General features: G+C 38.1%; 7 protein-coding genes, 7 long non-coding RNA genes and 74 other non-coding genes across 91 annotated transcripts; 63 read left to right on the plus strand and 25 right to left on the minus strand.

The window, feature by feature from the left end:
- The first annotated feature begins 1,409 nt into the window (after positions 1-1,409).
- On the plus strand, positions 1,410-17,177 carry LOC124327552. The gene is made up of 3 exons (XR_006916179.1): positions 1,410-1,419; positions 1,678-1,680; positions 17,057-17,177. It is a non-coding gene; the product is annotated as an uncharacterized LOC124327552 (long non-coding RNA).
- A 743-nt stretch (positions 17,178-17,920) lies between these two features.
- LOC124327544 lies at positions 17,921-18,390 on the plus strand. Its single transcript, XR_006916170.1, has 3 exons — positions 17,921-18,083; positions 18,187-18,266; positions 18,359-18,390. It is a non-coding gene; the product is annotated as an uncharacterized LOC124327544 (long non-coding RNA).
- A 13,979-nt stretch (positions 18,391-32,369) lies between these two features.
- On the plus strand, positions 32,370-38,337 carry LOC124326934. Its single transcript, XM_046785650.1, has 4 exons — positions 32,370-32,416; positions 32,522-34,319; positions 34,473-38,087; positions 38,155-38,337. Exons 1-4 carry the CDS (start codon positions 32,370-32,372, stop codon positions 38,335-38,337), a joined length of 5,643 nt encoding a protein of 1,880 aa, XP_046641606.1.
- Positions 38,338-56,974: 18,637 nt separating this feature from the next.
- On the minus strand, positions 56,975-57,052 carry Trnar-gcg. Its single transcript has one exon. It is a non-coding gene; the product is annotated as a tRNA-Arg (tRNA).
- A 4,224-nt stretch (positions 57,053-61,276) lies between these two features.
- On the plus strand, positions 61,277-61,348 carry Trnac-gca. Its single transcript has one exon. It is a non-coding gene; the product is annotated as a tRNA-Cys (tRNA).
- Positions 61,349-63,054: 1,706 nt separating this feature from the next.
- On the minus strand, positions 63,055-63,127 carry Trnav-uac. Its single transcript has one exon. It is a non-coding gene; the product is annotated as a tRNA-Val (tRNA).
- Positions 63,128-64,683: 1,556 nt separating this feature from the next.
- Positions 64,684-64,820, plus strand: Trnal-uaa. The gene is made up of 2 exons: positions 64,684-64,720; positions 64,776-64,820. It is a non-coding gene; the product is annotated as a tRNA-Leu (tRNA).
- A 615-nt stretch (positions 64,821-65,435) lies between these two features.
- Trnaa-cgc lies at positions 65,436-65,507 on the plus strand. The gene has a single exon. It is a non-coding gene; the product is annotated as a tRNA-Ala (tRNA).
- A 67-nt stretch (positions 65,508-65,574) lies between these two features.
- Positions 65,575-65,646, plus strand: Trnaa-ugc. Its single transcript has one exon. It is a non-coding gene; the product is annotated as a tRNA-Ala (tRNA).
- Positions 65,647-66,428: 782 nt separating this feature from the next.
- Positions 66,429-66,500, plus strand: Trnaa-ugc. Its single transcript has one exon. It is a non-coding gene; the product is annotated as a tRNA-Ala (tRNA).
- Positions 66,501-83,295: 16,795 nt separating this feature from the next.
- Positions 83,296-83,432, plus strand: Trnal-uaa. Its single transcript has 2 exons — positions 83,296-83,332; positions 83,388-83,432. It is a non-coding gene; the product is annotated as a tRNA-Leu (tRNA).
- Positions 83,433-83,543: 111 nt separating this feature from the next.
- Positions 83,544-83,615, plus strand: Trnaa-cgc. The gene has a single exon. It is a non-coding gene; the product is annotated as a tRNA-Ala (tRNA).
- A 67-nt stretch (positions 83,616-83,682) lies between these two features.
- Positions 83,683-83,754, plus strand: Trnaa-ugc. Its single transcript has one exon. It is a non-coding gene; the product is annotated as a tRNA-Ala (tRNA).
- A 643-nt stretch (positions 83,755-84,397) lies between these two features.
- Trnaa-cgc lies at positions 84,398-84,469 on the plus strand. Its single transcript has one exon. It is a non-coding gene; the product is annotated as a tRNA-Ala (tRNA).
- A 2,153-nt stretch (positions 84,470-86,622) lies between these two features.
- Trnac-gca lies at positions 86,623-86,694 on the plus strand. The gene has a single exon. It is a non-coding gene; the product is annotated as a tRNA-Cys (tRNA).
- Positions 86,695-87,090: 396 nt separating this feature from the next.
- On the plus strand, positions 87,091-87,162 carry Trnac-gca. The gene has a single exon. It is a non-coding gene; the product is annotated as a tRNA-Cys (tRNA).
- A 3,671-nt stretch (positions 87,163-90,833) lies between these two features.
- Trnac-gca lies at positions 90,834-90,905 on the plus strand. Its single transcript has one exon. It is a non-coding gene; the product is annotated as a tRNA-Cys (tRNA).
- A 340-nt stretch (positions 90,906-91,245) lies between these two features.
- On the plus strand, positions 91,246-91,317 carry Trnac-gca. The gene has a single exon. It is a non-coding gene; the product is annotated as a tRNA-Cys (tRNA).
- Positions 91,318-92,932: 1,615 nt separating this feature from the next.
- Trnac-gca lies at positions 92,933-93,004 on the plus strand. The gene has a single exon. It is a non-coding gene; the product is annotated as a tRNA-Cys (tRNA).
- A 697-nt stretch (positions 93,005-93,701) lies between these two features.
- Trnav-uac lies at positions 93,702-93,774 on the minus strand. The gene has a single exon. It is a non-coding gene; the product is annotated as a tRNA-Val (tRNA).
- A 2,847-nt stretch (positions 93,775-96,621) lies between these two features.
- Trnal-uaa lies at positions 96,622-96,758 on the plus strand. The gene is made up of 2 exons: positions 96,622-96,658; positions 96,714-96,758. It is a non-coding gene; the product is annotated as a tRNA-Leu (tRNA).
- A 258-nt stretch (positions 96,759-97,016) lies between these two features.
- On the plus strand, positions 97,017-97,088 carry Trnaa-ugc. The gene has a single exon. It is a non-coding gene; the product is annotated as a tRNA-Ala (tRNA).
- Positions 97,089-110,043: 12,955 nt separating this feature from the next.
- Trnar-gcg lies at positions 110,044-110,121 on the minus strand. Its single transcript has one exon. It is a non-coding gene; the product is annotated as a tRNA-Arg (tRNA).
- Positions 110,122-114,345: 4,224 nt separating this feature from the next.
- On the plus strand, positions 114,346-114,417 carry Trnac-gca. The gene has a single exon. It is a non-coding gene; the product is annotated as a tRNA-Cys (tRNA).
- An 810-nt stretch (positions 114,418-115,227) lies between these two features.
- Trnav-uac lies at positions 115,228-115,300 on the minus strand. Its single transcript has one exon. It is a non-coding gene; the product is annotated as a tRNA-Val (tRNA).
- A 267-nt stretch (positions 115,301-115,567) lies between these two features.
- Positions 115,568-115,639, plus strand: Trnac-gca. The gene has a single exon. It is a non-coding gene; the product is annotated as a tRNA-Cys (tRNA).
- A 396-nt stretch (positions 115,640-116,035) lies between these two features.
- On the plus strand, positions 116,036-116,107 carry Trnay-gua. The gene has a single exon. It is a non-coding gene; the product is annotated as a tRNA-Tyr (tRNA).
- Positions 116,108-116,917: 810 nt separating this feature from the next.
- On the minus strand, positions 116,918-116,990 carry Trnav-uac. Its single transcript has one exon. It is a non-coding gene; the product is annotated as a tRNA-Val (tRNA).
- Positions 116,991-117,725: 735 nt separating this feature from the next.
- On the plus strand, positions 117,726-117,797 carry Trnac-gca. Its single transcript has one exon. It is a non-coding gene; the product is annotated as a tRNA-Cys (tRNA).
- An 810-nt stretch (positions 117,798-118,607) lies between these two features.
- Trnav-uac lies at positions 118,608-118,680 on the minus strand. Its single transcript has one exon. It is a non-coding gene; the product is annotated as a tRNA-Val (tRNA).
- A 267-nt stretch (positions 118,681-118,947) lies between these two features.
- Trnac-gca lies at positions 118,948-119,019 on the plus strand. Its single transcript has one exon. It is a non-coding gene; the product is annotated as a tRNA-Cys (tRNA).
- Positions 119,020-119,415: 396 nt separating this feature from the next.
- Trnac-gca lies at positions 119,416-119,487 on the plus strand. Its single transcript has one exon. It is a non-coding gene; the product is annotated as a tRNA-Cys (tRNA).
- Positions 119,488-122,089: 2,602 nt separating this feature from the next.
- Positions 122,090-122,162, minus strand: Trnav-uac. The gene has a single exon. It is a non-coding gene; the product is annotated as a tRNA-Val (tRNA).
- A 1,558-nt stretch (positions 122,163-123,720) lies between these two features.
- Positions 123,721-123,857, plus strand: Trnal-uaa. Its single transcript has 2 exons — positions 123,721-123,757; positions 123,813-123,857. It is a non-coding gene; the product is annotated as a tRNA-Leu (tRNA).
- Positions 123,858-124,472: 615 nt separating this feature from the next.
- Positions 124,473-124,544, plus strand: Trnaa-cgc. Its single transcript has one exon. It is a non-coding gene; the product is annotated as a tRNA-Ala (tRNA).
- A 67-nt stretch (positions 124,545-124,611) lies between these two features.
- Positions 124,612-124,683, plus strand: Trnaa-ugc. Its single transcript has one exon. It is a non-coding gene; the product is annotated as a tRNA-Ala (tRNA).
- A 781-nt stretch (positions 124,684-125,464) lies between these two features.
- On the plus strand, positions 125,465-125,536 carry Trnaa-ugc. The gene has a single exon. It is a non-coding gene; the product is annotated as a tRNA-Ala (tRNA).
- A 9,589-nt stretch (positions 125,537-135,125) lies between these two features.
- Positions 135,126-135,197, plus strand: Trnac-gca. The gene has a single exon. It is a non-coding gene; the product is annotated as a tRNA-Cys (tRNA).
- A 340-nt stretch (positions 135,198-135,537) lies between these two features.
- On the plus strand, positions 135,538-135,609 carry Trnac-gca. The gene has a single exon. It is a non-coding gene; the product is annotated as a tRNA-Cys (tRNA).
- Positions 135,610-136,419: 810 nt separating this feature from the next.
- Trnav-uac lies at positions 136,420-136,492 on the minus strand. Its single transcript has one exon. It is a non-coding gene; the product is annotated as a tRNA-Val (tRNA).
- An 823-nt stretch (positions 136,493-137,315) lies between these two features.
- Trnav-uac lies at positions 137,316-137,388 on the minus strand. Its single transcript has one exon. It is a non-coding gene; the product is annotated as a tRNA-Val (tRNA).
- Positions 137,389-138,211: 823 nt separating this feature from the next.
- Positions 138,212-138,284, minus strand: Trnav-uac. The gene has a single exon. It is a non-coding gene; the product is annotated as a tRNA-Val (tRNA).
- An 823-nt stretch (positions 138,285-139,107) lies between these two features.
- On the minus strand, positions 139,108-139,180 carry Trnav-uac. Its single transcript has one exon. It is a non-coding gene; the product is annotated as a tRNA-Val (tRNA).
- A 1,557-nt stretch (positions 139,181-140,737) lies between these two features.
- On the plus strand, positions 140,738-140,874 carry Trnal-uaa. The gene is made up of 2 exons: positions 140,738-140,774; positions 140,830-140,874. It is a non-coding gene; the product is annotated as a tRNA-Leu (tRNA).
- A 115-nt stretch (positions 140,875-140,989) lies between these two features.
- Trnaa-cgc lies at positions 140,990-141,061 on the plus strand. Its single transcript has one exon. It is a non-coding gene; the product is annotated as a tRNA-Ala (tRNA).
- A 67-nt stretch (positions 141,062-141,128) lies between these two features.
- On the plus strand, positions 141,129-141,200 carry Trnaa-ugc. The gene has a single exon. It is a non-coding gene; the product is annotated as a tRNA-Ala (tRNA).
- A 10,273-nt stretch (positions 141,201-151,473) lies between these two features.
- Trnac-gca lies at positions 151,474-151,545 on the plus strand. The gene has a single exon. It is a non-coding gene; the product is annotated as a tRNA-Cys (tRNA).
- A 396-nt stretch (positions 151,546-151,941) lies between these two features.
- Positions 151,942-152,013, plus strand: Trnac-gca. The gene has a single exon. It is a non-coding gene; the product is annotated as a tRNA-Cys (tRNA).
- An 810-nt stretch (positions 152,014-152,823) lies between these two features.
- On the minus strand, positions 152,824-152,896 carry Trnav-uac. The gene has a single exon. It is a non-coding gene; the product is annotated as a tRNA-Val (tRNA).
- A 267-nt stretch (positions 152,897-153,163) lies between these two features.
- On the plus strand, positions 153,164-153,235 carry Trnac-gca. The gene has a single exon. It is a non-coding gene; the product is annotated as a tRNA-Cys (tRNA).
- Positions 153,236-153,631: 396 nt separating this feature from the next.
- On the plus strand, positions 153,632-153,703 carry Trnac-gca. Its single transcript has one exon. It is a non-coding gene; the product is annotated as a tRNA-Cys (tRNA).
- Positions 153,704-154,513: 810 nt separating this feature from the next.
- Positions 154,514-154,586, minus strand: Trnav-uac. The gene has a single exon. It is a non-coding gene; the product is annotated as a tRNA-Val (tRNA).
- Positions 154,587-154,853: 267 nt separating this feature from the next.
- Positions 154,854-154,925, plus strand: Trnac-gca. Its single transcript has one exon. It is a non-coding gene; the product is annotated as a tRNA-Cys (tRNA).
- Positions 154,926-155,321: 396 nt separating this feature from the next.
- Positions 155,322-155,393, plus strand: Trnac-gca. Its single transcript has one exon. It is a non-coding gene; the product is annotated as a tRNA-Cys (tRNA).
- Positions 155,394-156,203: 810 nt separating this feature from the next.
- Trnav-uac lies at positions 156,204-156,276 on the minus strand. The gene has a single exon. It is a non-coding gene; the product is annotated as a tRNA-Val (tRNA).
- Positions 156,277-156,543: 267 nt separating this feature from the next.
- Positions 156,544-156,615, plus strand: Trnac-gca. Its single transcript has one exon. It is a non-coding gene; the product is annotated as a tRNA-Cys (tRNA).
- Positions 156,616-157,011: 396 nt separating this feature from the next.
- Positions 157,012-157,083, plus strand: Trnac-gca. The gene has a single exon. It is a non-coding gene; the product is annotated as a tRNA-Cys (tRNA).
- An 810-nt stretch (positions 157,084-157,893) lies between these two features.
- Trnav-uac lies at positions 157,894-157,966 on the minus strand. Its single transcript has one exon. It is a non-coding gene; the product is annotated as a tRNA-Val (tRNA).
- Positions 157,967-158,233: 267 nt separating this feature from the next.
- Positions 158,234-158,305, plus strand: Trnac-gca. The gene has a single exon. It is a non-coding gene; the product is annotated as a tRNA-Cys (tRNA).
- Positions 158,306-158,701: 396 nt separating this feature from the next.
- Trnac-gca lies at positions 158,702-158,773 on the plus strand. The gene has a single exon. It is a non-coding gene; the product is annotated as a tRNA-Cys (tRNA).
- Positions 158,774-159,583: 810 nt separating this feature from the next.
- Trnav-uac lies at positions 159,584-159,656 on the minus strand. The gene has a single exon. It is a non-coding gene; the product is annotated as a tRNA-Val (tRNA).
- Positions 159,657-159,923: 267 nt separating this feature from the next.
- Trnac-gca lies at positions 159,924-159,995 on the plus strand. The gene has a single exon. It is a non-coding gene; the product is annotated as a tRNA-Cys (tRNA).
- A 396-nt stretch (positions 159,996-160,391) lies between these two features.
- Positions 160,392-160,463, plus strand: Trnac-gca. The gene has a single exon. It is a non-coding gene; the product is annotated as a tRNA-Cys (tRNA).
- A 1,150-nt stretch (positions 160,464-161,613) lies between these two features.
- On the plus strand, positions 161,614-161,685 carry Trnac-gca. Its single transcript has one exon. It is a non-coding gene; the product is annotated as a tRNA-Cys (tRNA).
- A 396-nt stretch (positions 161,686-162,081) lies between these two features.
- Trnac-gca lies at positions 162,082-162,153 on the plus strand. The gene has a single exon. It is a non-coding gene; the product is annotated as a tRNA-Cys (tRNA).
- An 810-nt stretch (positions 162,154-162,963) lies between these two features.
- Trnav-uac lies at positions 162,964-163,036 on the minus strand. The gene has a single exon. It is a non-coding gene; the product is annotated as a tRNA-Val (tRNA).
- A 2,540-nt stretch (positions 163,037-165,576) lies between these two features.
- Positions 165,577-165,649, minus strand: Trnav-uac. Its single transcript has one exon. It is a non-coding gene; the product is annotated as a tRNA-Val (tRNA).
- Positions 165,650-167,207: 1,558 nt separating this feature from the next.
- Positions 167,208-167,344, plus strand: Trnal-uaa. Its single transcript has 2 exons — positions 167,208-167,244; positions 167,300-167,344. It is a non-coding gene; the product is annotated as a tRNA-Leu (tRNA).
- A 111-nt stretch (positions 167,345-167,455) lies between these two features.
- On the plus strand, positions 167,456-167,527 carry Trnaa-cgc. The gene has a single exon. It is a non-coding gene; the product is annotated as a tRNA-Ala (tRNA).
- Positions 167,528-167,594: 67 nt separating this feature from the next.
- Trnaa-ugc lies at positions 167,595-167,666 on the plus strand. Its single transcript has one exon. It is a non-coding gene; the product is annotated as a tRNA-Ala (tRNA).
- Positions 167,667-168,447: 781 nt separating this feature from the next.
- Positions 168,448-168,519, plus strand: Trnaa-ugc. The gene has a single exon. It is a non-coding gene; the product is annotated as a tRNA-Ala (tRNA).
- Positions 168,520-169,302: 783 nt separating this feature from the next.
- On the plus strand, positions 169,303-169,374 carry Trnaa-ugc. The gene has a single exon. It is a non-coding gene; the product is annotated as a tRNA-Ala (tRNA).
- A 1,207-nt stretch (positions 169,375-170,581) lies between these two features.
- Positions 170,582-170,653, plus strand: Trnac-gca. The gene has a single exon. It is a non-coding gene; the product is annotated as a tRNA-Cys (tRNA).
- A 398-nt stretch (positions 170,654-171,051) lies between these two features.
- On the plus strand, positions 171,052-171,123 carry Trnac-gca. The gene has a single exon. It is a non-coding gene; the product is annotated as a tRNA-Cys (tRNA).
- An 810-nt stretch (positions 171,124-171,933) lies between these two features.
- On the minus strand, positions 171,934-172,006 carry Trnav-uac. The gene has a single exon. It is a non-coding gene; the product is annotated as a tRNA-Val (tRNA).
- Positions 172,007-174,453: 2,447 nt separating this feature from the next.
- Positions 174,454-174,526, minus strand: Trnav-uac. Its single transcript has one exon. It is a non-coding gene; the product is annotated as a tRNA-Val (tRNA).
- An 8,548-nt stretch (positions 174,527-183,074) lies between these two features.
- On the plus strand, positions 183,075-183,146 carry Trnac-gca. Its single transcript has one exon. It is a non-coding gene; the product is annotated as a tRNA-Cys (tRNA).
- A 4,348-nt stretch (positions 183,147-187,494) lies between these two features.
- LOC124326002 lies at positions 187,495-189,985 on the minus strand. 2 transcript variants are annotated; one of them, XR_006915494.1, is made up of 4 exons: positions 188,992-189,985; positions 188,341-188,931; positions 188,043-188,181; positions 187,495-187,978 (listed from the first exon to the last, which is right to left on the minus strand). It is a non-coding gene; the product is annotated as an uncharacterized LOC124326002 (long non-coding RNA). The 2 variants fall into 2 exon arrangements; XR_006915493.1 differs by having other exon boundaries at positions 188,043-188,931.
- A 15,026-nt stretch (positions 189,986-205,011) lies between these two features.
- Positions 205,012-207,816, plus strand: LOC124326937. The gene is made up of 3 exons (XM_046785652.1): positions 205,012-205,204; positions 205,403-205,726; positions 205,910-207,816. The coding sequence occupies exons 1-3, from the start codon at positions 205,012-205,014 to the stop codon at positions 207,814-207,816; spliced, it is 2,424 nt and encodes an 807-aa protein (XP_046641608.1).
- A 1,143-nt stretch (positions 207,817-208,959) lies between these two features.
- LOC124326938 lies at positions 208,960-211,764 on the plus strand. Its single transcript, XM_046785653.1, has 3 exons — positions 208,960-209,152; positions 209,351-209,674; positions 209,858-211,764. Exons 1-3 carry the CDS (start codon positions 208,960-208,962, stop codon positions 211,762-211,764), a joined length of 2,424 nt encoding a protein of 807 aa, XP_046641609.1.
- Positions 211,765-212,907: 1,143 nt separating this feature from the next.
- LOC124326939 lies at positions 212,908-216,213 on the plus strand. The gene is made up of 3 exons (XM_046785654.1): positions 212,908-213,100; positions 213,299-213,622; positions 213,806-216,213. Exons 1-3 carry the CDS (start codon positions 212,908-212,910, stop codon positions 216,211-216,213), a joined length of 2,925 nt encoding a protein of 974 aa, XP_046641610.1.
- A 1,103-nt stretch (positions 216,214-217,316) lies between these two features.
- LOC124325987 lies at positions 217,317-235,491 on the minus strand. The gene is made up of 3 exons (XR_006915483.1): positions 235,395-235,491; positions 234,118-234,119; positions 217,317-217,326 (listed from the first exon to the last, which is right to left on the minus strand). It is a non-coding gene; the product is annotated as an uncharacterized LOC124325987 (long non-coding RNA).
- Positions 217,437-218,806, plus strand: LOC124325985 (protein lethal(2)k10201-like). Its single transcript, XM_046784566.1, has 4 exons — positions 217,437-217,674; positions 217,831-218,056; positions 218,121-218,322; positions 218,402-218,806. The coding sequence occupies exons 1-4, from the start codon at positions 217,617-217,619 to the stop codon at positions 218,738-218,740; spliced, it is 825 nt and encodes a 274-aa protein (XP_046640522.1). The 5' UTR covers positions 217,437-217,616; the 3' UTR covers positions 218,741-218,806.
- Positions 218,448-219,303, minus strand: LOC124325988. The gene is made up of 2 exons (XR_006915484.1): positions 218,880-219,303; positions 218,448-218,720 (listed from the first exon to the last, which is right to left on the minus strand). It is a non-coding gene; the product is annotated as an uncharacterized LOC124325988 (long non-coding RNA).
- On the plus strand, positions 219,457-227,347 carry LOC124325982 (HEAT repeat-containing protein 5B-like). 2 transcript variants are annotated; one of them, XM_046784563.1, is made up of 21 exons: positions 219,458-219,747; positions 219,813-220,024; positions 220,086-220,233; positions 220,301-220,411; positions 220,472-220,843; positions 220,906-221,155; positions 221,218-221,357; positions 221,415-221,545; positions 221,613-221,739; positions 221,811-222,041; positions 222,119-222,255; positions 222,317-222,426; positions 222,487-223,497; positions 223,561-223,730; positions 223,796-224,602; positions 224,674-225,002; positions 225,069-225,184; positions 225,270-225,464; positions 225,533-226,654; positions 226,717-226,862; positions 226,934-227,347. In XM_046784563.1, the coding sequence occupies exons 1-21, from the start codon at positions 219,622-219,624 to the stop codon at positions 227,105-227,107; spliced, it is 6,165 nt and encodes a 2,054-aa protein (XP_046640519.1). In that variant the 5' UTR covers positions 219,458-219,621; the 3' UTR covers positions 227,108-227,347. The 2 variants fall into 2 exon arrangements, with proteins under 2 accessions (XP_046640518.1, XP_046640519.1); XM_046784562.1 differs by having other exon boundaries at positions 219,457-219,747; positions 224,674-225,184.
- Positions 227,271-228,157, minus strand: LOC124325986. Its single transcript, XR_006915482.1, has 5 exons — positions 228,016-228,157; positions 227,900-227,933; positions 227,772-227,816; positions 227,624-227,701; positions 227,271-227,542 (listed from the first exon to the last, which is right to left on the minus strand). It is a non-coding gene; the product is annotated as an uncharacterized LOC124325986 (long non-coding RNA).
- Positions 228,284-229,551, plus strand: LOC124325990. Its single transcript, XR_006915486.1, has 3 exons — positions 228,284-228,614; positions 228,671-229,058; positions 229,134-229,551. It is a non-coding gene; the product is annotated as an uncharacterized LOC124325990 (long non-coding RNA).
- LOC124325983 (exportin-1-like) lies at positions 229,896-234,392 on the plus strand. 2 transcript variants are annotated; one of them, XM_046784565.1, is made up of 8 exons: positions 229,896-230,108; positions 230,397-230,529; positions 230,915-231,427; positions 231,491-232,594; positions 232,660-232,995; positions 233,060-233,854; positions 233,925-234,146; positions 234,217-234,392. In XM_046784565.1, the coding sequence occupies exons 2-8, from the start codon at positions 230,419-230,421 to the stop codon at positions 234,361-234,363; spliced, it is 3,228 nt and encodes a 1,075-aa protein (XP_046640521.1). In that variant the 5' UTR covers positions 229,896-230,108; positions 230,397-230,418; the 3' UTR covers positions 234,364-234,392. The 2 variants fall into 2 exon arrangements, with proteins under 2 accessions (XP_046640521.1, XP_046640520.1); XM_046784564.1 differs by lacking the exon at positions 229,896-230,108 and adding an exon at positions 230,121-230,280.
- Positions 235,492-245,204: the final 9,713 nt, after the last annotated feature.

Genomic DNA, 245,204 nt, shown 5'->3' on the forward strand with positions numbered 1-245,204 from the left:
GATCTTCTGAATCTTCTGAGAAAAGATTTCTGATATGTGATATGTATGATTAGTTTTTCCACGGAGAAAGAGATGAAGGAGAGAGATAATGCTTCATTAATAAAATGACCACCCCCTTCTAAAAAGTTGCCCGATTGAGGAAACTGTGCTACAGTCCCCTCGATAAGTATGGGATCACCCCGCGCAGTTCCTTTGTCAATGATCTATTGACATCAACACGGAATTGAAAACAAAGATCCCCTACGCAGGTGGTGTTCGTAGCGGAATTTTTTGGGACTATAAAACAAAGTGGGGACGTTTTTCTTCTCAGCCGTTTGGGTACCTGTACTGTTAAACCATGCCTTTGAAAAAAATTGCGTTTGAATTGTTGTGTAAATTTTACCTCATTTTTTTACTCATAAATTTTGTTTTTCAACTCCTCTTTTCTTTTTTTGCGCATTTTTTATGTAAATTGCGTATGTTTGCATAATTTGTACATTTTTGCGTAATTTTCGCACTTTTTCGCGTTTTTATATTTCCGTTCTTTTGGGGGAATTTTTTTGATTTCGTTTCATTATAGTAGAAGCTTGTTTAAACTTAACATTAGCTTTTAATCTGGTTTTATTTAATTTTTTTACTTATTGTACATTTTTCTTAAAATTTGCCAAATATTTGTGTATTTTTACTTGCAATTTGCTTGTAACTAATTTTTTGCTAAATTTGCGTGATTTTTGCTTTTACCCTAATCAGGAAATCAGAATGATTGTCTAACATTCATGACTACTAACTTTGCCTTAAAGTTTAGAAACACCCCTGAAATGGCTGATCCATTGAATTTCAATTAAATATTTTTACCGCATATGTCACTGTGGCCTCTCCAAACTTCCCTCGTTTCTTTACGTTTTCTTTACTGATTCATACGAACCAGTAGCGAATGACTACTGGTACACAGTTCACACTCCAGCCGGCAGGTAGGGCTCCTAATCCGTCACAACAAAAAATGAATACAAACTAATAAAAATACGTAACAAATAGAAAACATGTTTCGCTTTAGAACTTCAGAAAGTATTTACTCTCCCAAAAATCCTTAACTATAGCTTTGTAAAAGAGAATATACTAGATAAACGTACGAAGTTGCCAGTTCTATTAAAGCCACCACAAAAATTTGTGCACTTATCGGTAGTTTGTTTGCATGGCGGATTATGGAGTTTTCGCCGGTGTCGTCGTCGTCGTCGGTATTTCATTTTTATCCCATCATATACTTAGACCTGTTTTTTTACCAGAGACTAGATGGTTTTGGGAAAACAAAATCGCCGTCCTAATTTTGTGAAAGATACTGTACAAAACGGTGGGTGGAACGTTGCAGTCCGTCTGTATTCCTAATCAATCGGATCCTGATTGCTGTCTTTTTCAGCCTTGAATGTCTTAAGTCGACCGTTCGTCTTCAATGAGAAACTCCATAAGCAATAACCGGCAAATTTTGTGGATCAATGCACTCCACGCGGGATTGATAGTCAACACCATGAGAAGATGGTTCCAGTCGGAACTTAAAGCATATGGAAAGTTTTTGTTCAAAATGCATTTTTCAAGAAGAGCAGAAACTTTGTAATCCTTTCTTTTATTAATTTAGTATTACTGAAGCATTATAAGTTATGATAGTTGCTTCTTGATTTTATTTTTAAAAGAATTTATAAAAAGAGGGTTTTATGACAGATAAAAACTAGGATACAGAGAGGTAGCACTAAATATGTAAAATTGAAAAAAATTAAACAATGAAATCAAACCGTAACGGCTATTTTTATTTTCAAAATCATCTTGTCGAACATATTTTCCCATCATAAAGTAGACCTGAACACATTTTTATCAAAATCGGTAAGATGAGTGCAACCGGCTTTGTATGAATTGACATGGAATGGCCATGTAGACAGAGAACAAAAGGAGTTAAAAGTGATACAGGGATGATCTGAGAGAGAAGGTATATCTATAAGTATGATTTGGAAGTATTTACTATTTGTCGCCAGATATGTTAATGAAGGAGGTGCCAATAAGTGTGATGGGGTATTTGGCAGGGTTTCTGTTAAGAATTTTTACCTTCTCTCCATTGAACCTCCTTTAGCGTCCGTTTGAGAAGTGGCCCATATATTCGTTCTGAGCGTTTGAGTCGATACAGAAAATAGAAGTATGATGGTCGTTTTAGAAAGTTGCAAAGGGTATGTAAAGCTTTAGAGGGGTTGAATTTATGGTCTTAAGTATGCAGATACGTCAAATAGACACATGGAGTTACCTTGAATTTCATAGCAGAAACCTCGTTTGTTAATTTCTTAGGGAAAAGTGGAACATGCAAATATTATTAAGAAAACGGGACAGGATACGGCAGTAAACATCAATTCTCGGTCTATTTTCCTGACTTGGTTTACACAAGAGATTCTGGTTCGGCCCGTATTAGAAAATACGGCCTCCGACGCCCGTGACCACGGCAAAACATTACCCGGCCGATACCACCACCGTTCGTACACGATTTCGCTGGCCATGTTTTGTGACATTCCAGCTAAATACAAAATACTCAAATTTACACTGGCCATGCTTTGTGGTATTCCAGTTCCGGTAAAACAACAACACAACCACATTCAATAGTGAAGACGGGAAACAGGGTATGCTTAGTTAAGTAGACGTAGACTACGTACTGCTGCAATCCACAAGGAGAGTGGCCAAAAAACAGATCCATTCGGGTAGACAGAAGTAGAGAGAATGATCAAAAAGAACGAGAAAGGGAACACAGAGAACAGCCGAAGACGTTGTCTTGTCGATCGGTGTTAAGTATACGACTTCGAACTGTTCCGGGAAAGAGAGAAGAAAGAAGTTTACTTGACTAAGAGAAAAGAGTTCGGAGAAAAGAGAAAAGGTATTTTGGGAGACGAACGACCGACACACGTTACAATATTAACACACCATAAGCTTGTTCACTATTCAGATTGTCTAAAGATTGATAACCAGGTGAGATATTTGATCTTCTTGGACTAGATAAGGTTGTTGGTTTCCAGGTGACATAGATGCATAAGGTTCTTGTAAACATATAACATCATAATTATTCTAGAGAGTACGTTAAGTAAGAGAGGTAGAAGCAGCCAAACAATGCCAGTGTTGATTTGTAAACAAGAAAGGATTGCATGATTGTTTGGGTTTGCTTGCTTTACATTCATCACGCTTCATTTCGGGTGAGTGTGAGCGGAAATTGACATTACAACTTTATAAATTAGACTTAATAAAAACCCACAGAAATAATCTTAGAGGTAGGGGAAATACTCCTGGTAACGTGATTCGTAAAAAACGTAATTATGATGTGAGGGCAGTTTTTTGGTTTTCAAAAGTAATAAACCCAAAAGTAAAGGATAGCGATAACTGATAACAAACCAACATCAACACCAGTTAAGCCCGGTTTGCCCAGAAAACATTTTTTAGCTGTAACTCGTAAGTTTTTTTTTGTTCAACTGTTTCAAAAGAAATTGAAACGTTTCTATTCTTCTTCCGTGTTCATTATCCAAGTTTGGAAGACGTATAACAACCAAGTGATCAAACCAAAGAATTTCCGACTTGCACTAAGCTCAAAATTGTCCACCGAGACAAGGGCCATTCTGGCAATCAACACAACGGATTTGGAAACTGGCGTGAACACCATAGGTGAAGAAGAAGATGCTAAAAATTAGTTGTTCCCCAATTCACGATCCCGCCATCTAGACAAATAGAATTTCCCGTAATGGTTTTAATTTATTAACCTAGCTCCCAGCACAATCCAAAACTCAGTTATTTAATCATTTTTTTATCGCATTGATGAGGTTATCTCTTTATTATTGTTTTGTAACTCTCTTTCAAAGTTGCAACCCAATTTATGTAAGCCATTTCAATCTGCCATCAGACCCAAGAAGTGTTACCAGTTAATAAAATAAAAGGTAGCATAAATCAACATTTATTGTATTTCATTTACTGGGCGACGAGGGTAATAAATACAGACGAACTAAAACTTGGAAAACCCTAGCTGATCATAAAAATATAAAACTCACTAGTTTATGCCCGTTACCTACCAATTATATCATACCTACCTATTGCTCAACTACTTATATTAGTGAGTAACTAGTAAGCGCATAGCAGTGATCTGCAAGTATATTTCAGAGAAAACCCATTCCAGGGGAAACCATCTATGCAACAGTATGCATGACAGAAGACAGCTAGCTAGTTCCTCACAAGGGACTAGCTTCCATTTTCGTACGGGCTCAAGATTGACACATTTGAGATGTTTCATTATTGGTCCATGAGCAGATTTATTCTGTGACACTTCTTTTGTAATATTTCTTATTGAATATATGCAACACTAACAGTACCTCCCTTAAAATTATAATTTAATAAAATATAAAACTGTTTTTGATTGACTGATGAAAATATTTATCGTTTTTTTTGCAGAGTAGCGTTTGCAACGATGAAAGGTGTTGCTAAACGGCAACAATTCAAACAGATTCCCACTGACGGTGAAATTTCCGTCTTACAAAAACGTTTAACGAAACGGTAATTCCTGAAGTAAAAATGAAGTAATTGTAAATATTATAGGCATCAGTAATAAATAAATTTCTTCATTTCTCCTTCAAACATCAAACCCAACGTAAAAGATATTTCAGATTTTACATTTGTGGGTAAACAAAAATCTTCAATTTGTTGGGCCGTTGCAAGAAGGTGGGGGGGGGGGTTGGATCAGCTGCGCACAAATCAAAACAAAACATGCCAGATAGCAATAATTTGATAAAAACAAAACCTCTGGACTCCAGTCTCCAGAGAAAACTGAATAAATTTCGCAGGATTAATTTTCGTTGTTAAAAAAAGAATTTTATTCAAGTATAAGTTTTAACAAGATCAAAATTCTACAGTTATCTAATAGGCTATAGGCCTACTAGTGGCAGAGCCCAATGCGGCTAGAATTGTAAACCTCGAAAAATTTAAAAATTAAAGAAAATTAAAACAAAAATTGTTTTTTTGAATTTTTCATATGTAAAATAAGATTGAGAAATAAGTGCAAAAATACCTGTGTGTCCCATAAAGGAAGGTTAAATCTGATTAATTATCAGGCTAGAGAAAAAAACAAAAAATTTGAATTAGGAAATTTGACGTTGCGAGTCCCTTTCCTTGTGTCCTTTTCTGACGCAGAAGCTCATTAATCATTACCCACATTTCACGATCTGTAATCTGCAAGATCGCATATGGCCTGTTTTTAAAAAGCTATAAATATTAGGTACTTAAAATCAGTCGGCATATATTGTTTCAAGTTTAAATGTCTTTTTACGAATGGGAATAAATAACTTGCCTGTATTTTATTGCGAAGCAAATCATTTGCACGTTCATTCAAAGTATCAGATTCATATAGGCCTAACTTATTGTCAATAACTCATAAAGTCAAAATAATTAATTAATAACAGACGTACAAGTCAGCATTTGTGGTATGTACTTTATTTTAACGGCCGAGCAAGCAGTTCGGCTTAGATGAATCCCTTACTAATAAAACGAAAAGGGAAGAAGGGGGGAGGAGTTTGTGTGTTTATCAGTGTCCTTGCGCGCACGCTGCCATTGGTCGACCGTTTTCTACCTGCGAAAAGGGTAAAAAACAGCCGAGGCTACGTCTGACCTCGCTGGAAAAAACACCAAAAAGACTAATAGGTCGACTATCTGCTTTTGCTATTTTCGCTGTATTAAAAAGTATCGGTATCGTTCATCGATTGATACCCATTTCTAAAAGTATTGCGCGATACCGGAAAAAAAATTTTTAAAGTTTTTTCGATGACGTTTTCATCGTTCATCGAATCGATTGTCTCAAAGCTGGTCATAACCTCATTCTAGGCCATTGTCCTTTCGGATCTTACCCGAAGGGTTGTGAGGAAGCTAACCCTATTAGATGTTAAGAAATCAATAGGATCAATGCTATGAGCTCAATAGGAGGATGTATAACAAGGACAAATAATACCCAATATTTTGTAGTTTAAAACTTGGAATGACCATGATCCATGAATAGACATAATTGAACAACAGAAGGGTGCCAGTCCGTGACCCTTACAAATTGTAATTCCTGGATCCGGTAGAGCAGATTACAAATTTTTAAAATTCGGCGCTTCAGCCCTATATTTCCATGCCAACCTTGAAGCGCGGCAGCGTGCCTTTATCGTAGTATCCCTAAAAAAAGTCGGATCTCTTTCCATTGAAATAGTGCGACCCATACGAATTTTGTTGTGTATTGTATTTTTATTTGTCTTTATTCGTATTTGTTTTTTATTATACTTCAAATCAGGCAACCTTCCTTGCTTCATGGTTGTTACCCTAGCAGTGTGTGAGAAGGCTCAAATCTGGCTAAAAAGTGTGGAGATGCTGTTATTACCATAGGCAATATATTGTTTCCTTTTCTTTGTCACTAGATACGGAAGAATTTGTCCCGAGTGGGTGATACGTTTTGTGAAGGCCAGACCAGTTTAAGAGTATAATCTTTCACGAAAGACGTCGATCAAATCTCTCTGTGTCATTTGGAACAAAACGATAAGAGTTGGGATAAAAAAAAACATGCGAAAATTGTTCCAACTATCTGCATCGCGAAATCGCCTGTCAGTTAATTAGTCGACGCGAACGTGTTTGGCACGTGGTTTTCTTGAACCTCGAGATAAATGTTGTGACGAAAACTTAAGGTAAGCGCTATAAAAAGTCTGACGAAAAAGGGGCGTTACGTGGGTGAGGAAAAGACCTTTGAAGAAGCTAGAAAATCCACCGTCTACACCATAGAGTCAAAAGTAGTTACTTACGTCAAATAATGTCGTGGTTAAGTCTATTTTAAAGTAAGTCCCCTGTGGAATTGCATCCAATATTTTTTTTTTAGTCATATTTCATATCATGTTATTACACTAGATTGGGTTTATTGCCTCAACTTTGGCCAATAAAAAAGTAGGTGTAGAAAAAAATTGTGATGGAAAATAATTTCATCATTTTACAGGGTTTAAGCATGGTAAATCCCATCTTCATCTTTCGCATTTCAAAATAGCATTTATCAGAATTTTTTATTTCCAGATGTTTCCCAAACAACTGTTGTTGTGGTTAAAAACACAATGGAGACAATTCCCATTGTTCAGATACAAACTTGTTGTATCTTTTCACAAGTGGCATATGGTGTAGAATCTACATTGACTGATATTTATCGTTAGCATTAGGGTTTATCATAGTTTTTTAGTCATTTATCATAGTTTTTTAGTGAAATTTTATAATCAGCTGGATAAAGATGAATAATGAATGTGGTTAATGTGGCGATGTGGTTGAAGAGACAATAATGAAGACTATATAGACAGTATATCAAAACAAACTGATCGTATCAATTGGTTTTGGTGTCAATAAGTTGTATCACTGTCAGACTTCTCAGAAAACATAAATCTGAACATGAACAACAGAAAAACAACAGAATCTGGAGATGATCTCTTTTAGATGAAGTAGCTTACTCCGAACGAGAAAGCTATGAAATGTTTAGCCCAGAATATACTTAGGTATTCTACCGGAAAGCATTTCTTCTTAACTCTATCATCAAATAAATTTTCTTGTGATCACGACGCGTTTACAGATCATGGTTCTGGATGTTTGATATTAAGAAAAAGAAGGTTAAACGAGTCTTTCTCGATTCCAGGCTACAAATTTGGAAAAACATCAAATAGGCAAGAAGGATTTTCAACAAATACGTTACTTTTATTGCAGATCATGTGCAGAAAATATCTTTTGGCCTTATCGCGAATCCTTATAACGAGCTTTGCCCGTATCATTTAGAAAAAACTATAGCAAAATCCAATAACAAATAATTGTCTGTTTTGAAATTGAGATTCAGAAGCCTAGTGATCTAGTAAAACAAGCGCTAACTTGGTCCCAGAACATGGGGTGCAATACATTTGGTCTCCGTAACACCAAATGGGCTCATTAGTTCTGTTTCAACAGTGTATGTAAGGAGAACAACTGATTAAGGGGTTGTGACTTCTTCAACCAAGTCTTGATTTATTACCACCTGGATGCGTCACGTCATGGCGAATTTTGAATTATTAATTTTTTTTTAGTTCGTACTTCATCTGTAAAAAATGCACTAAGTAGACTTAAAAAAGAGTGATTGACAGTCGAAAATTTGCTGGCTTACGATTCCATGTTGAAAGGACCATTTGGCGTATTTGTATTTGGGTGTGGATACTGTTACTGCTAATAAGATGAGGTACACAATTTTTGTTGACATAGGGAGGTCAACAAGACCCACAAATAAAAAAATAAATTTAAATGATGTGAGGCTTGAATAAGAATACGGTGAAATAATAATCTTACTACCTTGGTATGCCTTGGTATGCCTTGTACCTTGTACGTACCTTGGTATGCCTACATTTTTATACTCGTAATAATACTGCGGAATCCAGAATACTTCAACAAAGAAGAAAAAAGTTAAAATCAAACTGGAAATTCTTGCAGACTTCTGGAGCCAGCACAGTTTAACTAAACATTAAAACACTATCGTGTTATGTGACTGCCTTAAAGATTGGTCATGCTAAAATGGATTGCCTACCTACCGAATATGAACTCCAATATATGAAAATATAATTATTCTAAGAAATTTTGTCTTGCGCATAAACATAAGAATTGAAGAATCACTGGGGATACCACTACGGATACAAATTCCGAATCTAATCATGGAAAAAGACGAGGTTCAGAGCCGACTGTTCATCCAATTGAGTCTCAGCGTTCAAGAATACCCCATTCTCATATCTCCGCAGAAAAGGACCTCTTCTTTATTTAATCTCCCTAATAGAAAAGGTGTAGAGGTGCCCAAAGTCCAAGCATCTGGGAAGCTACCAAGAAAGGAGTCAACCACTCTTTTTAGGGAGCCAACGGAAGGACTAGAATCTCATTCCACTGATTCTCTTAGCCAAAAAGGTTTGTTTTTTCATTTATAAAGTGCTTCCCTAAATTTCACTGACAATGTTTCTTTAACAGTTGAACGTCCTACTATATGTGCAGAAACCAATATTTATAAGCGCTTAAAAGAGATGAGAAAAAGCACTTGCCAAGAAAAATAATACCATCAAAGAATTGGACTCGATCAGTAAAACTCTAAAAGGCCACTTCGAGAAAAAGGAAAAGGCAAAGAAAAAGAAAAGGCCACTTCGAGAAAAAGACCTTTTCAAATATGGTGTTTATTTCGTAATCCCTTAGGTTTGGATTTAAAAAATAATGATTCAAAAGATAAAAAAAAACCTAATTCTGATTTGGTACATATTTTATTGAATCTGTTGTATTCGGTTTGTAACAGACTTCATATAAAAATCTGTGTTTAATACTTTTTATTTCCATGCCATTAGGTCCAATTATTGAAGCAGATTAACAAAAAAAAACGACTGAAGTTTTTTTTAAGAGTGGTGGGCAGTTCCCCGTCAATTGAAAAATTAAAATAAGAAAATTAATACAAACCATACACTACAGTTATGTATTGATTTGATGCTGTGCATTTATACAGGAGAAAAATTTTTATTGAACAGCAGAACAGCCCCTGATGTGAACCCCGCAGTTGCCACAGTCAAACAAGTCTTACAGAATATGTTGGCTTTTTTTCTGCGTTCAGAGAACAGTCGGTGTATTTTCAACCGCACACACGGGTACACTAGACCCAACTGGGTATATCCGATATCAAATCTATGTAAACTTGTTTTTGCCATTTCTCTCTGGTCTACTGAACTGGCGCATACATTTGCAAATCTTTGCATAAAAAATCACATTCAGTACGTGATGCCATTTGACTCTGTGAGGTATCACGGGAGAATACTGGAAAATATTTAAAAATGTATATTTTTTAATTATATTTCAGGCGCTGAACATGATAACCGGTTGTTTGAAGACCCTTCTCTGAATTCACCGAACTGTCTGTCTGTCTGTCTGCGGAAGTTGTTTTCAGTAACCGTTTGGAGTCAGTCAAATACCCTTTTGGCCTTGTTATGGTCTACAAGATAATGAAAGAGGCTTTTTGACTAAGAGTAATTGTGTTATTACCTCTTGGGATACTAAATGCATCAAGGATCGATACTGGTATGGAAATCTATCGGGTATGGTAAATAATTAGGCCCGTACGTCGTTATTAACGTCATACGGGCCCAAGTTTTTGTATTCACTACATACAAGCAATTCATCACAACAATAAAAAAAATAACGTACAACACTTGCAATCTTTGAGATCTACACTTGAGTGCTTAGCTAAAAATCTCGTCAGAACCTTACATTTTTACAAAAATTTTACTTAATCTTTTCCCCCATCATTAAAAGAATCCTCCCAACCTTGGGTTGCTATTTGACCGCATGGTATTGAAGAGGCAGATGTTTTTTTTTGCGGACACAATCCTTGTTCATTGTTTAAAAAATAGGGGAGACTGGAGTATGCCGGGACACCAGCAATTTTGTGACCACTGGTTGGATGGTGGAAATGCAGGATAACTAGTCGCCGCAAAGGTTGAAGCGTATATTTTAGACACACAATATATTATTATTATAAAAATATATTATTGTAAATTATAGGTAGAACTAGGAATCGGAATATTCGGACGATATCTGGACTGGAGGGAGTGGGGTAAACAATGAGGGGAAAGGGCTGTTTATTAATTACTTTAAAGCATTTGGCAGACAATACTAACGAGTTAGACTTTAGTTGAAGACAGGCATCTGCAGCAGACCAGTGGTAGATACTGTTGGACTATATAGATACTGGCTGGACAACCCCAGTTGTGCACAAGTTGGACACAAGTCCAAGTGACGCTGCTGGGGCAACTAATGTAGCTGAAGTTCCGGGATTGATGAAAATGAGCAACGTATTCACAATGCATTGCTCCATTATATGATCTTTTAGCTCCGGTCGTAATTCGGCAATAGTACCGAGAGACAGGACAGGACAAGAATTTGATCAGCAAATATGTCTCGTGTCGAGAAGTATAACTCTCAAAGGCCACTTCGATAAAAAGGGCACGGCATTGAAATACATTTTAGCAGAAATTGAAAATTTGAAAAGTTAAATAAGGTAACTTATTAGTCTCATTGTGTGGTATGTGATTGTGTGTTGATTCTAATCTCTTCTTCAATTTCATCACTCAGGAGAAAATCTTATCACAACAATCATCACATCAATTCAAAATTATATCTGTTTTTCTTTTAATCTAAATGCAAAAAAAAATTAAACGATACGATGTGGATACGAAACACAATTTGAAGTAAATTTGGTTAAACCAATTCCCTTCAATTCGGGACTGAAATTTCGGATAAACTAAAATTAAAATTATATCAAACTATATCATATTCATGAGTAGTTACCTAGAGATAACAGAGCTGTATAGAAATGTCTAAATATTTTTTTATATATATTTCAGTCTCTAAGGATTCAATACGGTCATTTTCTAACCCTCATGAGTGAACATCAACTGAAACTAGGGGATGAAATCTTTAATCATTAAAGCACGTCGTTGATTTTTAATTGCTTTGTTTTTTATTAATTGTTTTTTATTGGGAAAAAGGTTGTTTTCAATGTCAAAGAAAGAGTGTTACTGAGAATGTTCCTTCTACCGAAATACCACTCTTTTGTAGGTTTTATCATCCACAATTTGAACGACGAGATCATTCTCTAGCGATTTCTAAGATTTCAATGATATTTGAAGCAGACGAAAATACAACACTGCCATGTAAAAATATCTTATTGTAAAGGAAAATAGATTTTAATCTGGCAATATTGCCTATGCATCACAGGCTCCGCTGCCGCTGATCAAAAAAGTAAGCGGCGGAAATATGTATATCCACTGTTTTAATTCTTAATTGTTTTATTTTTACTTAATTTTCCTTCGCATAGCTTTAAATCGTCTGCTGCTATAAATTGTCAACAAAAAGGCTAAAAATTGGGTTTTTTTTAATTTTCATCAGAGATTTCGGATACTTTAGAATCGCTTTTCTGAGAAGCGAATAACTAGAGGGAAAAACCAATTTTATAAAAATATTCATTGGTGTCTCATCCATCAAAATCCGAAAAGAAATGTTCTTTCCTGATTGAATTGATCAAAATAATACGAATTTGTAGAAGGCTCGTTTAGCCTTTTCCCTCACAGCCTATGTTAACTGTGAGTGTTAAACAATATTTTAAATAGCAATACTATAGGTTTTTCATTCCTCCTGAAGTCTACAACACTATACAATATTTTATAAGCTTAAAGTATTGACAGTATCTACAAGAAAATAAAATCAATTATTTTTTTACCCTGGGGGGGGGGGGGTAAATCTAGACAGAGCTGCAGGGTTATTTTTGACTGGTAAAGGGTTAGGCCTTGGGCCAATTCTGCCTCGAAAACCTATCTTTTCTTTCCTTTTAAACATTTATTATTATTTTCTTAGCTATTTCCAAACTTTATAATTAATATGATTACATTTTTCACAACATCTTAATATTTTTTTCTTAATCTAAAGGTTGAGGTATAAGAGATAAAAAACGAAATCTTTTTTATATTTACGAAATCATTTTCGTCATACTCTTCTAGATTGCGGTTAAGATATTTTAAAAAATAATCCCACTAAAATAATAAAATTGTTCCTCTCCTCTTCCGGAAGACGCGCTATATCTTAGCTTAAAATCGTAAAAACCTTTGGGAACCAGATACAAGTAATTTTTTTCACTAGTAAATAGAGTAATAAGCACAGACACAATTTTTTGATTGAATTTAAGGACACAAGTATTTTTGGTCTTAAGTATTCATGCACAGTTGTATTTAAATGTTTAATAATTCGGGCTTTAAGTAATGCATGTTTACATGTTCATATTCAAATGTTCACTAGTATTTATGTCAACAGTTATTAAAATTATGTTTACAAATAGTAGGTTCTATCAGTACAATTATTCGTAAGTCACTAGCAATTACTTAAGTAATTATAGTCTTAAGTAATTGTTCTCTGCCTTTATCTAGAAATATCGGGTTTGCTGTATCAAGCAGGCATAATAAAAAACACAGAAGGAGTTTACTTTGACTATTTTCATCTTGATTAGCAACATCATATGGCAGTGGATGGTATGGAAGAGGAAGGAGGAGCCGAGGTGCTGTTGGTGGTGTTGAAGAGGAAGAAGTGGCTTTAAATAGTGTGGAAGATGAAGAAGGTGCTGCTGGGCTATGCTGTGGACGTTTATTTAGGAACACAAAATGATTCTGCATTGATAAAAATAAGAAAAAATACATTATGAAATTGAAAAGAAATTAAAAATAAACTTACGTAATCCAAATCGCAAACAAGTGAGAGTGGCGCTGAACACTTCCTCCTGTTTGTTTGTGGTTGGCCTGGATCCTTGCTCTGTAAAATTCAATCACGGAAATCTAATGTAATTGCGCCAATGCTGTATAGGTGACCGAGAAACATTGTAGTACATCGTCGCTGGCTTGTTTCGGAAATAATATTTAGTACACGTTATGAAATATTGAAACAGTCAAATTTAACAGATACACAAATTGTGGTATAATGATTTCCATTTCGTTTGGTAGTCCTCAATGTATGCAATGTTTGCACATGTCTACTCAAAAACGCAAACAATAATGACGTGAATTGGGGTTGAATTCAAAAGCCATTTAGTCCACGTACCTAAAAAAATTAAAAGTTAATAAATAGATGAAGAGTAGTGCGCAGAACAGTTTTGTCTTGAATCTGCCAACTGATAAAAACAAACTGGTAACAACACACCGGCATAGCGATATTTTTATTGCACCATTTGCATTTCTGTGTTTCAGCATCTTCAAGAGGGTTGACGTCACACTCGCAGATGCCACAAAACGGGCCGGCAACGTGGCTAGCGGTGTGTTCCTCACCACTTTCAGTGACGCCAATATCTCCAAAATGCTTTACACCGAGCCCAATTTTCAGATTGGAAGAAAATCAACGCTAGTTAGCGACAGGCAGTGGTTGGCTTGTTTAACTCCAACGTAAGTTAAATTTTAACAGTAAGCGTTCGTGAATCAGTGCTACGGCTTACCCGGTGAAAGTATCGAGCAATTTCTTTTTCTTTTTATGATAGAAATGTGCAGTCAGCGAGACATGGACTTGACTCCGAAGCATGCCGTTGTTGGGACACTTGTGGTAATTATAATAACTTTTCGTACATCTAAAGACGAAATTTCCAGAGCAAGTTACGTGACGTTTCGGCGCAACATACGTGCGGTTACCAAAAATTGTGACAAATTGTGACAAAAAAAATAAACCAACAAACAGTTAATTGCCCGAATCAACTGAAGACATGGACAACATTTTCATTTTGTAGTACGAAAAAATATTGATCAAGACATGGAGAGACACAATAATTCATGATTTTTAGGACCTGTTATGTTGAACTGCAAAATCCTCCATTTTCTCAAGTATTTGGTGTAGAAGAGAGAGAATCTTTTATCTCAACCGCAATTTGTTTGACCGTGAGTTTGTAAACTGCTAGATTGTTTGCCTGCATACAGCGACTCCACAGGGCACGTATCAACTCTTTCTTAGCAAAATTCCGGAAATACGTGTCTAATTTCAACCTTTTAGTCACGGTCTGTTCTTCGACGTTTGTCGGGATGTTTCTTTTCAAGTTCTCTGTCGATATGGTGGATAGTGAATCGACTGACTTTTTTACTACACGGTTTCTAGTTTTCCAAATTGTGTGAGATGGAGAACTCGTTTTGGACCAAGTTTGGGTAGATGGCCAGCCTACAGGGTGAGCAGCCGCCGCAATGGACAACATGGGTACCTCCAACATGCCCTCATTCCACGGACAACTTTGAAAGCTAAGTTCCTCAAATTGTGCTTGTCTTTTGACAGCATTGAAACTGATTTTGTCTACCGTGCCTTCATTTGGAACACCACGACGCCCAATACGGCGTCACAGTTTTAGGTATCTCGTAAAACAAAAAAAGAAAAAAAAAACACAAATTGTATCGTTTAGATATGCTGAGAGTATTTTAACATCACTTACATGCGTCAGCATACGGCGTCAGCTCGTGAGGCACAGGGCTCTGTTTGGCTACTGGCACGAGATTAAAATTTTGTAGACTACCAGAAAGCATTGATGCTGTAGTGGAATCAATCACTCCAAACGAATTTCTCTTGTTCAATATATCGTAGAGGAATTTGTGGCCAATAATTTCAGCATGGCTAACCGTATAAATGTGAAAAAAGAAAAAAAACTTGTCGCTAGGTGCTTTGCTCACCAACTCAAAGTGGGTCCACACCCTTTCATTTGAAATAAATCACCTAACTTTCATTGATTTAGGCATTTTGAAGTCAGCAGGAAGAGAAGTAGCATTGATCTAAAAAATGACCATAAAAAAAATAAAAAATAAAAAATAGAATAATGACACGAAATTTTAGTTGTTACGTTACGATAAGCCATCAGAAAACTGACGTGTAGTCCACAGATGTCAGCTCTAAAACTAGTGTGTTCATACGTTATTGACACTCTCCAAAAAATTTGATTCATTCTCGACGGGTTCAATACTTTTTTTGTTGTTACAACGTCATCCTCTGGACGATCCCCTGTACGAACATTCCACTGTTCTGCCCCAGGATGGTTCCGGTCATCCTTCTGATGGTTTGCTGTAGGTTTCTCATGTATTCTGAGCCTGAGCCTGAGCCTGAGCCTGAGCCTGATGTTGCTAAAATATTTGTTTCACTAATACCATTTTTTTATTACAGGATGTGTTAATCGGTTTCTTCATCTTCATTAGGGCGTCGTGTTGCGGTGAAGTGATACCCATCAACGGAGATTGTTTCGGGGGTCGGCCGGGCCTGGAACTAACAAAGTAGCAGAAAATCACTGGACATTTAACAAAATCCCTCGCCACCCCATCCCTTACACTTTCTTAAAGAGAAAACGAATCTAGATAGTAACTGTAAAGGAGAAAGAAATTCTTGTTTTGATTTCACAATTTTCACAAAAATGGTTGGTTGGCCATTTCGGCGTTTCATGGCATATAGAACTTATGGCAAATGTCGTTTCACTGACCTTTTGGGGGGGGGGGGGGGGTTTGCACATAAATAGGAATATGAAATACGACTCTACATAAGTTAAGACCACAGAAAGATTTTCGCGGTAAATTTCAGAGCTATAATAGTTCACCGTGCTCCGTCAATACTAGCATGCCATTGTCATGTAATATTCAGCTTTGTTCAACACTTATTACAGATATTAAAAAGCGAAATTGGAAAAACATAATCTTCTCATAAATGACATAACATATTTTCATTTATGAAAATGACTTTTAAAAAACCAGTTGGATTACCGTTGGCTTCTGAAAAATAAACTAATCCAATAAAAAAAGTACAGATCAATAAGGAATCGCTACCCAGTAGCCAGCAAACTGGTGTGAGTGGTCTACTGGAAAAATGCCCCAACGGCCGTACTGTCTGGCCCTGAAGCGTCAAAGAGCAACTGGCGGAGGATATCCACCGGCCTCAGCTGGGTGACGACGTGGCAGCACTGGGTGGTCAGGAAAATGAATTTTTGTGGTCCTAGCGAGTGCTGGGTGACGATGAGGGGTGGTTCCAGGGCCGGCGGAGCAAACGCCGACGCCTCAATGGCCTTTTAGGAGCTGGGGTGACTTCGGCCAGCGCCCAGGTCTTTCCGTCTAAGCCCAGAGTGTTGTGCGTCTCCGACAGTTGCTGGGCAGCTGGAAACAGAGAATTGAACAATGTGGAAAATCTTAATTTGCCAAGTTGTAACTATCTGCACGGTGGCGAAGACAAGTTCTGGATAGTGTAAGTTTGAACCAAGAGAAGAAATGGATCGGTTGAAGCTCTTCGTGCAGATACCCACATAAAAAGGCTGTCTTGACGTCGAGCTAATGAAGTTCTCAGTCGAGCGAAGCGTCAACAAAATCTTTAAGTTTGGTTTCTACAAGTAAATTCTCTTTGTTAAAACAATACAATTCTCGTACAAAATCCTCAAATACTGAAGACTAAAAATGGAAAACTTACTCAAATAGTTCAGAAGTAATGTACAATCCAACAGCACAAGTATTGAACAGCTCCGTGAATACCGGACTCCTTGAAGAGATAATGGCTCGATGTACTTTGAAATTTTTTTTCCCAACTTGAAGCTCGGCGTCGGTCAGGATGGCAAAAAGGAACATGTTCCAGTAGTCAACAGAGTGGAGAATGTCAATCTTTTTATTTTTAGTTAAAAGATGTTCCTTTGACGTTCTCTGCTGTCGCCGTGTATGTTTAGTGCGTCCGGATGTCATCCGAGTCGACGTCTCATTGGCATGTAGGTTATATAATCTATACATTGGGTCCCTCATCTATGTGTCCCCCATCATCCGGCAGCATCCGTTATGCATCAACATGTGAGTTTAGGCCTATTACACGTTGTAAGTGCCCGTCAGGAAGCAACATGAATTTTCACAACTTTTGTAACAGGGTTCTCGACTTATAAAGTCATTTTTAAACCAACATTTGTATTCGTAGTTTTATAGAAGTACCTATTATAATCGGCATTATACTAAGCTTTTCTATCAGGAAACACCACGAGTCCACACCCACATCAACCACATCTCGTCGTTTGATCGTTATGCTAATTTCCATGCCGCCGTTGCCAAATGTACTTCTGCAGTTCTGCTCCCTCCCAGTCTTCCCGCCAAGTTTAAAAACAAAAATTTTGCGTCCGTTGACAACGAGAAATACAATCTACAGACGGTTTAACCACTTATATGGAAAGGCCTTTCATTGCCTTTTCCCCCTGGAAGTGTTCTGGCCAGACCTTAGTTGCAGAGCCACAGCGGGTGTGTTGGGAAACACATTGTTTTATCCAGTACCAAAATGAACAAAGTTTCAGTAGATGGCCGCTGTTGGCGCTACACACTGTGTTGTCTGTTACACGCGAGTAATAAGGTACATAAAAACGTTTTTTTTTTCCAAAGAATAAGAAGATGGCAGTCGCCGAATTGGAAGAGCTGAAGAATCATTTTAAAACGCACACTCGAACGAGGGAAGTCTCTGCACATTCGGCCAAGGTTCACGCCACTTTGCGAATTTTTCTCTCGATGGTATAAAAAACGATCGTTGCGTTAATTTATATTTAAAACAATTTAAATTCCAAAGGTGAATTCCTCTATATATATATATTGATATTTGATATATCCCTTTCAGATGTGAAGTACGAGCCTATTTACAGGATTTGGATCAGTTTCTATCCGGCCGTTTTCATGGCTCACTCTAAGCTATTCGAAGTAATCAAGGAAATCAGTTAAATTCTCAGTTCTTAGGACATATATCCGTTACTGACAGTCATTTGTTTTTCTTTTCACCTGCGAATAAACAGTCCATTTTATCGAACCCTAAACTAATCAATAGTATTGATGACGTAACGTCAGACGTTTGACGTTTGAAAAAAAGTGAGTTACGTTGACGTCATTTTTTGACTTATTACGTATTGGTTTCAAATTACGTATGACTTTGACGTAATTTAATACGTCACTAAAATTCCGGTGACGTTCGCATCACTGAACATTCTTTTTTGGACACCATCATCACCGACGGAATTAAGATGCTAAAAGAAAATGATATATCCCCCTCCCCTTCCCGTTCTTGTTTCTTTATTTTTTTATGATTAAATCTGATGATGATGTGTGTGTGTGTGCGCGCGTGGATGTCATAATAGTCGTCGGACGTATACACCTCCGTATGTCTTTTGACAGGAGCCCAAATAAATAAAAAGAATAAAAAGTGAGGGCACTATAATCTTGCATATACCGACCGCGTGTTTGCTCAATCTCAAGGCCTTGGACAACATTTAGATTGTTGCATATGACACATGTACATAGGTATACAGGAATAATCAAATCTGTGTTTTGTTTGGGAGGATATATAAGAGGGAGAGAAAAGTGCTTGAAATATTTACGCCTTCCTCTCTATTAGGCCAGGGGGCTGGTATAGAGTCTACACCCATCGTACTTGTAACCACGAAGAGAGAGAGAGAGAGAGAGAGAGAAAGAGAGAAACGAGTCTAGTCTAATATATTTGTGATATAACAAGGAAGAAAAAATAACAATCTTGGGTCTAGTTAACAATTTGATGAACACAAATTGCAAAAAAGAATTGAAATAATTTTTTCTAGTGCGCCATGGGAACCAGTAAACTGAATTCCATTTGTGTTCTAACTGTCCGGAAGAGCTTCCTTTAAGTGAAAACAGTTGGCTGGCATGGCATTCTCGAGACGCTGAAGTATAAGGACGAATTGTTGCTCAAAACGCCTTCACTTGGGCAGGTCTAAGCTCTGATGGCCCAAATTTACCCACTTATACAGTTTGTGTGTAAAACTATAAAATTTGTTGTTTGATTTGATTTAAAATAAAACACAATTTAGAGCATGGCAAATTTTTTTTGGTTTTCCTAGTTCACTTGATCCTTGTGTAACCATACGCATGACACTATAACCACAAAATAGTAAAAAAAAAAGAATGAAGTAGCATTTCTTCCTATCAAATATCTGTCGATCTAGAGGCAATTTAAAGTCTATTTGTTGATAGGGATAGAAATAGTAAGACATGATGAACACAGAAAAGCTACAGATTTATTAGAATAAGTGTTTTATGTGGTTCTCTGTTAAACTTATATTGAACTGGAAACAAAAATTTCTATTGCTGTTTTCTGTAGCTTTTGCGGCAAAAACGTTCATTTTAGAGTAAAAGTCCTTCAATTTCATCCAATCTGTTCTCAAATTAGTTAGCTCGTCTTCAACTCCTGCTTGCAGGGCTTGTATAACTTCCAGGTTTCTTCTTTTTGCGGCGTTGATTGCATCCTGGTTTTTTTTACGACGTTTCCAGTTTTGCTTCAACTATACAGCTCTATTATGCCAGTTTCTAAAATATTATTTTCTGTCTCTTTTCTTGTAGAGTGCTGCTTTTTCGGATAAACATAAATCATATTGAAGATTTGGCTCTGAAACTTATTGAATGGGGTGACACTGAACCATGTTCACTCCGCTTCAACAGCGACTTTTTGATCCCGCGCAGCAACAACAATTCCCTCTTCATCAGTTTGAAACTATACAGGACGGATGATGCGGTTATTCGTAAGTCTAGTCTTGTCGGCAGTGATGGCCGTTCTACTACGATCAAGTGTCCAGCACCAGATCATTCTACCGAGCAGTGATACACACACACATCAGCCTACCCTGATTTCTATACAAGTCGCCGACATGGGCGGCATACATGGCCAATATTTATCCGACTTAATACCAAATTTTAACAAAAATTAGCTAGGAAAAAAATAAGTTTTTTAAACCCAAAAGATTTTGGCAGGCTTTGTGCATTTTCTAACCGGTTGTTTGTTTAATGTATCTACAGTAGTGGTCCAGTTATAGAACCGACCTGTGCGCGGTTCTATAACCGGGTGGTTCTATAACCGAGCACTTGATCCCAGCGCCATCTGCCGTTGATTCTGTCTATACGTAAAACCCTATTGAACACCTGAATGAGTGGTTCCATTTCTTCTATGTTCACGTCAGCCGCCTCTCCAAATAAAATAAACGAAGGCTTGGGCCAATAAGGCAGCGTTTTCGCCAATTGCGAAACCAACCGACCGACGCTTTAAAATTTGGAATCCCTGTCAATTTGGCTTCGTGAGCAGCACGGGCTTGAATGTGGGCACGAGAAAGTGACAATGGTTTGCATTCGAACTTGGGTTTCTCATCTCTTTAAACCACCTGAGAACTGCGTCGTCTAACTCTGGATTGCGAGACTGATTTACCAGCCTTTTCAATAGCCCTGTACTTCTCTTTAAGAGATAAACAATTCCGAGGTTTTCTAGCTTGATTCGGCAGAGTTTTCCCCATTGTGATGACAGGAGAGACAACACAAACTGATTAATTGTGTCGTTCTTTTAGGCGGTTGTCGGACTTTTCTTACCTAACCCCCCATTAATTTAATCCTGCCATTCCATTGATTCTATTTATGAAATTCCCGCCGCTAAAAGTATCATCAAGTTATTCAATGCGCCGTGGGTGGCGCTGAAACACGGCAGAGCCATTTCGGTTCTATAACCGGAATGGTTCTATAACCGGGCGGTTCTCTAAGTGGACCAGCACTGTAACGTCATTCTATCCTATTTCACGACCGTGTTTGTCTATCCCCCCCTTTGCCATAATAACACTAGACACACAAAAAACCAGAGAAAAAGGAAACACAAACAGACACACAGACAAAAAATGGTAGCACCAGTTTTGTTCTTCTGCTCGCCAATCCCACGGAAGAGCCAAGCAATGGCCGTCGGCATCAGGCCGGGACCGATGTCTTCCAAACACGAACCCACCATCATCGTCGTTTTACCTGCGAAAAAAGAAAGAAAAAGATGAAATAAGTGACAGACACGAATTAGAGTCGGGGGCGATAAATAACCATCAAGTCAAGTCACATCAAAGTCAACCCGAGAAAAGAAGGTGTGACTGATGCAATCAGACTGACGCCCAACGTCGGTTACACATACACACTCTACTGTGTACTGTGTAAGGCAAAGGCCACAAAAAGAGACTCAGGATCACTTTAAAGAAGTGACACACAAATTGCCGATTAGTTTGCAATCGTCAATGTAATTATGGCTACGAATAATAAATACTTTTGGCCATAATGCGAAAGGTTAGTCACTTGCGATGATTCGGCACTTCTCTGGTAAAAATTGAACGCAGCCCAAACGAACATGAAAACGTTGGCAACAATTATTACAATCATCGGAGCATAGAGATATACAATTAATGGTCCTCTATGTTTATCTGGTAATTAAAAAGTATAATTCAATGATTGGTTTATTGTATGCACGCCGGAGGAACGCGCTATCGTGGTCAACACAGGCTGCGTAGCTTTGCGGGGCCCTTAAGGACAAGAAGGACCAACTCTCTGAAGGCGAGGCCTTCAAACAAGGCAAAGAGAATGGTATTGCAGCCCAGAACGTCAAATGGCAACAGGAGAAGAAACAAATCGTGAATAAGTTTTCTATTGATTCGAACGAAACAAGACAACTTGTGGTATAACGTCACTCGTTTGGGCTACACGCCGTGACACATCGTGACACGTACTTGAACTAATCCATTTTCAAAAGTTTTCCCTTTCCTACCCTGTTCAAGTGCAGAGTTTGTGCGTTACAAACCAAAGAATGTGATATACGCCGCTATATACTTCCCTAAGGACGTGGATGCACTAAGAATAATTAATTTGACGTTAATTTGTTGGCCAAGACATTCTAACGCAAAACACGACCAGAACTTATACCTGTGTCCATACATCAAAGTCGTAAGACCTTCCATAGCAAATAAGTCATGGCTGAGGGAAAAAGAGAGAGCATATTGAGTCGAGACAAAAAAAAAATTCTCGACCTCAGGGGGTGCGACACGTGAAATCCATCAAGGTTTCAAAGAATAATGTCGAGCTACATATATCCAGCTGCCAGCTGGATGCTTAATTATTTTGTCGTCACCGACGGAAACCATGTGTCCATCCTGCCAAATAAAATATTCGTGTTAGTAAAGAAAAAAAGCGTTAAACCATTTCAAAAGAAAAGAATCGACGACAAAATACAAATGCAATTACCTGAAAATCAATAGAGGGACCAGCATTAGGAAATATGCCACGGGAAGTCGAGACCATAGGGAAATATTTAATTAGAGAAATGGCCATTTGATTACCGAGGAGATCTTGTCGTTTAGGGTTGAATTGGATTAGTTTCGCGTAGTAGTAGAGGGTAATATAGTTTTTAAAAATTATAATCTTCAAAAAGCTGTTCGTCTATTCCCAAACAAGGTTTGTGCACTGTTAACAAGTTGCTATTCGTTCAAAACTAAAAACCGATTGTCAGAAGATTTTTCATTTTTGCACTGCTGTTTGACTCATCTGTATAGACGTGTCAACATAATCGTTGCTTCAGCCAAGACAGTCTTTAATAGGACAGTACAACTGCATGTAATTCATTGATAACTGAATCCACCGACTGCAAAACTATAAGTATATAGACGCAAGGCCATTTAATCAGTAAACCAGTTATACAATATACCTATACACTCTCCCGTCTCTCCCCAACAGCAGATATTTTCTTGATTTTGGAACGCAGTCGTTTATTACCAAAAAAGAAACGGTATGCAAATTCAGTTGCCAAGGTGTAATGTAAATAAAAATGAAATCTAATGGCCATTGCCATCGACCGGTCGATGACTGTCGACACATGGATCACAACTCAGTTGGACACCTTTACTACTGAGCTCCAATTGAGGAATAATGAAGTCTTCAACGGTAAGTACCCAAAATTTAATTACCTTTTATTGTTACTGCAATCATCTCATGTTGGAACCAAAATTTATTTTGAAATGTCATTCATTTTTCATTTATAGTTGGTGTGTCTGTTGGCGTTGGTGGCTGTGGCCATCACTGCTCCTCAGTTTCCGATCCTTTCTCCTATCGGTTCACCTTTCTTACCTGTGCAGCCGAGCTCGCAATCGGGCCGTCTTATTCCTGGCGGATTTGTTTATTCCTCCCAAGGGAACAGGCAAAACGGTTCTTGGCCAATGCTGATGAACCCCATGCCCTACTACCCCATCGATCCTCGAGGCATAGAAGAGTCTGATCTCGTTAAAGCAGGAATTCAACCCAATGGCAGTAAGAAAGATTTTATCATTCAAATTTTGCATGACACAGGGGCACAAATCGACGCCATTCCGGCCAATATATACCACGACGAAATTCGAGACACCAATCTTTTGCCAAGGGGCACCCCCCCCCCACCAAAGATAAACATGTCCCGAGTCGTTGCTTTTGCCGATGCCCAAAGAATGTTGCTGCCGGCGCCGCCCTCTCCATTACGGCTCAGAGTGCACAGCTCTTAACAAAGAAATTTTCTCTCTCTTTAAGAAGAAGTTTCTTTCCCTTAAGCCACACAACCCAGCAGCAAAACGACTTGTCTCTTGCTCACTTTTGCCACTGCTTGTAGGGATTCCTGAATTGACAAGTGACCCCAATGCCATATTAAGTTCAACGTGCTTGATGTGTGAATTATATGTTTCTTCGACAGTGGGGAATAACTAGCCATTCGATGAGGCGTTTGATGATTCTTTTTTTTATTCGGCCTAGCGTATACGCTTCTATCTCAAAAGTAAGCAGTATCGGTGTCCGTTTAACCAATGGCTTGATGCGTTTCCGCTTCGGACTCCAATTCGGTAGTCATTCGTGTCGCTTGCTGTTGGAAACTCTGGATGCGGGTGGAATAAGCGCCAGCAATTCAAGCCGATGCATATGCAATTGCGGCAGTAGCCTCCTCCTTGACTTCTGCTGCCCATGCTGATTGAGCTGACGTGGAAGAAAAGTTTTCTTAGTACCAACTAATTTTTCGTGGTCGAGTTTGAGCTCCTCGTATTAGGTCTTGTACTTTTGTTTGTTGTTAACTTTTTTGTAAACGTCCCTACCGTGTTTCCAACAAAAATTTCCATTTCCTGCCCCAAGGGAAGAATGGAAAGAAGAGACAAAAAATAAACCAAGAGGGGACAAAGGGACGCGCGGGGTTCTCTCTTTCCTCTCTCCATACCCATCGATACCCATGCTCTGGACAATCCATGATCGTGGTCATCAATGATCACCCCCAAAAAAAGTTATCGGTCTTCATTTTAGACCGAATTAAATGCTATAGGACCTATCATGTAGTCTAGCGGCAAGTATTATGAAGCCCAATCAAAAAGTTCAGTCGGTCAAACACACAGGAACAAAAACAAAATAATTTTTTTTGTCTGAATCAATAAAAATTGGAAGCAACATTCCCGCTAACCACCGCTACCTTGCACTAATCAACAAGTCACAATATTTTTTTCTCTTTCGATACTTTTTGTTTGTTCAACATCTTGTTTAAGTTGAAGTTTTAACTTTTGTTTTGGTTCAAACCACTTTCTGGTAGTTGGCATTACATTTCTGCAAATTTTTTAAGATTAGAAGGTAGGTTGTTTTTTACATACACACACACACACACCCACTTTACATACACAGCTGATGGATATTGTACATTATAGCAATGGCATCTATCAAATAATAAACAATTAAACGTATTATAGTGACATCTAATGCATGTATACACAAATTTGATTGAACTAACTTGAAATCATTGATGATTCGTTTTGTGTCAATTGAATTCTTTCACTCTAACCCAACCTTTGCACCCATAGTCGTTTTACGGTGAATTGTTAAAAAAATAAATCTTCGTGTACAGCTTATCCAGCATTTTCAAAACGCAATCCTCTTTATTATCATCTTCATCTTCGGATGTAGTGTCTTCAACTTCTTATTCGGTGTTTCTTTAATTGTGTATGAAGACAATGTAATGTATATAGTATCCATAGGTATAAAGTTTCATAAAGTTTCAGGAAAATATATTGGAAAATAAAATTATCCTTTAGTCAGTATGGACTTTGGAATTTAGCCAAATGAAGTTTGCCAGATACTAATATCTAAAACAAATGTTTGCTTGGTATCTTGCCTCCTTTATATTACATAGTAAGTGGGGGAATGAAAATGGATTTTCTTTGTTTGTGAAACACGCCGCTAATTTATACTCAAAAAATGAAGAAGATAGCCCTGTTTTTATACAAATAACCACGCATTTTGAATCAATTGGGCCAAAGGCAAATCTTGCAAGTATCGTAATTATTTTAATAATTCCAAGGCAAGCTTGTTAAAAGAATGAGTTGAGATGAGATGAGACCTATACAGACTTCATGCGGAAAAATCTATTTTTTAGTTTTTCTTCAACACCAATGAAAACTATGAGACAGATATTAATAGTAATCTTGTATTATTATTTTCGAATAAGTTTATTTATTACTATTTATTATTAGATTTACAACGATTTTGACCTTTAATCACATAGAAAAGATCCCCAGCACTATTTCTATTTTTGGCTACTAGTTTCGGGGGTATTTTTGGTTTTACTTTCAACCCCAATGAAGAGATATAAATAGTTATCTTGTATTATTATTGTTGAAAAATTTTTAAAAAAAAATTTTACAACGAATTCGACTTTTATGGGGTCCCCTTGTTTCGGCACTTTTTCGGCTCAGTGATTTCATAGATTTCGGCACTCTATGTTAATACATATGTTTCCAATATTGAATAAAAAGTTTGTTTTGGCACCAGTTGTAAACCCTAATTTTTCTGTACCCTTATCATCAATTAAGTAACGAACTGACTTTAATGGATTTCAATAGTAATTAAAGATCAGAATTTAACTTTCTTTGTGTAATTTCAGAAACCTTATAGGGGGTAAGAGAGCGGGGTAGAGACCTTTTATATACATTCAGAAGGATTTCAATATTTGTTGGCTACAATTACTATACCTACTCTTAGCTAAAAACAGCGAAGAAAACCATGAAATAATAGATCTTGTATTATTATTCACGAACTGATTTTAACAGACAGCAGAGGTCCGAGAAAAAGTCGTCCCTAGCACGTCATGTTGATACGATTTCGACGTCTCATGTACAGCGCGTTTATCATCGATCTAATCTCTCTTTCCCTTTTCCATCGATGTTTACCCTTTTTTTCAAATCCATCTTGATAATTAAATATTTGAGACTTGGCTATATTTGAGGTAATGAAGAACCTTCCCCTGAAATTTTTAAAATAGAACATTCATTTTCGTATTGAGAATCTGCATGGGTAATCTTATCATCTATATACTTTGTAGGTGAGAGGATAGCCAGAAAAATCACTTACAGCGACAAGTTCAAGCTTGTTGTTGCTTGTTTCGTGAAGATCAAACCGAAGAGAACATTTTTCGTTAATAATAATCGACTTTTTTTCTTTCAGTTCCTAAATGAAATGTCTTGCAGAACACACAGGGAAAAATCGGCTTCTTTGAACCTGCTGTTTTTTTCTTGGAGGTAGGCTGAAGTTTTCCCTGGAAATGTTAAGATGTTTCGAATAAGACATTGGCTTGCTACTATATAGATAAAGATGTTGTTGGTGTTAGTATTGTTAGATCCATTTAATTTCCAACAATTAGACGAAATAGTTGGACGAGGAGTATAATTTGGATTGGAACTTTCACGTTCTTTAATCAGTTTGAAGTGCAACTATTTAAAAGCGAAATTATTATCAGAGATATCCATTTGGAAAAGTACTTTTTAATGCCAATGGGTTGGTAGAAATCGAGTTACGACATCGATAGGTTTTTGTTCTGCATTTTAGATAATTGTATGTAGCGCCTTTGATCAGTCTATGGAAAAGGCGGTATACAATATCAAATTCAATACATTATTATTATTATGTATGGAAAACGGGTCGCTCAATATATTCCACTACATATTCTATCAATGTACCTAGGCAGAAAAGACCGACATGATAGATCGTCGGTGGGGCCCGTATGGTGGGGCCCGTATGTCGCACACCCGATAGATCTAATTTACCCTGGAACGAGATTATATTTTCTGGAGGAAATATTGCTAAACATGACACTACTACTTAATATGTAAATGACAAAAATATTATTTTAGATTACCTTTGAATTTTGTAAGGCACTTTTTTAGGGCACAAAAGGCGAACTTACTTCAAAAAAAGAAAAAAGTTTTAGGTAGAACTAGAATTATTGCACTCAACACAGAATACGATTGACAAAAAATGTTCAACTTAGTGTTGCAGACGAGAAGTAGATGACTGAGAGTTATGACTATTCTGACTCTAAAAATATGCGACGAAAGTTTATATATTCCCACGCGGCTAATGCATTGGTTAAGAGTGTCAACCGTAGACGAGGGCAATTAAAGATTGGATCGACAAGTGAAGTCTTAAAAGGGGTCTCAAGTTGTATCCAGCCATAAAGAGCAGAAAAGTGAGAAAACAGGGGGAAAGAATGTTTGTGGGCGGGGTTACTGAATACAAAGTAGTGATTGTTACAAGACGTAATATGGCGCACAAGACTGCGCCTTACAATTTACGATATTGGTGCTGTTGCATCATAAATTAAAGCTCCAGTTCGTCGAGATACAATTAAAATAAAAAATAGAGCTTCACTTACAGAAGTTTGGATAGGAGGAAAACTTGGCTGGAACAAACAGATACAGCTTGGAGAAGGGATAGAGATCAGAAATGTTTTTCACATTTATGTAGATGAATGGCACATACCAGGTATTTCTAACACTAAAGGCAACTGCTTGTATGAATCCATGGATAACCATGCAACCACTGGACCATTAGAATGTCCTACATGATAGGCTGAAAAGTATGATGGCAATCCATCCACATATTTGGTATTTAATGATTTAGTTGTACATAAAGTAGCCAATTATAACCTTGAAGAGATTTCAGATATATAATTCGATGGAGTTAACTATCCATTGTGCATGCTATCAGTATGGAAGTTAAAAAGTGCTTTTAAGTAGAGTTCACCTGGCAGGTGGACTTAAAAATCTACTTTCCAGCTACTCACTTAGTTCCATAAAAATAGAGTCTGGCTATTTCTTCGACAGCACATCGGCCCATTGTGCATAATTCAACTAATTTTTCCACTATTCAATGTGACGTGGTAATAAAAGAGACACATGGACTACACACTTACCTAAAAGACGTAGAAAACATAAAAATAGTCCAATTGCACTAGTAGAAGTTAAAAATGATACTGGTGATCAATAGTTTGTCAATTTCGTGGTTGATGGACTCAAACAAATTTGCTAACAGCAGACTTTAATGTGTTTGTGGAGAAGGCCCCAGTATCTACAATAGCAGATACCCAGCTAAAAGAGAATTGTAGTTAAACTGTAGTATGAGGAAAGGTTGAATAACTGAAGTTATTTGGCTGGAAAACTATAGTAAATATAATTGAAATGAATATAGTTTTACTTCAGTTCCAATTTGCTGTTTTGTTACTTCATTAATTTTATAATAGTAAATTTGCTACGTTTTAAATAACTGTATCAAATATTTTAACTACATTCAATTCACTCAACCACGTAAAGTAATTAAACTGAACGCATGTAGCTATTTCAATCTGTGTTTATTTAATTCAACATAGAACAAAAATGGAAACATAATGAGAAAATAACATTCATATCTCTGTGTACACGGAAAACAAAACTTTAACGGTGATTACATCATGACTAATTTGATTTTTTGGATTACTTGGTATCTATATTGTTTAAGTGGCGTTGTTGAGTTTTTTTACGAATTACAGCGCGTATTGCATCACTTTCCTTTTTCCTCCGGGAAGAAACTTAAAACGCAAGCTTTATAATTGAGGAAAGAAAATTAAATAGATAATAGTTAAGCTAGCTTTCTAGCTTTGTTTGAAATTAAAAGTTAAATTTAAAAAGCTAGAAAATAATAATAGCTATTCTTTAAATTCCAGTTGTTTATGGTATCGACCACTTTACCCACTCGACCACCACATTCGATCACTTTATGACATCCGGCCCTGGAGTTCTCCTTCGCATACCGGATTAAAGTTCGCGACCATTCTCCAAATCGACAATCTAAAACCAATTTAGATTTGAAGATCAAATCCAAAGTCGTGAAGCTCAACGACATTTCCAAACTGATTCTTATTATTCTGGAACTTCTGGTGTCACTTATGAAATTGGAGAATGAGAGCTGCAAATTGAGGAGTAAGCTAAGAGACTATCTCGTCAACTGTTGATGGATCAATCAAAGGCCCAACCTCTTGCTAGAAGCATGCACGTCTTACGAAGGAAAAACTAGCGAGTTCAAGTTGATCAAGTTGTTGCTGGAGCGAATCCCAACGCTGTCGATACACACCATCGCAACCCTCTTCATATTCTGGCTAACAAAGAACTTTCGAGGCTTGCTTTTTGGAGTCAACCTTATTATTCTACTCAGGCAGAATAGTTCATTGCGACGCGACTACTCCTTCTCCTTGCATTTCAACCTGTTGTTCTTTCTTACTTCTTCAAGCGTCATTTTTCTTGAGTACCCGGAAAGATAGGAATAGGATTCAGTCAGCAGGAATAGAAGTAAGCTTCTTGCTCATCCAAGGCCATTACTGCTCTCAAGGAAGCTTCACCCTCACTCAAAACGATTGCCGCATCTTCAACTGTGAATGACGAAGCTTCAAGTGAGACACGACACGAGATTAAAAGAGAAGTAAAGACAGAAGTTATGAGGATGTATGTGATCTTCTTGTTGCATGTACAAGTAAAAAAGCGTGAAACCAATAATTTTAAGGATGAAAATGTCTAAGAAGGGATTATTACTGTGGACGTTCCTTTCAACCAAGTAACAATATTTTGTAGGTTCTATCGTCCACAATTTGAAGTAAATTTTGTTAAACCAATTCCCTTCAATTGGGGACTGAAATTTCGGATAAACGAAAATTAAAATTGCACCAAACTATATCACATTCATGAGTAATTACCTAGAAAAAACAGAGCTGTATAGAAATGTCTAAATATTTTTTTTTTATATTTCAGTCTCTAACGTTTCAATACGGTCATTTGCCAACCCTCATGAATGAACATCAAGTGAAACTAGTGGAGGAAATCTTAAATCATTAAAGCACGTCGTTGATTTTTAATTGCTTTGTTTTTTTATTAATTGTTATTTATTGGGTAACAGGTTGTTGTCAATGTCAAAGAAAGAGTGTTACTAAAGAATGTTCCTTCTACCAAAATACTACTACTTTGTAGGTTTTATCATCCACAATTTGAACGACGAGCTCATTCTCTAGCGATTTCTAAGATTTCAATGATATTTGAAGCAGACGAAAATACAATATTGCCATGTAAAAATATCTTATCGTTAAGGAAAATAGATTTTAATCTGGCAATATTGCCTATGCATCGCATGCTCCACTGCCGCTCCATCAACAAAGTAAGCGGCGGAAATATGAATATCCACTGTTTGAATTCTTAATTGTTTTATTTTTACTTAATTTTCCTTCGCATAACTTTAAATCGTCTGCTGCTATAAGTTGTCAACAAAAAGGCTAAAAATTGGGTTTTTTTAATTTTCATCAGAGATTTGGGATACTTTAGAATCACTTTTCTGAGAAGCAAATAACTTAAGGGAAAAACCAATTTTATAAATATATTCATTGGTGTCTCAACCATCAAAATCAGAAAAAAAGAATCGTTTAGCCTTTTCCCTCACAGCCTATGTTAACTGTTAGTGTTTTCATTCCTCCTGAAGTCTACAACACTATACAATATTTTATAAGCTTAAAGTATTGACACTATCTACAAGAAAAAAAATCAATTATTTTTTTACCGAAGGGGGGGGGTAAATCTAGACAGAGCTGTGGGGTTATTTTTGACGGGTATAAAGGGTTAGGCCTTGGGCCAATTATGCCTCGAAAACATATATTTTCTTTCCTTTGAAAAATTTATTATTATTTTCTTAGCTATTTCCAAACTTTATAATTAATATGATTACATTTTTCACTACATCTTGATAATTTTTTCTTAATCGAAAGGTTCAGGTATAAGAGATAAAAAACGAAAATCTTTTTTTTATTTATGAAATCATTTTCGTCATACTCTTCTAAATTGCGGTTAAAATATTTAAAAAAATAATCTCACTACAATAATAAAATTGTTCCTTTCCTCTTCCGGAAGACGCGTTATATGGTAGGCTAAAATCTTAGGTAGAAATTTATGGGAACCAGATACAAGTAATTATTTTCACTAGTAACTAGAGTAATAAGCACAGACAAAATTTTTTGATTGAATTTAAGGACACAAGTATTTTTGGTCTTTAGTATTCATGCACAGTTGTATTTAAATGTTTCATAATTCGGGCTTTAAGTAATGCATGTTTACATGTTTTTATTCAAATGCTCACTAGAATTTATGTCAACAGTTATTTTAATTATAATGCAGCAATTATGTCACTAGCAATTACTTAAGTAATGGTAGTCTTAAGTAATTGTTCTCTGCCTTTATCTAGAAATATCGGGTTTGCTGTATTGGATCGGCGAAAGCGCACCCCGTCTGAAATTTGGCAACGTTTTCCCTCCCTCCTTTTTCCCCCTCTCTCAATTGTCAATTAATGTCGTCTGTAAACCACGTTGAATTCTGGGCTTTCACTCTCTCTCTCTCGTGTCTAACTGATTTGTTCGTGATTGCCCAAAGTCAATTTACTGGGTTTAAGGACCCGCGTGTGTGTGTGTGTCGTTCTTCTTATTCTAAGGTATTTCCATCATGAATTTATGTTGTATTTCCCTACTAATTCTGTGTCGTATGTTTCTTCAGAGACGTCACTCGAGTTGAATCTAGTGTGTGACGATCTATCCGACATTTGTGTGTCACAGGACACTAATTGGTATGTGTTATTTATGAATTCATGTCAATCACCTTAATTATAATGTATGTTCCCTCCCAGGCCTATTCACCTCTGGGTGTTGACCCTGTGTACGAGTGATTCTCACCCTGTGTGTAGCCTGTCTTCACAGGTAGCTAAATTTTTACTCGCTCTCTTTCTGATTATGTCCCTAACCTTATTTTATTCCTTCTCAGGAACCACCACTTCCTTATCACAAAGTACACCTTGTTCATTTATGTGAACACCAGTCAAGTCGAACACAATACAAGAGATTTTGCTCTTACGAGCCAACTCAGGTTTTCATTAAGTGGAAACATTTGGTCCTTCGAGCCGGAGCTCTCTCCACATCAAGCAAGATCCTTCTTGCATCCTACTTATTGCATCGAGATTCTTCTCACCTTCCAGGCGGTTTATTGTTGGTTGCTCTTCCCGAGCCCTAAACCTGCTGTCAAGTCATTGAAACTCTTCGTCCTGATTCCTGGCCGGTCAACACAGATTCGAGATTCTTCTTCAACGTTGGGTCCATCGACACCGCCTACTATGGACGCTGCAGCTATCACCACGTTGAAGAAAAAGAGGACGACGTTACGACAACAGATCACCAGAGCTGTCACCAGCCTCACAGCCTTGGTCAACGCTTCAGGTTCACAGAGAGGCGTGAAGGCGCTGGTGGTACACCTCGATGATCTTATTCTCAGAACCTCCGTCTTGCAGTCAGAAATCACAGCCGTAGAAGAAGACGATGATGAAGCGGAACGACAAGACGCCACGCATCTAACTTACGCTTCCAAGGGGGATGAAGTCATTGCAGCGGCCCAAGTTTATCTGTCCAGTCGCGAAGGAGAAGCCGCATCAGTATTAAATCCACTTGATGACCAGCCCGATCAGAATTCGCCGCTGTTTCCTATATCACCGTCAGAAGCAGACCAGCGCGACCAAGCACAGAAGGATGCAGCCATGCAACGTGAGCAAGCCCATAAGGAAAAGGTCGCAGAGGCTCAAAAGAAGTGTGATGAAGTCAGAGCTCGGGCAAACGCTCTTTGGGAAGAAGCCAAAGCAGCACAAGAGGCTCTCCGTCAGCTGAATCTCCGTCAACCAGATCCGGATCATTTCTCGTCCGTTAGTCAACAGCTAGAGAAACGGTCTCCAGCAGCCGAGGAATGGCGGACCAAGCAACGAAACCTGAACGTCAAACAGGAAGCTCCGGATGATTGGATTGATCTCTACAATGCTGGCCTTCTACTTCCGGTCCATAGCCAATTCTCCTCTCGTTCTGCCGTCTCCGCGGAATTGGACGTTTATAACGGAAAAGCCGTTGAATGGTTTGGTTGGATCGACCTGTTTCGTGCATTAGTGCACGATACTCCGAAGACCCCAGGAGAAAGGCTGGCACTACTAAAACATTACCTCAAGGGCGAATGTCTGGATGTAGTCTACGGGCTCGGTGGCGGAGAGACGGCCTACAAGCAGGCACTGGTGCGTCTGAAAGAGACATTCGGACGAAGAGATGTGATGCGAGCCGCCCACATCCAGGCTATCGAGCGACTTGAATTCAAGAATGAACCAAGAGTGTTCAAACGTTTTGCCGAAAGAGTTCGGACCCATCTCTTCGACCTCAGCAGGATTGGAGCCGCATCATCAGCCGACATCATCGAGAAGGTCTGCTTAAGACTCAACCAGCAAGATCGACTCGACTGGAACGCGGGACGACGTGGCCGTTTGGAATTCCGCAGCCTCAACGATTTCGGTACATGGATCTGTGAGCGAGCGTCCGATTACCTCAACGCCTACAGCATAGCCGCGGATCAAGCCAACGAGACAGGAGGGCCATCATCAACGCCAAGAGGAGCCTTTCCACGTCGAGCTAAGACTCATCATTCGTCCGCAAGAGCTACAGATGGAGGCGGAGCTGGCTCAACGAAGAAACCTTTTTGCTTCAAATGCGAAAAGGGGCATTGGCTTCAAGATTGCGGAGACTTTAAGGCCCTTTCAGTGGGTGAACGGGTCAATTTCTGCATGCGTCGCCGGCTGTGTTTCGGCTGTTTCAGTTGCAGACATTCAGCAAGAGATTGCCAAAGCAAGCGCCAGTGCAAGTAACCGGACTGCAGATTCTTTCATCATATCCTGCTTCATGAAACTGAGAAGCCGTCGACGACGGACGCCCGTCCTTCAACCGCTCGTGTTATTGGCCGACAGAGAGTGGCCCTGGGAATGATGAGGCTGCACGTGCAATCCGCAGATGGTAACTGGATACTCGCCAATATTTTCGCCGACGAAGGCAGTGATACCACCCTGATGAGGACGTCATTTGCGTCAAATTTAAAGCTGCAAGGGCCGTCGCAGGTGTTGACGGTGGATGGTGCCGGCGGAGTCATCAACCGATACCAGTCCAAACGAGTCCAGTTCCAGTTGCGCGCTGAATCAGGCGAAATCTTTACGATGGAAGGTTCAACAATGAAGATGGTCGCCAGCCCCACTCCTATCACGGATTGGAATAAAGAAAAGCAGAATTGGACGCACCTCCGCGACCTCCCGGTCCGAGTAGTGGGAGGAAAGGTGGATCTTCTTGTAGGTACAGACTACCTGCATCTTTTGGTGCCTCGCGAGACCAGAGAAGGGCGAGATTATGAACCAATCGCCTGCAAAACAAGACTTGGTTGGATCGTGCGAGGAGTTACCAACCGAGGCCATCAAGTTACATCCATTCGTAGCTGCACGATCGCTGGCCAGACCCCCCTGGATAATTTGACAGCGGAAGTTCGTCGTTTCTGCGACACCGAGGCCTTTGGGACCGAATTCACCGCCGGATGTGTATCAGCCGACGATCGCCGAGCTCTAGCGATGGCAGAGGAGAAGACCCGGAGGTTACCCGTCGGATATGAGGTGCCAATTATCTGGAAGGAGGGGGAGCCGGACCTCGTGAATAATCGACCCATGGCCGCCAATCGCTTCCAAAGCCTTCTCAGGAGGTTCCAGCGCGAGCCGAATTTGGAACGAGACTACGAAATGACGATGCAGAAAACTCTGGATCAAGGATATGCATCGCGGGTTCAAGATCCAGCGGATGAAAAGTACTTCCTGGCCCACCACGGTGTCTACAAGGGCGTGAAATTACGAATAGTTTTCGACGCCGCCGCCTCTTTTAAGGGGAAATCATTGAACGACGCAATGCTAAGTGGCCCTGCTCTACAACCTGCGCTGGCCGCCGTCGTCACTTGCTTCCGTCGGCATGAAATCGCTTGGGCGTCTGACATCGAGTCCATGTTTAGCCGTTTCCGGCTTTCAGCAGAAGATTCGAAGTACTTTTGTTTCCTGTGGCGAGATGCGGCAACGTCGGAGCCAGCGGTTTACAAGATGGAGCGACTACCTTTTGGTGCCAGCTGCTCCCCTTTCGTCGCCATCCGCACAGTACGTCAAATCATGGAGGATGCCGGATACGAAAAGATGGCTGCCGTCGTACGTGAACGGATGTATGTAGACGATTATTTAAGTTCAGCAACAACCGTGACAGCCGCCGTGCAAGAGGCCTCCGCTATGAAGACGAGATTGGCCGAAGCGGACCTGAATCTGCAGAGCTGGGTCTCCAATTCCGAAGAATTTATGCGAGCCATGGCATGCGGGGAGAAAGCTGAACAGAAGACACATCCGTTAGGCGACAGCGGCGAAGAGAAGGTGCTGGGAGTATTTTGGGATACACGCACTGACACGTTAGGCTTCAAGGTTGCCGAGAAGTCTTACACGGAGTTAACCCGGATGGAGCTGGTTAGCCGAGTTGCTGGAGTGTTCGATCCGTTGGGCACCGCCTCTCCAATCATCGTTAAGGCTAAGATTCGCCTCCGAGAATTAGGCCAAAAGGGCCTAAAGTGGACGGACGTCGTCGAAGGAGAGGACCGAAGATGGTGGGACCAGTGGTTCGAGACTGTCCTCCAGCTGAACGACGTCAAGATGCCGCGCTGTCTCTTCCCAGATTCCGCCAACATCGTCTCATCTGAATTACACACTTTCTGTGACGCTTCCGAAGAGGCTTATGCCGCAGTGGTCTACGTCCGAAGCGTCTATGGTGACGGAAGCGTTGTCGTCCGGCAAGTAAAGGCGACAAACAAGTTGGCACCAAAGAAGACCATCTCCGTTCCAAGGCTGGAATTGAACGCCGCTCTGCTGGGAGCACGAGTAGCCCGAGCAGTTCAAGAAGCTCTTCCAGCTCATGTGAAACGAAGACGGTTCTGGACCGACAGTAGCACGGTCCGAAATTGGATACGAGCCACCGCAGCCGATTATCAAACATTCGTCAGCAACCGCGTCGGAGAAATCCAAACCATCACAGAAGAAGAAGAATGGAGGTTCGTGCCAGGGCTGTTGAATCCGGCGGATGCGGCCACTCGTTCCACCCTAGACGGCGTCAATTTTCCTGCCGTGTGGCTGACAGGGCCGGAATTTCTGATGCTGACCGAAAAGGACTGGCCGACTGATGTGGCTTGGATTCCGTGGCTTGTGGTGAAAGATGAGTCGAGGACTAGCCGCACCTTGCTTGCTTCCGTGCCGGAATCGCCGGTCGTTTGGACCGACGTGAAGATAGCCCCGGACGACATCGCTGCGCTCAGTAAAATGGACGGCCGATATTTGGAGTTGGTGAAGAGCTGCCAAACCGAAACATTCGAAGAGGAGATCCGTCGCATCCGGAGGGGCAAGAATTTGCCGTCTTCATCGAACATTCTGGCCCTAGCACCAATTTTAGATTCCGGCGAAATTCTTCGACTCGGTGGTCGAGCCGGGCGGGCGCAATTGCCCTACGACCAGTTGGATCCGCCGTTGTTATCCGGAAAGCATCCTTTTGCCGCGACGGTGGTCCGTGCGTTCCATGAACATTTGAAGCACGTTGGAACAGATTTCTTGTTGGCGTACGTCCGTCAACATTATTGGATCACCAACGGCCGTGAGCTGGTGAAAAGAATACGCCGTGACTGTGTCATCTGCCGACGGAATAGGGCCAAACCAGGAGAGCAGCTGATGGGAAACCTGCCGAAAGCTCGACTGGATGCTGGAGCGTTGCCGTTCACTCGGACAGCAATCGATCTGTTCGGGCCTATAGAAGTCGGTCTCTACCGTAACCGCACGGCCAAACGATGGGGAGTACTCTTCACATGTTTAGTGACGCGAGCTGTTTTTCTTGAGTTGGTGCCTTCTCTATCCAGCACGGATTTTCTGCTATCGTTGAGGAAGTTCATCGCTTTGTACCGCCAGCCGGCGGTTATTCATTCGGATAACGGGACGAATTTCGTTGGTGCGGAACGTGAGCTACGTGAAGCTGTCGAGGCCCTACACGCCTCCGGAGAGGTTCCCGTTTTCATGGAGAAGGCAGGGATTGATTGGAATTTCCAGCCTCCACGTACACCCCACTTTGGCGGCGCTCATGAGTCGTTGGTCAAATCGACTAAACGCGCCCTTTACAACGCACTGGAGATAGAAGGAAAGAGTCTGCGTCACCCAACGGAAGACGTCTTGAGGACTCTTTTATATGAAGTCGCTGGTTTATTGAACACCAGGCCGCTCACATATGTGAGCTCCGATCCCGAGGACTTCCGGCCGCTCACACCGAACGACTTCCTTAACAGATCGCCGACCGCCTTCCCGCCAGCTGGATGTTTCGATGATGCAAGCCCTCGTGAACATTATCGCTATCTACAACGGCTGCTCAACTTATTCTGGGATATCTGGAGGTCAGGGTATCTGCAATCTCTGGCCACCCGCAAGAAATGGAAGGTGCAGCGGCCAAACTTCGCGGTGGGAGATCGTTCTCGAAATAAATAAGACACTCGGCCGCGGACAGTGGAACATCGGACACATAGTTCAAGTTTATCCTGGGTCAGACGGCTGTGTCCGAGCAGTCGACGTCCAACTACCAACTGGAATCTTCCGGCGAGGAATTACCGAATTATGTCTTCTGGAATCCAGCTCGGCCGGCGAGCCGGCCTCGGGGGAGGATGGATCGGCGAAAACGCACCCCGTCTGAAATTTGGCAACGTTTTCCCTCCCTCCTTTTTCCCCCTCTCTCAATTGTCAATTAATGTCGTCTGTAAACCACGTTGAATTCTGGGCTTTCACTCTCTCTCTCTCGTGTCTAACTGATTTGTTCGTGATTGCCCAAAGTCAATTTACTGGGTTTAAGGACCCGCGTGTGTGTGTGTGTCGTTCTTCTTATTCTAAGGTATTTCCATCATGAATTTATGTTGTATTTCCCTACTAATTCTGTGTCGTATGTTTCTTCAGAGACGTCACTCGAGTTGAATCTAGTGTGTGACGATCTATCCGACATTTGTGTGTCACAGGACACTAATTGGTATGTGTTATTTATGAATTCATGTCAATCACCTTAATTATAATGTATGTTCCCTCCCAGGCCTATTCACCTCTGGGTGTTGACCCTGTGTACGAGTGATTCTCACCCTGTGTGTAGCCTGTCTTCACAGGTAGCTAAATTTTTACTCGCTCTCTTTCTGATTATGTCCCTAACCTTATTTTATTCCTTCTCAGGAACCACCACTTCCTTATCACAAAGTACACCGTGTTCATTTATGTGAACACCAGTCAAGTCGAACACAATACAAGAGATTTTGCTCTTACGAGCCAACTCAGGTTTTCATTAAGTGGAAACATGTATCAAGCAGACATAATAAAAAACACAGAAGGAGTTTACTTTGACCATTCTCATCTTGATTAGCAACATCATATAGCAGTGGATGTTATGGAAAAGGAAGCTGTTGGTGGTGTTGAAGAGGAAGAAGTGGCTTTTAATAGTGTGAAGATGAAGAAGATGCTACTGGGTTATGCTGTGGACGTTTATTTAAGAACACAAAACGATTCTGCATTGACAAAAATAAGAAAAAATCCATTATAAAATTAAAAGAAAATTAAAAATAAACTTAGGTAATCCAAATCGCAAACAAGTGAGAGTGGCGCTAAACACTTCCCCCTGTTTGTTTCTGGTTTGCCAGGATCCTTGCTCTGTAACCTTCAATCATGGAAATCTAATGTAATTGCGCCAATGCTGTATAGGTGACCGAAAAACATTGTAGTACATCGTCGCTGGCTTGTTTCGGAAATAATATTTAGTACACGTTATGAAATATTGAAACAGTCAAATTTAACAGATACACAAACTGTGGTATAATGATTTCCATTTCGTTTGATAGTCCTCAATGTATGCGATGTTTGCACATGTCGACTCAAAAACGCAAACAATAATGGGGTTGAATTGAACAGAATAGGTTGAATTCAAAATCCATTTTTTCCACGTACCTTATGCTTTACACCGAGCCCAATTTTCAGATTGGAAGAAAATCAACGCTAGTTAGCGACAGGCAGTGGTTGGCGTGTTTAACTGCAACGTAAGTTACAATTTAACAGTACGCGTTGGTGAATCACTGCTACGGCTTACCCGGCGAAAGTCTCGATCAATTTCTGCAGCGTCCTTTCTTTTTCTTTTTATGATAGGAATGTGCAGTCAGCGAGACATGGACTTGAATCCGAAGCATGCCGTTGTTGGGACACTTGTGGTAATTATGATAACTTTTCGTACATCTAAAGACGAAATTTCCAGAGCACGTTACGTGACGTTTCGGCGCAACATACGTGCGGTTACCACAAATTGTGACAAAAAAACATAAACCAACAAACAGTTAATTGCCTGAATCAACCGAAGACAAGGACAACATTTTCATTTTGTAGTACGAAAAAATATTGACCAAGACATGGAGAGACACAATAATTCATTGTATTTAGGACCTGTGATGTTGAACTGCAAAATCCTCCATTTTCTCAAGTATTTGGTGTAGAAGAGAGAGAATCTTTTATCTCAACCGCAATTTGTTTGACCGCGAGTTTGTCAACTGCTAGATTGTTTGCCTGCATACAGCGACTCCAGAGGGCAAATATCAACCCTTTCTTGACAAAATTCCGGAAATGTGTGTCTAATTACAACCTTTTAGTCACGATCTGTTCTTCGACGTTTGTCGGGATGTTTCTTTTCCGGTTCTCTGTCGATATGGTGGATAGTGAATGGACTGACTTTTTTGCTACACGGTTTCTAGTTTTCCAAATTGTGTGAGATGGAGAACTCGTTTTGGACCAAGTTTGGGTAGATGGCCAGCCTACAGGGTGAGCAGATTCGAGTGCAGATGCCCTCATTCCACGGACAACTTTTACAGCTAAGTTCCTCAAATTGTGCTTGTCTTTTTACAGCATTGAAACTGATTTGGTCTACCGTGCCCTGCATTTGGAACACCACGACGCCCAATACGGCGTCACAGTTTTAGGTATCTCGTAAAACTAAAAAAGAAAAAAAAAAACACAAATTGTATCGTTTAGATATGCTGAGAGTATTTTAACATCACTTACATGCGTCAGTATACGGCGTCAGCTCGTGAGGCACAGGGCTCTGTTTGGCTACTGGCACGAGATTAAAATTTTGTAGACTACCAGAAAGCATTGATGCTGTAGTGGAATTAATCACTCCAAACGAATTTCTCTTGTTCAATATATCGTAGAGGAATTTGTGGCCAATAATTTCGGCATGGCTAACCGTATAAATGTGAAAAAAGAAAAAAAACTTGTCGCTAGGTGCTTTGCTCACCAACTCAAAGTGGGTCCACACCCTTTCATTTGAAATAAATCACCTAACTTTCATTGATTTAGGCATTTTGAAGTCAGCAGGAAGAGAAGTAGCATTGATCTAAAAAATGACCATAAAAAAAATAAAAAATAAAAAATAGAATAATGACACGAAATTTTAGTTGTTACGTTACGATAAGCCATCAGAAAACTGACGTGTAGTCCACAGATGTCAGCTCTAAAACTAGTGTGTTCATACGTTATTGACACTCTCCAAAAAATTTGATTCATTCTCGACGGGTTCAATACTTTTTTTGTTGTTACAACGTCATCCTCTGGACGATCCCCTGTACGAACATTCCACTGTTCTGCCCCAGGATGGTTCCGGTCATCCTTCTGATGGATAGCTATAGGTTTCTCATGTAGCTTTGTCTCTTGCTCACTTTTGCCACTGCTTGTAGGGATTCCTGAATTGACAAGTGACCCCAATGCCATATTAAGTTCAACGTGCTTGATGTGTGAATTATATGTTTCTTCGACAGTGGGGAATAACTAGCCATTCGATGAGGCGTTTGATGATTCTTTTTTTTATTCGGCCTAGCGTATACGCTTCTATCTCAAAAGTAAGCAGTATCGGTGTCCGTTTAACCAATGGCTTGATGCGTTTCCGCTTCGGACTCCAATTCGGTAGTCATTCGTGTCGCTTGCTGTTGGAAACTCTGGATGCGGGTGGAATAAGCGCCAGCAATTCAAGCCGATGCATATGCAATTGCGGCAGTAGCCTCCTCCTTGACTTCTGCTGCCCATGCTGATTGAGCTGACGTGGAAGAAAAGTTTTCTTAGTACCAACTAATTTTTCGTGGTCGAGTTTGAGCTCCTCGTATTAGGTCTTGTACTTTTAATTGTTGTTAACTTTTTTGTAAACGTCCCTACCGTGTTTCCAACAAAAATTTCCATTTCCTGCCCCAAGGGAAGAATGGAAAGAAGAGACAAAAAATAAACCAAGAGGGGACAAAGGGACGCGCGGGGTTCTCTCTTTCCTCTCTCCATACCCATCGATACCCATGCTCTGGACAATCCATGATCGTGGTCATCAATGATCACCCCCCCAAAAAAGTTATCGGTCTTCATTTTAGACCGAATTAAATGCTATAGGACCTATCATGTAGTCTAGCGGCAAGTATTATGAAGCCCAATCAAAAAGTTCAGTCGGTCAAACACACAGGAACAAAAACAAAATATTTTTTTTTGTCTGAATCATTAAAAATTGGAAGCAACATTCCCGCTAACCACCGCTACCTTGCACTAATCAACAAGTCACAATATTTTTTTCTCTTTCGATACTTTTTGTTTGTTCAACATCTTGTTTAAGTTGAAGTTTTAACTTTTGTTTTGGTTCAAACCACTTTCTGGTAGTTGGCATTACATTTCTGCAAATTTTTTAAGATTAGAAGGTAGGTTGTTTTTTACATACACACACACACACACCCACTTTACATACACAGCTGATGGATATTGTACATTATAGCAATGGCATCTATCAAATAATCAACAATTAAACGTATTATAGTAACATCTAATGCATGTATACACAAATTTGACTGAACTAACTTGAAATCATTGATGATTCGTTTTGTGTCAATTGAAATCTTCCACTCTAACCCAACCTTTGCACCCATAGTCGTTTTACGGTGAATTGTTAAAAAAATAAATCTTCGTGTACAGCTTATCCAGCATTTCCAAAACGCAATCCTCTTTATCATCCTCTTCATCTTCGGATGTAGTGTCTTCAACTTCTTATTCGGTGTTTCTTTAATTGTGTATAAAGACAATGTAATGTATATAGTATCCATAGGTATAAAGTTTCATAAAGTTTCAGGAAAATATATTGGAAAATAAAATTATCCTTTAGTCAGTATGGACTTTGGAATTTAGCCAAATGAAGTTTGCCAGATACTAATATCTAAAACAAATGTTTGCTTGGTATCTTGCCTCCTTTATATTACATAGTAAGTGGGGGAATGAAAATGGATTTTCTTTGTTTGTGAAACACGCCGCTAATTTATACTCAAAAAATGAAGAAGATAGCCCTGTTTTTATACAAACAAACCACGCATTTTGAATCAATTGGGCCAAAGGCAAATCTTGCAAGTATCGTAATTATTTTAATAATTCTAAGGCAAGCTTGTTAAAAGAATGAGTTGAGATGAGATGAGACCTATACAGACTTCATGCGGAAAAAATCTATTTTTTAGTTTTTCTTCAACACCAATGAAAACTATGAGACAGATATTAATAGTAATCTTGTATTATTATTTTCGAATAAGTTTATTTATTACTATTTATTATTAGATTTACAACGATTTTGACCTTTAATCACATAGAAAAGATCCCCAGCACTATTTCTATTTTTGGCTACTAGTTTCGGGGGTATTTTTGGTTTTACTTTCAACCCCAATGAAGAGATATAAATAGTTATCTTGTATTATTATTGTTGAAAAATTTTTAAAAACAATTTTTACAACGAATTCGACTTGTATGGGGTCCCCTTGTTTCGGCACTTTTTCGGCTCAGTGATTTCATAGATTTCGGCACTCTATGTTAATACATATGTTTCCAATATTGAATAAAAAGTTTGTTTTGGCACCAGTTGTAAACCCTAATTTTTCTGTACCCTTATCATCAATTAAGTAACGAACTGACTTTAATGGATTTCAATAGTAATTAAAGATCAGAATTTAACTTTCTTTGTGTAATTTCAGAAACCTTATAGGGGGTAAGAAAGCGGGGTAGAGACCTTTTATATACATTCAGAAGGATTTCAATATTTGTTGGCTACAATTACTATACCTACTCTTAGCTAAAAACAGCAAAGAAAACCATGAAATATAAATATAGATCTTGTATTATTATTCACGAACTGATTTTAACAGACAGCAGAGGTCCGAGAAAAAGTCGTCCCTAGCACGTCATGTTGATACGATTTCGACGTCCCATGTACAGCGCGTTTATCATCGATCTAATCTCTCTTTCCCTTTTCCATCGATGTTTACCCTTTTTTTAAATCCATCTTGATAATTAAATATTTGAGACTTGGCTATATTTGAGTTAATGAAGAACCTTCCCCTGAAATTTTTACAATAGAAAATTCATTTTCGTATTGAGAATCTGCATGGGTAATCTTATCATCTATATACTTTGTAGGTGAAAGGATAGCCAGAAAAATCACTTACAGCGACAAGTTCAAGCTTGTTGTTGCTTGTTTCGTGAAGACCAAACCGAAGAGAACATTTTTCGTTAATAATAATCGACTTTTTTTCTTTCAGTTCCTAAATGAAATGTCTTGCAGAACACACAGGGAAAAATCGGCTTCTTTGAACCTGCTGTTTTTTTCTTGGAGGTGGGCTGAAGTTTTCCCTGGAAATGTTAAGATGTTTTGAATAAGACATTGGCTTGCTACTATATAGATAAAGATGTTGTTGGTGTTAGTATTGTTAGATCCATTTAATTTCCAACAAGTAGACGAAATATTTGGACGAGGAGTATAATTTGGATTGGAACTATCACGTTCTTTAATCAGTTTGAAGTGCAACAATTTAAAAGCGAAATTATTATCAGAGATATCCATTTGGAAAAGTACTTTTTAATGCCAATGGGTTGGTAGAAATCGAGTTACGACATCGATAGGTTTTTGTTCTGCATTTTAGATAATTGTATGTAGCGCCTTTGATCAGTCTTATCAAATTCAATACATTATTATTATTATGTATGGAAAACGCAACATGTCCTCTCCGACTTAAGACAAGCCTTTGTCCGAATCTTTTCATGTAACAGACAAGGACATGTCTTAAGTTTTCCTTATTTTTATTACATTGCCTCCTTATATTTGTGATACATTAATTTTATCCCTTTTCAATTCACAGCATAAACGTCCAAACGTTTATATTTCCTTTCATAATTTTCTTAAAAAAAATTATGTTTTAATGGTATGGGTGACATAAAAAATTTCAGACAAAGACATGTCTTAAGTTTTCCTTATTTTTATTACATTGCCTCCTTATATTTGTTATACATTTATTTTATCCCTTTTCAATTCACAGTATAAACGTCCAAACGTTTATATTCCCTTTCATAATTTTCTAAAAAAATTTCGGTTTTAATGGTATGGGTGACATTAAAAAATTTCAGACAAAGACATGTCTTAAGTGTTTCTTATTTTTATTACATTGCCTCCTTATATTTGTTATACATTTATTTTATCCCTTTTCAATTCACAGCATAAACGTCCAAACGTTTATATTTCCTTTCATAATTTTCTAAAAAAATTTCTGTTTTAATGGTATGGGTTACATAAAAAATTTCAGACACAGCCTTATCTTAAGTCGCAGAGCATATGTTGAGGGTTGCACATTTTGAGAATTTTTTTTCTTTTTATCTCAGCATTTCTTTAAAAAACTTAAACCTTAGCGTAAAGCAATTATCAAGTTTACTTCAAGATTTGAAAAAAACATTTTTTGAAAATTCTTCCCATTTTCATTGTTGGAGCTTGGATACGCTGCTTAAAAAGTCGGTAAATTTTTAATGTGTAGATATTCACACATGGCCTCCGGCGGTAAATTTGCAGGGTAGAGGTTGTGTTATATTGACTCCGGCGGTAAATTTGCAGGATAGAGGATATTAACGTTTTGCCTCCGGCGGTAAATTAGTAGTGTAGAATTTTTCACGCATTGCTTCCGGCTGTTTTTTTTTCAATATGTATATTCTGTAATTTTACTGTTTAGTTTTGTGTAAAAATTTTTTTTTTCGCCAAATTTTGACTTGTCTGAGTCATGGCTAACAAAAGCATCCGTAAAAAAAAATTTATCCTTATAAAAAAAAAGGCTATCACATCAATCGAACCATGAATCTCTTCATTACCACGCCAGTGCTGTAACCATTATACTATTTCAGATTAAATTTAACTATTTAAAAAATATATATATTGTTTTGCGTCAACGCCGTGTTTTTTGCGTGAAAAATTTTCTATCACGATATATCGTCGGGACCGCACCTTGGCTGCACGTATCCATCCCCTGACACGCCGTTATTCACGATAAACGATGTTGGGCTTGAACCACCATACTTGACATCTTAAAGCCAGAGCCATAGCCATTACACCGTCAGCTGCTAAAATTGTGTAACCTTTGCTAGATTCAATTGGCCTCCGGCGGTAAATTTGTAGGGTAGAGATGTTCACGCATTGCCTGACATAGGATATTCACGCTTGGCCTCCGGCGGTAAATTTGTAGGGTAGAGAAATCCCGCACGACCTCCGGCGGTAAATTCGCAGTGTAGAGCGACATAGCCTCCGGCGGTATCCTTGTAAGATAGATGTGATGACGTATTGCCTCCGGTGGTAAGCTCGACCAATCACAGCGTGCGTTCACACCTACGGACAAACAAACAGACAGAAACACAAACAAACTCCTCCCCATTTTAGCCCTTTGCGCTTTATAGACAAGGGACTATTATATATAGCGCTACTAAGCGAAAGGTAAACGCGAAGATTACATATGTGCGATATATTTTATATCCAGCCAGATTTATTTTAGATATATTTTATTTATGAGAAAATTTATGAATGCTGAAAGTTGTTTTAGATATATATATTCGTTTTAGGTTTAGCGCTATATATTAAGCGCGCATGGCGCTAAAAAATAAATTGAAATTATCTTTCGCGCGATGATCTAAATGACGCGCAATTAATTCCATCATATTATAAAAGAGCGATATAAGCGCTAAAATAAATATTTAGCGCTACATATCATACAAACATAACGCGCATCGCAATCAAGTCAATTGCTCTAATAATTTATTTGTACTTAACTTGCGAACAAAGCGCTAAATTCGTAAATTTACGAAACGCACAAGCGCTGAAATAAATAGTTTGCGCTAATAAACGCGCATTGTATCAAATATTATTATGGGCGCGACAAGAAAAACGATTGCGGTGACTTGTCGGACGAGTACCGAACGCTTGTCCGTTATTTTAGTGCTTATCACGGATCCGGCCATCCATTATTTTAGCGCTAAGTGCCGCCCGTCTGCTCAGTGAACAAAAAAAAAACAAAGTCAAATATTTCGCGCTAGATCTATATTGCTATCTAAGCGAGCATGGCGCTAATAACGATTAATTTTTCCTTAACTTTTGAGGGATGCGATAAATTAATCGCAATCAAGTTTAATATAGTATAATTTATGAAACGAAGATAAACCGCTATAATAAATCTTTAGCTCTAAAAATTACGAAGTCAAATAGGCTAATTCATGCTAGATCTAGTGCTATGTAAGCGCGAATTGTGCTAATGTTTTTTTGATTAACTTGCGCACGTTGCGCTAAATTTATTCTAATTTATTTCATCCTATTATTTATGAAACGCGCAAGCACTGAAATAAATATTTAACGCTGCTTACCGCGCATCATAATCAAGTAAGCTAAATTTAACTGTCGCACTTCTGGCAAATTTCCGGCTGAAATAAATTGCGCCAAATTTTGAGCATCACACGTTACTTTATCGCTAAGCGTCGCCTGTCCACTCTTTCAGAAGCTCACTCCATGAAAATAATTACGTTAAATATTTCGCGCTAGATTTCTCGCTAATAAGCGTGCATGACGCTTATGATTTAATTAAGATTAACTTACGCACAATTTGCTATTTATTTTTATTTATTATTCTTCGCCATGAATTTTATCATAATATTAAAGAAAAAATTCAATTCTATTAAAAAAATTAATTCATATAGCTACTTAACGCGCATCGAATTAAAGTAAATACAACGGAAGCACATCCCGCAAAGTTTGGGCTGAAATTTATTGCGGTAATATTTCGCCGTTTTATTCCGGGATTGCAGTACTGCCCCTTTGCGACTACATGAACCACATGTGTGTCGTTGCAAGCAAGCGGTAGTCTCACTAGTCTGGCCAGCACGGAATTTAAGGGTAAAATATTATTTTTAGCACTTGCTCGTTTCTTAAATTTTATGATGATATTTATCGTGCGCTATTTAGCTTATCACAAGCAAGTTATCCAGATCATTAGTGCAATGCGCGCTTATGAGCTAGATCTAGCACGATATTTTTGAATTAATTATTTGCGCGGAGTGAGCCGCCTAAAACAGTATAGACAGGTGATTCTTCGCTCAGAAACGGACATTAGCGCTAAAAAAGTCAAATAATTCGTGCTAGATCTAGCGCTATGTCGCTGTCCGCTATTTCAGGCTGCTGGCAAAGCGGAAATAACAGCATACACTTTTAAACGCGTAGTAGGCTTCTAATAATTTACTTGTGCTTCACTATAGCACGCGATGCCGGATGCGCTATACTTTATCGAAAATCCATTTCGTCAGATTTATTACGAAACGCGAAAGCGATTAAATAAATATGTTATTGCGCTACCTAACGCGCATCGCACTAAAATTTATTAAACAGGCGAGACAAGGAAAACGATTGTGGCGACAGCGGTCAGACGAGTAGCACACGCACCCGTCCGTTATTTAAGCGTAATCGTCGCCCATCCCGTTCTTGGCGGCTCACTGCACGAAAAATAACGAAGTCAATTATTTCGAGCAAGAATTAGGGCTATCTTTCTTAGCGCTCATGGCGCTAATGATTTATTTGTGCTTAACTTTTGCGGGATGCGCTAGACGTAGCGCTATCAAGTTCATTATATAATTTACGAAACCCGGATATCCAGGTAAAAAAATATTTAGCGCGAAATATAGATTAGTCAAATATTTCGCGCTAGATCTAGACTGGATCTTGCGCGATGTAAGCTCGCATTGCGCTTGTCATTTACTTGTGATAAACTTGTGCACGATAAGCAAAATTTAGCGCGGTTATTTTCATTATTTTATTAGCGAAACGCGCAAGCGCTAAATTAAATATTCTGCGCTACTTAAGGCTAACGCACATCGCATTTAAGTAAATTCAACAAGCGCGCTTCTCGCAAATTTTGGTTTTAAATTATAATTTGTTTTATTTATTGAGTAGCGAGGTCTCTCGGCCGTAAAGAAAAGCCGTCAACGACGGGTAGCCGATCAACCGGGACAGATCGACCGTCGTGAAACCCATAATCGGACTAATCTGTGTACGTGTCGTCGCCAGCAAGTGAATTTTATGGTTAAAATATTAGCGGGATAAATTTCATATGAAAATTGATGAGAGAGCTCGTTTAGTGTGATGCGCGTTAAGTAGCGCACAAATTTTTTTTAATCGCGCGTAAGTTATTAAGAAGAAAAAAATTAGCGCAAGCGCTAAAATGGCGAACCGGCCCGCAATAATCGCTAAAAATAGACATGCGCGTGACTGTACATTTCTATACAGGCCAATAGATCAAATTACAGGCGCTCTTTTAGCCTATGTGTATGAGTCTGCAAGATGCGCAAAATTTAGCGCCATTAATTTCAAGCCAAAATTTACGAGAAGTGCGCCCGTTCATTTTACTTAAATGCGATGTGCGTTAAGTGGCGCTAAGCGTTTCGTAAATTATATGTGAAATGTATTGCACAGAATTTAGCGCATCGCGCGTGCGTTAATCTCAATTAAATCATTTTCGACAAGCGCGCTTACATAGCGCTAGATCTAGCACGAAATATTTGACTTATCGATTTTTCGCTGAAAATATTTATTTTAGCTGGTTCTCCTCGTTTCGTAAATGCTATCAATGAACTTAATTGCGCTACGTTTAGCGCAATTCACAAAAGTTAAACAAAATGCAATCATTATCGCCACGCACGCTTAGATTTGTGCTAGATCTAGCACAAAATATTCAACGAAACTGTTTATTGCTGTGCGAGCCGCTTAAAACAGATGACGGATTTCGCTTAGCGCTAAAATAACGGACGGACCCGCAATAAGCACTAAAATAATGAACGATCGTGCGCTACTCGTCTGCCCCGCGACCGCAATCGTATTCGTTGTCGCGTCCGTTTAATTCAATCGTGCGTGAATATCTTATGTCAGGCAATGCTTGAACATCTCTACCCTACAAATTTACCGCCGGAGGCCAATTGAATCTAGCAAAGGTTACACATTCACATCAGCTGACGGTGTAGTGGCTATGGCTCTGGTTTTAAGATGTCAAGTATGGTGGTTCAAGCCCACTCCCGCCTACATCAATTATCATGAATAACGGCGTTTCAGGGGATGGGTAAGCGCAGCCAAGATGTGGTACCGACGATATATCGTAATAGAAAATTTTTCACGTAAAAAACACGGCGTTGACGCAAAACAATATATATTTTTTAAATGATAATATATGTAATCTGTAATAGCATAATGGTTATAGCACCGGCTTAGTATTAAAGAGTTTGATGGTTCAATTTCAGTTATGGTCTTACTTTTTATAAGGATAAATTTTTTTTTACGGATGCTTTTGTTAGCCATGACTCAGACAAGTCAAAATTTCGCGAAAAAAAAAATTTTTACACAAAACTAAACAGTAAAATTAAAGAATATACATATTGAAAAAAAAAAACAGCCGGAAGCAATGCGTGAAAAATTCTACACTACTAATTTACCGCCGGAGGCAAAGCGTTAATATCCTCTATCCTGCAAATTTACCGCCGGAGTCAATATAACAAAACCTCTACCCTGCAAATTTTACCGCCGGAGGCCATTTGTGAATATCTACACATTAAAAATTTACCGACTTTTTAAGCAGCGTATCCAAGCTCCAACAATGAAAATGGGAAGAATTTTCAAAAAATGTTTTTTTCAAAACTTGATAATTGCTTTACGCTAAGGTTTAAGTTTTTTAAAGAAATGCTAAGATAAAAAGAAAAAAAATTCTCAAAATGTGCAACCCTCAACATGCTCTGCGACTTAAGATAAGGCTGTGTCTGAAATTTTTTATGTAACCCATACCATTGAAACAGAAATTTTTTTATAAAATTATGAAAGGGAATATAAACATTTGGACGTTTATGCTGGGAATTGAAAAGAGAAAAAATAAATGTATAACAAATATAAGGAGGCAGTGTAATAAAAATAAGAAAAACTTAAGACATGGCTTTGTCTGAAATTTTTTATGTCACCCATACTATTAAAACAGAAAATTTTTTAGAAAATTATGTAAGGGAATATAAACGTTTGGACGTTTATGCTGTGAATTGAAAAGGGATAAAATAAATGTATAACAAACCAAGGAGGCAATGTAATAAAAATAAGGAAAACTTAAGACATGTCTTTGTCTGAAATTTTTTATGTCACCCATACCATTAAAACAGAATTTTTTTTATAAAATTATGAAAGGGAATATAAACGTTTGGACGTTTATACTGTGAATTGAAAAGGGATAAAATAAATGTATAACAAATATAAGGAGGCAATGTAATAAAAATAAGGAAAACTTAAGACATGTCTTTGTCTGTTACATGAAAAGTTTCAGACAAAGCCTTGTCTTAAGTCGGAGAGGACATGTTGGGAAAACGGGTCGCTCAATATATTACACTACATATTCTATCAATGTACCTAGGCAGAAAACACCGACATGATAGATCTAATTTACCCTGGAACGAGATTATATTTTTTGGAGGAAATATTGCTATACATGACACTACTACTTAATATGTAAATGACAAACATATTATTTTAGATTACCTTTGAATTTTGTAAGGCACTTTTTTAAGGCACAAAAGGCGAACTTACTTCAAAAAAAGAAAAAATGATTCAAATAAAAGTTTTAGGTAGAACTAGAATTATTGCACTCAACACAGAATACGATTGACAAAAAATGTTCAACTTAGTGTTGCAGACGAGAAGTAGATGACTGAGAGTTATGACTATTCTGACTCTAAAAATATGCGACGAAAGTTTATATATTCCCACGCGGCTAATGCATTGGTTAAGAGTGTCAACCGTAGACGAGGGCAATTAAAGATTGGATCGACAAGTGAAGTCTTAAAAGGGGTCTCAAGTTGTATACAGCCATAAAGAGCAGAAAAGTGAGAAAACAGGGGGAAAGAATGTTTGTGGGCGGGGTTACTGAATACAAAGTAGTGATTGTTACAAGACGTAATATGGCGCACAAGACTGCGCCTTACAATTTACGATATTGGTGCTGTTGCATCATAAATTAAAGCTCCAGTTCGTCGTGATACAATTAAAATAAAAAATAGAGCTTCACTTACAGAAGTACTAAAGATAGGAGGAAAACTTGGCTGGAACAAACAGATACAGCTTGGAGAAGGGATAGAGATCAGAAATGTTTTTCACATTTATGTAGATGAATGGCACATCCCAGGTATTTCTAACACTAAAGGCAACTGCTTGTATGAATCCATGGATAACCATGCAACCACTGGACCATTAGAATGTCCTACATGATAGGCTGAAAAGTATGATGGCAATCCATCCACATATTTGGTATTTAATGATTTAGTTGTACATAAAGTAGCCAATTATAACCTTGAAGAGATTTCAGATATATAATTCGATGGAGTTAACTATCCATTGTGCATGCTATCAGTATGGAAGTTAAAAAGTGCTTTTAAGTAGAGTTCACCTGGCAGGTGGACTTAAAAATCTACTTTCCAGCTACTCACTTAGTTCCATAAAAATAGAGTCTGGCTATTTCTTCGACAGCACATCGGCCCATTGTGCAATGTTTCACGTTCCACAACTTCCACTAAATGATAATTCAACTAATTTTTCCACTATTCAATGTGACGTGGTAATAAAAGAGACACATGGACTACACACTTACCTAAAAGACGTAGAAAACATAAAAATAGTCCAATTGCACTAGTAGAAGTTAAAAATGATACTGGTGATCAATAGTTTGTCAATTTCGTGGTTGATGGACTCAAACAAATTTGCTAACAGCAGACTTTAATGTGTTTGTGGAGAAGGCCCCAGTATCTACAATAGCAGATACCCAGCTAAAAGAGAATTGCAGTTAAACTGTAGTATGAGGAAAGGTTGAATAACTGAAGTTATTTGGCTGGAAAACTATAGTAAATATAATTGAAATGAATATAGTTTTACTTCAGTTCCATATTTCTGTTTTGTTACTTCATTAATTTTATAATAGTAAATTTGCTACGTTTTAAATAACTGTATCAAATATTTTAACTACATTCAATTCACTCAACCACGAAAAGTAATTAAACTGTACGCATGTAGCTATTTCAATCTGTGTTTATTTAATTCAACATAGAACAAAAATGGAAACATAATGAGAAAATAACATTCATATCTCTGTGTACACGGAAAACAAAACTTTAACGGTGATTACATCATGACTAATTTGATTTTTTGGATTACTTGGTATCTATATTGTTTAAGTGGCGTTGTTGAGTTTTTTTACGAATTACAGCGCGTATTGCATCACTTTCCTTTTTCCTCCGGGAAGAAACTTAAAACGCAAGCTTTATAATTGAGGAAAGAAAATTAAATAGATAATAGTTAAGCTAGCTTTCTAGCTTTGTTTGAAATTAAAAGTTAAATTTAAAAAGCTAGAAAATAATAATAGCTATTCTTTAAATTCCAGTTGTTTATGGTATCGACCACTTTACCCACTCGACCACCACATTCGATCACTTTATGACATCCCTGGAGTTTTCCTTCGCATACAGGGTTAAAGTTCGCGACCATGCTCCAAATTGACAATCTAAAACCAATTTAGATTTGAAGATCAAATCCAAAGTCGTGAAGCTCAACGACATTTCCAAACTGATTCTTATTATTCTGGAACTTCTGGTGTCACTTATGAAATTGGAGAATGAGAGCTGCAAATTGAGGAGTAAGCTAAGAGACTATCTCGTCAACTATGGGTGGATCAATCAAAGGCCCAACCTCTTGCTAGAAGTATGCACGTCTTACGAAGGAAAAACTAGCCAGTTCAAGTTGATCAAGTTGTTGCTGGAGCGAATCCCAACGCTGTCGATACACACCATCGCAACCCTCTTCATATTCTGGCTAACAAAGAACTTTCAAGGCTTGCTTTTTGGAGTCAACCTTATTATTCTACTCAGGCAGAATAGTTCATTGCACTCGTTTGAATTATCTTGGATGGAGGATTCCATGAAGATCAAGTCAATCTCCGTGGTCAATCAGCATCGGAGTGTCTTTATTCTTCTGAACTCCTTCTGATGTATCCAAATGCCCAATTATGCCAGTTGGTCGGCAACTTCTTGACAGGTGTTCGTCCATTATCTTGTTTAGCTGCTCAAGCTATTCGAAGGCATAAGCTCCCCTTTGAATCTTTACCGGTATCTGGTCGATTCGGAAAAAAAAATGGATTTGCCGAATTGGATTTGCCGAATCGACATAATGCCGAAATTGTATTGTCGATTCGGCAAAACTTGCCAAATCATTTTTAGCTAAGTATTCAAATTGCGTCGATCCAGCCAAAATAACCCAATAGTTGGCGCGAGTATTTTTTTAGAATTGAACGAAATTTTGCCAGTGGGTTTGTGCTGTCAAGAAATACTAATTTTCAAAATTTGGCAATAGTTTTCAAAATACGGCAAAATGAAAATGGATTTTCTTCCTTTTTCCGTAGTCCACTTTTGCAATTCGATTTTTGTTTTTATTAATTTATATTCCATATTGATTGATAATCTCATATTTCATAATACATGGTTGTATAAAGTTTTTCATGTGCAATCTTTTTGTTAAATTTTATTTATTAAATATTTTAATATTACTAAGATAAGGATAAAGTTTTGATACCCTTCTCTCTTAAAAATCAATATCTGCCTATGCTGCTAACATTTATACAACCGGTATTCACACAATTGTACTGTATAGAGAATATATTGATTTATACCATATATCAAAACGAGAAATACGCTATTTCTCCTTTATTTGATTTTAAATGCTTCTTGTTTATTGTATGGTACAAAATACTACAAATACACACTAATAAAAAATGACAATATGATTCCTTGCATCCTGAATCCTGGAATAGAAATAAAACAAATTAAATAATTAGAAGACTTGTTTACAGCAGGTGTTTTGACTTGTAAGAGTAAGTCGAAAGGTTTCATTATTTAAACACCGAACACATACACGTACACAAGTGTTCACTAAGAGTGAGGATAGAGAGAAAGAATGGAGAGGGATAATAGAGAGGGAGAATGGAGAGGGAGAATGGAGAGGGAGAATAGAAAGGGAGAGTAGCTGCTATCGAGCAGCGAGTGGAGGAGACCACGGAGTGGTCGACGACCGGCGGCTGGCTGCTGACTGACTGTTGACTGGACTCTGCTTCCGGTGGCTGCTGGTGACTGCTCTGCTGCTGTTGCTGCTGCTGCCGATGCTGCTACTCCTGGTGGGGGATGCGACATTACTCAAGTCTACTGTGCACAGAGAAAATTTTAGAAAATACATTGCATCATCAAAAAAACATTTGTCTAGCAGAGCGTAGTTTCGATCTACGGACCTCTGGGTTATGGGCCCAGCACGCTTCCGCTGCGCCACTCTGCTTGCATCTACAATTTCAAAAATAGAAACTCATTCAAAAAAATGTGTACTTCTGTTGATCATTGGCGATTCCAATTTTCATAAATATCATCTAAGATTTTAACCCACACGATTGAAATGGTTTTGTAATAATTTAACTTTTGATTAGATTCCTACAAAACTACTCATTTAGCAGAAATATTTCTGAGTTCTTATCAAACAAGTGCTGCATCGACCGGGACTCGAACCCGGGCCGCCCACGTGGCAAGCGAGCATTCTACCACTGAACCATCAATGCGACATTGCCAAAGTCTACTGAGCATAGATAAATTTTTAAAAAATACATTGCTTCATCAAAAAAATATTTGTCTAGCAGAGCGTAGTTTCGATCTACGGACCTCTGGGATATTGGCCCAGCACGCTTCCGCTGCTCCACTCTGCTTGGATTTACAATTTCAAAAATAGAGACTCATTCAAAAAAATGTGTACTTCTGTTGATCATTGGCGATTCCAACTTTTATTATTCTCGCCTAAGATGTTAACCAACACGATTGACATGGTTTTGTATTAAAGTTACTTTTGATTAAATTCCTTAGTGACTCACGATCTATTTGTTTATTTATTTTAAATAATATCTACAAATTCGAAATCTGAACAATTTACGCATTTGCAGAAATATTTCTGAGTTTTTACCCATATAGTACTGCATAGACCGGGAATCGACCCCGGGCCGCTCACGTGGCAAGCGAGCATTCTACCACTGAACCATCGAAGCGACATTAAACATATTTACTGTGCACAGAGAAATTTTTAGAAAATACATTGCATCATCAAAAAAAAATTTGTCTAGTAGAGCGTAGTTTCGGTCTACAGACCTCTGGGATATGGGCCCAGCACGCTTCCGCTGCGCCACTCTGCTTGGATCTATTCTTTCAAAAATAGAAACTTATTCCAAAAAATGTGTACTTCTGTTGATCATTGGCGATTCCAATTTTCAAAATTATCATCTAAGATTTTAACCCAACCAATTGACGTGGTTTTGTATTAAAGTTACTTTTGATTAGATTCCTTAGTGACTCACGATCTATTTGATTTTTTATTTTTAATAATATCTACAAATTCGAAATCTGATCAATTTACTCATTTGCAGAAATATTTCTGAATTTTTACTAATAAAATACTGCATAGACCGGGAATCGAAACCGGCCGCCCACGTGGCAAGCGAGCAGTCTACCACTGAACCATCGATGCGACATTACTCAAGTTTACTGTGCACAGAGAAAATTTTAGAAAATACATTGCATCATCAAAAAAACATTTGTCTAGTAGAGCGTAGTTTCGATCTAAGGACCTCTCGGTTATGGGCCCAGCACGCTTCCGCTGCGCCACTCTACTTGAATCAACTTGTTCAAAAATAGAAGCTCATTCCAAAAAATGTGTACTTCTGTTGATCATTGGCGATTTCAATTTTCATAATTATCATCTAAGATTTTAACCCACACGATTGACATGTTTTTTTAATAATGTAACTTTTGATTAGATTCCTACAAAACTCCTCACTTGCAGAAATATTTCTGAGTTCTTACCCAACTAGTACTGCATCGACCGGGAATCGAACCCGGGCCGCCGGCCGCCCACGTCGCAAGCGAGCATTTTACCACTGAACCATCAATGCGACATTGCCCAAGTTTACTGTGCATAGAGAATTTTTTAAAAAATACATTGCATCATCAAAAAAACATTGGTCTAGCAGAGCGTAGTTTCGATCTACGGACATCTGGGTTAAGGGCCCAGCACGCTTCCGCTGCGCCACTCTGCTTGGATCTACAATTTCAAAAATAGAAACTCATTCAAAAAAAATGTGTACTTCTGTTGATCATTGGCGATTCCAATTTTCATAATTCTCGCCTAAGATGTTAACCAACACGATTGACATGGTTTTGTATTAAAGTTACTTTTGATTAGATTCCTTAGTGACTCACGATCTATTTGTTGTTTTATTTTTAATAATATCTAGAAATTCGAAATCTGATCAATTTACTCATTTGAAGAATTATTTCTGAGTTTTTACCCATATAGTACTGCATCGACCGGGAATCGAACCCGGGCCGCCAACTTGGCAAGCGAGCATTCTACCACTGAACCATCGCAGCGACATTGCTCAAGTCTACTGTAAACAGAGAAAATTTTAGAAAATACATTGCATCATCAAAAAACATTTGTCTAGCAGATCGTAGTTTCGATCTACGGACCTCTGGGTTATGGGCCCAGCACGTTTCCGCTGCGCCACTCTGCTTGGATCTACAATTTCAAAAATAGAAACTCATTCCAAAAAATGTATACTTCTGTTGATCATTGGCGATTCAATTTTCATAATTATTATCATCTAAGATTTTAACCCACACGATTGACATGGTTTTGTAATAATGTAACTTTTGATTAGATTCCTACAAAATTACTCATTTGCAGAAATATTTCTGAGTTTTTTCCAAACTAGTTCTGCATAGACCGGTAATCAAACCCGGTCCGCCCACGAGGCAAGCGAGTATCCTACCACTGAACCATCGATGCGACATTGCTCTAGTGAACTGTGCACAGAGCAAATGTTAGAAAATACATTGTATCATCAAAAAAACATTTGTCTAGCAGAGCTTAGTTTCGATCTACGGACCTCTGGGTTATGGGCCCAGCACGCTTCCGCTGCGCCACTCTGCTTGGATGTACTCTTTCAAAAATACAAACTCATTCCAAAAAATGTGTACTTCTGTTGATCATTGGCGATTCCAATTTTCATAATTATCGCCTAAGATGTTATCCAACACGATTGACATGGTTTTGTATTAAAGTAACTACTTTTCTATGGAGTGAATGGTTGTAAACCATTTGGCAACGGTGTTGCCTAGCAGACAACCATTCACAAGGAAGTAACAGAAAAGAAAAGTCATGTGAAAATTCTGTCAGTGTAAGTTTCACATAATTTCGTTTAATTATTTCATAATTCATATTTAACAAAATTTTTATTTTTTCTGTCGAGAATTGTTCGGCGAACGATTGACTCCAAAAAATTGTACTACGACAATAATTTTTTGAAAAGAGTGGGAGTCTCAAACGCCGAAAAACCAATCAGCAAGGCAAGACTTGCTGGTTTTTGTGTTACGTGATGTAGAATAATAGAATAGAAGAAAGTTATCATTTACTCAGTGCTTTCATTTACTACAGTAGTTTATCGTTGCAGGTAACCAGTCATGGACTGCAAGTAGTTATAGCTGCATGTAGCCAGACATGAGCTACGAAGACAGTTGAATGTAACCAGACATTAGCTATCAGTTTAGTAGTAGGTAACCAGCCATGGACTACCAGTACAGCTTCATTTATCAGATATGAGCTTCAGGTATCTTTACATTTTTACATTGTAATCAGACATGAGCTGAAGGTACAGCTGCACGTAATCCAATGTAACCAGACATTCTGACTACGAGTTCAGTTGTGTGTAACCATTCATGAACTACGAGTATAGCTGCATGTAACCAGTCATGAGCTTCAGGCAAAGCTGCATGTAACCAGTCATGAGCTTCAGGTAAAGCTGCATGTAACCAGTCATGAGCTTCAGGTTTAGCTTCATGTAACCAGTCATGAGCTACAAGTTAATCAGGTTTAGCTGCATGTAACCAGTCATGAGCTACGAGTTAAGTTGCATGTAACCAGTCACGAACTTCAGGCAAAGCTGCATGTAACCAGTCATGAGCTTTAGGTATAGCTGCATGTAACCAGTCATGAGCTACGAGTTAAGTTGCATGTATCAAGTCATGAACTACGAGTATAGCTGCATGTAACCAGTCATGAGCTTCAGGTTAGCTGCATGTAACCAGGCATGAGCTAAGAAGACAGTTGCATGTAACCAGACATGAGCTTACTTATCATTACATATTAACAGACATGAACTAGGAGAAAAAATGGGTTTCATTGCTGCCACGTTTCATTCAGAATGGTTAGGGTGCTAAATCACCCGCTTCAGAGCTGTAGACTCCCAGCGGAGTCTATAGCTCTGCTTGCTTGCTTGGAACCTATTTATCTGAAAGAAAATAGTTCCGTAATTACACAATGTCATGTGTAATAACGTGTATTACATTAATGAATGTAATTCATAAATGTATTACATTAATGAATGTAATAGAAAAGTAAACTTTTCATAAGTGTAATCACTATTGAAAAGTTACTTTTTATTAGATTCCTTAGTGACTCACGATCTATTTGTTGATTTATTTTTAATAATATCTACAAATTCGAAATCTGATCAATTTACTCATTTGCAGAAATATTTCTGAGGTTTTACCCATATAGCACTGCATAGACCGGGAATCGAACCCGGGCCGCCCACATGGCAAGCGAGCATTCTACCACTGAACCATCGATGCGACATTTAATGAATCTACTGTGCACAGAATTTTTTTTAGAAAATACGTTGCATCATCAAAAAAACATTTGTCTAGCAGAGCGTAGTTTCGATCTACGGACCTCTGGATTATGGGCCCAGCACGCTTCCGCTGTGCCACTCTACTTGGATTTACTCTTTCGAAAATAGAAACTCATTCCAAAATTTGTGTACTTCTGTTGATCATTGGCGATTCCAATTTTCATAATTATCATCTAAGATTTTAACCCACACGATTGACATGATTTTGTAATAGATTCCTACAAAACTACTCATTTGCAGAAATATTTGTGAGTTCTTACCAAACTAGTACTGCATCGACCGGGAATCGAACCCAGGCCGCCCAAGTGGCAAGCGAGCATTCTACCACTGAACCATCAATGCGACATTGCCCATGTCTACTGTGCATAGAGAAATTTTTAGAAAATACATTGCATCATCAAAAAAACATTTGTCTAGCAGAGCGTAGTTTCGATCAATGGACCTCTCGGTTATGGGCCCAGCACGCTTCCGCTGCGCCACTCTGCTTAGATCTACTTTTTCAAAAATAGAAACTCATTCCAAAAAATGTGTACTTCTGTTGATCAATAGCGGTTCCAATTTTCATAATTCTCGCCTAATATGTTAACCCATACGATTGACATTGTTTTGTAATAATGTAAGTTTTGATTAGATTTCTACAAAACTACTCATTTGAAGAAATATTTCTGAGTTCTTACCAAACTAATACTACATCGACCGGGAATCGAACCCGGGCCGCCCACGTGGCAAGCGAGCATTCTAACACTGAACCATTGATCCGACATTAAAAATATTTACTGTGCACAGAGAAATTTTTAGAAAATACATTGCATCATCAAAAAAACATTTGTCTAGCAGAGCGTAGTTTCGATCTACGGACCTCTGGATTATGGGCCCAGCACGCTTCCGCTGCGCCACTCTGCTTGGATCTACTATCACAAAAATATAAACTCATTCAAAAAAATGTGCACTTCTGTTGATAATTGGCGATTCCAATTTTCATAATTCTCGTCTAAGATGTTAACCAACACGATTGACATGGTTTTTTATTAAAGTTACTTTTAATTAGATTCCTTAGTTACTCACGCTTGCTTTGGTTATAATGTGATTTACAAATTCGAAATCTGATCAATTTACTCATTAGCAGATATATTTCTGAGTTTGAAAGAAAGAAGATTGAAAGTTTGAAAGAAATTCTCATCAGCTAATGGAAACTGATCTGCGTTAAAGCTGTTCAAGAAGTATTATTTAATAACACACAGTTTCTTCACTCAAATAACTGAAATATCTGACGTGGCTTCCTGTTCAATAGAAACTCAATTATTAACCAAATGATTCTTTGTTTGCGCATCCTGTGTGAAACAAAAATTAAAAGATAAGGTTTTTTTCGCAAAATTAATACCTTATAATCCAGAATGTCGAAGGTAAACTCATACAAACATTTATGGGGGTACAGCTCAGTGGTAGAGCATTCGACTGCAGATCGAAATGTCCCCAGTTCAAACCTGGGTGCCCCCTTATAGAACGGATGTTCATCATTGAGATGTTTTAAAATGAAATAACTTGCGGTTTTCTGCATGCTTACCTGTTTATATGGAAACTTTTGTATCATTTATTTAAAGATTTACATCAAACATATAGTGACAAAACAATAATCACACCATAGAATTATCACTGTATCAGTAGCAGATTTGCGCACAATATAGAAAGAACCTGCCAGGTACGATTATCTCAGCGAAAAATGTAAAACCCCGGTCGTGTGTACAATTGCAATTAATACTTAAGAGTCTCATGCTGTTCCGACTGAGCTAGCCAGGCTCATACAAATCAACGTTGTAATCCAATACTATCTAATATGTCATGGTAAAATGCACTTGGATTATCGCTCGCACTATGGTGAAAACTACATCGGTGGTTATTAGGATTTACTGCTAACATACACATAAGTGATATTCCTATATTTTATCTTTTTACTTTGTATGTAATGAGTGCTAGGATGATAGACTGCATAGTTTTAAAATTATCTCTAGTGATGTAACATTACCATTTTGCAGTAATCAAGTCAAAACTTCAGCGGTTATTGTTGCGTTAAAAAAGCGCCAGTTTTGACTGCTTTTCGTTGGGATGACACCAGACGGATAGCCAAACAAATACAACTTGGTTGTGGCATCCTTTTAAGTGTACAGACTAGCTAGTTAGCGTGTAAAATTCCTACCGCTCTTCTTCCATTACACATTTTACATAGCAGTACACAAGTCCAGATATTGGCTATTATCGAGAAAGTACAAAAGGAAATGAAATTCCATATTCGGATTAAAGTTGTAAAATTGTTTCCAACCAAGATCGAACTGAGGACCTTCAGCGTGTAAAGCCGACGTGACAACCACTACACTATTGAAACGTCAGTTTCACAAAGATGGCAAAAAATTTATTTCGCCAAAATCACCATAACATGTTTATGTCCCCCAAATATATAATAAGGATATAGCTGACTTGACCTGAAAGCCACACGATGAAAAAATAGGCATCAATTATCGACATTTCGTTTCGTGAAATATCAGAGAAAAGAAATCTACCTGCAAATATACGCTTACCTGGTTATATGGAAACTTTTGTATCATTTATTTATATATTTATTTCAAATATATAGTGACAAAACAATAATCACACCATAGAATTATTACTGTATCTTTAGCAGATTTGCGCACAATATAGAAAGAACCTGCCAGGTTGAATTATCTCAGCGAAAAATGTAAAACCCCGGTCGTGTGTACAATTGCAATTAATACTTAAGAGTCTCATGCTGTTCCGACTGAGCTAGCCAGGCTCATAAAAATCAACGTTGTAATCCAATACTATCTAATATGTCATGGTAAAATGCACTTGGATTATCGCTCGCACTATGGTGATAACTACATCGGTGGTTATGAGGATTTACTGCTAAGATACACATAAGTGATATTCGTATAGCGGTTATTGTTGCGTTAAAAAAGCGCCAGTTTTGACTGCTTTTCGTTGGGATGACACCAGACGAATAGCCAAACAAATACAACTTGGTAGTGGCACCCTTTTAAGTGTACAGACTAGCTAGTTAGCGTGTAAGATTCCTACCGCTCTTCTTCCATTACACATTTTACATAGCAGTACACAAGTCCAGATATTGGCTATTATCGAGAAAGTACAAAAGGAAATGAAATTCCATACTTGGATTAAAGTTGTCAAATTGTTTCCACCCAGGATCGAACTGAGGACCTTCAGCGTGTAAAGCCGACGTGATAACCACTACACTATGGAAACATCAATTTCTGAAATATAGCAAAAAATTTATTTCGCCAAAATCACCATAAGATGTTTATGTCCCCCAAATATATAATAAGGATATAGCTGACTTGACCTGAAAGCCACACGATGAAAAAATAGGCATCAATTATCGACATTTCGTTTCGTGAAATATCAGAGAAAAGAAATCTAATTTTTAAAAAATACAAGATTCCTTCGGTAATATCCTTCGGTAATTTTTTTAAACGTTAAAGAGACAGAAAATAAAGGTTATGGTAGATTAATACATACTATAACGTTTGGAAAATTCTCTTTCCCTTTATTCTCTTTCATAATTGATTCTTTATAACTAATTGACTAATAATCTGTTAATATTATGAGTGGTGCGACTTAGGAGTGGCGGAGGCTTCGCCCCGCCACCCCACGTCGTTTAGATTAAGTTTTAGCAACATTTATTACTATAGTAACATGGAATTGGAAAAATTATTAGTTACATATTAACTATAAAGAATTGGATGTGCTCTTATAGCAGTTAGATTAAACCACCGCTGAAAAATATTAATTCAGGCATATTACCTAAGTGTTTTACGACCAGTTCCAAAATCGATACCGATGGTAGCGTCGCTAGCGATATTACCATAGCTTTACTTCGTCTTTCGTTACATTGTTTGGTGTACACACCAACCTGACCACGCTTTCCCTTAAATCTTGTGTTAATGTTGGTCAAATGGTTAGCAACCCGGGCTGCCACTCGAATGGTTTGGGGTTCGAATCTCGATCAAGCCATTTGTAACTTTTGAAAAATTACACTTAAAAAACTTTTGGAGGTAAATGGAAGTGGAAGATCAGTGGTAACTCTTCACGACCGCCAAAAGATCTTGATGACTGTGGAGAGGACAAGGGAAGAAGAGAGAGATGACCCAGAGCTTCAAAATTTGTATGATCAAACATTTTTAAAATGTTCCTCAACTTCTTAGTTGATGACTAACTGTTAAAAAAAGGGGAATAGAAATTTTACTTGATCAAAAAATTTATTAAAATCAAGATCATCATTTATTAAAAACAGTTAACAAAAAGAGGCAATAATAAGAACAATAAAGACGAAATCGAACAAGAACAATAAAAATCAAATCAAATATCATCAAAATATCAATATCATATCATCAAAACTTGAATTGCTAGGGAAGATTCAAACTTTTTTTCTTTTTGTTAACACTGCTGAGCACTCACTGCACTGACAGTTGGAAGGTTAAGCAAACAAAAGCGAATTCACTGCCTAGGATTCGGCAACCAGCTAGGTAACAAGTACGCAAATTAAATTTTTAAAACAGTAATGAAAACAAATGAAACCCCGTTACGACATGTATCAAATTTTGACAGAATTATGTGCAAAATTTGGTGACGATTGGTCATTCAGGGAAGAAACGTATAAAGGATAACTAAATGGACATTAAACCCTCTGAATTTCACTACTAGCTACTACTACCCTTCCCCCCTATACCCCACACCCTATATTGTTAAGGACCTTCGTATATAAATATACCTAACCGATAAGTAGTCATTGCGTTAACAATGTCAAGATGGCCGAGTGGTTAAGGCGCCAGACTTAAGATACTAATTCAAATAATAGATTAATAGGTAATCTTGTGAAATCCGTTACTTGGCATTCTGGTCTTCGCAGAAGGCGTGGGTTCGTACCCCACTCTTGACAAAACCTTCCTTTCAAGTTTTATTCTCTTTCACTTTAAATCTTCTTCTCCATTGAAAACACAAACGTGTCACAATCGTTAACAGTCACCAGGGTTGTTAATATCGCCGCGATGAACGATGAAATCGTCATCGGGGATAAAATTTTTTGTTCAAGCGATTATCGCGCGATAGGTTTCAAAATCAGTATCGATCGATAATCGCGTTTTCATCGCCGATGACGCGATAGCGATAGTTTTTTTTTAATTGCAGACTGCTTAAAAGTAGCATTAAGTTACAGCTGAAAATGGATGAGCAATACAGTGGTGTATTCGCCCATCCAAGTTTTTTTTAAATATAACGGCCGAGATGGAAAACAAGGGATATTGTTAATATAGTTTTTCTGCTTTTGAAAAAAATATGCAGAAAAATATTTAAGAAATTTTTTTTTAAATTTTGCAACGTTGTAAAAAGTATCGGCGACTATCGGCGATTATCGCACCGATACTTTTCTGAAACTTCATCGTTCGATAGTCGGCAATAAAAAAAAACGCAAGTATCGCTATCGCAATCGGAAATACTTATTTTTAGCGATATTAACAACCCTGACAGTCACTCAAAGCAAACGAGCATAAGTTAAGGGGTTGTAACTCAGAGGTAGAGTGCTCGCTTCGCATGTGAGAAGACCGGAGTTCAATCCTCCGCAACTCCAAGGTAGTGCAAATAATCGAGTGGTAAAAAGCAAGTATCAGAAAAATACTGGTAGTCTCGATTGCCAAGGGGTTGTAACTCAGTGGTAGAGTGTTCGCTTTGCATGCGAAAAGCCCGGAGTTCGATCCTCCGCAACTCCATACTATAATCACTTTAATTTTGAAAAAAAAAGACCATTGTTAGGTCTGCCAACAGAATGAAACTACATTCCACATTCTAACGAATATCTCGTGAAAAGTGTAAATACCCAGTGAACAAACAAGTACTTGCAAAACGATAGGGCATAATCTTTCTTATCGTTATTTTTCTTCTACTGGTAGAAACCGGCTTTTTTCGTCCCAGCGGTATTTTCTGACGGCCATTCGGTTGTGGCACTGTCGATTAAACCTGCCATGATCCTCGAAAATTGAACAGAAAAGCATACAATTGCCATTAATTATTGATATTTTTCCCTGTCATTGTTACAATTGTGTGCTCTTCTCAATACACCTATTTTACGCCACATTGCAATAAAAGTAGCCATTGCGATAACAATGTCAAGATGGCCGAGTGGTTAAAGAGCCAGAATTAAGATTCTAATTCAAATAATAGATTAATAGGTAATCTTGTGATATCCGTTACTTGGCATTCTGGTCTTCGAAGAAGGCGTGGGTTCGAACCCCACTCTTGACAAAACCTTCCTTTAAAGTTTTATTCTTTTTCACTTTAAATCTTCTTCTCCATTGAAAACACGTACGTGTCGCAATCGTTAACAGTCACTTAAAGCAAACGAGCATAAGTTAAGGGGTTGTAATTCAGAAGTAGAGTGCTCGCTTCGCATATGAGAATACCGGAGTTCAATCCTCCGCAACTCCAAGGTAGTGCAAATAATCGAGTGGTAAAAAGCAAGTATCAGGAACATACTGGTAGTCTCAATTGTCAAGGGGTTGTAACTCAGTGGTAGAGTGTTCGCTTTGCATGCGGAAAGCCCGGAGTTCAATCTTCCGCAACTCCATACTATAATCACTTTCGGTTAAAAACATAAAGACCTTTGTTAGGTCTGCCAACAGAATGAAACCACATTCAATATTCTTACGAATATCTCGTGAAAAGTGTAAATACCCAGTGATCAAACAAGTACTTTCAAAACGATAGGGAATAATCTTTCTTATCGTTCTTTTTCTTCTACTGGTAGAAACCGGCTTTTGTCGTCCCAGCGGTATTTTCTGACGGCCATTCGGTTGTGGCACTTTCGATTAAACCTGCAATGATCTTCGAAAATTGAACAGAAAAGCATACAATTGCCATTAATTATTGATATTTTGCCCTGTCATTGTTACAATTGTGTGCTCTTCTCAATACACCTAGTTTACACCACATTGCAATATAAGTAGTTATTGCGTTGACAATGTCAAGATTGCCGAGTGGTTAAGGCGCCAGACTTAAGATTCTCATTCAAATAATAGATTAATAGGTAATCTTGTAGAATCCGTTACTTGGCATTCTGGTCTTCGAAGAAGGCGTGGGTTCGTACCCCACTCTTTACAAAACCTTCCTTTCAAGTTTTATTCTTTTTCACTTTAAATCTTCTTCTCCATTGAAAACACATACGTGTCGCAATCGTTAAAAGTCACTCAAAGCAAACGAACAAATGTTAAGGGGCTGTAACTCAGAGGTAGAGTGCTCGCTTCGCACAACATGTCCTCTCCGACTTAAGACAAGCCTTTGTCCGAATCTTTTCATGTAACAGACAAAGACATGTCTTAAGTTTTCCTTATTTTTATTACATTGCCTCCTTATATTTGTGATACATTAATTTTATCCCTTTTCAATTCACAGCATAAACGTCCAAACGTTTATATTTCCTTTCATAATTTTCTTAAAAAAAATTCTGTTTTAATGGTATGGGTGACATAAAAAATTTCAGACAAAGACATGTCTTAAGTTTTCCTTATTTTTATTACATTGCCTCCTTATATTTGTTATACATTTATTTTATCCCTTTTCAATTCACAGCATAAACGTCCAAACGTTTATATTTCCTTTCATAATTTTCTAAAAAAATTTCTGTTTTAATGGTATGGGTGACATAAAAAATTTCAGACACAGCCTTATCTTAAGTCGCAGAGCATATGTTGAGGGTTGCACATTTTGAGAATTTTTTTTCTTTTTATCTCAGCATTTCTTTAAAAAACTTAAACCTTAGCGTAAAGCAATTATCAAGTTTACTTCAAGATTTGAAAAAAACATTTTTTGAAAATTCTTCCCATTTTCATTGTTGGAGCTTGGATATGCTGCTTAAAAAGTCGGTAAATTTTTAATGTGTAGATATTCACACATGGCCTTCGGCGGTAAATTTGCAGGGTAGAGGTTGTGTTATATTGACTCCGGCGGTAAATTTGCAGGATAGAGGATATTAACGTTTTGCCTCCGGCGGTAAATTAGTAGTGTAGAATTTTTCACGCATTGCTTCCGGCTGTTTTTTTTTCAATATGTATATTCTGTAATTTTACTGTTTAGTTTTGTGTAAAAATTTTTTTTTTCGCCAAATTTTGACTTGTCTGAGTCATGGCTAACAAAAGCATCCGTAAAAAAAAAATTATCCTTATAAAAAAAAAGGCTATCACATCAATCGAACCATGAATCTCTTCATTATCACGCCAGTGCTGTAACCATTATGCTATTTCAGATTAAATTTAACTATTTAAAAAATATATATATTTTTTTGCGTCAACGCCGTGTTTTTTGCGTGAAAAATTTTCTATCACGATATATCGTCGGGACCGCACCTTGGCTGCACGTATCCATCCCCTGACACGCCGTTATTCACGATAAACGATGTAAACGGGAGTGGGCTTGAACCACCATAATTGACATCTTAAAGCCAGAGCCATAGCCATTACACCGTCAGCTGCTAAAATTGTGTAACCTTTGCTAGATTCAATTGGCCTCCGGCGGTAAATTTGTAGGGTAGAGATGTTCACGCATTGCCTGACATAGGATATTCACGCTTGGCCTCCGGCGGTAAATTTGTAGGGTAGAGAAATCCCGCACGACCTCCGGCGGTAAATTCGCAGTGTAGAGCGACATAGCCTCCGGCGGTATCCTTGTAAGATAGATGTGATGACGTATTGCCTCCGGTGGTAAGCTCGACCAATCACAGCGTGCGTTCACACCTACGGACAAACAAACAGACAGAAACACAAACAAACTCCTCCCCATTTTAGCCCTTTGCGCTTTATAGACAAGGGACTATTATATATAGCGCTACTAAGCGAAAGGTAAACGCGAAGATTACATATGTGCGATATATTTTATATCCAGCCAGATTTATTTTAGATATATTTTATTTATGAGAAAATTTATGAATGCTGAAAGTTGTTTTAGATATATATATTCGTTTTAGATTTAGCGCTATATATTAAGCGCGCATGGCGCTAAAAAATAAATTGAAATTATCTTTCGCGCGATGATCTAAATGACGCGCAATTAATTCCATCATATTATAAAAGAGCGATATAAGCGCTAAAATAAATATTTAGCGCTACATATCATACAAACATAACGCGCATCGCAATCAAGTCAATTGCTCTCATAATTTATTTGTACTTAACTTGCGAACGAAGCGCTAAATTCGTAAATTTACGAAACGCACAAGCGCTGAAATAAATAGTTTGCGCTAATAAACGCGCATTGTATCAAATATTATTATGGGCGCGACAAGAAAAACGATTGCGGTGACTTGTCGGACGAGTACCGAACGCTTGTCCGTTATTTTAGTGCTTATCACGGATCCGGCCATCCATTATTTTAGCGCTAAGTGCCGCCCGTCTGCTCAGTGAACAAAAAAAAACAAAGTCAAATATTTCGCGCTAGATCTATATTGCTATCTAAGCGAGCATGGCGCTAATAACGATTAATTTTTCCTTAACTTTTGAGGGATGCGATAAATTAATCGCAATCAAGTTTAATATAGTATAATTTATGAAACGAAGATAAACCGCTATAATAAATCTTTAGCTCTAAAAATTACGAAGTCAAATAGGCTAATTCATGCTAGATCTAGTGCTATGTAAGCGCGAATTGTGCTAATGTTTTTTTGATTAACTTGCGCACGTTGCGCTAAATTTATTCTAATTTATTTCATCCTATTATTTATGAAACGCGCAAGCACTGAAATAAATATTTAACGCTGCTTACCGCGCATCATAATCAAGTAAGCTAAATTTAACTGTCGCACTTCTGGCAAATTTCCGGCTGAAATAAATTGCGCCAAATTTTGAGCATCACACGTTACTTTATCGCTAAGCGTCGCCTGTCCACTCTTTCAGAAGCTCACTCTGTGATGATTCACAATAGTCTAAGTAACAAACAACGAGGAAGAGACAGTGTTCTTTCAGTAACGTTTATTAACGGATGTGTCGGGATACAATGTCGGGTACGACTCTGCTGGATGAACAGAGTGTCGGGCTTTTATAGACAGTTATCAAGGTGGTGGGGATTGCACCATCACTGCAGAGTGTGGCGCAATCCCGGATGTAGTTGCATAGGCAACAGGTGAGATGGTGCAATAGGGAAAGCCATCAAGGTACTGCGTAGTACAGCGACCTTGAGGTACGGCGTAGTAGATTGACCTTGGGATACTGCGTAGTAGATTGCTCTATACTACAAGCAGTAGGCCAGGTCTTCACACAAGTCATTACACTCCTCCCCCTTCCGCAGAAGTTTGGTCGGGGAAGGAAACCATTTTTGTTTCGAGTAGTTTGGTAGTAAGTTTCAATACATGCAAGAGAAAATTGTTTGTATGCTGCTAATACTACTATTAAGTGTATATATGTATGATTAAATTGAATACAGTGGGAAACATAATACCATCACCTTTGGATAAATGTGTAAATAATGCAATAACAAAACATTGCATAATTTTTCGAACAGAAAATAAGCATTTTGCATAACAATGTGAATAGCTAAGATATAAGTATAAAAATAGAAGCATAGTACAGGAATAACATAAGAACTACAATGCGGTATTTAATGGAATGTTGATAAGTAATGTAATGGAACGCTTCACGAACCGTAAGTATTAAAAAAAATTAATTGAATAGTTTCCTAGTACTTACGGTTGGCGAGTACATCCCGAGCCCTTTTCAGTTTGAGAGCCTGGAATTCATACTTGTAATATAAATCCAAGCTGTCTCTCAGGTACTGCTGGATCAGTACCTCCCGCTGGGCGTAGTATTCCCCTTCACTTCGCAACATTATTGGTGGGGCGTACATATTTTGGAAGTGTTGGGGTGGATGATAACACGGAGGGGATGGTGATGGGACCCTCTCCTTCTGGGCCGAATCTGGTTGTTCCATTGTCGGCGGCTCCGTGGTGTCGCTTCGTATGCTGTCTTTGTCGTCCTCGTCGTCCTCGTCGTCCTCGCTGTCGCTGAGTGTGAGGTCGATGATGAGGGTCTGGTGGTTGGTCTGCTCGTTATGTTGATCTGTCGCGACGTTTTCTTTGGCTTCCTCTTCTTCCTGATCTTCTTCGGCTTCTGCAACATCATTCGGTTCCTGGACAGGCCCGTCGTCAACCGTCGCCTCTCCCCGTTCTTCTTCACTGTCAGCGGCCTCTTCTTTTATTTGTTCAATCACAAACCCTACCGATTGCTCGATGCCCGGTAGATAGCGGGGGTCTGTGGTGATTTCCACTTTTTCTTCGGTATCGGAGATGATTTTTGCCGGAATTCTCCTGATTTTTGCTTGCACGTCTAGGATCACAATTGTTCCTTTCCGGCGTTGAGCCGTAAGGGCAAAAGTCTTCCTTAGCACAGTTGCGTCTTCACACATTGTAAACTAAATTGCGAGTGTGGTACAGTGCGGTTGTTGCTGTTTTTAAATACCACGGCTATCTTTGTCTTGCAAAATAGGTCAACAAATGATGCGCAATACACAGACATACATAGACAATACAATATATAGACAAAGGTGAAGAATTAAAAGATGTCATATGAAAAAAAATGGTTGAATGCTATTATATGTACTTTGAACTTCGACTCGAAACACATAGCGTATCGAGCTTTCTTTTCTACGGACGATATACTGGTACGGGACATGCTAAAGGATGTATATGTAGGATAGCGGTAATATATTACACGGGTCAAAAGAGAAAGTTTCATGTTGTGTGGTTTAGTGTTTACAGGTAACATGTGATAGTTGAAGACTGTGTGTATAACAGAGAAAGTATTTGTTTTCAAACGGTAAATCAGAATTGAAAGTTTAATTAATGCGATTGAATTGAAGTTGGAATTTTTTAAAGAAAGGGAAAACTACTTAGAGCAAAGAAAATGGAAATTATTTGTTTTTTTTTTTCTTGTTTTTTTTTTTATTTGTTTTCCTTTGTTTTGTTTTGTTTTGTTTTGTTTTGTTTGTTTGTTTTTTTTTTCTTGTTTTTTTTTTTTTAAAGAGTTTTAAAGAGCTTGTGGTCGGGGTTTTTTGTCGATGGCCATAGAACTTGACAACTGAATTCGTGATGAATAAAGAATGATCAAACCTTAGGCCTTTAGGCTTAGGATGTACAATTTGCAGAATGACAGAATTGAGACATTGACAGAATTGACAAATAGCCAATAAACACAAAAGTTTTTGTTTCCAATTTTTTTTTCTTGGTGTTGTCTAGTTTTAACAGAAGGTTCTGGTTGAGGATTGCTTTTGGTGGGGTTTGTGGAGTTTTAGGTGGGCGGCCTCTACTTTTATGGATTACACTTGGGTTAGGTATATATTTTTTTTTCATTTGATGTGTACCCCAAAGTTTAGCTATTATAGGGGTGGTATCTGAAACAACTACTTCGTTTGGATTTTCTGTTACCAACTTAATCCTATTTTCATGTACAACCAATTTGGCCTTGGATAATGGACTGGCTAATATCCAAAAATTATCTGTCCCCAACCAATTTTATAATTTCATAATTAAGGTAAGATAATTTTTTAGACACTATGTAAGGTCCCACCCATCCATTACCAAATTTTCCTGTTGTTACATATGCTTTTAAAAGAACGCGATCATTGATTTTTAATTTCACTAATTTACTCCCTTGATCATAAGATTGCTTTACTTGCACTGTTTCTAATTTTTCTTTTGAATATTCTTGCGCTTTTCTCCAAAGTCTTTCGTAGTCATCGTCGTCTTCAAAGACTTGAACGTCTTGCGTTATCGCAATGTCATTGGGTATAACTGGATTACGTTTAAAGAATAGATTAAATGGACAACTATCGATGCTTGAGTGTTGCGAAGTGTTATAAGCGAATGTCACAAAGTCGAGATACATATCCCAAGACTCTGGTTCTTCGTTAACATAGCAAGCAATCATATCGCATAGTGTGCGATTAAATCTTTCTACAAGACCATATGTTTGTGGGTGGTAACTAGTGGTCTTGATCTGCTTGATTTTAAATAATACACAGATATGAGAGATAAGTTTTGAAAGAAAATTGGTACCTTGATCGGTTAGTACTCTTTCTGGTGGACCATATTTAGTATAAACTTCCTTTACTAAGTGTTCAGCTATCTTATAAGCTTTTTGATTCTCCATTGGAATTGTCATAACAAATCGACTTTCATAATCAGACAGAACTAATATATATTTGTTTCCATTACTACTTTCCGTGACCGGTCCAACTATATCCATTGCGATCTGTTCCCATACTTTGGTTACAGGTGGCAAAGGTTTAAGTGGTGCTTTAATTGAGCCGTAGGCTTTGCGTTTAGCACATGTGATGCAATTGCTCACACATGCTTTAACGTCGTTGCCTAGTCCGGGCCAAAGGTATTGGCGTTTAATTCTCGCTAAGCTCTTTGCAACTCCTAAATGCTCTGCTAACATGTGGTCGTGATTCATCTTTAGTATCTCTTCTATCTTTTGTTTTGGTACTACAATTTTTCCGTCATAGGTTACGAGTAAACCTGCATTATCAAATTGAAATTCTTGCCTGTCTTTTTCGCATTCATTAATTATTCGAATTATTTCTTTGCAATATTCGTCGTTACGTTGTGCTGTTATCCAGTCGTTTTGTATTATTTCTGGTTTTAATATAGCGCCTATTACTGGGAGTGGTTGTCTACTTAAACCATCTGCATTTTGATTCTCCTGGCCAGGACGGTGTATAAGAGTCATATTATATGCCTGCATCTCGTATGCCCAACGTGCTAATCTTCCGTGTGGGTCCTTTTTCTTCATCAATGTTTCTAACGGTTTATGATCTGTAAATACTCTATAAGTTCTACCATAAAGATATGGTCTGAAATGCTCTAATGCATGTACAATAGCTAAACATTCTTTTTCTGAAATATTCCAAATTCGTTCTCGTTCGTCTAAATGTCGCGAAGTGTATGCTATTACTACTTCGTGTTCTCCGTGTAAGGCTTCTGGATCCGTTTCTGAGGGCGGTATATACTGTATCTGCGCTAATACTGCACCAATCCCGTATTCTGAGGCGTCCGCGTAGACTAGAAATTCCCATGGTAAAATCTGGATACCTCAGAAGTGGATTGCTGGTTAGGCAATGTTTGATACGTTGAAAGGCGTCCCTTTCTTTCTCGCCCCATACCCATGTACTATCTTTTTTCGTTAGTTCTGTCAAGAAATGAGCTATTTTTGCGTACTCGCGTACGAATTTGCGATAATAATTAGCCAAACCTAAAAAAGACGATAATTGCTTAACGTTCAACGGTTCAGGGTAGTTTAGTATGGAACGTGTTTTCCCGTCGTCGGGATGAAATCCACTAGCTGTAATAATATGTCCTAGGTATTTTTATCTTCGTCTTAAAGAAGTCACATTTACTTAACTTTAGTTTAAGGTTCTCTTTTGTTAGCAGGTCGAATACTATCCGCCAGTGTCGAATATGTTCATCCATCGTTTTACTAAAAACGATGATGTCGTCCAAATAAACAAGTACAAATTCATATAAGACATCGTTAAATAAGGTGTCCATTTCCCTCTGGAAAGTACTCGGAGCATTGCACAAACCAAAAGGCATGCAGTTGAACTCGTAAAGTCCATACTCGCATATGAAAGCAGTTTTGTATTTATGCTTTTCCTCTATTTCGATCTGCCAATATCCACTGAGCAAATCCAAAGTTGAAAAATATTTCGCGCCGTGAAGGCTATCGATAATCAACTGAATATTGGGAATTGGATATCTGTCTTTAACTGTTACATTGTTTAGCGGGCGATAGTCGACACGAAACCTCATTTGACCTTCCTCCTTCTTCGCTACGAGCAAGATAGGACAGGCAAATGGGCTGGTACTTGGTCTAATCATATTATTTCTTAACATATCCTCAATCTGTTTTTTCACTACTTATCTCAATCTCTCTGGAGTGCACCTCATGGGCATAACATCTGGTAATTGCGTGGTATGAATTGAATGTTTAATCGATTTCGCATTACCCAACTCATTAATATTTTCGGTGAAAAGGGAAAAATAGCTAAGCAACAGGTTTTTCAAATTTTCTTTCTGCTCCACTGGGACTCCTGCTAAATCGAGCTGTGGAGGTGTGGCTATACTGATTAAACATATTGATAAAGGGGGTATGATCAAGTTTCTTAATTCATTCTCATGTGTATAACTAATAATACGTTCACTGGGGTTAATAACAATCTTATTAGCTGCGAGGAAATCATAGCCTAAAATTCACTCTTCATCTAGATCTGTTATATCATAAAATTGTTGAATAAATGGGTGTCTACGAGCTAATCTAATGCTTAATTCATATCTACCTATAGGTTTTTACTACTACTACTGAAACTGTTCTAAATAACTGTACGTTTGGGTCAGAAACTTGTAATTCTTAACTTGTAATTCTTTAATATCATTATACGGAATACATATTAACAAACGGTGTGCTAAGAAGCTTGCAGCTGCACTGGTATCTATTAATGCTTGTGTCTTAAGGTTACTAAATGTTACTGGTATTCTCATTAGTTGAGCTACATTAGCTATAATTAGTAATTTATGTACATTGGTGTTGTTAAAAGTTCTAGGGTCGCTGTTCGATATTTAGACCTGCTAGTTGTTTTTCAAGTTTGGAAAGCTTATTTTTCTGTCTCTGAAGCTCTACGTCTTGCTCGTCTTCGTGAGCCGAAATACCTGCAATTGTTGCTTTTAGACTTTTTTCTTCATTCTGCTCCATTCTATTTACTATAGTTTCTGCTGCATAAACTATCTCGCAAACATCTTCATAAGGGCTATTTACGTCAATTCTGGTCCACACGGCCTGTAATATTTTTGGTAACAAGCCTTTTAGCAATATCTTTTGTTTTGCTTCTCCTCTAATTTTCCTAAGGGATCTAGCCAGAACTACGGCTTCAGGGGGTGCAATTGTTTCATCAAGAACGATTTCTTTTCCATGAATAATGTCATACAAATGATTAAGTCTTGAAACATATGTTTGGGTACTCTGATCAGGCATCTGTTTTAGTTCATTTAATTGTTTCTTAAGGTTCTCGATCTCTGTTTCCGTTAAAAATCTGCTAATGAGAGTTTTCTCCCACGCATCGTGATCTTCTTTATCCGCAGCGTGATCTATGTAGTCACTGTGCCAATCCGCGGCATCACCTCTTAATCGGTCTGAAAAATATTTAATTTTATCTGTGGCGCTCCATCCTGCGCTTTGCGCTACTCTTTCGGCGTCTTTTAACCAATTATTTATAAGTTGATCTCCTCTTTTCCCTTTGTATACGGGAATTGATTTTCGTTCATCCCGTGAGTATAGTTCGATGAGATGACTTTTAGTCAATGGAACATTGTTTGGATCGGGGGAAGGCGCTCTAGGGCCTTGCTGTTGGTTTAAAGGAATTTGTATAGGAGCGGTCGGCGGTGTTGGAGGAGTTGAAGTCATGTTTGGAGGTTGAGTGATTTGTGCTGTTTGCTGTGCTAACTGTTGTTGTAACGTAGCTATATCTCAAGTCTATATAATCAAGTTTAACCCTTTGTTCGTTTGCCTGAAAGAATCTATTGATAATTCTTTAGTGGCGACGTCTTGTTGTAATTTTAATTAACTCGTTCCACTGCGATAAAAATCTTTCTCTAATGGGTAAAATATTTTGTGGAAGGGATCTGATGTGACTGTCTTCTTCTAAGTCTATCTTCCCTATCAGGGACTCGTTTAAAGTAGCATAAGATGTATCTTTAGAAGGTAACGTAGGAGTCGTTATTCACTTACCGCTTTGGTGTTTCTCTCCTTCCTCGATGATTGTTGAAAAAGTCGGATGTTCGAAGCCATACTGGCACGTTCACCAATTTGTGATGATTCACAATAGTCTAAGTAACAAACAACGAGGAAGAGACAGTGTTCTTGCAGTAACGTTTATTAACGGATGTGTCGGGATACAATGCCGGGTACGACTCTGCTGGATGAACAGAGTGTCGGGCTTTTATAGACAGTTATCAAGGTGGTGGGGATTGCACCATCACTGCAGAGTGTGGCGCAATCCCGGATGTAGTTGCATAGGCAACAGGTGAGATGGTGCAATAGGGAAAGCCATCAAGGTACTGCGTAGTACAGCGACCTTGAGGTACGGCGTAGTAGATTGACCTTGGGATACTGCGTAGTAGATTGTTCTATACTACAAGCAGTAGGCCAGGTCTTCACACAAGTCATTACAACTCCATGAAAATAATTACGTTAAATATTTCGCGCTAGATTTCTCGCTAATAAGCGTGCATGACGCTTATGATTTAATTAAGATTAACTTACGCACAATTTGCTATTTATTGTTATTTATTATTCTTCGCCATGAATTTTATCATAATATTAAAGAAAAAATTCAATTCTATTAAAAAAATTAATTCATATAGCTACTTAACGCGCATCGAATTAAAGTAAATACAACGGAAGCACATCCCGCAAAGTTTGGGCTGAAATTTATTGCGGTAATATTTCGCCGTTTTATTCCGGGATTGCAGTACTGCCCCTTTGCGACTACATGAACCACATGTGTGTCGTTGCAAGCAAGCGGTAGTCTCACTAGTCTGGCCAGCACGGAATTTAAGGGTAAAATATTATTTTTAGCACTTGCTCGTTTCTTAAATTTTATGATGGTATTTATCGTGCGCTATTTAGCTTATCACAAGCAAGTTATCCAGATCATTAGTGCAATGCGCGCTTATGAGCTAGATCTAGCACGATATTTTTGAATTAATTATTTGCGCGGAGTGAGCCGCCTAAAACAGTATAGACAGGTGATTCTTCGCTCAGAAACGGACATTAGCGCTAAAAAAGTCAAATAATTCGTGCTAGATCTAGCGCTATGTCGCCTGTCCGCTATTTCAGGCTGCTGGCAAAGCGGAAATAACAGCATACACTTTTAAACGCGTAGTAGGCTTCTAATAATTTACTTGTGCTTCACTATAGCACGCGATGCCGGATGCGCTATACTTTATCGAAAATCCATTTCGTCAGATTTATTACGAAACGCGAAAGCGATTAAATAAATACGTTATTGCGCTACCTAACGCGTATCGCACTAAAATTTATTAAACAGGCGAGACAAGGAAAACGATTGTGGCGACAGCGGTCAGACGAGTAGCACACGCACCCGTCCGTTATTTAAGCGTAATCGTCGCCCATCCCGTTCTTGGCGGCTCACTGCACGAAAAATAACGAAGTCAATTATTTCGAGCAAGAATTAGGGCTATCTTTCTTAGCGCTCATGGCGCTAATGATTTATTTGTGCTTAACTTTTGCGGGATGCGCTAGACGTAGCGCTATCAAGTTCATTATATAATTTACGAAACCCGGATATCCAGGTAAAAAAATATTTAGCGCGAAATAAAGATTAGTCAAATATTTCGCGCTAGATCTAGACTGGATCTTGCGCGATGTAAGCTCGCATTGCGCTTGTCATTTACTTGTGATAAACTTGTGCACGATAAGCAAAATTTAGCGCGGTTATTTTCATTATTTTATTAGCGAAACGCGCAAGCGCTAAATTAAATATTCTGCGCTACTTAAGGCTAACGCACATCGCATTTAAGTAAATTCAACAAGCGCGCTTCTCGCAAATTTTGGTTTTAAATTATAATTTGTTTTATTTATTGAGTAGCGAGGTCTCTCGGCCGTAAAGAAAAGCCGTCAACGACGGGTAGCCGATCAACCGGGACAGATCGACCGTCGTGAAACCCATAATCGGACTAATCTGTGTACGTGTCGTCGCCAGCAAGTGAATTTTATGGTTAAAATATTAGCGGGATAAATTTCATATGAAAATTGATGAGAGAGCTCGTTTAGTGTGATGCGCGTTAAGTAGCGCACAAAATTTTTTTAATCGCGCGTAAGTTATTAAGAAGAAAAAAATTAGCGCAAGCGCTAAAATGGCGAACTGGCCCGCAATAATCGCTAAAAATAGACATGCGCGTGACTGTACATTTCTATACAGGCCAATAGATCAAATTACAGGCGCTCTTTTAGCCTATGTGTATGAGTCTGCAAGATGCGCAAAATTTAGCGCCATTAATTTCAAGCCAAAATTTACGAGAAGTGCGCCCGTTCATTTTACTTAAATGCGATGTGCGTTAAGTGGCGCTAAGCGTTTCGTAAATTATATGTGAAATGTATTGCACAGAATTTAGCGCATCGCGCGTGCGTTAATCTCAATTAAATCATTTTCGACAAGCGCGCTTACATAGCGCTAGATCTAGCACGAAATATTTGACTTATCGATTTTTCGCTGAAAATATTTATTTTAGCTGGTTCTCCTCGTTTCGTAAATGCTATCAATGAACTTAATTGCGCTACGTTTAGCGCAATTCACAAAAGTTAAACAAAATGCAATCATTATCGCCACGCACGCTTAGATTTGTGCTAGATCTAGCACAAAATATTCAACGAAACTGTTTATTGCTGTGCGAGCCGCTTAAAACAGATGACGGATTTCGCTTAGCGCTAAAATAACGGACGGACCCGCAATAAGCACTAAAATAATGAACGATCGTGCGCTACTCGTCTGCCCCGCGACCGCAATCGTATTCGTTGTCGCGTCCGTTTAATTCAATCGTGCGTGAATATCTTATGTCAGGCAATGCTTGAACATCTCTACCCTACAAATTTACCGCCGGAGGCCAATTGAATCTAGCAAAGGTTACACATTCACATCAGCTGACGGTGTAGTGGCTATGGCTCTGGTTTTAAGATGTCAAGTATGGTGGTTCAAGCCCACTCCCGCCTACATCAATTATCGTGAATAACGGCGTTTCAGGGGATGGGTAAGCGCAGCCAAGATGTGGTACCGACGATATATCGTAATAGAAAATTTTTCACGTAAAAAACACGGCGTTGACGCAAAACAATATATATTTTTTAAATGATAATATATGTAAGCTGTAATAGCATAATGGTTATAGCACCGGCTTAGTATTAAAGAGTTTGATGGTTCAATTTCAGTTATGGTCTTACTTTTTATAAGGATAAATTTTTTTTTACGGATGCTTTTGTTAGCCATGACTCAGACAAGTCAAAATTTCGCGAAAAAAAAAATTTTTACACAAAACTAAACAGTAAAATTAAAGAATATACATATTGAAAAAAAAAACAGCCGGAAGCAATGCGTGAAAAATTCTACACTACTAATTTACCGCCGGAGGCAAAGCGTTAATATCCTCTATCCTGCAAATTTACCGCCGGAGTCAATATAACAAAACCTCTACCCTGCAAATTTTACCGCCGGAGGCCATTTGTGAATATCTACACATTAAAAATTTACCGACTTTTTAAGCAGCGTATCCAAGCTCCAACAATGAAAATGGGAAGAATTTTCAAAAAATGTTTTTTTCAAAACTTGATAATTGCTTTACGCTAAGGTTTAAGTTTTTTAAAGAAATGCTAAGATAAAAAGAAAAAAAATTCTCAAAATGTGCAACCCTCAACATGCTCTGCGACTTAAGATAAGGCTGTGTCTGAAATTTTTTATGTCACCCATACCATTGAAACAGAAATTTTTTTATAAAATTATGAAAGGGAATATAAACATTTGGACGTTTATGCTGTGAATTGAAAAGAGAAAAAATAAATGTATAACAAATATAAGGAGGCAGTGTAATAAAAATAAGAAAAACTTAAGACATGGCTTTGTCTGAATTTTTTTATGTCACCCATACCATTAAAACAGAATTTTTTTTATAAAATTATGAAAGGGAATATAAACGTTTAGACGTTTATGCTGTGAATTGAAAAGGGATAAAATAAATGTATAACAAATATAAGGAGGCAATGTAATAAAAATAAGGAAAACTTAAGACATGGCTTTGTCTGAAATTTTTTATGTCACCCATACTATTAAAACAGAAAATTTTTTAGAAAATTATGAAAGGGAATATAAACGTTTGGACGTTTATGCTGTGAATTGAAAAGGGATAAAATAAATGTATAACAAATATAAGGAGGCAATGTAATAAAAATAAGGAAAACTTAAGACATGTCTTTGTCTGAAATTTTTTATGTCACCCATACCATTAAAACAGAATTTTTTTTATAAAATTATTAAAGGGAATATAAACGTTTGGACGTTTATACTGTGAATTGAAAAGGGATAAAATAAATGTATAACAAATATAAGGAGGCAATGTAATAAAAATAAGGAAAACTTAAGACATGTCTTTGTCTGAAATTTTTTATGTCACCCATACCATTAAAACAGAATTTTTTTAATAAAATTATGAAAGGGAATATAAACGTTTGGACGTTTATACTGTGAATTGAAAAGGGATAAAATAAATGTATAACAAATATAAGGAGGCAATGTAATAAAAATAAGGAAAACTTAAGACATGTCTTTGTCTGTTACATGAAAAGTTTCAGACAAAGCCTTGTCTTAAGTCGGAGAGGACATGTTGGCTTCGCATGTGAGAAGACTGGAGATCAATCCTCCGCAACTCCAAGCTTTTGCAAATAATCGAGTGTTAAAAAGCAAGTATCAGGAACATACTGGTAGTCTCGATTGTCAAGGGGTTGTAACTCAGTGGTAGAGTGATCGCTTTGCATGCGAAAAGCTTGGAGTTCAATCATCCGCAACTCCATACTATAATCACTTTCATTTTGATAAAAGGACCATTGTCAGGTCTGCCAACAGAATGAAACTACATTCCAAATTCCTACGAATATCTCGTGAAAAGTGTAAATACCCAGTGATCAAACAAGTACTTGCAAAACGATAGGGCATAATCTTTCTTATCGTTCTTTTTCTTCTACTGGTAGAAATCGGCTTTTGTCGTGCCAGCGGTATTTTCTGACGGCCATTCGGTTGTGGCACTGTCGATTAAACCTGCAATGATCCTCTAAAATTGAACAGAAAAGCATATAATTGCCATTAATTATTGATATTTTTCCCTGTCATTGTTACAATTGTGTGCTCTTCTCAATACACCTAGTTTACGCCACATTGCAATACAAGATTCCTTCGGTAATATCCTTCGGTAATTTATTTAAACGTTAAAGAGACAGAAAATAAAGGTTATGGTAGATTAATACATACTTTAACGTTTGGAAAATTCTGTTTCCCTTTATTCTCTTTCATAATTGATTCTTTATAACTAATTGACTAATAATCTGTTAATATTATGAGTGGTGCGACTTAGGTGTGGCGGAGGCTTTTGCCCGCCACCCCACGTCGCACTTCATGTTTAGATTAAGTTTTAGCAACATTTATTACTATAGTAACATGGAATTGGAAAAATTATTAGTTACATATTAACTATAAAGAAATGGATGTGCTCTTATAGCAGTTGGATTAAACCACCGCTGAAAAAAATCTTAATTCAGGCATATAACCTAAGTGTTTTACGACCGGTTCCAAAATCGATACCGATGGTAGCGTCGCTAGCGATATTACCATAGCTTTACTTCGTCTTTCGTTACATTGTTTGGTGTACACACCAACCTGACCACGCTTTCCCTTAAATCTTATGTCAATGTTGGTCTCATGGTTAGCAACCCGGGCTGCCACTCGAATGGTTCGGGGTTCGAATCTCGATCAAGCCTTTTGTAACTTTTGAAAAATTACACTTAAAAAACTTTTGGAGGTAAATGGAAGTGGAAGATCGGTGGTAACTCTTCACGACCGCCAAAAGATCTTGATGACTGTGGAGAGGACAAGGGAAGAAGAGAGAGATGACCCAGAGCTTCAAAATTTGTATGATCAAACATTTTTAAAATGTTCCTCAACTTCTTGGTTGATGACTAACTGTTAAAAAAAAGGGGAATAGAAATTTTACTTGATCAACAAATTTATTAAAATCAAGATCATCATTTATTAAAAACAGTTAACAAAAAGAGGCAATAATAAGAACAATAAAGACGAAATCGAACAAGAACAATAAAAATCAAATCAAATATCATCAAAATATCAATATCATATCATCAAAACTTGAATTGCTAGGGAAGATTCAAACTTTTTTTCTTTTTGTTAACACTGCTGAGCACTCACTGCACTGACAGTTGGAAGGTTAAGCAAACAAAAGCGAATTCACTGCCTAGGATTCGGCAACCAGCTAGGTAACAAGTACGCAAATTAAATTTTTAAAACAGTAATGAAAACAAATGAAACCCCGTTACGACATGTATCAAATTTTGACAGAATTATGTACAAAATTTGGTGACGATTGGTCATTCAGGGAAGAAACGTATAAAGGATAACTAAATGGACATTAAACCCTCTGAATTTCACTACTAGCTACTACTACCCTTCCCCCCTATACCCCACACCCTATATTGTTAAGGACCTTCGTATATAAATATACCTAAGCGATAAGTAGTCATTGCGTTAACAATGTCAAGATGGCCGAGTGGTTAAGGCGCCAGACTTAAGATTCTAATTCAAATAATAGATTAATAGGTAATCTTGTGAAATCCGTTACTTGGCATTCTGGTCTTCGAAGAAGGCGTGGGTTCGTACCCCACTCTTGACAAAACCTTCCTTTCAAGTTTTATTCTTTTTCACTTTAAATCTTCTTCTCCATTGAAAACACAAACGTGTCACAATCGTTAACAGTCATTCAAAGCAAACGAGCATAAGTTAAGGGGTTGTAACTCAGAGGTAGAGTGCTCGCTTCGCATGTGAGAAGACCGGAGTTCAATCCTCCGCAACTCCAAGGTAGTGCAAATAATCGAGTGGTAAAAAGCAAGTATCAGAAAAATACTGGTAGTCTCGATTGCCAAGGGGTTGTAACTCAGTGGTAGAGTGTTCGCTTTGCATGCGAAAAGCCCGGAGTTCGATCCTCCGCAACTCCATACTATAATCACTTTAATTTTGAAAAAAAAAGACCATTGTTAGGTCTGCGAACAGACTGAAACTACATTCCACATTCTAACGAATATCTCGTGAAAAGTGTAAATACCCAGTGAACAAACAAGTACTTGCAAAACGATAGGGCATAATCTTTCTTATCGTTATTTTTCTTCTACTGGTAGAAACCGGCTTTTTTCGTCCCAGCGGTATTTTCTGACGGCCATTCGGTTGTGGCACTGTCGATTAAACCTGCCATGATCCTCGAAAATTGAACAGAAAAGCATACAATTGCCATTAATTATTGATATTTTTCCCTGTCATTGTTACAATTGTGTGCTCTTCTCAATACACCTAGTTTACGCCACATTGCAATATAAGTAGTCATTGCGTTAACAATGTCAAGATTGCCGAATGGTTAAGGCGCCAGACTTAAGATTCTAATTCAAATAATAGATTAATAGGTAATCTTGTAAAATCCGTTATTTGGCATTCTGGTCTTCGAAGAAGGCGTGGGTTCGACACCCCACTCTTGACAAAACCTTCCTTTCAAGTTTTATTCTTTTTACTTAAAATCTTCTTCTCCATTGAAAACACATACGTGTCGCAATCGTGAAAAGTCACTCAAAGCAAACGAACAATTGTTATGGGGTTGTAACTCAGAGGTAGAGTGCTCGCTTCGCATGTGAGAAGACCGGAGTTCAATCCTCCGCAGCTCCAAGGTTTTGCAAATAATCGAGGGTTAAAAAGCAAGTATCAAGAACATACTGGTAGTCTCGATTTTCAACGGTTTGTAACTCAGTGGTAGAGTGTTTTCTTTGCATGCGAAAAGCCCGGAGTTCAATCCTCCGCAACTCCATACTATAATCACTTTCACTTTGAAAAAAAAAGACCATTGTCAGGTCTGCCAACAGAATGAAACTACATTCCACATTCTTACGAATATCTCGTGAAAAGTGTAAATACCCAGTGATCAAACAAGTACTTGCAAAAGGATAGGGCATAATCTTTCTTATCCTTCCTTTCTTCTACTGGTAGAAACCGGCTTTTGTCGTCCCAGCGGTATTTTCTGACGGCCATTCGGTTGTGGCACTGTCGATTAAACCTGCAATGATCCTCTAAAATTGAACAGAAAAGCATATAATTGCCATTAATTATTGATATTTTTCCCTGTCATTGTTACAATTGTGTGCTCTTCTCAATACACCTAGTTTACGCCACATTGCAATACAAGATTCCTTCGGTAATATCCTTCGGTAATTTTTTTAAACGTTAAAGAGACAGAAAATAAAGGTTATGGTAGATTAATACATACTTTAACGTTTGGAAAATTCTGTTTCCCTTTATTCTCTTACATAATTGATTCTTTATAACTAATTGACTAATAATCTGTTAATATTATGATTGGTGCGACTTAGGAGTGGCGGAGGCTTCGCCCCGCCACCCCACGTCGTTTAGATTAAGTTTTAGCAACATTTATTACTATAGTAACATGGAATTGGAAAAATTATTAGTTACATATTAACTATAAAGAAATGGATGTGCTCTTATAGCAGTTAGATTAAACCACCGCTGAAAAAATCTTAATTCAGGCATATAACCTAAGTGTTTTACGACCGGTTCCAAAATCGATACCGATGGTAGCGTCGCTAGCGATATTACCATAGCTTTACTTCGTCTTTCGTTACATTGTTTGGTGTACACACCAACCTGACCACGTTTTCCCTTTAATCTTATGTCAATGTTGGTCTCAGGGTTAGCAACCCGGGCTGCCACTCGTATGCTTCGGGGTTCGAATCTCGATCAAGCCATTTAGGAAATTTAAATGTGTAACTTTTGAAAAATTACACTCAACAAGCAATCCAACACTCAACCGCACCAAATCCATGGACCCCACTTTTTTTCCCATTCCGCTATGGACGCTAGGAACGCGAGGGAGAGTAATAAAAAATGGCGACTAGGCTGGGTGGGAAACTGGTCAAAATTACACTTTACTAGATTGGGAATAACTCGGTCAATCTAATTCGGAATGTAAATTTCTTTTGGATTGGTATTAAGGGATGGCCAAGCAAACTTTTGGTTAAATTGGTTTCTTTTTTAAAGGTTAGCATTTACCCAAAAAGCGATGCCAAAAACCCCCTAAAATTGTTAAAATTTGAAAAAACTCAAACTTTAACATTAAATATCTCCCGAACGGCAGGGAATATTTAAATTCTGCAAAAACAGGCGAATCCGAACTAAAAAACTGGATATGCCTGAATTATTTCAGATTTCTTGGTCCCATAGCGGAATGGGGAAAAAAAGTGGGGTCCATGGATTTGGTGCGGTTGAGTGGTGGATTGCTTATTAAAAAACTTTCGGAGGTAAATGGAAGTGGAAGATCGGTGGTAACTCTTCACGACCGCTAAAAGATCTTGATGACTGTGGAGAGGACAAGGGAAGAAGAGAGAGATGACCCAGAGCTTTAAAATGAGTATGATCAAACATTTTTAAAATGTTCCTCAACTTCTTGGTTGATGACTAACTGTTAAAAAAAAGGGGAATAGAAATTTTACTTGATCAAAAAATTTATTAAAACCAAGATCATCATGTACAAATGTGTGACATGTATCAAATTTTGACAGAATCACGTACAAAATTTGGTGACGATTGGTCATTCAGGGAAGAAACGTATAAAGGATAACTAAATGGACATTAAACCCTCTGAAATTCACTACTAGCTACTACTACCCTACCCCCTATACCCCACACCCTATATTGTTAAGGACCTTCGTATATTAATATACCTCAGGGATAAATCGATATTTCAGAGTCAGTTACTCTTAATTAAAATAGGGGAATAATACAAATACGCGGTAAAATGTAAAAATATCGGGGGTATAGCTCAGTGGAAGAGCATTCGACTGCAGATCGAAATGTCCCCGGTTCAACCACGGATGCCCCCTATTAAGTTGAATCTAATACAGGGAATGAACTATTACTGGGTTTATTCAGTTAAATTGTTTCATTGTTGTGTTTATTGAATTTGAAAATCAGCTCACTAAAAATATTTCTACATATCAGCCTGACTTTTGAAAGTTTGAAAGAAATTCTCATCAGCTTATGGAAACTGATCTGCGTTAAAGCTGTTCAAGAAGTATTATTTAATAACACACAGTTTCTTCACTCAAATAACTGAAATATCTGACGTGGCTTCCTGTTCAATAGAAACTCAATTATTAACCAAATGATTCTTTGTTTGCGCATCCTGTGTGAAACAAAAATTAAAAGATAAGGTTTTTTTCGCAAAATTAATACCTTATAATCCAGAATGTCGAAGGTAAACTCATACAAACATTTATGGGGGTATAGCTCAGTGGTAGAGCATTCGACTGCAGATCGAAATGTCCCCAGTTCAAACCTGGGTGCCCCCTTATACAACGGATGTTCTTTATTAAGATGTTTTAAAATGAAATAACTTGCGGTTTTCTGCATGCTTACCTGTTTATATGGAAACTTTTGTATCATTTATTTAAAGATTTACATCAAATATATAGTGACAAAACAATAATCACACCATAGAATTATCACTGTATCAGTAGCAGATTTGCGCACAATATAGAAAGAACCTGCCAGGTACGATAATCTTAGCGAAAAATGTAAAACCCCGGTCGTGTGTACAATTGCAATTAATACTTAAGAGTCTCATGCTGTTCCGACTGAGCTAGCCAGGCTCATACAAATCAACGTTGTAATCCAATACTATCTAATATGTCATGGTAAAATGCACTTGGATTATCGCTCGCACTATGGTGATAACTACATCGGTGGTTATGAGGATTTACTGCTAAGATACACATAAGTGATATTCCTATATTTTATCTTTTTACTTTGTATGTAATGAGTGCTAGGATGATAGACTGCATAGTTGTAAAATTATCTCTAGTGATGTAACATTACCATTTTTCAGTAATCAAGTCAAAACTTCAGCGGTTATTGTTGCGTTAAAAAAGCGCCAGTTTTGACTGCTTTTCGTTGGGATGACACCAGACGGATAGCCAAACAAATACAACTTGTTAGTGGCACCCTTTTAAGTGTACAGACTAGCTAGTTAGCGTGTAAGATTCCTACCGCTCTTCTTCCATTACACATTTTACATAGCAGTACACAAGTCCAGATATTGGCTATTATCGATAAAGTACAACAGGAAATGCAATTCCATACTCGGATTAAAGTAGTAAAATTGTTTCCACCCAGGATCGAAGTGAGGACTTTCAGCGTGTAAAGCCGACGTCATAACCACTACACTATGGAAACGTAAATTTCATAATGATGGCAAAAAGTTTATTTCGCCAAAATCAACATAACATGTATATGTCCCCCAAATATATAATAAGGATATAGCTGACTTGACCTGAAAGCCACACGATGAAAAAATAGGCATCAATTATCGACATTTCAATTTCGTGAAATATCAGAGAAAAGAAATCCAATTTTTAAAAAATATCAATCGATATTTCAGAGTCAGTTACTCTTAATTAAAATGGAGAAATAATACAAATACGCGGTAAAATGTAAATATATAAAGTAAAGGTATGTAATTATATACGGTAAAGCTCAGTGGAAGAGCATTCGACTGCAGACCGAAATGTCACCGGTTCAACCCCGAATTCCCGTATTAAATTGAATCTAATACAGGGAATGAACTATTATTGGGTTTATTCAGTTAAATTGTTTCATTGATGTGTTTATTGAATTTGAAAATCAGCTCCCTAAAAATATTTCTACCTATCAGCCTGACTTTTGAAAATTTGAAAGAAATTCTCATCAGCTTATGGAAACTGATCTGTGTTAAAGCTGTTCAAGAAGTATTATTTAATAACACACAGTTTCTTCACTTAAATAACTGAAATATCTGACGTGGCCTCCTGTTCAATAGAAACTCAATTATTAACCAAATGATTCTTTGTTTGCGCATCCTGTGTGAAACAAAAATTAAAAGCTATGGGTTTTTTTCGCAAAATTAATACGTTACCCTGCTAGCAATTTTACTTTGCCAGGACGGACTGTGTGTGTCCGGAAAGGACAATGGGATATCCCATCGGTCCGTCCTGAGTCCGTACGTGGGACATCCAAATGTCGCTCCCAAGGATGTCCCACCGTGGACAGTCAATGGACGTCACCAAAGGACATAGTAGGGAAAGAAAATTTTGGGGATTGAAGAAAAGAAATTCGCGCGTGTGAGTCGGGTCACCCATCCAACTACTTCATTCACCAATGCTACTGCACTTTTATTTCTTTGTCACATCTTCTTCTGATGTGGCACATTTCCTTGTGATAATTTTACAATGAATAGAATAATAACCTAGTTCTTATATTTGCACTTAGTAATAAAGTTTTAGATTGAATTATTGCAACAATATTTTGAGGAGAGAATATTAAATATGGAATAAAGCGAAGATTTTATTTCAATATAATATTTACAAAAATTTATGTATTTTTTATAATTACAAAGAAATCATATCGTAGATTTACAGATAATTAAGTTAAAATAATGTTTTATTACACCGCTCATCTCCAATATGATATTCATAGACTTTATCATGTATGGATTATATACGGTGGGAACTGGGAAGGAAAATGGATGTCAACAGTACATTCAATATTTATTGTCCTAAATGCGTCCAACTTTTCCGTCCTTAGGACGTAAAAATTGGACGTCTATTTGACGACCAAAAAAAATTATCCTATGGATATCCCTAGTTGTTCCATAAAGGGCGAGACGTCCCTTGGATGAAGGGACTAACATAGGATATCCTATGGATATCTTGTGCTAGCAGGGTATAATCCAGAATGTCGAAGGTAAACTCATACAACCATTATGGGGGTATAGCTCAGTGGTAGAGCATACGACTGCAGATCAAAATGTCCCAAGCTCAAACCTGGGTGCCCCCTCGTACGACGGATGTTCATCGGTGAAATGTTTTAAAATGAAATAACTTGCAGTTTGCTGCATTCTTACCTGGTTATATGGAAACTTTTGTATCATTTATTTAAATATTTATATCAAATATATAGTGACAAAACAATAATCACACCATAGAATTATTACTGTATCTGTAGCAGATTTGCGCACAATATAGAAAGAACCTGCCAGGTACGATTATCTCAGCGAAAAATGTAAAACCCCGGTCGTGTGTACAATTGCAATTAATACTTAAGAGTCTCATGCTGTTCCGACTGAGCTAGCCAGGCTCATACAAATCAACGTTGTAATCCAATACTATCTAATATGTCATGGTAAAATGCACTTGGATTATCGCTCGCACTATGGTGAAAACTACATCGGTGGTTATTAGGATTTACTGCTAACATACACATAAGTGATATTCCTATATTTTATCTTTTTACTTTGTATGTAATGAGTGCTAGGATGATAGACTGCATAGTTTTAAAATTATCTCTAGTGATGTAACATTACCATTTTGCAGTAATCAAGTCAAAACTTCAGCGGTTATTGTTGCGTTAAAAAAGCGCCAGTTTTGACTGTTTTTCGTTGGGATGACACCAAACGGATAGCCAAACAAATAAAACTTGGTAGTGGCACCCTTTTAAGTGTACAGACTAGCTAGTTAGCGTGTAAGATTCCTACCGCTCTTCTTCCATTACACATTTTACATAGCAGTACACAAGTCCAGATATTGGCTATTATCGAGAAAGTACAAAAGGAAATGAAATTCCATATTCGGATTAAAGTTGTAAAATTGTTTCCACCCAGGATCGAAATGAGGACCTTCAGCGTGTAAAGCCGACGTGATAACCACTACACTATTAAAACGTCAGTTTCACAAAGATGGCAAAAAATTTATTTCGCCAAAATCACCATAACATGTTTATGTCCCCCAAATATATAATAAGGATATAGCTGACTTGACCTGAAAGCCACACGATGATAAAATAGGCATCAATTATCGACATTTCGTTTCGGGAAATATCAGAGAAAAGAAATCTAATTTTTAAAAAATATCAATCGATATTTCAGAGTCAGAAACTCTTAATTAAAATGGAGGAATAATACAAATACGCGGTAAAATGTAAAAATGTCGGGGGTATAGCTCAGTGGAAGAGCATTCGACTGCAGATCGAAATGTCCACGGTTCAATCCCGGATGCCCCCTATTAAGTTGAATCTAATACAGGGAATGAACTATTATTGGGTTTATTCAGTTAAATTGTTTCATTGTTGTGTTTATTGAATTTGAAAATCAGCTCACTAAAAATATTTCTTCATATCAGCCTGACTTTTGAAAGTTTGAAAGAAATTCTCATCAGCTTATGGAAACTGATCTGCGTTAAAGCTGTTCAAGAAGTATTATTTAATAACACACAGTTTCTTCACTCAAATAACTGAAATATCTGACGTGGCTTCCTGTTCAATAGAAACTCAATTATTAACCAAATGATTCTTTGTTTGCGCATCCTCCAGAATGTCGAAGGTAAACTCATACAAATATTTATGGGGGTATAGCTCAGTGGTAGAGCATTCGACTGCAGATCGAAATGTCACCAGTTCAAACCTGGGTGCCCCCTTATAGAACGGATGTTCATCATTGAGATGTTTTAAAATGAAATAACTTGCGGTTTTCTGCATTTCACGTCTATATGGAAACTTTTGTATCATTTATTTAAAGATTTACATCAAACATATAGTGACAAAACAATAATCACACCATAGAATTATCACTGTATCAGTAGCAGATTTGCGCACAATATAGAAAGAACCTGCCAGGTACGATTATCTCAGCGAAAAATGTAAAACCCCGGTCGTGTGTACAATTGCAATTAATACTTAAGAGTCTCATGCTGTTCCGACTGAGCTAGCCAGGCTCATACAAATCAACGTTGTAATCCAATACTATCTAATATGTCATGGTAAAATGCACTTGGATTATCGCTCGCACTATGGTGAAAACTACATCGGTGGTTATTAAGATTTACTGCTAACATACACATAAGTGATATTCCTATATTTTATCTTTTTACTTTGTATGTAATGAGTGCTAGGATGATAGACTGCATAGTTTTAAAATTATCTCTAGTGATGTAACATTACCATTTTGCAGTAATCAAGTCAAAACTTCAGCGGTTATTGTTGCGTTAAAAAAGCGCCAGTTTTGACTGCTTTTCGTTGGGATGACACCAGACGGATAGCCAAACAAATACAACTTGGTAGTGGCACCCTTTTAAGTGTATAGACTAGCTAGTTAGCGTGTAAGATTCCTACCGCTCTTCTTCCATTACACATTTTACATAGCAGTACACAAGTCCAGATATTGGCTATTATCGAGAAAGTACAAAAGGAAATGAAATTCCATATTCGGATTAAAGTTGTAAAATTGTTTCCACCCAGAATCGAACTGAGGATTTTCAGCGTGTAAAGCCGACGTGATAACCACTACACTATTAAAACGTCAGTTTCACAAAGATGGCAAAAAATTTATTTCGCCAAAATCACCATAACATGTTTATGTCCCCCAAATATATAATAAGGATATAGCTGACTTGACCTGAAAGCCACACGATGATAAAATAGGCATCAATTATCGACATTTCGTTTCGGGAAATATCAGAGAAAAGAAATCTAATTTTTAAAAAATATCAATCGATATTTCAGAGTCAGAAACTCTTAATTAAAATGGAGGAATAATACAAATACGCGGTAAAATGTAAAAATGTCGGGGGTATAGCTCAGTGGAAGAGCATTCGACTGCAGATCGAAATGTCCACGGTTCAACCACGGATGCCCCCTATTAAGTTGAATCTAATACAGGGAATGAACTATTATTGGGTTTATTCAGTTAAATTGTTTCATTGTTGTGTTTATTGAATTTGAAAATCAGCTCACTAAAAATATTTCTACATATCAGCCTGACTTTTGAAAGTTTGAAAGAAATTCTCATCAGCTTATGGAAACTGATCTGCGTTAAAGCTGTTCAAGAAGTATTATTTAATAACACACAGTTTCTTCACTCAAATAACTGAAATATCTGACGTGGCTTCCTGTTCAATAGAAACTCAATTATTAACCAAATGATTCTTTGTTTGCGCATCCTGTGTGAAACAAAAATTAAAAGATAAGGTTTTTTTCGCAAAATTAATACCTTATAATCCAGAATGTCGAAGGTAAACTCATACAAACATTTATGGGGGTATAGCTCAGTGGTAGAGCATTCGACTGCAGATCGAAATGTCCCCAGTTCAAACCTGGGTGCCCCCTTATAGAACGGATGTTCATCATTGAGATGTTTTAAAATGAAATAACTTGCGGTTTTCTGCATGCTTACCTGTTTATATGGAAACTTTTGTATCATTTATTTAAAGATTTACATCAAACATATAGTGACAAAACAATAATCACACCATAGAATTATCACTGTATCAGTAGCAGATTTGCGCACAATATAGAAAGAACCTGCCAGGTACGATTATCTCAGCGAAAAATGTAAAACCCCGGTCGTGTGTACAATTGCAATTAATACTTAAGAGTCTCATGCTGTTCCGACTGAGCTAGCCAGGCTCATAAAAATCAACGTTGTAATCCAATACTATCTATTATGTCATGGTAAAATGCACTTGGATTATCGCTCGCACTATGGTGATAACTACATCGGTGGTTATGAGGATTTACTGCTAAGATACTCATAAGTGATATTCGTATAGCGGTTATTGTTGCGTTAAAAAAGCGCCAGTTTTGACTGCTTTTCGTTGGGATGACACCAGACGAATAGCCAAACAAATACAACTTGGTAGTGGCACCCTTTTAAGTGTACAGACTAGCTAGTTAGCGTGTAAGATTCCTACCGCTCTTCTTCCATTACACATTTTACATAGCAGTACACAAGTCCAGATATTGGCTATTATCGAGAAAGTACAAAAGGAAATGAAATTCCATACTTGGATTAAAGTTGTCAAATTGTTTCCACCCAGGATCGAACTGAGGACCTTCAGCGTGTAAAGCCGACGTGATAACCACTACACTATGGAAACATCAATTTCTGAAATATGGCAAAAAATTTATTTCGCCAAAATCACCATAAGATGTTTATGTCCCCCAAATATATAATAAGGATATAGCTGACTTGACCTGAAAGCCACACGATGAAAAAATAGGCATCAATTATCGACATTTCGTTTCGTGAAATATCAGAGAAAAGAAATCTAATTTTTAAAAAATACAAGATTTCTTCGGTAATATCCTTCGGTAATTTTTTTAAACGTTAAAGAGACAGAAAATAAAGGTTATGGTAGATTAATACATACTATAACGTTTGGAAAATTCTCTTTCCCTTTATTCTCTTTCATAATTGATTCTTTATAACTAATTGACTAATAATCTGTTAATATTATGAGTGGTTCGACTTAGGAGTGGCGGAGGCTTCGCCCCGCCACCCCACGTCGTTTAGATTAAGTTTTAGCAACATTTATTACTATAGTAACATGGAATTGGAAAAATTATTAGTTACATATTAACTATAAAGAATTGGATGTGCTCTTATAGCAGTTAGATTAAACCACCGCTGAAAAATATTAATTCAGGCATATAACCTAAGTGTTTTACGACCGGTTCCAAAATCGATACCGATGGTAGCGTCGCTAGCGATATTACCATAGCTTTACTTCGTCTTTCGTTACATTGTTTGGTGTACACACCAACCTGACCACGCTTTCCCTTAAGTCTTGTGTCAATGTTGGTCAAATGGTTAGCAACCCGGGCTGCCACTCGAATGGTTTGGGGTTCGAATCTCGATCAAGCCATTTGTAACTTTTGAAAAATTACACTTAAAAAACTTTTGGAGGTAAATGGAAGTGGAAGATCGGTGGTAACTCTTCACGACCGCCAAAAGATCTTGATGACTGTGGAGAGGACAAGGGAAGAAGAGAGAGATGACCCAGAGCTTCAAAATTTGTATGATCAAACATTTTTAAAATGTTCCTCAACTTCTTAGTTGATGACTAACTGTTAAAAAAAAGGGGAATAGAAATTTTACTTGATCAAAAAATTTATTAAAATCAAGATCATCATTTATTAAAAACAGTTAACAAAAAGAGGCAATAATAAGAACAATAAAGACGAAATCGAACAAGAACAATAAAAATCAAATCAAATATCATCAAAATATCAATATCATATCATCAAAACTTGAATTGCTAGGGAAGATTCAAACTTTTTTTCTTTTTGTTAACACTGCTGAGCACTCACTGCACTGACAGTTGGAAGGTTAAGCAAACAAAAGCGAATTCACTGCCTAGGATTCGGCAACCAGCTAGGTAACAAGTACGCAAATTAAATTTTTAAAACAGTAATGAAAACAAATGAAACCCCGTTACGACATGTATCAAATTTTGACAGAATTATGTACAAAATTTGGTGACGATTGGTCATTCAGGGAAGAAACGTATAAAGGATAACTAAATGGACATTCAACCCTCTGAATTTCACTACTAGCTACTACTACCCTTCCCCCCTATACCCCACACCCTATATTGTTAAGGACCTTCGTATACAAGATTCCTTCGGTAATGTCCTTCGGGAATGTTTTTAAACGTTAAGGAGACAGAAAATCAAGGTTAAATAGTAGATAAATACATACTATTATGTTTGGAAAATTTTGTTTCCCTTTATTCTCTTAAATTAATTGATTCTTATTAACTAATTGACTAATAATCTGTCAATATTATCATAATATTCGTAATATTCGAAGTCGCACCACTCATAATATTATGAGTGGTGCGACTTAGGTGTGGCGGACGCTTCGCCCCGCCACCCCACGTCGCACTTCATGTTTAGATTAAGTTAAAGTAACACTTATTACTATAGTAACAATACAATTATATCATGCGGTCACATGTTGCATTACATGAGTCTTGGCTAATAGATAGCGAACTACCATCATACCCATTTTTTCCCTTCTATTTATGTAACAATGATGGTCTAATGGTCATCAACCGAGGCTCCCATTCGCATGGTTCGGGGTTCGAATCTCGATCAATACGGAAAAGAAAACTAAATTTTTGAAAAATTCCTCTTAATAAGCTTTCGGAGGTAAATGGAAGTGGAAGATCGGTGGTAACTCTTCACGACCGCAAGAAGATCTTGATGACCGAGGAGAGGACAGAGGAAGAAGGGAGAGATGACCCAGAGCTTCAAAATGAATATAATCTAACATTTTAAAAATGTTCCTCAACTTCTTGGTTGATGACTAACTGTTAAAAAAGGAGGCATAGACATTTTACTGACAACCAAATTTATTAAAATCAAGATAAAAAATAGTAAACAAAAAGAGTTAATTATGAAACTAAAAGGGTTAAAAAAATAAAAGTGGGAAAATACAAAGTAAAAAGAAGAAAAAGACGAAATCGAAATCGAACATAAAAACCAAATCAAATAATTAATACTCTCCACTCCCATAGCAGAAAACTTGTCTTGCTAGGGAAGATCCAAACTTTTTTTTTCTTTTTGTTTACACTGCTGAGCATGCACTGACAGTTGGAAGGTTACGCAAAAAAGCGAATTCACTGCCTAGGATTCGGCAACCAGCTAGGTAACAAGTACGCAAATTAAATTTTTAAAACAGTAATGAAAACAAATGAAACCCCGTTAGGACATGTATCAAATTTTGACAGAATTATGTACAAAATTTGGTGACGATTGGTCATTCAGGGAAGAAACGTATAAAGGATAACTAAATGGACATTAAACCCTCTGAATTTCACTACTAGCTACTACTACCCTACCCCCTATACCCCACACCCTATATTGTTAAGGACCTTCGTATATAAATATACCTCAGGGATAAATATACCTAACCGATAAGTAGTCATTGCGTTAACAATGTCAAGATGGCCGAGTGGTTAAGGCGCCAGACTTAAGATACTAATTCAAATAATAGATTAATAGGTAATCTTGTGAAATCCGTTACTTGGCATTCTGGTCTTCGAAGAAGGCGTGGGTTCGTACCCCACTCTTGACAAAACCTTCCTTTCAAGTTTTATTCTTTTTCACTTTAAATCTTCTTCTCCATTGAAAACACAAACGTGTCACAATCGTTAACAGTCAGTCAGTCACTCAAAGCAAACGAGCATAAGTTAAGGGGTTGTAATTCAGAGGTAGAGTGCTCGCTTCGCATGTGAGAATACCGGAGTTCAATCCTCCGCAACTCCAAGGTAGTGCAAATAATCGAGTGGTAAAAAGCAAGTATCAGGAACATACTGGTAGTCTCAATTGTCAAGGGGTTGTAACTCAGTGGTAGAGTGTTCGCTTTGCATGCGGAAAGCCCGGAGTTCAATCTTCCGCAACTCCATACTATAATCACTTTCGGTTAAAAACATAAAGACCTTTGTTAGGTCTGCCAACAGAATGAAACCACATTCAACATTCTTACGAATATCTCGTGAAAAGTGTAAATACCCAGTGATCAAACAAGTACTTTCAAAACGATAGGGAATAATCTTTCTTATCGTTCTTTTTCTTCTACTGGTAGAAACCGGCTTTTGTCGTCCCAGCGGTATTTTCTGACGGCCATTCGGTTGTGGCACTTTCGATTAAACCTGCAATGATCTTCGAAAATTGAACAGAAAAGCATACAATTGCCATTAATTATTGATATTTTGCCCTGTCATTGTTACAATTGTGTGCTCTTCTCAATACACCTAGTTTACACCACATTGCAATATAAGTAGTTATTGCGTTGACAATGTCAAGATTGCCGAGTGGTTAAGGCGCCAGACTTAAGATTCTCATTCAAATAATAGATTAATAGGTAATCTTGTAGAATCCGTTACTTGGCATTCTGGTCTTCGAAGAAGGCGTGGGTTCGTACCCCACTCTTTACAAAACCTTCCTTTCAAGTTTTATTCTTTTTCACTTTAAATCTTCTTCTCCATTGAAAACACATACGTGTCGCAATCGTTAAAAGTCACTCAAAGCAAACGAACAAATGTTAAGGAGCTGTAACTCAGAGGTAGAGTGCTCGCTTCGCACAACATGTCCTCTCCGACTTAAGACAAGCCTTTGTCCGAATCTTTTCATGTAACAGACAAAGACATGTCTTAAGTTTTCCTTATTTTTATTACATTGCCTCCTTATATTTGTGATACATTAATTTTATCCCTTTTCAATTCACAGCATAAACGTCCAAACGTTTATATTTCCTTTCATAATTTTCTTAAAAAAAATTCTGTTTTAATGGTATGGGTGACATAAAAATTTCAGACAAAGACATGTCTTAAGTTTTCCTTATTTTTATTACATTGCCTCCTTATATTTGTTATACATTTATTTTATCCCTTTTCAATTCACAGCATAAACGTCCAAACGTTTATATTCCCTTTCATAATTTTCTAAAAAATTTCGGTTTTAATGGTATGGGTGACATAAAAAATTTCAGACACAGCCTTATCTTAAGTCGCAGAGCATATGTTGAGGGTTGCACATTTTGAGAATTTTTTTTCTTTTTATCTCAGCATTTCTTTAAAAAACTTAAACCTTAGCGTAAAGCAATTATCAAGTTTACTTCAAGATTTGAAAAAAACATTTTTTGAAAATTCTTCCCATTTTCATTGTTGGAGCTTGGATATGCTGCTTAAAAAGTCGGTAAATTTTTAATGTGTAGATATTCACACATGGCCTCCGGCGGTAAATTTGCAGGGTAGAGGTTGTGTTATATTGACTCCGGCGGTAAATTTGCAGGATAGAGGATATTAACGTTTTGCCTCCGGCGGTAAATTAGTAGTGTAGAATTTTTCACGCATTCCTTCCGGCTGTTTTTTTTTCAATATGTATATTCTGTAATTTTACTGTTTAGTTTTGTGTAAAAATTTTTTTTTTCGCCAAATTTTGACTTGTCTGAGTCATGGCTAACAAAAGCATCCGTAAAAAAAAATTTATCCTTATAAAAAAAAAGGCTATCACATCAATCGAACCATGAATCTCTTCATTATCACGCCAGTGCTGTAACCATTATGCTATTTCAGATTAAATTTAACTATTTAAAAAATATATATATTTTTTTGCGTCAACGCCGTGTTTTTTGCGTGAAAAATTTTCTATCACGATATATCGTCGGGACCGCACCTTGGCTGCACGTATCCATCCCCTGACACGCCGTTATTCACGATAAACGATGTAAGCGGGAGTGGGCTTGAACCACCATACTTGACATCTTAAAGCCAGAGCCATAGCCATTACACCGTCAGCTGCTAAAATTGTGTAACCTTTGCTAGATTCAATTGGCCTCCGGCGGTAAATTTGTAGGGTAGAGATGTTCACGCATTGCCTGACATAGGATATTCACGCTTGGCCTCCGGCGGTAAATTTGTAGGGTAGAGAAATCCCGCACGACCTCCGGCGGTAAATTCGCAGTGTAGAGCGACATAGCCTCCGGCGGTATCCTTGTAAGATAGATGTGATGACGTATTGCCTCCGGTGGTAAGCTCGACCAATCACAGCGTGCGTTCACACCTACGGACAAACAAACAGACAGAAACACAAACAAACTCCTCCCCATTTTAGCCCTTTGCGCTTTATAGACAAGGGACTATTATATATAGCGCTACTAAGCGAAAGGTAAACGCGAAGATTACATATGTGCGATATATTTTATATCCAGCCAGATTTATTTTAGATATATTTTATTTATGAGAAAATTTATGAATGCTGAAAGTTGTTTTAGATATATATATTCGTTTTAGATTTAGCGCTATATATTAAGCGCGCATGGCGCTAAAAAATAAATTGAAATTATCTTTCGCGCGATGATCTAAATGACGCGCAATTAATTCCATCATATTATAAAAGAGCGATATAAGCGCTAAAATAAATATTTAGCGCTACATATCATACAAACATAACGCGCATCGCAATCAAGTCAATTGCTCTCATAATTTATTTGTACTTAACTTGCGAACGAAGCGCTAAATTCGTAAATTTACGAAACGCACAAGCGCTGAAATAAATAGTTTGCGCTAATAAACGCGCATTGTATCAAATATTATTATGGGCGCGACAAGAAAAACGATTGCGGTGACTTGTCGGACGAGTACCGAACGCTTGTCCGTTATTTTAGTGCTTATCACGGATCTGGCCATCCATTATTTTAGCGCTAAGTGCCGCCCGTCTGCTCAGTGAACAAAAAAAAACAAAGTCAAATATTTCGCGCTAGATCTATATTGCTATCTAAGCGAGCATGGCGCTAATAACGATTAATTTTTCCTTAACTTTTGAGGGATGCGATAAATTAATCGCAATCAAGTTTAATATAGTATAATTTATGAAACGAAGATAAACCGCTATAATAAATCTTTAGCTCTAAAAATTACGAAGTCAAATAGGCTAATTCATGCTAGATCTAGTGCTATGTAAGCGCGAATTGTGCTAATGTTTTTTTGATTAACTTGCGCACGTTGCGCTAAATTTATTCTAATTTATTTCATCCTATTATTTATGAAACGCGCAAGCACTGAAATAAATATTTAACGCTGCTTACCGCGCATCATAATCAAGTAAGCTAAATTTAACTGTCGCACTTCTGGCAAATTTCCGGCTGAAATAAATTGCGCCAAATTTTGAGCATCACACGTTACTTTATCGCTAAGCGTCGCCTGTCCACTCTTTCAGAAGCTCACTCCATGAAAATAATTACGTTAAATATTTCGCGCTAGATTTCTCGCTAATAAGCGTGCATGACGCTTATGATTTAATTAAGATTAACTTACGCACAATTTGCTATTTATTGTTATTTATTATTCTTCGCCATGAATTTTATCATAATATTAAAGAAAAAATTCAATTCTATTAAAAAAATTAATTCATATAGCTACTTAACGCGCATCGAATTAAAGTAAATACAACGGAAGCACATCCCGCAAAGTTTGGGCTGAAATTTATTGCGGTAATATTTCGCCGTTTTATTCCGGGATTGCAGTACTGCCCCTTTGCGACTACATGAACCACATGTGTGTCGTTGCAAGCAAGCGGTAGTCTCACTAGTCTGGCCAGCACGGAATTTAAGGGTAAAATATTATTTTTAGCACTTGCTCGTTTCTTAAATTTTATGATGATATTTATCGTGCGCTATTTAGCTTATCACAAGCAAGTTATCCAGATCATTAGTGCAATGCGCGCTTATGAGCTAGATCTAGCACGATATTTTTGAATTAATTATTTGCGCGGAGTGAGCCGCCTAAAACAGTATAGACAGGTGATTCTTCGCTCAGAAACGGACATTAGCGCTAAAAAAGTCAAATCATTCGTGCTAGATCTAGCGCTAGTCGCCTGTCCGCTATTTCAGGCTGCTGGCAAAGCGGAAATAACAGCATACACTTTTAAACGCGTAGTAGGCTTCTAATAATTTACTTGTGCTTCACTATAGCACGCGATGCCGGATGCGCTATACTTTATCGAAAATCCATTTCGTCAGATTTATTACGAAACGCGAAAGCGATTAAATAAATACGTTATTGCGCTACCTAACGCGTATCGCACTAAAATTTATTAAACAGGTGAGACAAGGAAAACGATTGTGGCGACAGCGGTCAGACGAGTAGCACACGCACCCGTCCGTTATTTAAGCGTAATCGTCGCCCATCCCGTTCTTGGCGGCTCACTGCACGAAAAATAACGAAGTCAATTATTTCGAGCAAGAATTAGGGCTATCTTTCTTAGCGCTCATGGCGCTAATGATTTATTTGTGCTTAACTTTTGCGGGATGCGCTAGACGTAGCGCTATCAAGTTCATTATATAATTTACGAAACCCGGATATCCAGGTAAAAAAATATTTAGCGCGAAATATAGATTAGTCAAATATTTCGCGCTAGATCTAGACTGGATCTTGCGCGATGTAAGCTCGCATTGCGCTTGTCATTTACTTGTGATAAACTTGTTCACGATAAGCAAAATTTAGCGCGGTTATTTTCATTATTTTATTAGCGAAACGCGCAAGCGCTAAATTAAATATTCTGCGCTACTTAAGGCTAACGCACATCGCATTTAAGTAAATTCAACAAGCGCGCTTCTCGCAAATTTTGGTTTTAAATTATAATTTGTTTTATTTATTGAGTAGCGAGGTCTCTCGGCCGTAAAGAAAAGCCGTCAACGACGGGTAGCCGATCAACCGGGACAGATCGACCGTCGTGAAACCCATAAACGGACTAATCTGTGTACGTGTCGTCGCCAGCAAGTGAATTTTATGGTTAAAATATTAGCGGGATAAATTTCATATGAAAATTGATGAGAGAGCTCGTTTAGTGTGATGCGCGTTAAGTAGCGCACAAAATTTTTTTAATCGCGCGTAAGTTATTAAGAAGAAAAAAATTAGCGCAAGCGCTAAAATGGCGAACCAGCCCGCAATAATCGCTAAAAATAGACATGCGCGTGACTGTACATTTCTATACAGGCCAATAGATCAAATTACAGGCGCTCTTTTAGCCTATGTGTATGAGTCTGCAAGATGCGCAAAATTTAGCGCCATTAATTTCAAGCCAAAATTTACGAGAAGTGCGCCCGTTCATTTTACTTAAATGCGATGTGCGTTAAGTGGCGCTAAGCGTTTCGTAAATTATATGTGAAATGTATTGCACAGAATTTAGCGCATCGCGCGTGCGTTAATCTCAATTAAATCATTTTCGACAAGCGCGCTTACATAGCGCTAGATCTAGCACGAAATATTTGACTTATCGATTTTTCGCTGAAAATATTTATTTTAGCTGGTTCTCCTCGTTTCGTAAATGCTATCAATGAACTTAATTGCGCTACGTTTAGCGCAATTCACAAAAGTTAAACAAAATGCAATCATTATCGCCACGCACGCTTAGATTTGTGCTAGATCTAGCACAAAATATTCAACGAAACTGTTTATTGCTGTGCGAGCCGCTTAAAACAGATGACGGATTTTGCTTAGCGCTAAAATAACGGACGGACCCGCAATAAGCACTAAAATAATGAACGATCGTGCGCTACTCGTCTGCCCCGCGACCGCAATCGTATTCGTTGTCGCGTCCGTTTAATTCAATCGTGCGTGAATATCTTATGTCAGGCAATGCTTGAACATCTCTACCCTACAAATTTACCGCCGGAGGCCAATTGAATCTAGCAAAGGTTACACATTCACATCAGCTGACGGTGTAGTGGCTATGGCTCTGGTTTTAAGATGTCAAGTATGGTGGTTCAAGCCCACTCCCGCCTACATCAATTATCGTGAATAACGGCGTTTCAGGGGATGGGTAAGCGCAGCCAAGATGTGGTACCGACGATATATCGTAATAGAAAATTTTTCACGTAAAAAACACGGCGTTGACGCAAAACAATATATATATTTTTTAAATGATAATATATGTAATTTGTAATAGCATAATGGTTATAGCACCGGCTTAGTATTACAGAGTTTGATGGTTCAATTTCAGTTATGGTCTTACTTTTTATAAGGATAAATTTTTTTTTACGGATGCTTTTGTTAGCCATGACTCAGACAAGTCAAAATTTCGCGAAAAAAAAAAATTTTACACAAAACTAAACAGTAAAATTAAAGAATATACATATTGAAAAAAAAAACAGCCGGAAGCAATGCGTGAAAAATTCTACACTACTAATTTACCGCCGGAGGCAAAGCGTTAATATCCTCTATCCTGCAAATTTACCGCCGGAGTCAATATAACAAAACCTCTACCCTGCAAATTTTACCGCCGGAGGCCATTTGTGAATATCTACACATTAAAAATTTACCGACTTTTTAAGCAGCGTATCCAAGCTCCAACAATGAAAATGGGAAGAATTTTCAAAAAATGTTTTTTTCAAATCTTGAAGTAAACTTGATAATTGCTTTACGCTAAGGTTTAAGTTTTTTAAAGAAATGCTAAGATAAAAAGAAAAAAAATTCTCAAAATGTGCAACCCTCGACCCTGCGACTTAAGATAAGGCTGTGTCTGAAATTTTTTATGTAACCCATACCATTGAAACAGAAATTTTTTTATAAAATTATGAAAGGGAATATAAACATTTGGACGTTTATGCTGTGAATTGAAAAGAGAAAAAATAAATGTATAACAAATGTAAGGAGGCAGTGTAATAAAAATAAGAAAAACTTAAGACATGGCTTTGTCTGAATTTTTTTATGTCACCCATACCATTAAAACAGATTTTTTTTTATAAAATTATGAAAGGGAATATAAACGTTTAGACGTTTATGCTGTGAATTGAAAAGGGATAAAATAAATGTATAACAAATATAAGGAGGCAATGTAATAAAAATAAGGAAAACTTAAGACATGGCTTTGTCTGAAATTTTTTATGTCACCCATACTATTAAAACAGAAAATTTTTTAGAAAATTATGAAAGGGAATATAAACGTTTGGACGTTTATGCTGTGAATTGAAAAGGGATAAAATAAATGTATAACAAATATAAGGAGGCAATGTAATAAAAATAAGGAAAACTTAAGACATGTCTTTGTCTGAAATTTTTTATGTCACCCATACCATTAAAACAGAATTTTTTTTATAAAATTATGAAAGGGAATATAAACGTTTGGACGTTTATACTGTGAATTGAAAAGGGATAAAATAAATGTATAACAAATATAAGGAGGCAATGTAATAAAAATAAGGAAAACTTAAGACATGTCTTTGTCTGTTACATGAAAAGTTTCAGACAAAGCCTTGTCTTAAGTCGGAGAGGACATGTTGGGAAAACGGGTCGCTCAATATATTACACTACATATTCTATCAATGTACCTAGGCAGAAAAGACCGACATGATAGATCTAATTTACCCTGGAACGAGATTATATTTTTTGGAGGAAATATTGCTATACATGACACTACTACTTAATATGTAAATGACAAAAATATTATTTTAGATTACCTTTGAATTTTGTAAGGCACTTTTTTAAGGCACAAAAGGCGAACTTACTTCAAAAAAAGAAAAAATGATTCAAATAAAAGTTTTAGGTAGAACTAGAATTATTGCACTCAACACAGAATACGATTGACAAAAAATGTTCAACTTAGTGTTGCAGACGAGAAGTAGATGACTGAGAGTTATGACTATTCTGACTCTAAAAATATGCGACGAAAGTTTATATATTCCCACGCGGCTAATGCATTGGTTAAGAGTGTCAACCGTAGACGAGGGCAATTAAAGATTGGATCGACAAGTGAAGTCTTAAAAGGGGTCTCAAGTTGTATACAGCCATAAAGAGCAGAAAAGTGAGAAAACAGGGGGAAAGAATGTTTGTGGGCGGGGTTACTGAATACAAAGTAGTGATTGTTACAAGACGTAATATGGCGCACAAGACTGCGCCTTACAATTTACGATATTGGTGCTGTTGCATCATAAATTAAAGCTCCAGTTCGTCGTGATACAATTAAAATAAAAAATAGAGCTTCACTTACAGAAGTACTAAAGATAGGAGGAAAACTTGGCTGGAACAAACAGATACAGCTTGGAGAAGGGATAGAGATCAGAAATGTTTTTCACATTTATGTAGATGAATGGCACATCCCAGGTATTTCTAACACTAAAGGCAACTGCTTGTATGAATCCATGGATAACCATGCAACCACTGGACCATTAGAATGTCCTACATGATAGGCTGAAAAGTATGATGGCAATCCATCCACATATTTGGTATTTAATGATTTAGTTGTACATAAAGTAGCCAATTATAACCTTGAAGAGATTTCAGATATATAATTCGATGGAGTTAACTATCCATTGTGCATGCTATCAGTATGGAAGTTAAAAAGTGCTTTTAAGTAGAGTTCACCTGGCAGGTGGACTTAAAAATCTACTTTCCAGCTACTCACTTAGTTCCATAAAAATAGAGTCTGGCTATTTCTTCGACAGCACATCGGCCCATTGTGCAATGTTTCACGTTCCACAACTTCCACTAAATGATAATTCAACTAATTTTTCCACTATTCAATGTGACGTGGTAATAAAAGAGACACATGGACTACACACTTACCTAAAAGACGTAGAAAACATAAAAATAGTCCAATTGCACTAGTAGAAGTTAAAAATGATACTGGTGATCAATAGTTTGTCAATTTCGTGGTTGATGGACTCAAACAAATTTGCTAACAGCAGACTTTAATGTGTTTGTGGAGAAGGCCCCAGTATCTACAATAGCAGATACCCAGCTAAAAGAGAATTGCAGTTAAACTGTAGTATGAGGAAAGGTTGAATAACTGAAGTTATTTGGCTGGAAAACTATAGTAAATATAATTGAAATGAATATAGTTTTACTTCAGTTCCATATTTCTGTTTTGTTACTTCATTAATTTTATAATAGTAAATTTGCTACGTTTTAAATAACTGTATCAAATATTTTAACTACATTCAATTCACTCAACCACGAAAAGTAATTAAACTGTACGCATGTAGCTATTTCAATCTGTGTTTATTTAATTCAACATAGAACAAAAATGGAAACATAATGAGAAAATAACATTCATATCTCTGTGTACACGGAAAACAAAACTTTAACGGTGATTACATCATGACTAATTTGATTTTTTTGATTACTTGGTATCTATATTGTTTAAGTGGCGTTGTTGAGTTTTTTTACGAATTACAGCGCGTATTGCATCACTTTCCTTTTTCCTCCGGGAAGAAACTTAAAACGCAAGCTTTATAATTGAGGAAAGAAAATTAAATAGATAATAGTTAAGCTAGCTTTCTAGCTTTGTTTGAAATTAAAAGTTAAATTTAAAAAGCTAGAAAATAATAATAGCTATTCTTTAAATTCCAGTTGTTTATGGTATCGACCACTTTACCCACTCGACCACCACATTCGATCACTTTATGACATCCCTGGAGTTTTCCTTCGCATACAGGGTTAAAGTTCGCGACCATGCTCCAAATTGACAATCTAAAACCAATTTAGATTTGAAGATCAAATCCAAAGTCGTGAAGCTCAACGACATTTCCAAACTGATTCTTATTATTCTGGAACTTCTGGTGTCACTTATGAAATTGGAGAATGAGAGCTGCAAATTGAGGAGTAAGCTAAGAGACTATCTCGTCAACTATGGGTGGATCAATCAAAGGCCCAACCTCTTGCTAGAAGTATGCACGTCTTACGAAGGAAAAACTAGCCAGTTCAAGTTGATCAAGTTGTTGCTGGAGCGAATCCCAACGCTGTCGATACACACCATCGCAACCCTCTTCATATTCTGGCTAACAAAGAACTTTCAAGGCTTGCTTTTTGGAGTCAACCTTATTATTCTACTCAGGCAGAATAGTTCATTGCACTCGTTTGAATTATCTTGGATGGAGGATTCCATGAAGATCAAGTCAATCTCCGTGGTCAATCAGCATCGGAGTGTCTTTATTCTTCTGAACTCCTTCTGATGTATCCAAATGCCCAATTATGCCAGTTGGTCGGCAACTTCTTGACAGGTGTTCGTCCATTATCTTGTTTAGCTGCTCAAGCTATTCGAAGGCATAAGCTCCCCTTTGAATCTTTACCGGTATCTGGTCGATTCGGAAAAAAAAATGGATTTGCCGAATTGGATTTGCCGAATCGACATAATGCCGAAATTGTATTGTCGATTCGGCAAAACTTGCCAAATCATTTTTAGCTAAGTATTCAAATTGCGTCGATCCAGCCAAAATAACCCAATAGTTGGCGCGAGTATTTTTTTAGAATTGAACGAAATTTTGCCAGTGGGTTTGTGCTGTCAAGAAATACTAATTTTCAAAATTTGGCAATAGTTTTCAAAATACGGCAAAATGAAAATGGATTTTCTTCCTTTTTCCGTAGTCCACTTTTGCAATTCGATTTTTGTTTTTATTAATTTATATTCCATATTGATTGATAATCTCATATTTCATAATACATGGTTGTATAAAGTTTTTCATGTGCAATCTTTTTGTTAAATTTTATTTATTAAATATTTTAATATTACTAAGATAAGGATAAAGTTTTGATACCCTTCTCTCTTAAAAATCAATATCTGCCTATGCTGCTAACATTTATACAACCGGTATTCACACAATTGTACTGTATAGAGAATATATTGATTTATACCATATATCAAAACGAGAAATACGCTATTTCTCCTTTATTTGATTTTAAATGCTTCTTGTTTATTGTATGGTACAAAATACTACAAATACACACTAATAAAAAATGACAATATGATTCCTTGCATCCTGAATCCTGGAATAGAAATAAAACAAATTAAATAATTAGAAGACTTGTTTACAGCAGGTGTTTTGACTTGTAAGAGTAAGTCGAAAGGTTTCATTATTTAAACACCGAACACATACACGTACACAAGTGTTCACTAAGAGTGAGGATAGAGAGAAAGAATGGAGAGGGATAATAGAGAGGGAGAATGGAGAGGGAGAATGGAGAGGGAGAATAGAAAGGGAGAGTAGCTGCTATCGAGCAGCGAGTGGAGGAGACCACGGAGTGGTCGACGACCGGCGGCTGGCTGCTGACTGACTGTTGACTGGACTCTGCTTCCGGTGGCTGCTGGTGACTGCTCTGCTGCTGTTGCTGCTGCTGCCGATGCTGCTACTCCTGGTGGGGGATGCGACATTACTCAAGTCTACTGTGCACAGAGAAAATTTTAGAAAATACATTGCATCATCAAAAAAACATTTGTCTAGCAGAGCGTAGTTTCGATCTACGGACCTCTGGGTTATGGGCCCAGCACGCTTCCGCTGCGCCACTCTGCTTGCATCTACAATTTCAAAAATAGAAACTCATTCAAAAAAATGTGTACTTCTGTTGATCATTGGCGATTCCAATTTTCATAAATATCATCTAAGATTTTAACCCACACGATTGAAATGGTTTTGTAATAATTTAACTTTTGATTAGATTCCTACAAAACTACTCATTTAGCAGAAATATTTCTGAGTTCTTATCAAACAAGTGCTGCATCGACCGGGACTCGAACCCGGGCCGCCCACGTGGCAAGCGAGCATTCTACCACTGAACCATCAATGCGACATTGCCAAAGTCTACTGAGCATAGATAAATTTTTAAAAAATACATTGCTTCATCAAAAAAATATTTGTCTAGCAGAGCGTAGTTTCGATCTACGGACCTCTGGGATATTGGCCCAGCACGCTTCCGCTGCTCCACTCTGCTTGGATTTACAATTTCAAAAATAGAGACTCATTCAAAAAAATGTGTACTTCTGTTGATCATTGGCGATTCCAACTTTTATTATTCTCGCCTAAGATGTTAACCAACACGATTGACATGGTTTTGTATTAAAGTTACTTTTGATTAAATTCCTTAGTGACTCACGATCTATTTGTTTATTTATTTTAAATAATATCTACAAATTCGAAATCTGAACAATTTACGCATTTGCAGAAATATTTCTGAGTTTTTACCCATATAGTACTGCATAGACCGGGAATCGACCCCGGGCCGCTCACGTGGCAAGCGAGCATTCTACCACTGAACCATCGAAGCGACATTAAACATATTTACTGTGCACAGAGAAATTTTTAGAAAATACATTGCATCATCAAAAAAAAATTTGTCTAGTAGAGCGTAGTTTCGGTCTACAGACCTCTGGGATATGGGCCCAGCACGCTTCCGCTGCGCCACTCTGCTTGGATCTATTCTTTCAAAAATAGAAACTTATTCCAAAAAATGTGTACTTCTGTTGATCATTGGCGATTCCAATTTTCAAAATTATCATCTAAGATTTTAACCCAACCAATTGACGTGGTTTTGTATTAAAGTTACTTTTGATTAGATTCCTTAGTGACTCACGATCTATTTGATTTTTTATTTTTAATAATATCTACAAATTCGAAATCTGATCAATTTACTCATTTGCAGAAATATTTCTGAATTTTTACTAATAAAATACTGCATAGACCGGGAATCGAAACCGGCCGCCCACGTGGCAAGCGAGCAGTCTACCACTGAACCATCGATGCGACATTACTCAAGTTTACTGTGCACAGAGAAAATTTTAGAAAATACATTGCATCATCAAAAAAACATTTGTCTAGTAGAGCGTAGTTTCGATCTAAGGACCTCTCGGTTATGGGCCCAGCACGCTTCCGCTGCGCCACTCTACTTGAATCAACTTGTTCAAAAATAGAAGCTCATTCCAAAAAATGTGTACTTCTGTTGATCATTGGCGATTTCAATTTTCATAATTATCATCTAAGATTTTAACCCACACGATTGACATGTTTTTTTAATAATGTAACTTTTGATTAGATTCCTACAAAACTCCTCACTTGCAGAAATATTTCTGAGTTCTTACCCAACTAGTACTGCATCGACCGGGAATCGAACCCGGGCCGCCGGCCGCCCACGTCGCAAGCGAGCATTTTACCACTGAACCATCAATGCGACATTGCCCAAGTTTACTGTGCATAGAGAATTTTTTAAAAAATACATTGCATCATCAAAAAAACATTGGTCTAGCAGAGCGTAGTTTCGATCTACGGACATCTGGGTTAAGGGCCCAGCACGCTTCCGCTGCGCCACTCTGCTTGGATCTACAATTTCAAAAATAGAAACTCATTCAAAAAAAATGTGTACTTCTGTTGATCATTGGCGATTCCAATTTTCATAATTCTCGCCTAAGATGTTAACCAACACGATTGACATGGTTTTGTATTAAAGTTACTTTTGATTAGATTCCTTAGTGACTCACGATCTATTTGTTGTTTTATTTTTAATAATATCTAGAAATTCGAAATCTGATCAATTTACTCATTTGAAGAATTATTTCTGAGTTTTTACCCATATAGTACTGCATCGACCGGGAATCGAACCCGGGCCGCCAACTTGGCAAGCGAGCATTCTACCACTGAACCATCGCAGCGACATTGCTCAAGTCTACTGTAAACAGAGAAAATTTTAGAAAATACATTGCATCATCAAAAAACATTTGTCTAGCAGATCGTAGTTTCGATCTACGGACCTCTGGGTTATGGGCCCAGCACGTTTCCGCTGCGCCACTCTGCTTGGATCTACAATTTCAAAAATAGAAACTCATTCCAAAAAATGTATACTTCTGTTGATCATTGGCGATTCAATTTTCATAATTATTATCATCTAAGATTTTAACCCACACGATTGACATGGTTTTGTAATAATGTAACTTTTGATTAGATTCCTACAAAATTACTCATTTGCAGAAATATTTCTGAGTTTTTTCCAAACTAGTTCTGCATAGACCGGTAATCAAACCCGGTCCGCCCACGAGGCAAGCGAGTATCCTACCACTGAACCATCGATGCGACATTGCTCTAGTGAACTGTGCACAGAGCAAATGTTAGAAAATACATTGTATCATCAAAAAAACATTTGTCTAGCAGAGCTTAGTTTCGATCTACGGACCTCTGGGTTATGGGCCCAGCACGCTTCCGCTGCGCCACTCTGCTTGGATGTACTCTTTCAAAAATACAAACTCATTCCAAAAAATGTGTACTTCTGTTGATCATTGGCGATTCCAATTTTCATAATTATCGCCTAAGATGTTATCCAACACGATTGACATGGTTTTGTATTAAAGTAACTACTTTTCTATGGAGTGAATGGTTGTAAACCATTTGGCAACGGTGTTGCCTAGCAGACAACCATTCACAAGGAAGTAACAGAAAAGAAAAGTCATGTGAAAATTCTGTCAGTGTAAGTTTCACATAATTTCGTTTAATTATTTCATAATTCATATTTAACAAAATTTTTATTTTTTCTGTCGAGAATTGTTCGGCGAACGATTGACTCCAAAAAATTGTACTACGACAATAATTTTTTGAAAAGAGTGGGAGTCTCAAACGCCGAAAAACCAATCAGCAAGGCAAGACTTGCTGGTTTTTGTGTTACGTGATGTAGAATAATAGAATAGAAGAAAGTTATCATTTACTCAGTGCTTTCATTTACTACAGTAGTTTATCGTTGCAGGTAACCAGTCATGGACTGCAAGTAGTTATAGCTGCATGTAGCCAGACATGAGCTACGAAGACAGTTGAATGTAACCAGACATTAGCTATCAGTTTAGTAGTAGGTAACCAGCCATGGACTACCAGTACAGCTTCATTTATCAGATATGAGCTTCAGGTATCTTTACATTTTTACATTGTAATCAGACATGAGCTGAAGGTACAGCTGCACGTAATCCAATGTAACCAGACATTCTGACTACGAGTTCAGTTGTGTGTAACCATTCATGAACTACGAGTATAGCTGCATGTAACCAGTCATGAGCTTCAGGCAAAGCTGCATGTAACCAGTCATGAGCTTCAGGTAAAGCTGCATGTAACCAGTCATGAGCTTCAGGTTTAGCTTCATGTAACCAGTCATGAGCTACAAGTTAATCAGGTTTAGCTGCATGTAACCAGTCATGAGCTACGAGTTAAGTTGCATGTAACCAGTCACGAACTTCAGGCAAAGCTGCATGTAACCAGTCATGAGCTTTAGGTATAGCTGCATGTAACCAGTCATGAGCTACGAGTTAAGTTGCATGTATCAAGTCATGAACTACGAGTATAGCTGCATGTAACCAGTCATGAGCTTCAGGTTAGCTGCATGTAACCAGGCATGAGCTAAGAAGACAGTTGCATGTAACCAGACATGAGCTTACTTATCATTACATATTAACAGACATGAACTAGGAGAAAAAATGGGTTTCATTGCTGCCACGTTTCATTCAGAATGGTTAGGGTGCTAAATCACCCGCTTCAGAGCTGTAGACTCCCAGCGGAGTCTATAGCTCTGCTTGCTTGCTTGGAACCTATTTATCTGAAAGAAAATAGTTCCGTAATTACACAATGTCATGTGTAATAACGTGTATTACATTAATGAATGTAATTCATAAATGTATTACATTAATGAATGTAATAGAAAAGTAAACTTTTCATAAGTGTAATCACTATTGAAAAGTTACTTTTTATTAGATTCCTTAGTGACTCACGATCTATTTGTTGATTTATTTTTAATAATATCTACAAATTCGAAATCTGATCAATTTACTCATTTGCAGAAATATTTCTGAGGTTTTACCCATATAGCACTGCATAGACCGGGAATCGAACCCGGGCCGCCCACATGGCAAGCGAGCATTCTACCACTGAACCATCGATGCGACATTTAATGAATCTACTGTGCACAGAATTTTTTTTAGAAAATACGTTGCATCATCAAAAAAACATTTGTCTAGCAGAGCGTAGTTTCGATCTACGGACCTCTGGATTATGGGCCCAGCACGCTTCCGCTGTGCCACTCTACTTGGATTTACTCTTTCGAAAATAGAAACTCATTCCAAAATTTGTGTACTTCTGTTGATCATTGGCGATTCCAATTTTCATAATTATCATCTAAGATTTTAACCCACACGATTGACATGATTTTGTAATAGATTCCTACAAAACTACTCATTTGCAGAAATATTTGTGAGTTCTTACCAAACTAGTACTGCATCGACCGGGAATCGAACCCAGGCCGCCCAAGTGGCAAGCGAGCATTCTACCACTGAACCATCAATGCGACATTGCCCATGTCTACTGTGCATAGAGAAATTTTTAGAAAATACATTGCATCATCAAAAAAACATTTGTCTAGCAGAGCGTAGTTTCGATCAATGGACCTCTCGGTTATGGGCCCAGCACGCTTCCGCTGCGCCACTCTGCTTAGATCTACTTTTTCAAAAATAGAAACTCATTCCAAAAAATGTGTACTTCTGTTGATCAATAGCGGTTCCAATTTTCATAATTCTCGCCTAATATGTTAACCCATACGATTGACATTGTTTTGTAATAATGTAAGTTTTGATTAGATTTCTACAAAACTACTCATTTGAAGAAATATTTCTGAGTTCTTACCAAACTAATACTACATCGACCGGGAATCGAACCCGGGCCGCCCACGTGGCAAGCGAGCATTCTAACACTGAACCATTGATCCGACATTAAAAATATTTACTGTGCACAGAGAAATTTTTAGAAAATACATTGCATCATCAAAAAAACATTTGTCTAGCAGAGCGTAGTTTCGATCTACGGACCTCTGGATTATGGGCCCAGCACGCTTCCGCTGCGCCACTCTGCTTGGATCTACTATCACAAAAATATAAACTCATTCAAAAAAATGTGCACTTCTGTTGATAATTGGCGATTCCAATTTTCATAATTCTCGTCTAAGATGTTAACCAACACGATTGACATGGTTTTTTATTAAAGTTACTTTTAATTAGATTCCTTAGTTACTCACGCTTGCTTTGGTTATAATGTGATTTACAAATTCGAAATCTGATCAATTTACTCATTAGCAGATATATTTCTGAGTTTGAAAGAAAGAAGATTGAAAGTTTGAAAGAAATTCTCATCAGCTAATGGAAACTGATCTGCGTTAAAGCTGTTCAAGAAGTATTATTTAATAACACACAGTTTCTTCACTCAAATAACTGAAATATCTGACGTGGCTTCCTGTTCAATAGAAACTCAATTATTAACCAAATGATTCTTTGTTTGCGCATCCTGTGTGAAACAAAAATTAAAAGATAAGGTTTTTTTCGCAAAATTAATACCTTATAATCCAGAATGTCGAAGGTAAACTCATACAAACATTTATGGGGGTACAGCTCAGTGGTAGAGCATTCGACTGCAGATCGAAATGTCCCCAGTTCAAACCTGGGTGCCCCCTTATAGAACGGATGTTCATCATTGAGATGTTTTAAAATGAAATAACTTGCGGTTTTCTGCATGCTTACCTGTTTATATGGAAACTTTTGTATCATTTATTTAAAGATTTACATCAAACATATAGTGACAAAACAATAATCACACCATAGAATTATCACTGTATCAGTAGCAGATTTGCGCACAATATAGAAAGAACCTGCCAGGTACGATTATCTCAGCGAAAAATGTAAAACCCCGGTCGTGTGTACAATTGCAATTAATACTTAAGAGTCTCATGCTGTTCCGACTGAGCTAGCCAGGCTCATACAAATCAACGTTGTAATCCAATACTATCTAATATGTCATGGTAAAATGCACTTGGATTATCGCTCGCACTATGGTGAAAACTACATCGGTGGTTATTAGGATTTACTGCTAACATACACATAAGTGATATTCCTATATTTTATCTTTTTACTTTGTATGTAATGAGTGCTAGGATGATAGACTGCATAGTTTTAAAATTATCTCTAGTGATGTAACATTACCATTTTGCAGTAATCAAGTCAAAACTTCAGCGGTTATTGTTGCGTTAAAAAAGCGCCAGTTTTGACTGCTTTTCGTTGGGATGACACCAGACGGATAGCCAAACAAATACAACTTGGTAGTGGCACCCTTTTAAGTGTATAGACTAGCTAGTTAGCGTGTAAGATTCCTACCGCTCTTCTTCCATTACACATTTTACATAGCAGTACACAAGTCCAGAAATTGGCTATTATCAAGAAAGTACAAAAGGAAATGAAATTCCATATTCGGATTAAAGTTGTAAAATTGTTTCCACCCAGGATCGAACTGAGGACCTTCAGCGTGTAAAGCCGACGTGATAACCACTACACTATTAAAACGTCAGTTTCACAAAGATGGCAAAAAATTTATTTCGCCAAAATCACCATAACATGTTTATGTCCCCCAAATATATAATAAGGATATAGCTGACTTGACCTGAAAGCCACACGATGATAAAATAGGCATCAATTATCGACATTTCGTTTCGGGAAATATCAGAGAAAAGAAATCTAATTTTAAAAAAATATCAATCGATATTTCAGAGTCAGAAACTCTTAATTAAAATGGAGGAATAATACAAATACGCGGTAAAATGTAAAAATGTCGGGGGTATAGCTCAGTGGAAGAGCATTCGACTGCAGATCGAAATGTCCCCGGTTCAACCCCGGATGCCCCTTATTAAGTTGAATCTAATACAGGGAATGAACTATTATTGGGTTTATTCAGTTAAATTGTTTCATTGTTGTGTTTATTGAATTTGAAAATCAGCTCACTAAAAATATTTCTACATATCAGCCTGACTTTTGAAAGTTTGAAAGAAATTCTCATCAGCTTATGGAAACTGATCTGCGTTAAAGCTGTTCAAGAAGTATTATTTAATAACACACAGTTTCTTCACTCAAATAACTGAAATATCTGACGTGGCTTCCTGTTCAATAGAAACTCAATTATTAACCAAATGATTCTTTGTTTGCGCATCCTGTGTGAAACAAAAATTAAAAGATAAGGTTTTTTTCGCAAAATTAATACCTTATAATCCAGAATGTCGAAGGTAAACTCATACAAACATTTATGGGGGTATAGCTCAGTGGTAGAGCATTCGACTGTAGATCGAAATGTCCCCAGTTCAAACCTGGGTGCCCCCTTATAGAACGGATGTTCATCATTGAGATGTTTTAAAATGAAATAACTTGCGGTTTTCTGCATGCTTGCCTGTTTATATGGAAACTTTTGTATCATTTATTTAAAGATTTACATCAAACATATAGTGACAAAACAATAATCACACCATAGAATTATCACTGTATCAGTAGCAGATTTGCGCACAATATAGAAAGAACCTGCCAGGTACGATTATCTCAGCGAAAAATGTAAAACCCCGGTCGTGTGTACAATTGCAATTAATACTTAAGAGTCTCATGCTGTTCCGACTGAGCTAGCCAGGCTCATACAAATCAACGTTGTAATCCAATACTATCTAATATGTCATGGTAAAATGCACTTGGATTATCGCTCGCACTATGGTGAAAACTACATCGGTGGTTATTAGGATTTACTGCTAACATACACATAAGTGATATTCCTATATTTTATCTTTTTACTTTGTATGTAATGAGTGCTAGGATGATAGACTGCATAGTTTTAAAATTATCTCTAGTGATGTAACATTACCATTTTGCAGTAATCAAGTCAAAACTTCAGCGGTTATTGTTGCGTTAAAAAAGCGCCAGTTTTGACTGCTTTTCGTTGGGATGACACCAGACGGATAGCCAAACAAATACAACTTGGTAGTGGCACCCTTTTAAGTGTATAGACTAGCTAGTTAGCGTGTAAGATTCCTACCGCTCTTCTTCCATTACACATTTTACATAGCAGTACACAAGTCCAGATATTGGCTATTATCGAGAAAGTACAAAAGGAAATGAAATTCCATATTCGGATTAAAGTTGTAAAATTGTTTCCACCCAGGATCGAACTGAGGACCTTCAGCGTGTAAAGCCGACGTGATAACCACTACACTATTAAAACGTCAGTTTCACAAATATGGCAAAAAATTTATTTCGCCAAAATCACCATAACATGTTTATGTCCCCCAAATATATAATAAGGATATAGCTGACTTGACCTGAAAGCCACACGATGATAAAATAGGCATCAATTATCGACATTTCGTTTCGGTAAATATCAGAGAAAAGAAATCTAATTTTAAAAAAATATCAATCGATATTTCAGAGTCAGAAACTCTTAATTAAAATGGAGGAATAATACAAATACGCGGTAAAATGTAAAAATGTCGAGGGTATAGCTCAGTGGAAGAGCATTCGACTGCAGATCGAAATGTCCACGGTTCAACCCCGGATGCCCCCTATTAAGTTGAATCTAATACAGGGAATGAACTATTATTGGGTTTATTCAGTTAAATTGTTTCATTGTTGTGTTTATTGAATTTGAAAATCAGCTCACTAAAAATATTTCTACATATCAGCCTGACTTTTGAAAGTTTGAAAGAAATTCTCATCAGCTTATGGAAACTGATCTGCGTTAAAGCTGTTCAAGAAGTATTATTTAATAACACACAGTTTCTTCACTCAAATAACTGAAATATCTGACGTGGCTTCCTGTTCAATAGAAACTCAATTATTAACCAAATGATTCTTTGTTTGCGCATCCTGTGTGAAACAAAAATTAAAAGATAAGGTTTTTTTCGCAAAATTAATACCTTATAATCCAGAATGTCGAAGGTAAACTCATACAAACATTTATGGGGGTATAGCTCAGTGGTAGAGCATTCGACTGCAGATCGAAATGTCCCCAGTTCAAACCTGGGTGCCCCCTTATAGAACGGATGTTCATCATTGAGATGTTTTAAAATGAAATAACTTGCGGTTTTCTGCATGCTTACCTGTTTATATGGAAACTTTTGTATCATTTATTTAAAGATTTACATCAAACATATAGTGACAAAACAATAATCACACCATAGAATTATCACTGTATCAGTAGCAGATTTGCGCACAATATAGAAAGAACCTGCCAGGTACGATTATCTCAGCGAAAAATGTAAAACCCCGGTCGTGTGTACAATTGCAATTAATACTTAAGAGTCTCATGCTGTTCCGACTGAGCTAGCCAGTCTCATACAAATCAACGTTGTAATCCAATACTATCTAATATGTCATGGTAAAATGCACTTGGATTATCGCTCGCACTATGGTGAAAACTACATCGGTGGTTATTAAGATTTACTGCTAACATACACATAAGTGATATTCCTATATTTTATCTTTTTACTTTGTATGTAATGAGTGCTAGGATGATAGACTGCATAGTTTTAAAATTATCTCTAGTGATGTAACATTACCATTTTGCAGTAATCAAGTCAAAACTTCAGCGGTTATTGTTGCGTTAAAAAAGCGCCAGTTTTGACTGCTTTTCGTTGGGATGACACCAGACGGATAGCCAAACAAATACAACTTGGTAGTGGCACCCTTTTAAGTGTATAGACTAGCTAGTTAGCGTGTAAGATTCCTACCGCTCTTCTTCCATTACACATTTTACATAGCAGTACACAAGTCCAGATATTGGCTATTATCGAGAAAGTACAAAAGGAAATGAAATTCCATATTCGGATTAAAGTTGTAAAATTGTTTCCACCCAGGATCGAACTGAGGACCTTCAGCGTGTAAAGCCGACGTGATAACCACTACACTATTAAAACGTCAGTTTCACAAAGATGGCAAAAAATTTATTTCGCCAAAATCACCATAACATGTTTATGTCCCCCAAATATATAATAAGGATATAGCTGACTTGACCTGAAAGCCAAACGATGATAAAATAGGCATCAATTATCGACATTTCGTTTCGGGAAATATCAGAGAAAAGAAATCTAATTTAAAAAAAATATCAATCGATATTTCAGAGTCAGAAACTCTTAATTAAAATGGAGGAATAATACAAATACGCGGTAAAATGTAAAAATGTCGGGGGTATAGCTCAGTGGAAGAGCATTCGACTGCAGATCGAAATGTCCCCGGTTCAACTCCGGATGCCCCCTATTAAGTTGAATCTAATACAGGGAATGAACTATTATTGGGTTTATTCAGTTAAATTGTTTCCTTGTTGTGTTTATTGAATTTGAAAATCAGCTCACTAAAAATATTTCTACATATCAGCCTGACTTTTGAAAGTTTGAAAGAAATTCTCATCAGCTTATGGAAACTGATCTGCGTTAAAGCTGTTCAAGAAGTATTATTTAATAACACACAGTTTCTTCACTCAAATAACTGAAATATCTGACGTGGCTTCCTGTTCAATAGAAACTCAATTATTAACCAAATGATTCTTTGTTTGCGCATCCTGTGTGAAACAAAAATTAAAAGATAAGGTTTTTTTCGCAAAATTAATACCTTATAATCCAGAATGTCGAAGGTAAACTCATACAAACATTTATGGGGGTATAGCTCAGTGGTAGAGCATACGACTGCAGATCGAAATGTCCCCAGTTCAAACCTGGGTGCCCCCTTATAGAACGGATGTTCATCATTGAGATGTTTTAAAATGAAATAACTTGCGGTTTTCTGCATGCTTACCTGTTTATATGGAAACTTTTGTATCATTTATTTAAAGATTTACATCAAACATATAGTGACAAAACAATAATCACACCATAGAATTATCACTGTATCAGTAGCAGATTTGCGCACAATATAGAAAGAACCTGCCAGGTACGATTATCTCAGCGAAAAATGTAAAACCCCGGTCGTGTGTACAATTGCAATTAATACTTAAGAGTCTCATGCTGTTCCGACTGAGCTAGCCAGGCTCATACAAATAAACGTTGTAATCCAATACTATCTAATATGTCATGGTAAAATGCACTTGGATTATCGCTCGCACTATGGTGAAAACTACATCGGTGGTTATTAGGATTTACTGCTAACATACACATAAGTGATATTCCTATATTTTATCTTTTTACTTTGTATGTAATGAGTGCTAGGATGATAGACTGCATAGTTTTAAAATTATCTCTAGTGATGTAACATTACCATTTTGCAGTAATCAAGTCAAACCTTCAGCGGTTATTGTTGCGTTAAAAAAGCGCCAGTTTTGACTGCTTTTCGTTGGGATGACACCAGACGGATAGCCAAACAAATACAACTTGGTTGTGGCATCCTTTTAAGTGTACAGACTAGCTAGTTAGCGTGTAAGATTCCTACCGCTCTTCTTCCATTACACATTTTACATAGCAGTACACACGTCCAGATATTGGCTATTATCGAGAAAGTACAAAAGGAAATGAAATTCCATATTCGGATTAAAGTTGTAAAATTGTTTCCACCCAGGATCGAACTGAGGACCTTCAGCGTGTAAAGCCGACGTGATAACCACTACACTTTTGAAACGTCAGTTTCACAAAGATGGCAAAAAATTTATTTCGCCAAAATCACCATAACATGTTTATGTCCCCCAAATATATAATAAGGATATAGCTGACTTGACCTGAAAGCCACACGATGAAAAAATAGGCATCAATTATCGACATTTCGTTTCGTGAAATATCAGAGAAAAGAAATCTACCTGCAAATATACGCTTACCTGGTTATATGGAAACTTTTGTATCATTTATTTAAATATTTATTTCAAATATATAGTGACAAAACAATAATCACACCATAGAATTATTACTGTATCTTTAGCAGATTTGCGCACAATATAGAAAGAACCTGCCAGGTTGAATTATCTCAGCGAAAAATGTAAAACCCCGGTCGTGTGTACAATTGCAATTAATACTTAAGAGTCTCATGCTGTTCCGACTGAGCTAGCCAGGCTCATAAAAATCAACGTTGTAATCCAATACTATCTATTATGTCATGGTAAAATGCACTTGGATTATCGCTCGCACTATGGTGATAACTACATCGGTGGTTATGAGGATTTACTGCTAAGATACACATAAGTGATATTCGTATAGCGGTTATTGTTGCGTTAAAAAAGCGCCAGTTTTGACTGCTTTTCGTTGGGATGACACCAGACGAATAGCCAAACAAATACAACTTGGTAGTGGCACCCTTTTAAGTGTACAGACTAGCTAGTTAGCGTGTAAGATTCCTACCGCTCTTCTTCCATTACACATTTTACATAGCAGTACACACGTCCAGATATTGGCTATTATCGAGAAAGTACAAAAGGAAATGAAATTCCATATTCGGATTAAAGTTGTAAAATTGTTTCCACCCAGGATCGAACTGAGGACCTTCAGCGTGTAAAGCCGACGTGATAACCACTACACTTTTGAAACGTCAGTTTCACAAAGATGGCAAAAAATTTATTTCGCCAAAATCACCATAACATGTTTATGTCCCCCAAATATATAATAAGGATATAGCTGACTTGACCTGAAAGCCACACGATGAAAAAATAGGCATCAATTATCGACATTTCGTTTCGTGAAATATCAGAGAAAAGAAATCTACCTGCAAATATACGCTTACCTGGTTATATGGAAACTTTTGTATCATTTATTTAAATATTTATTTCAAATATATAGTGACAAAACAATAATCACACCATAGAATTATTACTGTATCTTTAGCAGATTTGCGCACAATATAGAAAGAACCTGCCAGGTTGAATTATCTCAGCGAAAAATGTAAAACCCCGGTCGTGTGTACAATTGCAATTAATACTTAAGAGTCTCATGCTGTTCCGACTGAGCTAGCCAGGCTCATAAAAATCAACGTTGTAATCCAATACTATCTATTATGTCATGGTAAAATGCACTTGGATTATCGCTCGCACTATGGTGATAACTACATCGGTGGTTATGAGGATTTACTGCTAAGATACACATAAGTGATATTCGTATAGCGGTTATTGTTGCGTTAAAAAAGCGCCAGTTTTGACTGCTTTTCGTTGGGATGACACCAGACGAATAGCCAAACAAATACAACTTGGTAGTGGCACCCTTTTAAGTGTACAGACTAGCTAGTTAGCGTGTAAGATTCCTACCGCTCTTCTTCCATTACACATTTTACATAGCAGTACACAAGTCCAGATATTGGCTATTATCGAGAAAGTACAAAAGGAAATGAAATTCCATACTTGGATTAAAGTTGTCAAATTGTTTCCACCCAGGATCGAACTGAGGACCTTCAGCGTGTACAGCCGATGTGATAACCACTACACTATGGAAACATCAATTTCTGAAATATAGCAAAAAATTTATTTCGCAAAAAATCACCATAAGATGTTTATGTCCCCCAAATATATAATAAGGATATAGCTGACTTGACCTGAAAGCCACACGATGAAAAAATAGGCATCAATTATCGACATTTCGTTTCGTGAAATATCAGAGAAAAGAAATCTAATTTTTAAAAAATACAAGATTCCTTCGGTAATATCCTTCGGTAATTTTTTTAAACGTTAAAGAGACAGAAAATAAAGGTTATGGTAGATTTATACATACTATAACGTTTGGAAAATTCTCTTTCCCTTTATTCTCTTTCATAATTGATTCTTTATAACTAATTGACTAATTATCTGTTAATATTATGAGTGGTGCGACTTAGGAGTGGCGGAGGCTTCGCCCCGCCACCCCACGTCGTTTAGATTAAGTTTTAGCAACATTTATTACTATAGTAACATGGAATTGGAAAAATTATTAGTTACATATTAACTATAAAGAATTGGATGTGCTCTTATAGCAGTTAGATTAAACCACCGCTGAAAAATATTAATTCAGGCATATTACCTAAGTGTTTTACGACCAGTTCCAAAATCGATACCGATGGTAGCGTCGCTAGCGATATTTCCATAGCTTTACTTCGTCTTTCGTTACATTGTTTGGTGTACACACCAACCTGACCACGCTTTCCCTTAAATCTTGTGTCAATGTTGGTCAAATGGTTAGCAACCCGGGCTGCCACTCGAATGGTTTGGGGTTCGAATCTCGATCAAGCCATTTGTAACTTTTGAAAAATTACACTTAAAAAACTTTTGGAGGTAAATGGAAGTGGAAGATCGGTGGTAACTCTTCACGACCGCCAAAAGATCTTGATGACTGTGGAGAGGACAAGGGAAGAAGAGAGAGATGACCCAGAGCTTCAAAATTTGTATGATCAAACATTTTTAAAATGTTCCTCAACTTCTTAGTTGATGACTAACTGTTAAAAAAAAGGGGAATAGAAATTTTACTTGATCAAAAAATTTATTAAAATCAAGATCATCATTTATTAAAAACAGTTAACAAAAAGAGGCAATAATAAGAACAATAAAGACGAAATCGAACAAGAACAATAAAAATCAAATCAAATATCATCAAAATATCAATATCATATCATCAAAACTTGAATTGCTAGGGAAGATTCAAACTTTTTTTCTTTTTGTTAACACTGCTGAGCACTCACTGCACTGACAGTTGGAAGGTTAAGCAAACAAAAGCGAATTCACTGCCTAGGATTAGGCAACCAGCTAGGTAACAAGTACGCAAATTAAATTTTTAAAACAGTAACGAAAACAAATGAAACCCCGTTACGACATGTATCAAATTTTGACAGAATTATGTGCAAAATTTGGTGACGATTGGTCATTCAGGGAAGAAACGTATAAAGGATAACTAAATGGACATTAAACCCTCTGAATTTCACTACTAGCTACTACTACCCTTCCCCCCTATACCCCACACCCTATATTGTTAAGGACCTTCGTATATAAATATACCTAACCGATAAGTAGTCATTGCGTTAACAATGTCAAGATGGCCGAGTGGTTAAGGCGCCAGACTTAAGATACTAATTCAAATAATAGATTAATAGGTAATCTTGTGAAATCCGTTACTTGGCATTCTGGTCTTCGAAGAAGGCGTGGGTTCGTACCCCACTCTTGACAAAACCTTCCTTTCAAGTTTTATTCTTTTTCACTTTAAATCTTCTTCTCCATTGAAAACACAAACGTGTCACAATCGTTAACAGTCACCAGGGTTGTTAATATCGCCGCGATGAACGATGAAATCGTCATCGGGGATAAAATTTTTTGTTCAAGCGATTATCGCGCGATAGGTTTCAAAATCAGTATCGATCGATAATCGCGTTTTCATCGCCGATGACGCGATAGCGATAGTTTTTTTTAAATCGCAGACTGCTTAAAAGTAGCATTAAGTTACAGCTGAAAATGGATGAGCAATACAGTGGTGTATTCGCCCATCCAAGTTTTTTTAAAATATAACGGCCGAGATGGAAAACAAGGGATATTGTTAATATAGTTTTTCTGCTTTTGAAAAAAATATGCAGAAAAATATTTAAGAAATTTTTTTTTAAATTTTGCAACGTTGTAAAAAGTATCGGCGACTATCGGCGATTATCGCACCGATACTTTTCTGAAACTTCATCGTTCGATAGTCGGCAATAAAAAAAAACGCAAGTATCGCTATCGCAATCGGAAATACTTATTTTTAGCGATATTAACAACCCTGACAGTCACTCAAAGCAAACGAGCATAAGTTAAGGGGTTGTAACTCAGAGGTAGAGTGCTCGCTTCGCATGTGAGAAGACCGGAGTTCAATCCTCCGCAACTCCAAGGTAGTGCAAATAATCGAGTGGTAAAAAGCAAGTATCAGAAAAATACTGGTAGTCTCGATTGCCAAGGGGTTGTAACTCAGTGGTAGAGTGTTCGCTTTGCATGCGAAAAGCCCGGAGTTCGATCCTCCGCAACTCCATACTATAATCACTTTAATTTTGAAAAAAAAGACCATTGTTAGGTCTGCCAACAGAATGAAACTACATTCCACATTCTAACGAATATCTCGTGAAAAGTGTAAATACCCAGTGAACAAACAAGTACTTGCAAAACGATAGGGCATAATCTTTCTTATCGTTATTTTTCTTCTACTGGTAGAAACCGGCTTTTTTCGTCCCAGCGGTATTTTCTGACGGCCATTCGGTTGTGGCACTGTCGATTAAACCTGCCATGATCCTCGAAAATTGAACAGAAAAGCATACAATTGCCATTAATTATTGATATTTTTCCCTGTCATTGTTACAATTGTGTGCTCTTCTCAATACACCTATTTTACGCCACATTGCAATAAAAGTAGCCATTGCGATAACAATGTCAAGATGGCCGAGTGGTTAAAGAGCCAGAATTAAGATTCTAATTCAAATAATAGATTAATAGGTAATCTTGTGATATCCGTTACTTGGCATTCTGGTCTTCGAAGAAGGCGTGGGTTCGAACCCCACTCTTGACAAAACCTTCCTTTAAAGTTTTATTCTTTTTCACTTTAAATCTTCTTCTCCATTGAAAACACGTACGTGTCGCAATCGTTAACAGTCACTTAAAGCAAACGAGCATAAGTTAAGGGGTTGTAATTCAGAAGTAGAGTGCTCGCTTCGCATATGAGAATACCGGAGTTCAATCCTCCGCAACTCCAAGGTAGTGCAAATAATCGAGTGGTAAAAAGCAAGTATCAGGAACATACTGGTAGTCTCAATTGTCAAGGGGTTGTAACTCAGTGGTAGAGTGTTCGCTTTGCATGCGGAAAGCCCGGAGTTCAATCTTCCGCAACTCCATACTATAATCACTTTCGGTTAAAAACATAAAGACCTTTGTTAGGTCTGCCAACAGAATGAAACCACATTCAACATTCTTACGAATATCTCGTGAAAAGTGTAAATACCCAGTGATCAAACAAGTACTTTCAAAACGATAGAGAATAATCTTTCTTATCGTTCTTTTTCTTCTACTGGTAGAAACCGGCTTTTGTCGTCCCAGCGGTATTTTCTGACGGCCATTCGGTTGTGGCACTTTCGATTAAACCTGCAATGATCTTCGAAAATTGAACAGAAAAGCATACAATTGCCATTAATTATTGATATTTTGCCCTGTCATTGTTACAATTGTGTGCTCTTCTCAATACACCTAGTTTACACCACATTGCAATATAAGTAGTTATTGCGTTGACAATGTCAAGATTGCCGAGTGGTTAAGGCGCCAGACTTAAGATTCTCATTCAAATAATAGATTAATAGGTAATCTTGTAGAATCCGTTACTTGGCATTCTGGTCTTCGAAGAAGGCGTGGGTTCGTACCCCACTCTTTACAAAACCTTCCTTTCAAGTTTTATTCTTTTTCACTTTAAATCTTCTTCTCCATTGAAAACACATACGTGTCGCAATCGTTAAAAGTCACTCAAAGCAAACGAACAAATGTTAAGGGGCTGTAACTCAGAGGTAGAGTGCTCGCTTCGCACAACATGTCCTCTCCGACTTAAGACAAGCCTTTGTCCGAATCTTTTCATGTAACAGACAAAGACATGTCTTAAGTTTTCCTTATTTTTATTACATTGCCTCCTTATATTTGTGATACATTAATTTTATCCCTTTTCAATTCACAGCATAAACGTCCAAACGTTTATATTTCCTTTCATAATTTTCTTAAAAAAAATTCTGTTTTAATGGTATGGGTGACATAAAAAATTTCAGACAAAGACATGTCTTAAGTTTTCCTTATTTTTATTACATTGCCTCCTTATATTTGTTATACATTTATTTTATCCCTTTTCAATTCACAGCATAAACGTCCAAACGTTTATATTCCCTTTCATAATTTTCTAAAAAATTTCGGTTTTAATGGTATGGGTGACATTAAAAAATTTCAGACAAAGACATGTCTTAAGTGTTTCTTATTTTTATTACATTGCCTCCTTATATTTGTTATACATTTATTTTATCCCTTTTCAATTCACAGCATAAACGTCCAAACGTTTATATTTCCTTTCATAATTTTCTAAAAAAATTTCTGTTTTAATGGTATGGGTGACATAAAAAATTTCAGACACAGCCTTATCTTAAGTCGCAGAGCATATGTTGAGGGTTGCACATTTTGAGAATTTTTTTTCTTTTTATCTCAGCATTTCTTTAAAAAACTTAAACCTTAGCGTAAAGCAATTATCAAGTTTACTTCAAGATTTGAAAAAAACATTTTTTGAAAATTCTTCCCATTTTCATTGTTGGAGCTTGGATATGCTGCTTAAAAAGTCGGTAAATTTTTAATGTGTAGATATTCACACATGGCCTCCGGCGGTAAATTTGCAGGGTAGAGGTTGTGTTATATTGACTCCGGCGGTAAATTTGCAGGATAGAGGATATTAACGTTTTGCCTCCGGCGGTAAATTAGTAGTGTAGAATTTTTCACGCATTGCTTCCGGCTGTTTTTTTTTCAATATGTATATTCTGTAATTTTACTGTTTAGTTTTGTGTAAAAATTTTTTTTTTCGCCAAATTTTGACTTGTCTGAGTCATGGCTAACAAAAGCATCCGTAAAAAAAAATTTATCCTTATAAAAAAAAAGGCTATCACATCAATCGAACCATGAATCTTTTCATTATCACGCCAGTGCTGTAACCATTATGCTATTTCAGATTAAATTTAACTATTTAAAAAATATATATATTTTTTTGCGTCAACGCCGTGTTTTTTGCGTGAAAAATTTTCTATCACGATATATCGTCGGGACCGCACCTTGGCTGCACGTATCCATCCCCTGACACGCCGTTATTCACGATAAACGATGTAAACGGGAGTGGGCTTGAACCACCATACTTGACATCTTAAAGCCAGAGCCATAGCCATTACACCGTCAGCTGCTAAAATTGTGTAACCTTTGCTAGATTCAATTGGCCTCCGGCGGTAAATTTGTAGGGTAGAGATGTTCACGCATTGCCTGACATAGGATATTCACGCTTGGCCTCCGGCGGTAAATTTGTAGGGTAGAGAAATCCCGCACGACCTCCGGCGGTAAATTCGCAGTGTAGAGCGACATAGCCTCCGGCGGTATCCTTGTAAGATAGATGTGATGACGTATTGCCTCCGGTGGTAAGCTCGACCAATCACAGCGTGCGTTCACACCTACGGACAAACAAACAGACAGAAACACAAACAAACTCCTCCCCATTTTAGCCCTTTGCGCTTTATAGACAAGGGACTATTATATATAGCGCTACTAAGCGAAAGGTAAACGCGAAGATTACATATGTGCGATATATTTTATATCCAGCCAGATTTATTTTAGATATATTTTATTTATGAGAAAATTTATGAATGCTGAAAGTTGTTTTAGATATATATATTCGTTTTAGATTTAGCGCTATATATTAAGCGCGCATGGCGCTAAAAAATAAATTGAAATTATCTTTCGCGCGATGATCTAAATGACGCGCAATTAATTCCATCATATTATAAAAGAGCGATATAAGCGCTAAAATAAATATTTAGCGCTACATATCATACAAACATAACGCGCATCGCAATCAAGTCAATTGCTCTCATAATTTATTTGTACTTAACTTGCGAACGAAGCGCTAAATTCGTAAATTTACGAAACGCACAAGCGCTGAAATAAATAGTTTGCGCTAATAAACGCGCATTGTAGCAAATATTATTATGGGCGCGACAAGAAAAACGATTGCGGTGACTTGTCGGACGAGTACCGAACGCTTGTCCGTTATTTTAGTGCTTATCACGGATCCGGCCATCCATTATTTTAGCGCTAAGTGCCGCCCGTCTGCTCAGTGAACAAAAAAAAACAAAGTCAAATATTTCGCGCTAGATCTATATTGCTATCTAAGCGAGCATGGCGCTAATAACGATTAATTTTTCCTTAACTTTTGAGGGATGCGATAAATTAATCGCAATCAAGTTTAATATAGTATAATTTATGAAACGAAGATAAACCGCTATAATAAATCTTTAGCTCTAAAAATTACGAAGTCAAATAGGCTAATTCATGCTAGATCTAGTGCTATGTAAGCGCGAATTGTGCTAATGTTTTTTTGATTAACTTGCGCACGTTGCGCTAAATTTATTCTAATTTATTTCATCCTATTATTTATGAAACGCGCAAGCACTGAAATAAATATTTAACGCTGCTTACCGCGCATCATAATCAAGTAAGCTAAATTTAACTGTCGCACTTCTGGCAAATTTCCGGCTGAAATAAATTGCGCCAAATTTTGAGCATCACACGTTACTTTATCGCTAAGCGTCGCCTGTCAACTCTTTCAGAAGCTCACTCCATGAAAATAATTACGTTAAATATTTCGCGCTAGATTTCTCGCTAATAAGCGTGCATGACGCTTATGATTTAATTAAGATTAACTTACGCACAATTTGCTATTTATTGTTATTTATTATTCTTCGCCATGAATTTTATCATAATATTAAAGAAAAAATTCAATTCTATTAAAAAAATTAATTCATATAGCTACTTAACGCGCATCGAATTAAAGTAAATACAACGGAAGCACATCCCGCAAAGTTTGGGCTGAAATTTATTGCGGTAATATTTCGCCGTTTTATTCCGGGATTGCAGTACTGCCCCTTTGCGACTACATGAACCACATGTGTGTCGTTGCAAGCAAGCGGTAGTCTCACTAGTCTGGCCAGCACGGAATTTAAGGGTAAAATATTATTTTTAGCACTTGCTCGTTTCTTAAATTTTATGATGATATTTATCGTGCGCTATTTAGCTTATCACAAGCAAGTTATCCAGATCATTAGTGCAATGTGCGCTTATGAGCTAGATCTAGCACGATATTTTTGAATTAATTATTTGCGCGGAGTGAGCCGCCTAAAACAGTATAGACAGGTGATTCTTCGCTCAGAAACGGACATTAGCGCTAAAAAAGTCAAATAATTCGTGCTAGATCTAGCGCTATGTCGCCTGTCCGCTATTTCAGGCTGCTGGCAAAGCGGAAATAACAGCATACACTTTTAAACGCGTAGTAGGCTTCTAATAATTTACTTGTGCTTCACTATAGCACGCGATGCCGGATGCGCTATACTTTATCGAAAATCCATTTCGTCAGATTTATTACGAAACGCGAAAGCGATTAAATAAATACGTTATTGCGCTACCTAACGCGTATCGCACTAAAATTTATTAAACAGGTGAGACAAGGAAAACGATTGTGGCGACAGCGGTCAGACGAGTAGCACACGCACCCGTCCGTTATTTAAGCGTAATCGTCGCCCATCCCGTTCTTGGCGGCTCACTGCACGAAAAATAACGAAGTCAATTATTTCGAGCAAGAATTAGGGCTATCTTTCTTAGCGCTCATGGCGCTAATGATTTATTTGTGCTTAACTTTTGCGGGATGCGCTAGACGTAGCGCTATCAAGTTCATTATATAATTTACGAAACCCGGATATCCAGGTAAAAAAATATTTAGCGCGAAATATAGATTAGTCAAATATTTCGCGCTAGATCTAGACTGGATCTTGCGCGATGTAAGCTCGCATTGCGCTTGTCATTTACTTGTGATAAACTTGTGCACGATAAGCAAAATTTAGCGCGGTTATTTTCATTATTTTATTAGCGAAACGCGCAAGCGCTAAATTAAATATTCTGCGCTACTTAAGGCTAACGCACATCGCATTTAAGTAAATTCAACAAGCGCGCTTCTCGCAAATTTTGGTTTTAAATTATAATTTGTTTTATTTATTGAGTAGCGAGGTCTCTCGGCCGTAAAGAAAAGCCGTCAACGACGGGTAGCCGATCAACCGGGACAGATCGACCGTCGTGAAACCCATAATCGGACTAATCTGTGTACGTGTCGTCGCCAGCAAGTGAATTTTATGGTTAAAATATTAGCGGGATAAATTTCATATGAAAATTGATGAGAGAGCTCGTTTAGTGTGATGCGCGTTAAGTAGCGCACAAAATTTGTTTAATCGCGCGTAAGTTATTAAGAAGAAAAAAATTAGCGCAAGCGCTAAAATGGCGAACCGGCCCGCAATAATCGCTAAAAATAGACATGCGCGTGACTGTACATTTCTATACAGGCCAATAGATCAAATTACAGGCGCTCTTTTAGCCTATGTGTATGAGTCTGCAAGATGCGCAAAATTTAGCGCCATTAATTTCAAGCCAAAATTTACGAGAAGTGCGCCCGTTCATTTTACTTAAATGCGATGTGCGTTAAGTGGCGCTAAGCGTTTCGTAAATTATATGTGAAATGTATTGCACAGAATTTAGCGCATCGCGCGTGCGTTAATCTCAATTAAATCATTTTCGACAAGCGCGCTTACATAGCGCTAGATCTAGCACGAAATATTTGACTTATCGATTTTTCGCTGAAAATATTTATTTTAGCTGGTTCTCCTCGTTTCGTAAATGCTATCAATGAACTTAATTGCGCTACGTTTAGCGCAATTCACAAAAGTTAAACAAAATGCAATCATTATCGCCACGCACGCTTAGATTTGTGCTAGATCTAGCACAAAATATTCAACGAAACTGTTTATTGCTGTGCGAGCCGCTTAAAACAGATGACGGATTTCGCTTAGCGCTAAAATAACGGACGGACCCGCAATAAGCACTAAAATAATGAACGATCGTGCGCTACTCGTCTGCCCCGCGACCGCAATCGTATTCGTTGTCGCGTCCGTTTAATTCAATCGTGCGTGAATATCTTATGTCAGGCAATGCTTGAACATCTCTACCCTACAAATTTACCGCCGGAGGCCAATTGAATCTAGCAAAGGTTACACATTCACAGCAGCTGACGGTGTGGTGGCTATGGCTCTGGTTTTAAGATGTCAAGTATGGTGGTTCAAGCCCACTCCCGCCTACATCAATTATCGTGAATAACGGCGTTTCAGGGGATGGGTAAGCGCAGCCAAGATGTGGTACCGACGATATATCGTAATAGAAAATTTTTCACGTAAAAAACACGGCGTTGACGCAAAACAATATATATATTTTTTAAATGATAATATATGTAATCTGTAATAGCATAATGGTTATAGCACCGGCTTAGTATTAAAGAGTTTGATGGTTCAATTTCAGTTATGGTCTTACTTTTTATAAGGATAAATTTTTTTTTACGGATGCTTTTGTTAGCCATGACTCAGACAAGTCAAAATTTCGCGAAAAAAAAAAATTTTACACAAAACTAAACAGTAAAATTAAAGAATATACATATTGAAAAAAAAAACAGCCGGAAGCAATGCGTGAAAAATTCTACACTACTAATTTACCGCCGGAGGCAAAGCGTTAATATCCTCTATCCTGCAAATTTACCGCCGGAGTCAATATAACAAAACCTCTACCCTGCAAATTTTACCGCCGGAGGCCATTTGTGAATATCTACACATTAAAAATTTACCGACTTTTTAAGCAGCGTATCCAAGCTCCAACAATGAAAATGGGAAGAATTTTCAAAAAATGTTTTTTTCAAATCTTGAAGTAAACTTGATAATTGCTTTACGCTAAGGTTTAAGTTTTTTAAAGAAATGCTAAGATAAAAAGAAAAAAAAATTCTCAAAATGTGCAACCCTCAACATGCTCTGCGACTTAAGATAAGGCTGTGTCTGAAATTTTTTATGTAACCCATACCATTGAAACAGAAATTTTTTTATAAAATTATGAAAGGGAATATAACATTTGGACGTTTATGCTGTGAATTGAAAAGAGAAAAAATAAATGTATAACAAATATAAGGAGGCAGTGTAATAAAAATAAGAAAAACTTAAGACATGGCTTTGTCTGAATTTGTTTATGTCACCCATACCATTAAAACAGAATTTTTTTTATAAAATTATGAAAGGGAATATAAACGTTTAGACGTTTATGCTGTGAATTGAAAAGGGATAAAATAAATGTATAACAAATATAAGGAGGCAATGTAATAAAAATAAGGAAAACTTAAGACATGTCTTTGTCTGAAATTTTTTATGTCACCCATACCATTAAAACAGAATTTTTTTTATAAAATTATGAAAGGGAATATAAACGTTTGGACGTTTATACTGTGAATTGAAAAGGGATAAAATAAATGTATAACAAATATAAGGAGGCAATGTAATAAAAATAAGGAAAACTTAAGACATGTCTTTGTCTGTTACATGAAAAGTTTCAGACAAAGCCTTGTCTTAAGTCGGAGAGGACATGTTGGCTTCGCATGTGAGAAGACTGGAGATCAATCCTCCGCAACTCCAAGCTTTTGCAAATAATCGAGTGTTAAAAAGCAAGTATCAGGAACATACTGGTAGTCTCGATTGTCAAGGGGTTGTAACTCAGTGGTAGAGTGATCGCTTTGCATGCGAAAAGCTTGGAGTTCAATCATCCGCAACTCCATACTATAATCACTTTCATTTTGATAAAAGGACCATTGTCAGGTCTGCCAACAGAATGAAACTACATTCCAAATTCCTACGAATATCTCGTGAAAAGTGTAAATACCCAGTGATCAAACAAGTACCTTGCAAAACGATAGGGCATAATCTTTCTTATCGTTCTTTTTCTTCTACTGGTAGAAATCGGCTTTTGTCGTGCCAGCGGTATTTTCTGACGGCCATTCGGTTGTGGCACTGTCGATTAAACCTGCAATGATCCTCTAAAATTGAACAGAAAAGCATATAATTGCCATTAATTATTGATATTTTTCCCTGTCATTGTTACAATTGTGTGCTCTTCTCAATACACCTAGTTTACGCCACATTGCAATACAAGATTCCTTCGGTAATATCCTTCGGTAATTTTTTTAAACGTTAAAGAGACAGAAAATAAAGGTTATGGTAGATTAATACATACTTTAACGTTTGGAAAATTCTGTTTCCCTTTATTCTCTTTCATAATTGATTCTTTATAACTAATTGACTAATAATCTGTTAATATTATGAGTGGTGCGACTTAGGTGTGGCGGAGGCTTTTGCCCGCCACCCCACGTCGCACTTCATGTTTAGATTAAGTTTTAGCAACATTTATTACTATAGTAACATGGAATTGGAAAAATTATTAGTTCCATATTAACTATAAAGAAATGGATGTGCTCTTATAGCAGTTAGATTAAACCACCGCTGAAAAAATCTTAATTCAGGCATATAACCTAAGTGTTTTACGACCGGTTCCAAAATCGATACCGATGGTAGCGTCGCTAGCGATATTACCATAGCTTTACTTCGTCTTTCGTTACATTGTTTGGTGTACACACCAACCTGACCACGTTTTCCCTTAAATCTTATGTCAATGTTGGTCTCAGGGTTAGCAACCCGGGCTGCCACTCGTATGCTTCAGGGTTCGAATCTCGATCAAGCCATTTAGGAAATTTAAATGTGTAACTTTTGAAAAATTACACTCAACAAGCAATCCAACACTCAACCGCACCAAATCCATGGACCCCACTTTTTTTCCCATTCCGCTATGGACGCTAGGAACGCGAGGGAGAGTAATAAAAAATGGCGACTAGGCTGGGTGGGAAACTGGTCAAAATTACACTTTACTAGATTGGGAATAACTCGGTCAATCTAATTCGGAATGTAAATTTCTTTTGGATTGGTATTAAGGGATGGCCAAGCAAACTTTTGGTTGAATTTGTTTCTTTTTTAAAGGTTAGCATTTACCCAAAAAGCGATGCCAAAAACCCCCTAAAATTGTTAAAATTTGAAAAAACTCAAACTTTAACATTAAATATCTCTCGAACGGCAGGGAATATTTAAATTCTGCAAAAACAGGTGAATCCGAACTAAAAAACTGGATATGCCTGAATTATTTCAGATTTCTTGGTCCCATAGCGGAATGGGGAAAAAAGTGGGGTCCATGGATTTGGTGCGGTTGAGTGGTGGATTGCTTATTAAAAAACTTTCGGAGGTAAATGGAAGTGGAAGATCGGTGGTAACTCTTCACGACCGCTAAAAGATCTTGATGACTGTGGAGAGGACAAGGGAAGAAGAGAGAGATGACCCAGAGCTTTAAAATGAGTATGATCAAACATTTTTAAAATGTTCCTCAACTTCTTGGTTGATGACTAACTGTTAAAAAAAAGGGGAATAGAAATTTTACTTGATCAAAAAATTTATTAAAACCAAGATCATCATGTACAAATGTGTGACATGTATCAAATTTTGACAGAATCACGTACAAAATTTGGTGACGATTGGTCATTCAGGGAAGAAACGTATAAAGGATAACTAAATGGACATTAAACCCTCTGAAATTCACTACTAGCTACTACTACCCTACCCCCTATACCCCACACCCTATATTGTTAAGGACCTTCGTATATTAATATACCTCAGGGATAAATCGATATTTCAGAGTCAGTTACTCTTAATTAAAATAGGGGAATAATACAAATACGCGGTAAAATGTAAAAATATCGGGGGTATAGCTCAGTGGAAGAGCATTCGACTGCAGATCGAAATGTCCCCGGTTCAACCACGGATGCCCCCTATTAAGTTGAATCTAATACAGGGAATGAACTATTATTGGGTTTATTCAGTTAAATTGTTTCATTGTTGTGTTTATTGAATTTGAAAATCAGCTCACTAAAAATATTTCTACATATCAGCCTGACTTTTGAAAGTTTGAAAGAAATTCTCATCAGCTTATGGAAACTGATCTGCGTTAAAGCTGTTCAAGAAGTATTATTTAATAACACACAGTTTCTTCACTTAAATAACTGATATATCTGACGTGGCCTCCTGTTCAATAGAAACTCAATTATTAACCAAATGATTCTTTGTTTGCGCATCCTCCAGAATGTCGAAGGTAAACTCATACAAACATTTATGGGGGTATAGCTCAGTGGTAGAGCATTCGACTGCAGATCGAAATGTCCCCAGTTCAAACCTGGGTGCCCCCTTATAGAACGGGTGTTCATCATTGAGATGTTTTAAAATGAAATAACTTGCGGTTTTCTGCATGCTTACCTGTTTATATGGAAACTTTTGTATCATTTATTTAAAGATTTACATCAAACATATAGTGACAAAACAATAATCACACCATAGAATTATCACTGTATCAGTAGCAGATTTGCGCACAATATAGAAAGAACCTGCCAGGTACGATTAACTCAGCGAAAAATGTAAAACCCCGGTCGTGTGTACAATTGCAATTAATACTTAAGAGTCTCATGCTGTTCCGACTGAGCTAGCCAGGCTCATACAAATCAACGTTGTAATCCAATACTATCTAATATGTCATGGTAAAATGCACTTGGATTATCGCTCGCACTATGGTGAAAACTACATCGGTGGTTATTAGGATTTACTGCTAACATACACATAAGTGATATTCCTATATTTTATCTTTTTACTTTGTATGTAATGAGTGCTAGGATGATAGACTGCATAGTTTTAAAATTATCTCTAGTGATGTAACATTACCATTTTGCAGTAATCAAGTCAAAACTTCAGCGGTTATTGTTGCGTTAAAAAAGCGCCAGTTTTGACTGCTTTTCGTTGGGATGACACCAGACGGATAGCCAAACAAATACAACTTGGTAGTGGCACCCTTTTAAGTGTATAGACTAGCTAGTTAGCGTGTAAGATTCCTACCGCTCTTCTTCCATTACACATTTTACATAGCAGTACACAAGTCCAGATATTGGCTATTATCGAGAAAGTACAAAAGGAAATGAAATTCCATATTCGGATTAAAGTTGTAAAATTGTTTCCACCCAGGATCGAACTGAGGACCTTCAGCGTGTAAAGCCGACGTGATAACCACTACACTATTAAAACGTCAGTTTCACAAAGATGGCAAAAAATTTATTTCGCCAAAATCACCATAAGATGTTTATGTCCCCCAAATATATAATAAGGATATAGCTGACTTGACCTGAAAGCCACACGATGATAAAATAGGCATCAATTATCGACATTTCGTTTCGTGAAATATCAGAGAAAAGAAATCTACCTGCAAATATACGCTTACCTGGTTATATGGAAACTTTTGTATCATTTATTTAAATATTTATTTCAAATATATAGTGACAAAACAATAATCACACCATAGAATTATTACTGTATCTTTAGCAGATTTGCGCACAATATAGAAAGAACCTGCCAGGTTGAATTATCTCAGCGAAAAATGTAAAACCCCGGTCGTGTGTACAATTGCAATTAATACTTAAGAGTCTTATGCTGTTCCGACTGAGCTAGCCAGGCTCATAAAAATCAACGTTGTAATCAAATACTATCTATTATGTCATGGTAAAATGCACTTGGATTATCGCTCGCACTATGGTGATAACTACATCGGTGGTTATGAGGATTTACTGCTAAGATACACATAAGTGATATTCGTATAGCGGTTATTGTTGCGTTAAAAAAGCGCCAGTTTTGACTGCTTTTCGTTGGGATGACACCAGACGAATAGCCAAACAAATACAACTTGGTAGTGGCACCCTTTTAAGTGTACAGACTAGCTAGTTAGCGTGTAAGATTCCTACCGCTCTTCTTCCATTACACATTTTACATAGCAGTACACAAGTCCAGATATTGGCTATTATCGAGAAAGTACAAAAGGAAATGAAATTCCATACTTGGATTAAAGTTGTCAAATTGTTTCCACCCAGGATCGAACTGAGGACCTTCAGCGTGTAAAGCCGACGTGATAACCACTACACTATGGAAACATCAATTTCTGAAATATGGCAAAAAATTTATTTCGCCAAAATCACCATAAGATGTTTATGTCCCCCAAATATATAATAAGGATATAGCTGACTTGACCTGAAAGCCACACGATGAAAAAATAGGCATCAATTATCGACATTTCGTTTCGTGAAATATCAGAGAAAAGAAATCTACCTGCAAATATACGCTTACCTGGTTATATGGAAACTTTTGTATCATTTATTTAAATATTTATTTCAAATATATAGTGACAAAACAATAATCACACCATAGAATTATTACTGTATCTTTAGCAGATTTGCGCACAATATAGAAAGAACCTTCCAGGTTGAATTATCTCAGCGAAAAATGTAAAACCCCGGTCGTGTGTACAATTGCAATTAATACTTAAGAGTCTCATGCTGTTCCGACTGAGCTAGCCAGGCTCATAAAAATCAACGTTGTAATCCAATACTATCTATTATGTCATGGTAAAATGCACTTGGATTATCGCTCGCACTATGGTGATAACTACATCGGTGGTTATGAGGATTTACTGCTAAGATACACATAAGTGATATTCGTATAGCGGTTATTGTTGCGTTAAAAAAGCGCCAGTTTTGACTGCTTTTCGTTGGGATGACACCAGACGAATAGCCAAACAAATACAACTTGGTAGTGGCACCCTTTTAAGTGTACAGACTAGCTAGTTAGCGTGTAAGATTCCTACCGCTCTTCTTCCATTACACATTTTACATAGCAGTACACAAGTCCAGATATTGGCTATTATCGAGAAAGTACAAAAGGAAATGAAATTCCATACTTGGATTAAAGTTGTCAAATTGTTTCCACCCAGGATCGAACTGAGGACCTTCAGCGTGTAAAGCCGACGTGATAACCACTACACTATGGAAACATCAATTTCTGAAATATGGCAAAAAATTTATTTCGCCAAAATCACCATAAGATGTTTATGTCCCCCAAATATATAATAAGGATATAGCTGACTTGACCTGAAAGCCACACGATGAAAAAATAGGCATCAATTATCGACATTTCGTTTCGTGAAATATCAGAGAAAAGAAATCTACCTGCAAATATACGCTTACCTGGTTATATGGAAACTTTTGTATCATTTATTTAAATATTTATTTCAAATATATAGTGACAAAACAATAATCACACCATAGAATTATTACTGTATCTTTAGCAGATTTGCGCACAATATAGAAAGAACCTGCCAGGTTGAATTATCTCAGCGAAAAATGTAAAACCCCGGTCGTGTGTACAATTGCAATTAATACTTAAGAGTCTCATGCTGTTCCGACTGAGCTAGCCAGGCTCATAAAAATCAACGTTGTAATCCAATACTATCTATTATGTCATGGTAAAATGCACTTGGATTATCGCTCGCACTATGGTGATAACTACATCGGTGGTTATGAGGATTTACTGCTAAGATACACATAAGTGATATTCGTATAGCGGTTATTGTTGCGTTAAAAAAGCGCCAGTTTTGACTGCTTTTCGTTGGGATGACACCAGACGAATAGCCAAACAAATAAAACTTGGTAGTGGCACCCTTTTAAGTGTACAGACTAGCTAGTTAGCGTGTAAGATTCCTACCGCTCTTCTTCCATTACACATTTTACATAGCAGTACACAAGTCCAGATATTGGCTATTATCGAGAAAGTACAAAAGGAAATGAAATTCCATACTTGGATTAAAGTTGTCAAATTGTTTCCACCCAGGATCGAACTGAGGACCTTCAGCGTGTACAGCCGATGTGATAACCACTACACTATGGAAACATCAATTTCTGAAATATGGCAAAAAATTTATTTCGCCAAAATCACCATAAGATGTTTATGTCCCCCAAATATATAATAAGGATATAGCTGACTTGACCTGAAAGCCACACGATGAAAAAATAGGCATCAATTATCGACATTTCGTTTCGTGAAATATCAGAGAAAAGAAATCTAATTTTTAAAAAATACAAGATTCCTTCGGTAATATCCTTCGGTAATTTTTTTAAACGTTAAAGAGACAGAAAATAAAGGTTATGGTAGATTTATACATACTATAACGTTTGGAAAATTCTGTTTCCCTTTATTCTCTTTCATAATTGATTCTTTATAACTAATTGACTAATTATCTGTTAATATTATGAGTGGTGCGACTTAGGAGTGGCGGAGGCTTCGCCCCGCCACCCCACGTCGTTTAGATTAAGTTTTAGCAACATTTATTACTATAGTAACATGGAATTGGAAAAATTATTAGTTACATATTAACTATAAAGAATTGGATGTGCTCTTATAGCAGTTAGATTAAACCACCGCTGAAAAATATTAATTCAGGCATATTACCTAAGTGTTTTACGACCGGTTCCAAAATCGATACCGATTTTAGCGTCGCTAGCGATATTACCATAGCTTTACTTCGTCTTTTGTTACATTGTTTGGTGTACACACCAACCTGAACACGCTTTCCCTTAAGTCTTGTGTCAATGTTGGTCAAATGGTTAGCAACCCGGGCTGCCACTCGAATGGTTTGGGGTTCGAATCTCGATCAAGCCATTTGTAACTTTTGAAAAATTACACTTAAAAAACTTTTGGAGGTAAATGGAAGTGGAAGATCGGTGGTAACTCTTCACGACCGCCAAAAGATCTTGATGACTGTGGAGAGGACAAGGGAAGAAGAGAGAGATGACCCAGAGCTTCAAAATTTGTATGATCAAACATTTTTAAAATGTTCCTCAACTTCTTAGTTGATGACTAACTGTTAAAAAAAAGGGGAATAGAAATTTTACTTGATCAAAAAATTTATTAAAATCAAGATCATCATTTATTAAAAACAGTTAACAAAAAGAGGCAATAATAAGAACAATAAAGACGAAATCGAACAAGAACAATAAAAATCAAATCAAATATCATCAAAATATCAATATCATATCATCAAAACTTGAATTGCTAGGGAAGATTCAAACTTTTTTTCTTTTTGTTAACACTGCTGAGCACTCACTGCACTGACAGTTGGAAGGTTAAGCAAACAAAAGCGAATTCACTGCCTAGGATTCGGCAACCAGCTAGGTAACAAGTACGCAAATTAAATTTTTAAAACAGTAATGAAAACAAATGAAACCCCGTTACGACATGTATCAAATTTTGACAGAATTATGTGCAAAATTTGGTGACGATTGGTCATTCAGGGAAGAAACGTATAAAGGATAACTAAATGGACATTAAACCCTCTGAATTTCACTACTAGCTACTACTACCCTTCCCCCCTATACCCCACACCCTATATTGTTAAGGACCTTCGTATATAAATATACCTAACCGATAAGTAGTCATTGCGTTAACAATGTCAAGATGGCCGAGTGGTTAAGGCGCCAGACTTAAGATACTAATTCAAATAATAGATTAATAGGTAATCTTGTGAAATCCGTTACTTGGCATTCTGGTCTTCGAAGAAGGCGTGGGTTCGTACCCCACTCTTGACAAAACCTTCCTTTCAAGTTTTATTCTTTTTCACTTTAAATCTTCTTCTCCATTGAAAACACAAACGTGTCACAATCGTTAACAGTCAGTCACTCAAAGCAAACGAGCATAAGTTAAGGGGTTGTAACTCAGAGGTAGAGTGCTCGCTTCGCATGTGAGAAGACCGGAGTTCAATCCTCCGCAACTCCAAGGTAGTGCAAATAATCGAGTGGTAAAAAGCAAGTATCAGAAAAATACTGGTAGTCTCGATTGCCAAGGGGTTGTAACTCAGTGGTAGAGTGTTCGCTTTGCATGCGGAAAGCCCGGAGTTCAATCTTCCGCAACTCCATACTATAATCACTTTCGGTTAAAGACATAAAGACCTTTGTTAGGTCTGCCAACAGAATGAAACCACATTCAACATTCTTACGAATATCTCGTGAAAAGTGTAAATACCCAGTGATCAAACAAGTACTTTCAAAACGATAGGGAATAATCTTTCTTATCGTTCTTTTTCTTCTACTGGTAGAAACCGGCTTTTGTCGTCCCAGCGGTATTTTCTGACGGCCATTCGGTTGTGGCACTGTCGATTAAACCTGCCATGATCCTCGAAAATTGAACAGAAAAGCATACAATTGCCATTAATTATTGATATTTTGCCCTGTCATTGTTACAATTGTGTGCTCTTCTCAATACACCTAGTTTACACCACATTGCAATATAAGTAGTTATTGCGTTGACAATGTCAAGATTGCCGAGTGGTTAAGGCGCCAGACTTAAGATTCTCATTCAAATAATAGATTAATAGGTAATCTTGTAGAATCCGTTACTTGGCATTCTGGTCTTCGAAGAAGGCGTGGGTTCGTACCCCACTCTTTACAAAACCTTCCTTTCAAGTTTTATTCTTTTTCACTTTAAATCTTCTTCTCCATTGAAAACACATACGTGTCGCAATCGTTAAAAGTCACTCAAAGCAAACGAACAAATGTTAAGGGGCTGTAACTCAGAGGTAGAGTGCTCGCTTCGCACAACATGTCCTCTCCGACTTAAGACAAGCCTTTGTCCGAATCTTTTCATGTAACAGACAAAGACATGTCTTAAGTTTTCCTTATTTTTATTACATTGCCTCCTTATATTTGTGATACATTAATTTTATCCCTTTTCAATTCACAGCATAAACGTCCAAACGTTTATATTTCCTTTCATAATTTTCTTAAAAAAAATTCTGTTTTAATGGTATGGGTGACATAAAAAATTTCAGACAAAGACATGTCTTAAGTTTTCCTTATTTTTATTACATTGCCTCCTTATATTTGTTATACATTTATTTTATCCCTTTTCAATTCACAGCATAAACGTCCAAACGTTTATATTCCCTTTCATAATTTTCTAAAAAATTTCGGTTTTAATGGTATGGGTGACATTAAAAAATTTCAGACAAAGACATGTCTTAAGTGTTTCTTATTTTTATTACATTGCCTCCTTATATTTGTTATACATTTATTTTATCCCTTTTCAATTCACAGCATAAACGTCCAAACGTTTATATTTCCTTTCATAATTTTCTAAAAAAATTTCTGTTTTAATGGTATGGGTGACATAAAAAATTTCAGACACAGCCTTATCTTAAGTCGCAGAGCATATGTTGAGGGTTGCACATTTTGAGAATTTTTTTTCTTTTTATCTCAGAATTTCTTTAAAAAACTTAAACCTTAGCGTAAAGCAATTATCAAGTTTACTTCAAGATTTGAAAAAAACATTTTTTGAAAATTCTTCCCATTTTCATTGTTGGAGCTTGGATACGCTGCTTAAAAAGTCGGTAAATTTTTAATGTGTAGATATTCACACATGGCCTCCGGCGGTAAATTTGCAGGGTAGAGGTTGTGTTATATTGACTCCGGCGGTAAATTTGCAGGATAGAGGATATTAACGTTTTGCCTCCGGCGGTAAATTAGTAGTGTAGAATTTTTCACGCATTGCTTCCGGCTGTTTTTTTTTCAATATGTATATTCTGTAATTTTACTGTTTAGTTTTGTGTAAAAATTTTTTTTTTCGCCAAATTTTGACTTGTCTGAGTCATGGCTAACAAAAGCATCCGTAAAAAAAAATTTATCCTTATAAAAAAAAAGGCTATCACATCAATCGAACCATGATTCTCTTCATTACCACGCCAGTGCTGTAACCATTATGCTATTTCAGATTAAATTTAACTATTTAAAAAATATATATTTTTTTTTGCGTCAACGCCGTGTTTTTTGCGTGAAAAATTTTCTATCACGATATATCGTCGGGACCGCACCTTGGCTGCACGTATCCATCCCCTGACACGCCGTTATTCACGATAAACGATGTAAGCGGGAGTGGGCTTGAACCACCATAATTGACATCTTAAAGCCAGAGCCATAGCCATTACACCGTCAGCTGCTAAAATTGTGTAACCTTTGCTAGATTCAATTGGCCTCCGGCGGTAAATTTGTAGGGTAGAGATGTTCACGCATTGCCTGACATAGGATATTCACGCTTGGCCTCCGGCGGTAAATTTGTAGGGTAGAGAAATCCCGCACGACCTCCGGCGGTAAATTCGCAGTGTAGAGCGACATAGCCTCCGGCGGTATCCTTGTAAGATAGATGTGATGACGTATTGCCTCCGGTGGTAAGCTCGACCAATCACAGCGTGCGTTCACACCTACGGACAAACAAACAGACAGAAACACAAACAAACTCCTCCCCATTTTAGCCCTTTGCGCTTTATAGACAAGGGACTAAGATAGAAAAGCAAGCTTATCAGCTCGCCGCGAAGGGATAGTCGTAAGCCAGTTAAAAACTGTCTTAAATGACAAATTCAGGGCCTATTGTTAATTCGGACTTATTCACAATTCACACTTTTCTTCACAGACTTTTTGGTCTTAAAACGGTATTTTTCTGTCACAGTTCAATATCCTTGCGTTTAGTTATTTACGTCAAGTTATTTACGTTTAGTTTGCTTAACTCTTATTTTCCAATTTTTACACATAAAGTTCAATAATTGAATTTAAAAATAACTATCTTTTAGTCAAATAACTGCAAAACATAAATGCAAATCTGGTTGTTGCGTCATGGTTGGGACATTACAGATTGCGTCATCACGGCGATGCTATGGACATCTGGTGGTGATTTATTTTAACCTAAAGTAAGAAAGTTGTAGTCGCCACCGCCAGATGTCACTAGTCATTAAGCTGTTATTTTAGCAGTTTTTCATTAATTACGGGAGAACTAATTAAGCAAATGAAATTATTTTTGTTCTGGTCGCACCGCATATTTTTTGTGTAATTTTTAAGAACAAAAAGTCCGAAATCTGTCGTAAAACACCCGAGCTATGGAGCGTTACATACATACATACATACAGACAAAGTGACATGGCTTTTTTTTTCTGCGTATGCGATTATTAGCTTCGCCCTTCGGGCTCGCAATTATATATAGCGCTACTAAGCGAAAGGTAAACGCGAAGATTACATATGTGCGATATATTTTATATCCAGCCAGATTTATTTTAGATATATTTTATTTATGAGAAAATTTATGAATGCTGAAAGTTGTTTTAGATATATATATTCGTTTTAGATTTAGCGCTATATATTAAGCGCGCATGGCGCTAAAAAATAAATTGAAATTATCTTTCGCGCGATGATCTAAATGACGCGCAATTAATTCCATCATATTATAAAAGAGCGATATAAGCGCTAAAATAAATATTTAGCGCTACATATCATACAAACATAACGCGCATCGCAATCAAGTCAATTGCTCTCACAATTTATTTGTACTTAACTTGCGAACGAAGCGCTAAATTCGTAAATTTACGAAACGCACAAGCGCTGAAATAAATAGTTTGCGCTAATAAACGCGCATTGTATCAAATATTATTATGGGCGCGACAAGAAAAACGATTGCGGTGACTTGTCGGACGAGTACCGAACGCTTGTCCGTTATTTTAGTGCTTATCACGGATCCGGCCATCCATTATTTTAGCGCTAAGTGCCGCCCGTCTGCTCAGTGAACAAAAAAAAAACAAAGTCAAATATTTCGCGCTAGATCTATATTGCTATCTAAGCGAGCATGGCGCTAATAACGATTAATTTTTCCTTAACTTTTGAGGGATGCGATAAATTAATCGCAATCAAGTTTAATATAGTATAATTTATGAAACGAAGATAAACCGCTATAATAAATCTTTAGCTCTAAAAATTACGAAGTCAAATAGGCTAATTCATGCTAGATCTAGTGCTATGTAAGCGCGAATTGTGCTAATGTTTTTTTGATTAACTTGCGCACGTTGCGCTAAATTTATTCTAATTTATTTCATCCTATTATTTATGAAACGCGCAAGCACTGAAATAAATATTTAACGCTGCTTACCGCGCATCATAATCAAGTAAGCTAAATTTAACTGTCGCACTTCTGGCAAATTTCCGGCTGAAATAAATTGCGCCAAATTTTGAGCATCACACGTTACTTTATCGCTAAGCGTCGCCTGTCCACTCTTTCAGAAGCTCACTCCATGAAAATAATTACGTTAAATATTTCGCGCTAGATTTCTCGCTAATAAGCGTGCATGACGCTTATGATTTAATTAAGATTAACTTACGCACAATTTGCTATTTATTGTTATTTATTATTCTTCGCCATGAATTTTATCATAATATTAAAGAAAAAATTCAATTCTATTAAAAAAATTAATTCATATAGCTACTTAACGCGCATCGAATTAAAGTAAATACAACGGAAGCACATCCCGCAAAGTTTGGGCTGAAATTTATTGCGGTAATATTTCGCCGTTTTATTCCGGGATTGCAGTACTGCCCCTTTGCGACTACATGAACCACATGTGTGTCGTTGCAAGCAAGCGGTAGTCTCACTAGTCTGGCCAGCACGGAATTTAAGGGTAAAATATTATTTTTAGCACTTGCTCGTTTCTTAAATTTTATGATGATATTTATCGTGCGCTATTTAGCTTATCACAAGCAAGTTATCCAGATCATTAGTGCAATGCGCGCTTATGAGCTAGATCTAGCACGATATTTTTGAATTAATTATTTGCGCGGAGTGAGCCGCCTAAAACAGTATAGACAGGTGATTCTTCGCTCAGAAACGGACATTAGCGCTAAAAAAGTCAAATCATTCGTGCTAGATCTAGCGCTATGTCGCTGTCCGCTATTTCAGGCTGCTGGCAAAGCGGAAATAACAGCATACACTTTTAAACGCGTAGTAGGCTTCTAATAATTTACTTGTGCTTCACTATAGCACGCGATGCCGGATGCGCTATACTTTATCGAAAATCCATTTCGTCAGATTTATTACGAAACGCGAAAGCGATTAAATAAATATGTTATTGCGCTACCTAACGCGCATCGCACTAAAATTTATTAAACAGGCGAGACAAGGAAAACGATTGTGGCGACAGCGGTCAGACGAGTAGCACACGCACCCGTCCGTTATTTAAGCGTAATCGTCGCCCATCCCGTTCTTGGCGGCTCACTGCACGAAAAATAACGAAGTCAATTATTTCGAGCAAGAATTAGGGCTATCTTTCTTAGCGCTCATGGCGCTAATGATTTATTTGTGCTTAACTTTTGCGGGATGCGCTAGACGTAGCGCTATCAAGTTCATTATATAATTTACGAAACCCGGATATCCAGGTAAAAAAATATTTAGCGCGAAATATAGATTAGTCAAATATTTCGCGCTAGATCTAGACTGGATCTTGCGCGATGTAAGCTCGCATTGCGCTTGTCATTTACTTGTGATAAACTTGTGCACGATAAGCAAAATTTAGCGCGGTTATTTTCATTATTTTATTAGCGAAACGCGCAAGCGCTAAATTAAATATTCTGCGCTACTTAAGGCTAACGCACATCGCATTTAAGTAAATTCAACAAGCGCGCTTCTCGCAAATTTTGGTTTTAAATTATAATTTGTTTTATTTATTGAGTAGCGAGGTCTCTCGGCCGTAAAGAAAAGCCGTCAACGACGGGTAGCCGATCAACCGGGACAGATCGACCGTCGTGAAACCCATAATCGGACTAATCTGTGTACGTGTCGTCGCCAGCAAGTGAATTTTATGGTTAAAATATTAGCGGGATAAATTTCATATGAAAATTGATGAGAGAGCTCGTTTAGTGTGATGCGCGTTAAGTAGCGCACAAAATTTGTTTAATCGCGCGTAAGTTATTAAGAAGAAAAAAATTAGCGCAAGCGCTAAAATGGCGAACCGGCCCGCAATAATCGCTAAAAATAGACATGCGCGTGACTGTACATTTCTATACAGGCCAATAGATCAAATTACAGGCGCTCTTTTAGCCTATGTGTATGAGTCTGCAAGATGCGCAAAATTTAGCGCCATTAATTTCAAGCCAAAATTTACGAGAAGTGCGCCCGTTCATTTTACTTAAATGCGATGTGCGTTAAGTGGCGCTAAGCGTTTCGTAAATTATATGTGAAATGTATTGCACAGAATTTAGCGCATCGCGCGTGCGTTAATCTCAATTAAATCATTTTCGACAAGCGCGCTTACATAGCGCTAGATCTAGCACGAAATATTTGACTTATCGATTTTTCGCTGAAAATATTTATTTTAGCTGGTTCTCCTCGTTTCGTAAATGCTATCAATGAACTTAATTGCGCTACGTTTAGCGCAATTCACAAAAGTTAAACAAAATGCAATCATTATCGCCACGCACGCTTAGATTTGTGCTAGATCTAGCACAAAATATTCAACGAAACTGTTTATTGCTGTGCGAGCCGCTTAAAACAGATGACGGATTTCGCTTAGCGCTAAAATAACGGACGGACCCGCAATAAGCACTAAAATAATGAACGATCGTGCGCTACTCGTCTGCCCCGCGACCGCAATCGTATTCGTTGTCGCGTCCGTTTAATTCAATCGTGCGTGAATATCTTATGTCAGGCAATGCTTGAACATCTCTACCCTACAAATTTACCGCCGGAGGCCAATTGAATCTAGCAAAGGTTACACATTCACAGCAGCTGACGGTGTGGTGGCTATGGCTCTGGTTTTAAGATGTCAAGTATGGTGGTTCAAGCCCACTCCCGCCTACATCAATTATCGTGAATAACGGCGTTTCAGGGGATGGGTAAGCGCAGCCAAGATGTGGTACCGACGATATATCGTAATAGAAAATTTTTCACGTAAAAAACACGGCGTTGACGCAAAACAATATATATATTTTTTAAATGATAATATATGAAATCTGTAATAGCATAATGGTTATAGCACCGGCTTAGTATTAAAGAGTTTGATGGTTCAATTTCAGTTATGGTCTTACTTTTTATAAGGATAAATTTTTTTTTACGGATGCTTTTGTTAGCCATGACTCAGACAAGTCAAAATTTCGCGAAAAAAAAATTTTTACACAAAACTAAACAGTAAAATTAAAGAATATACATATTGAAAAAAAAAACAGCCGGAAGCAATGCGTGAAAAATTCTACACTACTAATTTACCGCCGGAGGCAAAGCGTTAATATCCTCTATCCTGCAAATTTACCGCCGGAGTCAATATAACAAAACCTCTACCCTGCAAATTTTACCGCCGGAGGCCATTTGTGAATATCTACACATTAAAAATTTACCGACTTTTTAAGCAGCGTATCCAAGCTCCAACAATGAAAATGGGAAGAATTTTCAAAAAATGTTTTTTTCAAATCTTGAAGTAAACTTGATAATTGCTTTACGCTAAGGTTTAAGTTTTTTAAAGAAATGCTAAGATAAAAAGAAAAAAAAATTCTCAAAATGTGCAACCCTCAACATGCTCTGCGACTTAAGATAAGGCTGTGTCTGAAATTTTTTATGTAACCCATACCATTGAAACAGAAATTTTTTTATAAAATTATGAAAGGGAATATAAACATTTGGACGTTTATGCTGTGAATTGAAAAGAGAAAAAATAAATGTATAACAAATATAAGGAGGCAGTGTAATAAAAATAAGAAAAACTTAAGACATGGCTTTGTCTGAATTTTTTTATGTCCCCCATACCATTAAAACAGAATTTTTTTTATAAAATTATGAAAGGGAATATAAACGTTTAGACGTTTATGCTGTGAATTGAAAAGGGATAAAATAAATTTATAACAAATATAAGGAGGCAATGTAATAAAAATAAGGAAAACTTAAGACATGTCTTTGTCTGAAATTTTTTATGTCACCCATACCATTAAAACAGAATTTTTTTAATAAAATTATGAAAGGGAATATAAACGTTTGGACGTTTATACTGTGAATTGAAAAGGGATAAAATAAATGTATAACAAATATAAGGAGGCAATGTAATAAAAATAAGGAAAACTTAAGACATGTCTTTGTCTGTTACATGAAAAGTTTCAGACAAAGCCTTGTCTTAAGTCGGAGAGGACATGTTGGCTTCGCATGTGAGAAGACTGGAGATCAATCCTCCGCAACTCCAAGCTTTTGCAAATAATCGAGTGTTAAAAAGCAAGTATCAGGAACATACTGGTAGTCTCGATTGTCAAGGGGTTGTAACTCAGTGGTAGAGTGATCGCTTTGCATGCGAAAAGCTTGGAGTTCAATCATCCGCAACTCCATACTATAATCACTTTCATTTTGATAAAAGGACCATTGTCAGGTCTGGCAACAGAATGAAACTACATTCCAAATTCCTACGAATATCTCGTGAAAAGTGTAAATACCCAGTGATCAAACAAGTACCTTGCAAAACGATAGGGCATAATCTTTCTTATCGTTCTTTTTCTTCTACTGGTAGAAATCGGCTTTTGTCGTGCCAGCGGTATTTTCTGACGGCCATTCGGTTGTGGCACTGTCGATTAAACCTGCAATGATCCTCTAAAATTGAACAGAAAAGCATATAATTGCCATTAATTATTGATATTTTTCCCTGTCATTGTTACAATTGTGTGCTCTTCTCAATACACCTAGTTTACGCCACATTGCAATACAAGATTCCTTCGGTAATATCCTTCGGTAATTTTTTTAAACGTTAAAGAGACAGAAAATAAAGGTTATGGTAGATTAATACATACTTTAACGTTTGGAAAATTCTGTTTCCCTTTATTCTCTTACATAATTGATTCTTTATAACTAATTGACTAATAATCTGTTAATATTATGAGTGGTGCGACTTAGGTGTGGCGGAGGCTTTTGCCCGCCACCCCACGTCGCACTTCATGTTTAGATTAAGTTTTAGCAACATTTATTACTATAGTAACATGGAATTGGAAAAATTATTAGTTACATATTAACTATAAAGAAATGGATGTGCTCTTATAGCAGTTAGATTAAACCACCGCTGAAAAAATCTTAATTCAGGCATATAACCTAAGTGTTTTACGACCGGTTCCAAAATCGATACCGATGGTAGCGTCGCTAGCGATATTACCATAGCTTTACTTCGTCTTTCGTTACATTGTTTGGTGTACACACCAACCTGACCACGTTTTCCCTTAAATCTTATGTCAATGTTGGTCTCAGGGTTAGCAACCCGGGCTGCCACTCGTATGCTTCGGGGTTCGAATCTCGATCAAGCCATTTAGGAAATTTAAATGTGTAACTTTTGAAAAATTACACTCAACAAGCAATCCAACACTCAACCGCACCAAATCCATGGACCCCACTTTTTTTCCCATTCCGCTATGGACGCTAGGAACGCGAGGGAGAGTAATAAAAAATGGCGACTAGGCTGGGTGGGAAACTGGTCAAAATTACACTTTACTAGATTGGGAATAACTCGGTCAATCTAATTCGGAATGTAAATTTCTTTTGGATTGGTATTAAGGGATGGCCAAGCAAACTTTTGGTTGAATTTGTTTCTTTTTTAAAGGTTAGCATTTACCCAAAAAGCGATGCCAAAAACCCCCTAAAATTGTTAAAATTTGAAAAAACTCAAACTTTAACATTAAATATCTCTCGAACGGCAGGGAATATTTAAATTCTGCAAAAACAGGTGAATCCGAACTAAAAAACTGGATATGCCTGAATTATTTCAGATTTCTTGGTCCCATAGCGGAATGGGGAAAAAAGTGGGGTCCATGGATTTGGTGCGGTTGAGTGGTGGATTGCTTATTAAAAAACTTTCGGAGGTAAATGGAAGTGGAAGATCGGTGGTAACTCTTCACGACCGCTAAAAGATCTTGATGACTGTGGAGAGGACAAGGGAAGAAGAGAGAGATGACCCAGAGCTTTAAAATGAGTATGATCAAACATTTTTAAAATGTTCCTCAACTTCTTGGTTGATGACTAACTGTTAAAAAAAAGGGGAATAGAAATTTTACTTGATCAAAAAATTTATTAAAACCAAGATCATCATGTACAAATGTGCGACATGTATCAAATTTTGACAGAATCACGTACAAAATTTGGTGACGATTGGTCATTCAGGGAAGAAACGTATAAAGGATAACTAAATGGACATTAAACCCTCTGAAATTCACTACTAGCTACTACTACCCTACCCCCTATACCCCACACCCTATATTGTTAAGGACCTTCGTATATTAATATACCTCAGGGATAAATCGATATTTCAGAGTCAGTTACTCTTAATTAAAATAGGGGAATAATACAAATACGCGGTAAAATGTAAAAATATCGGGGGTATAGCTCAGTGGAAGAGCATTCGACTGCAGATCGAAATGTCCCCGGTTCAACCCCGGATGCCCCCTATTAAGTTGAATCTAATACAGGGAATGAACTATTATTGGGTTTATTCAGTTAAATTGTTTCATTGTTGTGTTTATTGAATTTGAAAATCAGCTCACTAAAAATATTTCTACATATCAGCCTGACTTTTGAAAGTTTGAAAGAAATTCTCATCAGCTTATGGAAACTGATCTGCGTTAAAGCTGTTCAAGAAGTATTATTTAATAACACACAGTTTCTTCACTCAAATAACTGAAATATCTGACGTGGCTTCCTGTTCAATAGAAACTCAATTATTAACCAAATGATTCTTTGTTTGCGCATCCTGTGTGAAACAAAAATTAAAAGATAAGGTTTTTTTCGCAAAATTAATACCTTATAATCCAGAATGTTGAAGGTAAACTCATACAAACATTTATGGGGGTATAGCTCAGTGGTAGAGCATTCGACTGCAGATCGAAATGTCCCCAGTTCAAACCTGGGTGCCCCCTTATAGAACGGATGTTCATCATTGAGATGTTTTAAAATGAAATAACTTGCGGTTTTCTGCATGCTTACCTGTTTATATGGAAACTTTTGTATCATTTATTTAAAGATTTACATCAAACATATAGTGACAAAACAATAATCACACCATAGAATTATCACTGTATCAGTAGCAGATTTGCGCACAATATAGAAAGAACCTGCCAGGTACGATTATCTCAGCGAAAAATGTAAAACCCCGGTCGTGTGTACAATTGCAATTAATACTTAAGAGTCTCATGCTGTTCCGACTGAGCTAGCCAGGCTCATACAAATCAACGTTGTAATCCAATACTATCTAATATGTCATGGTAAAATGCACTTGGATTATCGCTCGCACTATGGTGAAAACTACATCGGTGGTTATTAGGATTTACTGCTAACATACACATAAGTGATATTCCTATATTTTATCTTTTTACTTTGTATGTAATGAGTGCTAGGATGATAGACTGCATAGTTTTAAAATTATCTCTAGTGATGTAACATTACCATTTTGCAGTAATCAAGTCAAAACTTCAGCGGTTATTGTTGCGTTAAAAAAGCGCCAGTTTTGACTGTTTTTCGTTGGGATGACACCAAACGGATAGCCAAATAAATAAAACTTGGTAGTGGCACCCTTTTAAGTGTACAGACTAGCTAGTTAGCGTGTAAGATTCCTACCGCTCTTCTTCCATTACACATTTTACATAGCAGTACACAAGTCCAGATATTGGCTATTATCGAGAAAGTACAAAAGGAAATGAAATTCCATATTCGGATTAAAGTTGTAAAATTGTTTCCACCCAGGATCGAACTGAGGACCTTCAGCGTGTAAAGCCGACGTGATAACCACTACACTATTAAAACGTCAGTTTCACAAAGATGGCAAAAAATTTATTTCGCCAAAATCACCATAACATGTTTATGTACCCCAAATATATAATAAGGATATAGCTGACTTGACCTGAAAGCCACACGATGATAAAATAGGCATCAATTATCGACATTTCGTTTCGGGAAATATCAGAGAAAAGAAATCTAATTTTTAAAAAATATCAATCTATATTTCAGAGTCAGAAACTCTTAATTAAAATGGAGGAATAATACAAATACGCGGTAAAATGTAAAAATGTCGGGGGTATAGCTCAGTGGAAGAGCATTCGACTGCAGATCGAAATGTCCCCGGTTCAACCCCGGATGCCCCCTATTAAGTTGAATCTAATACAGGGAATGAACTATTATTGGGTTTATTCAGTTAAATTGTTTCATTGTTGTGTTTACTGAATTTGAAAATCAGCTCACTAAAAATATTTCTACATATCAGCCTGACTTTTGAAAGTTTGAAAGAAATTCTCATCAGCTTATGGAAACTGATCTGCGTTAAAGCTGTTCAAGAAGTATTATTTAATAACACACAGTTTCTTCACTCAAATAACTGAAATATCTGACGTGGCTTCCTGTTCAATAGAAACTCAATTATTAACCAAATGATTCTTTGTTTGCGCATCCTGTGTGAAACAAAAATTAAAAGATAAGGTTTTTTTCGCAAAATTAATACCTTATAATCCAGAATGTCGAAGGTAAACTCATACAAACATTTATGGGGGTATAGCTCAGTGGTAGAGCATTCGACTGCAGATCGAAATGTCCCCAGTTCAAACCTGGATGCCCCCTTATAGAACGGATGTTCATCATTGAGATGTTTTAAAATGAAATAACTTGCGGTTTTCTGCATGCTTACCTGTTTATATGGAAACTTTTGTATCATTTATTTAAAGATTTACATCAAACATATAGTGACAAAACAATAATCACACCATAGAATTATCACTGTATCAGTAGCAGATTTGCGCACAATATAGAAAGAACCTGCCAGGTACGATTATCTCAGCGAAAAATGTAAAACCCCGGTCGTGTGTACAATTGCAATTAATACTTAAGAGTCTCATGCTGTTCCGACTGAGGTAGCCAGGCTCATACAAATCAACGTTGTAATCCAATACTATCTAATATGTCATGGTAAAATGCACTTGGATTATCGCTCGCACTATGGTGAAAACTACATCGGTGGTTATTAGGATTTACTGCTAACATACACATAAGTGATATTCCTATATTTTATCTTTTTACTTTGTATGTAATGAGTGCTAGGATGATAGACTGCATAGTTTTAAAATTATCTCTAGTGATGTAACATTACCATTTTGCAGTAATCAAGTCAAAACTTCAGCGGTTATTGTTGCGTTAAAAAAGCGCCAGTTTTGACTGTTTTTCGTTGGGATGACACCAAACGGATAGCCAAACAAATAAAACTTGGTAGTGGCACCCTTTTAAGTGTACAGACTAGCTAGTTAGCGTGTAAGATTCCTATCGCTCTTCTTCCATTACACATTTTACATAGCAGTACACAAGTCCAGATATTGGCTGTTATCGAGAAAGTACAAAAGGAAATGAAATTCCATATTCGGATTAAAGTTGTAAAATTGTTTCCACCCAGGATCGAACTGAGGACCTTCAGCGTGTAAAGCCGACGTGATAACCACTACACTATTAAAACGTTAGTTTCACAAAGATGGCAAACAATTTATTTCGCCAAAATCACCATAACATGTTTATGTCCCCCAAATATATAATAAGGATATAGCTGACTTGACCTGAAAGCCACACGATGATAAAATAGGCATCAATTATCGACATTTCGTTTCGGGAAATATCAGAGAAAAGAAATCTAATTTTTAAAAAATATCAATCTATATTTCAGAGTCAGAAACTCTTAATTAAAATGGAGGAATAATACAAATACGCGGTAAAATGTAAAAATGTCGGGGGTATAGCTCAGTGGAAGAGCATTCGACTGCAGATCGAAATGTCCCCGGTTCAACCCCGGATGCCCCCTATTAAGTTGAATTTAATACAGGGAATGAACTATTATTGGGTTTATTCAGTTAAATTGTTTCATTGTTGTGTTTATTGAATTTGAAAATCAGCTCACTAAAAATATTTCTACATATCAGCCTGACTTTTGAAAGTTTGAAAGAAATTCTCATCAGCTTATGGAAACTGATCTGCGTTAAAGCTGTTCAAGAAGTATTATTTAATAACACACAGTTTCTTCACTCAAATAACTGAAATATCTGACGTGGCTTCCTGTTCAATAGAAACTCAATTATTAACCAAATGATTCTTTGTTTGCGCATCCTGTGTGAAACAAAAATTAAAAGATAAGGTTTTTTTCGCAAAATTAATACCTTATAATCCAGAATGTCGAAGGTAAACTCATACAAACATTTATGGGGGTATAGCTCAGTGGTAGAGCATTCGACTGCAGATCGAAATGTCCCCAGTTCAAACCTGGATGCCCCCTTATAGAACGGATGTTCATCATTGAGATGTTTTAAAATGAAATAACTTGCGGTTTTCTGCATGCTTACCTGTTTATATGGAAACTTTTGTATCATTTATTTAAAGATTTACATCAAACATATAGTGACAAAACAATAATCACACCATAGAATTATCACTGTATCAGTAGCAGATTTGCGCACAATATAGAAAGAACCTGCCAGGTACGATTATCTCAGCGAAAAATGTAAAACCCCGGTCGTGTGTACAATTGCAATTAATACTTAAGAGTCTCATGCTGTTCCGACTGAGGTAGCCAGGCTCATACAAATCAACGTTGTAATCCAATACTATCTAATATGTCATGGTAAAATGCACTTGGATTATCGCTCGCACTATGGTGAAAACTACATCGGTGGTTATTAGGATTTACTGCTAACATACACATAAGTGATATTCCTATATTTTATCTTTTTACTTTGTATGTAATGAGTGCTAGGATGATAGACTGCATAGTTTTAAAATTATCTCTAGTGATGTAACATTACCATTTTGCAGTAATCAAGTCAAAACTTCAGCGGTTATTGTTGCGTTAAAAAAGCGCCAGTTTTGACTGTTTTTCGTTGGGATGACACCAAACGGATAGCCAAACAAATAAAACTTGGTAGTGGCACCCTTTTAAGTGTACAGACTAGCTAGTTAGCGTGTAAGATTCCTATCGCTCTTCTTCCATTACACATTTTACATAGCAGTACACAAGTCCAGATATTGGCTGTTATCGAGAAAGTACAAAAGGAAATGAAATTCCATATTCGGATTAAAGTTGTAAAATTGTTTCCACCCAGGATCGAACTGAGGACCTTCAGCGTGTAAAGCCGACGTGATAACCACTACACTATTAAAACGTTAGTTTCACAAAGATGGCAAACAATTTATTTCGCCAAAATCACCATAACATGTTTATGTCCCCCAAATATATAATAAGGATATAGCTGACTTGACCTGAAAGCCACACGATGATAAAATAGGCATCAATTATCGACATTTCGTTTCGGGAAATATCAGAGAAAAGAAATCTAATTTTTAAAAAATATCAATCTATATTTCAGAGTCAGAAACTCTTAATTAAAATGGAGGAATAATACAAATACGCGGTAAAATGTAAAAATGTCGGGGGTATAGCTCAGTGGAAGAGCATTCGACTGCAGATCGAAATGTCCCCGGTTCAACCCCGGATGCCCCCTATTAAGTTGAATTTAATACAGGGAATGAACTATTATTGGGTTTATTCAGTTAAATTGTTTCATTGTTGTGTTTATTGAATTTGAAAATCAGCTCACTAAAAATATTTCTACATATCAGCCTGACTTTTGAAAGTTTGAAAGAAATTCTCATCAGCTTATGGAAACTGATCTGCGTTAAAGCTGTTCAAGAAGTATTATTTAATAACACACAGTTTCTTCACTCAAATAACTGAAATATCTGACGTGGCTTCCTGTTCAATAGAAACTCAATTATTAACCAAATGATTCTTTGTTTGCGCATCCTGTGTGAAACAAAAATTAAAAGATAAGGTTTTTTTCGCAAAATTAATACCTTATAATCCAGAATGTCGAAGGTAAACTCATACAAACATTTATGGGGGTATAGCTCAGTGGTAGAGCATTCGACTGCAGATCGAAATGTCCCCAGTTCAAACCTGGATGCCCCCTTATAGAACGGATGTTCATCATTGAGATGTTTTAAAATGAAATAACTTGCGGTTTTCTGCATGCTTACCTGTTTATATGGAAACTTTTGTATCATTTATTTAAAGATTTACATCAAACATATAGTGACAAAACAATAATCACACCATAGAATTATCACTGTATCAGTAGCAGATTTGCGCACAATATAGAAAGAACCTGCCAGGTACGATTATCTCAGCGAAAAATGTAAAACCCCGGTCGTGTGTACAATTGCAATTAATACTTAAGAGTCTCATGCTGTTCCGACTGAGGTAGCCAGGCTCATACAAATCAACGTTGTAATCCAATACTATCTAATATGTCATGGTAAAATGCACTTGGATTATCGCTCGCACTATGGTGAAAACTACATCGGTGGTTATTAGGATTTACTGCTAACATACACATAAGTGATATTCCTATATTTTATCTTTTTACTTTGTATGTAATGAGTGCTAGGATGATAGACTGCATAGTTTTAAAATTATCTCTAGTGATGTAACATTACCATTTTGCAGTAATCAAGTCAAAACTTCAGCGGTTATTGTTGCGTTAAAAAAGCGCCAGTTTTGACTGTTTTTCGTTGGGATGACACCAAACGGATAGCCAAACAAATAAAACTTGGTAGTGGCACCCTTTTAAGTGTACAGACTAGCTAGTTAGCGTGTAAGATTCCTATCGCTCTTCTTCCATTACACATTTTACATAGCAGTACACAAGTCCAGATATTGGCTGTTATCGAGAAAGTACAAAAGGAAATGAAATTCCATATTCGGATTAAAGTTGTAAAATTGTTTCCACCCAGGATCGAACTGAGGACCTTCAGCGTGTAAAGCCGACGTGATAACCACTACACTATTAAAACGTTAGTTTCACAAAGATGGCAAACAATTTATTTCGCCAAAATCACCATAACATGTTTATGTCCCCCAAATATATAATAAGGATATAGCTGACTTGACCTGAAAGCCACACGATGATAAAATAGGCATCAATTATCGACATTTCGTTTCGGGAAATATCAGAGAAAAGAAATCTAATTTTTAAAAAATATCAATCTATATTTCAGAGTCAGAAACTCTTAATTAAAATGGAGGAATAATACAAATACGCGGTAAAATGTAAAAATGTCGGGGGTATAGCTCAGTGGAAGAGCATTCGACTGCAGATCGAAATGTCCCCGGTTCAACCCCGGATGCCCCCTATTAAGTTGAATCTAATACAGGGAATGAACTATTATTGGGTTTATTCAGTTAAATTGTTTCATTGTTGTGTTTATTGAATTTGAAAATCAGCTCACTAAAAATATTTCTACATATCAGCCTGACTTTTGAAAGTTTGAAAGAAATTCTCATCAGCTTATGGAAACTGATCTGCGTTAAAGCTGTTCAAGAAGTATTATTTAATAACACACAGTTTCTTCACTCAAATAACTGAAATATCTGACGTGGCTTCCTGTTCAATAGAAACTCAATTATTAACCAAATGATTCTTTGTTTGCGCATCCTGTGTGAAACAAAAATTAAAAGATAAGGTTTTTTTCGCAAAATTAATACCTTATAATCCAGAATGTCGAAGGTAAACTCATACAAACATTTATGGGGGTATAGCTCAGTGGTAGAGCATTCGACTGCAGATCGAAATGTCCCCAGTTCAAACCTGGGTGCCCCCTTATAGAACGGATGTTCATCATTGAGATGTTTTAAAATGAAATAACTTGCGGTTTTCTGCATGCTTACCTGTTTATATGGAAACTTTTGTATCATTTATTTAAAGATTTACATCAAACATATAGTGACAAAACAATAATCACACCATAGAATTATCACTGTATCAGTAGCAGATTTGCGCACAATATAGAAAGAACCTGCCAGGTACGATTATCTCAGCGAAAAATGTAAAACCCCGGTCGTGTGTACAATTGCAATTAATACTTAAGAGTCTCATGCTGTTCCGACTGAGCTAGCCAGGCTCATACAAATCAACGTTGTAATCCAATACTATCTAATATGTCATGGTAAAATGCACTTGGATTATCGCTCGCACTATGGTGAAAACTACATCGGTGGTTATTAGGATTTACTGCTAACATACACATAAGTGATATTCCTATATTTTATCTTTTTACTTTGTATGTAATGAGTGCTAGGATGATAGACTGCATAGTTTTAAAATTATCTCTAGTGATGTAACATTACCATTTTGCAGTAATCAAGTCAAAACTTCAGCGGTTATTGTTGCGTTAAAAAAGCGCCAGTTTTGACTGTTTTTCGTTGGGATGACACCAAACGGATAGCCAAACAAATAAAACTTGGTAGTGGCACCCTTTTAAGTGTACAGACTAGCTAGTTAGCGTGTAAGATTCCTACCGCTCTTCTTCCATTACACATTTTACATAGCAGTACACAAGTCCAGATATTGGCTATTATCGAGAAAGTACAAAAGGAAATGAAATTCCATATTCGGATTAAAGTTGTAAAATTGTTTCCACCCAGGATCGAACTGAGGACCTTCAGCGTGTAAAGCCGACGTGATAACCACTACACTATTAAAACGTCAGTTTCACAAAGATGGCAAAAAATTTATTTCGCCAAAATCACCATAACATGTTTATGTCCCCCAAATATATAATAAGGATATAGCTGACTTGACCTGAAAGCCACACGATGATAAAATAGGCATCAATTATCGACATTTCGTTTCGGGAAATATCAGAGAAAAGAAATCTAATTTTTAAAAAATATCAATCTATATTTCAGAGTCAGAAACTCTTAATTAAAATGGAGGAATAATACAAATACGCGGTAAAATGTAAAAATGTCGGGGGTATAGCTCAGTGGAAGAGCATTCGACTGCAGATCGAAATGTCCCCGGTTCAACCCCGGATGCCCCCTATTAAGTTGAATCTAATACAGGGAATGAACTATTATTGGGTTTATTCAGTTAAATTGTTTCATTGTTGTGTTTATTGAATTTGAAAATCAGCTCACTAAAAATATTTCTACATATCAGCCTGACTTTTGAAAGTTTGAAAGAAATTCTCATCAGCTTATGGAAACTGATCTGCGTTAAAGCTGTTCAAGAAGTATTATTTAATAACACACAGTTTCTTCACTCAAATAACTGAAATATCTGACGTGGCTTCCTGTTCAATAGAAACTCAATTATTAACCAAATGATTCTTTGTTTGCGCATCCTGTGTGAAACAAAAATTAAAAGATAAGGTTTTTTTCGCAAAATTAATACCTTATAATCCAGAATGTCGAAGGTAAACTCATACAAACATTTATGGGGGTATAGCTCAGTGGTAGAGCATTCGACTGCAGATCGAAATGTCCCCAGTTCAAACCTGGGTGCCCCCTTATAGAACGGATGTTCATCATTGAGATGTTTTAAAATGAAATAACTTGCGGTTTTCTGCATGCTTACCTGTTTATATGGAAACTTTTGTATCATTTATTTAAAGATTTACATCAAACATATAGTGACAAAACAATAATCACACCATAGAATTATCACTGTATCAGTAGCAGATTTGCGCACAATATAGAAAGAACCTGCCAGGTACGATTATCTCAGCGAAAAATGTAAAACCCCGGTCGTGTGTACAATTGCAATTAATACTTAAGAGTCTCATGCTGTTCCGACTGAGCTAGCCAGGCTCATACAAATCAACGTTGTAATCCAATACTATCTAATATGTCATGGTAAAATGCACTTGGATTATCGCTCGCACTATGGTGAAAACTACATCGGTGGTTATTAGGATTTACTGCTAACATACACATAAGTGATATTCCTATATTTTATCTTTTTACTTTGTATGTAATGAGTGCTAGGATGATAGACTGCATAGTTTTAAAATTATCTCTAGTGATGTAACATTACCATTTTGCAGTAATCAAGTCAAAACTTCAGCGGTTATTGTTGCGTTAAAAAAGCGCCAGTTTTGACTGTTTTTCGTTGGGATGACACCAAACGGATAGCCAAACAAATAAAACTTGGTAGTGGCACCCTTTTAAGTGTACAGACTAGCTAGTTAGCGTGTAAGATTCCTACCGCTCTTCTTCCATTACACATTTTACATAGCAGTACACAAGTCCAGATATTGGCTATTATCGAGAAAGTACAAAAGGAAATGAAATTCCATATTCGGATTAAAGTTGTAAAATTGTTTCCACCCAGGATCGAACTGAGGACCTTCAGCGTGTAAAGCCGACGTGATAACCACTACACTATTAAAATGTCAGTTTTACAAAGATGGCAAACAATTTATTTCGCCAAAATCACCATAACATGTTTATGTCCCCCAAATATATAATAAGGATATAGCTGACTTGACCTGAAAGCCACACGATGATAAAATAGGCATCAATTATCGACATTTCGTTTCGGGAAATATCAGAGAAAAGAAATCTAATTTTTAAAAAATATCAATCTATATTTCAGAGTCAGAAACTCTTAATTAAAATGGAGGAATAATACAAATACGCGGTAAAATGTAAAAATGTCGGGGGTATAGCTCAGTGGAAGAGCATTCGACTGCAGATCGAAATGTCCCCGGTTCAACCCCGGATGCCCCCTATTAAGTTGAATCTAATAGAGGGAATGAACTATTATTGGGTTTATTCAGTTAAATTGTTTCATTGTTGTGTTTATTGAATTTGAAAATCAGCTCACTAAAAATATTTCTACATATCAGCCTGACTTTTGAAAGTTTGAAAGAAATTCTCATCAGCTTATGGAAACTGATCTGCGTTAAAGCTGTTCAAGAAGTATTATTTAATAACACACAGTTTCTTCACTCAAATAACTGAAATATCTGACGTGGCTTCCTGTTCAATAGAAACTCAATTATTAACCAAATGATTCTTTGTTTGCGCATCCTGTGTGAAACAAAAATTAAAAGATAAGGTTTTTTTCGCAAAATTAATACCTTATAATCCAGAATGTCGAAGGTAAACTCATACAAACATTTATGGGGGTATAGCTCAGTGGTAGAGCATTCGACTGCAGATCGAAATGTCCTTAGTTCAAACCTGGGTGCCCCCTTATAGAACGGATGTTCATCATTGAGATGTTTTAAAATGAAATAACTTGCGGTTTTCTGCATGCTTACCTGTTTATATGGAAACTTTTGTATCATTTATTTAAAGATTTACATCAAACATATAGTGACAAAACAATAATCACACCATAGAATTATCACTGTATCAGTAGCAGATTTGCGCACAATATAGAAAGAACCTGCCAGGTACGATAATCTTAGCGAAAAATGTAAAACCCCGGTCGTGTGTACAATTGCAATTAATACTTAAGAGTCTCATGCTGTTCCGACTGAGCTAGCCAGGCTCATAAAAATCAACGTTGTAATCCAATACTATCTATTATGTCATGGTAAAATGCACTTGGATTATCGCTCGCACTATGGTGATAACTACATCGGTGGTTATGAGGATTTACTGCTAAGATACACATAAGTGATATTCCTATATTTTATCTTTTTACTTTGTATGTAATGAGTGCTAGGATGATAGACTGCATAGTTGTAAAATTATCTCTAGTGATGTAACATTACCATTTTGCAGTAATCAATTCAAAACTTCAGCGGTGATTGTTGCGTTAAAAAAGCGCCAGTTTTGACTGCTTTTCGTTGGGATGACACCAGACGGATAGCCAAACAAATACAACTTGGTAGTGGCACCCTTTTAAGTGTACAGACTAGCTAGTTAGCGTGTAAGATTCCTACCGCTCTTCTTCCATTACACATTTTACATAGCAGTACACAAGTCCAGATATTGGCTATTATCGAGAAAGTACAAAAGGAAATGCAATTTCATACTCGGATTAAAGTTGTCAAATTGTTTCCACCCAGGATCGAACTGAGGACCTTCAGCGTGTAAAACCAACGTGATAACCACTACACTATGGAAACGTCAATTTCTGAAATATGGCCAAAAATTTATTTCGCCAAAATCACCATAACATGTTTATGTCCCCCAAATATATAATAAGGATATAGCTGACTTGACCTGAAAGCCACACGATGAAAAAATAGGCATCAATTATCGACATTTCGTTTCGTGAAATATCAGAGAAAAGAAATCTACCTGCAAATATACGCTTACCTGGTTATATGGAAACTTTTGTATCATTTATTTAAATATTTATTTCAAATATATAGTGACAAAACAATAATCACACCATAGAATTATTACTGTATCTGTAGCAGATTTGCGCACAATATAGAAAGAACCTGCCAGGTACGATAATCTTAGCGAAAAATGTAAAACCCCGGTCGTGTGTACAATTGCAATTAATACTTAAGAGTCTCATGCTGTTCCGACTGAGCTAGCCAGGCTCATAAAAATCAACGTTGTAATCCAATACTATCTATTATGTCATGGTAAAATGCACTTGGATTATCGCTCGCACTATCCCAGCTAGCAGAGTATATTTCCCAAATATTGCTTAAATATTATATTCCTACAATTGAGATGTTGGTAAAATAATTTTTTTAAACATTTTTCCAATATATTTTTGCACCCAAATTTGTTGGCTCACAATATTTTTTCAACTTGTTTTACTTATTTTACTTTTATTGGTGAAATAACAGTTTTACTTTTACTTTTAAAATTTTGACGGAAATTTGGTTGTCGTGTTTATGGTTTTTTAGTCCAGCGAGGAATATTTATTCATCTTCATCTTGTTATTAGACAATTTTGACTGTTTTGTTTTTGGTCTTGAGTGGGTTTGAACCATCACACCTTGAATCACTAATCCAACGCTATAACCACTACACCAACAGCGATAGTATAATTGTTTTTCGACTTGAGGCACTAAAAGTTTTTAGCTTCTAGAAGCCACGTAAACAAGGGTTAAGAGGGGATTCCCTATAGGGGTTTGTCCCGACAGGCAATAGACAGATCCAGAGGATCTCGCCAAGGATGTCCCTACGGCCAAAAAAGGGATAAGTCTAGTCCCGTAATGGTAAAATATTCTTTTCCGAGAATATTCTTCGGTCGATAACCCACATATTGGTATAATTTTAGATTATTACTTTGCTGCGTCAAGGTGGCTGTTAAATTGTTTTGTTGTTTTCCCAATGAATGACTTTTATGAAAGATGAATAAATCAATATTACTTTTTGTTATTTTCCCAATAACGGACCATTAAAAAAGTAATAAATCCTTTTTTTATGAAAAAGCTATAGTCTTTTACATTTAACATGCGTTCAAAGTCCCAAATGTTTTATATCGTATTCAATTCGTTAGTTCTGCATACAATTGCCTAAATGAACAATCCAATTGTCTTAAAATCCAAATCTTGCACAAGTCTTGAACAACTAACTTACGTACTTCGAATTTAAAACTCTACCTTCAGGCTATCGTGATATAATTTATCTTAAACGTTAAGGAGATGAAATGTTAAAACTGATATTACTATATATCCATATAGGTAATTCTATGGAGGTTGGTTCAAACCCACTTTCAGCAAACAAATGACTTATGAAACAAATAGTCTCAATAATCATAAATTCCTACACTGATGTAATTAAATCGATTTTGCTCACGCTGGGCTATAACCATGACAATGTGTAAGTATGCACTATCCATCTGGTCACATCGGGACTTTTTAATCATCCCCGTTGCTGGTGTAGTGGTTATAGCATTGAATTGGTGACTCAAAAGATGATGGTTCAAACCCACTCTCGGCTTAAAAGGCAGCACCTAACCAATCGTTTAGGATTTTGAACGTGTGGTAAATGTTAAAGACTATAGCTTTTTCATAGAAAACGATGTATTCCTTATCTAATTATCCGTTATTGGGAAAATAAAAAAAAAATATATATTAATTTATTCTTTTTTGATAATAGTCATTTATTGGGAAAATAACAAAAAAATTTAACAGCCACCTTGTCGCAACAAAGTAATAATATAATATTATACCAATATGTGGGTTATCAATCGAAGAATATTGTCGGAAAAAAATATTTTACCAATAAAGACATGCTAGCTGGGATGGTGATAACTACATCGGTGGTTATGAGGATTTACTGCTAAGATACACATAAGTGATATTCCTATATTTTATCTTTTTACTTTGTATGTAATGAGTGCTAGGATGATAGACTGCATAATGACGGAAACGGAGGATAGTTGTAAAATTATCTCTAGTGATGTAACATTACCATTTTGCAGTAATCAATTCAAAACTTCAGCGTTTATTGTTGCGTTAAAAAAGCGCCAGTTTTGACTGCTTTTCGTTGGGATGACACCAGACGGATAGCCAAACAAATACAACTTGGTAGTGGCACCCTTTTAAGTGTACAGACTAGCTAGTTAGCGTGTAAGATTCCTACCGCTCTTCTTCCATTACACATTTTACATAGCAGTACACAAGTCCAGATATTGGCTATTATCGAGAAAGTACAAAAGGAAATGCAATTCCATACTCGGATTAAAGTTGTCAAATTGTTTCCACCCAGGATCGAACTGAGGACCTTCAGCGTGTAAAGCCAACGTGATAACCACTACACTATGGAAACGTCAATTTCTGAAATATGGCCAAAAATTTATTTCGCCAAAATCACCATAACATGTTTATGTCCCCCAAATATATAATAAGGATATAGCTGACTTGACCTGAAAGCCACACGATGAAAAAATAGGCATCAATTATCGACATTTCGTTTCGTGAAATATCAGAGAAAACAAATATAATTTTTAAAAAATACAAGATTCCTTCGGTAATATCCTTCGGTAATTTTTTTAAACGTTAAAGAGACAGAAAATGAAGGTTATGGTAGATTAATACATACTATAACGTTTGGAAAATTCTCTTTCCCTTTATTCTCTTTCATAATTGATTCTTTATAACTAATTGACTAATAATCTGTTAATATTATGAGTGGTGCGACTTAGGAGTGACGGAGGCTTCGCCCCGCCACCCCACGTCGTTTAGATTAAGTTTTAGCAACATTTATTACTATAGTAACATGGAATTGGAAAAATTATTAGTTACATATTAACTATAAAGAATTGGATGTGCTCTTATAGCAGTTAGATTAAACCACCGCTGAAAAAATATTAATTCAGGCATATAACCTAAGTGTTTTACGACCGGTTCCAAAATCGATACTGATGGTAGCGTCGCTAGCGATATTACCATAGCTTTACTTCGTCTTTCGTTACATTGTTTGGTGTACACACCAACCTGACCACGCTTTCCCTTAAACCTTGTGTCAATGTTGGTAAAATGGTTAGCAACCCGGGCTGCCACTCGTATGGTTCGGGGTCCGAAACTCGATCAAGCCTTTTGTAACTTTTGAAAAATTACACTTAAAAAACTTTTGGAGGTAAATGGAAGTGGAAGATCGGTGGTAACTCTTCACCACCGCCGAAAGATCTTGATGACTGTGGAGAGGACAAGGGAAGAAGAGAGAGATGACCCAGAGCTTCAAAATTTGTATGATCAAACATTTTTAAAATGTTCTTCAACTTCTTAGTTGATGACTAACTGTTAAAAAAAAGGGGAATAGAAATTTTACTTGATCAAAAAATTTATTAAAATCAAGATCATCATTTATTAAAAACAGTTAACAAAAAGAGGCAATAATAAGAACAATAAAGACGAAATCGAACAAGAACAATAAAAATCAAATCAAATATCATCAAAATATCAATATCATATCATCAAAACTTGAATTGCTAGGGAAGATTCAAACTTTTTTTCTTTTTGTTAACACTGCTGAGCACTCACTGCACTGACAGTTGGAAGGTTAAGCAAACAAAAGCGAATTCACTGCCTAGGATTCGGCAACCAGCTAGGTAACAAGTACGCAAATTAAATTTTTAAAACAGTAATGAAAACAAATGAAACCCCGTTACGACATGTATCAAATTTTGACAGAATTATGTACAAAATTTGGTGACGATTGGTCATTCAGGGAAGAAACGTATAAAGGATAACTAAATGGACATTAAACCCTCTGAATTTCACTACTAGCTACTACTACCCTTCCCCCCTATACCCCACACCCTATATTGTTAAGGACCTTCGTATATAAATATAACTAAGCGATAAGTAGTCATTGCGTTAACAATGTCAAGATGGCCGAGTGGTTAAGGCGCCAGACTTAAGATACTAATTCAAATAATAGATTAATAGGTAATCTTGTGAAATCCGTTACTTGGCATTCTGGTCTTCAAAGAAGGCGTGGGTTCGTACCCCACTCTTGACAAAATCTTCCTTTCAAGTTTTATTCTTTTTCACTTTAAATCTTCTTCTCCATTGAAAACACAAACGTGTCACAATCGTTAACAGTCACTCAAAGAAAACGAGCAAAAGTTAAGGGGTTGTAACTCAGAGGTAGAGTGCTCGCTTCGCATGTGAGAAGACCGGAGTTCAATCCTCCGCAACTCCAAGGTAGTGCAAATAATCGAGTGGTAAAAAGCAAGTATCAGAAAAATACTGGTAGTCTTGATTGCCAAGGGGTTGTAACTCAGTGGTAGAGTGTTCGCTTTGCATGCGAAAAGCCCGGAGTTCGATCCTCCGCAACTCCATACTATAATCACTTTGATTTTGAAAAAAAAGACCATTGTTAGGTCTGCCAACAGAATGAAACTACATTCCACATTCTAACGAATATCTCGTGAAAAGTGTAATTACCCAGTGAACAAACAAGTACTTGCAAAACGATAGGGCATAATCTTTCTTATCGTTATTTTTCTTCTACTGGTAGAAACCGGCTTTTGTCGTCCCAGCGGTATTTTCTGACGGCCATTCGGTTGTGGCACTTTCGATTAAACCTGCAATGATCTTCGAAAATTGAACAGAAAAGCATACATTTGCCATTAATTATTGATATTTTGCCCTGTCATTGTTACAATTGTGTGCTCTTCTCAATACACCTAGTTTACACCACATTGCAATATAAGTAGTTATTGCGTTGACAATGTCAAGATTGCCGAGTGGTTAAGGCGCCAGACTTAAGTTTCTAATTCAAATAATAGATTAATAGGTAATCTTGTGAAATCCGTTACTTGGCATTCTGGTCTTCGAAGAAGGCGTGGGTTCGTACCCCACTCTTGACAAAACCTTCCTTTCAAGTTTTATTCTTTTTCACTTTAAATCTTCTTCTCCATTGAAAACACATACGTGTCACAATCGTTAACAGTCACTCAAAGCAAACGAGCTTAAGTTAAGGGGTTGTAACTCAGAGGTAGAGTGCTCGCTTCGCATGTGAGAAGATCGGAGTTCAATACTCCGCATCTCCAAGCTAGTGCAAATAATCGAGTGGTAAAAAGCAAGTATCAGAAAAATACTGGTAGTCTAGATTGCCAAGGGGTTGTAACTCAGTGGTAGAGTGTTCTCTTTGCATGCGAAAAGCCCGGAGTTCGATCCTCCGCAACTCCATACTATAATCACTGTGATTTTGAATAAAAAAAGACCATTGTTAGGTCTGCCAACAGAATGAAACTACATTCCACATTCTAACGAATATCTCGTGAAAAGTGTAAATACCCAGTGAACAAACAAATACTTGCAAAACGATAGGGCATAATCTTTCTTATCGTTCTTTTTCTTCTACTGGTAAAAACCGGCTTTTGTCGTCCCAGCGGTATTTTCTGACGGCCATTCGGTTGTGGCACTGTTGATTAAACCTGCCATGATCCTCGAAAATTGAACAGAAAAGCATACAATTGCCATTAATTATTGATATTTTTCCCTGTCATTGTTACAATTGTGTGCTCTTCTCAATACACCTATTTTACGCCACATTGCAATAAAAGTAGCCATTGCGATAACAATGTCAAGATGGCCGAGTGGTTAAAGAGCCAGAATTAAGATTCTAATTCAAATAATAGATTAATAGGTAATCTTGTGATATCCGTTACTTGGCATTCTGGTCTTCGAAGAAGGCGTGGGTTCGAACCCCACTCTTGACAAAACCTTCCTTTAAAGTTTTATTCTTTTTCACTTTAAATCTTCTTCTCCATTGAAAACACGTACGTGTCGCAATCGTTAACAGTCACTTAAAGCAAACGAGCATAAGTTAAGGGGTTGTAATTCAGAGGTAGAGTGCTCGCTTCGCATATGAGAATACCGGAGTTCAATCCTCCGCAACTCCAAGGTAGTGCAAATAATCGAGTGGTAAAAAGCAAGTATCAGGAACATACTGGTAGTCTCAATTGTCAAGGGGTTGTAACTCAGTGGTAGAGTGTTCGCTTTGCATGCGAAAAGCCCGGAGTTCTATCCTCCGCAACTCCATACAATAATCACTTTCAGTTAAAAACATAAAGACCTTTGTCAGGTCTGCCAACAGAATGAAACCACATTCAACATTTTTACGAATATCTCGTGAAAAGTGTAAATACCCAGTGATCAAACAAGTACTTGCAAAACGATAGGAAATAATCTTTCTTATCGTTCTTTTTCTTCTACTGGTAGAAACCGGCTTTTGTCGTCCCAGCGGTATTTTCTGACGGCCATTCGGTTGTTGCACTTTCGATTAAACCTGCAATGATCTTCGAAAATTGAACAGAAAAGCATACAATTGCCATTAATTATTGATATTTTGCCCTGTCATTGTTACAATTGTGTGCTCTTCTCAATACACCTAGTTTACGCCACATTGCAATACAAGATTCCTTCGGTAATATCCTTCGGTAATTTTTTAAACGTTAAAGAGACAGAAAATAAAGGTTATGGTAGATTAATACATACTTTAACGTTTGGAAAATTCTGTTTCCCTTTATTCTCTTTCATAATTGATTCTTTATAACTAATTGACTAATAATCTGTTAATATTATGAGTGGTGCGACTTAGGTGTGGCGGAGGCTTTTTCCCGCCACCCCATGTCGCACTTCATGTTTAGATTAAGTTTTACCAACATTTATTACTATAGTAACATGGAATTGGAAAAATTATTAGTTACATATTAACTATAAAGAAATGGATGTGCTCTTATAGCAGTTAGATTAAACCACCGCTGAAAAAATCTTAATTCAGGCATATAACCTAAGTGTTTTACGACCGGTTCCAAAATCGATACCGATGGTAGCGTCGCTAGCGATATTACCATAGCTTTACTTCGTCTTTCGTTACATTGTTTGGTGTACACACCAACCTGACCACGTTTTCCCTTAAATCTAATGTCAAGGTTGGTCTCATGGTTAGCAACCCGGGCTGCCACTGGTATGGTGGTATGGTATCAAATTTTGACAGAATTACGTACAAAATTTGGTGACGATTGGTCATTCAGGGAAGAAACGTATAAAGGATAACTAAATGGACATTAAACCCTCTGAAATTCACTACTAGCTACTACTACCCTACCCCCTATACCCCACACCCTATATTGTTAAGGACCTTCGTATATTAATATACCTCAGGGATAAATCGATATTTCAGAGTCAGTTACTCTTAATTAAAATAGGGGAATAATACAAATACGCGGTAAAATGTAAAAATATCGGGGGTATAGCTCAGTGGAAGAGCATTCGACTGCAGATCGAAATGTCCCCGGTTCAACCACGGATGCCCCCTATTAAGTTGAATCTAATACAGGGAATGAACTATTATTGGGTTTATTCAGTTAAATTGTTTCATTGTTGTGTTTATTGAATTTGAAAATCAGCTCACTAAAAATATTTCTACATATCAGCCTGACTTTTGAAAGTTTGAAAGAAATTCTCATCAGCTTATGGAAACTGATCTGCGTTAAAGCTGTTCAAGAAGTATTATTTAATAACACACAGTTTCTTCACTTAAATAACTGAAATATCTGACGTGGCCTCCTGTTCAATAGAAACTCAATTATTAACCAAATGATTCTTTGTTTGCTCATCCTGTGTGAAACAAAAATTAAAAGATATGTTTTTTTTTTCGCAAAATTAATACCTTATAATCCAGAATGTCGAAGGTAAACTCATACAATCATTTATGTGGATATAGCTCAGTGGTAGAGCATTCGACTGCAGATCGAACTGTTCCCAGTTCAAACCTGGGTGCCCCCTTATACAACGGATGTTCTTTATTAAGATGTTTAAAAATGAAATAACTTGCGGTTTTCTGCATGCTTACCTGTTTATATGGAAACTTTTGTATCATTTATTTAAAGATTTACATCAAATATATAGTGACAAAACAATAATCACACCATAGAATTATCACTGTATCAGAAGCAGATTTGCACACAATATAGAAAGAACCTGCCAGGTACGATAATCTTAGCGAAAAATGTAAAACCCCGGTCGTGTGTACAATTGCAATTAATACTTAAGAGTCTCATGCTGTTCCGACTGAGCTAGCCAGGCTCATAAAAATCAACGTTGTAATCCAATACTATCTATTATGTCATGGTAAAATGCACTTGGATTATCGCTCGCACTATGGTGATAACTACATCGGTGGTTATGAGGATTTACTGCTAAGATACACATAAGTGATATTCCTATATTTTATCTTTTTACTTTGTATGTAATGAGTGCTAGGATGATAGACTGCATAGTTGTAAAATTATCTCTAGTGATGTAACATTACCATTTTGCAGTAATCAATTCAAAACTTCAGCGTTTATTGTTGCGTTAAAAAAGCGCCAGTTTTGACTGCTTTTCGTTGGGATGACACCAGACGGATAGCCAAACAAATACAACTTGGTAGTGGCACCCTTTTAAGTGTACAGACTAGCTAGTTAGCGTGTAAGATTCCTACCGCTCTTCTTCCATTACACATTTTACATAGCAGTACACAAGTCCAGATATTGGCTATTATCGAGAAAGTACAATAGGAAATGCAATTCCATACTCGGATTAAAGTAGTAAAATTGTTTCCACCCAGGATCGAACTGAGGACCTTCAGCGTGTAAAGCCGACGTGATAACCACTACACTATGGAAACGTAAATTTCATAATGATGGCAAAAAAATTATTTCGCCAAAATCAACATAACATGTATATGTCCCCCAAATATATAATAAGGATATAGCTGACTTGACCTGAAAGCCACACGATGAAAAAATAGGCATCAATTATCGACATTTCGTTTCGTTAAATATCAGAGAAAAGAAATCCAATTTTTAAAAAATATCAATCGATATTTCAGAGTCAGTTACTCTTAATTAAAATGGAGAAATAATACAAATACGCGGTAAAATGTAAATATATAAAGTAAAGGTATGTAATTATATACGGTAAAGCTCAGTGGAAGAGCATTCGACTGCAGACCGAAATCTCACCGGTTCAACCCCGGATTCCCGTATTAAATTGAATCTAATACAGGGAATGAACTATTATTGGGTTTATTCAGTTAAATTGTTTCATTGATGTGTTTATTGAATTTGAAAATCAGCTCCCTAAAAATATTTCTACCTATCAGCCTGACTTTTGAAAATTTGAAAGAAATTCTCATCAGCTTATGGAAAATGATCTGTGTTAAAGCTGTTCAAGAAGTATTATTTAATAACACACAGTTTCTTCACTTAAATAACTGAAATATCTGACGTGGCCTCCTGTTCAATAGAAACTCAATTATTAACCAAATGATTCTTTGTTTGCGCATCCTGTGTGAAACAAAAATTAAAAGCTATGGGTTTTTTTCGCAAAATTAATACGTTACCCTGCTAGCAATTTTACGTTGCCAGGACGGACTGTGTGTGTCCGGAAAGGACAATGGGATATCCCATCGGTCCGTCCTGAGTCCGAACGTGGGACATCCAAATGTCGCTCCCAAGGATGTCCCACCGTGGACAGTCAATGGACGTCACCAAAGGACATAGTAGGGAAAGAAAATTTTGGGGATTGAAGAAAAGAAATTCGCGCGTGTGAGTCGGGTCACCCATCCAACTACTTCATTCACCGATGCTACTGCACTTTTATTTCTTTGTCACATCTTCTTCTGATGTGGCACATTTCCTTATGATAATTATACAATGAATAGAATAATAACCTAGTTCTTATATTTGCACTTAGTAATAAAGTTTTAGATTGAATTATTGCAACAATATTTTGAGGAGAGAATATTAAATATGGAATAAAGGGAAGATTTTATTTCAATATAATATTTACAAAAATTTATGTATTTTTTATAATTACAAAGAAATCATATCGTAGATTTACAGATAATTAAGTTAAAATAATGTTTTATTACACCGCTCATCTCCAATATGATATTTATAGACTTTATCATGTATGGATTATATACGGTGGGAACTGGGAAGGAAAATGGATGTCAACAGTACATTCAATATTTATTGTCCTAAATGCGTCCAACTTTTCCGTCCTTAGGACGTAAAAATTGAACGTCTATTTGACGACCAAAAAAAATTATCCTATGGATATCCCTAGTTGTTCCATAAAGGGCGAGACGTCCCTTGGATGAAGGGACTAACATAGGATATCCTATGGATATCTTGTACTAGCAGGGTATAATCCAGAATGTCGAAGGTAAACTCATACAACCATTGTGGGGGTGTAGCTCAGTAGTAGAGCATTCGACTGCAAATCGAAATGTCCCAAGCTCAAACCTGGGTGCCCCCTCGTACGACGGATGTTCATCGGTGAAATGTTTTAAAATGAAATAACTTGCAGTTTTCTGCATTCTTACCTGGTTATATGGAAACTTTTGTATCATTTATTTAAATATTTATATCAAATATATAGTGACAAAACAATAATCACACCATAGAATTATTACTGTATCTGTAGCTGATTTGCGCACAATATAGAAAGAACCTGCCAGGTTGAATTATCTCAGCGAAAGATGTAAAACCCCGGTCGTGTGTACAATTGCAATTAATACTTAAGAGTCTCATGCTGTTCCGACTGAGCTAGCCAGGCTCATAAAAATCAACGTTGTAATCCAATACTATCTATTATGTCATGGTAAAATGCACTTGGATTATCGCTCGCACTATGGTGATAACTACATCGGTGGTTATGAGGATTTACTGCTAAGATACACATAAGTGATATTCCTATATTTTATCTTTTTACTTTGTATGTAATGAGTGCTAGGATTATAGACTGCATAGTTGTAAAATTATCTCTAGTGATGTAACATTACCATTTTGCAGTAATCAAGTCAAAACTTCAGCGGTTATTGTTGCGTTAAAAAAGCGCCAGTTTTGACTACTTTTCGTTGGGATGACACCAGACGGATAGCCAAACAAATACAACTTGGTAGTGGCACCCTTTTAAGTGTACAGACTAGCTAGTTAGCATGTAAGATTCCTACCGCTCTTCTTCCATTACACATTTTACATAGCAGTACACAAGTCCAGATATTGGCTATTATCTAGAAAGTAAAATAGGAAATGCAATTCCATACTCGGATTAAAGTTGTCAAATTGTTTCCACCCAGGATCGAACTGAGGACCTTCAGCATGTACAGCCGACGTGATAACCACTACACTATGGAAACGTTAATTGCATAAAGATGGCAAAAAAATTTTAAGCCAAAATCAACATAACATGTTTATGTCCCCCAAATATATAATAAGGATATAGCTGACTTGACCTGAAAGCCACAAGATGATAAAATAGGCATCAATTATCGACATTTCGTTTCGTGAAATATCAGAGAAAAGAAATCTAATTTTTAAAAAATATCAATCGATATTTCGGAGTCAGAAACTCTTAATTAAAATGGAGGAATAATACAAATACGAGGTAAAATGTAAAACTATCGGGGGTGTAGCTCAGTGGAAGAGCATTCGTCTGCAGATCGAAATGTCCCTGGTACAACCCCGGATGTCCCTATTAAGTTTAACCTAATATTGGGAATGAACTATTATTGGGTTTATTCAGTTAAATTTTTTCCTTGATGTGTTTATTGAATTCGATAATCAGCTCACTAGAAATATTTCTACGTATCAGCCTGACTTTTGAAAGTTTGAAAGAAATTCTCATCAACTTATGGAAACTGGGGCCATATTCTAGCCTTGACTTAAGCGCGGAATTTTTTCTTATCTTACTGTTTTTGGCTTAAAAATCCAATTTAAGCTTGAATTTTCCTAAAACCGTGTTTTAGCTTTTCTCAACTCACCTTTTCTTTAAGATTTTTTTTGGAACTTGTCTTTTTAGTCTTAAGTTAGCTTTTTTTGTAAGCCAGCTATTTTATGGATCACAGAGATTATTTTCTTAAAATTCCGTGCTTAAGCTAATGCTTACAGCTATTGTTGTCCTAATTTTAGTATTTCCCGTGTCATTGTTTTCATTATTAAGTGGTCTAGTGAGAATAGAAGATGAATAACATCGATGAGTTAGAACTTTACCTTGATGTTTTTAACGAAGTCTTAAATAGTGACAATGACAGTGATGCGAATGAGGATGAATTGTATGAAAAACGAATAGAAGTGAGAAGGAGAATGGTTCCGTTTTATCATCAACGTGCTGACATTTTTTATCTATTTGACGATAATCAAATTTACAAAGTATTTAGATTCGATAAAACTTCTATTTTCTATATCGAAGGTATTCTCTATTTCATATTATAAGTATGAAGGATTCGCAAAGCGACAAAGAATAACACTTAATTTACGTATTAGACGTGTTGTTGTGTATTAGATTAAATCTTTAGTCTTTCCATACATGATATCGAATTGATCTTATTTGGGTATATCATCGTCTCTCAGGGGGTCATCCCTTAGTCTACGTCCTAATATGACGGAATTAAGAACGTCCAACCTATCACGAAGAAGACGTATTGATGATGACATATCAGATTTTTCGCCTAGTTGACGTTTAGAACGATTAACTGTCTCACGTAAACTACAAGCAGGGGAATTTTCTTGCGGTTTGTTTGACAACAAACTAACAGTTGTGATGCCTAAAGACGTAGAAGGACGTTTAAGTAATGATGGTGAATGACTTTTAACGATAAGTTCCGCTGAAGACCGGGAACGACTGGATGCTAGATTGGCTTCGTAAACATCTTCGTCTTCTTGTTCATCTTCAAAGGATCTGCGATTGAACATTTTCATAGCCATTTGCAATTCGGGATCTTCACGATCTACAGTCGTGGCTGAAAGTTTGTGTACCTTGTGCTCAAATATACGCCTTTTTACTCTGTATTGGCGGGTAGTGTGAGCCTATCACAAGAGAAAGGGGTTGTTATCTGTGCGCATTTTTCCTTGTTAACCCAAACCCCTCTACCCCCCTCTTTTCTTAACTCTACCTTTTAACATCACTAACTATTTTACTGCGAAACGGGAGACGGTTAAGCAACCCTTTTACGGAACGCAAAATGAAATTTACGAACGCTTGATTAGCAAGAGTTCTAGAATTAAACGGTGGTGTGACAGAATAGTGGCAATTAATAGAATTTGTCTATCAGCCTTATTCTCTATTCATTTTGCGTCAGGTAAAAGGGTTGCTTAACCGTCTCCCGTTTCGCGCTAAAATAGTTAGTGATGTTAAGAGGTAGAGTTAAAAGAATAAACAGGATTATGAAAAAAATGCCACTAAGGAAAATGATGTAAGGTGAGAAAATTCAAGAATAATTCGAAGATGTAAAGACGGAAAATTAAGTACTACGCTAAAAAATGTTTATTTTTTTTTAAGTAAAAAAAGACGGAAAATAAGTACTACGCTAAAAAAGGATTTTTTATTTTATTTTTTTTACTAAAAAGTGGAGAACAACTACGCAAATGATAAGGAATGTTTCAGTGTCACAACAAAAACATATTTATTATTAAAATAACAAGTGGAGAACATGAATCACGATTGTTTTATGAAAGAAAACCTTTTAATGGTCATCATTTATGAATTACCGAGAATATGATAAATTCGAAATAAATGGCATTGTAGTTGTAGATTTGTATTATCTTATACGTTACAGTTTATGTGAGCTTCTAAGTTTAAGAATTTAAAATGGGAATTACTACATGGGAAAAATTTCTATCCAACTGTCCTCGCAAAGAGCAGCTATAGGCAAAGAGCCATTGCTGACAAGCTTGAGTCCATAAATCTTGATAAAACTATTGCGCAAAACTGGGTTGTCACCGTTGCAACTACGCAAATGATTGACAATTTTTCGATGTCCAATCACCATAACCTATCGAGACAAAGAAAAATAAGATGAATTTAAAAGAGAAAATATTTATTGCAAATCTCCCAGACAACATCCCTGGTTTTTAAGCGGTATAAAAACCGTCCCTTCCGTACCGTACAAACAATCCGGAAAAAAAAGGTTTTTATCCGTATTGAAATGAAATGAAAAAGAAAATTGAAACGCTTAAAAATTAAAGGGTTCCGTCTGACGCCCCTGTCGTGCCGGGAAAAAAAGGATGAAAAAAAACGGCTTTTGTCCTTCCAATTCGTGTGGTCCCAAATTGGTTTTTTATGGGCACAAATCGTTTGGCCCAAAGCAGTCTAAAACTGGTCTCGTTTTTGTGTTTTGGGTTTGTGAACAATGACACAAAGACACGAAATCCGCGAAAACTCTAAGTCCAAATGCTATCTTAACAATCCTGTTTTCAAACTTCTATTCAATTATAACAGGTAATGGGCGAGTGGTTAGAGTGTCGGACCAGTAATTCGAATGTGAGAAACTAATGCGTTTAAACCGCAGAGCGAAGAAAACTATTATATTTGAAATTCGGCTTCAGAAATTACAATTTAAGTGATTTAACCATAAATTTATTTTTAAATAATAAAAAAAGAAATGTTTGCATGTTTTAGGCTAAATTTAAACAAAAATTTGATTAATTTTGTTTAAAGTTTAAAAAACCGGCTTTGGCCGTATTTAAACCCCGAAATAACGGACATGTTTCCCAGTTTGGTCCTCTTAAAACCACCCAGAAAGACGCCTCCCGTACGAAACTTTTAGCTAATTCTGTACTAGAATTAGCTACGAAGTTAGGCGGTTTTAGCTAGAAATTTTCAGGTCAAAATTTTAAAATTCCATTTTGGGAATTTTAGAGTAGATTTAGCTATTATCTATGTATATATAATAAAAGAACAAGCTTTTGGGGGAGGAGCCTGTGTCTGTGTCAACAATGTGTCAACACAGGCTCCTCCCCCAAAATGGAACATGCCCAAACATGCCCGACACCAGATGTCGTCGCCGTTATGACGCAATCTTTGATGACGCAACAACCAGCATCACCACCAGATGTCTATAGCATCGCCGTGATAATCTTCAAGTTAGGTAGTCACTGGGCAGATTTCCCACGATAAAATCTATTACGGGTAGATCGTGCTACAGGAAAGCGAATTGCAAAAGAGTCCGACTTTACGCTAGACAAAAGTTCCCCGGATTTGACCGGGGTTCAGGTTACTCGTTTTTCTAGCTATAAATCTTAGATTGAAGGCAACTTGAAATTTTCTCGCTGTCTTACCTAATGAAGAAAAAGATCTTTCCGCGCGCATTCCCATTGTTAGCAGGATCACCCATCCATTTACTGATTTTGAGTTTTTTGCTGCACCTACTTACTTATTGCTGCTGGTTGTCCCGATCTGGTATCTTTTGATATGTTATAGGTAAAAAATATTTGATGCTGTTATAATTGTGTCGATAGGCCTAATTCTTCACATAGACTTCTAATTTCACTAACAAAAAACTTATATAAAAACAAACCATTTGTAATGTAAAAAAATATTTTCTAAATTTCGCCTTTTGCCCATAACTATTATACGTACCTACTATGCGTAGGTTTTTAGGTTGTAAATAAAAAAAATCTGTAGGCCTAATTATTTTGTGTCTGTGCCTGACCACCCCACATGCCGCATTTGTTTAACCTTTTTTTTAATATCATGATTTATTTCGATCAAATTAAGCGAAACCCTAGATTAAAAATTCAATACTACAATTAGGTGAAACAGTTAGGAAATATGTTAAGGGGAAAAAATTCGAGCTGATTTAAAGGTTAATAATTTCAAGCCAGATCAGAAAACAACCTAGCTTGGAAAATAAAAGCTGAATATCTGCTAAAAAAAGTGGAGCGAAACCCTAGATTAAAATTTCAGTAGTGGAATTAGCTTACAGTTAGGAAAAATATTAAGGGGGGAAATTCAAGCTGGTTTTCAGGTTAATTTTTTCAAGCAAGATAAGAAAACGCCCTAGCTTGAAAAAAAAAAGCTGATATCTGCTTAAAAAAGGGGAATTATTTTAAGATGAAAAATTTCGAGGTGATTGCAGCATTATAGCTGGTTTGATTTTTTAGCCTAGCGCCGGGTGAGCTGTTATTAGCTAACAGTCAAAATTTAAGCTAAAAGTTTCGTACGGGCTTTTAAACGGTACCATCGGTCCCGATCACTGGGACAAAAGACGTCTAAAAGACGGAATGTTGCTGTCTGTGCTGTAGGGTACTTCCAACTTTTCTTCTCCAAAGAGCACAGACAACTGCTCTATCAAAATGGATTCATCTTCGTGAACGGAAGACACGATGCCACACAAATCTTAAAATAAATATTTTTTCAATTAATGAAATTTAAATACGAATAAAAAAAATTACCAACAATAACTCAAATTTTAGCAGAAGAACACTTTAATGAAGTAATAGAACAAAATTCGTAACGGAAAACAGGGAAAATAAAAGGAAAAACTCCGTTTGTCACCTCAATCGGATCACACTGTTGATGAAAAAAAGTTGATTTAAGGTCATATTGAGCGGAAAACATAAAAAAATTAACTTAGCCTACGTACTGCAGTATACTTGTGGAAGAGTAGCTGGAAATCAGATTTACAGCGGAATTGTTTTTTATCGTCTTCCCTATAGCCTAAAATTCCATAACGCGATATACGATAACTCGTATTCACCTGAAAAAATAATGGAATAACGCACAAAAAAAAATTAAAAAATAAAAACAAAAAACAACAAAACAAATAATCTCGAGATCGCGTGAAAATTTGAAATATGTTCCACATACAGCAGAAGCAACGAATGTACCACCGTTGAAGTCAACAAAAATGAATTTTTTTTACTTCTAACACATTAGGAATCAAAATTTGGGTGTAGAAGGACACCAAACGACCAACCAATTTAATACTAAGAAAATATTTATACAAGAAAAAAATTAAAAGTAAATACCGATAAAAATAAGTTTTTTTATTTCCTTATTGTCTCCTATATCCACGACATCTAATTCAGTTGCCAACGAACGGGATAACAAACGTTCCACGAAATCAAGAACAATTTTCTTCTCCATTATAGAAAAAGTGTGTGACGAATAGAAAAAAAATAAGGGACAAGTGATGCAACAGTACCCGTCAACAAAATGAAAAATATGGATCCGTGACTCAATAATGAGTTCATTCTTAGCAGCAAAGTTCTTGTTTGTCAGGGTAGAATCTCACAGTAAGGGTGTCGAAATTAACCGAAAACAATTAGGTGGCATTCACTGGAAAAATCCATCAAGAGAAAATTTATAGTGAATCGGTCAGATTTCTAGCGATTGATTTTTGCAGATTTTTCAAACGGCTAAAAATTTTTTGTGTTGCCCTGTTTCTCTTTAACTCATAATTACATTGATTCCAGTAAAGTATTCATGGGAATTCTACTCCTTATTTGTGTTGCCATGTTTCTCTTTAACTCATAACTAACAGTTATTCTTGTTAGTGATCACAACAATTCACATTCAAATTTTCTTATCAGGATAACCTTCGCTGCTGTTTGGCTTGATTCAATTGAAGACACATTGCTGAAATTAAAGGATTGTCAATTTCTCTAGGTTTAATTTATTTAAATAATAAGATACATGGCTTTACTTGTGTACCTTTATTATTTTACAAATTTATAATTCATAGCGTATATTAAGTAGCCTACACCAAAATAAGTTGTATACGAATTTCTTAATTTTCGTTTTAGAATAACGTCATTCCATTTAAAAAGACTAATTAAAAAGAATGCAAAATTTCATTCAATGTATTTTTTGAAAAAGTTTCTTTTCTTAATTGTTCACATGACAAAATTACATTTTAAAACAGGTGCGAGTTTCTACGAAATCACCATAACTTCAAACTAACATTTTTAAACAGGTTCGAGTTTCTAAAAAAAAACATAACTTCTTTGCCTGTAAATGAGTAAAATGACGAAGCAATTAAGTGTCAATGTACGGATTCTTGTTTGGCGGTGCCTCACACATCATTTTCTACAAGTTATGCAAACATAGTGTTGTGATGCTGGTTCTCTTGATACTTTCTCGTACGACATGTGAAACCATTCCAGGCAAGAATCACAGAAAATAGCCGAAACGTTTTTTAGAATATTCGCATTGCATTCCTTACACGGAAATATTTTTGACTTCTTCGATTTTTCTTCACATCAACTAAAATAAAATGTCAATATGATGATAAAATACAAATAAAATGAAATAAAAACTTACTCGTTTGAAGGACAGCAGCCCAATCATCAGGGGTAAACAATGATTGAAAACATTCAAGTTCCTTTTCAACAACGTCTTCCGTAACTGCATTGCTAACATCGGCTTGGATTACGTTAATTCTTCCTCTACAATTTTCTTTTCGAAATCAATTATAAAAGGTGCCTTTTGAGATCCAATTATCCATGACAGGAACACTAATGGAAAAAGAAATAACAATGACTGATAACAAAAATTGTTGAAAATTTTGGTTCTTACTCTTTTGTTTCTCGATAAGTGATTTCTTTGAGACAATTTTTGGGGATTTATTGTACTCCAAAAAGTATCCCTTTCCATTTTTCCTAGGGTGACCAGCGTAGCGCTTTTGGTAAGGTAAAGCTAATTGTTTTAATGGATTTGAAAGAGAACCCTTTTTAATAGGGGGAGACAAAGCAGTCGAAGTTGACGGAATATCGCCGCTGGCTGCAGAACTTGGCTGCACGTCAACATCAATCGTGTTTATCTTCCGTTTTAGAATTGAAGTCGGATTGACGGAACTATTTTAACTGGCAGAAGTATCAAGGTCTTTTTTTTATGACCATTCTTTACATCTGTAGAAAACAAAAATACTGCGATTAAAAGAAAATTGGTCTTATATGATTCTAAAACTAGGTAGACTACGTTTTTAAAAAAATGATAAAAACAAATGAATTGGTATTTGCCTTATAAAAAAAAAGTTGGAAATTACCAAAAACAACCACTTCACCATTTATCGCTCCAGAAATCATAATCTTCATGAGATTCATTTGGCCCTCAAATGTGGGAAGTGGCAAATGTGGTAGAAACTTCATCTTAAGATACACATAAGTGATATTCCTATATTTTATCTTTTTACATTTAATTCTAATGAGTGCTAGCATGATAGACTGCATAGTTGTAAAATTATCTCTAGTGATGTAACATTACCATTTTGCAGTAATCAAGTCAAAACTTCAGCGGTTATTGTTGCGTTAAAAAAGCGCCAGTTTTGACTGCTTTTCGTTGGGATGACACCAAACGGATAGCCAAACAAATACAACTTGGTAGTGGCACCCTTTTAAGTGTACAGACTAGCTAGTTAGCGTGTAAGATTCCTACCGCTCTTCTTCCATTACACATTTTACATAGCAGTACACAAGGTCAGATATTGGCTATTATCGAGAAAATACAATAGGAAATGCAATTCCATACTAGGATTAAAGTTGGTTAATTGTTTCCACACAGGATCGAACTGAGGATCTCCAGGATGTAAAGCCGACGTGATAACCACTATACACTATGGAAACGTTAACATTAGATAGATGGCAACAATTTAATTTCGCCAGAATCATAAAAACTTTTGGTTTCTGCCAAAAATTTTAAGCCAAAATCAACATAACATGTTTATGTCCCCCCAACGATATAATCAGGATATAGCTGACCAAATGAAAGCCACATGATGAAAAATAGGCATCAATTATCGACATTTCTCTTGGAGAAATATCAGAGAAACGAAATCCAATTTTTAAAAAATATCAATCGATATTTCAGAGTCAGTTACTCTTAATTAAAATGGAGAAATTAAAACGAGTCAGTTATTCTTAATAAAAATGGAGGGCTAATAATACGGGGTAAAATGTAAAAATATCGGGGGTATAGCTCAGTGGTAGGGCATTTGACTGCAGATCGAAATGTCCCCGGTTCAACCCCGGATGCCCCCTGTTTAGTTGAACCTAATATAGGGAACGACATATTATTGGGTTTATTCAGTTAAATTGTATCATTGATGTCTTTATTGAATTTAAAAATAAGCCCACTCGAAATATTTCTACGTATCAGCCTGACTTTTGAAAGTTTGAAAGAAATTCTCATCAACTTATGGAAACTGATCTGCGTTAAAGCTGTTCAAGAAGTATTATTTAATAACACACAGTTTCTTCACTTAAATAACTGAAATATCTGACTGGCCTCCTGTTCGATAGAAACTCAATAATTAACCAAATGATTCTTTGATTGCGCATCCCAACCTGGTCTCACCAAGTTGTCTCCCAATGTGACAAATGGTTCTGTCGTACCCGATATTTGTCGATGACAAAAGGTCCCATCGAAGTACCAACACTTTTTTTTTTTTTTTTGAATCTCCGGAGGAGGGCTGGCAATCGTTTTTTGTAGTTGAAATTTTATGATTGACCCCATTTGGAACAATTTCAGCCATCGAGAACGAAATTTGAAATCGTGCCCCCCCCCCCTAAAAATTTTTTTTTCTTCTGCTGAACCTCTTTTTGAGAAAGACCGTTGAGCCCTAGAACCAATGGCAAGCGTGAAAATTCTATATACTACACTTGAAAAACCTTTTTTATGGCACCGCGACAAAAGGGCCGATCGAACACCGATTTTTGTGTATCCCTAAAAATAATTGTTTTTCTACTAATGAACCTTTTTTGAAAATACCGACGAGCCCTAGAACCAACGGCAAGCAGTTGAAATTATATATACTACACTTGAAAAACCTTTTTTAAGGAAACGCGACAAAAGGGCCGATCGAACACCGATATTTTCTTTTACCAAACCTTGTCGTATTGCCTCAGCTTTTTTTCATAAAACGCAATAAAAGAACCTACAGATCGCATTTTCAGGGTCACCACAGTTTACTGAATCTTTTCGAACCCATTTGTTTCAGTCTTTTCATACGCAACGCGACAAAAGAGCCTGTCGAACGATTGTTATTTTATCAAATTTATTTACTCTGTGTGTGAACGTGACATCCTCTTGTTCTTATTATCTAACTCCATTTTTCCATAGAGTTTGTCACAATGAATGAAATTTTGTGTTCAAGTATGAAGTTTTTCTTAGGTGACGCGACAAAAGGATCTGTCGAAGGTTACAAAAATTTAAATTTCTTCACAATTCTAGAAAAGGGTATTTTTTTATTTCAAATCCATCTAATGTGCTGCGGCATTATCTGAAAAAAAAACCTTGTTAAGTTATTTCAAATATTTCGTATATTATTCCTTTTATTCTAATGGTAGGGAATAAATAAATATTTTCATTGGTATCATCTTGGTCATCATCTTGGTCCAACTATGAAAAACGGTTCCCTCATTGCAATTTTGTATAGGCTCTTTCGTCGAGAGACTGTTATGTCGACATTTGGTTTAGTCTACTGGCTGTTTTTGACACTTATTCGATGTAGTCTGAACGTCTTTTACTTCCCCATTTCAATGCGCAAAGTTACAAAAGGGCCTGTCGAACAAATTTTTTTTTATCAATATTTATTAAATTTTGGTTGAACGTGAAAAAGCTTGATTCTCAGTTATTCTCCTTTAAAAAAAATAAAAATGTTTATAATAATAATTTAATTTTTTTTTACATTTTGATAATAAATTTGGACAAAATTTTTTGACGTGTTTTTTCACCGCGGTTGGGTGATTCCCTAGTATTGACCTACAAGATCGCAAAAAATGAGAAAATTTTTTGAACTTTTTCCTGTGTTTAAAAAATACGAGAAGTATCCGTAAGGCGATCATTTTGAAGGCGGTAATTGAATGTGATCGCCTTACCTTGGAAAATCTTAAGAGGCAAATATTAGTTATTCTAGTTAACTGCTATTCTGTAAAAAATTTGTTGCTAAGAAAATGAGATTACTGACAATTATTCTTTTATAAAACCTCAATTTAAAAAAAGTTTCAATTGTCAAATTACTACGTTAAAAACTTAAAAAATTTTCTGTCAATATTATTGGTAAACCAACAATGATGTCAGTTCTTTCTAAATTAGAAACATAATCCTGTTTGCGGTCCTATTATTTTATAATATTAGTTATTCATATGTTCCTACTGCGCTTATAACTAAAAAATTAAGAATAAAGGAGATAGGTTGACAGAAGTTGCATTAATAGCCTCTATGAAATCGCAAAACCTGTTTTTGAAAATGATTCTTTGCACATTTATTTCCTTTCAACATGTTTAACAATGAAAACATTTTAATAAATACCGAGTTTATGACCATCTTTTCAAGTTTTAAAATCGAGTTCTGAGTTATGCTGCTTGAAATTTTCATTTTCAAAATACACTATTGGCGGTACCACCAATTCTTAAGGCAATTTAGTACCATAGTTCTGCATTTTTCTTACAATCTTTCGATCCTGACTATTAGTTCCTTAGGACACAGAATATTTGCCAAATCGGCTTGTTTGCTTGTTGTTGAATTGGAAGCCAATTTCCTGGTAAGTGATTTTTCAACTTTTCCAGGTACAGTTTTTTTCAGGAACACTTTTCTATTTTTAACAATTGTTTCATCATTGTTACAACCATCACCATCTTCTGAAAGCCTTGGAGAAACAAGCTTTCATAAGAAAATAAGTCAAAATATTTTTAAAACTTCTTGTTATTACCGTTTCCATCGCTCCATTCTTTGAGTAGGGCCTCATTCGTGAACGGCAGTTTAGGTTTGATGATCATTCCAGAAGCGTTTTTTTTCTTCTTGGGGGAAACAAAAATGGTAGTTTTCCTTTTGTTCTCTTTGCTTTTTTTATCTATTGTATCACGTTCATTTTCTGAAAACAGAAATATTAAGTCTTAATAAGTAAATAAGTCAAACTATCTCAACATTTTGTTACCGTTTCCTACACTTCTGTGAATCGTAGCCTTTGTTGTGATCGGAAGATCGAGCATCTCGTTATTTTCCTCATCGGTGCTGTAAACATCGTTCCCAAAGTTTCTTAAATTCGATTGGGGTTGCATACTCCGTTTTCTTAGGACCGCGTTTAGTATTTCAGCAGAATCTCGACTGTCTTTAATGGGAAATAAATTGTTTAAGGCTTGGAACAATTATGTGTAAATCACTCTTCTTACCACATTCTTCATCAATTGGGTGAACGAGGACTTTAGCTGGGGATTGCTGCATGGTAGGAAATTATTGGTAGCTTTTTCTTAGTTTCAGCAGTCCTTTTTGCCTTTTGGGGGGGGGGCACAGAAACGCGGTTTTTTTCAATTTCTTGGATCTTGATTTGCGAGGTTGAATTCCACCAGCTGTAAATAATGGCATGACACAGTTGTATAAGACACAGTACGTAATTAAATAACTATGTTAATTAATCTACTTGGTTTTGAATTTGGTCCGGAGACAGAATTAGTGAAAGTTTCGCTGTTATTTTCATCAGTTACACTAGCACCAGAAGATTTGTTTGTTTTTTTATTTTGGGGTTCATTGTCACTTTTTTTTCGTCGGGTCAATTTTACTGCATCATCAGAATCCTCACTAGCTTCGAAACTTAGGTCATTTATGGTTTTCCCACCAACATGGAAGTTTTCTATAGCTGAGATTACAAAATGTACATTTTTTTAAAGATCTGTATGATGTAATATCAAAAGAGAAGTGTACCTTGATTCATTTCGTCTTTTTCTTCAGAAAGATGATTGGCTTCTCTAAATGAATCTTTATCTGATAACTGAGCATCTTCAATTTCCACAGCACTTGAACGGTTAGCTAAAAACAATTACTTTTTAAATAATTAGAATGTCACTTAATATATTCTATCATAGCCTACCCTAAAATTCTGCAACATGAGCTTTTAATTGCAATTTGCACAAACGAAACGCTGGTTGTTTCAACTAATTGTTTTCCTATATTTCCATAAGCACGAGTTCTGAAACTGGAAACTTTTTCATTTGGTGTATGCATAAACATAACTACGTTAGCCCCACTGTCTCTTTCAAGTGCAGCCAACTACCATTAATAACAGCAACAGTTTAGTGAAAAAATAAACAAATAAATTGAATACAAAAAAATACCGTGCGTTTCACTCAACGAATTCGCCCTCTCTTCGTGGACTCCTTAATTGATATCTTGAGCCCATCACTATACTTTTTTGGGGGCAATTGTCATAACCTTTCTATCGCATCTTCAGTACGAGAATTTTTTTCCCCCATTTCATTTGCTAGAAGAAAGAAAATTAAGAAAAACGTAAATAGTTAACTTAACTAGATGTACGTTTTATTTATTAGCCTAGATAAAAACACACATGGTTAGCTCAACACAGTCTTCACCAGTGAACTGATACTAATCCGATTCCGTGTCGTTAAAAAACGGATTTTTTGAGGGCCGTAGAACGGATTGGTTTCCGTTCTCTTACGCTAGAGTCGCATGAAGGCAAAAACGTTATGCCTACCCTCTAGCGCCTCTAGCTGCTTCATAATCGGATTCGTTTCAGTTAAAATAGGAATTCATATGGGTGATAATAAGGTGAGTGATGGGTCTGACTCGGCAGAGTCACAGATAACCAATTATAGATTGGTTAACTGGTGGGGAAGCTGTGGTTGCGGAAAAGGGAAAGCGATGTGGGGAAAAGGATCAATAATCGTCATCGATCAATCATCTCAGCGGACGAAGACGATTTCGTCGGTGCAGCATCCATGCTTTTTAGAAGCGACACTAGTTTTACAGAAGGTGTTTTGACTAATTCCATGGGTTTCAGCACAGTCTTAGAAACGTAAATTGAAACGCTGGTTTTTTCAACAATTCAACCACTGCTGCATTTGATTCCACATTAATACTAGAAAAAAAAACAAGAAAAAAGTCAAAGGGGTATTAATAAAACGCATCATTGTAAACATTACCTTTCAGTGGAGTAGTTTGTTTTATCAATGTTGGCTGGAGGCACTTGAGAAACTATATTCTTAGCGGGGGAATACGATTTGGTATGGATTCGTGCTATTTAGAAGCGGCACAGTTTTAACAGTAGGTATTTTGACTAATCTGTTAGGTTTCGAAACAGTCATAGAAACGTTATTCGAAATGTTAGTTTATTCAGTAATGGGACTGCTAGTGGTAGCAACTGATTGAAAAACGTTAACATAAAAAAAACTAGAAAAAAAGTCAAAAGGGTATTAATAAAACGGATAATTGTACGACTACCTTTCAGTCGGTAATTTGTTTTATCAATGATGGCTAAACACACTTGAGAAACTAATCTCAGCGGACGAAGAGGATTTGGTTGGTCCAGCATCCATGCTATTTAGAAGCGACACTGCTTTGACAGCAGTCATTGACAGCAGAAAGGATTTTTTTTACTAATCCCATGGGTTTCAGAACAGTTTTAGAAACGTTATTCGCAATTTTAGTTTTTTCAAGAATAGAACCGCTGCTAGAATTGCTGCAATTGCTGCTTGCAATTGCTGCTAGCAGCAATTGTTTCAACGTTTACTCTAAGTGAGAAACAACACATCAGTGAAATACTAATAAAACGGACAATATTGATCAAAACCTATCAGTCAATAAGTAGTTTGCTTCATCAATGAAGACTGTACGAACTTGAGAAATTGTCATCTTAATCGACGACGAGGATTTCGTCGGCCCAGCGTCGATGCCATTACAAGCGACGCTAATTTGGCAGTAGTTGTTTTCGATGCCTTAACTTTACGAACTACCGTCTTAGACGCACGATTGGAATGTTGAGTTTTTTTAAGAAAAGAACCACTATCATAACCAACTGATTCACCATTAATACTAAAAAGAAAAATCAAGTCAAGGGGGTAATTTTAAAAAAAAAGTAATTGTAAGTATTACCTATCAGTTGATAAGAAATTGTCGGGGATGATTTTATCAGGGACGGGTGCTGCATTAGGTATGGGCGCCACATCATTCGTAGACGGGGATGGCCGAGGTTTTACTAATTGCCATGCAGGAACACTAATATTGTACTAGATTTGAGTGGATCAAAAATCATTTAAATACGTTCCCCTCTAGCAATTCTTGGGTGTAATGGTTAGCGCTTCGGATTGTTCAGATGTGTTGTGTGTGAGCTCTAATTAGTAGGGCGTCAAACCGGTGTGCGTGAGCTCGAATTAGTGGGACCGCACACCAGAGCATACCGATATGTTGAAGTTGCATGGCCGAGGTTTGTTTTTTGGAAATTCAAAATTTTAATAAAAAAATATGATTCTTTTTGGAAAAATGGAATTGAGTAAATAATTGTTTGGTAACTTCAAACATTCCCATCACATATGTGTTAGTGGTTCAAATCTTGGCATAAGCGAAATGTTTTATTATTTCAATCTTCAATTATATTTGATTTGATTTTTTATTTGTATGGCAAAAATAGTATTCAATAATATTTTTCGGATGTTTTGTGTCATCTGCACAAGAAATTATACCAGAAAGTAAAAGGGAACTGAGAGGAAATGGAGACATTGCCATGCAGGAACACTAATATTGTACTAGATTTCAGTGGATAAAAAATCATTTAAATGCGTTCCCCTCTAGCAATTCTTGGGTGTAATGGTTAGCGCTTCGGATTGTTCAGATGTGTTGTGCGTGAGCTCCAATTAGTAGGGCCTCACACCGGTGTGCGTTTAAACAAAATCTGAATTTTGTTTTCTTTAGCAAGGACTTAGAAAAAAAAATTCAGATTTAGTTTTAAAAAATGTGAAAAAACTCGCATTTTTTTCCAGATTCTAGGCATTTCCCTTTAAAAATATGGAAAAAATAAGGAAAAAATTTTGAAAAATGATTAATGTCTTCCACAGATTTGAACCTAATACCTCTTTTATAAGTATCCACCTATGACCATAGATAAAGACGAATGGTTGATTATGTGCTATCCTTTTAGCCCTATCCCTACTGACCCCGAGTTCTTGGAGTGCTTGTAGTGCCTCTAGCGGATAAAGTACTGTACTGCACCGAGGCTACGAAGGGTTTTGCAGACGAAGATTGTTTTCCCTCTGTTTTGGTAAAATTCTTGGCCGGCGTTTAAAAGTCCTAGGTAATTTTTTCATAAAAATGTTTATTAAGAATTCATATTGTATTTAATTTTGACGTTTGCCAATTGAAAAAGCAGAGAAATCAATTGAATCATTGCAATTGAATAGAATTAAGCAGAGTGTAGAGATGAAAACGTACAATAGAGGGCAGGACAAGTAGTCCAAGAGCGATAGCGACATTGGGACTAATAACCACAAGGACTAATCGAATGCGACACTAGAACGCCCTTCCACCACTAGAACGTCCATATTTTAGCCACGACATTAGAACGGAAAAACCTCTAAATTCCGCAGCGACACTAGAACGTCCACATTTAAGTAACGACAATAGGACGGAAAACCTTTAAATTTCTCTGCGACAGTAGAACGGATTTTGCGACATTAGAACTTTCATATTTTAACAACGACTCTAGGACGGGAAATCATTTATAATTATTGCGACACTAGAACGGCTATAAAATAATCTGCTGCAGGGAATGATTCTTTACCGCTAGATGGATTTGGAATGCGTCACTAGAACGCCTGCCCGACACTAGAACGTCCATATTTAAGCGATGCAACTAGGACGGGAAAAACTATAACGACACTAGAACGGCTGTAAAAGAATCTGCAGCGGTGAATAATTCTTTATCGCTTGATGGATTTGGAATGCGTCACTAGAACGCCCACCCGACACTAGAACGTCCATATTTAAGCGACGAAACTAGAACGGGAAAAACTATTGCGACACTAGAACGGCTATAATAAAATCTGCGGTGGGGTCTCATTCTTTACCGCTAGATGTAGGAGTTGTATAAAGTTTCCGTTTAGGTTGCGCGAATTTTAAAACATCGCATGGATAGACTGGTACAGCTTACAGACAAAAAAGACAGGATAATGTAAGAGACTACACAGCGCGTGCATCTTGTCTCTTACGGGAACGAATGTATAAAATATGAGGCGTGACTCAACAATGTAAATGTTTATTAGTATAGTCTGAAAATACAATTGATAGGAAAGATAACTAATGAAGAGGAAGAAGGATGAGAGAGGCGACAGTACCTTTTACTCGGATGTAGTTGAATAAGTCACACAACACAACACTTGTTAAAAGGGAGAACAACTGGACCGATGATCGGAAACACCCGATCGGTCAAACTACGAAAAGGATCTGCCGTGTGGAGAGAAGAATATCGCACCCTTTTATATGAGAAGAGTGGGGTTGCGACATAGTATAAGGAAAACGATAGCAAAAGGTATCCCATAGAAAACCCACCCCGAGTGAGTTGACAGTTCTGTCAACTCACTTAATTGAGGTTTAAAGAGTATTTAAATGGGGTAAAAGGGGCTTGAAATATGCGTGGAGGACGCGTAATTTATGCATGGAGATGCAATCTAAGAAGGGTAAAGAATCGCGGCGTCGACAGCAAGGGAGAAGGGGTTGCACCGGAAGCTGTACAGGTGTGATGCGTCATCATAGCCGTAGGCCAAATGACGCACACGCCGTTCTATTACATGGCTCCGGGGCCCCTTTGATTACGTCCCGTAATCTACTCAATTGGTTGATTGATGGTAGAAGATCTTGAAGTTTCGCTGCTGGTGAAGAATCCAAAGTTTTTTCACGGCGTCGACGATGAACTGGAACACGGGACGAATTGACGCGCGGTGAAGCTTGCAGAAAATGCGGAGAAAATGTCGAAAAGGAGCGCGAAAATCAAGAAATCATGCAGGAAGGCGATGAGAAAGGCGAAAACAAATATTGAACTGGTGATGAGACAGCTGATGCACAAGAACTTGCTATTTTTTTTGCTTCGGTCTGAAGTCCGATGGTTGATAAACTAACTCTTTTTTCCAATTTTACCATACGTTTCGTTGTTGCTTACTCGTCAAGTTCCTTGCATTGTCTAGCAGGTCGATGGGTCGTTAGCTGATAGGGCCTCGTCTTAGGTTTGACTGATACATTTTACTTTTTATACTATTTTTGAAAGTTATTCCATTAAAATAATTTAAGAATCATAAAAAGCTTCAATTTGTTACTTATTCAACGTTTAACACTAGAAAACTTTCGCTCCTGAATTTGAACAATTCTATAGTTGACGATTCAAAGCAACTGTTCCTATTATAACGCCGTTTCAATGTCACTAAACTTTTATTAGCATTCATCCCACGCACATGACCAAATCCTATTAATCTCCATATTTATTTTTTTATCGATTTCATCCGGCAACATCTCTTGTTCCAGACTAACATAACAAAAATTCATCCGCAACGTCCGTTTCGATCTAACCTCTAAACTGTAACCCTAAATCCATCTGACACTTTCCTCATGTCAGGATAACCTTAAAAATAAAATCTATCCGAAAACGTTCAAACCAGGCTTCCCTTTTTTTTTTCTTGGAGATCTTTTGTTAATCATGTCGTAATGAGGAATTCTCTGTTTCTAGAAATTAAATAAAAAATACAACTTATTGCTAAATAATACGTTACTTTTGTTGTTGTTCAGTTTTAATGTATCTACTCTGACCTCACGATACCCAAGGATTTCCTATCAACTGACCCATGTCTCCCGTTGGTGTCTACACAGTTACGCCCATTTGTCTTTCCGCCAAGCCGCATGTAATGATCTCTTTGTTGGAACAGCTTGATGGTTGATGGCTGGGAGCTCCGTAGTTATAATATGGCATTAGGCTTCCTCTTTCTCCTTTTGCGTTGATCATTTTCCTTGCAACTCTGGCTAAACTAAAACGATTGGCTTCGTTCGTTTGGACATTTAAAGTTGGAGAGTTGAACGGATGGAGATGTTGATGAGCACTGAGAGGCATTTGTTGATATGCAATCAGGTGATGCAGAATTTCCATAATACGATTGGTCAAGTCTTCGTTCGGAATTAGTTCGATGGCTGTATCTGGAGGGTCTGTGTTGAAGCGTGACAGCGACGTGATGGCGTTGATGTTTTCATTTTGTGTCTCCATGGCCTGCCAGAGAAGATGGGAGTCAGACTGTGATAAGGTAGATGTCACATCGTTTACAAATTTCCTTTTTCTGATTTTTTTTTTTTTGCTTCTAGCCGTCGGTCATATTTGTCAGTTTCTCTTACGAGATCTTCGTAGACTCTAAAGTGTTTATAACGAACTTTATACTTTGTCTGAAGGTCAAGTCCAGCAAGAAATTGTTGTCTGAATATCAGAGGACGCGTAGTTTCTTCGTCTTTTGTAGGTTGGGCGTTCTTGGGGTAGCCACGTTCAAGAATATTTTTCAATCGAAACCCAAAAGTGATAATATTTTCGTTTACTACTGAAGAACGCGGTTGTTTGATGACGAGCACTTCGGATTCGCCGTAAAGGTGGTCTGCAGCAGTAGCGACGTTAGGGTGTATAAGAACGCTACTGGAAAGATGAGTTGCGGTGTGCGGTGAAGAAGTGGGGGTGGAAAAACGAACTGAACTTGCGACTGGAGCTATTGGCGTCGAACTCCTATCGGGGGTAGCAAAAGCGACCGGGGAGCATTGATGTACAAGCCGTGTAGCGTTGGTTGCGTTTTGTCGTAGTTCTGACGTATTGCGATTGCCAGGAATGTCTCCGTTGCCAAAGTTTTGCATTCCGGACGCTTTGATTCCGTTTCCGTACGTTGGCAAAACGATTTCTTGATTCTTAACTTCTATAAGGTCTTCTGGAACGTTGCTGTCAGAGATATCTTGAATTCGAGAGGATGTTCTCGCCCGGGTGATCCTGTTTTCTTGCAGTTGCTCAGTAGATAATTTTTCCTTGACCGTCGTCTTTGGTGATTCATCAATATTCTGTTCGAAATCAGACTTTTTTCTTTTCGAAAAAAAACAAAGAGTCTTTGCAAGAAGAGATGAGCTATTACAAATAGCGGCCTTTGCGCGTGCCCATCTAGAAGGCTTTTTCAATGTCGCTGGCAGATTGAAGATTCCAATTTTTCGTAAAAAAGATAACTTTGGTTTTTTAACTGGGGGAACCAAGCTCTCTGTCATGATGCTTGATTCCGAATTGCGTTGCTCACGCAAACGCGCAAAGAAATCAACTGTTTCCAGACTGATACTCTTATTCATAAACATTGTGAGTCTATTCGTACGCCGCTGCCACCAGATGTAAGAGACTACACGGCGCGTGCATCTTGTCTCTTACGGGAACGAATGTATAAAATATGAGGCGTGACTCAACAATGTAAATGTTTATTAGTATAGTCTGAAAATACAATTGATAGGAAAGATAACTAATGAAGAGGAAGAAGGATGAGAGAGGCGACAGTACCTTTTACTCGGATGTAGTTGAATAAGTCACACAACACAACACTTGTTAAAAGGGAGAACAACTGGACCGATGATCGGAAACACCCGATCGGTCAAACTACGAAAAGGATCTGCCGTGTGGAGAGAAGAATATCGCACCCTTTTATATGAGAAGAGTGGGGTTGCGACATAGTATAAGGAAAACGATAGCAAAAGGTATCCCATAGAAAACCCACCCCCGAGTGAGTTGACAGTTCTGTCAACTCACTTAATTGAGGTTTAAAGAGTATTTAAATGGGGTAAAAGGGGCTTGAAATATGCGTGGAGGACGCGTAATTTATGCATGGAGATGCAATCTAAGAAGGGTAAAGAATCGCGGCGTCGACAGCAAGGGAGAAGGGGTTGCACCGGAAGCTGTACAGGTGTGATGCGTCATCATAGCCGTAGGCCAAATGACGCACACGCCGTTCTATTACAATAACAACGGCAAAGTATAGTAAATCCTATATATTAATCCCTAAAAAAACTATTCTTTCTGAAAACCTACATATTATCCTTTAAGTATTATTAACGAGTTTTCAGTTTCATATCTGTCTTTGTAAAATAGATCGTTTTAGGTTGAAACAAAATAACAGAAATTGTAATGAAAGTGTATTACAAAGTCGATCAACGGTGATCATTATCCCCCCAGGGGATTTGATTTGGCTACTGTCAATCAACTTCTAATAAATACGACTCTGAAAAATTCGTGGCGTGTCAAAATTGCTTGTCCTTAAAATGCTCAGCAGCTGATCTTGAAAATGTAGGTTAAACGTAGTAATTCTGTTACACTTTTTAAAATGTTTTTTGGTCATGTATTCAACGTAAAGTCACAGCAGCACACGACAGCAGCCACACACAAAATCCACACGCAGTCATCAGCTGAGATTTTCTCAAAAAGAAGAACAAACAGAAGAATCAAACTTGAACGCGGTCAGATTTTTGTGATGTTGGGGCTGTGTGATGTTTAAAAAAAATAAATGGAAACAATTATTCATAGCTATAAAGAGGTGCTGGGTGATGTGATGGTAGAATGAATATGTCATAACAAGAAAAATATATGGGAATTTTGGTTTAAAAAGGGACAACTATATTCCTCATCAATTCAATGATGAAAAAATTTCTAAACTTCGGGTGTCATAAGGTCCAGGTATCCCCACATCACGCAGGCAAACACGCAGTCACACACAGAAAGCGATGACTTCGCCACTGGAGGCCGCGTCTTTGGCAGGCCCTTTAGGCAAATGTCGGACGTGAGGGACGCCACCTGGACGCCACACGAGCCCAGCAGGAAGCCGATCTGCTGTGATCCGGTGTCCCGTCTCGTCAGCGGCACTTAGATGATAACGGGCACGACGCCTGCGCGCAGACAGCCGTAAAAGACTCATATGAAACCGATGGCGTCGCTTTTGTGGTAGACCAGCAGAGCGACCCAATCGCCAGGCTTGAAGCTCGAGCTGCCCATCAGCTCGTCCGTCCCGCTTCCTACCACCCCATCACCGCCATGTTTGCTCAACTTGTTCAGCAGAGCGTAGGCGATCTTGTAAGAGCGGCTCTGCAATTTGCCAATAAGAATCTTCTCCCAAAAAATGAACACGAGAAAGACACTGGGTATATACAAAAAAATGTGGAAAATAAAAAGGGTGAAAGAGAAGAAGATTTTCTGCGGTCGGTGTGTGTCTCTATGAGATAGAGAAGAAGAAGAAGAAACTATCGGAAGCTTAATACATTGTTTGGTTGCCTTGGCTATTTTTCTTCTTCTTCTTGTGTTTAGGCTGTTTGTATCCATTTCTTTTTCTCCCACACATTCACAGACAGCCGCCGCCGCCTTATAATCTCTTCTACTAAAAATGCCTTTGATTTTTCTGCTGGGCTGGTGATTATTTGTCTGTTTGTACGATCACAAGAAGAGACATTTTTCTTTCTTTCTTTCTGTCAAATTAAATGTTTCTATTGGATCAGGCACGCAGAAGAAAATATACGAAAAACGACCTCCGAGTAGATCAGCCACGATGGCCAATTATTTTTGGTCGATAATTCTTATTTTTCAAATTAATGTTTTCAAATTTTTATTTGGTTATCTATTCGTTTGATATTATAGGCGCAGACTAACATTTTTGGTTCCGCCGGCTATAGGCTTGACGTTCTAAAGGGGCCTTGTCGAATCCATCATTGACGCTGGTTAAATGTTGATTTCCTGTTTACCTTTTTTTTATTTCCCCCCCACAAGCGAAAAACAAAATTTTTGTATCTCTGTAAAAGTATATCCGAGATATCTAAACACATTTTTCGGGCCCGGATGTTTTCCGTCGTCTCCAGGCAACGCAGTTTTGGCGAATTCTTTCCGCCGGAATTTTATTTAATTTAATTTTTTTTGGCCCTAATAAAAATTTCGTTCACAAGTTTCTTCTTGCCCCCGTCTTTTTATTAATAAAAGCGAACTCGTTTAACCCACTCGCAAGGATTTCCAATCTAGTCTTTTACCGGGATTTTGGCGATATTGCGCATACCAGCCAGTCACTATGTTGAATTCAAACAAACGAGAGGGGCTACTACAATGCCGAGACTAATAGAAGCCTCGGTACAACAAGCCTAATGGATTATTACTGGCGACGCCATGAGCGCCGAAACGGAATTCATCCTCGGCCCTAGCGGCTTGGTCTTTGTTTGCAGCTCACGTGACGGGCTCATGACCGTCACCAATTTAAACACCACACTTAAACTTAAACATCTTAAACCACAGTACCACACACACCTGCAGAGCATTTGGCTGTAACCAGTATTTAAGGAATGATGCTTGCAATTGTCCGGTGAGTTTTATTTCTCGCCAGATTACACATGAAAACTGATGGCGGGGGGCAATACTTTTCAAATGTTGACAAATTATGTTTACAGAAATCTATTAATCCCCCTGTGGGAGTCACTCATTCGTGATGGAGCAATTTAGTGTACGTCAAAGATACGACATTTCAGAGAATTCAAAATGTCAAACTCTGAAATTACAATTTCAGGCAGATTGTGTACCGTGGGCACGGTATTTTTGCGGCGTTTAGCTACCTCAGAGAGCAGCGCAGTTTTCTTAAGGATTGCAGAAGTTGCGGAAAAATTTGTTTTTGTAATGGAGGAATTGGAGACTGCGTTATTTTGCCAAGACCGATTTTCGTTCATAATTTCCCCTCTGAATACCTTCATTTTCGTTTCTCTTAATGACTTGGTTTTCGATGTTCCGCAGCATTCTTTTTATTACGATAACGAAATTCATGCGTCTCCCAATTACTGTTATATTTTGTAATACACACATTTTAATTACAATTTTTGTTATTCTATTATTTTGTTTCAACCTAATACGATCTATTTTACAAAGACAGATATGAAACTGAAAACTCGTTAATTGCGAGCCCGAAGGGCGAAGCTAATAATCGCATACGCAGAAAAAAAAAAGCCATGTCACTTTGTCTGTATGTATGTATGTATGTATGTATGTATGTAACGCTCCATAGCTCGGGCTTTTTACGACACATTTCAGACTTTTTGGTCTTAAAAATTAGACAAAAAATATGCGGTGCGACCAGAACAAAAATAATTTCATTTACTTAATTAGTTCTTCTGTAATTAATGAAAAACTGTTAAAATAATTGCTTAACGACTAGTGACATCTGGCGGTGGCGACTACAACTTTTCACCTTAGGTTTAAATTTCACTTTCCACTACATATGTAAGTGTCATTTATTTAAAGTGTTAAGTTAAAAATTCATCCTTCTCGTCGAATAATTTTTATTGAAATATATTCGTAATGGATGGTTAAACATGAGTAAAATAATTTTACGAATATATTCCGCCCAAACAAATCACCACCAGATGTCCGTAGTATCGCCGTGATGACGCAATCTTTGATGTCCCATCCATGACGCAACAACCAGATTTGCATTTATGTTTTGCAGTTATTTGACTAAAAAATGGTTATTTTTAAATTCAATTATTGAACTTTATTTGTAAAAATAGGAACATTTGAGTTGAGCAAACTAAACGAAAATAACTTGCAAGGATATTGAACTGTGACAGAAAAATCCCACAGGATTGCAATTGCGAAAGAAAGTGTTGATACGAGGTTATATAAGGGTGATTCGACTCGAGTTGATTTTAAAAGGGTGCCAAACACACACCGTTTCTGTCAGACTGTTTTTACCACACAAAAACACCGTTTCTGCCTGATTGTTTTTTTTACCATACAAAGAAAACAAGAAATCACATTGCTCCATCACTTTGATGATTTCTATTCCCAGAATATCGATTGTTTTTACCATAAAAAAAACAAATTGATTTTAAAGGGTGCCAAACACACACCATTTCTGTCAGACTGTTTTTACCACACAAAAACACCGTTTCTGCCTGATTGTTTTTTTTACCACACAAAGAAAACAAGAAATCACATTGCTCCATCACTTTGATGATTTCTATTCCCAGAATATCGATTGTTTTACCATAAAAAAAAACAAATTGATTTTAAAGGGTGCCAAACACACATCGTTTCTGTCAGACTGTTTTTACCACACAAAAATACCGTTTCTGCCTGATTGTTTTTTTACCACACCAAAAGCAATAGTCAAATCTATTCCCGGATTATCGAACGTCAAAATGTCTTCTAAGAGAAAACGAAAGGATGAACTTGCAGCTAGGCAAGCCAAACGTAGAGCAACGGAATCTGAAGAACAGCGGTTTGCTCGACTTGAAGCAAATGCTGTCAGGAATGCTGCAGCGAGATCAGCCGAGTCTGAAGTACAGCGGTGTGCTCGACTTGAAGCAAATGCTGTCAGGAATGCTTCAGCACGATCAGCCGAGTCTGAAGTACAGCTTTGTGCTCGACTTGAAGCAAATGCTGTTAGGAATGCTGCAGCACGATCAGCCGAGTCTGAAGTACAGCTTTTTGCTCGACTTGAAGCAAATGCTGCTAGAAGTGTTGCAGCACGATTAGCCGAGTCTGAAGTTCAGCGGTGTGCTCGACTTGAATTAAATGCTGTTAGGAATGCTGCAGCACGATCAGCAGAGTCTGAAGTACAGCTTTGTGCTCGACTTGAAGCAAATGCTGCTAGAAATGTTGCAGCACGATTAGCCGAGTCTGAAGTTCAGCGGTGTGCTCGACTTGAAGCAAATGCTCTCAGGAATTCTGCAGTACGATCAGCCGAGTCTGAACAACAGACTGTTAATCGCCGTGCTGAAGATGCTCTGAGGCATACATTCGACAGAGAAGCCGAGTGTCCTCAACAAACTGCTGCTAGACTTGCTGCTTCCGCTGCTCGATTTGCCGCCAGAATATCCAATGAAACCCAAGATGAAGCTAACGATAGGCGACAAAGTAATGCAAGTATTCAACGACGATCTAGGGAAACCCGTCAAATCTCCAAAGAAGAATATCTAGATGTTTTTGATGCTTCCGTCAATGGACCGCTTCATAAGCAACCTTTCGTCGACAAGCATATGAAAAAATTCCATTCTGAATTGCATCAATTAAATCAGCAGCATTGCCTCCACTGTCGAGAATTGTGGCCTACAACAGATGCAATTGTCGATCCCTACATTTGCTGCCGTTGCAAGAAACTTACGGAATTCAACCCTTTTGGCATTCAAAATGATATGGTGCGTGATTTTTCATCTATTCCACTAGCAATTCAGAAGCACTTTCGGGAACTTACTCCTCTTGAAGAAATGCTTCTCTCGCCAGTAATTTCCATCATGTCTGTCTTCCGGCTACCTTCTGGTGGACATGTTTCTCGTGGCTACGTGGCAAATTTCAAACAAGACGTAGCCGGATTCATCAGAGAGATTCCTCTCACAGCAGAGCAACTTCCGTGCCTCGTCATAAGAAGGAGAGGTGTGGACAACACCTGTGCCGAATTCAAAGTTTGCCGTAAACGAGTTGAAGCAGTTGGCCGATTTCTCATTCAGAACCATCCAGGCTTTGCTTCACATCGTATCACTTTTAGCCAGACCAACTGTGATTTGCTGCCCGAAGATGGACCTTTGTTAAATATTCCGACGATGGACAGCGACAACGATGAATTGAATGTCACTGACGAAGGAGCCATGACAAGGGATGTTCCATCAGAAGACATTCTTGATCAGCCACAACCTCCTGATGTCGCTTTCGTCATTTCAAACAACATCAGGCCTCCTCAACAAAATGAAATATTAAATGCGCTCGATCCGGTTAATTGGCCAACAATTTCAACTGAGCCTATCAACGAATTTGAGGTCATGTCTGGTCTTGCATCTCTGGCTTTCATCAAGTTGTTTCCTCTTGGGCAAGCTGACCCAACAAAGAAAGGTCGCAGACAAGACCTATCCGAACTCGTTGCTTCTAACCACTTAATGAAATATGCCGAGATTGATTGTACAAAGGAACCCGACGAATCTCATCCAAACGGGTATTTGTATTATCCGTTTGCTGAACATGAGCGCTTCTGTTTTTGGTCGGTTGATCGCATACGACGCCATCGAGCCCTTGGGCAGTGTTCCGTTTTTCTGAGACAAAATCCCGAAGAAGCTGCATTGTCTATGGAGGAACTTAAGGCTATGGCTGCCAACGGTCAACTTGACTCGGTCATCAGCAAAATGTACTCCTATACAGCCAATGTCACTGGCAGTGACGCCTACTGGAGCAAGCGTCGGAGAGAATTAGAGGCTATAATGCAACAGAAAGGTCTTGGCACGGCTTTTTTTACTGTTAGCTTTGCTGACAATCACTGGGACGACCTCCATCGTCTCATGCCCAACGGTTCAGCTGAACCAAAACTTCGCTACCAGAGTACAAATGCAAATTTACATCTAGCAGACTGGTACTTTTCCGAAAAATTACGTCTTTTCATGAAACATTTTTTCGGTGGTGTCTTGGATCTCGAATGGTTTTGGTATCGTTTCGAGTGGCAATCAAGAACAGCCATTCATGCCCACGGTGTTGTAAAGCTCAAAAACGACCCGGGGATTGCCGACCTAATGATTAAAGTCTACGCTGGCCGACTTATGGCGCAAAAACTAGCTGATCCACAGTACACAGCAAACCTTAGCGAACAAGACGTCCAAGAAAAGCAAGATCTAGTTGAAGCCGGCATTCTTGCAGAACTCAAGGTTCTAAAGTATGCCGATACTCTGTTGTGTGCCTGTAATACTCGGTCTGATCCAGTCAACCCGTTCAATGCTGAAGTACCAGTTCCCCATCCGTGTTCAAGCAATGTCTCGTCAATTTTGAACGATGGAGCAGCCATGGACGACTTCTACGAAAGATTGGCAAACTGTGTTCAACGTCACGTCTGTCGACCAGACGGTTACTGTAAATCGAAGGACGGCAAATGTCGTTTCCACTTTCCTTTTGATCTAGTTAGTGAATCGAGAATAGTTTTTGAAAAAATCGGAAACACAGACTCTGTTCGTGCGAAAATTGTTCTCAAAAGAAACGACAAGTACATGAATGTTCACAACAGATCAATGTTGGAACATTGGTGTGCCAATGTAGATCTTCAGCTCATTCTTGATCATCACGCTGCAATGAACTACATGGTCAAGTATGCTAGCAAACAAGAGCGGTCTGGAAACACTTTACAGCAAGTGATCAAAACGATTATCAACAAGGCTGATGTCACAGATAATGCTGGCTCCGCTTTTCGCTCCTCTATCATTCGTTCCATTGGCCATCGTGACATCGGGAAAGGTGAAGCGTCGCGCATTTTGTTTTCCGGCCACCACTGTGAATCATCCTTCAATTACGTCAACGTTTCTTTGGACCTGACTGTAAACGAAGTCTTCAGAAATCCAACGACTGGTGAGTTGGAAACTCGACCAACTCTGCTTACCTACTTTGCCAAACGTCATGTTTACATTGAACAAAACACCTACCCCAATTGGAATCTTGATCAACCCAATTTTATCGAGTTTTGTCGTCACTTCACTGTCGTCAAAGGGAATCTTAGAAATAATCCCAAGCCGGACAAGACCATTGTTTTGACATTCCCGGTGCATCGAAATTCTCCTACGTCAGCTACCTACCATCTGTTCTGCCGATATTCGCTAATCAAGTTTTTCCCATGGACGGAATCATCTATTCCAATGCTTTTGGATGACAACCTTGTCGTACGCCAATGGCAAGACTTTCGATTGACTGCAGCTCAGGAACTGCGTCAATATTTCAACTTAGACGAAGAATTACAAAGTCGATTAGATCAGGCAGCTGATGACCTCCAGGAAGAAGACAACATTGAAAACGACAACTTTAATCAACTTGAATGGCAGCAAGCGGTCGGTATGCGACCTGCTGGCGAACAAGAAGTTCGTTCTGATCTACCTGTGATTGACCGTTCTTTCCCTTGGCTGACTAGTCTTCAGCTTCATTACACTCCACATGAATTGGCCTGTGGAAGCACTTGGGTGGTTAATCATCTAACCAACGGAAGAGATCTCGGCACTGATTCTACAGATTTACCGTTTGTCAGTCCCAGTCAACTGAATCGTTCACAACGAATGTGGTTCGATATGGTTGTTGAGGCTCTGCAATCTCGGAAACAGTTGTTATTGATCGTCAATGGCACAGCTGGTACTGGCAAAACCTTCACTATTTCAGCAATTTCCAGTGCTGTCCCTAAAGAACATATCGTCCGTTCGGCCTACACCGCGAAAGCTGCCCATCTCATCCGCGGTGAAACTTTGCACAAGATATTTCAAATTCCAGTAGAAAAAGGCCAAGGCACAAAGTTTGGCCCTCTTAATGGAGCGAAACTGGCAGCTCTTCAAGAGAAATTTCGTCATGTTAAAATTATCATAATTGACGAATATTCAATGTTGAGCTTGACCATGCTTGGAAAAATTGACGCTCGTCTTCGTGAAGCTAAAGGCAACAACCTTTTTTGTGGTGGGCTGACTGTTATTTTGGTTGGAGATCCAGCTCAGCTTCCTCCTGTGGCTGCTCCTTCCCTCTATTCCCAATCAACAGCACCGTTTGCCAACGAGGGTTGGGCCGCTTACTTGGCTTTCCAATCCGTCATCAAGTTGACAGAAGTTCGACGACAACAAGTAGAAGATGGCGACATTGACCAGCAAACATTCCTGGACACACTCAACTCTTTGAGAGAGGGAAACTGTTCCATAGACCAGTGGAAATTCCTTCAAGCAAGGAATCCGGAAGCCATTGCCAACTTTGGCACTGATTTTGAAGATGCGACCTACTTGTTTGCCACCAACGAAGCTGTTAATCGCAGGAATTACTTTAAATTACCACAACTTCAAATGCCAATCACCCTACTACGGTCGGTAAATGTGCCTTCAAGTGGCAAGTCAAAGCCATCTGATCAGTTTCGAGGGCTTGAAGTTGAACTGTACCTTGCGATTGGAGCCCAAGTAACGTTAACATCCAACATCAAATCACTTTAAACCTAAGGTGAAAAGTTGTAGTCGCCACCGCCAGATGTCACTAGTCGTTAAGCAATTATTTTAACAGTTTTTCATTAATTACAGAAGAACTAATTAAGTAAATGAAATTATTTTTGTTCTGGTCGCACCGCATATTTTTTGTCTAATTTTTAAGACCAAAAAGTCTGAAATGTGTCGTAAAAAGCCCGAGCTATGGAGCGTTACATACATACATACATACATACATACATACAGACAAAGTGACATGGCTTTTTTTTTTCTGCGTATGCGATTATTAGGCTACCTTCTGGTGGACATGTTTCTCGTGGCTACGTGGCAAATTTCAAACAAGACGTAGCCGGATTCATCAGAGAGATTCCTCTCACAGCAGAGCAACTTCCGTGCCTCGTCATAAGAAGGAGAGGTGTGGACAACACCTGTGCCGAATTCAAAGTTTGCCGTAAACGAGTTGAAGCAGTTGGCCGATTTCTCATTCAGAACCATCCAGGCTTTGCTTCACATCGTATCACTTTTAGCCAGACCAACTGTGATTTGCTGCCCGAAGATGGACCTTTGTTAAATATTCCGACGATGGACAGCGACAACGATGAATTGAATGTCACTGACGAAGGAGCCATGACAAGGGATGTTCCATCAGAAGACATTCTTGATCAGCCACAACCTCCTGATGTCGCTTTCGTCATTTCAAACAACATCAGGCCTCCTCAACAAAATGAAATATTAAATGCGCTCGATCCGGTTAATTGGCCAACAATTTCAACTGAGCCTATCAACGAATTTGAGGTCATGTCTGGTCTTGCATCTCTGGCTTTCATCAAGTTGTTTCCTCTTGGGCAAGCTGACCCAACAAAGAAAGGTCGCAGACAAGACCTATCCGAACTCGTTGCTTCTAACCACTTAATGAAATATGCCGAGATTGATTGTACAAAGGAACCCGACGAATCTCATCCAAACGGGTATTTGTATTATCCGTTTGCTGAACATGAGCGCTTCTGTTTTTGGTCGGTTGATCGCATACGACGCCATCGAGCCCTTGGGCAGTGTTCCGTTTTTCTGAGACAAAATCCCGAAGAAGCTGCATTGTCTATGGAGGAACTTAAGGCTATGGCTGCCAACGGTCAACTTGACTCGGTCATCAGCAAAATGTACTCCTATACAGCCAATGTCACTGGCAGTGACGCCTACTGGAGCAAGCGTCGGAGAGAATTAGAGGCTATAATGCAACAGAAAGGTCTTGGCACGGCTTTTTTTACTGTTAGCTTTGCTGACAATCACTGGGACGACCTCCATCGTCTCATGCCCAACGGTTCAGCTGAACCAAAACTTCGCTACCAGAGTACAAATGCAAATTTACATCTAGCAGACTGGTACTTTTCCGAAAAATTACGTCTTTTCATGAAACATTTTTTCGGTGGTGTCTTGGATCTCGAATGGTTTTGGTATCGTTTCGAGTGGCAATCAAGAACAGCCATTCATGCCCACGGTGTTGTAAAGCTCAAAAACGACCCGGGGATTGCCGACCTAATGATTAAAGTCTACGCTGGCCGACTTATGGCGCAAAAACTAGCTGATCCACAGTACACAGCAAACCTTAGCGAACAAGACGTCCAAGAAAAGCAAGATCTAGTTGAAGCCGGCATTCTTGCAGAACTCAAGGTTCTAAAGTATGCCGATACTCTGTTGTGTGCCTGTAATACTCGGTCTGATCCAGTCAACCCGTTCAATGCTGAAGTACCAGTTCCCCATCCGTGTTCAAGCAATGTCTCGTCAATTTTGAACGATGGAGCAGCCATGGACGACTTCTACGAAAGATTGGCAAACTGTGTTCAACGTCACGTCTGTCGACCAGACGGTTACTGTAAATCGAAGGACGGCAAATGTCGTTTCCACTTTCCTTTTGATCTAGTTAGTGAATCGAGAATAGTTTTTGAAAAAATCGGAAACACAGACTCTGTTCGTGCGAAAATTGTTCTCAAAAGAAACGACAAGTACATGAATGTTCACAACAGATCAATGTTGGAACATTGGTGTGCCAATGTAGATCTTCAGCTCATTCTTGATCATCACGCTGCAATGAACTACATGGTCAAGTATGCTAGCAAACAAGAGCGGTCTGGAAACACTTTACAGCAAGTGATCAAAACGATTATCAACAAGGCTGATGTCACAGATAATGCTGGCTCCGCTTTTCGCTCCTCTATCATTCGTTCCATTGGCCATCGTGACATCGGGAAAGGTGAAGCGTCGCGCATTTTGTTTTCCGGCCACCACTGTGAATCATCCTTCAATTACGTCAACGTTTCTTTGGACCTGACTGTAAACGAAGTCTTCAGAAATCCAACGACTGGTGAGTTGGAAACTCGACCAACTCTGCTTACCTACTTTGCCAAACGTCATGTTTACATTGAACAAAACACCTACCCCAATTGGAATCTTGATCAACCCAATTTTATCGAGTTTTGTCGTCACTTCACTGTCGTCAAAGGGAATCTTAGAAATAATCCCAAGCCGGACAAGACCATTGTTTTGACATTCCCGGTGCATCGAAATTCTCCTACGTCAGCTACCTACCATCTGTTCTGCCGATATTCGCTAATCAAGTTTTTCCCATGGACGGAATCATCTATTCCAATGCTTTTGGATGACAACCTTGTCGTACGCCAATGGCAAGACTTTCGATTGACTGCAGCTCAGGAACTGCGTCAATATTTCAACTTAGACGAAGAATTACAAAGTCGATTAGATCAGGCAGCTGATGACCTCCAGGAAGAAGACAACATTGAAAACGACAACTTTAATCAACTTGAATGGCAGCAAGCGGTCGGTATGCGACCTGCTGGCGAACAAGAAGTTCGTTCTGATCTACCTGTGATTGACCGTTCTTTCCCTTGGCTGACTAGTCTTCAGCTTCATTACACTCCACATGAATTGGCCTGTGGAAGCACTTGGGTGGTTAATCATCTAACCAACGGAAGAGATCTCGGCACTGATTCTACAGATTTACCGTTTGTCAGTCCCAGTCAACTGAATCGTTCACAACGAATGTGGTTCGATATGGTTGTTGAGGCTCTGCAATCTCGGAAACAGTTGTTATTGATCGTCAATGGCACAGCTGGTACTGGCAAAACCTTCACTATTTCAGCAATTTCCAGTGCTGTCCCTAAAGAACATATCGTCCGTTCGGCCTACACCGCGAAAGCTGCCCATCTCATCCGCGGTGAAACTTTGCACAAGATATTTCAAATTCCAGTAGAAAAAGGCCAAGGCACAAAGTTTGGCCCTCTTAATGGAGCGAAACTGGCAGCTCTTCAAGAGAAATTTCGTCATGTTAAAATTATCATAATTGACGAATATTCAATGTTGAGCTTGACCATGCTTGGAAAAATTGACGCTCGTCTTCGTGAAGCTAAAGGCAACAACCTTTTTTGTGGTGGGCTGACTGTTATTTTGGTTGGAGATCCAGCTCAGCTTCCTCCTGTGGCTGCTCCTTCCCTCTATTCCCAATCAACAGCACCGTTTGCCAACGAGGGTTGGGCCGCTTACTTGGCTTTCCAATCCGTCATCAAGTTGACAGAAGTTCGACGACAACAAGTAGAAGATGGCGACATTGACCAGCAAACATTCCTGGACACACTCAACTCTTTGAGAGAGGGAAACTGTTCCATAGACCAGTGGAAATTCCTTCAAGCAAGGAATCCGGAAGCCATTGCCAACTTTGGCACTGATTTTGAAGATGCGACCTACTTGTTTGCCACCAACGAAGCTGTTAATCGCAGGAATTACTTTAAATTACCACAACTTCAAATGCCAATCACCCTACTACGGTCGGTAAATGTGCCTTCAAGTGGCAAGTCAAAGCCATCTGATCAGTTTCGAGGGCTTGAAGTTGAACTGTACCTTGCGATTGGAGCCCAAGTAACGTTAACATCCAACATCAAATCACTTTAAACCTAAGGTGAAAAGTTGTAGTCGCCACCGCCAGATGTCACTAGTCGTTAAGCAATTATTTTAACAGTTTTTCATTAATTACAGAAGAACTAATTAAGTAAATGAAATTATTTTTGTTCTGGTCGCACCGCATATTTTTTGTCTAATTTTTAAGACCAAAAAGTCTGAAATGTGTCGTAAAAAGCCCGAGCTATGGAGCGTTACATACATACATACATACATACATACATACAGACAAAGTGACATGGCTTTTTTTTTTCTGCGTATGCGATTATTAGGCTACCTTCTGGTGGACATGTTTCTCGTGGCTACGTGGCAAATTTCAAACAAGACGTAGCCGGATTCATCAGAGAGATTCCTCTCACAGCAGAGCAACTTCCGTGCCTCGTCATAAGAAGGAGAGGTGTGGACAACACCTGTGCCGAATTCAAAGTTTGCCGTAAACGAGTTGAAGCAGTTGGCCGATTTCTCATTCAGAACCATCCAGGCTTTGCTTCACATCGTATCACTTTTAGCCAGACCAACTGTGATTTGCTGCCCGAAGATGGACCTTTGTTAAATATTCCGACGATGGACAGCGACAACGATGAATTGAATGTCACTGACGAAGGAGCCATGACAAGGGATGTTCCATCAGAAGACATTCTTGATCAGCCACAACCTCCTGATGTCGCTTTCGTCATTTCAAACAACATCAGGCCTCCTCAACAAAATGAAATATTAAATGCGCTCGATCCGGTTAATTGGCCAACAATTTCAACTGAGCCTATCAACGAATTTGAGGTCATGTCTGGTCTTGCATCTCTGGCTTTCATCAAGTTGTTTCCTCTTGGGCAAGCTGACCCAACAAAGAAAGGTCGCAGACAAGACCTATCCGAACTCGTTGCTTCTAACCACTTAATGAAATATGCCGAGATTGATTGTACAAAGGAACCCGACGAATCTCATCCAAACGGGTATTTGTATTATCCGTTTGCTGAACATGAGCGCTTCTGTTTTTGGTCGGTTGATCGCATACGACGCCATCGAGCCCTTGGGCAGTGTTCCGTTTTTCTGAGACAAAATCCCGAAGAAGCTGCATTGTCTATGGAGGAACTTAAGGCTATGGCTGCCAACGGTCAACTTGACTCGGTCATCAGCAAAATGTACTCCTATACAGCCAATGTCACTGGCAGTGACGCCTACTGGAGCAAGCGTCGGAGAGAATTAGAGGCTATAATGCAACAGAAAGGTCTTGGCACGGCTTTTTTTACTGTTAGCTTTGCTGACAATCACTGGGACGACCTCCATCGTCTCATGCCCAACGGTTCAGCTGAACCAAAACTTCGCTACCAGAGTACAAATGCAAATTTACATCTAGCAGACTGGTACTTTTCCGAAAAATTACGTCTTTTCATGAAACATTTTTTCGGTGGTGTCTTGGATCTCGAATGGTTTTGGTATCGTTTCGAGTGGCAATCAAGAACAGCCATTCATGCCCACGGTGTTGTAAAGCTCAAAAACGACCCGGGGATTGCCGACCTAATGATTAAAGTCTACGCTGGCCGACTTATGGCGCAAAAACTAGCTGATCCACAGTACACAGCAAACCTTAGCGAACAAGACGTCCAAGAAAAGCAAGATCTAGTTGAAGCCGGCATTCTTGCAGAACTCAAGGTTCTAAAGTATGCCGATACTCTGTTGTGTGCCTGTAATACTCGGTCTGATCCAGTCAACCCGTTCAATGCTGAAGTACCAGTTCCCCATCCGTGTTCAAGCAATGTCTCGTCAATTTTGAACGATGGAGCAGCCATGGACGACTTCTACGAAAGATTGGCAAACTGTGTTCAACGTCACGTCTGTCGACCAGACGGTTACTGTAAATCGAAGGACGGCAAATGTCGTTTCCACTTTCCTTTTGATCTAGTTAGTGAATCGAGAATAGTTTTTGAAAAAATCGGAAACACAGACTCTGTTCGTGCGAAAATTGTTCTCAAAAGAAACGACAAGTACATGAATGTTCACAACAGATCAATGTTGGAACATTGGTGTGCCAATGTAGATCTTCAGCTCATTCTTGATCATCACGCTGCAATGAACTACATGGTCAAGTATGCTAGCAAACAAGAGCGGTCTGGAAACACTTTACAGCAAGTGATCAAAACGATTATCAACAAGGCTGATGTCACAGATAATGCTGGCTCCGCTTTTCGCTCCTCTATCATTCGTTCCATTGGCCATCGTGACATCGGGAAAGGTGAAGCGTCGCGCATTTTGTTTTCCGGCCACCACTGTGAATCATCCTTCAATTACGTCAACGTTTCTTTGGACCTGACTGTAAACGAAGTCTTCAGAAATCCAACGACTGGTGAGTTGGAAACTCGACCAACTCTGCTTACCTACTTTGCCAAACGTCATGTTTACATTGAACAAAACACCTACCCCAATTGGAATCTTGATCAACCCAATTTTATCGAGTTTTGTCGTCACTTCACTGTCGTCAAAGGGAATCTTAGAAATAATCCCAAGCCGGACAAGACCATTGTTTTGACATTCCCGGTGCATCGAAATTCTCCTACGTCAGCTACCTACCATCTGTTCTGCCGATATTCGCTAATCAAGTTTTTCCCATGGACGGAATCATCTATTCCAATGCTTTTGGATGACAACCTTGTCGTACGCCAATGGCAAGACTTTCGATTGACTGCAGCTCAGGAACTGCGTCAATATTTCAACTTAGACGAAGAATTACAAAGTCGATTAGATCAGGCAGCTGATGACCTCCAGGAAGAAGACAACATTGAAAACGACAACTTTAATCAACTTGAATGGCAGCAAGCGGTCGGTATGCGACCTGCTGGCGAACAAGAAGTTCGTTCTGATCTACCTGTGATTGACCGTTCTTTCCCTTGGCTGACTAGTCTTCAGCTTCATTACACTCCACATGAATTGGCCTGTGGAAGCACTTGGGTGGTTAATCATCTAACCAACGGAAGAGATCTCGGCACTGATTCTACAGATTTACCGTTTGTCAGTCCCAGTCAACTGAATCGTTCACAACGAATGTGGTTCGATATGGTTGTTGAGGCTCTGCAATCTCGGAAACAGTTGTTATTGATCGTCAATGGCACAGCTGGTACTGGCAAAACCTTCACTATTTCAGCAATTTCCAGTGCTGTCCCTAAAGAACATATCGTCCGTTCGGCCTACACCGCGAAAGCTGCCCATCTCATCCGCGGTGAAACTTTGCACAAGATATTTCAAATTCCAGTAGAAAAAGGCCAAGGCACAAAGTTTGGCCCTCTTAATGGAGCGAAACTGGCAGCTCTTCAAGAGAAATTTCGTCATGTTAAAATTATCATAATTGACGAATATTCAATGTTGAGCTTGACCATGCTTGGAAAAATTGACGCTCGTCTTCGTGAAGCTAAAGGCAACAACCTTTTTTGTGGTGGGCTGACTGTTATTTTGGTTGGAGATCCAGCTCAGCTTCCTCCTGTGGCTGCTCCTTCCCTCTATTCCCAATCAACAGCACCGTTTGCCAACGAGGGTCGGGCCGCTTACTTGGCTTTCCAATCCGTCATCAAGTTGACAGAAGTTCGACGACAACAAGTAGAAGATGGCGACATTGACCAGCAAACATTCCTGGACACACTCAACTCTTTGAGAGAGGGAAACTGTTCCATAGACCAGTGGAAATTCCTTCAAGCAAGGAATCCGGAAGCCATTGCCAACTTTGGCACTGATTTTGAAGATGCGACCTACTTGTTTGCCACCAACGAAGCTGTTAATCGCAGGAATTACTTTAAATTACCACAACTTCAAATGCCAATCACCCTACTACGGTCGGTAAATGTGCCTTCAAGTGGCAAGTCAAAGCCATCTGATCAGTTTCGAGGGCTTGAAGTTGAACTGTACCTTGCGATTGGAGCCCAAGTAACGTTAACATCCAACATCAAATCACTTTAAACCTAAGGTGAAAAGTTGTAGTCGCCACCGCCAGATGTCACTAGTCGTTAAGCAATTATTTTAACAGTTTTTCATTAATTACAGAAGAACTAATTAAGTAAATGAAATTATTTTTGTTCTGGTCGCACCGCATATTTTTTGTCTAATTTTTAAGACCAAAAAGTCTGAAATGTGTCGTAAAAAGCCCGAGCTATGGAGCGTTACATACATACATACATACATACATACATACAGACAAAGTGACATGGCTTTTTTTTTTCTGCGTATGCGATTATTAGGCTACCTTCTGGTGGACATGTTTCTCGTGGCTACGTGGCAAATTTCAAACAAGACGTAGCCGGATTCATCAGAGAGATTCCTCTCACAGCAGAGCAACTTCCGTGCCTCGTCATAAGAAGGAGAGGTGTGGACAACACCTGTGCCGAATTCAAAGTTTGCCGTAAACGAGTTGAAGCAGTTGGCCGATTTCTCATTCAGAACCATCCAGGCTTTGCTTCACATCGTATCACTTTTAGCCAGACCAACTGTGATTTGCTGCCCGAAGATGGACCTTTGTTAAATATTCCGACGATGGACAGCGACAACGATGAATTGAATGTCACTGACGAAGGAGCCATGACAAGGGATGTTCCATCAGAAGACATTCTTGATCAGCCACAACCTCCTGATGTCGCTTTCGTCATTTCAAACAACATCAGGCCTCCTCAACAAAATGAAATATTAAATGCGCTCGATCCGGTTAATTGGCCAACAATTTCAACTGAGCCTATCAACGAATTTGAGGTCATGTCTGGTCTTGCATCTCTGGCTTTCATCAAGTTGTTTCCTCTTGGGCAAGCTGACCCAACAAAGAAAGGTCGCAGACAAGACCTATCCGAACTCGTTGCTTCTAACCACTTAATGAAATATGCCGAGATTGATTGTACAAAGGAACCCGACGAATCTCATCCAAACGGGTATTTGTATTATCCGTTTGCTGAACATGAGCGCTTCTGTTTTTGGTCGGTTGATCGCATACGACGCCATCGAGCCCTTGGGCAGTGTTCCGTTTTTCTGAGACAAAATCCCGAAGAAGCTGCATTGTCTATGGAGGAACTTAAGGCTATGGCTGCCAACGGTCAACTTGACTCGGTCATCAGCAAAATGTACTCCTATACAGCCAATGTCACTGGCAGTGACGCCTACTGGAGCAAGCGTCGGAGAGAATTAGAGGCTATAATGCAACAGAAAGGTCTTGGCACGGCTTTTTTTACTGTTAGCTTTGCTGACAATCACTGGGACGACCTCCATCGTCTCATGCCCAACGGTTCAGCTGAACCAAAACTTCGCTACCAGAGTACAAATGCAAATTTACATCTAGCAGACTGGTACTTTTCCGAAAAATTACGTCTTTTCATGAAACATTTTTTCGGTGGTGTCTTGGATCTCGAATGGTTTTGGTATCGTTTCGAGTGGCAATCAAGAACAGCCATTCATGCCCACGGTGTTGTAAAGCTCAAAAACGACCCGGGGATTGCCGACCTAATGATTAAAGTCTACGCTGGCCGACTTATGGCGCAAAAACTAGCTGATCCACAGTACACAGCAAACCTTAGCGAACAAGACGTCCAAGAAAAGCAAGATCTAGTTGAAGCCGGCATTCTTGCAGAACTCAAGGTTCTAAAGTATGCCGATACTCTGTTGTGTGCCTGTAATACTCGGTCTGATCCAGTCAACCCGTTCAATGCTGAAGTACCAGTTCCCCATCCGTGTTCAAGCAATGTCTCGTCAATTTTGAACGATGGAGCAGCCATGGACGACTTCTACGAAAGATTGGCAAACTGTGTTCAACGTCACGTCTGTCGACCAGACGGTTACTGTAAATCGAAGGACGGCAAATGTCGTTTCCACTTTCCTTTTGATCTAGTTAGTGAATCGAGAATAGTTTTTGAAAAAATCGGAAACACAGACTCTGTTCGTGCGAAAATTGTTCTCAAAAGAAACGACAAGTACATGAATGTTCACAACAGATCAATGTTGGAACATTGGTGTGCCAATGTAGATCTTCAGCTCATTCTTGATCATCACGCTGCAATGAACTACATGGTCAAGTATGCTAGCAAACAAGAGCGGTCTGGAAACACTTTACAGCAAGTGATCAAAACGATTATCAACAAGGCTGATGTCACAGATAATGCTGGCTCCGCTTTTCGCTCCTCTATCATTCGTTCCATTGGCCATCGTGACATCGGGAAAGGTGAAGCGTCGCGCATTTTGTTTTCCGGCCACCACTGTGAATCATCCTTCAATTACGTCAACGTTTCTTTGGACCTGACTGTAAACGAAGTCTTCAGAAATCCAACGACTGGTGAGTTGGAAACTCGACCAACTCTGCTTACCTACTTTGCCAAACGTCATGTTTACATTGAACAAAACACCTACCCCAATTGGAATCTTGATCAACCCAATTTTATCGAGTTTTGTCGTCACTTCACTGTCGTCAAAGGGAATCTTAGAAATAATCCCAAGCCGGACAAGACCATTGTTTTGACATTCCCGGTGCATCGAAATTCTCCTACGTCAGCTACCTACCATCTGTTCTGCCGATATTCGCTAATCAAGTTTTTCCCATGGACGGAATCATCTATTCCAATGCTTTTGGATGACAACCTTGTCGTACGCCAATGGCAAGACTTTCGATTGACTGCAGCTCAGGAACTGCGTCAATATTTCAACTTAGACGAAGAATTACAAAGTCGATTAGATCAGGCAGCTGATGACCTCCAGGAAGAAGACAACATTGAAAACGACAACTTTAATCAACTTGAATGGCAGCAAGCGGTCGGTATGCGACCTGCTGGCGAACAAGAAGTTCGTTCTGATCTACCTGTGATTGACCGTTCTTTCCCTTGGCTGACTAGTCTTCAGCTTCATTACACTCCACATGAATTGGCCTGTGGAAGCACTTGGGTGGTTAATCATCTAACCAACGGAAGAGATCTCGGCACTGATTCTACAGATTTACCGTTTGTCAGTCCCAGTCAACTGAATCGTTCACAACGAATGTGGTTCGATATGGTTGTTGAGGCTCTGCAATCTCGGAAACAGTTGTTATTGATCGTCAATGGCACAGCTGGTACTGGCAAAACCTTCACTATTTCAGCAATTTCCAGTGCTGTCCCTAAAGAACATATCGTCCGTTCGGCCTACACCGCGAAAGCTGCCCATCTCATCCGCGGTGAAACTTTGCACAAGATATTTCAAATTCCAGTAGAAAAAGGCCAAGGCACAAAGTTTGGCCCTCTTAATGGAGCGAAACTGGCAGCTCTTCAAGAGAAATTTCGTCATGTTAAAATTATCATAATTGACGAATATTCAATGTTGAGCTTGACCATGCTTGGAAAAATTGACGCTCGTCTTCGTGAAGCTAAAGGCAACAACCTTTTTTGTGGTGGGCTGACTGTTATTTTGGTTGGAGATCCAGCTCAGCTTCCTCCTGTGGCTGCTCCTTCCCTCTATTCCCAATCAACAGCACCGTTTGCCAACGAGGGTCGGGCCGCTTACTTGGCTTTCCAATCCGTCATCAAGTTGACAGAAGTTCGACGACAACAAGTAGAAGATGGCGACATTGACCAGCAAACATTCCTGGACACACTCAACTCTTTGAGAGAGGGAAACTGTTCCATAGACCAGTGGAAATTCCTTCAAGCAAGGAATCCGGAAGCCATTGCCAACTTTGGCACTGATTTTGAAGATGCGACCTACTTGTTTGCCACCAACGAAGCTGTTAATCGCAGGAATTACTTTAAATTACCACAACTTCAAATGCCAATCACCCTACTACGGTCGGTAAATGTGCCTTCAAGTGGCAAGTCAAAGCCATCTGATCAGTTTCGAGGGCTTGAAGTTGAACTGTACCTTGCGATTGGAGCCCAAGTAACGTTAACATCCAACATCAACACGGATGTGGGTCTCACTAATGGTGCCAGAGGTACCGTGGTTGACATCGTCTATTCCAAACAGCCCAATGTTGATCTGCCTGATTTCATCGTTGTTAGATGGCCTGATTATACCGGTCCTCAATTCTTCTCTACAACCATGAATAACGGCATTTCAACTCACAACTGTATACCAATCCCGGCAATATCCATACGGTCTGATGACACGAGAGCCGTCCGGATTCAGTTTCCCCTTCGCCTGGCTTATGCGATGACCGTATGGAAATCTCAAGGAGAAACTCTAGGCAAAACTGTTGTAGACATCGGTCCCAAAGAAACCGCCGGCCTGACTTTCGTCGCTCTTTCAAGGGTAAGACACATTAGTGATTTGGCCGTCTTGCCATTTGACTATCAAAGAGCATTGAAAATATCGACTGGCGATGGGTTATTTGCTAGAAAGATGGAAGAAAGACGGCTAAATATGTTGTGTCAGGTTACACAAGATCAATGGTTTGAAAATAACCCAGAATAAATTTGTTTTATTTTCTTACTGTTTTGCTGTCTCACAAATTCGCTTTTCGTGTGCCTTTGTCACTCAACAACGTAACGTCACTTTTGAATACAAAATAGGTCCTGAATTTGTCATTTAAGACAGTTTTTAACTGGCTTACGACTATCCATTCGGCGAGCTGATAAGCTTGCTTTTCTATCTTAATACTTAAAGGATAATATGTAGGTTTTCAGAAAGAATAGTTTTTTTAGGGATTAATATATAGGATTTACTATACTTTGCCGTTGTTATCCTGTCTTTTTTGTCTGTAAGCTGTACCAGTCTATCCATGCGATGTTTTAAAATTCGCGCAACCTAAACGGAAACTTTATACAACTCCTACATCTAGCGGTAAAGAATGAGACCCCACCGCAGATTTTATTATAGCCGTTCTAGTGTCGCAATAGTTTTTCCCGTTCTAGTTTCGTCGCTTAAATATGGACGTTCTAGTGTCGGGCGGGCGTTCTAGTGACGCATTCCAAATCCATCAAGCGATAAAGAATTATTCACCGCTGCAGATTCTTTTACAGCCGTTCTAGTGTCGTTATAGTTTTTCCCGTCCTAGTTGCATCGCTTAAATATGGACGTTCTAGTGTCGGGCAGGCGTTCTAGTGACGCATTCCAAATCCATCTAGCGGTAAAGAATCATTCCCTGCAGCAGATTATTTTATAGCCGTTCTAGTGTCGCAATAATTATAAATGATTTCCCGTCCTAGAGTCGTTGTTAAAATATGAAAGTTCTAATGTCGCAAAATCCGTTCTACTGTCGCAGAGAAATTTAGAGGTTTTCCGTCCTATTGTCGTTACTTAAATGTGGACGTTCTAGTGTCGCTGCGGAATTTAGAGGTTTTTCCGTTCTAATGTCTTGGCTAAAATATGGACGTTCTAGTGGTGGAAGGGCGTTCTAGTGTCGCGTTCTAGTGACGCATTCGATTAGTCCTTGTGGTTATTAGTCCCAATGTCTACATGCCGTCCAAGATTGGAGAAATCGGAGGAAGGGTAGCAAGAATGTTGGCGACAGTTGGCCATGTTAATTCTCTTATGGAGAGAATCAACCAGTGGTCTTTATCTGTGCTATGACTAAGCCACCAATCGCTTACTTCCTATATAAAAATTTCGAATCGTTCCTTGGCTATCCCCTTTGAAAAGTGGCAATGCTGTGTAATAGGGACAGCATGCCTTCTGGCTATGTTGGGTGGGTGGGTGGAAGCTTCCCCAAAACTTGCAGGGGCGAACGTACCGTACGTTGAGTGGCCGTAACTTACGTAGGCTATGCTCCACTCCATAGCGTCCAAAAAATCATTCCCCGAGTCCATTCCCCGAGTTTTAGTGGGTTAATTTGTTGTTTACTATGCTATGCTCTGCTCCATAGCATTTACTATGCTATGACTCCACTCCATAGCCTCCAAAAAATCATTCCCCGAGTCCATTCCCCGAGTTTTAGTGGGTTAATTTGTTGTTTACCCGTCACCCCGTTTGAACACAATAAAGCTCGGGGAAAATCGAAAATGGCGACCCCCGAGTCCGTTCCCCGAGTTTTAGTAATCCCCACGATTTAGTGCGGCCCACGTTATTTGTTTGTCTGTTTATTTTTCCTAGTGACAATCAGTGTCGATTGTCGACTGCGTCGAGACTTTTTTTATATGATGTCGTCGGAAAACTTACGTCCGCAATTGAACAATAATTGGGAGAGATTGTCACAATTTGGAGTTCGAAGGAGATTCATCGATGATAACTTTTATGAGCCAGGCAACAAATTGTGCCAAAATGTTCTGGGTAAAAAATCAATAATTATATTTGACAATGAAGATTTTCTTCATCCTAAGTAAGTTATGGAATTTATTTTAAAAACTGAGGTTCAAATTGTATAATTTCTTTATCATTTGCAGTATAAAAAAGTTTACATGCCATGTTCCTGGGTGTGTGAAAGTATTTTATACCTTGGTTAGCTTTGAAGACCACTATAATACTAATCATCGGTTTGTTTGTGATACCTGTCATAAGCGTCTTCCATCCCCACATTTATTGGATTTGCACATTTCTGAAAGACATGATTCTTACTTTGCAGCCCTTGCAGAAAGGAAACCAATGGTAATCTTTTTTCCACTTCAAAAAATTTTATATTTCTGAATATTTCCTTCAAATGTACTTCAAATTTATTTTTGTTTAGTTCCAATGTTTTGTGGAGAGCTGCAACTTAAGATTTTCAGCTAAGAATGAACGACGCTCACACTGCATAGAAGTGCATAAATTCCCCCCTGACTTTCGCTATGATTCTTCTAAGAATGGTGAAAAGAAAAAGAAGTTAGCTGCTAATACAGATCCTTCAGTAATTAAACCCAAGCCAGCCAGTAAAATGTTTGGGTTTGGGCACAGTTCGAATCGGGGTATGTTTCGAAGCCGTGGTCGTGGAGGATTTCATTCGGGCAATAAAAAATCCCGGAACACAGCTGAAGATCTGGAGGTGTCAATGGCGGATCTGGAAGAAGCTTTACCATCCATGGAATAAAAATATATAATAAGTAATAATGTTAAATTAAAATCTTTAAAAAAAATAAAATATGATCAAATCTCATTTATGCAATTATGGTACTCCATTTACTTGAACTATGATTTAAAGACTTAAATGTTATCAATAGAATACATACCACAGGCATGAAGTTTAGACATTCACACTGCACACTATAAGCTGACTATAAGCCAGGCTAGAAGTATTTGAATACCAAACTAGTCATCGGTAACGTGGCAAAGTTTCCTACTAGCTTATTCGATATTTCAAAATTTTATCATTTCTGGTATATAGTACGAATAAATTAAATGCAAAAAGTTGCGAAAAGTTTGTGTTGTGTACCAAAGTTTTTAACTTATTCGTCATTTGAATTTCGTCCACTTTCAAATGAGGGGGCGGGATAAAAATTGCAACTAGGATTCTGCTATAATGTGTTGCCGCAAAACGACTTCGTCCTATTATTCCTAGTATTCCTGGTCTTTTTATCGCGGTTAAAAAAGTTTTTTTTTTTTTTTCGTATCTAGATCTCCATGCAGCATGAAAGGTTTTAATGTGAATTGTGAATATTATAACAGATTAACAGGTTATATACGGTTATACCTGATAAGCTGAATCAAGAAGTTTAAAAATCTGTCGTGTTGTCTACTAACGTTGCTAGATGTCATTGTCGTCTGAGTTGTATTTATTAGTCTTCTTGCAACCTAGATTCCTATGGTTACTCATTATTTTACAGGGGAAAAATAAAATATAGATTTGTCAATTGTCATTGGAGTGGCGTTAGCGAAATTCCCTTGTATGACATTCAAGTCAATGCAATATTTTAAAGAAACAGATAGTTAAGTTGGTAGTTAATTTTAAGACGAACTGCTGCCTTTCCAATCATGGAAATGAGCCACAGCTTGATTCTTAATGAGGAAGCACTTGCCAAAATACCTGAAGCAAAAAAATCCCTCTTTGTTTATGAATGGTTACAGTTCCTAGAAAATGTTTTAATAGCAGCTCAAAAGGTAATATTTGTTGCAACTCCTTTATTATTTTAACCAATTTATTGATTTCATTGTTATATTTGAAGAATGACATCAAAGACTGCCAGAAAAAAATTGTTGAACAGCTTTTGGCTCAAATCCATTCAAGCCCAGGTCCTCCAATACGGCAATTAATTGGTCAATGCTTAGCCACTCTGTTTAGCGTAGGAGATGCATTCCTTCTTTTTGATACTATCAACAAGCTGAATGATGTGTTAAAGAGCAGAGATGATTCACCAAGTTTTCTCATGACTCGTTTGTAAGTCAAATTTGTGACTTGTTGGTTGTCTTATTCAGACAAACTTTTAATTCCTATACAGAGCTTCTATTACTACCTTGGGATTCTTATACGAAAGACTTGGGCGTATGGCAGGAAGATCATATGATGAATCTGTTCAAGTATTGCTTAGAGGACTTAAAAACAGTGAGTCTCAAACAAGAGCAGAGAGTTTAGTAACTTTAGAAAAGGTAAAATCCATTTCATGTTTTTATAAATTTAAATTATAAATATTTGTTTATACTGTTTATGTTTAAGCTGTGTTGTGGAATGGGTTCAGCAGCATCCAATCAGCATCGTGATATCTTTAAGACCTGCAAGTTATGTCTGTCAGACAGAAACATGAATGTTCGGGCTGCAGCAGCCAGGGTAAGACAAATATGGCTGAATTTTATTTTTTCTCTGATTTCATTCATCTGAATTTTGCAGTGCATGTGGGAAGTCATGAAACATTCGTCTAGTATCCTACAGCTTAACGAATTTGAATCCATAGCTGCACTGAGCTTTCGTGCTCTCGAAGGTTCCAATCATGAAGTTCGATGCGCTGTGGCCCTTTTGTTAGGTCATGCTGCTGCTGCAGCACTTACACCTCCTAAACCTGGTCCAGCAAGAACCGGTCTGTCGGCAGCAGCGAACCAGTCTGCTGCATCTTCAGCGGCGAAGGTTGCATCAGTAGAAGAAGTTCTAGGAGTAATTTCGACCGGATTTTTGCGTGGAGGTGGAGGTTTCCTAAAGGGAACAGGTGAAATGATTAAAGGACCAGCTGCCACAAGCCGAGAAGTTCGAGTTGGAGTCACAATGGTATTAGATTAGATTTAAAAATTCAAATTCTTAGTCAAGTATCTTACAAAAATCTATAACAGAGCTACGTCGTCATGGTCCAACAACTTGGTTCTACATGGTTGGAGCGCCACTTAAACACCATGTTGCAGCATCTACTTGATTTAGCAGCCCAGCCGCGAGCTGCTCCTACCCACGTTGACGCCGTCTATTCCCGTCAGTGCATCACTTTCGTGTTTCGTTCACTGTTGGGCAAAATGTTGGGCGAGAAGCAGCAAACGGCTGCTTGTAAAGAATTAGCTCGCATTATTAATCATCAGATGAACAGCATAGGTATAGCTGTCATAAATCCACCCATTAATGAAAAACTAAATTGCTCATCTTCTTTGTGTTAGATCCCAATCCGGAGAATGCAAAAGACAGTAGCACGCAGGAAACTATATTTAGTCAACATCTTCTTGTTTGTGCACTGCAAGAGCTTGGCTCACTTGTTCACAGTCTTGCTAGCTCTGCATCGGCTCTTTTGGCCGATCAGGTAAATTGGTTTCATAATTGTACAAGCCTTTCTCATTGAAAACAAAATGTATTGTAGGGAGCTGGCGTAATTGATTGTGCTATCGCTGTCTTGCTTCATCCGTCGCAAGCTGCTCGTCTTGCAGCAGCTTGGAGTCTGCAGTCTATGGCCGTTGCTGTTCCATCTCATCTTACACTTCTGATCGACAAGTAACTGATTTAGTATCCCGACTTAAAAAAAAATAATAACATTAATTTTTCTTTGGTATTTGTAAAGATGTGTTGATGCCCTAGAAAATCTTCGAAGCACGCCCGAAGCTGTGTCAGGTTACAGCGCCGCTTTGGCAGCATTGATAGCTGGGGTTTCATCTTCTAGCTTGGGCATCCCACATAACCGTGGAAAGGTAATCATAAAATGCAATATTTGTTTATTATTATCTTTCAGTTTGCTATAATCTTAAAACGACGTCTTTAGATTGTGTTCAACACTGCCGAGGAGCTATTAAGAAGTGCAAGCCAAAACAACAGACTCGCCGTCCAGCGCACACAGGCTGGTTGGTTACTCATCGGAGCTGTTATGACTTTGGGGGTATCTGTGGTCAGTAGCCTGGTTCCTCGAATGTTGCTCCTTTGGCGCAACAGTTTCCCTCGTTCAGCTAAGGAATTAGAATCTGAGAAAGCTCGTGGCGATGCTTTCACCTGGCAGGTACTGTCATATTTTTTATGATTATCCAGTCAACTTAGATTGCCATAAATCTTTATTAATATAATTATTTCTCTCAGGTGGCGCTCGAGGGTCGCGCTGGTGCCCTTTCGTCAATTTGTAGCTTCCTCCGACACTGTCCACAGCTGGCCACAACTGAGGATATAACTAAACGTCTAATGGGTCCGCTGGATGCCGCCATCACTATGCTAACAAGGTTTATTTTCAATTCATAAGCTATGCATTTATTTTATATAAACGAAACATGTGATGATTAGCATTGCAACAGTCGTCAAGACATATGGACAGCCTCTCAAGGCAGCATGCGCTATGGTTCGTCTTCGTCTTTACGATGCTCTTTCTTTAGTCCCTCCTCAATACTATGAAGGTATTTACGTTTTGGGATGTCTGCTCTAAAGAACAATACTTTACTTAATACTTTTTTTAGCGAGTTATACTCAACTTTTGCGTTTACTGGTGGCTGAGTTCACTTTAGCTGAAAATCCAGCCAATACAACCACATCTCTGTTGCAGCAACAATGCCAACCTGATGGTTCAGCAGTCTTGTTGCATCCAGATCTTCAAGATTCAGACTACAATTTGCTTCAACAACAGCTGTTGCCCAACAGTGCTGCCGGTTCAGGAGCCCTTGAACACGATCCATGTTCGCTTTATGCTTTGGTGACGGATAGGTCACAGAATGTTGGGAACGTTCCTGGGCCACTTCCCTTGGGTGTAGCAGTTATCGATGCATCAATCACGCTATTTGGACACGTTTTCCCTCGAGTACTACACAAACACCGTCTCCAGCTGTTGATCCATTTTGAGGATAGCATCAAACAAGCCAAAACCCGTCAAGCCGTTCAAACGAATATTTTTGCCGGTTTACTTGCTGCGCTGCGTAATGTAGCCGAAACAAAGGTTGGATTAGGTCCCAATGCCGAAGAACTTCGCAAAGGCCTCTCCAGTCTTATCCAAGCCGGACTCGTTAATCCTACCTGCCCTGCCCTACGTTGTGCTGCGGCTGAAGCCGTAGGTCGTTTGGCTCAAATAGGATTGGATCAGCGTTTTACGAGTGAAGCTATTCAAACTAGTTTCGATAAACTGAAGAACAGCCGAGACGCTGCGAGTAGGACAGGGCACAGTCTTGCCCTAGGATGTTTACATCGCTATGGTGGTGGCTTAGGTCTAGCCTCTTCGCAACAACTAAGTAGCAGCATTTCCATTTTGACCGCCCTTAGCCAAGATACGTCGTCAGCAATGGTACAACAATGGGCCCTTCATGCACTAGCGTCAATTGGAGAAGCAAGTGGCCCAGTGTTTCGGCCATTTGCGGACTCGTGCTCCAATATGGCGTTGCAGTTATTGATGACAGTTCCTTCAACCAATGTAGAAGTGCTCAGGGCAGTAGGCCGTTGCTGTGCAGCTTTGGTAACTGCTTTTGGTCCTGAACTCCAAGGTAAATGTTAAAAATCAACGTGTAATACTTTAGATTATAAACCATATACTTTTACCTTCATAGGAAATACTGGCAACATCATCGCTGCTAGATCTTCTCTCTTGTCCGCATGTGCTCTACTCCAGCAACACAGTAGTCCCGTAGTCCAGTCCGAAGCCATCTTTTGCCTACAGCAGATGCACATGTTTGCACCACGTCACGTCAATCTTAGCAAACTTGTTCCTCTTCTTTGTGTAAGTCTCGCATTTCTTGATCATACCTTTATTTTATTTTTCTAATTTATTATTGCCACCATTAGCGATCTATTAGCAATCAACATTTGGGTCTGCGACGAGCAGCGGTCTCATGCTTGCGTCAATTAGTACAGAGAGAGGCCAGAGAAGTCTGTGAGCATGCTGCCGCCTACGTAACAGAATCAAGTCGTGCAATTCCGCTGTTCAACGGATCGAAACAAGGATTGCCAATGGCGCTACTTCTACTATTAGATAGCGAAGTAGACGTCATGTTGCAGCGTCATCTCCGAGACACTTTGAACGGTCTTCTGACTACCTTAGCGGAGCAGCAGCTCAGCTCATGGTTGACGCTCTTCAAGGAAGTGCTGACGACATCGGCTGATACAACTGCTGGTCCTGCTCCATCTGGACAGCATGGGCAACCCACTGTAGGACTTAAAAGCTCATCATCAACTGCCGATGCAGATGGCGATGGTGCAGTAGATGACGACGAAGAAGAGTTTCACGCAAATGGAGACAGTCTTTCACCTACCCCTAGCAGTCGCCCAGCTGGTCTGCCTCCTCCTCGCTGGCCTACCAGAGTCTTTGCTGCTCAATCCGCCGGAAAACTGCTGTTGCTAATGCGAGAAAGTACGGCAACGGCTCACTTTGACTTGGCAACCGCTCGCCAACTTAGCAGCTCGAATGAAACCGATTTCTTGGTTCTGCACCTCTCCGATCTGATTCGATTAGCGTTTATCGCAGCCACTTCCGATTGTGACGCCCTTCGCATGGAAGGCCTCCGTCTACTTCAACTGCTCATTGATTGTTTTGCCAGCCAACAAGAGCCTGAATTTCCCGGCCATTCAATCCTTGAACAATATCAAGCTCAAGTATTAAATCAAGTTTGTTGTTTTTTTTTTTTTTTTTGTCTATTCTTAATTTCCACTTGATTGTTTAAAAGATAAGCGCTGCCTTAAGACCAGCTTTCAGTGCTGATACTGCCCCAAACGTCACTGCTGCTGCCTGCCATGTCTGTAGCACATGGATGTGTTGCGGTGTAGCTCAAGATCTGTCAGATCTCCGTCGAGTTCAACAGCTTCTTCTTTCGGCATTGAATCGAATCACTGCTGCTCAACAATCGACTCTTCCCCCAATAAGTGGAATAGGTGGTCTTCAACAGCACCGTTTGTACAATGAGAGCGCTGCCACTCTTGAGAATTTGTCGGTCCTCAAAGCTTGGGCTGAGGTTTACGTAACGGCAATGTCTAACGATACCGCAATGAAAGACAGGTATTGTCCGATTAATTTTTTTACTTTAATACATTACAAATTTGAAATGTGTCTATATTCCTACAGCAAAGTTGCCGAGAGTCGTCATTTGCTTTTGCCTTTGGTCAAACCAGAACTGGCCGGTTTGGCACAATTTTGGCTTGCAGCTCTGAAAGATCATGCTCTTCTCACGCTTCCTCCAGGTGAATTTTTACATATCCTTTATCATATTTATCATATGTTATTATTTGCATTCTTGTAGAGTTCTAACACAACTTTAATTTTTAGAATTTGGCCCTCAGTTGCCACCAGAAGGAGGAACGTTTTACACTCACGATGCGGCCGATTTGTCACGACCTTATTACAAACTGAGCTGGCCCCCTCTGCTCCAGGCTGCGGCACTTTGGTTGGGTCATGTAAATAACGCCGGTGAAACAATTGAACCAGATAATGTCTACTCCAACCACTTCTTCCTAGTATTCGGTATTACCTTTCGAAAAATCACGTATCGTCTCTTAAACTTATAAGCACATTCCGACTTTTAACACCAGGAATTGCCCTAGAAGCTTTGTGTGATCTTAAATCAACCGAACCGGACTCCTCGACTGAGGCTTGCTTGTATGCCCTTCAAGCATTATTGCACTCTCCAAAAGCCCGAAATTCAATGACCTGTCAGGCACCGCTAACAGTCGAAGTTTGCAACGTTCTTCATCGCGTGGTGTTGACGAAGAAAGCCTCCATCCAAAAGCAGGCTTTCGAGGTGTTATTGGCACTTGTGCAAGCCACTCACGAGCAAATGAATCGGTTGAGTGACCCTCTCGCTGCAGGGGAAGGTGGCAGTGAAGGAGAACTCTTGCCGGGCACTTCGTTAGTTTTTGCTGCTCTTGAAGTCTGCCTCTGCCTACTCGTTCAAGTTTATCCAAATATGGACCCCAGTACCACAAGCAGCACTAGAGGTGTGAAAAGAGCAGTTAGCATTAATGGGAACGTAGGCGAAGAACTAGTGGCTGCCGCTCTAGACGTAATGGGAATATTGCCCTCTGTCTGTTCGCCGCACGGTGCTCTTTCACTTCTACCAGCGTTGTTACATTTAGTCACCAACGTCTTGAAAGAGGCCCGAACACTGGAATCGCCGTCCATTCAAGCAGCATTGCGTTGTTTGCGTACGTTCTGTTGTCATCCATTTTCGAAACTAGCGGAAACAGAAGCGCCGTACGGCAAATTACTCCAGAGCTGTACTGCTCGTCTTTTGGATTGGGGCAAAGCTGGCCAGGAAGAAGACCGTCTGGATCCATTAGTTCTATTGAGTGCTGTCTCCGAAATGTTGCTGCACGCTCCGTCTGGGTTACTTTCGTGTCCCGCTTTATTGTATCCTTCACTTAATGCCTTCCAGCAGTCACTACAGTCCACCGACGCAAGACTTAGGCTACACACTTTACGACTATTTGACAATCTACTCCAGGATGCAACTCGTCAGTTGGCATCGCATTCCGATAACGCTAAGTCAATCCTTCGCCCACTGACGCCCTACGTCCATGCACTGGCCCCGAAAATTGTGGCGCATCTATGCAGCCCTACATCTCGTCTCATCGAGTCTCAGCAACAGTTATTGATGACCATTGAGTCTATCAACTGTGTGGAAGCTCTGACTGCACTTGCCGACGCCGAAAATTGTAAGCTCATTTTGAAATCGTTCCACTAAGACACACACTTTATATTATGTAATATTTGACAGGTCTATTGGTCTTGCAACTTTTGGTCCCCATCCTTATTGGTTGCCTATTGGATCCGACGCAGATGAAAGCGGCGAATCCTTTGACTAAAACCTTACACACCCACGCTTTACAAACATTGACGCGGATAGGCACCCAATATCCACAGGTGAATTAAAATACCTTTGCAGTCTATTGGCCTTCTAACTCAATTCAGTTTCTGTATATTTTAAAAAATAGGAATTCAAATCATTATTGAGTTACTTGCCGGAGCTGAGAACAAAACTTGAGTCAGCTGCCCGAGCAAACCAATTCTGTTCTAGAAATCCTAAATCGGGTGCGATGAGCACCGCAGTGGAAACCAAGGCGGCTCCCACCATCAAATTGAAAACCGATTTCAGCAATTTTAATTAGATTTGATGATTTATTGATTTGGCAAGCTTATTACTTTGTGATTCGTGATCATATCCTTGTGACCTTTAAGTCCAGTGTATGGCTTAAAGGATTGTTTTTATGTGACTTATTTTTCATTTGAGTGTGGATGTAGAAACTCACAACACATTTACACAGTAGTGGGTCAGTTATGCAATCATTTGTATTTTACCATGTTCTTTCAATAACAAGAGTAAGACAAAATAAACCATCAGAAACTGATTCAACAAATGTTTTTCAATCAGCCCCTTCATCCTTGTCACTCAAGTCATTGTAAATTACTGGTAAAACACATTTTCTCCTGCTAGATGGTATGTTTAAGTAGTGGGGCTTTATTAGTTATTCAGCTAAAGCCAGTTTAATACCATCAACAATGGTCTGCATCTTGGCAGGAGTGTCCACAAAGCCACTTCCATTCTATCAAATAAATAATCATTAATATCAGAAAATTGATCAGACTTAAGTGTAAGAGGAAAAAAAAACCTATACATCTCTTACTTTCTTTGAGTGAAGGAGTTTGCCATTCTCAATTCCTACTTCAAAGTAGCCAGTGACACCAGGAGTACCTTCTCCTGTCTGAAAAATTGATGCAGTAAAGTAAATAATTATGTATGTATGTCTATTGTAAATAACTGGATGCACTTACAATATCTAGAAGACCTGGGAAGAGTCCATCAAGCTCTTGTTTGAGCTGTAAACAAAATTAATGATTATTATTGATGCAATTATATTTGGTTTCACAGTGTTTGTCAGAATAACGAGACAAAAACGTACCTTGTTGAACTTCCCACGGTACCCTCAGGCACCACTGAAATATACAAATTAAAATTATATGTCAGTTTGTCATTAAAACAAACATTTTCTTGAATCAAAGTTATCAGAAAAATTACCAGTAAGTTATAAGAATCTTCAGTTTTGTCATTTCGTGAACTCTTCTTTTCAACGATCCGTCGATCCTGTCCAAGCGTGTTTAACTCGCTTGCTTGTCTAATGAGATTACAGCCTGCCCCTACGGTGTCGACAAGCGCCTAGGCTAAAAAGTAAAAATGCTATTCTACCTGATAACGGTTGCAGTTGCAGAACTGCAGACTTCTTTACAGCTCTGCTTCAACATTGATCGATGCTATAGAAACAAATATAAATGCGAATGTTGTTTATATTAATCATACTTTATAATGAATATGATTTAAAAAACATGTTGCTGTTCATGATTCGAGCTCTTTTTTTATAAAATTTTTTGTTATATTACCTTTTTATCCTACCTGGTTTGGCAACAAGGCAGTTCGTTGTTTTGTATACTAATTACGAATCACAAAACTCACGTTAATCACGGAATCTCTTATGGCAAAATAATCTGGCATGTAGAAACTTTATTTGCGTCCTCATCCTCACCTCCATCATACAAGGACAACAGACAAGTGACACATCGTGGAATTTTCTTTCACAAAAATCCATTTAATCACTGGATTTCTATGAGCACCTAATTCAAGTAAGTCTGATGTAAGTCGATTTTAATACAAACATTATAAAAATAATTTTTTACAGAAATTATATAAAGGCTACCGACTACTGAGAACCCTTATACTTTCATCACATGCGCAAGTTAAATCCAGAAAATAAAAAATAGACTATTCATGAATCTTTCACGGAGATGCAATTTCCAAGGCGAAGAAGGCTTTCTAAACTAGCTGAAGCGCCGAATCCTAGACTGCATTTTGATAGAACACGAACAGGAGGGAATTTGCATTCGACCAGCCGCTCTGCGAATTTAATTATTTAACGTTACCAAGTTTAAAGCGCTCACAAAGTTTGGAGTAAAAAGACAAGAAAAAATCTAAAGTGTATTGGCACGTCTGATTGATAATCTTGCATCCGTGAGATGCCGCCTTCCCATTCCACGACGATGAACACGAAATTCATAGCTGTATAATTAGTAACAAACATTGAAACATATATCTTGTTTTTATCATTTACATTTTTATTTCATCCACATTAATGACTATTTCAGAGAAAGTAATGAAGTACGTCGACATAAAAAACTGTTCCGCATCATCGTCCTGATACCACATGCATTCAGAAATCATCATCATCATCACGATAGTCGAGTTCGGCAAGTAACATCTCCTCACGAAGGCGCAAAAAAATATCAGTTGATTGCAAAACTTCTTTTTCCCAGACGAGATATTTTTATAGCTCTACTATTGCAATCATTTCCGGTTTAAGTAATGGTCGAAATATAATGCAGTTTTCTAGAGAATGGGAAAGTATGGGCTATGGATTACGACGGTCGGATCTATGAATATTTTAAAGCATAACAGTTTTATTCTGAAATTGTAAAAGTACGAAATGCTATGTGCCACGATTTTCCGTGAATCACGCGTTGCGTTTTCTAAAACAATTATTGGAAAATACAAGTAATTTTTATGAAAAGAAACATCATGCACTTCTGTCGGATAGTTTACGTCATTGCAATTACATCTACGAAGAAATTCTATGGTAAGTATGTTTCCTGTAAAATATGAATTTGTTTTTCTGTCTAATTAAAAAAAAAATTGCGAATGTGCAAATACGAATATACATCTGGTGACGACAAACCGTATTATTATATCGATAGATAAATCGAAAAAATATACATAGACTTTTTTCAAGATAATTATATTATTAGAAAGGTTGGATTCTTTTTTTATCTTATCTTCATTTTCTTTCACTTACAGTTCTTTTACAGTATTGGTCTGTCAGTGGGAAAAATGTTTTCGTGAGATTTTTCTCGTTTTCGTGAATCGATTATTATATTAGAAAAAGTCGGTTCAAACCAGTTTTCACCATCAGCAACGCATGTACAAATTGCGCGGAAAGTCTTTCGAATTTTTCAGTCAAATCAAGCACGCAATTTCGCTGGGTCACTTAATCAACTTCAGTTGAAATCTACTTCAATTCATGCCCTATCGGATTTAGCTTCAGTCAAATCTTTATTGTTTGCAAGGTATGTAAATGAATCGTTTCAAACCTCATGATCACGAAGTATACGAGTTGCTTTGTGTGTGTCGTTTTTCGTCTGTAGCAACGCTGCATTGTTGGGGCAGTTGATCACGTTCGCTCTTATTCAAAACGATCACTGACATTTTCAGTCGTACTGCTTAAACTACTGCTACTGGGTAACACGGGATGAAATAGAAATAATCTTGTACATTTTGTCATTTCTGTAGATTGGTTGTCATAAAAATTTTATTGTGAGCTGGTAACGAGAAGTTGTGTCTCCTTTTTTTTCCAGGAACGTAACACACTACCTTGTAATGGCAACTCTAGCAGAGCAAGCGTCAAAGCTGCTGGACTTTGATCAGAAGTTGGACATAACATTACTTGATAGCATAGTTGGGTGTATGTACTCTGGAGCTGGCGAACAAGTAAGTCTGTTGACTAGTCAAGCACTTTTGTTTCACATTTTCTCTTGCTGTTTTCATTTCTTCCCATTGGTTTTCTTACTGCTTTTATGTTTTTGTTGTTACAGTAAGCATATTTGACAAGAAAGGGAGTTGATCTTGAAGTCATTTTTTAAAATTTATTTTGTTAGGAGATAGGTTATTGCATCAGTTGACAATCACATTACTACTTGGCATTCCTTCAAATTTAGTGCTTAAATGAGTGTTCTGGAAATAGTAAATGATGTCATGTTTGAGTTTCAGATTTGGGTACTATTGTTGTTTAGCTATCACTAGTTATGTATGCACCAAGAAATGTAAAAAAAAAAACAGCCAATTCAATAATAAAACATTTTTTCTTTTATTATAGCAACGACTAGCACGTGACGTCTTGACGACACTGAAGGAGCACCCTCAGGCTTGGACAAGAGTAGACACAATCCTAGAGTTTTCGAGCAATCAAGAAACAAAGTATTATGCCCTGCAAATTCTAGAAGCCGTCATAAAAACTAGATGGAAAACCTTGCCTCGAGAGCAATGCGAAGGAATAAAGAAATACATCGTCGGTTTGATCATCAAAACGTCTTCAGAAAACGAAACTGCTGAACGTGAAAAAGTGTACCTTAGTAAACTCAACATGGTACTGGTTCTGATACTGGAACGTGAGTGGCCCAAACATTGGCCCTCGTTCATCCCAGATATTGTCGGTGCCAGCAAAACCAACGAGAGTTTGTGCCAAAATAACATGGCCATCCTTAAGCTTCTTTCGGAAGAAGTATTTGACTTTTCATCTGGTAACATGACGCAGATTAAAGCTAAGCATCTGAAGGATTCCATGTGCTCTGAATTTTCCCAGATTTTCCAGCTCTGCCAGTTTGTTATGGTAACTAGATTTCATGTTAAGGTTTCAAGTCTTTTGTTATCTATATGTTTGTGTGTGTTTTAGGACAATTCGGCCAACGCTGCCCTTGTGGGTTCTACCCTAGAAACACTTTTACGATTTCTCAGCTGGGTACCTCTGGGCTACATCTTTGAAACCAAGCTGATTGCAACTCTCATCTTTAAATTTCTGAACGTGCCACTCTTTCGCAACGTTACTTTGAAGTGTCTCACAGAAATTGCCGGCCTAGCCACTGGTCCCCAATACGACGATGCATTCGCCGCTCTTTTCTCCCAGACGATGGCTCAACTGGAGTTGATGCTCCCTCTCGACATCAATATCAAAGAAGCTTTCGCCAAAGGCCATGACGCAGAACAGAATTTTATCCAGAACTTGGCCATGTTCCTCTGCACCATGCTACGTCAGCATGGTCCATTGATGGAGCGTCGTGACAAGGGCAACGTTCTCAAAGCCCTTCAGTATCTACTACTCATCTCCGAGGTGGAAGAGACTGAAATCTTCAAAATTTGCCTCGAGTACTGGAACGCCTTGGCCGCCGACTTGTATCGCGAGACTCCCTTTACTATCCCAACGGTTCCAATGTTTATGACCAAAACGAGCAACACAGCATCATCTGTACGGCGCGTCTTCTATCAGGCAGTTCTCAGTCGGTTGCGTTACATCATCATCAGCCGAATGGCGAAACCTGAGGAGGTGTTGGTGGTTGAGAACGAAAATGGCGAGGTGGTTCGAGAGTTTATGAAGGATACCGACTCCATTAACCTCTACAAGAATATGCGAGAGACTCTCGTCTACCTGACCCATTTGGATTACGTCGATGCCGAGAGGATCATGACGGATAAACTGCAAAACCAAGTAAATGGAACGGAGTGGTCGTGGAAAAACCTCAACACTCTATGCTGGGCGATTGGCAGCATATCCGGAGCCATGCACGAAGAAGACGAGAAGCGATTCTTGGTCACAGTCATCAAGGAACTCCTGGGTCTATGCGAGCAGAAAAAGGGCAAGGACAACAAAGCCATTATTGCCTCCAATATCATGTACGTTGTAGGTCAGTATCCTCGTTTCCTTCGAGCCCACTGGAGGTTTCTCAAAACTGTCGTCAACAAACTCTTTGAGTTTATGCACGAAACACACGATGGTGTCCAGGTAATGCCCCTCATTTATTTGTTAAATTGGAATTTCTTGACTTGATTTTTGTACTCTCTTTCTAGGACATGGCTTGCGATACTTTCATCAAGATTGCCCAAAAGTGTCGTCGACACTTTGTGCAGGTACAGGCCGGTGAAGTGACACCTTTCATTGAAGAGATTCTATCGACCATCAGCACCATCATTTGCGATCTCCAACCTCAACAAGTTCACACGTTTTACGAAGCTGTCGGCTACATGATAAGTGCTCAAACTGAGAAATTTGTTCAAGAACCTTTAATCGAGCGCTACATGCTCCTACCCAACCAAGTGTGGGATGACATCATCAATCAGGCCACGCGCAACGTCGACGTTCTTAAAGATCCCGACGCAGTCAAGCAGTTGGCTAACATTTTGAAGGTATCTTGCATATAGAAATTAATCGGTACGTATACTCATTCATCTGTTAAATGCTCTTTTTCAGACAAACGTCCGGGCTTGCAAAGCGCTGGGCCATCCTTACGTCTCCCAGCTCGGCAGGATCTATTTAGATATGCTTAATGTGTACAAGGTGATGTCAGAAAACATTAGCGGTGCGATCGCCCTCAGTGGAGAAAACGTTACTAAGCAGCCCTTGATCAAGAGCATGCGGCTCGTCAAGAAGGAGACCCTCAAACTCATTTCCGACTGGGTCTCGCGTTCCAACGATCCCGAACTCGTGCTCGACAACTTCATCCCACCACTGTTGAATGCAGTTCTCTACGACTACCAACGGTGCGCAGTTCCTTCGGCCCGCGAACCCGAGGTTCTCAGCACGATGGCCACCATCGTCAACAAACTGGAGGGCCACACCACCTCCAATGTGCCGAAAATCTTCGACTCGGTATTCCAATGCACCTTGGACATGATCAACAAGAACTTTGAAGAATTTCCCGAGCATCGTACCAACTTCTACCTTCTGCTCCAGTCCGTCAACAACCATTGTTTCCCCGCCTTCCTCAGTCTGCCTCCGGCCCAGTTTAAGCTAGTGCTCGACTCGATCATCTGGGCGTTTAAGCACACGATGCGTAACGTTGCCGACACGGGTCTCGACATTCTCTACCAGCTCCTGCAGAATGTCAGCCAACACGAACAGGCGGCGCAGAGCTTTTATCAGACTTACTACATCGAGATTCTGCAACACGTTTTCTCTGTAGTGACCGACACATCACACACGGCGGCTCTCACCATGCACGCCACCATCCTGGCTTACATGTTCACAATTGTCGAAATGGGAAAGGTACGTTTGGTGAAATTTTCGTTTCAATGATTGGATCACTTTAATTTCTAATTTGTCTTTTTGTTGCCAGGTGGCGGTGTCATTAAACCCGTCTGGCGCCGTGATTGCCCCAGAGAGTCTGGCGGCTGCCAATGTCATCTTCGTCCAGAATTTCGTAGCGGAGGTGCTGCACAATGCCTTTCCTCACTTGACACAGCTCCAGATTAAGGTGACTGTCGAAGGACTCTTCAACCTTGATCAAGATATCACTGGATTCCGGGAACATCTCCGAGATTTCCTCGTTCAGATCAAAGTATGTACTCGATAAATTTGACTAGTCGCCAAGGAAAAATTGTTTTATAAATCCATCAATAATTGTTCAGGAATTCACTGGTGATGACGACAGCGACCTGTATTTGGAAGAGAGAGAGGGTGAACTGCGGCGTGCCCAGGACGAGAAACGCAAAGTCCAAATGTCGGTGCCGGGCATCTTGAACCCGCACGAAATCGCCGAAGAAATGCAAGATTAGTTCTTACTTAAAAAAACAAAATCTTAAAGGTACGAAGCCTGTGCTCGAAAATGCTTCACGTTAAGAAAGCAAAGATAAAATCGCGGGCGCTTGCATCATTTAATGTTTCACGGTGTGCTTGGAATTCATTGAAAGGACTGTGGCCACGAACAAGGATGGGGTCGTATCGTTTCTTTTTTAAAGAATAGGCCGGGGAATCTTCTTTCGTACAATTTATTAATTATATCAATTTTTTTTTTCTTCTTCTTTATTTTTCACTTTGTTTAATTTTTTGCCCCCGCGAAGACAACCGGCTTGTAAAGTCATCAGTCAAATCATTGTGGTGTAGTACAGTGTATGCGTGCGCCAATGTGTGTCGTTTTGAAGTGAAATCTGGAAAGTTTTCAACAAAAAAAGAAAAGAATACCACCCAAGCTCCAAAACTACGATCTTTTCTCAGTTGACGAAAGTCCCATCATCATTATGATTAGTCTGCCATCACCCGGAAGCACTTTGCAGTCCTTTTTCTGATTTGGTTTGTTCGTTTTTTTTCTAGAAAGAAAAAGATTGTGACATATAAGTAACGGTGGATCACTTGGAAAATTCAAATACGAGCACACCCCCCTCCGGTTTCATTTTGCTGATCTATGGCAACTTACTCCATCCCGTCACAATGATTTTCGGCTATCACCGCTTCTGTCACTTTTTGACGCTTTCCTTTATATTACACCTCGAGTTTCCGTATGAAATGATTATAGCCCGTTTGTGGTTAAAAACATTATGTCGTGTGTGATTGCGCTATGTACTTGTAATTTTTGTCTTCTTTCTTCTCTTATTTTTTTTGTGGCTTTCTTTCTTTATTTTAATTTTTTTTTTTCTATTTTCTTTGGTTCGTCGTCCAGTCGTAACTGATTGAAATAATTGGGATTGGTGATTTTGTTCATCTCTCGATGGGTCATACAATTGGGGTTCACTTCTATGTCCTCTGTGAGGAGCTGGGCCCAAACCTCAATCCCTTTACCACCACTTTCCCTTACCCACCCACCTCCCACCCCCTCTCTATCTCCTATCACCACCCCCAACTTGCTTCACATAGGGGGAAATCCCTTTTCTCCGTCATCATTTCACCCATCGCAATCAATTGATTCTTTTCTCTATATTAGATAAACCCCCAATCGGACTAATTGTCCATGTCTGAACAATCGATTATAAAAATTAAAGTAAAAAACAAAAAAAAAAATTGGTAAAAATGCGTTAATTTTTCGGTGTCGCAACCACCACCTTCTTAAGAACGGGCTGCTCATTCTTGAAATAAGCGCCTCGGCGTCTTCAGTGTGCTAACAACCATCGTTTCACTTTTTTTTTTTTTTTCAGTTTCATTCGACCACCAGCTAAACATCCAATCCCTCCTCCCACCCCTTCATGATCACATCCCAATCCTCCTAGTATCCAAAGTCGAAACAACACATTTTTTTTTTTTATTATTATTTATTTTGGGATTTTTTTTTTATTTAGTATTTTTTTCATTCAAATATTTTTTTTTCCTTTTTTTGGTTACGTGTTCGATTGTTTTGTCCCTATATGATATCTGTGTATCCAGATGAGATCCCTCTCAACTTCCTCCTTCCTTATACCTCTCCCTTCTTTGTCTCTCACCTCCCTTTACACTTGATTAAACGAAAGATTTAAAAAACGGATGTAAAACGACATGTCACCGAACCCGAAAATACAGCAGTGAATCGTTGAACACATTTTCAACATTGCGCATTAACTTTTTTTCCTTTTCTCTTTTTCCCAAATTTTCGTTTTTTCTTCCCCTTGTTGTGAATGAAGAAGAAGAGTAGCAGCTGATGGCTGATTCGGTACGCGCGTTTGACACACAAAAGAGACCGTTTGAGAGGGGGGAAATACCTGATGGGAGGACTAACAAGGGAGTTGGCACACATTATTCGATTCATTGGATTGGTTGACTGACGGCTTTGTTTGACGGTTGGCTGGCAAATGGTCGCCATGTTATAGTTGGATCGAAATTCGTTACGAAAGGGAATCCCCCCCCCCCATCTCCTGGCTGATAAAAAATTTATTTGGGGTGATTATGAAAGGTATACGCGAAATTGAATTGGTCTCGATTTCAATTGGTGATTGTCATCGACAAACTGTATCAATCAATCAATCATCCATGACCGTGGGCACTTGCTCCGAAATTCGATACATCATTTGGAAAAATGGAGAGATGAATCTTTTGCTTGTTATCCAGGTGATTTCTTTGTCTGATTGGCGATTAAAAGAGGTTGGATTTGAATTAAGTTTATAAGGGGGGGTTAGTGTTGTGTCCGTCTGGTTGCTGTCGGGCCGACGTGAACGTCCTCTGCGAGCACTTTGCGTGATGAAGAAGGGAGAAAAAGCGCTTTGGTCAATCGGATTGGTTCAAGCTGAGCGAGTAGAGATGCTGTCTGATTTTCCTCTTTCCATTGATTCAGATGAAATAACGCCATGGATACAAGTTTAGATATAAACATACGAATTAATATTTTTATTTAATATTTTTTCGTTTCAATGAAAAAAAAAAATTGCGACGGGGGAAAAAAAAGGAGCAAAGAAAAGGAGGGCGTAGATATTCCTCAGTGGGTGGATAATTCGAAAAGCCGATTGTGTGGGCGGTTGTTTTCTCTCTGAGCGGCCAGTCGAGGATCGCAGTCGCATTCACTCCAATCAGCTCAGCAGCTCAGATGTTTGTCAAGGATCACGGGAAGAACTCTCTCTGTGCCACACTCCATATCTTATAGTTCCTTGCATAATCCGCTGCTGCATTTTCGATATTGAACTCGTTTCATTGACGATTGCTCAACGGCCAATAAAATATTTTTTTCAAATTGATTCCATGACCCATTCAAGGAAACGAATGGCACGTGCACATTGCTTCCCCCGAGGAACCGACTGCTGCTGCCGACTAAAATGTCGAGAAAAAATGTCGTTGGGTAGTTTCCTTTTGTACCGGTACATCGGACGCGGCCGTATAAATAGCTGGAAGCACTGCGGCGCCCAGGTTTTTGTGCTCCTCCAACCGGAATAATTCAAGAAATACCTAAAGAACATTACTAAATCTAACCCTTTTAACGTTTTAAACCATTTAAAAGTTGTCAAGTCGTGAACCGAGCTGACAAACAGCTCGTGTTTCACTAGTAATTTGATCGCTTCGTGACTATCGTCACAATCCCTGATAAATAGAAAGCACTAGAAAAGTAAACGAATTATTGGCCATCAACACTGAAGCACAAATGTAGGCACAAATGTACGTCAGAGAGAGTTGTTGTTTGGATTCCTGTACAGAGTACAGACTTATGTAATATGCCGACTGCAAATCGGAAACAAGTCTTCTTCGCCCAATAAGTCTCTTATTTCGGCCGAGAGTTTACGAAGAAAACGTTCAATGGCATCTTAGTCAGAACATGTTTGATCAAAAGAGCTTTTTCGTTAGACAACATGTTTGACTGCTTAGTTTGCTGAGCAGCTATTCATTCTGAAAAAAGAAAATATCTATGTAACACACTTTTTGGGAACGGTTGCAAGTTTTCGGAATTTGCTGCTGTCATTTCGACTCGGTTTTCAGTATAACGTTTCGCAGGATCTAATGGAGTTTCCTTACGGGATTCTTGTAGAGTTCTCTGTGAACAATTGCACCGGGATTAGAAAAATTGTTTCCCAATTCGGGTTGGTCCAACTTTGATGCAATGCAGAAAGACCTACCCTATTATTCCGGAAACGTGCGACGTTTGTGCGCTCGCTTTATACAGCCGACTGGGACATTTTTTTGTCGATTCGTATAGGTTATGCTGCACACAAGGATATACTGCGTAAGCTACTACTACTACTATATAACAGAGGAATATCTTGTAGGTATAAATCCGTCGGCGGAATGTGTGTTTCGAGACTGGACTGGACGCGGGGTCTGCGCTGTGCTTTATAAGAGGATCAACGGTTATGAATGACTCTGATCAGTTTCTAGTCTCTCTCTCTCTCTCTGTGTGTATACATATCTTTGTATTTTGTATATCAATATAAATATGTATATACTTGAATACATCCCTTCATGGCAGCAGCCCCGGATTCTATATAGGCTACTATTTGGGAACGAAAATGAAAATGAACAAGAGGTATTCCGGCGATGCGGGGATTTTTCTATAGGGTGGGCCAATTCGTCTCTTGTGTGTCTTGTACATATACATGTACAAGGAATAAGGAAGCAAGGGCCGTCTTCCATAGCTCTTCTTTGTACTTTTTCTACACTCGGGCCCGGCCTATCACGGATTTAACAGACTGTAAACACGTGTTTCAGTCTTTTCATTATTAATATTATTAGTAGTCCGACTAGTACCTCACCAATTCTAATCAGTAAAGATTTTTGTTTCATCACTTGGTAATTATTATAGCTGGACTAGTTCCGACATGTTAACTGTACACCAGCCTGTCCGCATTAGTTTTTATATATTCGCCGCAAAAGTTAAATTTGTCGCTGGGGGTATGAAAATGGAGAGGAATAAAGAAGGAAACTGTTGAGCGAGTGGGGTGGTCTTTGAGGGGGTCCCTCCCCCACCCACACTCTCTCTCTCTCTCTCGGCTATTGGAAAGATTGTTGAACTTTCAGGCGTAACTGCATCTGAACAATGTCCAACTGTCGTGTAGGTCCAACTAAGCCGCTTGTCTGTACACGGCGCGCACCATTTTTTCTGTTTCCTTTTTTCTATACGTTCCATCCTGTGGGTCCCAAATCGCACCTCATATGCTGGCCATGGCCATAACTGCTGGCCTATATAGTAACTCACGGGGCGGGCTGAATTCCTGTCCCCGGTATGATATACACAGCATGGGGATATGATGTGATGTTCTTCTATCACATCTCGATTCAATTCACTCGGAGGATATTTGTGTCCGCTACAATGGATTACAATAGACGGACAAATGCGCCGCGCTCCGGCATCATCATCTCTTTTTCCGGTGTTGTGCTCCGTGTGTGTGTGTGTCTATTTTTATTTTTTCTTCTTCTTCTTCTGTTGTTGTGAGTCGAGTCTGTTTATCTTTTTATTTCATTCAGTCGCCTATATGTAACATGTCGTATATACGGCTCAACCGCTTTTTTTTCATGTATTGTTAGTTATGCCGAGGGCCTTTTCGGTACACATTGATACACAGTCTATAATGCGCCTTTTTATTTTTATTTTTCAAAATTTTAGACCGGATCTATCCTTCGTCATCCGGAAGACCCTCGTCGATGTCGGCTACCGCAAGAGAAATGCCATAAATTTTATTTTGTTCAGAATCAAATGAACAAATTGATTTCTATTTTTAAAATTTGTTATTTCCAATATTACCATATAATCAAGATTCCGTCAATCCATTTAACTTCAAGTTTGAATATATAGCTATAGGCTTAACAAATTGATAACTGGATGTGTGCATTTGCATATATGTGAGATTTGAAAGGTATAGGCCAGAGCGCTGCTTTTCAACATGCAAACAGATGGATGTCGAAGTTTGTACATGGGGGATCGTGTAAATACTTTTATTTCTGATCGCATACGCGAGATTGAATCAGCGTTGCATTGTGTTAGAGATAGCAACGGATCAACAGCTGATCACTCTCCTCTCCATTCTTCCCATCCAATGACGAGAGGAGATTTATTATTATATTCCAGCCCGGGATTTTCCGATGCCCACACACGGTGACACACACACACATACACACAATAAGCGCTTGTATACATGATAACACACACAGGGTTGTGTATAGTACAGTACACGACAAGAGAGATTGACAGAGGGGAACAAAAAAAGAGGCTAATCTCAATCCTCGTCTGCTTTATACAAATAATCCGTGGGATTATCGTTTTTTTCTTGTCGTTTGTCAGGTCGCGCGGATCGTTATCTATCGGCTCGAAGGTGCTGGGGGTATAGCCGCGGCTCAAATTCACTGGGTTAGACGTATACTGTATATATATTTTCAGAGTTGCTGAGTCGATATAGTATACCCCTAACTTGAGATCTTTGACACACAGCTTAGAGTATGTTGCTGATCATCTGCTCTCTACACACGATCGTTGAATTTAGTGATGATCGACTGGAGAAAAAAGGGATGGAATGATATATATCCTCCAGGATATAGCTGGCCAACCAGGAGCAGCCGGTTCTTCCTCCCCCCACCCCCCTCCCAGTATTACCAACTTGATACATGTGAGAAATTACACACACATGAATAATCTTCAATTAACATTCTACACACACACACACACACACACTATGCCCAGCACCAACTCAGACTCTACGGGCGATCCTTAAATCTGAGAGTTTTGACCGTTTGCGGCCATAGTTTTATAAATGATCCGGGCCGGCCGGCTATATAGGGTTGACGGTACATATACAGGCCCGGCTGCATCTTTAAGCTCGCTTAAGAACCGAGAGGATTATAGCACAACGGGCGGGACCAAACACACGGTGGAAAATAAAAAGCCGTGGGGGTAAACTGTTGAAGGTGACCTCAGCTGACCTGATGACAACCGAAGAAAACAAAACCAGGAAAAAAAAGAAACAACACAATAGGCCCTATATACTACACAGGGACACCATGCAGCAGGAGTATAGTCCAGCAGGACCAGCAACAGAATATATATATACGCCTGTTGCCCCCTGGAAAACAATACTAAATAGTTGGGGTAAATAAAACTTCACATGTCTCTTCTGCCAGCTCAGCACCATTCAACATTGAAATCTATGAGGAAATAGATAAAAGGGAAGCCGCCCTGGTAGATATGTATTTATATCCAGCTCGGAGAGGATAGATATAGGCCTCGACGGGGGGTTAATTCCTCGAAAAGAAAATAAAAAAAGCCGGGCTGTGGGTCAGCCCAGCACACACCTTCATCCAGCCGACTATAATGCTGCCCATCATGCATATATGCTGCGGTTTCCCTTATACACGTATACATTCATTCCGTCTTTTTTTCTCCCAATTGTTTCCTTAAGCGGTTTTATTCGATTCGAACATGATCCGGCGGCTAGGTCCAGCACTCTGTGATGGTCCAGCAATCCACAACATGTAGGCCTAAAAGCTGTACCGCGCGCTGGTTCGAAATTCGGTTGAGATTTGTTTGGCCGGATGAGCCGAGCGGCAAAGGAGAGACGGACTTTCAACACGCCGAAGAATTAAAAGTATAGAATAATAAAATCTAAATCCACAGGAATATAACCAAAAATTGAAAAACAATTTCACGCCTATCCACTTTGAGGAATGTTTGCCCACTCTCATATCAGTTCCCCCTTAATCCCCCTAGCTTATTTCCGTACACACATAGAAAATCCTAGTTTCGACACTTTATATTATTCACATTCAAAACTTGTGACTGCTGTTGGCTGATGGCCAAAGTGTCAGATTTGTATTTGGTTCAATTCGACAAATTGATCTTAACCGCGCAGCAACCGAAATATCATCAAAACCGTTGGACATATGCACGGGTCTTCTCCGTGGCTATATTGGCCTATAATAATAGACCCTCTATTAGCTCTCGTGTGTGTGTGGGTATGTCGTTTAAAATGTACACAGCGGACTCTTGTGTGTCGTGTATATATATTCTGTGCACACGAAATGTTGTTGGCTTTGATTCCTACGGCATCCTGATGTGTATTAGAATACATCCGCCAGTTCTCTCTCGTCTATTATATCGTACAGCACTACAGCCTGTGTGTGTATGTGTTTAGTGTATGTTGGTTGTGTTTGGCAAAGGTTTAAATCAGATTCGGAATCCTTTGCAGTGTCGTCGCGCTACCAGGGAGAATCAAGTAGCGCCAGCTAGCAGGAGGAGAAGAGGAATCCGTACAAGGAGATTAACTAAGCAGTGCCGAAACTCTCGACAGCCAAAGCGGTAAATAAGGTCACCACACACACAAATACACGCACGGCCGTCGATCGCTAGTTGCCAAGGGCTCTCTGTTTTGTTGTGTGTAGGCTGCGATCCTGGCACTTTCATATCCCGCGCACAACATCCTCCCAATCTCCAACATCAGCCCAGCAGTTTCTCTCCTATTTTTCATTTCGTCGCCCGGTTGTGATTTCCCCTTGGCCGCAGCAGCTTCTCTAAGGCTTTTTCCATCTGTACACACACACACGTACAAGAGAGAATCTAACACACTTGATGAATCGTCAACGCTATGTGTGTGGCTGCTAAAGCATTATATAGCTATGTAGGAGGATATTTCTAATACAGGATCGTATATGTACAGAAGTTGTTGTATAGAGTCGTATGGTTTCCGCTTTGAATCGCCGCTTCCACCTACGTCATTCCTGCCGGTTCAATCTCTAGAATAACAATAATAATGTAGTGCACCTAGTTTTGGCAACGAATGCGTTTTCTACGGAATCGCCTGGAACCTTTTGATTTTGATTTCATGTCGGCCATTTCGCTGATTGGTTTCTTGATATTGCGTCGTCATGGCGCCTTTCACTTTGGAGGGCAAAACGGGAAGCCCCTGTTGTTGTAATAGTACAGATCTCTTAAACAGTTAAACGGCATTAAGAAATAATAAAGAGGCAGCATCAGAATGACAGAGAAATCAGAGAAATGACACAGACAAAAGTCTCTGGAGTCTGGACTGGCCGGCTGGTAAACACTCGAAGCTCGTGAATGTTCCTCAACAGTCACCTACTATTTGACAATGTAAGAAACATCAATCGCGGTTGGACGGAGAAAGGTAGTGCTGCTGATGCTGACGGGTCCAAATCTCCGTCGAGAGAATATAACCCCCACCAAAAAACAAAATAAGGAAATGTATACATCAGCAGGTGAAGGGAAATAACAAATAAAAGAAGAACAAGTTGAAAAGCTGAAACGGTCAGGTGGCTTTTATCTTCTAAGAAATCGCCAGAAATCGACTTGAGGACGTGCAGACTTGTTGAAGGGAAAAACGGCCCGTTTTTTCGCCACACTTTGTGTAAGATCAAACGTTGCTGGACGTCAGTTGGTTTTGTTCAAGACTCTCTCGACAGTTTTGAAAAAAGACAAAGTGAATCAAAGGAACGACGAATTCGTTGGTGGCCGAAATCTTGTTGAATCCAGCAGCACTCCAGCAGCATCCCGTCGTCGTGTGTCTAACTCAAATGAGCAATACACAAGTAGAAGAAACAACGCCCTTTTTCTGCCCATTGAACCATTATGTACACACGCTCTTATGCTCTTCACTGGGTGGTCATTCAAAACGGAGGAATATAAGCGCGCGTGTGCCCATCATATAGCCTGGGTTGCTGGCCAGCAGCTTCTCTTTCTTTTTTCTAAATAAAAAGGTGAACGAATAGTTGTCCAGCAGCCAGCCTCTAAACAGTAGCTTCTTCTGCATTATTCCACCATGTTCTAGGAGGGCAGTTTGAGCTTGACGAGCTCTCGACATTCCTCAACACAAAGTTCATCACTGTCCAAATAGTTTGCGTCAATTGATTGCTGTCATCCGCTTGATGACCTGATGCTCCTCCTCTCTCTTGCTGCCCAGCGCTGCCCAGCTGGTGGAAAAATATAAAATTAAAAAAGAAGGCGAAATCGCACGGTCAGAAGCGAAAGGAAATGAACGAGCGCGTGTGGTCGAAAACTATAGGCATATAGACACGAATTTTCGTCCGCGCTGCGGTTATTTCTGTGAACGAACGTTTTTTGGGGGGGAATTAGAATTATAAGACGGCCCGGTTGCGAGGAGAAAACAAACGGATTTTCCCGTTTTTCTGGATGGGGGGGGGGTGCTATATTATATAATGGATTCCTTTAATATATTGTGCGCACATGTGTTATAAGAAGATTGAAAGAGAAAGGAGGGAATAAGAGAAGCCTGTTTAGGCATAAGGGGGGGTTGGAGAAGACGTAGAAATGCGCTGTCGAGTATTTAATCAACGTTTTCAACGAACCTCGCCGAGGAGGAGCGGGAAAAGAAGAGCGATTCCATCAACAGCAATTTAGCTTAAATGCTAAGACGCCCGTCTTTTTTTTTATTTTATTTTCCATTTTCTTTCAAATCCAAATAAACTCATTAGACTTACGGTTATAAGGTCGCGCTCCCGTTAAACATTAGACACACGCATATGACCCGCTCAATACTTGTTTCAGTTGCTGGGCAATCTATTAATCATTGCTTATGTAAATCATTTTTTGAATTAACATAAAAAGCGAAGAATAATATCCCCAATCAATCGGATAGAATAGAACAATAGAACTTTGCCAATTCATTAATAGAGTTCACTTGACGGCTTCCATTTTTTATTATTATAGAATATTAGATGACGCGTTTTTGTTCACACTCTACACGACTATTACTAATGTGATTTGGGGGTAGAAATCACGACGCGACTTTGAAGGTGGATGATGCGGTCGCCGGTCGAACGGCCGCAGGGCTTCCCTGATATCCTGAACTAACTCTGTCCGAGAAACTATTAAGACTTAGAGAGTTCTCCGACCAAACATTATTATTTTGTTCTGTTCACTTTTAGTCCGCTGCTGCTGCTGCTGCTGATGCAATACTCACGCAAAGTAGTACTCTAAGCCGTTAACAGGCTTACAAGAGACACCCCCTTATTCACTAAGTCGGCCAAAACTGACCCGCCATCGTCTGTCTCCCTCTGCTTTCCACATTTTCAAGATTTAGACTTAATGCCTGTGTATAGTTTATAATGTATGCGTGGTGTCGCTGGGCCAAACATGGCCGGCCAAGTCTTCTTCTATGTCTAGTAGTAGTAGTAGTAGTAGACGCGTACAAAACAGCAGACCAAATGTCCTTTCTAATATCTTAGACAAGAAATCCGAAAAGATCCTCCCACCTTTTTGTTTTGTTTCAAG

Source organism: Daphnia pulicaria, chromosome 2, assembly GCF_021234035.1.
Source record: "Daphnia pulicaria isolate SC F1-1A chromosome 2, SC_F0-13Bv2, whole genome shotgun sequence".
NCBI classification, from domain to species: Eukaryota; Metazoa; Arthropoda; class Branchiopoda; order Diplostraca; family Daphniidae; genus Daphnia; species Daphnia pulicaria.

Coding starts and splice junctions, on each gene's coding strand:
- LOC124325983 (XM_046784565.1), top strand. CDS start 230,419: ATGGCAACTCTAGCAGAGCAAGCGTCAAAGCTGCTGGACTTTGATCAG. Junction 232,595..232,659: donor AAACACACGATGGTGTCCAG/GTAATGCCCCTC, acceptor CTCTCTTTCTAG/GACATGGCTTGCGATACTTT. Junction 233,855..233,924: donor CAATTGTCGAAATGGGAAAG/GTACGTTTGGTG, acceptor TTTTGTTGCCAG/GTGGCGGTGTCATTAAACCC.
- LOC124325982 (XM_046784562.1), top strand. CDS start 219,622: ATGGAAATGAGCCACAGCTTGATTCTTAATGAGGAAGCACTTGCCAAA. Junction 220,234..220,300: donor GTTTAGTAACTTTAGAAAAG/GTAAAATCCATT, acceptor TTTATGTTTAAG/CTGTGTTGTGGAATGGGTTC. Junction 221,740..221,810: donor TCCCACATAACCGTGGAAAG/GTAATCATAAAA, acceptor CGACGTCTTTAG/ATTGTGTTCAACACTGCCGA.
- LOC124326937 (XM_046785652.1), top strand. CDS start 205,012: ATGTACTCCTATACAGCCAATGTCACTGGCAGTGACGCCTACTGGAGC. Junction 205,205..205,402: donor ACCAAAACTTCGCTACCAGA/GTACAAATGCAA, acceptor TAATGATTAAAG/TCTACGCTGGCCGACTTATG. Junction 205,727..205,909: donor CTGTCGACCAGACGGTTACT/GTAAATCGAAGG, acceptor GTGCCAATGTAG/ATCTTCAGCTCATTCTTGAT.
- LOC124326938 (XM_046785653.1), top strand. CDS start 208,960: ATGTACTCCTATACAGCCAATGTCACTGGCAGTGACGCCTACTGGAGC. Junction 209,153..209,350: donor ACCAAAACTTCGCTACCAGA/GTACAAATGCAA, acceptor TAATGATTAAAG/TCTACGCTGGCCGACTTATG. Junction 209,675..209,857: donor CTGTCGACCAGACGGTTACT/GTAAATCGAAGG, acceptor GTGCCAATGTAG/ATCTTCAGCTCATTCTTGAT.
- LOC124326939 (XM_046785654.1), top strand. CDS start 212,908: ATGTACTCCTATACAGCCAATGTCACTGGCAGTGACGCCTACTGGAGC. Junction 213,101..213,298: donor ACCAAAACTTCGCTACCAGA/GTACAAATGCAA, acceptor TAATGATTAAAG/TCTACGCTGGCCGACTTATG. Junction 213,623..213,805: donor CTGTCGACCAGACGGTTACT/GTAAATCGAAGG, acceptor GTGCCAATGTAG/ATCTTCAGCTCATTCTTGAT.
- LOC124326934 (XM_046785650.1), top strand. CDS start 32,370: ATGTATGTTCCCTCCCAGGCCTATTCACCTCTGGGTGTTGACCCTGT. Junction 32,417..32,521: donor CCTCTGGGTGTTGACCCTGT/GTACGAGTGATT, acceptor ATTCCTTCTCAG/GAACCACCACTTCCTTATCA. Junction 34,320..34,472: donor GAGACTTTAAGGCCCTTTCA/GTGGGTGAACGG, acceptor GAAACTGAGAAG/CCGTCGACGACGGACGCCCG.
- LOC124325985 (XM_046784566.1), top strand. CDS start 217,617: ATGACTCCACTCCATAGCCTCCAAAAAATCATTCCCCGAGTCCATTCC. Junction 218,057..218,120: donor GAAGATTTTCTTCATCCTAA/GTAAGTTATGGA, acceptor TATCATTTGCAG/TATAAAAAAGTTTACATGCC. Junction 218,323..218,401: donor TTGCAGAAAGGAAACCAATG/GTAATCTTTTTT, acceptor ATTTTTGTTTAG/TTCCAATGTTTTGTGGAGAG.